Source organism: Rhamphochromis longiceps, linkage group LG8 (assembly GCF_057381845.1).
Source record: "Rhamphochromis longiceps isolate RC_006_pf linkage group LG8, R_longiceps_female_GT1.1, whole genome shotgun sequence".
Classification (NCBI taxonomy): Eukaryota; Metazoa; Chordata; class Actinopteri; order Cichliformes; family Cichlidae; genus Rhamphochromis; species Rhamphochromis longiceps.
The window spans coordinates 30,386,889-30,629,695 of record NC_140564.1 but is presented as its reverse complement, the minus strand read 5'-3'; the positions used below and the strand labels follow the sequence as shown (position 1 = coordinate 30,629,695).

Below are 242,807 nucleotides of genomic sequence, written 5' to 3'. Positions count from 1 at the left end.
TTGATTTGTGGGTTTTGAGACCATCTAGTATGCTTTGAGTGATTTGCAAATCATTGCTGTGTATGCATTTACATTTTACAGTAATCTGACTGTTATGGTGCTAGCACACCTACCGTGTTTTGTGATGGAGGCGTGTCCTTTCCACTGACTCTGATGTCACCCCTTTTCCCTGCAAAGCCAGTGCACAGCTGACTCCACTCAGCAATCAGCACTGGGTATGAAAGCTTGGGAAAGGAGCTGACCAGCCCCAGTGGGCAAGCTTCAGTAGTGTTGAGTGTCTATGGTCTTCTTCTTCTAGCAAGTGTAGGTTTTTGTTTTGTTTTTTTACAGGGAGAAAAAAGCTTTAATTAAATCTCCTTCCTTTCAGCCTTCATTTAGAGTTTGCTGTCATCTCTCTTTTGTCTTCGGTTTTTCATAAACGTAGGGTCTTATCTGTCTAAGCTAAACCTTTTAAACAGAATCTTCACATTATTTCTGAATCTACCTCCTGCAACTCTTTTTTCCCCTCTCTCTCACCCTTGTTATAGTGACTCCTCTCATGAAACACTAACATATTTGGAAATGGGGTGATAAGAAAACAATAAAATATCTATCACATTTTCTCAAGTCTGTGGTTATGTCACAATGTTTTACATTCACACAAAATAAAGAAAAGACCATCTTGAAGCCTACCTTGAAGATGCAGTTAGAAAGATGTCTGCTCTTTAATGACTCAAATTGACAGATTAGCTAATCTGCATGTCAATACACAGCCTACTCATGCCTGCACGCTGTTGCTTAGCATTTCATGCAGGATGGCTAAAAAAGCTCCAGCTGAAATTCTGAATCTCATGCTGCTCTCTCTTCAGGTCAGCACTGTTTCGTAAAACCTTTTCTGACATTCTCCCAGGATGCTGTATTGCCTAAGTTTCTTGCAGGAATAGATGTGAGTGATGGATTCTTGATGGATCCCCACAGGCTTGGGCTTCTGGGATCAAAAAACTGTCTTTCATGTGTTTTTTTAATGTTGTGTGAGAGGGTTCTTATCACAACATTTCACAACTCTCTCCTTATACTGATAGGGCGCTATTCTTGTGCATTAAGCCCAAGATAGCTGCATCTTCGGAGAATTTGATGACACAATTATCCCGGTTCATGCTTCTGCAGTAACTCGAGCAGGCACACAAGAGCAAACACTGAGAGGAGACAATTGTAGCTCTAATGTAGCATGTGGATGTGTTTTGATTGACAATCACACTGAGAGCTTTTTCATCTGGGTAAGGTTTTTCCAAGAAGCTCTGGAAAACTCTGGAAAACCTGATCTCAATTATAGATATTTATATGTATTGACTATATACAGGTTCTTCAATTGTGCGCTAATGTATCCAACTCTGGTTTTTAAAAGCAGGAATTATTTGAGGCAGAGATCTGACTCCTTGTTACCTTTGTGGGGAAGTGCCTTTTAATAATTGTTTGCATGATTTCTGTTTCTTCCTACACATTTTACGTCAGTGAAGATGGGCACAAGAAGAAAGCTTCCAGGTCACATTTCATCAGAGAAGCTGCATTTGCTTGGTTGAATCTGGCAGTATGCAGCCGATTACAGTAGTATTAGTGACTCAAAGGTAGAGAGTGCAAAGATTATTCTCTCCCTGTGTGTGCATATTTCATAAAATAAATAGTATGCTTCTTGATACTGTTCATGTAATATATAGCTCTTACACTGACCAGCCACTTCAATAAATCCACTTGCCTAATACTGTATAGGTCGAAACATCTCTGACCTGTAAGGATGTTTGTAATACATCCATTGTCCCAGTAGGTCTGCTTGACATTAAGGCCAAGACAGCACCGCAGGCCTTTTGTCACATTCCTTGAATTCAGTTTTTGGTTCTAAGTTGAGAACCAGATGCTCTGGTGCACACAGGGCAGGAGATTGATATTCATTGGTCACACTTCTGTAACAGCCTCACAGCCACAGTGCACCAGTGCACGCATTAATGACATAGTCCCCTCATCCTCTTGCTTTGGGAACGGTTATGATTGATACTCACAGGTACAGTGTAAAAGGTACAGACGGGGGGGTTAAAAGAGAAAAATAGAGCTGTGGTCATATTCAGTCCAGATTAATTGGAGATAAAGTATTGGAATTTCAGGAGCAGGACCACGCCTCCAAACACGCTCCTTCCAGTTCTTATCTATATATGTTCTCCCCTTTACAAGCTGTTCATTCTCGTTTCCTACCCTTCCTCCCCTTTTCAATTCTTTAACTTCTTCACTTCTATTTAGTACATGGAGATCTGCCAGGCCTGGGAGCTGCCACCAGTCTCCTTCGAGGCCTTCCCCAAACCGCAGCTGAATTCATTTCCAAGCCATTCACCTTAACCTACTAAAACGCTGTCGAACCTAAAATGAGGACGTGGGCCCAGCTAGTGAACTGATAACTCCAACAAGACTGGGTCTAGGAAATCAAAACATAAACATGCACACAGAAATCCTTCAGTTTCTGATTGGATTTTGCAGCATTCTGTAGAAAAAAGAAAAACATGATGCAAACTGGGCACACAGGTTTGGAGAATGCATCTTTTGGGAGACCGCAAAGATGAAAACCACGACACGGACCTTTTCTTGGAGGAAGAACGATTAGATAAGACTGCCAGCTTTAAAACGTTATTGGTAATGGTGAGGATGATTGTGTTACCTTCAGAAGAAGATAACCTGGGAATAATATCCAGGGAGATGGCTGGCCAATTTAAATGATGGAGAGGAAGAAGGATGGAATAACCTGGAAGAGCACTGGTGGGAGTGCTTGCTCTGGGCTCAAATTAGGGCAGGAGGCACCAAAGGCCACTCATTTCTTACTTTAGAGCAGACTTAGGTGGCAGCAGTTTCTGAAATCTAAAATCAATTTTAAAAAAAAATTCTCAAAACGTGAGTGTTTATTGAACCTTCTGGCAAATTATGTCTATATGAGTTTTCATTTGTCGAATTTTCTCTGCACTGTGAAATTATTGCTCATGGTAGCGCTTCATGTGTCACATTGTATACATCAAGTTTTTCGGGGGGAAAAATCACAGTGATGATGTAAAGGCCACAAAAACTAATAGGATTCACTTGGTGTTACAGGGTTAAAGCCAACAAATTGGTGTAATTAGCTCTCGTGGTTTTGCTCTGCATTTACATTTCTGTTTAAATTTGAAGTAAAAAGACATTTTAAAACATAGTTATGGTCCCAGTTTTGAGTAAGAGTCTAATATTTAGACCAGATTGCTCAAAAGAAGATCCTGAAGCTCAGAATTTAGTTTAAATAATGGTGAGACTTTGATCTCAAAGCTATAACCTTTGAAAGATTGTCCACTGCAGGCCTCTGGTTATGTCTTTCATTTGCACTTCCCTCTCTACTTACTTCATCGTTCACTGACGGCACTTCCTTTAAAATGATTATAATGGCCATGCAGAAGCTCCTTTCATAGACTTGATTAGTAGAATATCTTTAATCTGTATTCACGTAGCACTCCCATTATCCTTTGTGTTCTGAATAGGGACTAAATACAGTGTGAATGTTGTAATGATTACACTAGTCAGACAGACTGTAAAAATGCAATGGGCTTGATTAATTATTAAAAACCTGGTCTTTTACAGGTTGTGATCATGAATGTGTTACAATGGAGATAACTTAAACTTTATTCAGGGTCAGTTTTTTAGCAGGAAAGTGTAATTATTTGCATTTAAATCCACGTCTGCCTAATGAGCCCTCGACAGCTCACCCCTGCCCTACAGTGAGAGGGGAAATTTCCACTGGAGTTGTTGTTGTCATCCAGTTGCTCACCCTTCCACCAATATGGCACTGACAGAATGCACAGACATTTATGGCTGATATGCCCAGCTGTTTGTTGACAGTGGGGAATAGGAGCTGACTACTGGCAGGAATGTAGGCTGACGGAGAGCGGAAAAGTACTGGGGGTAGTCAACAACTACTCCCATAAGCCCCCTGACCAGTTAAGCACGTTCCAATAGTTGTGTCTCGAGGGCCAATTTTAAACAAGCCTGTAGTTACAAGCGACAGCAAAATAAAATGACATTTATTCTCTGGAACGAGGTTTTTCCGATCTCTCACAGGTTCATAAAATGCTTCTCTTGCCATTTGTATTGGCAGTGATAAGCCACAGTCAAACAACCATTGATGTTCTCACTCTACGTTTTCCCTCCCAGGACCAGTTCAGATGCCAGGATATGCTCATCCCCAGTATTGATCCAATAACATTGCTCTCTTTTCCCCCACATTTTCCCACTGAAAAATTGGATCGTTTTTTGTAAAGTGTGATGCAAAATCCTGTGTCAGTGAGCCAAATTATATAACTTTATAATGATGCTGTTGTAGAAAAATTCCTTCTAACATGTTCTGTCTAGAAGTAATCCTGACAGTCAAAATTTCAGGCTGCAGACAGAGCTAAACAAGCTTTTTGCACAGTTTCAGTTTTGTTTAAGTCTTGGTTGATGTCAAAAAACAGCCGGAACCCCGAAAACGAACATCTCGGGCAGACGCATCTGCCTCATCCACCTGTTGTCAAAACCTTCTGTTTGTGAGAGTTAGCCAGTCAGAAGAAAGTTGGCTTAAAGAGTAAAATGGTGTGTCACAGAGTAAAGATTAACCAAGGGTCTGCACTAAAGAGCAGATGGATATGTCAGCACTAATACATTTTATTTTTTCTTCCCGCCCCAGGAAATTAAAACCTTCAGACACTTAATTGCATTCTGATTAATTTTGATGAATCGATTTGAATCTTTTATGTCTTAAAATATGCTGGATGTTTCTTAAACATACAAAATTGGACTAGAACCAGTTTAAAATGGCAAAATAATTCAGTTTCTTATTCTTTGCACCTTCATTTTTTTTTCAATGCTCATTTTTATTCTGCTGAGTCAACACAAGACATGATTATTTTTCTGTGTTCTTGTGTTTGCTTGCCTCTCATGTGAGAGTCAGGTGTCCCAAGTCACATTTCTTTTTGAAATCAGGTGACGTTCGTGTCTTTTGTTTGGAGAAGTAACGCACTTAAATGTGCACGACCTATATCTGCGCAATTTGTGTCGCATATCTTTATGCATGTTAAAAACATATTTCACAAATATGGGATGATTTTTACTGAACATGTATATATCTCAACTATGTTAATGAAGCTGACTGACAGATCAAAAACAACAAAGACATCTAAACTAAGTCGAAATTGAACCTTACTGGAGTAATACTTGAACAAATATGTTATTCTTTAAATGACTGAAGCAGAGGAAAGAGGGCTACCCAAATCTAACCATCACATCAAAAACAGTAAATATGTCGCCGTTCTCACACGACTGTCTGATTCTCATGGATGAGACAACAGGAAATTGCATTGCATGCAAAACAATAACGCATGCGCATTACTTTGGGGAAAAAATGGAAGAAATTTCACAGGTTACTGGTGCAAAGCTTAAACGTGTCCCTTGAAATAAAATGCACAAAATCATCAGGGAATAGAAGTGCAAATCAAGCGTCCCTCGGGTGTGCTTCGAATGAGGATGATTAGACACATCACTGACTGCAGCCTTTAGAAATCCTGGTTTTGACATTAGCCTGAAGTGAAATACAAAACACGAGCATACATGAAATTGACCAAATAATGCATGAAAATACAGAAAAGGTTTTTTACTCTTTGCTTGTTCATAGCAGAAATATGTGGTTGGCTTCTTGTACTCTCCCTTTCAAATGAAACATTTTCAAGGACAGCAAATCTTCCTCTGACTGGCAAGTTTTAAAGTCTTACAGGAAAAGTGCTAATCATTTCCAAAGTATTCCAATGCAAGGCATAAACTCACAGATTCATCTATCACAGCTGCTCGAAATACCTTAAAATGAAGCAAGATCAAATCTTGTTAGAGCACAAATGAAGCTGATATGGTGCAATAAACAACCTGCCACTTGACAACAATATGACTAATGCTTGTTTTGATGACGTCTACCAGGGATCAGCTTATTATCATGTAGTGGGACCTGATAAAAAAAAAGGTGATATGTGTCGTGACATTTTGTGGTGGTGATGTCTGTTATTTCCCTGGAATACTGCTTTAGGCTGTTGTTTTTTCTTTTTTCCCTCTTTGCACATACTGTGTAAACTCTAATGTTTTGATTGAGGGGCAGGACACGCTGGCATTATGAGGACAATCCCAACTGTACCGACACAGCCGTCGCTTATGTAATGGGAGATTTGACTGGGACACTGTGTTCCCTGACGAAGGCACTTCTTTTCAAAACCATGTGTGGCAAGCTTCCAGAGAATCATTCACAGAGAGTGTACTCCTGTTCACTCGGACTGGAGGAACTAAACAAGGAGCAGAGTGTGTCTGATTATGTTATCATTGAAATGAAGAATGAGGTGGAGGTTACTATGTAAGGACTTTGAAACAGCAACACCTGTTTACTGACTGCAAATCATTGTTAGTACAGTAGGTGCTTTACAGTATGAAGTTAATAATTCTTGATTGTGTATACCTAATCAAATACAGCTAATTGTAGCAAAATGTATATATCAGCTTTAAAGCAAAAGCTTCTTTATTTGTCATAATCCACAAAGCCAGATTTGTTAAGAAAGCATAGTATTGAATCAAACTATGTCAAACTCAGTTGTAGTCTGCAACATCTGGTGGCTTACTTGACACTCTTCTACATGACCTACACCAGTGGCAGGTTTTTAAACCAATTTAGCCTTCCCACAGTTGCTACTCATCTGCAAGTGGCTTTGCAACCCACTGCCAGCCCAAATCATGCTTTCAGGCTGTTTCTGACCTAACGTCATATCTGCTGTCATTGCTGGAAGCAGCCCATCAATAGATGTGTACACTGTCGTTTAAAAGGGATGGAGATGGTCAGCAACAATACTCAGGCAACATTGATGCAAAGCAGGATGCAACCATGCTTTCATGTCGTTCATGCAAAATTCTGGTCCTACCATCTGAATGTCACGGCAGAAGTCAACACTTATCACATCATGCAATGCTTTTCCAATCTTCTGTGGTCCACTTTTGGTGAACCTGTACAATTTGTATCCTCAGTTTTCTGTTCTTATCTCACAGGAATGGAAACCAGTGCCGTCTTCTCCTCCTATACCCCATTTGCTTCAATGTTTTATGTGTTGTGCTCTCTCTGCATATCTTTTTTGTAACAAAGAGTCATTAAACTCGCATATCTGGCACCACCAACCACACTGCATTCAAAGTCACTTAAATCACCGTTCTCCCCCATTCTGATGCTTGTCTTTTACTTTAGCAGGTCATCTTGACCATTTCTGGATCCCTAAATGCAGACTTGCTGCAATGTGATTGTCCCATTAGATATTTGCATTAATGAGCAGCTGGTGGCTCTATGCACATAGGTGGTGAAGGTCCCAGAACAGAGCCATAGAGCTAAAAACAAATTACTGAAGATGGAAATGGGAAGGCAAGTTATTTGGGCTTTAGCAGTCCTGACAGAAATGCTTTTCAGCTTGATGGGTGAAAACCAGTGTTGAAATAGATTTCATGTGGGGCTCTGACCTATGTCCAATCCAATATCTTTGAGAGCTGGAAAACAGGCCTTACCCTAAAAATCACTAAAGGAATTTTAGTTTGCTGAAAGAAGAGAGTGCATGACACCAGCTCAGTCTGTGCTATTTGCAGGCATGATCACACAAACTTTGTACCAGCGGGTTAAATGTTTAATGTCTGATCAGAACATGTTGGACAGCTGCCTTGTCACATTCACTGGGAAAGTTCAGGGCTGCCCAAACCAGACTGAATATGTTTGCCGTTGAGTCCAGTTTAATCCTGAATGAAGGTTGAAAGTGTGAAAACCAGATGAGTTGAACTGCACGTCTGTCATACTTTTAGCAAACTGGCAGCTAAGTTTCAGACACACAACTTCCTCTGACCTCACTTACATTAAACCTATACTAGTGAACGCTAACCATGAATTATTACAGTAATCACAATGTCAAAAAAACTTACCCAGTGCACCAACACAGTTATGGGTAATGTTTTAATTCTTAGTAATGTATTACATAACACCAGATCAAAGTAAGCTCTTGTAATGGGTCATTTTCTGCTTGGGTACTGCATACTCTTGATAAAGGTTTGAGCATTTTGGTTGGCTACATGGGGCTTTTTTGCGTCTTTGCATGTTCTACATATACTGTCAGCTCTTGTTCTGAAGGTTATTATATCTAAGTAAAACTAAACTAAAAGGCTTTTAGTTAATACGAATTAGACTAAACAAGGAATATTGTGCACATGTAAACCCCAAGTAAGATAAATGACAAAATATGCTATTTTAGTCTCAGCTTTAGCTTTAGTCAGAACAACACATCCAGCACATATCTATTCAGACTCACATGTTTACTGAGAGTGCTTGAGTTGTAGCATAATACCTGTTCTGAACTTCTTAATTGTAAGCTGCAAATAAATATAGTAATTAATGAAATTGGTGAATCGGTGTTGAAACCAAATGAAAAAACAAAACTACATTAACTATGCTCACGTTTTAACTTTTGTAAGTTAGGTAGCTGGACCGGCCAGCTACCTAGCCTGACCTGTTTCCCCATTGTGATGTTTGTGTATTGTATGTATGGTCGGCAAGGTCAGTCTCTCAATTGCCCCTCGGGGATTCAGAAGTTAAGTCTTCTGAATCTGAATGAACTTTTGTATGTTGCATGGCAGCAGGAGGCAAAGCCTGAGACATGTTGAGACATGTACTTCTGCTTTCATACAAAATAAAGTCTTGGGTTTTTTTAAATGTTTTAAATTGACATTAAACACACCTTTTATGTATTGGCCTTAAAGTGAACAGGCTGGTTATTTTGTTTCAATTTTACGCAATTTATGGTTTCGGTGTAGCTCCAGTTTCTCTGGGTTCCCCAAACAAAGATGGTGGTTCTTCCTACTGGTGATTCTTGTGATTCCACCCAAAATACTATTCAGGGGCTTGTAAGCATTGCAAAGATGGCCAACAAGCAGTAAGCATGGCTTCCAGAAGAGGATTAATATTAGTTTAGGGTTTATTGTTGTTTATTGTGTTTGTGTTAGCGTTTTTATGACTAAAACCACTTGATAAACGTGTTAATTTATTTATATATTAGTTCAGCTTGGGGAACTGAGGAAGAATTTAGGAAGAATTTCGAAAGTTGGGGCCTCTGAGTTTGCTAGAGTGGAAGAACCCAAACTCACTAAGCCCGCCTCCTCCTCTTCTGATTGGCCAGCCTGGAGAGTAAATTAGAATTCCCACTCTCCCATTGGCTGGAGAATCCTACATCTCCGCTGCTGCCTCCCTTGTTTTCATACTACAGCATGAAAACACCTTCAGTGGTTTGGAGTAGCTTAGCTTTGGAACCTGTTTCTGAGTAGACTCGGGACCTCACAGAGCAACAATGAAGTTCGTTCGGTTTATCATGAAAAACGCCGCCGTGGCCAGCGCGCCGCAACACATCGAGCATTTCTCGAAATTCTCTCCTTCACCCCTCTCCATGAAGCAGTTTCTCGATTTCGGTGAGTATTGATCCTCGCTAATGTTGTTGCTGGTTTGTTTTTGTGACAATGGGGGGCTACGTGACCTATGTGGCGTCAGCTGCGAAGACGTGACCACAGATGTACCACCGTTTCGTGACCAAATGTCCCGTGGCCATGCATGCTTGCACGGCTCTGCATCTGCTCTGCAGTGTTTGCAGAAACATGGTGCTCATTTTTGCTAGTGTTGCGTCAGACGTGGGCCTATCACTGTGTGCATTATAGTATATGTTTTTAATTTTCTCACCACTATGAACTGCTAATAAAGACTTTATGATGTGCAGACTATCACGCGTTTTGTGCAAAGGGATTGCAAGTCTCGACACAGATGTTAACATACGAATATTAATTTTCTATTATTGTTGTTATTATTATTGTTGTTGTTGTTGTTATTATTATCGCTGTTATTTTTTTTATTTTTTTTTTATCCATCTGACTTTAATTTTGTTGGATTAAAGTTAGTTTAAAAATTACCCACCGTTATGCATACAGTTGTTTATTCCAGTCAGCAGTTCAAAAAAAAAACTTTCTCTAAATGTCTCAAATTCGCACAAAGTCCTTCTTACTGACATTAAAAAAACTTCTGAATGAGTATTTTTCTCCGGATCATCTAGTCAGTACATCTGTTTGTCCCCAATTCAGGTTCCATTAATGCCTGTGAAAAGACGTCCTTTGCTTTTCTGAGGCAGGAGCTTCCAGTAAGGCTCTCAAATATCATGAAGGAGATTAACTTGCTCCCTGACAAACTGCTCACAACTCCATCTGTGAAAATGGTGCAGGGCTGGTAAGTTGAATGGGGTTTATTGATTAATATGATCCAAGTAATCAAATGTATTTAGTTGCTTTTTATATTGTAAATGTATTTATTCAGCAGAAACATTTTCTAAAACAAAAGAGCAGCTTATTACAGTTAGTGTCTGTCAGCCTCCAGTGTTTTAAGAAGCATATTTGATGCCAGCTTTTATCTTCCGTCTAGTCACAGTCACAGCTGTTGACTTGTTTATTGCCAGGTTATCCCCCCCCCCCCCCCCCCATCGTGCTCAGAATTACAAAGCCCCCTATCTGACCAAGCTGTACTCCTTCCAACTAGGGCTGCGCTGGTGAGTGTGAGGCGGAGACGTTAGAGTTGAACTTTACCCTAGTTTCTCCTCACATGTCACGTGACTGTTGTTTTCAAGGCTGCCGTTTCTGCTGTTTCCCTTTATGAGGAGTGGGCTGTGATCTGTATATGTGCCATAAACAAAGTTTTTCTTAAAGAATTGAGGACTTAGCAGTTTCTCTTGTATTTTGCAGCACGTGTTAACATGTTTTAACTTATATTTTCAGGTATGTCCAGAGTTTAATGGAGCTCCTTGAGTTCCTGGACAAGAATCCTGATGATCACAAAGTCCTTGGAGAGTAAGTTTCTCATTCTTATGGGTGTTTTCATGTTTTGTAATGAAACATGACCTTTGTGTTCTCCCAAGTGCCTTCATCCCTTTCAATGTGATACTGCCCAAACCCCTGATGCAGGATGTCTTTGTCATTCCTCCCCAGGTTTGTTGATACCTTAGTTACCATCAGAAACAGACACAATGATGTGGTGCCCACCATGGCCCAGGGTGTCATAGAATACAAAGAGGCCTTCCCCCAGGATGTGGCCACCAACCAGAACATCCAGTACTTTCTGGATCGCTTCTACATGAGCCGCATCTCAATCCGGATGCTCATCAACCAGCACAGTGAGTAACATTTGAATTTTTTATTTATTTATTTTAATTCACCGTACCTTTATTGTCAGTGTGTTGTTGTTGGATATCATTGAATGCCGTCAGGGAATCATCACATGAAGAGCATGGCCAGCTAGAAATTAGCTTAAATTGTTTACATGCTAGAATTTCTTTTCTTCTGATCAGGTTATGAAAAAGCTTATGAAAATCTAATTTGATTCTGCCGTGTTTAATCTTTTGACCATTTCATTCTGTGTGGGCTTTTAAACAAATTACAGTCTTAATGGGCTCCACACAAACTTAGGCACCGAAAAGAAGAAATGCTGCACCGACTGCTGTGCTTGTATATGATGCAGCGTTCATTGCACAATTACAAGCTGATGTAAATGTACTGATGAGTCATCACATGGATGGATTTGGTGCCGCAAGCCTCCCATTTGGAGCAGAATTCTGAAAGCAAAATTGCTCACATTTTTCTGTTTTAGGCAAAAGAGTGAATGGCTTTACATTTTTCCGACTGATACGCCCCATTTTCCTTCTTTTTGCCTGTTGTCCCTGTGACAAGTGCTGATAACACTCCCATGTCAACAGCAGATGGTTGCTCTGGCATGATGTTATGCTCTTCAGACTTCTGTTTTGTTATTGAGAGCTTGTGGAGGTATCATCAGCCATGTGGAACAAAGACAGGTGATGCATATCACTGATCTGATAGTTTAGATTTTCAAAATCACTGTTGCGTAAAGGAAAGCATTTATGCTTTATTAACTGCACAACTCTTCTTGAGAAACACTTTTAACACGTATGCAGGTTTCTGCATCTCATAGCAGCATATTGTGCTCCTCAGTGGTATTTTTAGCATGTGTTCCCAAGTTTTTTTTGTATGTAATTTGTATAGTATTTTTTTTTTTCTCATTTCTTTTCTAAATGTACTTGTATATTGTTCACATGTTGAAATAAATTACCAATCAATCAATCAATCAATCAATCAATCAATCAAGTGTCTGACTTGATGCGTGTTTTTCATTTTCTGTCATTTATATGCTGTTGTGGTGGTAAATGATCATAGTAAACACAGCCAATGTTTCAAATAATAAGGGCACCATATGTTCTAAGTAATCACTGTGTTCAACACAGTTCAGCTCTTCTTCAGTCTTTATGATATCAAAGAAAGGGGATATATGGGTGTCCCAGATACACATAATATACAAGCTGTATATAATTTATGTTTCATAAAAAATGGGCTGAGGGGTTGCATCAAGGCTGATAATAAGATAAATAAGGATTATTTTGAGCTGTGAATCATGCAAAGCTGATCTACTAGAGTATAACAGTTATATTATAGAGCTGGCATGAACATAATATGACCCCCTTTGAGTTTTTTTTCTAATATATGTATTAATAAGTAGCACTATTAAAACAACAGAAAATAGTTGTACTTCTTCATTATCTTTGCATCAAAACCAAGCTGTGTATAGTATTTGTAGTTTTTAGTTAAACGTGTATCTCAGTGGTCCGTTTGCAGAAGATTCACGGTTTTCTTATTTCTACAGCCCTGATTTTTGACGGTACCACCAATCCGGTTCACCCAAACACCATTGGAAGCATTGATCCTCACTGTAAAGTTGGAGATGTAGTCCAGGGTAAATATACAATATGGTTGAATCTGAATTTTGTTTGTCCCTTTGTTTTTTGTTTTCGGTGACATGCTCTCCCTTTATATTCACAGATGCCTTCGGAAGTGCCAAGATGCTTTGTGATCAGTACTACCTCTGTGCCCCTGATGTGATACTTCAGAAGATGAATCGTAAGTTCCAGAATTTAGGAATTCTGGAAGTCTGTCCTGCGGCCCATATTGACCCTTTAGCGTTAAATTTACCCAGGTGTGAAAAATCTTTTAAGGTAATCATGCAAACAGCCTCAAGGGTAAAAGTCATTGCAGTGCAATGAAGTGGTTTCAGTAAAGCACAAATAGACCCCGGGCCTCCAGTATGTATGCACAGTATGAGTGGTTTTATGTAAGAGAGCATGATGGATCCGAGAGGGCTCTAAATATAGCAGAGAGTCTGATTTGATGGCTAAGCGGGCCTAGCTGACCACATCAGGCAGTATTGACACACAGACCTTTTCCTCTCCATCCTCACAAAGCGTAAAACCAGAGTGCAGCAGAGTAATTGCCACTAATGGAAATCATCCATGAATGGTTAGAATAATGAATTGTAAATGAAGTGGATAGAATAAATACTTCTTTTTTTTCCTTCTGTGCAGTGAAGAAGACAAATCATCCAGTAACGATTGTTTATGTGCCATCTCACCTTTATCACATGCTGTTTGAGCTCTTCAAGGTAGGAGACCCAGTTTTGAATATGTGCATGTTCAACTCAATATTCCTGAACATCTTGAAAATTTATTTTATTGTCTTAAATATTTATAGAATGCTATGAGGGCCACGATAGAGACTCATGAGAGCAGCAGGAACCTTCCACCTATTAAAGTCATGGTCTCTCTTGGGGATGAAGATTTGACGATTAAGGTGAGTTGCAATCTTAAAAAAATAAAGGGACAATTCATCCTGACCTCCAATTTTCCTCCATGTAGACTGGTTGTTGTCAGTTGCTCGATTCTGGAGATGGTGATTGTACAGATTGCTCAGAGTTTAAAAAGAAATAATAAGAAAAATAAATAAAAAATCCTATTTAACCCTTTAAAACCGGTCTGAGCGGGCACGCTCCGTTTTGCCTAACTATTTTTAAATCCCGGTAGCTCTGCAACCACGTGAGCTAGCACAATAAATTTTTTGCATATGATTCCAGAGGAGTTGTACTTACATCTTATGCCATCAGCTTGTCCTAGGTCACAGTTTCCTTCCACACATATCTTTGCAAAAACTGCATAAAAATCACTTGCAGCAATAAAAACATAATATTCCAGAAAAACGCTTTGCCGATCCGATCAGCTGTTTGTAACACTTCCTACGTCCATTAGCGTGAACTATCACATGTCCGCCATGTCCTGCCCGAAACCGGAAGTGACGTCACTTTCGCAGAAATGTAGTTTTTTTTACCATCAAGGCCTCATGAGCCTATACTGGTGTTGTTAAAAGTTATGTTTGACTTTCTGTGTCGTTTCTGGGATGCTTAGGACACATATTGCACTGCTGGAAATAGTTTATTTTGATGCAGATGCTGCTTTTTTGCAAATTTGCACTATAATATTTATTTTCGTTTTTCCTGCAGTGTATAGAAATTGGTGTATTTCAAAAATAAAACTATGAAGACACTCAAAATAAATTTCCTGTGGTGGGAAACTAGTTTGTGCAACTTTTTTGTATTTACAGTTTTGAGGGATAAGCCTCTTAAATTTCTCTAACTAGAAATATATGTTAAAAAAACAAAAATGATTTTCAATTTTATTTATTTATTTTTTTTTTTCCTTGCACTTCTTTGCAATTTATGTAATTACTATGCACTTAATGCATGCATATCATTAAAACTTAGGCTATAATGGTTGTATTGATGTATAGCAACTTGAAATACTCCCAAAAATGGCACTACAGCATGTAAAAAATATAAGATAAGCTCTGGTGGAATTGGTTCTATGGTAGGTCTTAAAGGGTTAAAACACCAGGCCTCCAGGTAAAATGTGCATTCCCCAACCAGCTGACCAGCGTTTGGCCTCCTTATGATTGCCCCAAAAGTTGATTCTGTTCATCTGGACGTAGCGTTTTCAGTGGGAGAAACGTTTCCCCAACCTTATAAACAACACATTTGCGTGATGACTGAAACAAGTACCATGACTAACAATGGGCTGTGGGGTCAGTTCCTGATCATTAATATGCAAATTTTCATGACCATTGATCAATTGTCATTGGGTAATGGTCATGAGTACCACTCGCAGAGAAGTTTGGTTAAAATGGTACTCACTGTCATTGATCTAAAGGCATGAAAATTTGCATATTAATGATGAAGAAACTCACCTCACAGCCCATTGTTAGTCAGTAGTGCTAGTTTCAGTCTAGTTTTCAGGGTTGGATGATTGAGCGTGCATCAGATTGATGTCAACTTTTTTGCAAACACTCGCCATTTACGTTCTGAGCTGCAGTGAAGCTTGAAAACGTGCAACACAAAACTTCTGAGTAAAAGTTGCACCTTTTGAAATGTTTTGGTTGCAGGGGTTTGCCTTCAAAGTAAAAGTAATCTCCATTTCTGGTTTGTCCCACATTTCAGTTTCACTGCATCATGGCGAGTTGTTTTTAAGTTTGTGTAGACAAATGGACGTCTTCCAGGTGAACTACTGGTGACTGGGCCAGTCTGGTAGGAACCTCTGAGTAAGTGTCATTTAGGTGCAAGCAAAGGCAGGCGTCTCGGCACCTATGATCCCCAAAATTGGGCACCTCAGATCAAAATGATCTAAATGGATCACTGGCACTGGGGGGGAAATGGTGTGATTTCAGGGGTGCATAAATTGGACCAATTTTATGGGTATATTTGGTAAATCCAGAAATTTTTAATAGTAACTCAGTACCTCAAAATTAAATGATTAAAAAGTGCTCAAATCTGCACAGCATACCTGTGTTCAGCCCCACTCTGGATTCAGATAACATCCTTAATGTGGTGGGAAAGCGAAAGATCAAACGACATCCTTGATGTGAACTTGGTCTTGTTCTACATGCATTCATGCAGGTTACTTCAAGGAGTTTCCTCCCATAGTGTTCTAACATATTAACAGCAGCTGGATTAAAGGGTTTAAATTGCCTGTAGGAGTCAACAGGAGCGTAGGTGGTTTTTATTTTTGTGAACAAGCACATATAAAGCAAGGTTAATGAAGCTTGTAAAGGCAAAATTATTTCACCACACTGATCCTGTTTATTGCTGTCGTTGCACCCATTTAGTATTTATTGCATTAATAATACAGGGATATCCCACACGGTACAAAGCGTGCATCTGATTTCAAAGCTAAACTTACCTCTCCTTTTGTCATGTCCACCCAGCGCTTTCTCTAAACATGTTATGTAATGACTTCACCCTCAATTAAGCACAGTGCCTACTGGCACGCAGAGCTACTAAGCTCTGATAAGATTAGCACCATGGGCTGTGTGCATTCATACTCACAGAGCCTATAAATCTTGACTTTATGCCCATGTGTCAACAAAACACTGTCGAGGCTTCTTGTGCCCGACTAGCTTGACTATAAGTGACATACTATAATAAACAAAAACTTATTGGTCTTTAACAGTTTGTGAATTAAATGGCAGAATCTGCACTTGAAATTAGACACAAACATAAGACACTCGGCTTCCACCCTTATATTGAAGCCGAGTGTTCATGACAGGCAGGCCCGTCTCTCTTCAGCTCTGTCCAAGCACCTCACATCATTCTCTATTTTTACCCCCTGCCCGTGCTGTGCTGTAGGTGAGCGACAAGGGTGGCGGTGTCCCATTTCGTAGGATTGAGAACCTTTTCAGCTACATGTACTCTACTGCTCCGGCTCCACAAATAGGAGACCAGAAACGGCCTCCACTGGTAAGTAAAAGTAAAGCCTAAGAAGTCGATCATTAACAGCTTTGCACAAACAACAAACTGTTTATTCAGCAGGTCTAAAGGGTGCCGTTATGAGCACCACATTCTCTTTGGTTGCCTTTCTTTATAGCCTCCAAACGTTTTGTTGCTTACTTAGTCATTTAAAGTTTGAAGCACTGGACTAATATTGTTGTTTTTCTGAAAAAGCCATTGACCTTCAGTCACAATACAAACTTGACAAAAGATCTGTTTGTTCCATGGATGAGCAGTGCTGCTTTCAGTGTGACAGAACAAAGCCTTCTTAAACCCTTGATCTCCCTCGTCTCTCTGTACAGGCTGGCTTCGGCTACGGTCTGCCCATTTCTCGTCTCTACGCCAAGTACTTCCAGGGGGACTTGCAGCTCTACTCCATGGAGGGCTATGGCACAGACGCTGTCATCTACTTGAAGGTGAGCCAGGCAGGGTGATCATGCATGAAACTGTGACAAGAAGCCGGCAGTTTGAAAGTCTGGAGCGCATAACAAATAGAAGCTGCCCTGTGCCATGCCTTTTGTTAAACACAAAACCGACTCTGCAGACCTGTGGAACTGGTGTAGGTAAGACAGGACATTTGTAATTACATCCTGTTGTCTTGTCCCTCCAGGCGCTGTCCACAGACTCCATCGAAAGGCTGCCAGTGTACAACAAAACTGCTCTGAAGAACTACAAAATGAGCCAAGAGGCTGACGACTGGTGTGTACCCAGCAAAGAGCCGCTAGATCTGAGCAGCTATAAGGTGACCAAGTGAAAACCTCTTCTGGGCAGTACAATGAAGCCTCCAGAATACGTCTTCATATCCCGTGTCATCTTCTGCCAACAAGATGGGAACCAGACTTTGTTTTTTTTCACTCTGAGAATCCTCTTCAGACTAGAGCAGACATAAGTAGCCTTTTTAATTTCAGCCTGTTTTTTTTAGCAGTAGCTCGTTAATGCTTTCTGCATCCGTTATCCTTTTCATGAGAAAATGCACACATCAGAAATGGCTACTAACAGGAAATGCATTACAATCACCTCTCAGACTTTGGTGAAGTCGCTCCAGTGTTGCTGAACTACACTCGGTATCGGTCGAGAGTGTGAGGTGACGTCCTCGAGGAAGAGACGGGCGGCCGGGGATAATGCAGCATGTTGCGGGTGATTTTAAAAACGTAGATTATGACTGATTTCATACAGTAATGCTGTTGAAGACTTTTCTATTAAAAGTCTTTACAGCTGTTTAATAAGGGACATGTGGAGGTGTTCAGTTAACAGGAAGCGCCTGTTGTTCAGCCTTATCACAGCAATTTCACCCAAAGGATCACTTTATTCGAATACTTGAAGTATTTAAACTAATACTGGTGTTGCACATTGTTACATTTCTGCTGTACTGTAATGCTGTTTCGTGTGTAAATTTGAACAAATGTTTGACTCTGAGCAAGTTTTGTGCATGCATTTCTTTTTTTCTTTAAAAAAAAATGTAATCGCAGTATTCCCACTAACATCAGTTTTTTGTGGACCAGGCTAAATGTAATCCACTCTCTTTCTGGGTGTTGTTTTGCATTAATTGCAGTGAAAAGAACAGTACATGATATAATCTACAGGACACGCGGTTCTCTCTGACGTACAACAGTAAGCTACAGTATCGTTTGCCTGCCTTGGTGGGTGGTTTAATGCTTTGTGACAGTTCAATGGAGGCAATTGTTATTAAACTTCATCGGATGTCGTGTTTAAACTCTCTACCATCTTGTGATCCAGCAAGGCAGGGGCAGATCTTTTGTTGTAATGTGCCATATGAGAACAAAATGCCCTGTTGCATATGAACAGTTATGTTTTGTTGTTGGTGTGTGTGTGTTGTTTTTTTTTTTTGTTTTTTTTTTTTTTAAATGATTTAAATCCATCTTAATCATACAGTATGTACAGAATTGTTTTTATAGCTACACTTTTTTGCAGCTGAAAATATTGTAAATACTGTAAATGCGATCCAAATGACAATAAAACAGCAAACAGTTTAAAGTGTTACTCTTCTGTTCTATTTTTTTATTTTAATGTCATCTGCAGTCGGTTAATTAAGCGTACAGAAGTGATTATATCAATCAGTGGATGGTCCCTAGGGTGCAGCTGATTACAGCTGTGGGGGATGAAAGGAGAAGTGATTAGGGAAAGAAACAAAAGTAGAGTTTTGCTGCCCGGTGTCACCGGGTCTCCTCTAAAGATGGAGATGAGGTCAAGTTCAGTAACTCTACCCTGTAGACATTCCACCACGTGACCCTCATGCGCCAAAGAAATCTCACCACGTACGTGACCGATCAGGACTTTACGTCTAGTTATTTCCACTCAGCTGCTTTCACTGCCTCGGGGTACAAAGAGTTACACCACTATTTTGCCGGGAAGTGACAAGAAGGAACACACTGGTTTAGTAGCTCTCGGCTCGGAGCCCAATAAGACAGAGGTCATGTTCGAGTAAACGGACTAAGATGTGGGCTTGTGGTTGCTGGATATGTGGGGAGTGTGAGACTCATGCAGCCAAAGGATAAAAGCCTAAAGGGAGTTCTAATAATAGCTGGCTTCTGCTCGCTTTCTTTTTCAAGAGGGTGAGAGGCAGTATACATTTAACATGTTCAGTAATGGCTGTGCTTTAAAGGTCACTTAGAGATGCTTGTTCTAAATTCTAGAGTCAAAAACTGACTTTTTTACCCCTTAAGCTGTAAAAGGCTGATGGGGCAGCATGGACATCCAAGCTTTTGAATTCGATAACTCAAGGACGAGGCAATGTTGGATTTTAAAATTCATACAAATCTTGCATGTGTTTTAATTTGAGTGACCACGACCTCAAGGTCAGTGGTCATATTTGTAGAAACCAAAAATTAAACTTTTCATTAATACAACTTAATCAACATTACCACTTACAAGCATATTTATTATCCTGTGATTGTGCTATCACTTAATTATCAGTAATTTCAAGTAAACATTACTTGTGTTGTATTTATATGATGAAACCAATCAGGGTAATTTTCACCCCCTGTATAAAATGATCTAAATAAATAAATAACTATCCATCCCAGAGATGTAATCTCTTCCAGCATGTGCTCGATTGGCACTCATTACATGCCTGAAACACCTCAGCTGGCTCCTTTTGATGTGGAGGAGTAGCAGCTCAGTTCCTCACCCTATCTCTAAGGCTGAGTACAGACACCCTTTGGAGGAAACTCATTTCCGCTGCTTGCATCTGCAGTCTCATTCTTTCAATCACTACTCGGAGCTCATGAGTAGAAATGCAGACCTCACAGCTTCACTTTTACACTCTGCTCTCACTTCATCACGACATACCGGTCTGGCTGTTAGTCTCCCATTCCTCTCTCTGCTAACTTAGGAAGCAACCCCAAGATGCTTAAACTCTCCATGGAAAGTTGTACCTGACCCAGAGTGGACGATCCAGCCTTTTCAGGCTGAGAACCAGATTTGGAGGTGCAAATTCTAATCCAGACTGATCCACACCTGGATGAAAAGTGTTCTAGTGCAAGCTGCCCCAGGTCATTGATCACTGAAGCCAACAGGACCACATCATCTGCAAAAAGCAGAGACGAGATTCTGAAACCCCCAAACCCACTGACTGCGCTTACAAATTGGTAGCAAAGGATAGCCCTGGCCAACTAGGCCCAGAGAACCAGTCTGACTTATTGCTGGTAACGCAAACCAAGCTCTCACAAAAACAACTAAAGCTAAAAACACACTTCAGCGAGTCATAGCACAGAATTGGCCTCGTGGTATGCTGAGGACATGCTGGCTGTGAGTGAACAGAAGGAGGAGTGAACAGTTGCTATGTTCCTGTCTGTGTTTCAAGAGCAAAGGTACCACCTCTTTCAAGCTGATTTTCCAGTCCAGAATTGGACAGTCCTAGCAGCAGGTGGAGTTTTCCTCAATCCCAGGAGGACCACTGTTGTTCGGACCTGCGGTGTAGAAGTATCAGTGGCAGCACAGGACACACTCTAGTTGTCTCAGTAGATCAGCTAACATTGGTTTTTGATAACATCCAGTCTGGGAAGTTCTCAGATGATGAATGCAGCGGTGGAGTCTGTCTTTCTTATAATCACTCGCAAAGTGACCCTAACCCATGATACTGTGTGATACCAGCTATACAACAACATTAATGTTTGACTTTATTATTGCCAAACAACACAAAAAGAGAATTTTGTAAAATTAATACTTGTAATAAAATTAATTACCTTTTGTTGATCATACGTGATGCCTTAAGTGACTTTAAATTCAAGACGTTTGCTTGTATGTTTCTCTAATATGCTGATATGTTTAAAGGGGAGGACAATATAATAATACAATTAATTTAAAGAATTATTAAACTGCTGTATCTGACTTAATCACTCATTTAGTTTTACAGTATCTCTTAAAACCCTCCAGGGATGCCCATTTGTTTTTGTTGATGAATGAAAGGTCCTGTGGGTGGCTTGTTCTATATCCCGTATTGAGTGTATATGGGCCAGCAGCTGATCTAAATGCAGCCATAGCTCTGAGTGTTTACCCGCAGGCTTACACAGATACACAGAGGAAAGAATCCAATAGCGCTCAGCTTCTATCTCATACAAACAAAAGGCTGATAAACTCTCCATAGCAACAGCAACCCCTGCCAAAGTACACAATGTCCATCATCAGCATGTTGACGTGTACAAGAATTCTCAAAGTGCCCTTATGCATAATCTTTTTGTACCAAAGGTGTGCAATGTTTGATAGATAAGAAGTTATAGACTTCATATATATCATGACAGCTCCCATTGGTTTCGTGTTCTACTGTTTTAAAGCCTCAATTTGGACTCATAGACATTAAAAAAGAAGATCGTAGACTCTGGATCTGAAAAGTTGAAGCAAATGTGGAAGCGATTTGCTAAATAGACTTCAAGTCCCATACAAGTCTAGTTAGAACACGGTGCTCTGACTTGATCCCAGTAAACTCTTGTCTGCCTCTAGGCTCTGGGATAATAATGAGTCAGTATGACTCGTTTTGGGTTATATTGAATAAAAATCCTTAGTCAGTTTCACGAATCTTGTTCATACTCAGTTTTTGAAAGGATAGTTGTTGGATATGCTCAATGGCTGATGAACTGTGATTGACAAGTTGTTAGAAATGAGTGGGTTTGCAAGCCACACCTGTAATAACACAGATTTTTACTCCAGAACCCTTAGTAGCAAGCTAAAGTTAAGAGTTTTATCCTAAGAATTTCAGCCTCAGGTGGCCATTAGAGGAAATGAATAAGATATAGTTTCATGAAACTTGCACATCTTCTTCTGCTTTTATTTACATTTTACACTGTGTTTTTTTCTTTCTTATTTCTCTTTACATTGGGTTTGTGATTATTAGTGTTATTTAATATTAGTTCTCTAAAGTAAAGCATCTGGAACGTGACAGATTCAGTTTTAATGAACGAACAAGTAGTGGTAATTGGTGATTTTAAAAAAAAAGGAAGATAAACAACCTGCCTCAGCTCAGTTACATCTCTCGGTGACCTGTGGCCCAGTGACCTGCAGACAAATATCCAGAGCAGAACATTACAACCGCCACAACTGCCAGGGTGAAACACTGTAAACACCCTGACTGCCAACAGATACTAACATGCCAAATGTTTTCATCATGACAAACTAATTGTGATTTCAACAGCAGTAAAGCACGCGGCTTGCTCTGCCAATGGGGTGCTTTTCATAAAGCTATTCATTTACTGCATATTTGGACTGGAGCTACAATTATCTCCTCCACTTTAAGTCAGCCCACAATAAAACACAAGAACTATCTCATTTTCTTTTCAAGTAAAGATAACTCTCGGCTCATTATATTATTAATAATAATGGGGTAATGGTGCTGAGCTTCTATTGCTGCTGTTACCCTCTAGTGGCCTGTTTGATTATAGAAACATCCACCTGTAGTTAGTTTGCATGGAAACTAGTGAATTCACTGTTTGCAATACAGTCACCAGACACTTAATTAGGTACACCTTGCTCAAGCTGTCTGAGCTTGTTATGGCTTAGATTTAACAGTGCTAGAGACATCACCTTTAGATCATCTAAGCTTTATGACATCGTGTGTTGTAAGCAGCCATCCAAAGATGGGTACACTGTGGTCATAAAGAGATGGATATGGTCAGCAACAATACTCAAGTAGGCTGTGACATTTTAAGCGAAGGTCAGTTGGTACTAAGAGGCTCAAAGTGTACCAAGAAAATATCTCCCACTCCAGCAGCAGCCTGAACCACCGCTGATACAAGGCAGGATGGATCCGTGCTTTCATGTTGTTTATGGCAAATTCTGAACCACTATCCCAAAGTTTCAGCAGAAATCGAGACTCATCAGACCAGGCAGCGTATTTCAATCATCTGTTGTCTAAGTTAGTGAGCTCATGAGAGCTGCAGACCCAGTTTCCTGTTCTTAGCTGACAGAAGTGGCATTTTAGTCCACCTGCTTCAAGGTTTAACATCTTATACTGTTCTGCATATCTTGCGTGCAAAGAGTGATTACTTTGTTAATCGTTTTCATGATCAGTTTGAATTTCAGCAGGCTCTCTTGACCAAAATGCATCAAGTTGCTCCCGTGTGATTGGCTGATAAGAACTTTTGATAAAATCTTTAATTGTACAAACATTTAATTCTGAGCATCACTGAAAGAAAATACAGCCTATTTCATTTAGAAGAATAACACATTCACCACAACACAACAGCTTCAAGTCACATTACCTCCACCCCACGCTTCCAGTTGAACTCATAGTAAGTAGTACATTCTTCATCTTAAAGCTCAAAGATGTCTTGACGTGTGTAGCAAATGCAAGAAGTATTTACTGCAGGTACTCTTCACTTGTTCACTTGCCAGATAACTATAACTTTAATAACAGAAATGTCACAGCCTTCACATTAATGTCAGTTGGACTGTTTTCACACCTTGGCCATCTGCGTATGGAGTAATAAGACAGGTCATGAAAAAATGACCACTTTTACAGTGTCACCACTGTCTGCTGACTGGGCAAACTGAAGAAACTGCCAACACTACAGAAATTTCATGTCTACGCTTGCAACAAGTCTGTGAAAAATTGCACCTTTAGATGCTGTTAAACTGAATTTTCTCCTTTTTTTAAACTGAAGCGGGTCAGTATTTAAGGCCATGTTCAGACAGGGTGCAGTTTCTCATCATGATGAAATGAGAGGTGAGTGTAGCTTTACACTTATAGACATCTGATTGCATTGAAATTGGACGTCCAAACGTATTTAATGTTTTGTTATTTTCATTCTTTCAGCACTTTAATGGCCCGCTTCTATAACCACAGACTGCTGACTGGATAGTTCAAGGTACAATTTTTGGATATTCATGGAACTGTAAGATTTCTTTGCAATATAACTGTAGCTGAACATTGACTGTGTGATGATATAGTGTTGTTATAGGCATACTTTTTATTATTCTTTATACTTTTCAATTTTTTTGTAATGTGTTTAATCTGAACTCAGTAACTTGCAAATCAAATGATCAATTATTGTTGTTGTAGTTGTTTTTAATTAAAAAAAGGAGCAAAAATAGCAAAGTCTGCAGATCTAATTAAATCTAAATATATTGAATTGGTTGAATTGACTTGTAATTTTTATTTCTTTGTCCTTTTCTTTCTGTATAAATATAAACCGTATCTAAATGTGTTTCTGTCATAAAACCCAAGCCTTTAAAAGCGTTTTTCCTCAATTAATTCCAACATCTCACACTAATGATATGTGATAAAAAAATAAAACCAAAGCTTCGAGCATCTGGTCACAAATTGTTTGTTTCTCCAATAAACACTGACATTTGTACAGTGTTTTGTCGGGATTTATTCAACGAGTAAATGAGAAAGCATTTAAATGTCATCTTTTACATAACTATTGTGTAACTGTTGTTATCCCCAGATGGTTGTCTTAGCTCTGGCCATGTTCGTAGCATTGTCATCTTGTGCAGTTGGTTGCTCGGGGAACACAAATTCTGTGAGTATGAGCTTTGTTCATTGATGTTATGAAGCTAGAAGGCAGATGGAACAATACAAAAAAAACCATTTATTATGCAACAAAAGTTTTCCCCAGATGTTATTTAGCACAGACAGAACTGTGCCGAGCTCTTGTCACACTGAGCTCGTAGAGAGAATAGAACATCACGATATGTTTAATATCAATTACTTCAATTTGTCGTTTGAGAAAGTTTTTGTTTCTTCTTTTCCAGTCTGAACTCAAACTTTGGCGCGTAGAAGATCAACCTTTGTCTGTGCAACTAGCTGCTATTTTCAAGGTGATGCAATGAGCTATTACACAATTAGGGCAACAAAATTAATAAACAAGTCTGTTGATTAACCATTCTGTTAAATAATTTTTCGTTTATTAAAAAATAAAAAAAATAAATGACATTTTAATATCTTTTCTTTTAAATTTTAAGAAATTGTGACCAGTATTTTTCACCTTTTTTGATGTTATAGACCAGACACTTTATTGGTAAATAAAGTAAGAAACTAGGCAGGTTAATTATTCACTATTCTTTAAATCTTATTTTTTTATGAACATCAGGCCTTCATCTTAGCGAAGGGTCCCTGTAGGCCAAAAACGTTTGATTATATTACCCAATTCATCTACTTAAAAAAAATTATTTTATTTATATCAACTGCCAATTTTGCATCAATAAAGTCAAGGTGGAAATGTTGCTTCAAATGCTTGTTTCCATTTTCTGTGTGTTAAAATCTGTTTTTATTTTTTACTTGATTTTTCAGACATTTAGTAGGAAATCACTAGAATTTGCCTTAAAATTAATTGCAGTGGGCTTTGCTTTTTTAATGGTAAATGGAGTGGTTCTTATAGAGTGCCTTGCTTTCCACAAAGTGGATCAAACCACTAACCTTAGGATTTGTAGACTACCTGCACTACCTTATGAGCTACGGCCATTGCATTAAAGCTTTTATTAAAGCACAAGATAAAATAAAAAACATAAATAAATTATAAACATCTACAACAATCCAGCCTTCTGCAAACAAATCCTCAAATCCAAACCAGCCTTTTACAAGAGTACTGTATATACAGTATACATACTCATATATAGATATGCATGTATTTGTACACACATACACATGCATTTATTCATTCCTTTTCTTTATCTTCTTGTTTCTATAGTGACATAGGTATAGGTAACTTCTATAAATTACCGCACAGTTACTACTCTGACTCTGTATGTATTGGACATAATCTGGAGCATCTGGACCCACTATTTTTATTATTATTATCATTATTATGTAAATCCCTATAAATCCGAATTATTATTATTTTATCTGTCAATGAGACTGCAGCATGTCACTCTTTCTAAAAATGCTCACTATTGCAGGAGATGGAGAGCCTGAAGTGTGAACAAACAACACTTCAGCAGCAGCACAATGCTCTGACTCAGGTAGCCTCTATATAACTCCTTACAATCTGTCTCCATACTGAGCACCAGCTACTGAATGTGTTATTTTTTTCATGCGCAGATGCATATATCAAGCCATCAGAAAAGAGCTCAGAAGAAAGTAGGTCAGTGAATAAAATAATCTGCATTCTTTACTCAAAATAAAACTATTTTCAACACGCACTCTTAATTCAATATGTGCTGCAATCTCTCTTCTCAAGCAGGAACACACATCCTCACTTACAGTCCAAATTACATTGAGGTTGATAACTTTCAGTCATCTGTGGAAGATGCAAGAAGACGAGGTGACCCCTGTTTCCACTACACGGTCCTAGATCAGACCTGGCGCGCCACCAACACCACCAGCAAGCTGAAGATGTGTGATCGGCAAGTAGACTGGAAAGGTAACCGACTGCACTTTCTTTATATGTAGCATGCACCTATTTCACTAAAAGCAGCAATGGCATTTCAAAAAACAGAATAAAATTTTCATCTTCTATTGGAGGGTGGTACCGTCTTTTCTACAAGGGTAAAAGTCTGCAGATGCCTGAGAGGTGCATCCCTGTGAACAACTGTGGCACCAACTCCCCGCTGTGGCTGTCCGGGCCTCATCCAAGGATCAGGGATGGTATTGTGACCCGCAATGTCTGCGGCACTTGGAACAAAAGATGCTGTGCTTTCCATTCCACCCCCATCAAAGTCAAGAAGTGCCCGGGCAACTATTACATCTATCAGTTCACTAAGCCAACATCCTGTTATTTGGCTTACTGTGCAGGTATAAATGAAAAAATGCATTAATATTGTGCACATTTGTGGGAGCATTTGGCTTTTGGATGCTGAAAAATTAAGAAATTAAACATCCACTTTCACCCACAATCCATATTTATCCTGATTGCTGCAAATGTATACCTTTTGGAACAGTCTAATTCCTGCTAAGAGCAGTGCTTTTTAGAGGCCTTTTCGAATGTTGCTGAATGTGTGTTCTCAGACGTCAACACGCTTGTGTGCGGGCGATGCAGGAGAAACCAGTCCTGTGTGAGCAGAGATAAGATTAACTGGAGATGCAAGACAAACAGAAGTAAGTAAAGTTTTTGTCAGTTTGAATGTGTCATACTAACGTTTACGCTGAAGGGATGGAAGGCCTTGGATGTCTGGGGCTTTTATTCTTCTCTGTTTGGTGACAGCGTTTCTTTGTCAATCGTAATGCAACTTATTGAATACTAACATTGATTAATATGGGCAATCAGGCACAAATAGTTGCATGTATTATTGTACAGCACTAATTTGTTACTAGTTTGTATCTATATAAATACAAAAATTCAACATACAAAAGGTTCATTAAACAACTGTGTTCAAATATTTGTATTACTTTAAGAAATATTAAGAGACAGGTGAAGTCTTCCTTTTTTGCTCCTCAAACTTTAATTGCAAGCAAAGCTGGAGAATCTGCTACATAGTTTGTGTAAGAATGATTAAGATATTATCCTGTGCTTTCCATAATACACCTACAAAAGCCTCTCTTTATTAAGAAATTGCTGCAAGGTATATATCTATTTGTCTTTGTAATAATACTAATAAGATTACCTGCTCTTCAGTGTCTTCCCAAAAGATCCACTTCTTTGCGTCTTACCCAGCCCAAATCAATGGCAAACTGAACAGGATCAAGTACAGCAAGGTGCTGGTGAATGTGGGCCGAGCCTTCGACAGGAGGACTGGTGTGTTCAGGGCTCCCGTCAAAGGAATCTACCAGTTCTTCTTCTCCACTCAGACAACCATTAAGGGCCTTAAAACCGATCTGTGGCTAGTAATAAATAATTACTGGGTGGCCGTTTCTCGTGCACATGTTCCCCGTTCCTACAGTGTTGGAAGCACATCTACATACATGACTTTCCTCCGCAGAGGGGCTTCAGTCTATGTCACCCACAACTGTGGTAACTCCTGGGCCACTGCTGCATCCATGACTATTACATTTGGAGGCTCACTGCTTTTACAAAGTAAATAATATACACCTCTGATGTTTAAAATGGTGCTCATTGATGTCGCATGTCACTTTTATTTGTTTTTGTATTTTAGCAAAGAGGAGATAAGGAAAAAGTTTGTTCTTTCTGTCAACAGATTCACGGTTGTTGTAATTTATTTCATTATTTTTGCTAATGCTAACTCGTGCTAAATCAACCAGTTCCACTGTATTAACTACTCTGGAGTGCCAGCTAAATGTCTGCTTTGATGCTTAAATGAAAATATTAATATTAAAAAGACTTAAGAGTGATGTTATTATCTAAATCCATCATTACTGCAATTTATACATTCATTTAAAATTCACTTTCTATTCAGTTTTATTTATAAAGCCTCAAAATTCAGCAAGGCACTTTATTTGGTAAGAAATCCCAACAAGCACTATGTGACAGCGGGAAGAAAAAGCTTTTCTCAACAGGAAGAAGCCTCCAATAGAACCAGTCTAAGAGAGGGCGAGCCATCTGCTGTGAACGGCTGGGGATGGAAGGAAAGAGAAAAAGGGGAGCATAGGTAGACAGAACAAAACACAGAGGATGGGAGACAGATGTGTAGCAGTAATAGCAGGAGCAGTAGCCATAATACAAAGTGGTGAGGAGAGTAGAAATGTGCTGTCTGGTACAGGACGTCCTCCAGCAGCCTGTGTCTACAACAGCATAAAAAGTGATGCTTGAGTCACCTGATCCCACTCTAACTATAAGCTTTATCAAAAAGAAAAGTTATATGTCTAATCTTAAAAGTGGAGAGGATGTCTGTCCCAAATCCACAGGCAAAGAGCTGATAGCTGAAGGCTCTGCCTCCCACTCTACTTTCAGAAATTATGAGAACCACAAGTAAGTGAGCAAAGTGCTCCGTTAGGGTAATATTATATTATGTACTCTTTAAGATATAATGGTGCCTGATTATTCAAGGTTGTGTATATGAGGAGAAAGATTTAACAGGGAGCCAGTGAAGACAAGCCAGCATAGAGGAAATATAGTCTCTCTTTGCAGTTCCTGCTGCTATCCCCACTGCAGCATTTTGGATTAATTGGAGGCTTTTCACGGAACTTTAGGAACAACCTGATATTAAAAAATAGTAATAGTTCAGGCTAGAAGTAATAAATGCGTGAACTAGTTTTTCAGCATCACTGAGGCAGGATAATTGTAATTTTAATAATATTACTCAGATGAAAGAAAGCAATTCTACATTTTTTTTTAATGTTTTTGGCGTATACTGATCAAAAATGACTCCAAGATTACTACACATGGAGCTGTTGGAGGCCAAGGATTTTAGGGCCAAATATAGAAGTAGGAAATAAAACGTCATCCAGTCATTTATGTCCTAAATTAATTGATTTATGATGTATTGTAATGACAGAACAAATGTCTTTTTTTAATCATTTATTTATTCAGGTTAAAAATTTAATCTCAATGAAATCACATACTGGATGATATTTTACAATATAAGCATGTAAGTTAATACGATTAGAGCAACACTGCTGTTTGTCAGGGTGGAGTTTTCAGTCATAAGCGTCATTAAAAGCCATTTACGTCTCTTTTACACAAGGTGGCGCACTAATATCAGAGTAAGCCTAGTGAGAAGCCGGCGGCACTTAAAGTGTTCAGCTTCTTTTACAGGAGGTTTCATTCAGGAGGCAACGTTAAGATACAGCATAGGAGGGAAAACCTAAAAAATAATGTTTTATTTATCACAGGTTATTTGATAATTAATCCAGTGAATGACTCGTTGTCTACATAACTGTACGTCTACTTTTCATTCATATCATCTTGAGAAAATCTTACTGAGACCCAGTTTTCCCTTTTATGGTAAAAGAGGGCATCATTAAAGTGAGGCCAAAAACATTATGGTTTTCCTCCGAGTGTTTAACAGCTTAGAGGTGGCGTCGTCATTGCTGAAATATGTATCAGAAACTGGTGGAGCGGTGGTCTACAGAAATATTTGCAATGCTTTTCAACTTACACATCGCTGCCTGACCAACACCTCTCCACAGGGCGGGGGCGGGGCTTAGACGAGGATGCTTCAATCCTATTGGTGTACGGTCGTTCAGGAGGGACAGGAGAGAAACTCCAGGAAAAAGGACGGACGGACGGGGGGAGCTGGCGCACGGTGTAACGGGACGGTACCTTTCGGCGTAAAGACGAAACTTTGTATGGACATGAGGATATTTTGGAATAATTCCTGCTTGTTAAAAGAAAAGCGGAGCTCCTGAAGGGAAACGGCGTGTTAAAACGTTCAGAATTAGCAGCTGCTGGTTTTTAAAAGGGAATTTCCGACCTCAATTAAACATGACTAAAATTAGAGTTTGACCAAAAAAAAAGAAAAGAAAAGAAAAAATGAGCACCGACTACAGAGCTGCACATTAAAGTAGAGGAGGTGGTCAGGGAAGCCCGCCAATGTCCACCCTTTGTCGGCACTTCAGAGCAACTTGTTGACACATTTTATTTTCCAGGAGTTTCAGTAAGAAGAAAAAAAAATAACAGTATGGCAGAACACGAGAGCCTGGAGTTTGGAAAAGCAGACTTTGTGCTTTTGGACAACGTGTCTATGGAAGAATTCATGGCTAACCTAAAACTCAGGTAAGCCAGCCCTGCACGGCTGCGGTCGTTCACCTTTGTAAATCCGCAGGAGTGTCTAATAAGCACTCACGCTCGGGAGAGTGGAGATTTAGAGCGAACACGGTACCTGCTAACAGCATTTTTAGCCAAAACGTTTGCTGTTTGTCATTCAACAGGTGCTACAAAGCTCATTCTTGCTGAATGAAGAGAACTTGTCAAGCTGCTATAAGCTCTGCCATCACCTGTTTTCGATACGTCACTTTCACATGTGAATGATGGGATGGGAAGCTTGTTTATAGTGTTTGGTTGCTGTCGCGCTTCTCACACCTTTTCCTGCTTTCTGACCAAACCGGTAATTCGCTTTGAAATATTTTGAGTGAAACTCCACCCAGCCTCCACACACAGACATGCACACAACTCCTGTACGGTTTGAACGGATTCTCCTCCTTTCTATCAGCTGTGTTGTCAGTGGCTCTGTGTCAAGCATGATGTCAGGCACGCCTTGCAGCGTGGGGGTAACATTACGTTTCAGATGGGCTGTGGCTTGGAGTTCAGTTTCTTCATCTCCTTTCCTCACCTCTGCCATCTGTGATGAAAGTGGAAGCTGATCCCCAATGTCAGTTTGGAGTGAGGTCTTGGTGTGTTGGTGTGTTTTTAATGGTGTGGTACTGGGGGAACTTAGAACAAAGCAGGGGGCACACAGAAAATCAGAATATTTGATCAGAAAAATACTTCACAGGAACGGCTGGCTACAATTTTGAGGTACATGAATTGATGAATTAGATGGCTAATACATGAACAGTGGTGCTGCACAAGAGCCTCAAAATTATTTTGTATTTAATAACTGTTTTATAAATTAATAAAATAAAAAGTTAGACCTTTTACTTAACTTTGTTAAATAGGATTATAACTTTTTAGGATAATATACGCAAATAACCTGAAGTGAAAGTTTGGCAAAATCATGCACATAATATAATTTAAAAAAATGATTGATTACTGTGTTTATCGGTTAAATATTGGAACTTGAGATGATTGGTTTAATTGGTTTTATACTGCTGGGTAGCTTTAGCTGTAATGGTGCAGCACAGTTTATTAAATTTGCATCAGAACCAAAAGGTTTAAAATACATGGTGTGGAGTGCTAATAATATTTGCATTCAAATATAGAGGAGTGGACATAGACAGTAGCAAAACACAGAGATACTTAAAGTGCAAGTATATTAAAATTGTGCTTCAGTTATGTATTTCAATAAATGTCAATTTACAGCCGGAACAATTAATAACAGTATTGGCAGTAAGCTGGCATGTGAAGAAACATGGTCCATAAATGGTCAAAAGCAAATAAGAGGATATGTGCTGAAAAAAAAAATGTCAGTGTCAGAACTGTGTGTTGGCTTAAGTTGCACAATTCAAACTAGCAATGGAAGTTGACTCAAACAATGTGCTTGGGTTATCCTGTCTATCTTTGGCCAGGAGACTCTTGCAACAGAGATTTGTATTCCCAGGAGCTTCACTTCCTAATTAAATAAAGATTTAAAGAATATTGAAAAATGAATGTAGGGATGTAATCAAAAATAAATAAATACATAGGACAAAAACCTGGCAAGATGTTTAGTCACTAGTTTCACTTTCCCTACTTAGCACATGTGCTTTATTAGTATCACTATATGGATGAAAGTTTTAGACCATACCACTTATTCTTTGACTTTAGGTGTTTTCTGTCCGTTTGGCACAGGTGTATAAGATGTAGCTCCTCCCTTTCTCCCCTTACAAATATTTGTGAAAGAGTGAGCTGATTCTAAAGAGCTCGCCTGTTTTTGTTAGGGTTAGAGTGCTGCAATGAGTCATTTTTTTGAACTTTAAGCAATATGACTTCAAAGTGGAAGTGTTTGGGACCCACAGCAACTCAGCCACATACAGTTAGACCCTGTAAAGTTGCTGTACTTAGTCACATGGCTTCAAAGGGTTGAACCTCTTCTGTCATGAATATCAGCACAAACACAGCATGCCTGGAGTTTCAGGGCATGGGTTTCCATGGTTGAGGAGCAGCATGCACGCCTTACATCACCAAACACAATGCCAAGTGCAGGATGGATTGCTGTAAAGCACCACTGGACTTTGGAGTAGTAAAAATGTGTTCTGTGGAGGGAAAAATCATGTTTATCTGTCTGCAAATCTGATGGATGAGACTTGCTTTGAAGAATACCAGGAGAACATTAACTCTCCAACTGTGCCACACTTAAGGTTTGGTGGAGGAGGGACGATGCTGCGGACTTGTTTTTCTGGAGTTTTGGCCAATTGTATGCAGTTTGAGGAAGACAAATTTCCAGTGCATCGTGACCATACCCTAGTGCACAAGCAAGGTCCATAAGGGCATGGTTGGATGAGTCTGGTGTGCAAGAACCTGAGTGGCTCATGCATAGCCCCGACCTCAACGCCATCCAACATCTTCGGAATGAACTAGAACACAGTTTGAAGTATCTGCTGTTATAGCTGCAAAGCTTGGACCAACTCCATATTGATACTTATAGATTCAGACGTCATAATGAGATGTATTAAAACATTTATTCTATAAATGGACCAACACTTTTGTCCATATAGTGTGAGTCACATCAAGATAAGACTTTATTGATGTTCAGGGGAAAAACACCTAATGAGAGAACAACAAAGGATCTGAAGACAGGAAAAATGCTTTAAAAGGAGTTACAAAATAATACAAAGAAGTAACATTTCACTTTGTGCCGATGTTACAAACGTAATCAAATAAAGTGTCTTGGTAGTTATTGGGTCACAATATTACATACTGACAACTTCTGTGCTCCTTGAGATTGATTCTCCAAGTGCAGCATGAATCACAATCCAAAAAGTATTTCTTATTTGATGATGATAATGAGACCGGCGACTATCATTTAAGCCTAAAATATCCGAAGTTGGTTTGTGGTTTTGTAACCTGGTGACAATGAAGGCCATAGACTATGTTCGACATCATCCTCATCAAACTATTTAGTGAGCCCCTGAGTCTTGATGTTGCCTTTGTCATCTTGAAGAGACCGCTTACACTAGGGGTAAACTGTTTCATCAAGAATTAAAGTGATCACTTAGAGCAGCTTTGTTTTGACTTACAGCGTCCTTCCTTCCTTCTTAGGGAACGTATAACAGAGGCACTGCACTCATTGTTTAACCTGTCATCTGTAGTGTAGCGAGTTTTGCAAAAGCGTAAAGTGTTTTGCTGCTGTGAATGTGAAGGTCTTCATTAAACAACATACAAGTTCAGTTATTAGTAGACATACTGCCAGCAGTGACTTGTAGAGTAAATATTTGAAGGACTTTAAGGTTGCACTTTCCAAGGTCTTTTTCTACTGGCAGTCAGTTGGCTGTGTGGTTTTTCCTTATATGACCAAGCAGAGCAAGATATTCAGGAATGTGGACCACACCAAAATGTTTGTGATTCCTTTTCCGCCCGTGGAGGGTGGGGCTGGTGATAATGGCGAGAACTGTTAGATGCACGTACCTGCTTAAAAGAAGTGGATTGCAGCCAGAATCACTTGGTGCTAAGTATTAGTGGTACCTTAAAGTCTTTCTTCTCCCTCTCAGTACCTTCTGCCAGCTTTTCCTCATGTTTTACTCCGCATAAACATTTGTTACAATGTGCCAATATTCAAGCTTAAATCCATGCTCAGAAAACTGGGGCTTTTAGAGTTACTTGAACACCATCATTAGAAGGAATATATTTAGGGAATATATTAAAATCATTTCAATATATTTCAGAGCTTTAGTTGTTAAATGCATTTGGACTGCTCTTGTTTTTTTAGTGTACAGTTTGCTGTTTACGATAAATCAAAGATGTCTGAGAGGTGAGAGTGCCAGATGCACAAGTGTACATGTTTATAGAGGACATTGCCGTTCTCGTTAACAAAGCTTTTACTAACATACTTTTAAAATTAGATCAGCTTCTGTGGTGTGAACAGTAGCCTTGGCAGACAGGCAAGAAACCTGCAAGGATCCAGACAGCACCGGGCCTCTTTTTCCCGACTCTGTCCTATTTTCTGTCTGTTTGTTTTCCCTCCAGCTAGGCAGCTCGGTCCAGAGGTGGCGTGTGCAGATTGTTATTTGTAGAGGAGGGTGTGACCAGCAAGGAGTGCTTCCTTTTTGCTCCTTTTCCCCTAGTCTGAGGGTGCATGCATGCATTCATGGGCACATGTGTGAGTGTGTTTAGGCTGTCTCCAGTTCTCTCATCCAAAGTGAGCAGTGCTGCAGCCCTTTTGCACATCTCTCATGGGTGTGTTTTACACCGTGTGTGGGAGCTGAGCGTCATAATATAGTGTAACACACTGAAATTTAGCTTCAGAGCCACTAAATTGAATGCATTTATTTGAAGTTATTTACAGGTGCTGGAAGAGCTAACATAACATTTTCCAGGTGGTTCCTCAGGCGCTCTTACTGAGAAGCTCACATTGTTCACTCTTCCAAAAGTTGTGAAAATCCCCAAATATTTTTATTTAAAGTGGGTCAAAAGCCAAGCTTTGGTGTGGAGCCAGTCCTCATTTAGTGACTCCCCAGTTGGCCAAGTTTGACTAACCGACTCAATTACTCCGCTCTATATGGGATTTCTGCTAGTGTTGTTAAATGCCTGCCATGTTGGGAAGGTAATCAAGTTCCCCGGTGGCTGCATGCATGTAAGGCATGATTTGGAAAAGATTGCTTGTGTTCCCTCACTGTGGCCAGAAATGGTTGTTCAAGTTGACATTTACTTTGTTTGACTTGAGGTTGAACTGTGTGGCCTGTTCCAGAGAGCCTCCCAGTCTCAAAATAGAGCCCAGCAGTTGCCCAAAGTCTTTTTGTAGAGATGGTAGGAGAATAATGCCAGATAGCTGTATGGTCTTGAGAACTTTGCACATCGACGTTAAGCAGATATGCTCAAAACTGTTCAGCAGAACCTATATCTGATTATTTTTTATAACTGTGAGTTATCTCTCCTAATTTAAACTCATGTTTACTGATGACAGTAAATGTGATTTTATACCTTAAATTGACTAAATAAAGCAAAATATGGGCAAAACAGTTATAGCAGTATTTAGTGATCACTTTGTCCTTTAGATCTGACATCCTGCGAACTCACAGCTCTTGTGTATATCCCTTCAACCAGGCAAGTTTTTCTGCCACTAAATGTCTTTATAAGGCAGCATTGTCTTGTCTTTTCCAAGGGAAAAAAATCCTCTGAACCCCTGTGTTTCCCAAATAAACATGGGGGTATTTTTATTGTACATCAGTCTTATAAATAAGTGTCTGATCTTCCAGATTGTCACACTAACAGATGAGGGCAGGTTTTTAATTAATGTCCAGATGAATGAAAATTGGATGAGAGGAACACGATGGGAAATGGGCTGTTTGCTTTAATCCTAACCATCTTTGTGGGTTTTCTTTCTACTGGGCTAAGTATGATAATATTATCAGGACTTCTACACAAGCAAAATATTGTTCTGAACGTCTGAAGGCTTCTGTTTGTTTGACTGCTCTGAGTGATTTGACCCTTGAACCTATCTATGCGGAGTTAAACAGGACTTTGAGCGGGAAGTCTACAATAATGTGGAGCAGGCCGGCAAAGCAGGAAAGCTGGCATTTCCCCTGCCTTTGCTCCTCACATTTCATTGATTCCTACAGCCTCTTCCCAGCTCAGTAAAGAATTTTGTGTGCAGACGGGCATATGCTGTACATATGAGATTCGATTTTGTTCTCAGGTAGCATAGCTAGGTTACAGTTGTCACTCCATTGTGGCATTTCCTGTATTTAAACATAGAATTGCTTGGTAAATTGCTTTGAATTGCTGTAAAAGGAACAATGCTCCTCCTGTTTTAACTGCTCCAACTGCAGGTACATTAAAAGAGGGGTGATGTTAAATGAGACAACCTTCTCTGTTTTTGTGCTGCAAAAAAAAATAAGAGATCAAACTTAGTGTTGGAAACCTAGTGTCTCCCACTCTTGTAAGATATGGTCTCGGAGGACCGGTGACACTAAAGACCCACTACGTGTTTATATGTTATGGGTTTTGTGTGTGTGTGTGTGTGGGGGGGTCTTTCAATTTAAATGCATTGGCATCTGGAACATATTAAGCTTAAGGCTTTTCCTCAACTAAATCCGTCTTTATTTGCTGCTTTTGTGCCTTTGTTCATTCCTCTGCAATAAAACCAAAGTCCATGTGCACAACCCTGTCCTGGCTGACATGCTCTCTAGCCCCACAGCAAAGATGAAAACGGTGATAGTGTGCAGCAGATGACTGTAAGAATATTTAATCCCGACCCGCATATTAAAGTTTTTTCCTTCCAGTGGTTTTTCAGTCAATGGAAGAGAAATGTCTTTAGATGAATGCTAAGATTGTGTGCTTTTGGAAATGGAGGGCCAGCAGCAGCAAGCACAGAAATGTGCATGACGTCAGTTACAATCGTTGGCGTTAATGGTACAAGATCTGAGGGAGATGACAGGCTCGTTGTGTGATTAACATCTGTTTCCTTTATGTTGCAGTAGCTAAACATTAATGAAAACTGTTTGCTCTTTATTGCAAACTCCAGTTGCTTCAGTCCCTCACACTGCCTATCTTCCTGCGAGATTTCTTACTAAGAAAACGAGCCTTCGCCGAGCTGACAGATTCATAGAAGGCTGTTTGAGAAATGCCTCATCGGCCTGCTCCCCTGCAATCCAGCAGTGAAAAGTCCAGTCTCACCACAAGAATTTCCATACAACCGCCTATAATCTGAAACACATTACCATCCTTACATAAACAGGGGCTGTGCTTGTGTAGCTTTATTTCCCTCCAAAATAGGTTCAGCGACTCTCAGAGATGTCTCATTTGTGGACTCTTGAGATGGCAGGCGGGGTCAGCAGCAGGACGCTAGCCCAAGTATAGTGTTTCTAGGACCAGGTTTTGGTCTTTATTTTAGTGCTGTTGTGTCACAGTTTCCATTTTTCTTGCTGCATCTTTTCCATTATTCTGTGTATCTGCTGTTGGTGGCTTCATTAGATCCAAATTAACTTTGGTTTTATTGGGCCTTCTACTCAGGTATGCAGTGTCTTTAATGGGTGTCATTATTAACAATGGTTTTCTGAATGTTATGCAAGGAATCTACTAGAGATGGCACGATACCACTTTTTTATGTCCGATACCGATACCGATATCATAAATTTGGATATCTGCCGATACCGATATGAATCCGATATAGTGTTTTTTAATCAACAAAACTGTTTTTTAAAATATCTTGCTGCATTTTGCAAGTCTGCAAGTTCATACTCAAGTTTAAAACAACAACTACACTAAAGCTATTCTGTTATACCTGTATACAAAAAAAATATTTCATAGTTCAGCAATACTGATCAATCTAATAAACTTAGACCTACACCATCCTCCCTATTCTGGTATTTTAAAGAGTACTTAGCGTAAATATTAAGCAACCTAACTACTAGGGTTCCAACTCCCAGCAACAACAAAATTAAATAAATAAAAAATAGGGAACCACCCCTCACGCGCCACCTCATGATGCTTAATCGACGTAATCAACCTTAATTTGATGCAGTGTGAAAAAAAATGCACAGAAATCAATTATTTTTCAAGAAATATTAAATAGATTCAACATCTTTCTTCAACAAAATTGCAGACTGCACAGATGGTACCTTCCCAAAGTAAAAAGTACTATAGCTTACTAGGGTATATATATTAGACTTAATAGTCACTATATACAGTAATTGACTTCTATTCATTTTACATCAAATTAAAACTTTGGGTGTCAGATAATTATTTATTAAAAGCTAGACATTTTAAATGAGAATAAGAAAGAAAAGTATGTCTTTGTGCCCCCTTTTCCCAGTTAATGCCCTATCGGCCCCCCTGGCTAAACTTTGCTAGATCCGCCCCTGCACAGTTACCAGCCGTCAGCTACGTAGAAAAAGATCCTGGTGTAGAAATTAATATTAAATAAATTCTAACAACAGCTTATCAAGCTTAAACGTGCTGCTGTTGTTCAGCCGCTGGTTTGCTCTTTCTGGCGCAAAGTGGACCAAAAACAAACGAGAGACAGACTCGCGACAGAAAAGCCGATCAGCTGATTTAAGCAGTTTCACGATTGAAGTAGCAGCCGGAGAGCGAGAGGCAGTCGCTTGTTAAGCTTAACGTGGGAATGCTTTACAAACATTCAGAGATGGACTTACACACTTGCTTTACTTCTCTCGGGGATAACTTTGTCGGAGATGAAATGCCAGGTTGCTAGCGAAGCTCCACATGCTATCCAGACCACGACAGGTCCTGCATGCCACAGCTGCTCTATCACGTGATGCATACGTTCTGAGGTGAGTTACGGCGTGTTGCAAGTTTTGTGAGGTGCTTTCGTGATATTTAATGGATCGGATTACATTTTTTATTTTTCTCAGATATCCGATCCAGTAATTTAGGTCAGTATCGGACCGATACCGATATGTAATATCGGTATCGGTCCATCTCTAGAATCTACAGACTGTTCCCTCTGTTCATACCGACTATAAAGCAGCTTCTTCCTGAAGTGAGGAAATGCATAACAAAGTCCGCCTTGTGTGTGTAGAAAAACTTACACAATTCAACTCAGTTCATGTAATTTGACACTTTAGATTTCAGAGTTAAAAAAATCATTAGATAGCTTAAAACGTATTGGTTATTATAAGATGTTTTTTTTCCTCTGGAGCCATGAGGTTCCAGATGATTAGCTGACACATTTTCTTCAGCACATTTAAGATGCAAAAGGATTCATTTGGGATTTTATGGCCAATTTCTATAGAGGGAATAATAACAGCTACCAAAAACATCTTAATGCACATCTATACACAAATAAGCTTTAAACACTAACATATCCATTATCAATTTACCTATGAATAAAATAATTGAAATTTGACTTGCCCTTTAGGGTTTAAATTTGTCAGGCATCACATGTAAACTGTCTGGCTGATGATGCAACAAGCAACCGCAACCTGTCTGTGCAACATAATGCCCTGACAAAATTCCCAGTACCCTCATTCTCCAGTCTACACACAGGACTCTTATCTCCTGTCTGAATCTCATTCACTTCAAGTCCGCTAACATGACGTAGAGCTTAGCAATCCCAGATAAGGAGTGTTAGTCTTTTGGTTATTTATGTGCGTTTGTGGTTTTGGGTATGTATGCGTTGTCTTTTGTGCACATTGTGTGTCCAAGGTAGCGATGATGTCGTCCCCTGCCTCCTCCTTTGTTGTATTGTTCTCTTGTCCACCTGTTGGAGCTGTGCTTTGAGCCACAGTGGGGGTGGAACAGCTTACTCACTTTCACAGCCAGCACCTCACATCACTTTGCAGCTCCTAAGTGAAGGAGTACATGTAGGCGGATTATTTACTGTCAGCATTCAGTGGCCATTTTTCTCTTTCAAAAGCTTCATGGGAACCATTTTTCAGACTGTACACTTTGAAACTTTGTGTTCTTATTTCTCCCAATTGGTAATCAGTTGTTAAAGATGTGCCATAAAAGTGAAAATTCACATTAAAGGGGTTTAAGCAAATTAAAACGGCTTTTACATTCGTATATCTGAACTCACCCGACTGAAATCTCTGCATAGATGGTCTGTCTTTATTTTTACACATGAAAAGTTCTCAGAATAATTTAAGGAAAAAAAAAAGCTAGAATTTCTGTTATTTAGTTAATTATTTCAGCTCTAGCATAATAACTAATCCCGTTTCATCTATTTCTGTCCTTTTCTTGCCTCCTCTGTCTACTCCTGCTGTTATTTTTTGTCCATCCGTCTGTTTTTGTGCTCTTCCATGCTGCCCTTTTAGCCCTGATAGAAATCATAGTACTTTCCTGAAATAGCGTGTTGAGTAATGTCTGGTTCTTTTGGGTTGGATCATTTCTCAGTTTTTTTCTTCTCGCTCTGTTTCTTCAAAAATCCACCCAGTCATCCATTTTCATAGCCAAAGCCCACTGTGATTTTTACATCAGCCGCTGCTGGCCAGTGTGTTAAAGCGTAAACAGGTTCTGTGTCAGGAAAGCGGCCAGACTCAAAAACTCAACCACTACCACCACTGCTCCCTTCATTTCTTCTATATTAACAGGCCCTCAAGGCCTTCATTGAATTTTTAATATTTAATCGGGACAAAGTCCTCTACTCAAATACTGTACATGCTGCAGTGGCAGCTTAACTTTGGTATGGTATATTGTGTGTGAATAAAGAGGCGGAGCAGATAGCTGTGATCACATTAAACAAAGAAAGGAGGGTCGGCCACCTGATCTCCAGCCAGGCTGTTTACACATGGCTCCCATTTCCCCTAAGTATCCAGGCCTGCCGCCCTCATGGGAACTTTGTGTAGCTTGGCTTTGTCTGTTAATCTGCCTGTTGCAGCTCCTCACAGAAGATTGTTTTATAAGACATGTACCTCTTGTGTGACAGTTTTTATGAGTTGTGCTTTAATAATTTCCTCTAAACAGCTAGCAAAACAGCGATAATACCTATATACTTTATGCAAATGAAAATATGGAAATGTCGTTTTTACCTATGTGAAAAGTGCACATAGTGAAGTGTGCACAATAGAAATTGTGAGTTATATTACTTACTAGAATCGGTGTCAGTATCACTTGTTGTATTTTTTCAGTAGTATTATCCTTAGTTTTATTATTTCAGCTGTTTAGTTACGCTTCTTTCAGTGTGACTTGTCAGACTGTCTGATTTGTCAGGTAAAGCACAGGTAAAACCAATCCCATTAACATTGGCTCAGGTCCATCGGGGGTCCCACTTAGCTACTCTGAATCCGTAATACAGGAAGCCTGGAAGTGGGTCACTTAAATGAAAGCAGATGTCAGCATATCAGTTATACCAGTGTTTTTCCTGTTATGTGCCCGAGTCTGCTATATAAAAAAAGGTCTATGCAAACACTGTTTTCAAACATGTGCTCACGCTTTTCCAAAGTGGCATAGTCAAATTATCCAGCTGTCCAAAATACAAACAGAACTGAAATCTAATATAGAGTTTTTAACTTTCTTACAAGTTTATTATTAATTTGGAAATTGGTATTTGGCGAAACAATAGGATTTTGTGTCCCCTTGATTGCTTTAGAGCGTGGGTCACATACAACACAAATTTGATCCAGATGAGTAAAACTCCTCTTTCTGACAGTGCAAAGACATTTAATTAAGCATTTAATCCCCGACAAGTCTTAATATCAGAAAAAGAAGTGCAATTTCAGCAACATCTGTTTTCTACAAGATAAATGTGCTAAATTACAGGGCCTTATGTTTGACACCACTGATTTAGAGATGACCATAGACTCTTCTCTCTGTGATACACAGCATCCAGTTCAATCATCCTTATGTGGATTTATTACTGTACTTTTTGGCTTGTTATTATTTTGACAGATGGGGTGTCTGCATTTCTCTGCCTCATTCTAATTTGATATCATTAAATCGTTCACTTTTAGGTAGACATGACATCATTAGAGGACAAAAAGCGTGACAGTGTTCATACCAGACCCATTCATTGTAAGATGACATAAGATTTAGTCAGTCTTTTGTTTACGTTGCTGATGTAACTGTTAAAGGATGTTGCCTAGTTTCTTGTATTTATTTTAGACAGTGAAAAATTCCAGATTTTTTGATCCCGGGGGATAAAGAAAGTGAAAAGTCCTTTATAAAAGCCTATTGTTGGAGGAAACTGTGCCAGTAGCTTGGAACCATTTGATGTGGGCCTGTGGGAGGGTGGATGGGTTATGTGTTGACGGGCTGTGTCTCCTAAAGATAGTGCTAAACAGCAGCTCCCAGACTAAGCAGGCTTTACAAAGCAGCGGAAAATCCCCCAATGCACAGCCCAGATGTCTGATGGCTGCAGACCGTGAAGAAAACTTCTGTGGCACAGTACATAAAAGAATGGAGCAGAGGAGAGCAAAGTGGAGTAGAGCAGCACTTTGAACACATTTCTGGTGGGTAGCAGAATAAAAAAGGCACTGATATTTGCCAGACAAACTTCGATTATTATAGTTGGTCTGTATTGGGCACTGTGAAACAATGGCTGTCCTTGAGAGCTGGACAGTTATACATGAGATCACATTCAGTGTTTCAACAGATTTAGACTTTATTTCTTGTGTGGGATGGATGGAGGGGGGGGGGGGTTCTAATTGAATTAATAAATACTTCTGTTTATAATTTTGTCTTCTGCAAATATTTCATTTGCCAAGTACTTTGACACAAATAACTGAGCAGCTGCTCTCTAATAGGTTTGTCATCCTCCGGATGAACTCCTGCATCCTGCAGATGTTGGCAGTAGTCTTCATTTTGCTTTGCAGCCTCATAACAGCACACGACCAGCTCTCCACCTGCTGCAAGGTTCTGGTTAAAATGATGTTAAAGCTTGCAAAAGATCTCTAAAGCAGAGCAGTAGATACCATCACCAGCTGCAGTCTAGCACATTGACCACTGATCAAGATCTTCCGTGAACGAGATCAAATGGTATTTTAGCTTTTTGGTGGTGATGGATCTTGTAAAACAAGAGTGAGGAAAATTTACTATTAGTAAATCAATTTAGGATGTTGCTGTTTAAAGAAAGAGTTTATTTGCTGTGTTTGACCAGCGAAAGGGAGTGGAGGAATAGGTGGATCAAATCAGCCACGTAAGGAAAGCCCAAAAAGTTGATTCTGTTCATCTGGACATAGCGTTGTGAGTGAAAGAAACATTTCATTGAAAACCTACGTCCAGATGAACAGAATCAACTTTTTGAGCTTTCCTTACGTGGCTGATTTGAGCATGCATCAAGATATTACTAAAAGAGACTCATATCTTACATCTTCAGAAGACTTTTATTCCGTGACCCACACATAGATGTACAGTGCTATTTTATGTTATTAAAACAAGTTTAAAATCCTTGCATAAGAAAACCTGGAACCATTAAAAGTTTGGCTCATTTGGCATATTTGCTGGAAAAAGATATGCAGTTGTTTAGTACAAAAATGAATACTAATTGTTTCAGGCCTACACTTATGGGGAGAAGCAGAAAAGCTAAAATAAGCAGCATGGTTTTTGTTATGGCTTTTTAAGAGAAGATAAGGTCTTCCCTTACCCAGCATTAAAGCAGGCTGCTGTGACTCTAAACACGAGCAGTGATGGTAATGAACACTGAGTTTAAAAGTGGAACAGACACAGATTATCTCCCTGCCCTTCATAATTCCTACGGTGACCCTGAAGTTCACACTCACAATGATGACAACACAGAGTATCTCGGCTCAACCTGATGTGGGCCACAGATTGCACCATCAGATGTAGGGCACAGTTCAGACACCCACTTCTTCATTGCAAGTGTGCTTAAGCCTCACTGGTCTAATTTTTAACATGAATTCCTCGCCTGCTTTATTTGAACTTTAGGAGTTAAAATGCTGATCCTGCAACAAGTCTCTGTATGAGTGCTAAGCAGAGACAGAAAATCATATAAAATGTTATAACGGCATCACTGTGAGCTGCTTCAGGGTGATTTGTTGAAGAAGGCTTTTTTCCTCTCGTTATTTGAGTCACATTTACCTCCGAATTCTTTCCTGAGTTTATTCCTTTTCTGGGAAGATGGGGTGTGCTTCTTGGTGAGAAAATGTTATAATTTGCTTGTACTCCTCCCCAAGTTAACCATAAAAAAGACCCACCCAAACAAGATTGGAGACAGCGGTTGTGCTCAGCTTTGCTCTGTAATTCACATCTGAGGGAAACTTGTCATATGTGTATATGTGCAGTAGGGTTGTAGACATGTGTGGCAAAAGTTTGTCCTGGTATTTAGAGGGGAGACAGAGTACCATGTTAGAGTGAAAAAACATTGGTCTCTGTCTGTTTAAGGGTAAATATGTGTGTTGATCTGCTCATGTCTCATTGAGACAAGGTGGAATCTAGAAGAAGCAGACAGATGCCTGTAGGCAGACTCAACCTCATCGTGTAGTAGGGCTGTTCGATATAACGATATACATCGGATGACGATATAAAAACGTCTATCGTTTCATTTTACGCTATCGTTTGTTTCGTGGTGTCGCAAAATAAACTGTTTACGGCAATATTGTTTTCATCGTTTTGATAGTCACTGTAGTGGCTATATTAATTTCTTAAAGTTCTCTCTTTCTCTTATATTTAATATAACCACACTACAGACGGACAAGCGCCTGTTTTTATGCGTTGTCGTTAGCAACAACGACGGTAACACCTTCGCGTGTCCGCTTGTTTATGTTCCACATAAACCTTTCACAATAAAGCTCAAGAGCCTGTTGAGGCTTTTCAAAATAAACGGAATTACGTGAAAGAGCAGATTATTTACGGATGAGAAGTAAAAAAGAGCCGCCAGGTGCTAAAAAATAGACCTTAGACTCAAACGTTAGAACAGGCTTTTCCCCGCAGCACGCCGTGTAATAAATACTCACAAAGAAAATGGCGGCTGTTACAACTTATGTCTAAAAATGTATCGTTTCATGCATCGGTTAAAACACTCGACTCCAGCTACATGACGCCCAGCTGGAAACACTTCACGCAAGACGAGCTGCCCGAGATTCTCAGAATTTACAGAAAATGTTACATTTTTGTGATTTATATCGTTATCGGACGATAGAATTCTTATATCGGGATATGAGATTTTGGTCATATCGCACAGCCCTATCATGTAGTGAAACATTGTGATGGTTACACTCCGATACCGTCAAGTCGAGGTTTAGGAGCGGATTATAAGAAAGCCCAGTCTTGATCACATGACTAACAGCTTTTGGTTCATACTCACATTCACATCCATGGTCAATTTAGGTGACCAGTGCATTGTTGTTGTTTTTTAACCCTGTGAAGTTAAAATGAATTCATATTTATGCTTACCAGTCTGCCGAACTGGAGCATTTCAGCCAGCAGAAACTGCGATGAGATGCCCACTCCTATATGATAACTGCAGTTGTCCAATCTGAACCTAGTAAAAGCATGAGGGACGTTTTGTCTTCTGTCTTTAAATATGAGATTGAAAAATGGTTCTAAAAACCAAGATCAGATGGATTATTGTTTAAATTTCAGTGTGATATATCGGGGGGTCATCAGTATAAAATTGATTAACAATATTATGTTAAAAATAAAATCAAGAAGCAGTATATAGAGTGAAATCATAATTTTTCTCAAAATTGAAATTTTAAATGTATTCTTCCATTCGACTTAGCCTTCAACCCTGTCTGTGTTTTTGGTTAGGACTGGTGTTGACGTGTCTGCAGATGGGTGTGCATTGCTAGTGGCTTGTGATCACATTGAAATAATACATGTCACCGTGATTATTTTAGCAACATTAATCATTAAATGATAATTTAGTTGAAAGTCAGGCCATGGAGTAGTCATCAGCAAAGATCATCTTCCTACTCCCTTTTTCTCTTCAGCTCTTCTCCATCTCCTGCTTCTCTTTTTTTCCCTGTCTGATTCTCCCATTTCCTGGCAGCCCTTAGGAGAGACCTCTTTGGAAGGAGATCACACGACTGCAGGTCAGACCAGTTTAGCCACACTTCCTTTCACAGCTGGGCAGACAGAAAGTTGGATGATGGGAGGAAGTGAGAGAGGATGTAAAGAGAGTCGCATTATTACACCTGCAGATTTATGTACTGCCCAATGTCTCACTTTAATCCCTTATTTAATTTTTTATCTGATTTTAAAACAGACAGATAACCTGACCAAACTGAAATCTGATTCAGCTTCAGTGCTCCTATAAATAACATTTCTGGGAGGCTATTATGGCCTCCCAGCTATTAAGGTTCTCTAATCTTTTTCCTGTGTGTCATTTAAATCCTTCTAAATCAGAGTGGAACAGATGGATCAGCCAGCCCTTTATCTCAGCTAACATGCTCCAACTGATTGAGTTTCGCTTCTTCTCTCCTCTCCTCTTCTGATATTTATAAACCTAGGTGGGGAAAACGGGTTTCTTCTGGGCTTTTTGCTGAATAAACTCACCCTCTGTGTCAGTCCTGACTATACAACTTCACAGTGAATCATGAGCATGTTGAATGATTAGATTACTCTTTGTTTGTGTAGTGTGTAATGTTTTACTATTGGAAGGGAAATTGAAACCCACAATGCCAGTCTGACACTGGCATTGGCACTGGCATTGTGGTGGACACAGTAATAATATTTATATGCGTTTCCCTGCGGTGTTTGCTCAAAGAAAGGTTCTGCCGATGCCTCGATTCACTTTTGCTTTGCAGTAGTGACAAAAATATCTTGACATAAATTGATATTTACTTCAAAATGCAAAATGTGATGTTACTTGCACTGACCAGCGTATAAGCATTCATAAATATGAATCTAAAGATCAACTTTCTATGACTCAGGAATAGTTCAGTTTCTTTGTAGTGGGGTTTTAATGCAGTTCTGATCTACAATAAGTGTGCATACCAGTAGGCCACGCCCCTAAGCACACAGCAGCAGGTGAAAGAAACCAAAGCCATGTACTGCTGTGGACAGTAACCACCTGAAAGACATTAATATTGGTTTATATGTATATGCTTTATTTATGGTTTCACCACTTTACCTGTTCTTTCTGACAAGGAAGCAAACTCCAGAGTTCACTAACAGTAATTTTACCTTACAAAACACAGGAGTCCTTTGTTTACTGAGGCAGCAGTTGGTAACCAACTGTAAACTTAAAAATCACTGTTTTTGCCAGCAGAGTCTGGTGGCTTTAAAGAGAGATTTCATTATTAGCATCATGGCCCACATTGTTGTTTTCTCAAAGTTAATCAGCGTTGTTGTCTGCTGTCAGTCATGTAGTTTTAACATCAAAATATAACTTCAAGCTTTAAGTCATTCACATGTGTTATTACTGCACAGTGTCTCCCTCCTTGCTGTTGCACAGTGACTGATGGTGAAATGAGTGTCGAGCTGCACAAAATAACAGTTTACTGAAGAAACACTTGATGTATTGCAACATTAAATTATATTGATATAAATAATGTATGATTCTGCACGCACTGACCTATTTTTAGCTACCCAGCTTTACCTGCTACTTCACGTGTAATTAGGTCATCTCATGTGGTTTATTGCTGCTATGTTATTGTACCAATGATATGCTGACATGTGTCAGCCAGACTTAGGACTCATTTAGCAGAACGTTTAAAGCTTCTTATCCTATATTTTAAAAAAACTTATCATGAGGGTTTAGCAACTTTTTTTTTATCATCGTGTTTTTTTCAAACATTGTTAATCACGGCTTAAATCAATAACTTCATGTTTGTTTGATCTTTGATCCTTTTGCCTGCATGTATCGCTGCAGAGGGTTGTGTAAAATCTTCCATATGTATTAGACTGGATCGATTATGTGAAGGTCATAATTCATGCCAAGTCTGCATGAATTAAAACATTTATTAACACATTTCCTGGAAATATAATCAGTATAGTAATTTAAGACTAAGTACACTTAATACTATACTTAATACTGAGGTCAGTTTTTGAAAAAACAAGCACATGAAATACACAAAACTGTAATTTTATTAGTTTATTTCTAAATGAGGACTTTAGACAATGAGGTAAAACAATGAACAGCGTCCTCCAGAAATTAATTTAATGTAGAACAAGAAACTTCAGTTGTGTAGTTGGACATTTAGAGCTTGCTGTAAAAGCGACTCAGTGACCATAGACCTTGATAGTACCCAATTTAACAGAAGGAATAAATATGTTAATATCCTACTACAAAACCACGGTTGGGTTCGATACCTAATCTTTCTACCACCCACCCATATACTGTGAATATATCTTGCTAACCAAGGTGATAACACTCCACCTTCTGGTTCAAATGAGGTCACTTCTTGCTCCAAACAAAACAGGATATCAGAAAGCAATGGGTGGTGTCACTGTGGCTTCTTCTTTTGTTATACAGGCTGTTTTGGAAAAAACAAGCACAGTTCAGTCTGTCTGTAGATATATTCCCATATTCCCATCTCACTCTTTCCACACATACACACTGTGTTTTTCTCCACCCAATTAGTCCCCAGCAGACACTTCACCAGCATAATGTCTAATACACTATAAAAATACCTGCACATTTGTCATTATGGTGGTAGACCCTGTCACCTCCCATCTCGTAAAGTATTGTCCACCAGAAACTATTGCACATGTGAGTTAAGTGGGCAGCTCGCTGTGTCGACCCATGCGGTAGGAGATGGAGGCCCCGTCTCAGACAAAGACCTCCAATTGATGTCTAAACAATGGTGCTGGCACACAGCAGCCTCCTGCTTGTGGAGGGCACAATAGGTCTTTTACTGTAGCACCAGGGGAGGAGTTGCTAGCAAGTTAGCTTAGCTGCTTAGAGACATTGTTGTGAACCTGAACATTCAACCTCCATGTGCTTGGAGGTTTAACTGGTGGTTTTAATATTTGCTCTGGTCTTCAAATGTCAGAATTTCTTTTATATATTTAGTGTAACTGAAAAGTAACACGATGATGGGCCATGTTGGCTGAGAATAAGCACATTATATTATGCATGCACAGCAAAAATTAGTATTGAATATATTGAGTCACAAAGAATACCTTCGGTTTTCTGTGGTTTTTTTGTGTTTTTGTTTTTATCTAACCTTGTTCTGGTTGATCCTCTTTCAGGACACGTGTGTGTGGTATGTCATTGCCACCTATGACACTGTGTCAGTCAATCTAAACACAGGAATGAGCTAATCTGAGTGTGTGCCTTGCTGTTTTACATTCTTAGAATTTTCTGTTCTCTTGTTTCCTGTTTTCTTAGTACTTGTGCTTCTTTGGGTCTAGAGATATGACCATAAACCAGTATTTAGTTTCTATTTCCATGGGACACTGCAACTGATGAAAGATAAATCTAATCTGATGGAAACTTTTCCTTTTTTTTTTTTAATAGAGCCAATTTCCTGCACTGGAAGGTTGGTTTACGATCATCTTGAATCCAAATGTCACACAGAGGCCATTTTAGGGCGCATAAAATAGATTAACAGGGCTGAGGCTTATCTCCTTTTAAATATGCTGATAAACAAAATGAGAGTCTTGGACACCCATCAGCAATTTGGGATGATGCTCAAAGACTTTTATATTGACAAATGTGTTCATGTGCAGCAATATCGAAGTGTTGAGGACTACTTAACCTCTCTCATCGTCTGACTCAGCAGTCATAATATGCTTTTAGGGTTGTTTGCAAATGCAGCAGCAGAGGTTTGGCAGCTGTGGAGAAAGAGACCATTCTTCTGTGGAGAGAAACTGGCATCCTAGTCCATTTTGGAGAGGAAGGAAGTCAGGCAGGCGGCCTCAGGGAGAGGGAAAAGCCAGGAGAGGGAGAGAAAGATTGTGTGGGTGAAAGAAAAGGGCACAGAAAGTTAGAGCGCGGGAAAGGTAGCCAGAGGTAGAGCAACTTTAACATGAACTATTATATGTTTGGCAGCTATTTTGCTTGTTTTTTTTAAACTGAAGAAGAAAAAACCTAATTTACTCCTGTGGCTGGATATGCTCCAATCTGGTCAGATTGGTCAGCGGTTCATCCCAAAGGGGTGGGATGTGGATTAGGGAAAACATCAGACCTGTTGGGTGCTTCCACAGAAATCTGGGGATGTCTCTTTAGAAAACTTAGAAAAACATACTATATACAAAGACTTCCCCAAAATACACTGGAATATCTGTTAATAGTGCTTTGCTGGTTCACAATGATTTAACCCAACCCTTCTCCATAAGCCATCAGTTATTATTTAAACAGCTTCCTTATTGATATTAACCTTCATAACAACAGATACATTCAAAACAGCGTCTAACACAGAGCACGCTAATAACATCTGCAGCATGATATTGTAACATGCAAATAAAGCAAGATGGGAAACCTTAAGCTGGTGTCACAGTTTGTTCATATTTCATAAATGCCTTTCTGCTATTGTAATTGGTGAAAATGTAATCTGTAGAGGTCTAAAATGTGGTGTGACTGATTTGTAAAAGGGCGATGTTGACAAGTGTTGCAATTGTGTCAGCATTGTGATTCTGCAGTGTTGTAATTATAATGCTTTTTGTGGTTTCTGGTGTCTGATATTAGACTATACAGAACTCTAGAGTAATACAGTAAATGAGCTGTATAAAAAAATATAATAAGAATTATATCTTCTAAATACATGGAAACTATGCATTTTGAATAGTAAAGGCATTGCATTGTAGTTTTGTTTTGTTTTTTTTAACATATGTTTCCAAAAAAAGTTTTGTTAATCTTTATTATTTCAATGAAAATCATTGAAATCATTGCCAGGCTATCAGTCTAATCTTGTTGGTTGTGATTATCAATAAAAAAATCATTTTTTTATATTCTTCAGGTTTGAGAAGGGGAGGATCTACACCTACATCGGCGAGGTGGTGGTGTCTGTCAACCCTTACCGTGCCATGAACATATACGGCCGGGACGTCATAGAACAGTACAAGGGCCGTGAGCTCTACGAGAGGCCGCCACACCTGTTTGCCATTGCTGATGCTGCTTACAAAGCCATGAAGAGGAGGAACAAAGACACTTGCATTGTCATCTCAGGTATCACGAGAAGCCCCCCTGCACAGACCAGACAAAAGACACCTTTACATCTACAAAGCATTTGTTGAAACTCTTTTTGTGCTGTTGACTTCACACATTGTCTTCTGATGACTCAGATGTTTTGTCTTCTCAATTCAGCTGAAAATGATGATAGGCACTTCACTGTGACTTAGTCCAAAACAAGTGTTTCATGTGGTCACAAGCTGGGTGAGTGCAGAGAGGATGAAGCACCACTTAGTGGTCAGAGAGGGAAATAAGACCCTCAGATCCTGAGATCACGCCATGAGTGCATTCTGTCATGTGGTTCGGGCAAATATTATTTGTAAAATAAAAAAATAATTAATGTGGAATTAAATAGTTTTGTGCATAACATGAATATAAAACAAAAACTGCAGCTCAGGATTTGTTTATGGGTCTCACCAGCATGGACGTCTCAACTCGTGTCTGTTTAAAATATTCAGCATTTTAAACCACTTGCATTTTGTTGGTTAAATTTGCAGAGCATGCAACACACCACAAAATTATAGATGCCAACATGATTTATGGTTATTTAAAAAAAAAACAACCCGCTATTAAACTGTTTTGTTTTGTTTTTTGTTTCAGGGGAAAGTGGAGCAGGAAAAACAGAAGCCAGCAAGTATATAATGCAATACATTGCTGCTATTACCAATCCTAATCAGAGGGCTGAAGTTGAAAGGTGAGCAGCTCTTATGGACACTGTCAGCACATAAACACATGGTGAATATTACCAGAAAGGAAGTTGTTTTCTTGTGAGTTCCAGTTGTTATGCATCACCACTTCTGTGGGCAGAAAGCTTATCACATAATCAGTGTTATGGTTATTGAACAAAAACAACCAGGCGCGTATGTTTTAATAGAAGGTGTAAACGGTCTCACAACACATTTCTGAGTAAACAGGATTTAACTCTTCATTCTTTGTGTCGGTCCCAGTGCAATGATGACTACTCGCAGGTCTTATCACAGGTTTTGTTGCTAAAAATAAGTCAGTCTTTAATTTTAGAAGTAAATCAGCAAGTGGTCAGAGGCTTTTAGATCATAGTGGAATATAGTTACAGCTCAGCTAAGCTTAGTCAAAGCCACTGATAAGTGAATAGGTGTGAGCTGTTACTGTGCAAAAAGAAGTCGTTGCATCACATTACAGTCGGATTTTATTTCAGTCTCTTAAAATCATCAAGATAATAAGAAAGTAGAGCAGCTTTGATGCAAAGTCCACGAAATGTAGGTCAAGGGAAAAAGCTGGAAAAGCCTTGACGGTCAACCATTTAGGTGGTGAATACAAAGTGCTGACAAATGCGGAGACACTAAAACTTTATGCACGAATAAACATTTTGAAATCCATAAAATTCTTTGCTCACAGAGCAAAGTTTAGAATTGTGCTTTCTATTTATCGCTGAGGTTACAGCAGCTGGTGGTTTACTTCATTACATTTCAGTACAGGATGGTATAATTAGCCAATGCTTTAAAACCCTTGAGTATAGAAGAGTATAGTATTTGATTATATAAAGGATATTTAGAAAATAACAAATTGTAGATGGGTAGAAGGAGTTTGACTGCGTACTCACATACTAATGATATTCTAAAGGAAATGTATGTGGACAGGATGTGCTTCGTATGTATACAGTCTTTATCAAAAAGGCACTAAAGTAAGTTACTGTGTACACATAGTGTTTAAAGTTGTTGGCTGTGTTTATGTATGTCCCATATAAATTACCTGTTTATCTCTCGATCCACATACTAGACCGTATGAGTCACTGTTTTTAAATTGGCTGAACTTGGCGGCTGTTTGCCCTCTTTTTAAGTTGACTTCTTTCTAACTGGCTATCCCTCGCAAACAGGTGCTTTGACAGCAGGTGGGCGGGACTTTTTTTTTCTCACAGCTGAAGCTTTTAGCTTGAAATGACCATATGTGTCATATCTCCTTTCACTTCCATACAGATTCAAGCACAGACTTAATATTTCAACAGTAAAACGTAAAACAATCCTATTGGTGTATCCATCACAAGATACACCAACAAAAAACCTTATTTATGTATTATTTATAGAACTGTACTCAGGGGTTACAGTGGGCCTGAACGATCCAGAGTGGGATTTTTGATTGATATGTTTACTCAGAGAAGAAGGCGGCAGGTTATAGATTGCTCAGTGACATTTGATAAACTGGAAATTTCAAGCTTATATGTCATGTCCTCAGTTATTTTAGGGCTTGTTAATATCAGATCTGTGCACGATACGCTTTTGATGTCATGCGTTTTGTTTTTCATATTGTGAAACATCCTGTAAGTGAAATTAAAGTATACTAACTTTATTTTTTATTTAAAGGTTGTATGAAAATACTCAGCAGTAGGGATGGGTATCGTTTAGGTTTTATCCGATACCGGTGCCAAATTGGTACTTTTGAAACGGTGCCGGTGCTCAAACGGTGCTCAAACCGGTGCTTAAAGAATGGAGAACACAAAATTGGTCCAAAAACCTCTCATGTTCAGCTGTTTTTTGTAAAAATATAACAATGTTAGCCTTTTCTGCAGCTATGGGGCATATATGGTATCACTCTTGGCTGGAAGCAGTGCTTAAACAATGGAAAAAACACAAACTTTGTCCTAAACCTCTCATGTTTAACTGTTTTCCACTTTTTCTTTGGTCATTTGAGCCTTTTTAGCCAGGGTGAAGGGAGTATCTGCCATCAAACAAGAGGACAGCATGTAGCTATGATGATGTTTGCTAGTTCACCTTACATGCATTAATGTAATAACGTGGTTAGCCTACTCAACGTAAATTAGCTACTCACGCAGAAAAGAACGGCTGCTGCTGCCATCATCATCCGTCATCATTTCTGCTACACTGGCAGGGCTAGGGGCCAGGACTCTCCTCTTCGTGTTTTTGGGGGATGTTGCATAACAGGCAACCCACCCGCAGTAGATGTGCTCGGTGTGAGGTCTCGCAGCAAGCTATCAAATACGGCGCATTTCTGGGCTTTTAAAAAAAACGCTACGCGTCGCCAGGTGTTTCATCAGATTTGAGGTGTTACCTCCTTTGACAGTATCACAGTATCAGCTTAAAGCACTTGTTGCAGGCTGCTGAGTTTGCATATTTTTGCTATGAAGTACAGCCAGACTTTTGACCGCTTCGCCTTGGACATTTTTAATCTGTAGCTCTGCTCTAACAGAACTTACGTACCTGGCCCCGCCTACGATCCTCGGAAACGTAAAATGATTGGCTAGAATCTAAAGTGTATCACAGCTCAGGAAAAAAAAGCACCGAAATGTGCGCTGCTTTTCGGTCTGGTTACTACCGTTTATGTCAGAACCGGTGCCATCATGGCACCGGACACCGGTACCCATCCCTACTCAGCAGTTAAATATAGGTTAGTCCAGGTTAAGCAGGTTTAAGCAGGTTAATTTGCATTACTGTGGTGAATGGATGATGTTGCACTGGTGCAGAGTGGCTGTGATGTTCATGGTCAGTGTTAGATTACATAAAGGGTAGCAGACATAAATTTGAATTTAAAATGATGAAGCTGATTAGAGTTGCTCACAGAATTGTGTCTGTATTTTCAGCTTTATAGTGTCTAAGGGATTCTTTCCCCCCATGCTGCACCACTAGGATTCCCCTGCCTATCAAATCCCACTTTAACCTCACTTTTCTCTTTAGTCACCTATCCATCATGCAGACCGGTGCCTTTAAAAAATTTTTCCTTTGTTTTTCTCTGCTTGCATCCTGCACAAGCTTCAGGCTGTGTGGATTTATAAGAATGAGAATTTAGGTTGAAACAAACTGTGTATTCTCTCCCATTAATATTATTTTATTAGTATATTAGTATAACATGAGATTCAGATGGCTTGAAAATGCCCTCAAAGAGCTACTTTTTACTTCAAGTACATTTCAGAGCCTGTACTTTTACACTTTTAGTTTGAGTAAAAAGTGTTTTTTGACACAACTATCTGAGCTTCTGCTTAAGTGGAGAATGTCTGTACTTATATTACCTCTGACATATACACACACAAACATCAGCTGTTGAAATAATGGCTACATAACCATGGTAACTAATATACATACTAGGTCCTCTATAATCAGCCACTTAACTTCTAATATCATGATGCCGTCCCACAGAGTAAAGAACATGTTGCTGAAATCAAACTGCGTGTTGGAGGCCTTCGGCAATGCCAAAACCAACCGTAATGACAACTCCAGCCGCTTTGGCAAATACATGGACATTAATTTTGACTTCAAGGGGGATCCCATCGGAGGCCATATTAACAACTACCTGCTGGAGAAGGTATGCATTGCATTTGGTAAAGACTTTGTTTGATTAGTGCATGACGATTCTAAAATATTTTAAGTACATGTGCAAAAGTTTTCAGCATTAAAATGAAGGTGCCTGGAGTTTGTTACAGTAGTTGCCAAGCACATTGTTCCAAGCGGTCTCTGTCTGTTCTTTCTGTTTGTGTAATTCCAGAGTGACTGCCTGACATCCTAACCCTACCATATTATTTTTATATGTTTATAAAGCAAAATCATGCAGTGATAGTTACAGATTTTGTTTTTTCTTGGTTGACAAGGCTTCGAGCATTATGTGACACACGTTTTGTTCATTTTCCAAACAGTCCAGGGTAATTTTCCAGCAGGAAGGCGAGAGGAGCTTTCATTCGTTCTACCAGGTAAATATGTGCGCACCTGTGTTTATTTGCATGTAATCATTAAGGTTGTTTGTTAAAGGTTCCCTGTGCATGCACATATGGATTCACATGAATGCAAATGCAGCGGTGTCTCATTAATTCAGTGATCAACAGTGAGCAGTAGTGCAACAATAAACACTACTGAGTGCAATCAAAGTAAACTGCAACCTAGTAAACACTGATGAAAACAGTCTGTAAATATGTTAGCTGGACCTTGAAGACAGACAACACATTTTGGCAGGGAAATCTGGATGAAAACACAATTTTAGTTTATTTTTAGAAAAGCTCCACAGGGTCCCCTTTTTAATATGCAAAATACAGACTCAGCAGCAGGATTCTGAATCCCTGCAGCATTTCTGAGTCAAAAGACCTTTTGTTTCCAAATGTGGGAGGATAGTGAGTTGAGGTTGTTTGATGTTGAATTTATTTGTTTATTTATTAGGAACCCCCATTGGCTGTAACACAGAGCACAGCTACTCTTCCTGGATTCCATTTTAAAAATATACATGAACATGTTTCAAAACAACACTAATATTCCGCTAATATCAAAGAGCATAGAAACAATAGTGGCAATCTGTGTTGGTAAAGAAATCCAGGTAAAGAAATTCCGGAAATTAAATAGTTGCAGTACTCATTGAGATAAACTCCACAACCGTTGCCGTAGAAACTTGTCAAATGAAACTCTTTCTTTGTTTGATGTTTGGCAACCTGTTTCAGATACTCAAACACTTTTCTTATCACAAAACAAATGTGGCCTAGATTTCATGATACCTTTGTGTATATATAACAAAAGCTGTGCCTTTAAGTTATCGGTAAGTCCAGATAATTGTTTATGCATCTCGTGCAAATTGGTAGGAGCAGTGCAGAACTAGTCCGGCTGCCCTGTTCTGCACTCTAGGTTGTTTTATATGTTTTTGTTTGTTTGTTTATTGCTTGCTGAGCATGAGGAGCATACTAATAGGTCTGCTATTTGAACCAGAAAAGCAAACATTTTTAGTTAAGGGTATCATTTAGACAATTTCCTGAACTTGGGAAAAATTCCACGGAGTAAACATCTTTTCTTTTTCTTTTTACTTTTCCTAAATGGCTTAACTTAAGATTGGCATGCTAATGGCTCAGGCTGCAGCATATTTCTGTTCTATATGATTAACACGTGCAAAGTTTCAGTCAACAGCATTAAAAACAACAAAGTATTTTCTTTGTCATCCTTCACTAGCTACTCAGAGGAGCTCCAGATTCCCTTTTACGCTCGCTTCACATCCAGAAGGACCCAAAAGCATACAATTTCATCAAAGTTGGAGGCCAGCTTAAGGTAATCTAGGCAATTTATATACATTGCAATTCACATATGAACTTTGTTGTGGTTTTGTTTTTAAAAAATTAAACTATTAAGATGTGTTTATAGAACTGGCAAAGCATGAAAACCCCTAAAAGAATGTCAGCGTGACAGTAAGTTTGTTTGCACTGGGATAAATACAATCAAGCACACGATTTGCAGATGTGTCTGTCCTGACCACAGTTTATAGGCTTTTTTGAAACAAACCACGTAACTCCCATATTTGGAGCACAAGTGGAAAAAATAATTTCATTGATTAACAATTCAAAGTCACGGTGCATTAAATTCACTGTGGTCTCTTGAGATATGTTTTAATTCAGACTTCTGCTGTGTGTTGCCATCTTTGCCTGAGCTTAATGAGTAGGAACAAAACCACTTGACAGCAACAAATTGCCTGACGTCATGGAACAAAACACCACCACACAGCCGAGGTGGCGGTTTGTACACAGTTCGCCTCAGCGACTCCTGTTTTTATAGGAAAGCATCTCAGCTAAGAGCTGGTTTGTTATTTAATTAACACGTGATATCCTGACTCGATTGATTAGAAGAGAAAGGAGAAAGCACAAAGACTAAACAGAAAAACATTGTAAACTGTAACATTGTATACTAACATCTGTATTTGTTCCATTGAACCATTAAGGGGGATAAATGTTGAAAAGATGTTAGGCTTTGCTGATTGTTTCCTGTTTCCTTCCAGTTATTTGTTTTGATCCGCTTTCAGTGTCTCTCCTTCTTCTCTCCAGTCTTGCATCAACGATGGTGCTGATTTCAAAGCTGTAGCTGATGCCATGAAAGTGATCGGTTTCACAGGGGATGAGATTCAGACTGTTTACAAGATCCTGGCAACCATCCTGCATCTGGTAATGCCCAGTAATACGACAACTCTGCTTATTTCTTTTGCCAGCTGTATCCCAGTGTATGTCTGTGAAGGTTCTCAGTCATCCAGGTCATGGAAACTTCTCTTAGAACTGAAGAAGCTTCTTGGATGAGAGGTGAAGCATCTTCAAGAAACTTAAAGAAGTCCACTCACTTTAATTTCCAAGCTCCTTAGATGTCCCAGAGTACAAACTCTTATTACTTTTATTATTACTTGGGATAAATCAGAAGAATTATTAAATGTCCAGCCCCAATACTAAAGCGACGCACCTAATATTGGCCTCTGGGGTTGGTAGGAGGTTGCCTGGGTCCTGCGGATCTTGCAGGTGCTCCATCAGATTGGGATCTGTGGAGTTTTGGAGGATGGGTCAAGACTTAGGACCTTTATGGTGTTCCTAAATAAAATCTCTAGTGTAGTGGGGTGCATTGTACTGCTGTGGGAGGCCAGTCCAGTCAGGGAGAGGTTCCTTAAGGCTAGATCAGTGTTCAAGTGGGTGGTATGTGAGTTAGACGTGAATACACGGAGCCAAGAATTCCCCTGAAGATTGATAAGGAACGAGACGATGAGTTATTCAGTGCACCTGACAGTGGTTTTGTTGATGTGGCTGATTTGTGTGGGGTGAATGAGAATTTTTATTTATTTTTGTTACTGTATATAGTGTTTGTCGCATAATCAGATCATATTTACACTTTTAAAATGTTGTTTATGCTTTGTTTTATGATTTTTATGTCTGTTTATTCAAAGCAAATTCCTGAAAATTATTTCAGTTTAGTGGTCGTTAAAAGACGAGCACCACAACGTTATTAAAGTTTAGTTGGGTTAAGCAGAATATGTTCCTCATTTAAGTTAAATTTCTCACGTAGCGTAGACGTTTTACTTTAGTATTTCATGCCATAAATACTAAGCCATTGTCTTTGTTCTATATTTTAGGGAAATTTGACATTTGGAGTGGACGGTGATGTGACCCTGATAGAGAACACAAAGCTGGTGTCTGTGATCAGGGAGCTGCTGTCCACCAAGGAGGAAAACGTGGAGAAGGCGTTGCTTTATCGCACGGTAGCCACGGGACGGGATGTCATTGAAAAACAGCACACAACACAAGAGGCCAACTACGGGCGGGACGCGCTAGCCAAGGTTATTGCTGTGAATACTCGATATGTTCACGGTGGCCTGTGGGCCAGCACCTGTAGGGCTGTGATATTTTGCTCAGTGCTTGGTGATATTTCTACTGCTGTTCACACTGATTCACACTTGCATGAGTCACAGTGTTATGACTCGAGACAGAGGCTGGAGACTGTGGAGGATGTAATGTTTGTGGGCAATTGCAGGACCAGCACTGTGGGTTGTGACTCATATATTTTGACATTTAACTTCTCTAACTGTTAATTGCACACTGGGTGATCTTGTGCCCATGAGCAAGGCACTTGCTCACCAGCAAGCTGCCAAGGAGTCCAAAACAAACAATTCACGCTGCGATTTTGTCGTCCACAGGCCATGTATGAGCGCTTGTTCTGCTGGATTGTGAGTCGCATCAATGACATCATTGAGGTGAGGAACTATGACGCCAAAATCCACGGGAAAAACACTGTCATCGGGGTTCTGGACATCTATGGATTTGAGATTTTCCAGAACAACAGGTCTGTATAAGAAAGAATAATTAAATAAAATGTTTTTAAAAAATGAGAATTTCCAATACATTTGTCTTTGTATCTTGTTGTAAAACACATTGCATTTAATGTTACTATTCTTTATGCTGCAGCTTTGAACAGTTCTGCATCAACTACTGTAATGAAAAGCTGCAGCAGCTCTTCATCCAGCTGGTGCTAAAGCAGGAACAGGATGAGTATCAGAGGGAAGGCATCCCCTGGAAACACGTAAGAAGAAAATACTCTAGCTTTTCAGTGATCATTAACATGTTTTATCAAGTAGTTTTCATTTAAGATCCTTTCGTACATCATCATATGGTATTTAATTTGCCTGCTTGTATATTTTCGTTTCATCATGGTTACTTTTACTCCTTTGTTTCCTTTATTAGATTGATTACTTCAATAACCAGATCATTGTTGACCTGGTGGAACAGCAGCATAAGGGCATCTTTGCTGTGCTGGATGAAGCCTGTATGAATGTGGGCAAAGTCACTGATGAGGTTTTTCTGCAAGGACTCAATACGAAGCTGGCTAAGCATGCCCACTACACCAGCCGCAAGGTAGGGAAAATGAAGTGCGCGCTGTGCTGTCTCTATCTTCTTCTTTTTTTGAACTCAGCAGCTTCTCCTTTAAATGGGTCAGAAGTCTGATTGCTGTCTGGCTTTCAGTAACCCAAATAAGTTTTAGACTGTGATTTCAGCAACTTTCTGACATTTTATGGACAAATATTAAACAAAATAGCACATTAATCAATCTAAAAACACATGATGGCTGTAATTTTCATCTCAATCCAGAGCAATATGTACAGGGAATATTTCTGCAGCACAGTTTAATCAAATATTTTTTTCATAATTTCCTGCTATCCCTTAGATCCAAAACTACACACTTTTCAGCAAACTTTGATGTAAAAAATCAAGGCTGTTTGCTTCTAATGAGGCATTGTGTGGCTATAGTAACCTGAGAACAGCAGAGGGCAGATTACACTGTGCAGTAGCGATTAGTGCTTGGGGAAAGAGACTGAACATGATCCCGTTAGCTTTAATAATCAGCCAGGCTTACAGTGTAATTCACTCTAATGGTCTGTGCAGACCATTAGACTAAACATAAGCCAATTTAATTTGCAAACATCCTTTGCTTTCTCCGGGAGATCAGATGGCTTACAATGAGGTTAAGGTGACTTGCCGTCATAGATCTGGTTTGCGTGTATGTAGCTTTTTCTAGTGCTGTTTAACATGTAAAAGGTTGTCTGGAGCAGCTGATGATTAGTGTTCAAATCCAGGAGGTGTTTTTATTTTTAGGGCTGCAGTTTTCTGTGTGGACACAAGGGGGCATCAGCTGTGAGTGAAAGAGCTTCTTGGAGTCTGACTCAACACTTTGCACAAGTGATGTCACTGGCAGCCAATGAGAGTTTGTGGAGCTGGTGCTTTGCTGTGTTGGTATAAGTAGTGGAGAATGCGTATTTACAAATGCATGAGGGGAGCCATGCAGAGAAAAAGAGAGGAAGAAAAGGAGAGAGGAGGGAGAGGGTGATAGAGTGAAAATAAATGATGACAGGTGGTAGGTAAACATCTCTGTATATTTCTGGGCAGCATACTGTGGATCAAAATACTTAAAAGTAAGTCACTGTGTCAAAACTGTTGAAAGGCTGCATAGTCCCATGTGATGTGAAGAAAGAATAGTGAACGGTAGGCAGTGAACCCTGCAGTTGCTGTTATAGTTCAAAGTGAATGAAGTGCACTGTGACATAGAAACTGTGAATAAAGCCAGGATGAGTCAAGATCAGGTAAAGATTGTACTGTGGGGTGTATTCCTCTTACCCTCTTATCATCTTGGAGTCAGTATTCCCCTCGCCATCACTCTTCTGCTACACTCCGACCTCCTCCTGCTGCTGGTAGCAGACTTCTGACTTTGAAAGGCATGTGAAGTGGTGGGTTTGAATGTAAAGTGATCCAGCTGCTACTTCCTGGAACCAATATTGGCATGAATAAATATTATCCAGAGACTTTCCTCCTGCAGTGTCTGGACTACTGTACAATGTGGAGGCTGTTAATGTTGCCAGGCAGTATTGCCATAATGAGTGAATTGTAGGGGCCTTTAGTCGATCTCTGGGGCATTTTGGGGGGAATAAACGGTGCGTATTACCATTTAGATTAACATCTTTTCAAAAGTTAATTTGTCCAGACCCCACAAGAGATGAGCTTTCCAAGTAACATTGAATGCAGAGAAGATGATCTTTGAATGATCTGAAACAAAAAAAACAGCAGTTAAATTAAATGTTCTGCTTATTGCAAGAGCATGAAAGTGGATGAACTGAAGTGTAGCGAGTGTCTTCTCCTTTTTACCTCTTAGCTGTAAAAGGCTGATGGGGTGTTGTGGCAGAGAATCTCAGAGAAGTTCAAATCTCACTCACCTTGACCTCAAGATCAGAGGTCATGTTTTTTGGAAATCTTGTGAATGCAATAACTTGAAAACAAAACAATGTGGTATTTTCAAATTGATACCATAGCTATATGTACTGGGAGGCTGAGAGGTAACACCAGCAGCCGCCAGTATTTTTAACATATAAGTAAAAACACTGCTGTTATATGCACCCCTTCACAATATAATAGTAAGCAGCACCCTCAAGTGTATTTCTATAGCTTTTCAGCTGTCCTCAGTTAAAGTTTGATGTACCCTATAGAAAAACAGCAAAAGAACAACAATAATGACATGGAAACAAGTGTAAAAGTGCTTTTTGTTTATAACATATTTAAAGCTTCAAGTCTGTCTGATCCAGTCTGTTGTCATACTGTATATATTTTTAGTTTTTTTGCCTGGGGGCTCGCAGTGCTTTCCCCAGTACTGAATGAAACAGCAGCAAAGAGACAGACAGGACATCTCACTGCATTCAGTCTTATTTGCTTTTTGTGACAGCCAGGTAAAGTTTTTGACCCAAAAGAAGGAGAAAGCTACATGCATGATATGTGCAGAATGTAGCTTTTTTTTTTTTAATCGGTTATTCCTCACTTTTTAGAATTGTTCACAAATTATGTACGTCTCGCAGACCTGTGGTCTTATTGAGTCTATGTTTTATGTCAATGTAGTACTGAAACTAAAATGGGAGACTTGGAAAAGGAAAACATGCACATCAAGAGAAAATGCCACTTTGCCATATGAAGGATGAAAAACGCAGATCATCATTCTGGTGTTGGCCTGATGTGTCCTGTTCTGAATGTCTGCAAAGGTTCTCAGTCATCCAGGTCATCGTAGTCTAAGGAGCTTGGACGCTCCAGATGCTTTTCTTTCCAAGCTCCTTAGACTCAAGTTCTGAATGTTTTTCTCTGTTATTTGTTTATTTATGCAGTGCAGACATCAGAGTAATGTTGCATGAACCTGATCTTTACACAAGAATTTTATAACTGTTACACTGAATGTTTGTCCTATTTGGCCGCTCTATGGATTATTTAAATAACGTAGACTGTGTTAGAGTCTAGGGTTGCCACCGTCATCATGCCTAGGCATCTTTATTTATATTGCACTGTTAGTGTTAAATTATTTTTTTTATAACTATACATATATTCTACAGGGAGTGCAGAATTATTAGGCAAGTTGTATTTTTGAGGAATAATTTTATTATTGAACAACAACCATGTTCTCAATGAACCCAAAAAACTCATTAATATCAAAGCTGAATGTTTTTAGAAGTAGTTTATAGTTTGTTTTTAGTTTCAGCTATTTTAGGGGGATATCTGTGTGTGCAGGTGACTATTACTGTGCATAATTATTAGGCAACTTAACAAAAAACAAATATATACCCATTTCAATTATTTATTTTTACCAGTGAAACCAATATAACATCTCCACATTCACAAATATACATTTCTGACATTCAAAAACAAATCAGCGACCAATATAGCCACCTTTCTTTGCAAGGACACTCAAAAGCCTGCCATCCATGGATTCTGTCAATGTTTTGATCTGTTCACCATCAACATTGCGTGCAGCAGCAACCACAGCCTCCCAGACACTGTTCAGAGAGGTGTACTGTTTTCCCTCCTTGTAAATCTCACATTTGATGATGGACCACAGGTTCTCAATGGGGTTCAGATCAGGTGAACAAGGAGGCCATGTCATTAGTTTTTCTTCTTTTATACCCTTTCTTGCCAGCCACGCTGTGGAGTACTTGGACGCGTGTGATGGAGCATTGTCCTGCATGAAAATCGTGTTTTTCTTGAAGGATGCAGACTTCTTCCTGTACCACTGCTTGAAGAAGGTGTCTTCCAGAAACTGGCAGTAGGACTGGGAGTTGAGCTTGACTCCATCCTCAACCCGAAAAGGCCCCACAAGCTCATCTTTGATGATACCAGCCCAAACCAGTACTCCACCTCCACCTTGCTGGCGTCTGAGTCGGACTGGAGCTCTCTGCCCTTTACCAATCCAGCCACGGGCCCATCCATCTGGCCCATCAAGACTCACTCTCATTTCATCAGTCCATAAAACCTTAGAAAAATCAGTCTTGAGATATTTCTTGGCCCAGTCTTGATGTTTCAGCTTGTGTGTCTTGTTCAGTGGTGGTCATCTTTCAGCCTTTCTTACCTTGGCCATGTCTCTGAGTATTGCACACCTTGTGCTTTTGGGCACTCCAGTGATGTTGCAGCTCTGAAATATGGCCAAACTGGTGGCAAGTGGCATCTTGGCAGCTGCACGCTTGACTTTTCTCAGTTCATGGGCAGTTATTTGGCGCCTTGGTTTTTCCACACGCTTCTTGCGACCCTGTTGACTATTTTGAATGAAACGCTTGATTGTTCGATGATCACGCTTCAGAAGCTTTGCAATTTTGAGACTGCTGCATCCCTCTGCAAGATATCTCACTATTTTTGACTTTTCTGAGCCTGTCAAGTCCTTCTTTTGACCCATTTTGCCAAAGGAAAGGACGTTGCCTAATAATTATGCACACCTGATATAGGGTGTTGATGTCATTAGACCACACTCCTTCTCATTACAGAGATGCACATCACCTAATATGCTTAATTGGTAGTAGGCTTTCGAGCCTATACAGCTTGGAGTAAGACAACATGCATGAAGAGGATGATGTGGACAAAATACTCATTTGCCTAATAATTCTGCACTCCCTGTATATATGGAAGTGTTTTTTGGTGTTTGAGGAATGTAAAATGGATTTATGGCTTTGTATAAATATGCTTTTTTGTTTTGTTTATTAGCCAAAGCTTTATCTTATGTTTAGAACGCACTCTACTTGCCTCAATAGATATGTTTTAGATAAAAACAAATAGAGATAGATGTTATTTACCATGCCAAATCATTTTAGAGTTCCTCTTTAAAATGATGACACTCAGTGAGCTTGAAGTGACGTTTTAATTGAAGTGGAGGCTTCATGTCTAGTTTGGTACTGACTGATGTTGGAGCTGGTGGGTGGCTGGATACACACACTTAAACCTAAAGTGTTAAATACCTGTATTATTGAAAAAACGCTGACAAATTTGCTCACAGTCTTTGGTCACGTGTTGTCTTGGCAGTTAAGGAGCTGTGATATGCAAACTGCTGTATATTTTACTCCACACATGGAGTGTCACATGACAAGCCCACAGTTGTTTTTCTGGAAACTCTTATAAAGTAAAAAAAACCAAAAAACTAACCCATGAGAATTTTGTTAGTATGTCTGTGTTATCCGTCAGGTATGGAATGGATTTGGAATTTCTTGGTCATAAAAAATGAAACATTTTAGAAGTTAAATAGTGTTGTCATTGCTGACACAGGGTCACTGAAAAAAACAGAGCGAGCAAGAGAGAAACTGTATATTACTGTGACCTCAAAACAGATGCCCTAACCTACATTCATATGCAAATTAGTTTTTGGGAAAGTTTTAAAATGTTCAAGGTTTTGAGTATTCAAGGAGAACACGAGCTCTGCAGCCTTGAAAGACTAACAGAAGCACTCTCACCTCATAGCTCAGAGCTCCTCAAGTTGGCAGGATGAAAGTGTGAAGATGTAGGGAGACCGAAAGAAGAGGAAAGGGAAAGTGAGGTGCAATGTGAGAGACTGGGAGTTGTTATGTGAGGGGAAGTGAGATGTGCACATTCCGCAAGAGAAATGAAAGGGGTGAAGCACAGTTTTATGAAAACAAGAGCTAGGTATTATTGTATTCTTTCCCTCTCCCATCAAAATAGATTCCATGAGCACATAGATGTTTCCAACAAAGTAATAACACTAGATAACCTACCCATCGATAAAAGACAAGGAAAATCAGACATCTGAGTAACAAAAGAACCAGATAATTATCGAAATGGCTTAAAGGTTGTGCAAAAGAGAGAGAACATTGCTTTCAACCAAGCTGCAGCTTCCAGAGTTGAAAAATGAAACCAGCACCAAGACTGCAGTTCCTTTAATGATATTCAATATAATCATCTGATATGTAATGTGACAGGCAGTACAGCCTGTTGCTAGCCTTAGCCAATCGTTTAGGGTGGAGCCCTAAATAATCTAAATATGGTAGCTCTAAATGAACCAAAGGTCCAGACGGTGATGGCCAGTGTGCTGCAGTCAAGGCTTCAAAGTCAGAATTCACAAATCAATGAACATCACCTCATTGGCTAAGTATGTCTGTGATCTTTATAGTTATTTGGCGGCTTGAGGAAAAACTCAAGAATAATATTTGCGAGTAGTTACCGGATGTGTAAAAATAAGCGATTGTGTTTGCCTCTATTCAAAATGAAGATGTCATCTGTTGCTTTATAAAGAAAAGCCAGGTCCAAGGTCAACTGAGCAACTCTGTTTTCCATGCGAAGGATATGAATGTATTTGTGTGTTATATAACTGCAACACCACAAGGGATTTGAACTTATTTAAACTGCAGTTAAAGTGTGGGCTTTCAGCTTTAATTCAAGGCCATGTTCAAAAGTAAGTAAACCTACATACAGTAATTTTGAGTTTAAGCTTATTTGTATGACTTTAAACGCTGAAGCTTTGCTATCAATGAACCCACAGACATCAGCAGATGCTGGATTTCATTTAACTGAGATATGTTGTCAGGCATTGCTTAGTGCTGCTTGTGTGTGGTTGTTTGGGCATTAAGTGTTGTCTTCAGTAGGTGAAAGGCATGCTCAACTGGGCTGAGGTCAGAAGAGTGAGCCATTTGAGAACCATTTAGTTGGCTTTAGCAGCTCTACGCTCTCTTTTCTGCTCTGTTTTTGATACGATTATGAAAGCTCACACCTATCAATTTAGCATTTCTCAGTATAGACAGTATAGATATTTATTTTGGGCCATGTCATCAATAAACACCAGTGATGCAGCTTCATTTCCAACTATACATACCTGCATTATGCATAAAGATGCTCAGAGATGGGCAGTAACGCGTTACTTGTAAACGCGTTACTGTAATCTGATTACTTTTTTAAAGTAACGAGTAAAGTAAGGGATTACTATCGCAAAAACGGTAATTCGATTACCGTTACTTTCCCGTAAGCACGCTGCGTTACTGCGTTACTAAAACCGTGATTTTTTTGTTTTTTTTTTGTTTTTTGCGAGAGTGTCTCATGACAATGACGTAAGCGAGTGCGACGTTTGTGACAACAGCTGTGTGCAGATCAACAATGGATAATACAGTGGGGCAAAAAAGTATTTAGTCAGCCACCGATTGTGCAAGTTCCCCCACTTAAAATGATGACAGAGGTCAGTAATTTGCACCAGAGGTACACTTCAACTGTGAGAGACAGAATGTGAAAAAAAAAATCCATGAATTCACATGGTAGGATTTGTAAAGAATTTATTCGTAAATCAGGGTGGAAAATAAGTATTTGGTCACCTCAAACATGGAAAATCTCTGGCTCTCACAGACCTGTAACGTCTTCTGTAAGAAGCTTTTCTGTCCCCCACTCGTTACCTGTATGAATGGCACCTGTTTGAACTCATCATCTGTATAAAAGACACCTGTCCACAGCCTCAAACAGTCAGACTCCAAACTCCGCCATGGCCAAGACCAAAGAGCTTTCGAAGGACACCAGGAAAAGTATTGTAGACCTGCACCAGACTGGCAAGAGTGAATCTACAATAGACAAGCAGCGTGGTGTGAAAAAATCAACTGTGGGAGCAATCATCAGAAAATGGAAGACATACAAGACCACTGATAATCTCCCTCGATCTGGGGCTCCACGCAAGATCTCATCCCGTGGGGTCAAAATGATCATGAGAACGGTGAGCAAAGATCCCAGAACCACACGGGGGGACCTGGTGAATGACCTGCAGAGAGCTGAGACCAAAGTAACAAAGGTCACCATCAGTAACACACTACAACGGCAGGGAATCAAATCCCGCAGTGCCAGACGTGTTCCGCTGCTGAAGCCAGTGCATGTCCAGGCCCGTCTGAAGTTTGCCAGAGAGCACATGGATGATACAGCAGAGGATTGGGAGAATGTCATGTGGTCAGATGAAACCAAAGTAGAACTTTTTGGTATAAACTCAACTCGTCGTGTTTGGAGGAAGAAGAATACTGAGTTGCATCCCAAGAACACCATACCTACTGTGAAGCATGGGGGTGGAAACATCATGCTATGGGGCTGTTTTTCTGCCAAGAGGACAGGACGACTGATCCGTGTTAAGGACAGAATGAATGGGGCCATGTATCGTGAGATTTTGAGCCAAAACCTCCTTCCATCAGTGAGAACTTTGAAGATGAAACGAGGCTGGGTCTTCCAACATGACAATGATCCAAAACACACCGCCCAGACAACAAAGGAGTGGCTCCGTAAGAAGCATTTGAAAGTCCTGGAGTGGCCAAGCCAGTCTCCAGACCTCAACCCCATAGAATATCTGTGGCGGGAGTTGAAAGTCCGTGTTGCTCGGCGACAGCCCCAAAACATCACTGCTCTCGAGAAGATCTGCATGGAGGAATGGGCCAAAATACCAGCTACTGTGTGTGCAAACCTGGTAAAGACCTATAGTAACCGTTTGACCTCTGTTATTGCCAACAAAGGTTATGTTACAAAGTATTGAGTTGTATTTTTGTTATTGACCAAATACTTATTTTCCACCCTGATTCATGAATAAATTCATTACAAATCCTACCATGTGGATTCATGGATTTTTTTTTCACATTCTGTCTCTCACAGTTGAAGTGTACCTCTGGTGCAAATTACTGACCTCTGTCATCATTTTAGGTGGGGGAACTTGCACAATCGGTGGCTGACTAAATACTTTTTTGCCCCACTGTATATCGAGTGCAGGAGAGAGTATGAGCGTGCAGCGTTTAAAGTGTGGAAGTACTGACCTTACTTTGAGTTTGATTCCATAAAAAGTGACAAAAACATTAGCGTCCGTTGTGCGTGGGAAGAAAACTTCTTTTTACAGCGGGAAAAAAAAACCCTGTAAACAAGCACCGAGTGCGCTACGACGTAATGGGAAATTCACAGAGAAACTCGCGTATTCTTCCACTGACCGCTGCGGCACACCTGCACCAGGGCAAACCTCCGCCTACCCCACTCCTGCTTTACAGGTGAAAATAGAGCAACAGGACCGCTAGTCTTTGACTTTATTTATTTTCTGCTGTGTTTTACTTGCATCTATTTGAAAGACTGAGTGTAAACACAAAAAATATTTTATTTTATGTGCTGGAATGTGCAGAAAATAAGTTTAAATGTTAAACTAATTTCTTCAAGTCAGAGAATGGTGCATATAATTTAATGTTTGCTTGATGCATAAAGTTAAAAGATTAAAACTGATAAAACAATTTTTTTTAAAAAGAGACTTTTTCATTTGATTACATTTTGTATGATGGATTATGTAGAAAAAGTAGAATTGGGCTGAAAGATCTATCACTTTATCACCTATTCAGGTTGTAAATCATGTTTATAAAAAGTAACTAAGTAATTAATTACTTTTGAAAAAACGTAATTAGTAAAGTAACAGGATTACTTTTTTGGGGGAAGTAATCAGTAATTAGTTACTGATTACTTTTTTCAAGTAACTTGACCAACACTGAAGATGCTTTAGTTATTCAGGTTACTGTCAGACAAAATAACAGAAAGACTTGTAGGTATAACTCGGTGTAATTCATTAGAATTACTTCATAATGATCCTAAATAACAAAAGCACTATAGTGTAAAATTAAATAAAGCAGTTTGAACGTGAAGGAAGGTTCAGTGCTGTATAAAAATCCATTGCCTTTCACTGGTTATTTTACTAATAAACTGCTTGCTGAGTGTATACGAAATGTAAACCATTTCTGCTTCAGTGTGCAGTAGTCGCATGAGAGCCTCAAAAGCTGATGAGATGGAAATGAGACATGCAGAGCAAGAGATTGAGTCAGAGATCAATTCCAGGAAATGTTCACATAACACGATCTACCGTAATGTTCTCACTCTGCTTCCAGGACTGAATGATGCTACGCTGTCGTCTGGCTTCAGCTCACAAAATGTGACGCACAAATACGTACGCTCTGCAGTGTTCGTTCATTCGCTACATACTACATGTGGACATTAAATTTGGCACGCCGTTGTCAAAGTAAGAAGAGAGAGCATTCCTAAACCGTTCTTTCAGGTCTCCATATGTCATGTTGCGTTGGAGTCTGCTGATCTGAATTTCTTTTCATTTGCTTCCAGGCTTCTCAGCCTTGTTATGAATTAATCAGGCAGTTTTGATGCATGGGAGCTGCGGGCTTGTTTACAGAGAATTCTCACCTAAAGGGAAGCACTTGAATCTGATGCGAGTGATACATCAGTCAGATTTTTGCTTTTGGCGCCATAAAATCCAGCTGTCTCCAGTTTTTGTATCAGCCTGTGTGTGCTCGACTCAACACTTTAATCACACTGAAATCTAACTAGTTTCATAAATGTAATGACTCATCGCTAACAAACTGTGTAGTTTGACTGTGTCTACACGCCTCGTCGCCTTTTTACTTGATTTTTTGTCTTCTTGCACCACAAACACTGAAATGTAAAAGCCTTATTGTTTAAATATTTCTTTTCTATTTTAGTCTGCATGGTATGTTTGTAGGCTCACAGTTACACAACAATTTAAACACTTGCTGTAAAGTTGTAGACAGTGATTGGCCTTTTCAGTTTTTACTGCAAGTTATTGGGTATGACCCTGATTACAAAGCGGAAAACCACAAACAGTAGAGACCAGCTATTGAATTAGATGTCAAATCTGCAGTAGCTTATTGTGTTATGTCTCAGTGTTTACCACTGATTTGAATATTGTTTGTAAGGGCGTTGTATCTGGGCTTGCGTGTGTATAACCTTAACATTTTTGCTAACAATTGGGTGGATGGATTATCTTTATAAGTTTCTTCCCTCGTAACACAGATATTTTATTTGGCCGTAACATTTTAAATAAATGTGCTCAGGCAGCTGTTTTTGTAATTTAATGTGTGCTACTACCCAACCATTTACAAGCACACAGAGTTAGTTGTTCAACATAGAGCAGAATTTGATAGCTAAAGATCCAGAGATTCCCCTCAGGAGAAGATCTGAAAGGAGAGCAAATACCTCGTTTGCTCCGTATCTGCTGGATTTTTGTCTGATTTTGTTTGTAGCTCCCAAGTGGCCCCAAAAAAAATCTGGTATTGCAGGTGTAAAGATTTTCAACAGGAAACACTGTGATTAGGGCTGCTGAAAAGTGTTATTGTTATACTGGATTTATTAAATAGAATAACATCAGCTTCATTTTCTAATCTATAATTTGCTAAAGCAATCACATGTTTGGTAGCATTTTGCAGTAAAATATCAGTTTTTCTGTTTTTTTATTAGCTTTTAAATCTTTCGTTGTTTCACTTTATATATTTCAATTTTCTCCCATCTGCTTTCACTGTTTTCTTTTTTTACCTTTCACATAGATCACAGCATCGCAGCATGTGGCATGCTATGGCGCGGCATACTAATGGGATGTACATGAGTATATGCTTGTGTATGTGTGTCCTCTGCCTTCTGCTACATGTATGAGTGCACATGGTGTACTAAGTGGTAAAGCTGTTATGGGCCATGTGTTGGTGATGCTAATCACTGAGATGCTGGTCATTAGTCCCAGGGATGCACAAGGTCAGCTGTAGCAGTCAGGATGGACACAGGCAGCTAACTGATGCCTCTAAGAGGAGAATCGGTGGCGTAAAACGGTTCAGCACCAGGACAGTCTGATGGTTGTTTCAGGGTTTGTACTCTGTCTGTTGGTGTCTGGATTAGCATGTAGTTTGATATGCTGGGTTTTAATGTCCTGACAGCTGCCACTCAGTGCACTGGGCATGAAACGTAAAATCCATCTCCTCATCTGCCACCTGCATTGTTGACTGCAGTGCCTAGTGTGAGTTCTTGACAGGCTTGGAGATAGTCAGATGCTTCTCATTGGGAGGTCTGGCTTGTGCCATCATAGATGGCTCTCCAGTCCAGAGGCTAGAGAGCAGGAGGGCACAGGTGGCAAACAGGACTGCAGGAAAAGTGATTGCAGGAGGTGATGGAAGGCGAGAAGCTGGCAGAAAGTGGGGCATTTCACATTAAGTTGGAGGTCACTTTTATTGACAGTTTAACAATAAAATCTGTTCAAAAGGGTTTGGTTTGCCAGAATGAGATCCACTGAACTCGTCTGTACAGAAACATGGCCGATGTGTCTAATGTAACAGCCAATGTCAAAACCAGTAGCCATGTTTCTGACATTTAATATTGGCTGTTACATTAAACAATAGTTGGACCTTAACTGCTTTAGTTATTGGACTAATGACAAGATGATCAACATTAACTTTGTATTTTAGGGTAAATGTAATTTTTGTACTTCAATTGAATCATTTTTAAGTAAAATTTTAAACATTTAACCTCCTAGTACCTGGCGTCCACATATGTGGACATCACATTTTGGGTTATTTAGACCAAAATACTCAATTTTGCCCTACAAGGGCCTGATATTCACTTACAAGGACATTATACTGCTACTGTTCTATGGAAATTTTAAATGAATATCCTCATATGTGGCTCTTATTTTTCTTAGACACAAAAATAAGGTAAAAAAAATAAATCTGGTAATTCTTTGTTTCTACATTCATCAGGTCCCAATCAGCTCAAATATCAAAGAGAAATTAAAGAAGGAGGAGGTTAAAGAAAATTCATACCACAGTGCAGACATGTAGTGTAGTTTTTAGAATTGATGGTACATGTCTTTTTTTTCTCAGATTGGACATTCGATCATTTTCATAGAAGCAACATATACATTGTTTTAGAAAACAGCAAAAAATTGTACCCCGGGGGTTTCAGACAGCATGGAACGTGCTGTTAAAAATGTTTTTAAAAAGCTACCTATCCTTCTGCTCCAATTCAGGGGGAGGCTGTAGCTCATCCCAGCTTTTACAGAACAAGTCACCAGTCTATGACAGAGCTACCACAGAGAGACAGACAACCAGTCACACTTAATTTCATAACTCTGGCTAATTTAGTGCCAGATTTATTGCGCCCACACGCTATTTTGTCCCTTTTAGTAAATCTGGCCCTTAGAATCACCAGTTACCCTTACCCCTGCATGCCATTGGACTGTGGGTGAAAACTGGAGTACTGAGACAGAACCTATTATCTTTGATTCATGAAAACATGCGTACACACAGAAAGGCCCCAGTCAGCCAGGGGTTTCACACCCAGGACCATACTGATGTGAATAAGGTCAGCTGTGTAACGTGAAACATCTACTTTTATCTTCCATTCTGCCTCCGTGCATACTGGCGGTTGGGTGCATACTTTGGAGGTTTTAATGAAGAACTATTCTCTAAGTGTCTGAACTCTACCAGAGGGATTATCCAAATCGTGTTTCTTGTTTGAGTGGACCTGAGGAGATCTAACAAGTAACTCCTATAGCAGGTCTGCTGAGTTGAAAACCAGTGTCTGTGGAAGCTGTAGCCTCACTCACATTTTCCATTTTTTCTTTTACATTTGTTGCCTCTCGCTTTGTTGATCTTTCCAATTACATATATGTTACCAAAGCCTGATGTCTGGCTCTTAGTGCTGCTTCAGTCCTTTATCTTCATGGTCAGGTATGTTCTGAACATACTGCAGAAGAATGAGTAACCTCTGCTTCAGTTTCTGCTGTCAGCTCTGTCCTGGTTGTTTTCATCTCGTCTTTTCTATTCTATTCAATTCAATTCAATTTTATTTATATAGCGCCAAATCACAACAAAAGTCGCCTCAAGGCGCTTTTCTCTGCTAATAAATGTTGAAACATGTGACAGCAATAAAAGGAAAAAGTGAAAATGACGTGTGGAAGCTTCTTATCACTGCTTTTTGTCGTTTTGACACCAGCTTATGTTACACTGTGTACCTGACGCGCTCGGCCCACAGTTCTTGTCTGTCTCTCGCCTTCTCACCTCAGCTCTCGCTCTGCTTCTTCTCTCTGTATTTAAATCCTCCCATCTCTTGTTGCCTCATCTCTTCTGCCTTCTATTCTTTTATCAAGATTATTTTAATGCTCGTTATTTTGAGGTTAAATGATATTATTTTTTGTTCTGTCTATCTTGTTTCCATTTTCATATTACCCGATCATTCTTTCTTCTTCCTCAGTTTCGTTTTATGTTTTTGGCTGTACCTGAAGTCCTTTTCTGTTTTTAATTAAATGCTTTGGCTGTCGGCAGTAATTTCTGCTAAACATGCATTTCATTTTTAAAGCAGAACAGGGTGAAACGAAGGCCAGAGTGGTCGTGCTTCTTTGTTTCTTTGTGAATATGAAAATTTATTTTAAACAATTTTTTTTTCTGGCATCGTACATTCAAATTTTAAACTGCAAATCAGATAAAGCAAGCATGGTGACCAGGAACACCTTAGGCTTTGGGAACTCTCTTGTGGTCTTTTCAAATGTTTTGTACTTTTTCTTTTTCTCTGTTCTGCATATTTACATTCATGAGGTGAAGCTGTTCGCCATAATCACTATGTCCTACCTCTTAAATTAGCATCACTAGCATTTTTTTTTTAAAAATTTCACTGAAATAACTGAGTTGCTCTGCAGTTATTATTTTAGTTATTCTTACATTTTTGCCTTGTTCACATTTTAGCAGCTTCTGTCTTTATATTTCTAAGATTAAAGATGAACCTATGTCATGGTGAGTCATTCATCTGCCCACAATTTACAACAATCACTCCTCCTCTTGATCAAATATAATTGAAACTTGCAAACAATGATCATTTAATAGGCCTTCACCCAAACTGTACTCTAGGTCAACACCAAGGTTTATTCTTTAATTTTATCTTTGAATTTTAATGGATCATGAGCTGAATGTGCTACCGCATCACTGACACTCTCATTAAAAATTGTTAACTTTTAAAATATCTTTACTGATGGCTTATATAACCTGATGGGTCATAGACCTTATTTTTTAAAGTTGACGATAAAGAAAGTAAAATAAAGAAAAATATTTAAACTTTCCTTAAAAACACGTAGTTCTTTAAAAAAAAATTGCTCTGAATTTAGTGGCATCCCGAATGAAATTCCATTGTGGATACAAATTTTAGTGACTGTTAAGTTATATATGGGCAGCGTGCATCGAATGTTACATGTGAAACAACTTGAGAACATAACATTCCATTGGCAGGTGAATAATTTGAATTATATATATTTTAAAAATCAAAAGAATTGGGATTTACAAAAAATATAGATGTTAATAATCACTGTATGTGTGACAGTGTTTCCTCAGACTGGTCCACCCGTTATGGAGGAAAAGGTACATATAGACAGATATATCCATATGTACACTATTATTATAGTAAGATATTTGTGCTTTTTAAATACAACCTTTCAAAAAAAATACAAGTTGTTAACATAGTGTAGAAAAAAAATATGAGTCAGTACTGCACAGTACTGGTTAGTACTGTAGATTGTATTAGTGCTAATCTCACTGAGAATAAATGCAGCGATTTAAGTTGACCTAATAATTGTGCATCTACCCTTGCTTGTGGCTATTTCGTCTGACATCAAAGTCTCTGTGTTGCCATTATTCTGACCATTGTTCTTTCTTTTAAGTGGCTTCTTTCTCCGTAGATGAGCACGCACGCACGCAGCACCACAACCAGCACTACAGCAGTCTCAAACTTAATGCTAGGCTGAAACCCAGACACGGAGGAGGTGCTAACAACAGCGCTGCCAAGATTTGTGTCTTGTCTACATGTGTGCATCCTGCTTTTGTTTGTGTGTGTGTGTGTGTGTGTGTGTGTGTGTGTGTGTGTGTGTGTGTGTGTGTGTGTGTGTGTGTGAGAGATGGAGTGTATCTGATTGGGATGGATGAAGGGAAGTATGGCTTCCCACAGATGCAGGCTGTCTGTCTGATATAGCATCTGTTTGTCTGTCTGTTCTGTGTTTCAGTGTGTGTTTAAGGCTAATAACCCCTAAAAAGTGTGTTTGATTTTTCCAAACAGTTTATCTCCTATACTTGAGAGAAACATGAAGAATTTGCTGTACTTACTGAATGAACTGAACTTACTTATTTATTGAATTTAGACCATATAATATAATTTATATAGTATAAATAATAACTAAAATGTATAGTAAAAATGTAAAATGTATAACTAGAAAATGCATTTTCTGAAAAAACTGGACATAGCATACAAAAAACGTACAGAAATTTAAAAGTAGAAGAACAATATTGTGGATGCTTAATCAGCATCCACACTAATAACCAAAAATAAAGATAAATGTTTTTTATGGGATTTTCAGATATTCCAGGATCATTGGGATTGATCTGATAGAGTAGGGTTTCAGCCCAGATACAAGAGCAGCAGTGAGGTCCAGCACTGACAGGTGATGAGGCCTGGCCTGGCTCACAGCCGGTGTTCCAGTTCATCTCAGAGGTGTTAGATGAGGTTGAGCTCTGCACAGTCAAATTTGTTCCATGCCAAGCTTTCAAAAAATTCCCCGCTTGTGCAAGTAGCAACAGGAAAGGGACGTTCAGAACAGCATCTAAAATATTTTGGGAAGTGTGAGGCTTTTCTTTGTTCCTGTGTGTTAATGAGACAATTGATTTGTTATGCAAGTCAGGATGTTCTTAGTGTAGCATAAATATTGAGGATGGCTTTCTCTGACACAAAAAAGGGGATGACAGTCCGTCTTTTGCAAATTTCTGTTTGTTTTGAAGAAAAGCAAAAACATGCACAAAGGATTGGGCTTAGTTTTGGTGCTATAGGTTTGGGATTGTCACTGATTAGGATTAAACCACTGCAGTAAATTTTGTTCAGATAAGTTCTGAACCTTGGAGCAGAGCCACGGTAATATTTTAGTTTTAAAGTCTGTAACTTTTGAAAGGTTTACCTCTAGGTTCACACTACAACTTTGACTTTTCTGGACCTCCTAAAATGAAGAGTTTCAGAAACACTGTTTACTCTGTTCACTCCGTTCTAGTTTGTAAAAGTCTGGAAACTGAGACCTGCGAAGCTCACACATATTTTGTGATTTCATTCTTCTTGTGTGTCTATAGTGATGGATCATGCTCCTTGTACCAGTATATTTCTTTGCAGTCTGTGGTTTTCACCCCCATGACCACCTTGCACTCAAGCTAGTTTCTGCCACACTTCTATCTTATTGTAAATCCAAGCAAAGACACTTTCACGCTTACTGTTTGCCATTGCAAACAACCAACCTTCTGGTTGCTAGTTATACCCCCCACACATGACCAGTGATATCAGGTGTTTACAGCCCTGGTGGTTTAAAGCTTACCTGAAATAGACAGGACATGTGTTCAGGGTAGCCTTAGAGTCTGTAGCTGTTTTCAGTCTTCCAGGCAACTAATTATGCAAGTAATTAGTAGATTAATTGCTTTAGAAAAATGTTTAACAAAATGAAGGAAAAGCAGAAAAAATGTCCTGCAGTCTAAACCCCAAAGAATTTAGTTTACAATTATATATTTAAAAAAAAAAACCCCAAAACAAAACAGAATATTTTCACATATCTGAGGAGCCAGACCAAGCTTGTAGTATTTCTGCTGATGAATGAGTATGAAACAGCTGTTTATCATTATAAAAGACAAACTTTTTGTAGACCAAAGCCCTGTCCGTATACTTCTGGCAATACTCTATGACTCTCGGGCTTTTCTTTCTCGACCCATGTTTAGATATCCATCCCAGGGGCTTTCACGGATTATTTTTTTCTCTCCTTGTTAAAAATCTTGCTGCTTCCTGTACCCTCACCCTTCTCTTCCTAATCACTTGTGTCTCCTTGGGATTGCGACAGAATCTCGGGATGCCTCTCACTCATATACACACACACACACTCACACACTTACTTTACCCAGCGGCACAGCCCATAATGAACTCGCTGCTGTGCAGTTGTGGATGAAATAAGAACCCTGATGTGCTCATCAGAGGCTGTTTCAGGGCTGCGGAAGACTTCTCTGCATCTCCATTCATGCTTCCTCCCTCTTTGCTCTGCTGTCACTGGCCTACATACATGTGTCAGTATATCACACACACACACACACACACACACACACACACACACACACACACACACACACACACACACACACACACACACACACACACACACACTCTATTTTTTTTTACTTCTGTCTCTTCCAATCACACCACATATATCCCTCTTCTTTCTCCTTGTCTCATCTCTGCTGCCATGTCTATTGCCTGTGCCTTGAATGTTTTCAGCACCTTCTTTTGTTTCTTTCTGTCCTCCCCCCTCGTTGCCCTGTTCTATGAGACATTATCAGTGACGACAGTCTTGGTGTTTTCTGCCCCGTTGCATCTACTTTTGCAGTAACAGCTCTGCCCATCACTCTATACAGTTTAACTTTAATAGTTTGTCATGTAGAGAGCTGCATTAAAGGCACTGGAGAAGAAAATAAAATCAGAAGGTTTTTTATGGGGTCGCCTGTGGCTCAGGAAATAAGCTGGGTCATCTACTAATCTCCGGCTCCTTTGCTCTGCGTATCTAAGGATCCTTGGGTAACATACCTAAACCCAGGTTGCCCCTGATGCATCTGTCAACCTTACGCTTTTCATAGCAAGAAGGTCCTGGGTTTGAACCCACTGGCCTGCTGGGGCAGTTCTGTGTGGAGCTTGCATGTTCTCCCAGTGCCTGCATATGTTCTCTCTGGTGCGTGTTAGGTCAACTTGTGAATGTGAGCTTGAATGGCCGTTGCTGTGTTGTCCCTGCAATGATGATGATCAAGCAACAATCAAAACGTGGCCTTCAAGTTAAGAAAACTTTGACCTTATTTATTATTAACCCTGGCGTACACTCTGTTGATGGTGTGGGTTTTTTTTAACCTCCTAAGACCCGAACTCTTCCACGGCATTCATTTTTAATTTCTCTTTGATATTTAGGTTGATTGGGGCCTGATGAATGTAAAAAGAAAGAATTACCAGATTTTTTTTTTTTTTACCTTATTTTTGTTTTTAAGAAAAATAAGAGCCACATATGAGGATATTCATTTAAAATTTTGATAGAACAGTAGCAGTATAATGTCCTCGTAAGTGGATATCAGGCCCTTGTAGAGCAAAATTGAGTATTTTGGTCTAAATAACCCAAAATGTGATCTCCACATATGTGGACGCCAGGTCCTAAGAGGTTAATAGAGCTGTGAGGGGACTTAAATGTAAATCTGACCCATGTCTGCTTATTTTGGAGCTGAACACTTGTGATTTGAATTGGAAAGCTTAGGTAATGGGCTGTACAGTACTAACAAGCAGCACTGATGTAACACTACTTTATATTTTTAGATAAATGGTGAATGTCTCTTTCTTTGCCTTAAGGCTCTATGCTTTTAATACATTGTTCTGAGGAACACTTTACCGTGTCATTGCTCACTCGCTGCTCTCTCTTCTCGTCTGTCTCTGCAGCTCTCACCAACTGACAAGAGTTTGGAGTTTGACAGAGACTTTCGCATCAGGCACTATGCAGGAGATGTGGTGTAAGTATTGTAACGTTCACAAGAACCAGACGGTTGGGGTCTCAGTTTGTCCGTTTATTTGGCACATAAGCCAGCGGGTTGTTAACTCAGGGGGAAGCGCTCTCCAACTCCACCTCTCTTCAGCCTGGCACACACACAGAACAACCAGGTCCCACCCACCCCTTCCTGTACACCACAACCAAACATGAATCTTAAAGGAACAACAACAGTGTGCAGAGATCACCAACATGTCACTGTACAATAACACTTAACCATCGTTACACTGCCCCCCCAGCAATAAGTTCCTCGTCCCCGAGGGAACGACACAGTCTCTGAGGCGGGGTGGTAGCCTACGTTCCCTCCTTGACCTCCTGAGCCCCTGAGGTGGACGCGGAGCTTCGGGGCTTTGGGGTGGAGAGTCCGAGGGAGGGGAACGCAGCCCCGGTCGGGGGTCCCTCTGAGCAGGGTCACGGACGCTCTGTACACGTCCCTCTGGAAAGGAGGGGAGGGACTGCCCTCTGTAGGGGGCCATCCGGTCTCTGTGCAGCGCTACTATCCTCCCCCTAGGAGGCAACTGCACCCTGTAAACAACCTCCCCTACTCGCTCTAGGACGCTGCAAGGCCCCACCCAGCTGCTATCCAGTTTAGGACACCGTCCCTTCTTCCTCTTTGGGCTGTAGACCCACACCAGCTCCCCAGCATGGAAGTGCCTCCCCTTAGTGGTGATGTCGTAATTCCTCTTTTGGCGCAGGCCTGCCTTCGCCAGCTGCTCTCGGGCGTAGGAATGTGCAGAATCCAGCCGGTCCTGCAGCTTCCTTGCATAGTCCCGGCCCGGTGGTGCCTCTGGCACGTCCGGGGGCTTCCCAAAAGCCAACTCTGCAGGAGTTCTCAGCTCTCTCCCTAACATGAGCAGGGCAGGCGTACATTGGGTGGAGTCCTGTACTGCCGACCTGTAGGCCATGAGGGTAAGGGGAAGATGGTAATCCCAGTCCCGTTGGTGTTCTGAGGTAAGGATGGCTAGCTGCTGGGCCAGCGTCCTGTTAAACCTTTCCACCAGCCCATCGCTTTGGGGGTGAAGTGGGGTGGTGCGGGTTTTCTTAGTCCCAAGGCGTTCACACATGGCAGCAAATACCTTGGACTCAAAGTTACGCCCCTGGTCACTGTGGAGGGTCTCTGCTGTTCCAAAGCGGCTGAACATCCCCTCCACTAATACATCAGCGACCGTCTCAGCCTCCTGATCTGGGATGGCGTATGCTTCCGGCCACTTGGTAAAATAGTCCATGGCCACAAGAACATAGCGGTTTCCTCTGTCTGTGCGAGGAAATGGGCCCATGACGTCCACAGCTACTCGCTCCATTGGGGCTCCTGCTGGTTGCTGCTGAAGCTGAGCCCGGGACTGGTCCTGTGGCCCTTTGTGTGAGGAACATGCATCACAGCTGCGGCAAAAGTCCTCCACGTCCCTCCGCTGTTGACCCCAGTAATAGCCCTGGCGGAGGCGGCGGAGAGTCTTGGAGACCCCAAAGTGGCCGGAGCCAGTGCTCCCATGGCAGGCTTCCAGCACAGCTGACCTCAGCGACCTTGGCACCACAACCTGCCACCTCTCCTCCCCCGTGGCAGGATCCTTCCAGGCACGCTCCAACACCCCCTCCTTCAGCCTGAGAGCTGCAAACTTGGCCCATAGCCCCCTGGTACAGATGGAAAACCCAGTGACCTCATCCCAAAGGGGTTGCTCCCCCTTCTCCAGCCACTGCAGGACCGGCAGCAGGTCCGTGTCTTGTTCCTGCCGTGCCCTCCACTCCGCTGCATCCACCATCAGAAGAGCCCTGCAGGCGAGCTGTGCTGCTCCGTCTATTGTCGTGAGTTCCCGCTCTATTTCCTCTCGCTTCTCACAGTAACGGCAGCCAGCTGCAGCACATGGGCGACGAGAGAGGGCGTCTGCGTTAGAATGGTGCGTCCCTGCTCTGTGCTCCACAGTGAAATTGAAGGCTTGGAGCTCCTCCAGCCAGCGAGCCACCTGTCCCTCTGGCTCCCTGAAAGACATCAGCCACTGAAGGGCAGCATGATCAGTTCTGATAACAAATGCTGTGCCGCACAGGTAGTACTTAAAGTGTCTCACCCCCGCCACCACAGCCAACAGCTCTCGTCGTGTGACACAGTAGCGCCGCTCACTCCTGTTCAGGACCCGGCTGAAGTACGCCACCACCTTCTCCCCTTCCGGCCCAACCTGCGACAACACCGCTCCCAGCCCCACATTACTTGCGTCAGTGTCCAGGACAAAAGGCAGGGCGGGGTCAGGGGGGGCAAGGACTGGAGACTCTGTCAGCGATCTGCGGAGGGTGTCGAACGCCTGCTGACAGTCCCGGGTCCAGATGAAGTCACGGTCCTTCTGCAGCAGGTGGAAGAGTGGTGCGGCTATGGAGGAAAAGCCCTTCACAAACCTCCTGTAATAAGACGCCAGTCCTAGGAAGCTTTTGAGCTGTTTCTGGTCTGCTGGTGTGGGCCACTCGGTAATGGTGTGAATTTTTTCCTCCAACGTGCTGATGCCCTCACGACCCAGCTTGTGGCCCAGAAACTCCACCTCCCTCCTCATGAAGTGGCACTTGTCGGGGTGCAGCTTCAGGCCTGCAGCTGCCACCCTCTCCAACACTTGTCTCAGGGCATCCAGGGCAGCATCAAAGGAGCTCCCGTGCACTAGAAGGTCATCCAGGTAAACCAGACACCGTTGCCGTGGGACGCCAGCCAGCACACTGTCCATAAGCCTCTCGAAGGTCGCAGGAGCATTGCAAAGACCAAAGCTCAGGACTTTGAACTGCCATAGTCCCCTGTTAGTGCAGAAGGCTGTCTTCGGTCTGGATTCCGGGGACAGTGGCACCTGCCAGTAGCCACTCCGCAGGTCCAGGGTGGAGAACCAGGAGGACCCGGCTACTAAGTCGAGAGACTCATCAATCCTGGGAAGGGGGTAAGAGTCCTTCTTCGTCACTTTGTTGAGTGGTCTGTAGTCCACACAGAAACGCATCCTAGGACTTTTTTTCTTAGGCACCATCACCACCGCGGAGGCCCACGGGCTATCAGATGGCTCTATGATGCCCGCCTTCATCATTTCACACAACTCTCTGTCCGCAGCCTCCTGATGAGCCAGGGGCAGGCGGCGTGGGCGCACTTTAATAGGCTGGGCATCCCCGGTCTCAATGACGTGCTCTACCAAGTGTGTCAAGCCAACATCACTTTCTTTCAGGGCAAAAATGTCACTAAACTCTTTTAGTACCTGCCATAGACTCTCTTGCTGCTGTGGAGTCAGCCCCTCACAGTTCTTTGACCAGATACTCCTCACTGCTAAGAGCCTCTCCTCCTCCTCCTCCGCTCGCTGTTCTGCTGGCGGGTCTGCAGCGGTCTCTGCGGTGGAGGTGGACGCCGCGGCAGATGCTGTGCAGACCGGGGGAGGAATAAGCGGCACCTTCTTCCCATCAGGGGTTACGAGGAAGCCTTTGCCTAAGTCCAGTACACCGCCAATGGCTCGTAAAAAATCCAGCCCAAGGATGCAGGCGTCCTGCACGTCAGCCACCCAGGCAGCATAAGACACACCGAGGTCCCCCACCTTGAACTGGAACACTCCCCTCCCTCTCATTGGGGCCAGATCACCGGTCACAGTCTTAAGTTGCACATTAGTCGGTTGCACAGCAGCTCCGGTTGGGACAATATCGGGTCGGACCAGCGTTGCATTGGACCCCGTGTCCAGCAGGGCCGTACAGGACACCCCCGCGATCGTCACTGGAACATGGCAAAAGCCGCCAACCTGGGTCCAGCCCACAGTGATGGCCGCACCGGGTGGAGGTGGCGGTGGTGTGGGGATGTCGTTCTCCCAGGCCCGTGTACTCCCACCTACACGGGCCCGTGGGCGTTTCCCTGAACCGCTGCAAGCTTGGGGCACTGCCTGATGAGGTGTCCGGGTTGTCCACATCCCCAGCAGCTCTGTGGTCGGCGGTGTGGGCCAGCCCGAGGGGAAGGCGACTGCAGCGAAGCCGCCTGCACCAAACTGCACAAGCCCGCTGGCGTCTCCATCTGTTCCACAGGTGCTGACACAGCCCTCACCACGTGTGCGTCATCAGCGCCCCCAGAGGATCCTGCAAGCATCTCCCTCTCCAACGCTAGCTCCAGGGCTGCACTGAGTGTGGCTGGCCGAGCAAGCTGAGTTTGCATACGGAGCTCTTTAGGGCTCAGGGCCTGCAGGAACTGGTCCCGAGCTAACTCCGCTTGCACTGATGGTGGCATGCTGTCATACGCCCTCCGGCAAAGGCACTCGATTTCATGGGCCAAAATGCGGAGGGGCTCGCCTGGCAATCTGCGTCTGTTGTGGAACTCCGACCTCAGCAGCACTGGTTGGTTATACTGCCCGAAGCGCCTCTGAAGTGCTCCGACCAGAGCATTATAATCTCCCCTCTGCTCCTCGGTCAGCAGCAGCAGGCATGCAGCTGCATCCTCACACAGACACAAAGCCAGTTGGAGAGCTTTATGTTCCTCAGACCAGCCAGCTGCGACAGCTAACAGCTCGAACTGTGCGATAAACACTTCCCATGGCGTCTTGCCGCTGAACTTAGGCGTTTTTATATTCGCTGCAGCTTGCTGGGCGCCGCCATGTTTGTTTACATCACGTGACGGCGCGCCAAGCGAGGTCGACTCCTTCCCGCCGGAATCGCGGCCGCTGTGCGAACAGTTCCCGAGCCTAGTCAAACCTGGAGAAAATCCAGCCTCGGCAGACAGCCGCAGCGCCGTTTCCCTCACTCCATGGGCGGGCGAGCGCGGACGAACCTCCCTCTCCTCCGTCTCCTTCTTAATCTTGCCCGGCAACATCCTCGTCTCGTAACGGCAAGCGTCGCCAGCAACAGGGTGTCGGGCGTTCTGGGGTTCTTTTTTCTTTCTTCACTTCTGACACCAATGTAACGTTCACAAGAACCAGACGGTTGGGGTCTCAGTTTGTCCGTTTATTTGGCACATAAGCCAGCGGGTTGTTAACTCAGGGGGAAGCGCTCTCCAACTCCACCTCTCTTCAGCCTGGCACACACACAGAACAACCAGGTCCCACCCACCCCTTCCTGTACACCACAACCAAACATGAATCTTAAAGGAACAACAACAGTGTGCAGAGATCACCAACATGTCACTGTACAATAACACTTAACCATCGTTACAGTATCTAAGACTTTTATTTATTCAGGAAAAGCTTTTACTGATGATTCATCCTCTTTTCCTCAGCTTTACATATTCATGCCTCAGAGCTGGCGACTCAAACCACAGCCTTGCACTCTGGCCCACTTCAGGAGCAGATGGAGGTTTTGGTTCTTAAAAGAATCTGAATAGTTTTCAGGGCAATAAATCACACTTTGCAACTGAATTTTAACCAAATCGTTGTTTCATAACCCATCTTCTTTTTTTCTTTTCAACAGTTAGCTTCCTGTAGGGATGTCTCTCCAGTTAACTTAATGTTAAAAACACATTTACATTGCTTTCACTTACTATTTTCCAGATATAATAGTCATGCTTTAAAAAAATGTAAAACTCTCTCTAAACCAGGCCCCGAATCTTTTTATCTAGTCCACCTCAACATTTACACCATCTGCTACTGATGTCGAAGAATTGGCTCTCAGTGCCCAAATACCCCGTTTGACTGATTCATACTGAAAGCGTCAAAGACATCCTTTGAAATGAAGATTAATCTTAATCAAAGTGATCAATTTATAGTTTTATCCACATGGAATTGGATTGGAAAGGCAGTGACGTGCCAAGTCATTGGTGAAAACTGTCATTATAGTCAATCACTCTGCCCATTCCAGTTGTGTAAGAAGACTGGTGGACAGATTCAAACATTTAAATGACATCCTAATTACATGATGTCTCACAAAAAAAATAAAAATACAGCACCATTTCCCAGTCCCAAATCCCAGAGTACTTACTTGGATGCCATTCAAAAGAATAAACCAAACAGGCTAAGCTTCCCAAAAAGTGCTCTCAGGGAAGCATGTTGAGCCCATTTGTGAAGGCTAAGTGTCTGCCACCCAGGGGGATGACTGAGGCAGAGGAGCAGGTTCGACAGGCGGCCTTGATTGGTCCCTGATCGTCTTACACCAGGCAGGAGGCAGAGTAATATTTGTAGTGGCTGCATCAGTAACAGCATGCATTTACTTAAAATGATTTATTATTGTTTATTAGACTCATGTCACAGTGCAGCTCTGTGGTTGAGCAAAATTAAGTAAAAAATTTTTTAACTGTTTGTTAGATTCAGGAAACGGTCACAGTTTTTATGCAGTTATGGCTAAGGATGTGTTCTTTAATGCAGTCACATAACGCCCTCCCTGAAGCAAGTGGTAGTAGTAATCTTTGTCTTTTCAGAAGTTCCATTTCTGCCTTTTTATGTGAGATAAATACAACCAATGAAGTCCCTACAGACATTAAGAATAAAAATAATATTTCGAAAAACCAAGGCGTAACTATGTACACATACGTGATATCACCTGATTTGTTTGACAGAGTGATACAAGGTATAAAAGATCTCTGAGCATGAGAAATTGTGGTACCCTGAACCTTTGCCCGTTCCCACCAGTTAAGACTATGCCAAACTGCGTTGTTGCTGACGTGCAATTTTATTGAATTTGCTCTTATTAACTACAGACAGTAAAAATTCCAGGCAAAAAAGCAAAACAGAAGGCGAGTACATTCCACATGTGCATAGAATAAAAGAGCCAGTGTGTATCTATCAAAGACATGTGATGTCTTTGATAGATGACATGCGTTTATTGTTGGCTCTCTTCCACAGCGTGTCTTTGTCCTGTCTTCCTCCCCTCACCACCAACCAGTCACGGCTCTTGGCTCCCCCTCCCTGAGCCTGATATTGCCGGATGTTTCTTTCTCTTAAAAGGGAGTTTTTCCTTCCCACTGTTGCCAAGAGCCTGCTCAAAGTCGTCTGATTGTTGGAGTTTTCTATTACTACCTTAGAATATAACGTGCCTTGTGGCAAATGTTGTTGGGATTTAGTGCTATATAAATACAAGTTGAATCAAACTGTTGCAGCTTTCAGATGAGATACAATTGCTGTTTCCTTTCTTGTAAATGGCACTTATGTTTGAATCCTATGACAGATTTTCCTTGATTGCTGTCTCTAAATATTTGTATTCATTTTCAAACTCAGTGCTGTCACCACTAACAGCTACCTGTTGGTGTGTCTTCCCACAAGCTTTTAAAATGATTATAAAAAAGGTTCATTTATTTTCTTGTTGATTAACTAAAAAAAGTGGATCTGAATATTAGCCTGACAGTTTTCACATGAAAATTATTATTAGAGATGGCACGATACCACTTTTTTATGTCCGATACCGATACCGATATCATAAATTTGGATATCTGCCGATACCGATATGAATCCGATAGTGTTTTTTAATCAACAAAACTGTTTTTTAAATATCTTGCTGCATTTTGTATAAGTTCATACTCAAGTTTAAAACAACAACTACACTAAAGCTATTCTGTTATACCTGTATGCAAAAAAAAAAAAAATTTCATAGTTCAGCAATACTGATCAATCTAATAAACTTAAACCTACACCATCCTCCCTATTCTGGTATTTTAAAGAGTACTTAGCATAAATATTAAGCAACCTAACTAATAGGGTTCCAACTCCCAGCAACAACAAAAATAAATAAATAAAAAATAGGGAACCACCCCTCACGCTCCACCTCATGATGCTTAATCGACGTAATCAACCTTAATTTGATGCAGTGTGAAAAAAATGCACAGAAATCAATTATTTTTCAAGAAATATTAAATAGATTCAACATCTTTCTTCAACAAAATTGCAGACTGCACAGATGGTACCTTCCCAAAGGAAAAAGTACTATAGCTTACTAGGGTATATATATATTAGACTTAATAGACTGAAGAAGTCACTTGGATGAGTGACGAAACGTTTCTCCCACAAAACGCTACGTCCAGATGAACAGAATCAACTTTTTGGAGATTAGACTTAATAGTCACTATATACAGTAATTGACTTCTATTCATTTTACATCAAATTAAAACTTTGGGTGTCAGATAATTATTTATTAAAAGCGAGACATTTTAAATGAGAATAAGAAAAAAGTATGTCTTTGTGCCCCCTTTTCCCAGTTAATGCCCTATCGGCCCCCCTGGCTAAACTTTGCTAGATGCGCCCCTGCACAGTTACCAGCGTCAGCTACGTAGAAAAAGATCCTCGAGTAGAAAGTAATATTAAATACATTCTAACAACAGCTGATCAAGCTTAAACGTGCTGCTGTTGTTCAGCCGCTGGTTTCCTCTTTCTGGTGCAAAGTGGGCCAAAAGCAAACTAGAGACACGGACTCGCGACAGAAAAGCCGATCAGCTGATCGTTAAGCAGTTTCATGATTGAAGTAGCAGCGAGAAGAGGCAGTCGCTCCATATATCGCTTGTTAAGCTTAACGCAGGAATGCTTTACAAACATTCAGAGATGGACTTACACACTTGCTTTACTTCACTCGGGGATAACTTTGTCGGAGATGAAATGCCGGGTTGCTAGCGAAGCTCCAAATGCTATCCAGACCACCGACAGGTCCCGCATGCCACAGCCGCTCTATCACGTGATGCATACTGCTCCGACGTGCTAACGTTCTGAGGTGAGTTACGGCGTGTTGCAAGTTTTGTGAGGTGCTTTCGTGATATTTAATGGATCGGATTACATTTTTTATTTTTCTCCGATATCCGATCCAGTAATTTAGGTCAGTATCGGACCGATACCGATACGTAATATCGGATCGGTCCATCTCTAATTATTATCATTTGAAAAACAACAATAAAATTTAACCGACCACTTTAAAACACTGGACAGAGATTACTGGGATAACTGGATTAGGTAAAGTGTCCCAGCTGCTGTCAGTGTGCTGATCCTACAGTGTCCGTTATTATTGACGATTAGTGTATAAAAGCCCACCTGCTCACTCTTCTCAGATTAACACCCCACTACAGTCCTGCTGTGGTGAAAAGAACAAGCTTACCTTCCACTTGTGCTTCAGGGTGTGCTCCCACTTGCTCTCACCTGATGCTGAAGTTGAAATTCACGTGACATTCACTCCCTGCACCTGATGTTAAAGCTGCTCTTCCACACCTTAGACTGCAGCTGGAGGCCACATTGTGGTCTCCCTGTTTAACTGATGCTGTCTAAATCAGACATTCACAGATCCATCCATCCACCCATCCTTATCTTGGTTGGCTCATGGGGGTAACAGTCCAGGCACATAAGCCCCTCCCTCTTCTTAGCCACTTCTTCCAGCTTATCCAGGAGGACCCTGAGGTGTTCTCAAACCAGTGTCTCCATCATTTCATGGGTTACGCAAGGTCAGAGGTGGGCAATTCCAGGCCTCAAGGGCCGGTGTCCTGCAGGTTTTAGATCTCACCTTGGGTCAACACACAGGCCTCTGGAGAACTTCAGGACATGTTGAGGAGCTAATTTAGCCATTTAAATCAGCTGTGTTGGTTCAAGGACACATATAAAACCTGCAGGGACACCGGCCCTCGAGGCCTGGAGATGCCCACCCCTGCCCTAGGTCTTACCCAGAACCCCTCGTCCAGAAAGCAACCAAGAAGCATCATAGTCAGATACCTAAACCACACCACCTGGATCCTGTCAATGTGGTGGAATATCAGTAATATCAGTTCTCAGAGCTCATGGCCATAGGTAGAAGTGTACAATGACGGGTAAATCGACAGCTTTGCTTTCGCAGTCAGCTCTCTTTTCAGCACAACAGAGGACTACAGTGTCCACATCACTGCTGATGCCATACAATCAGTCTGTCAGTCCAATTTATTTATATAGCAAAGTACAAGACAGACGATGCTGCACAAAGTGCTTAACAATATAAAAATGCCATTAAAAAGAAACAATGTAAAACAATAGTAACAATATAAAACAATGATAGGACAATAAAATAATTAAAACAGTAATTAAGACTATTAAATAAGACCAAAATGTTTGGGTCATAGTGTGTTAAAAATGTGTCTTTAGTAGTGATTTAAATTGATCAAGTGTTTGTGCAGAATATTTAGGGGAAGAGTATTCCAGTCTGGGACCGCCACAGAGAAGGCTCTATTGCCACGAGATTTGAGATAAGTCCGTGGGATGGACAGCATTAATTTTGAGCTAGACCTCATGGTTTTTCCTGGAGCATAAACAGAAAGGAGCTCAGACAGGTAAGAAGTGGCTCAGGGGTTAAGTGGCTTAAAAGCAAAAAGTAAAAGTTTAAATTGGATCCTGTAGGAGAGAGGAAGCCAATGTAGAGAAGCTAAAACTGGGGTTATATGCTCTCTCCATTTGGTACCAGTTAGCAGGCGAGCAGCTGCATTTTGGACCATCTGAAGACTTTCTCTTTGCATTTACCTCTGTCTGTATTTCTACAGGTACTCAGTGGTGGGTTTTATTGATAAGAACAAAGACACTCTGTTCCAGGATTTCAAGAGACTGCTGTACAACAGGTAACACAACACACAGTAATACACACTGCTTCAATTTTCAATCACCTCCACACACACTCTTCAAAGTGTCTCTTTCACTTTCTAGCACGCTGATTACATGACAGCTCTCTGAAAAGAACGACTAGTGCAATGAATCCTCTCCCAGCTTGCTCTTATCCTCCTCCTCCTCTTCTTCACCAGTCCTCTTCAGCTTTTTTTGTGCTGAATATAAATGTGATCAACTAATTGCTTACCTGTCTAATGTATGTTCATGGTATTCTTAACACAAATCAGAATCATGACATTTTTGAAAGCAGATCAGTTAATTTTGGCTGGAAGAGTATGTGCTAAGTGTTGTAGCCATATGGAGCTGTTATCCTTATGAGAATGCCTCCAATATGCATCCAGGCTGGGCCCAAGCATTGCTGGAGGCATTATAATTTCATGCTGTCCGTCTGTACTTCACTTGAATGTGATATTTCCTAAACAGAAACAGCAGCTCTTGGATTCAAGGGTGAATTGATTGGATATAAGTAATCAGAGGTTAAGGTCATCCAGAAGGCTGAACACAAAAAGATGTTTTTAGCCATGACCCAAGAATTCAGATGCTAATTATGACAAAAATTCACAAAATTAGAGAAGATGATGATGTGATGTCCCTTTTCCCCCCAGAAGGTCAACATTTTACTTCACTGTGACAATAGATGGTTGTGTCCTATTACGACAACTCAGGGACAACTCAGTCTTCTATAATTGTATTATATCAGTCTTAACAGATATGGATATAAATTTGAACAATCTAGTTTTATTTATCATGCATATGGACAGGGATGCACAAGCATCCAGTGATGCAGTGTGCAGTCTTGACCATAATAGGTCTCATTAAATGTCATGCTTGGATTTGATTAGAAAATCTTGTTGAAATGTTACACATATGTCACATTTAACATGGACGAATATTAAATTCTGCTGCTTCTCTTTTTGCTCAGTAGTCTTGTAAATGTTGATCTTTTCTCTTTACTTTTTCTCTGTCCAGTTCCAACTCAGTACTTAAGGCCATGTGGCCTGAGGGCAAACTGAGGATCACAGAGGTCACCAAGCGACCGCTGACGGCTGCAACACTCTTCAAAAATTCAATGATCTCATTGGTGGAGAACCTCGCCTCCAAGGTGAACCTTTCATAAGTGCTGCATCAGATAATATTCATATTGAGCCAGTGGATTATAACCCTATACGTGTTCCTAAGAAGGAATTAAAGTGAAGAGAAAGATTCTGACTACAAATCCTGTTAAATGACACGACCTGTGTACACTTGCTGATATGCAATACTGCAAGTTTTATTTTTTAAACTGTTCAACCTTACTTTACATATTACTCTCAAGTACATGAAGTAAATGACCAGACTTAAAGAAAATGTTCATGTTTAGGGGCAAATAAAGATTGTATTAAAGGAATCATCTTCATCAGAGATGCTAAATATTAATAAAAACTACTTGCCCAAACTACTTGCCCAAACTACTGAAGAGAGGCATCAGAGAGGCAAAGGGGGACTATAGGAGGAGGATCGAGGACCATTTGAAGAGTAATACCAGCCGGCAGGTGTGGCAAGGCATCCAGCACCTAACCAACTATAAGATCAATCTCGGAGCTGCGGACGGTGACCTGGAGCTGGCAGAGGAGCTGAATATCTTCTTCGCCCGCTTTGAGACCAGGGTACTGGAGGTATTGGAGCCACAGCAGCAACACGCCACCCATAGCAGCACCACCCTCACCCTGGAAGAGCACGAGGTGAGGCGCATGCTGCAGGCTGTTAACCCGAGGAAGGCGGCGGGTCCTGATGGTGTGCCAGGTCGAATATTGAGGGATTGTGCAGGACAGCTGGCTGGGATCTTCACCAGGATCTTCAACAAATCCCTCGCACAGGCGACTGTCCCACTCTGCCTGAAGTCCTCCACCATAGTCCCCTTGCCTAAGAAGCCCCACATCACCGGCCTGAATGACTACAGACCGGTGGCACTCACCCCAGTGGTAATGAAATGCTTTGAGAAGCTGGTCCGCAGACACATCACAGCAGCCCTGCCCCGCAGCCTGGATCCACACCAGTTTGCCTACAGAGCAAACCGATCCACGGAAGACGCTGTAGCCACAGCACTCCATGCTGCATTAACTCACCTGGAAGAGCATGGTAGCTATGTGCGGATGCTCTTCGTGGATTACTGCTCAGCTTTTAACACCATCCTTCCACACAAACTGGTGGCCAAGCTACAAGACCTGGGGCTTCCATACAGCACCTGCATGTGGATCAATAGCTTCCTCTCGGGCCGTAGACAGAGAGTCAGAGTTGGCCATCACACATCCTCAGCCCTGAGTCTCAGCACTGGCTCACCCCAGGGCTGTGTGCTCAGTCCACTGCTCTACTCTATCTACACACACGACTGCACTCCTCGCCACCACAGCAACATCTTTGTGAAATTTGCAGATGACACCACAGTGGTGGGGCTCATTTCCAAGGGAGACAAGTCTACGTACAGAGACGAGGTGGAGCAGCTGACGTCATGGTGTAAGGCCAATAACCTCCTCCTCAACACTTCAAAAACCAAAGAACTCATAATAGACTTCAGAAGGAAAAAGGCAGAGATCCAACCACTATTCATAAATGGGGACTGTGTAGAAAGGGTGGCAAGCTTCCGCTTCCTGGGAGTCAATATAGAGGAGAACCTTTCCTGGAGTGTGAACACCTCCGAGCTGCTGAAAAAGGCCCAACAGAGACTGTACTTCCTGAGAATTCTCAGGAGGAATAACATCACACAGAGACTGCTGGTGTCCTTCTACAGAGCCACCATTGAGAGTGTTCTAACTTACTGCATATGCATCTGGTACACTAGCTGCATAGGGGCTCAGAGGAAAGCACTCCAAGGGATCATTAACACCGCCCAAAAGATCACTGGCTGCCCTCTCCCCACACTGGAAGTTCTACACAACGCCCACTGTTTTAAAAAGGCCCAAAACATCATAAAAGACACCTCACATCCTGGCCACTCCCTGTTCGAACTGTTGCCCTCAGGCAGACGGTACAGGGCAATCAGAGCAAGGACTAATAGACTCAAACACAGCTGTTATCCAACTGCAATAACACATCTGAATACTACAAAAAAATGTCCATCACGCCACTCTTGTGTTAATCTATGCACGGTCTGAAGCATGTGTGTGGGAATGTATGTGAATGTTTTACTGTTATATCTTATTAGTATTTTAAGTATTCTATCTATTTTATTTATTGAATTTTATTGTTTTATTTATATTTTGATATTGCTAGGGATGATGCAATGATCGGGGACCATTCTTAATTTCGTTGTTCTCATGACAATGACAATAAAGTTTCTGATTCTGATACTTCCTGTTATCTTCCAGATATGGTTTAATTTGGAAGAAATCATTGCACAAAACTGTGCTTTGTTTGTCAGTAGTATATCTGAAAGTTATGCAAAAGAATGTTACGGGCATTCGTTTTATTCCCCACATGCAAATACCTGAAAAATATGAATAATATCTAACAGCATTCATGAGGTGAAGCCCTAATGTGCGAGACCAACTTCCCAGCCCCCCTTTATTTGCTGTTCCTGGTGTCCGTGCGAATACACGTCTGTTACAGAAGAGCATATAGTTACTGTATATCACCACTGCAGTTTGAACTACAGTAGAAAACATTGGCTGGTGTGTAAATCCACCTTGTGTTGCTCTGTACAGGAACCCTACTATGTTCGCTGCATCAAGCCCAACGATGTCAAGTCCCCTCTGCTCTTTGAGCATGAGCGCTGCCGTCATCAGGTGGAATACCTCGGGCTGCTGGAGAACGTCAGAGTGCGTCGCGCTGGATTCGCCAACAGACAGACGTACCCTCGCTTCCTACAAAGGTGCGCCAAAACACAGTCTTTCAAAGCACCTCTGCCCTATGATTAAAGATGTTTGAGTGAATTATATATGGATACTTTAAAGGGCTTTACTTTCCACTTAAAAGGCTGAAACCACCTATGTCGATTGATCCTTCATTTATGTTTTTGATTCATCTTTTTGCCTATAAAATGTTAGAAAACGGTAAAAAATGGCACCTATCTATCACACTAGCCCATACAAACTGTGTGGAAAAAAGCAGCAATTTCTTGCATGTGAGAAGTTGAATTTAACAATATTTTGACATTTATGGCTTGTAAAAGTATTAAATAGATCAGATTTACCTGAATATGAGCTACAAAATAGTCATATAAATCTGTGTCACCCACACATATGAATATTCACCCAGAAGTCAAACTCTTAAGATTTAGACTCTTTCGTGAGAGTGTCCTGGGGTATTATCATGGCAGAGTAAACATGATGTTACGTATTTACAGACTCTGTCATTTCCTCACCCCCTTTGAAAGCTGAGGCCGAGGCTACTTTTAAGACTCCACAGTCTTCTTTAAAGTGACAGTTGTTGGTGTAAAATGAGCAGCTGCATGAATTTGGAGCCTATTTCTTTGCCCTAAATGTCCTCATAAACACATTTCTGTGAACCGTTTCTGTAACATACAGAAATTTTTTCACATAGCCAAAATGCTGGGGTCAGTTTGAGCAGACATTCCTACATGCAGATGGTTGACTCTTTGCAATATCGCAGGCGGTTGGAGAGGGAGAGCACCACTCAATCATCCGTCCTGACCATGTCCACGGGACATCAAATATTCAGTGCTGGGAAACACTTAACCTTACCAACACTGCATCCCAGATGGTTTACAACTTGTATGCATAAGAAGGAATCAAAACCATCGCAGTATTTCCAAGCGTGTGTTGCACATTTACACAACATCCATAAGAAAACAATCAAATGTGACAAATTTAATACAATATTTCAAAATAAACACACATGAATATAAATTTTAGGCCTTTGAAGCATGAGTATTGTCCAAGTAGAAGAAAAATAACCTACTTTCAATTACTCATTTATTCACAAGGGTTCGCCACAGCGGGTAGCTCCGCATATTTATTTTTTTTACAAATCTAAAACTGGTTGGATTCCTAATTCTTTTAGTCCCCAAGGGGCTGAGTGTGAATGCAGCAAATCTTGCTTTCTAACAGCAGCACATGTCAACAACGCATTAGAACAACAACAGACCAAATCATTTAATTAAAGATCAAGTGGTCCTGATCTAATTGCACGTTGAAGTTTTTTTTCCTCAGTGAGCAGTAAATTAATTTGGTTCAGTCAATTAAGCAAGACCATTGAGAAAAATGACCACAATTATAAATCATAGTTTGATGTATTTTTCATGCTAGATGAAAGTATGGTAGATTGAAGGTTTGTGGTGCATGATTCATTTTTTTTAAAACATTTTCTTCTCAGATTAGCTTTAAAATGTTTGTGCAATAAGAGACTGAGCTTCCCTCACCTGAAACACTATTATTAAAATGTTATTGAACCCCTGAAGCTGTGCGTCGATCAGGCATCAAGGATATTGCACAAAAAGTCTTGACTGTGGGGTGTAAATATTGTGTTGTGTAACCTAATCAGCATCCAATCAACTAATCAGCTGCATCTCTAGCAGCTATTCCAAAATAATCCCTCCAGTGTCTTCTTTTTTTAAACAGTAATTTAGCGTAATGTTTTGTCCTTTTGATTAAAAGCAATTCTAAAACACCCACATTTGATTATAATTACTGAAGAGGGATGCTGATAGGGCATCTTAATTTGTTGAAGAATTACCCAGTTTTAATGTGGCACAATAACAAACAAACAGCAAGTACTAGTCAGTGACCTGTGTTAAAAACTCATGGTTTATTCATAGGCAAAAGCTTCGACATGTTGCAAACCTGTTTACATTCTAATTAGTTCTAAATTGCTTGCAACTGGAGGTGCAATAACTGGCCTCTGAGGCTTAAATCAATACAGGAATTTAGTCAAGAAATCTAACATATTTGACCAAGTTGAAAATCGTTCATTAAAACACTTTTTTGATCATGAAACATGAAACAAAAGTTATTAGCAAGAAAAAAAAACCATAATGTTACCATAACTATTATAAATAATAAAAGTTAAAAGATTGAATTTAAAGACTTAGTACATTCCAGTACGTTTAGTGCATTCAAACAGAGCTTTAAGAAACTTATTACCTACTGCTACATGTAAGGCAGAATATCATCATCATCATCATCATCATCATCATCATCATCATCATCATCATCATTTATTTATTTATATAGCACTTTAAAAACACACCTGGTAGACCAAAGTGCTGTACAATACTAATATGCACATAGTAATAAAACCAGACAGAATAGAAAATCACCTTAGCTGATTCTGACATAGACTTGCTGCTTCCACTAATAATAATCATCCAATAACAGTAAATTAAGGATCCTGCATACCTTTACTTTTTATCCTTCAAGTATATTTTGTTCTCTGTGGTTATTTTAACATGACACAGACACCTGGGGAGTTTCAGAGGGACACCATTTAGTCTGCAAGGCAGGGGTCTTTATTTTTAAATGTAATTGGATTCTCTGTGCATTACCTGTGTCTGACTGTCACGGTGCTGCAGTGCATTGTTTTATTGGTGCAGTCCATCGTGATGCCCCCAGTGGGACTTGGGTAACTCACAAGAGCTTGTTTAGTTCTTGTTTGTTCTGTTGACTCTGCGCTGCTGTTAACTATCCTGTAACAGGCGGGTAGTATAGGCTGTATACAACAGTATGACGTATGCATGTACTGCAAGTAGTGATGTATAGTGCATTTCTTTCACCCGTTGACCAAAACATCTGCTAAATTTGCCTGTTTTATATCTAGAGCTAGTTTTTGACAACAGGCTGCAAAACCAGCTGATTCTGGCTTTTCATGTGTGCTGTTCTTTTAATCTGTTTGTGTTTCAACACAAAAGAGATATCCAGAGACATTACTTGGGGTCTTAGAACTTATCAACATATTAACAATGGGCATATTAACATTTCACTGGATGCTAAATTAATAATACAAATCTGCAATCAAAGAGATCCATAATCTCGACAGTTTAAAGTCTTGCACGCAGCAGCGTTCATAAGAATGTTCTGCTTTGGCCTCATTACATTTCTGTAATGAGGCCAAAGCAGAACAAAAGCTCAGGGTTAAACTTTAAAGACTGTTACAGGACAGATGTGGATTCTTAGAGTCCTCCGATAGCACTCGTCCTCTGACATTTTAAGCTTCACGTTCTTTTTTTAATTAAAAATACAAGTCAAATATCACTTATTGGGAACTGATCACTGCTGATAGAAGATATAATAATTGTAAGATTGTTTTGTTCTAATGGAACATAATGCGATCAATCCCATACTTACACAGTGTACAGTGTATTAACTAACACTCCAAAATAGTACACATACTTGTGCCTCACCCTTATTCCCCAGCTGTCACATTCACCCACTGCCCTCCTAGAAATCCTGCTGGATTGAGGATTAAATAATGAGACTTTTGCATAACATGCTAACAAGGCATCCAACTCCATTACTCCAGTCCTCCTCGGTGATGGCATTATATCACAGCCTTACCAGTGGATCAGCTGTGAAATGACTCAGATCGCAGCTGTTACGTGGCAAAGTTTTGAAAACTGTTGATTTGATCTGGCAGCAGTGATGGCATCCTGAACTCCGGCAACCACCCCTAAAGTCTGCAATTAAATAGAAAGTAATAGAAGATGATGATGCGATGTTTGCTTTGAGAGTGTCGATGAAGAAGTATAGAGAAGATTAGAAGGAGTTTAACTGTTTGTTTTTGAACCCAGGACTTGTTATATCTATGTAATCTGATGCTGAAAATATATCTAGAAAATGTTCTCTGAATTTAACTATAGCATTGCTAATATGTTGATGTTTAGCAGGTATAAAGTACCATCTTGATTTGACATATTGGCATCGTAAACAAATGCAATGTACAGCTGGGGCTGATGGGAGATTCATTAGGACAGAAAGAAGTCCTCAGCAAAGTGAAATATATATATAGAATTATCCAGATCCTATTTAATTCCTCCCACAATGATCTAAATTTAAAGTCATAAATCTGCTGACACACAGTGCACATTTCTTCATGCAAACACTTTGTCCTTCCTCCAGATATAAGATGATCTCCGAGTTTACCTGGCCAAACCACGACTTGCCATCAGACAAAGATGCAGTCAAGAGGCTCTTGCAGGGCTGTGGGTTCGACCACGACGTGGCCTACGGCAAAACAAAGGTCTTCATCCGCACGCCGCGGACGCTCTTCAGCCTGGAGGAGCAGCGAGCTGAAATGGTTCAGAGAATCGTCCTCTTCCTCCAGAAAGTAAGAGTCTGACTGAATCTCAGTAGATGATGAATCAGATATGTCAGCTTGAAATGTAAATCAGATGTGTCAGTATTACACTGATATCATGGGAAATTTATTGGTGATTTAGTGCTGCCAAACTAATGAAAAGCCCCCCTGTTGTCACTGATTTTATATTTTCCTTCTCTTTTAGTCGTCCTTTTACATCCTCTAAAACTTGTCCTGAATTCATGCAAAAAAAAATCCTTTTATGGTATTCATTGATAGCAAAAGGGTTCCTAATTGCAAACATCTGTTATTGTAAATACCTCCGATTTCCAGTCATCAACAGCTATTATCTGATTACGGCCCTTGAAACAAGATCATGAGGTTCTTCTTGTTTCCAGACCCAAGTCGTGCTCTCATTGATATTCACCAGCTTTTGTTCTGCATATGAATAACCTGTGAGACTAGAAAAGCTCAGCCTGTACTCCAAGTTATACAAGCGCCGAGGTATTTTTGGACCTGATATAATCTTGTACTATTAGCATTATTCTCTATCTCTTAGGGTGAATATCTTTCTGCCGCTTCTCTTTTTTGTCTGAGTTTTCACCCACGCAACTCTCGCACAGTTACCAGATAAGATAAGTAGATCTCTAATTTAGAATTAAAGGTGAGTCTGGGTTTTGGGGCAATAACAGAGATGTTCTTTGTGTTAAATTAAAAGCACCACCATAATGCAGATGTGTCCTCATGTAATTGAGCCATGTCTTTGATGTTTTTGCTTTGCAGGCTTTGAAGTTAATCACACCTGCTTTAACTGTGAGGTCTCTGCAGGTGTCAGTGGACTGTAAATATGAAGTGAATTAGTTGTACCTAGATTGTTCAGCTAGATGTTAAGATTGGCTTGGACTAAGCTTAGACTTTCCTTACATATTGGGAATAATTCAGACTGTACATGAACGATGCAAGTAGCCATATTGAGGGCTCATGGTCAGCGTTTTAGCCATCGCCATCTTTGTTTTTATAAACCAGGCATCAAAGGAGCAGGTAGTCACGCCCCAAAGCTACCCATCTTTATCGTATAGTCAGTTGAGACTATAACCTCATATGGACTCATGTGACTCACTGCTGGTCATGAAAAAGAATGCACATTTAAAGCACTGTGCATTGATTTCACTTGACTTTTCAAATGCTAAAAGGTTGTGTTCATTTTTTATACAGTCTGTGGATCAAGCATCTGATACTGGGAGACGTAAACACATAGCAAGAATGAGTTAACTGTTCTTCAATATTTCTTGATCAAGTGATTTGGATTCTTTTGTATGTTTACCTTCTTCCGTGTCACACATTTAAACATTTCACAGTTTTACATGTGTGTTAATTGAAATGAAAAGTGAACTGAAATGAAAAAAACTGAACCAATTGTTTATTTATTTATTTTTATTTTCATTTCTTTTCTGCGCTTCCTGTTTTGGCTCGCCTGCAAGCTTTGCCTCCTGCTGCTGTATCAATTAGTTGACTAATATATTGTTGATTAACAGCAATAATTTGTCATTTGTCAAGCTAACGCCAAATGCATGTTCCAGCTTCTCAAATGCGACGCCTTTTCTCTGGTTTGTACAATTACAGTTAAATAACTTCAGATTTTAGACTGTTGATGGGACAAAAGAAACACATGAAATCAGTATTTATTGCTTTTTCTTCCAGCTATATATGCTGCAAATGATCTGTTATGAATATTGATTGCTGGTGTGTGTTTCTCTGCATTCATGCGTCAGCGGTTTGATGACACCTCCTTCAGGCGAGAATGTCAGTGTCTTGTTGTGATTACGTCGCATTCGCTGACACGTGTCGGCTTAGCGTGCAGAGTACAACTTGTTATTTTTTTCATTTACTTTGATAGATAAAGACATGAGTCTGAGAATGTGGACTGTGGCTCTTTCTGCGTATCAAATTGAGGACACGAAATGCAAATCGCCCGGATGCTTCAAAATGCTTCTTTTGATTGACAGCCAAACGGCAATACTGTCAGTCTGTCAGCAGTTTGTGGGCGTGCAGTGTGTACACACTCTACACACATCTTACAGACTATAGCCTACATTTGGAGTCATGTGATTGGCACTCACGCGCTTTTTCCCAGCCTGTCATTACATTACCTTCGCGTGGGCAGATTCCTTTGCACCATGTTGCTTTCATCCCTACCTTTCTCAAACATTCTCTCCAACCTCTCAGACATGAAAGGGTTATCCAAGCCATATTAACTTTTGTACAGGATTGATTGGCTGACCTTATCGATCCGTTTGACCCTTTGCAGGCTTTTCCCACAAGCTCGCAGGACGGGTGTTGGCTCAACCGCTCCCTCAGGAGAATCTTATCTTGTATCTCACAGGATAAGCAGGCTTTGATAATGAAGGGAAAGCCCAGAGGATTTGAAGCTTCCCCACCTAAGCAAACATCACAGCATTGCTGAGGTGGAAGAGGGGTATTTAATCTTGCCCTCTGTCAGCATTAAAGCTAGGCGTGCAGTTTGCGCTTAACACACAGTCGCATGCCCATTCGCTCATGCGATATGCATGCAGTGACACACAAAATCAAATAGTGGTGTGACAGCAGAATTGACTCCTGTATGTACCACGCTGTTACTCAAACAAACATCCCAGACGGAGTATGATCTGCTGTGCCAAGCAATCCCCTTATCAGCACCTGGCACACCAGACTGCCTTATGCCAGTCGAGACCGCAGTGCCAGGGCTGTCATTGTATGACTGCGGCTCAGACACACTTCTTGTTTCTCCGTTTGCTCTGTGGATTTATTATAAAACCACTCAGTTTGCTCCATCAAACAACAAAAAAATCCCCCTACAATCTGTGAATCTGCACAGTCTCCTAAACACAGGTTGAGTGGCCGCTCATAGTGCCGATGCTGCTGGTCGGAATCGGGAGATCATTGTATTTTCTGTGTCTGTGCTGTTGCTTTATTCCTTTAAATTACCATAATGTACAATAAACCTGGTGTAGCTAGAGGAATGGACTGGTGCAGGGGGAGGGGCAAGAAGTCCTCTACTGCTTCATTTAATCCTCTACCCTTCAGCCCCTGTATTCACGTGCTCACACTCGCCTCATCTTCCTGCTTGTGTTGTGCTACTGAGCGCAATACCAGTGATTGCTCTGCATCCATGTCTGTGCAGTCCTGCACTGACAACACTGAAGCCTGCCACATTGAAAGCAATCTGATTTTTACCACTTTGAGAAATGAAAGCATGAAGAATCCCAAAAAAAAAGCACATGACATCTCAACATAAATACAGATGTTATAAATTATACATAGGCCACCCCCACCTTCACTCTGTTAAAATGAATATTTCATAAATTCAAGCTCAGCCATCCACATCACAGTACCTGTCAGCGTTTGTCAGAGCAGGGACAATGACGAGAAAAGAGCCTCTCGTGTATTCTGAGCTTCCGCCTTAATTGCTTTCCAAAGCTTTACATACTCTCCATAGCAGTGGGTTTATCAGACGTGGCGAGCGTTATGTCTTGGGCAGTCAGCTTTAACAGCGCAGCCACAGGGGGCTTGTCTGGGCAGGAGCTAAATGAAAATATCTTTAAAGGATAAAGAGCTTTATTTTATTATTTTGTACTGTTTCCCGTTGGGTGAGTCGTGTCTTCAGGCAATAAGAAGTGCAGCAATATTTAAGTCTTTTTGGGGAAGACTCTGACATGGAGAGCCCTCCTTTATAGCCCTCTTGTGAATAGTGGGCTACTTAGTGCAAGGCTAACACTGCCTCCTCTCTGTTTAACTGCCCAGAACTGATCTGTCTTCTTCTAGACATCAGCAGCTACATGATCTGTAATCCTTTGATCCTATCTGAACCTGCAAAGTGTTTTAGTTATCATCGAAAGCTATCACCTCCACAAAACTCAGTGCAGCTGTCTGTAACTGATCAAAGGAAAGTTTAACTTTTTTGTAACAATCCCACCGCTGGGTTTGAAAGAAATGTGCCTCCTTTGTTCTCAGAGAAACCTGTAATGATGAAACTCTTCATGTGTCTTTTTTTATATGACACTGGTTATATGGCAAAAAAGTCTTTATTTTATATTGTAGTATATCATATTCTCAAACTTCCATGTTATTCATTATTTAGTACCTAAGTTTCTGATCTTTAAACCTCCTTAAACTATGAAGCTGACTTTTAAAGAAATGCCAGATTTAAAAAATAAATGGATAAAATTCAAGGCTGTGAGATTGATTGTAGCCTATAAATATCTTACAGCCCACAATGCTTTTGGATAATGTGAAAACTTTCTCCATGGCAACTGAAGTGTGGCTCACAGGCAGATTCATTTTCCACTTGGCTGTATCCTCACTAATTCTCACTAATTTAATTTCACTTGAATGAAATTGAAAATGTTATAAATTAGAGATGCGACAGACATGGCCACCCTGTAGCCTTGTTGTCGTTGTCGCCTTTAAAACATGGCAAATGACAAACCACAGGTCCTTGATAGTGGAAAGAATTTAAGAGGCTAATGAGGGAAAATCTGACACAAGTATCTGAACAAATCAAACACAAAATCACATTTTCAGAGATTGAAAGTGATCGAATTTCAAAATAACTGCCAATTAAAGGTGCAGTATGGACTGTTTTCATTTATATCCTGCCACGAGAACTTGAAAGAAACACAGGGATACTTTGATTTTTTTTTCATGATTATTAATAATTGGTTGTTGTACATATTTAGTCACCCAGGAAACAGGTTTGAAATAGTGCATGTGTGTCTCAGACTAACACGCTAAAGGGTTCTTCACACTATAGTTTAATGTGGTCCAAATCAGTTGGCAAATTTGTAAATTTGTAGCTTTTTCCTGTGATTCGGTTTCTTTTCTCAGGGAAAAAGTTAAAGCAAACCAAAATGTGTCCCTGCCTACAAATCAAATCAAATCAAATCACTTTTATTGTCACATCACATGTGCAGGTACATTGGTACAGCACATGTGAGTGAAATTCTTGTGTGCGAGCTTCACAAGCAACAGAGTTGTGCAAAATACAATACAAACCACATGCTTAATGTCTGCATAGATAGGTGCTGTGTTCTGGACTAGTGTATACAATGGAAAATTTACTCCTGCCATTTATTATTTATCTGGGAGATCTGCACTCCTATGGGAGTCTGCTGCATCCCAGAATGCAAAGCATATGTGGCCACGGAAAGGTGCTTAGCTCAGACTTGTCGTGTACACTTTGTCGAATCAAGGCGGGATCACATTCTTAACATAAACAAACCACTTGGTGGTTTAGAGTTGGTTTGGAAGCAGACTGAGATCACCTCCATAAAGTGAAAAACTTCAGCTAGACCAAAAGCTGGTTTGAATTGTTTTTAACCAGAAGGACACAATTATACTTATAGTTGTGGTTAGGGCTGGATCAGGAGACCTTCACTTACACAGACCTTACACTGCAATAGGTCTAGGCGACTGGAGGCGTCCCATGATGCACTGAGTATTTCTTCTTCCCGTCTTTTCACACCCTGTGTTTATACACCGGTCTGAATTATTAGTTTTTATTAATTTCTGGCTCTCTTTTACAGCGTGTCTTTATCCTGTCTTCCTGCCCTTATCCCCATCCGGTCGTGGCAGATGGCTACCACTCCCCGAGCCTAATGCTGCCAGAGGTTTATTCCTGTTAAAAGGAAGTTTTTCCTTCCCACTGACGCAAATTGCTCACCCATAGGGGTTCTCTGATTGTTGTGGTTTTCCTTCTATTATTGTAGGGTCTTTACCTTATAAAGTGTCTCGAGGTTGTTATTTTTTTTTATTTTTGTTTTGATTGAATTTAATTGTTATAATTAACAGAGAACTGATGTTAATGATCTTCAGTTTCAACACAAATGACATTGTTTGGGTGAAAAACAAACTACTGAATAGGCTAAATGTTACATACTGGATAAGACAAAAGATGTCAAACCTTCCACTACTAAAAATAAAACGTGAAAGAAAAACATAAGATTTCTGGACTATTTTTGAAGTAAATGTAAAAGTTTTGGATAGTTCAGAAAATCAGGAGAGTCAGAAAGTGTGAATATATTTTGATATTTCTTTTTTGTTTTTTGGTTCCATTGTCGGTTAGAAATTTGATAAAATTTTCATTTGTATGAGATCTGCATTAATGCTCTGTAGATTAGCTTTGAGCACCTTGTGGTTTCAGTAAATGAATCAATTAGCTGGTTTTATTGCGTGTCCTTCAAACATGTTTGACTAATGTGTGTTCCTTTGAGCTCATACTGCTGTCCGTTGGCAATAATCCTCCAGTCCATCTGAATGATGCATCAGCTTTGCAGAGATATTCAATGTACTCTTCAGTCCTGTCTCTCTCAGTGAGATTGTAATGTTTAAACTGAGTTTGAAAACATTTGTTTCACATCATTAGTGTACATTAGCCAGAGGTAAAATTTAAAATGACAGCATGTTCTGGATTGAAAGAATGAGGAATCGGTGTCTGGATTGTGCCGTTGATCTTTACTGAGCAGTGAGCTGCTCACTCGAGCACTCTATTGATTTATGATAATTGCTGCTGACCTGAGCTTCAGCCTAATGTTTTCCCGTGACAGCCTCTGGACAGTGCATGTTTGAAGCTTCACTAAATTCTGTCACACACTCTTGATTTCACCCCTCCCCCTCCAACCCAACATGCGTATCGAGCATGTCACTGGAAAACCAGCTCAATATCCCCGGAGGATGTGGAAACTCAGGCATTCGTCAGTGCAGTGAAGTGTGGCGCACCGGCCTATCTGTCTTTCCATGTCGGAATTTTGTCACGCTTTGTGTTTAGGTGACAACAAGAGGAATGGTTGTTTTTTTTCCTGCTTTGAATTAGACCTTTTAGATTGCCAACGCTGCAGTCCAATTCCGTTAGTAGGCCTTTTATTGGCACTACAGAATACTTTCAGATTAAAGACATTCAGTATTGCCAGCTAATAATGTGCCCTGTCTGTGTTCTACTAAACATTTCAACAGCAGCCTTCCTGCTCTCACCGGTCGCCCTTGCACATGTGATTTGTAAATGCTTTTACTCAGCCTTCATTTCCATAAAGTCAACCCCTCAAATAAAACCCCAGCTTTCTGTCCCACTTTGTTGCAACCAAAGATCCCCAATCTGGCTTTGATGAGCTCGTAAATCCAAACCTCCAAAGCGTGGTGAAAGCAGAGCCTTGGAAAGGATGATCAGATGGCTTTATTGGCCGGGAGAGTAAGGGGGCAGACCGTCAGGGGCCTTGTTATTGGCCTGATTTATCCACAATCCCCAGAGTGTCATCTTCATCAGACTGCCACAATCATTGCAGCCAGCCTGCTACACTGTTTAAGGGGCAGAAAATGTGTTTAGGGGGTGTGTTTGTGCATGTACAGGTAGCTAGATGGCCTCATCGTAACTTTCAGATCTGTTTACCTGCCATGCACTTTAATGAGGCCCCAGTGAGGAGATGGTAATGCCTTTTGTCTGATTCTTGGTTAGTTATTACATTTTATTTCTCTTGCTTTGCCTTTCACCTCCAACCCCAGTATTTTACAATGTAATTAGTGACTTGTAGCTTAGATAAACACAGCTGTTGATCTGGCGTAGGCCTGTGCACCATGTGGATATGAGGCAGGCAACATCTCAACTCGGCTTACACCGAAGCTCTAATTTGGCCACCTTTTGCTTTGTTACTTAGTGTATGATGTGAGCACATATGGGCCGGGACTGTGTGGGGTGTCAGATATCACAATGTGACATAGACAAGACAGAAAGGGAAGCAGCAGGAAGAGCACATCACACTGCTAATGAATGAGGTCTGTTGTGTATTTCTTTCTTTTTTTTAAAAAACAAAGATTTAGCAGTTCTAAAAACAGGTTCATAAAACATCCAGAGAATGAGACAAACATAATCGAAACATATAAAGTAGCATATTCAAGAAGCAGCTGTTATATAGAAGGGAAAAAAAATAAATAAATATAATGCTATAGAAGTCTCCTTGTAAATATTAACACACAGTGAATTTAATTCATCAGAGCATGGATCTACTTTGGCTTTGGTGTGCATAAAAAGAAATAAAATGGGGGAAAAACATACTGAGTGTACTCCTTCAACACATACAACTGGAAAATCTTGCACTGCACACAACATTTAGTCTGCCCAGAGTCGCCATTTAATCTGCAAGCCACTTTACAACCCACCTGCATATGATCCTTTTCATGCTGTCCGCCTTAAGAGCTCAGTATACCAACTGCACTGGTCATTTAGAAAGTCTCATCTTTTTAAACTGTTCTAACATCTCCTTTTATCAGTGAGCATCTGATTTGATAGATCATTAAAATGGAGGTTAAAGAAACAACACAATCATACACTCATGCCTTTAATCTGGTTGTGGCTCTAGTGACACAGGTTACACAACTCAAGAGGTGGAGGAGAATAGCGACAGTAATGGCCCACTTCTGTTGTTTTCACAACCTTGGGGCTTAAATAAGGCGTGTGGAGAGCCTATGCATGGCTTTGAAGGTGGTTGTGGCTGTTTTCTGTCACCAGGGTGACAGTTTAGTAGACCAAATAAACAGTCTGTCTGTGAGCTACTCCTGTGCTACTGTTGCTCCAGCTAGCTGCAGAGAAAATCTAAGTTTTATACAAAGAGCTAAAGTGTTAAAAACGATGTTAAGTCTCCACTTACAGGTCTGACTGAGCTCTTCCTTCTACATGGTGAACTGTGCACTCTTTCCTTTCCTGTTTCGACACACATTTCAGCCAACTGCACACAAACATCTATGTAGGTTGCAAACCCATGGCACCATAAATCCCTCATTGCCCCTTTCCATAGACTAGGTCGATGGTCCTGGAACAGAGCCATAATGCAATAAATGAATTATTGCAGATGGTAACAACAGAATTCTCTTGACTAATGTTATCTAGAGTGAATTAGTATTTAATATAATGTTGAACTGTAATTATAATCATGCACTAATAGATTACAACATAAATAAGAAGTCTTGCCATACAGCAGCTACAGATGACAGTAAACAAAGAATATAAAGATGATGTTTTAAGCTGTTGACTGCTATTATAAAGTCTAAACATAATTACAGCGGAGGATACTGTGTAGCTATTCAGTATTTATTTTTCAGTTTTGCTATGCACGACAAGGCAAACCTCATCTCACATAAAGACAAACCAGTACAAGCAAATGTAGTTCTAACAAAAGTTGTAAATGAATTAATAATTGCTTTTGTTCAAATTAAATCTTTGCAATAGTCAAAAAGCAGCACACAACTGAAGTGGAAATGAGCCAATCCTGACATCCATGAAAAATGAGTTTCAACATGAAAAGCCGTTTTCTAGCCTCTTGTTGGTGAAGAAATAAACATTATATAAAGAGGGTAAGATATTGTCGTCAGGTGGTAATTCTGATTTAAATGCACATAGTTTGGTTTGCATTCACACCAGGGACGTTTTGACAGTAATGTCTGACCCAGTGCCCACTCCTGAAACTTTGCCTAATTCACCGTAACACTCTGAGCCCCTTCAGAATTCAGACGAAAGCAACTGTTAACCTCATTCACAGAGACGCGAGGAAGCCGCCGTCACTGAAGCCCATTCATTCCTCCCACCACCGTCACCCCGAGCACGTGGGCGAGTCCTCTCAGGGGTCGATTAGTGATGACTATGTAGCTGCCCTCCTTTTCTCACTCTCATGCATTATGTATTAAAGACAGTGCAGCATGGAGAAAACAGAGGATACGGTTTTAAGCCGTAAAATGACACAGCATTAGAGGAAAACTGTTTGCTCTTATCGTTTGACGTTTATGTAACACAAGTGTCAAAAGATAAAGACTGCTATTCCTCTCCCCCCCCCCCCCCCCCCCCCCCCCCCCCCCCTTTTTGGATCTATTTTCTTGAGCTGTTTTGGAAAAGTAATCCAGTTTTGCAGCTTTAAGACGATGTTGTGTTTCTCTTTAACGACATCTGTGGATGGAAATTTGAATTTCAACAGCAGAGACATAAAACCTACAAACTTTGCATCACAATAGTTTGGACCATGGCATTTATCAAAGCTACACTGTAATAATTAACACAGCCATATAAAGAATCAGATCTACTGTGGACAGGAACCAGCTCAGTATACTTGAACATACATCATTTACAGTAACATCTGGGGAGCTGATTATTCCGTTTTTTCTAGCTAACTACGGCTGATCTCAGCTTAATGGGCATAATGTACAACTGCATAAACTTTGGAGGATTAAAAATACTAATTAAACCCTCCTTTTTTTTAAACAAAGAGAGTGTGATCAAGCCACTGTGGTCATTACATAACATGCTAGCTTTCCCTCATTGATCCAAATGTGATTCAGCTTCTGCTCATAACTACCCTCTTTCCACTTTGTAAGTAATGACGTGGTTAAGTCAGCACTCTAAGCTAGACCATTCTCTACATGCTTTAGTTAAAAAGTGAAAATGTTTCACTAGATATAAAACAATTTTCAGCTGGTGCGGTTAATTATTCTGCTGCAGTCCAGCAGTGCATGACTTATCTTCCTCTCTGGCATTTGTTAGTCTCATCAGGTGAAAACTACCACCTCCACAGTTTTAATATGCAAATGCAACAAATCCTTTTCTTTGCCACCGGCCTCCCCCACACTTTGAATCCATTAAATATTCATGATATCTATGATTACTGCGCATTACACTCAGATGATATCTGCTAGAGAGCCTCCAGTGCAGTCTGCAGTGTTGCCTTAAATTTGTAGGTCTGTGACACTGGATTACTGGCGATGAAAGATTATTTAGACACAATGTAGCCACTTAAATCTGGAATAAACTGAGAGGCTTCATGCATGCCTGTGTATGTGTCTATAAGAGGGAGGGAATACAGCGAAAGGAAGACATATGGTGGCGATTTTAGTGAGGCCGAGTTTAGAGTTATGGTTCTCTGGGGCCCCACTTACATCTATTATTCATGTTCTCGAGTGTCTAATAGCCACTCAGTCTATGTTTGGTTACAGGCAGGTCCTTATTTTAGCTTCTTTAGACTGAATAAAGGCTGTTTAAACATTGCAGTAAGAAATGTATAACAAATGAGAGATTTAATGAGTTGTAATGGTGAGTCACAACAAAATTATTAATTTAAAAACATGGTGCTTGACACTTTGAAATATGTGCTTATATATTAGCTACTATAGCGGTATTTAAGTGAATTTAATGCTGCTATGAAGACCTCATGATTCATATTTAAGTGCAGTGGGTTGCACGTGTTTACGGTTCATTTTTATCATGGATTCATGAGCTAGGCAACCTGCTGCAGTCCATAAAAGGGCAAAATGTTGGAAGTTGTTTCTTCACATGAAGGCCATTTTAGGTCATTCGAAGTTGAAGCTTTGGACAGTGTTTTAAATTATTGATAACGCGTGTCAGTGTTTGTCTGAGGGTACAGCAGGATCCCTGATGTGGTCTCTGATACAGGAGGGTTTAAAGTAACTGCAGTGAAACTGCAGGTCTGCTGAACGAAAAGGCGGGGGGGCTATTTTCCTTATTCTTTCTGACAGTTCCCTGCTTGTTTTTCATTTTACTTTATTGTTATTAAATTATTAATATTGGTTTCAGGTACATTTTTGACACAATTGCTTGTTTCTGCTCCACAATTTAAAAATGTTTTGTTCCTGTGGTTCTGGTGAAGCAACATCACTGCTGTCTGAGTCTCTTTGTACTGTGTAGTACTACACTATAAGAAAACCAATGCTGATTTAAAGTATAGTTCAGTTTGATTTGTCATTTGACAGAGTATAGAGTATATACACTACTGTCAGTCATAGGTTTGTTTGTTTGTTTTAGTTTATTTTAAATATATAACCAGTATACAGTCAGTAAAAAGTCATTTAGGAAAAACCTGGAGGAACCTGGATATATGAGGGCAATCCCAAAAGTAAGATCTCCTATTTTTTTTTTTAGAAATGCAAAAACTGTTTATTTTCTATAATATTTACATCATTTTAAAGGTTGAATTATTTCTTTTTCTACATAATCATCATGTCAGTTGATGCATATTTGTAGGCGCTGTTCCAGTTTTACAATGCCCATGTCGTACCAGCTCGCCGCCATGTCCTTCAGGAAGCGTTGAACCTCATCTTTTACCTCTTCGTACTGCTGTAAACTCTCTACACCACTTACAAAACAGTTTAACGCCTTTTGCGTTCAAAAATCGAATAACTGCGCACATTTCGCCCTTGAAAACGGGAGCTCCATTTTCAACGTCTGCCAAGCCCAAACAAGCATCCAAGTGAAGCCGAGCATGCTTGTTTGAGAGTGGAGGAAGCACCAATCACAACAGTGTGACGAACAGCCGTATGAACAGTTTCTCTACATCCCCACCGCTTTGGAAACCTTACTTTTGGGATTGCACTCACACTATACAGAAATAAATCAAAATACATCACAGTATTACTTTACATTTGTTGGTTTAGTTTACATATTCGAAAAACAGTGTGAAAAGGTGTGGCTTAAAGTGTGGTTGGTAATGCAGAGTAATTTCAGTGTTTGCGCCGTAGTCTCCATAAACAGTTTATCACTTTAAAATGTGCAGCTACAGCCACGCATCCTGAATTCAGGTTCTTGTTTATGTAGAAGTTCATTTTGTCCCTATTCCATTGCTCCTTTAAACCATGGTTACAAAAATGCTGCTGTATTGAACATTTTAACTAGTACTCTGCAGATAAGCTCTGGCTACAACTGGTTAATCGATGCTGGAGTGTCTGGCCCATTGCTAGTTAAACCTTTACACTGTTCTCAGCCAAACACAGGAATCCACACCACTCAGCCATAAAAACAGCCCACTGTTACACTACTGTGAAGAATTCCTTCATTTTTACAGCAGTTTCAGCCAGACTATGTTTGTAACATACAGTATGTAGTTTTAAATCAGATGTGAAGGTTTTTATTAGCTCACTATAGAGATGGATTGGATTTTCTATGAAAGGCAGACTTGGCCTGTCATCCCAAATGATGGAGTTTCCCTGCAAAGTTATCAAAATATCATTTTGCATTATGAGCAGAAAGAGAGGCAATAATAAGCCATAAAACCCAGAGTGAGGATTGCCATAAAGCATTTAAAAGTACTTTCTATGTGGAGATCTGTACTGTAATTGCAATAAAATTATATCTATGTATTCTTTATGTGAACCCTTGTCTTCAGGTGTGGAGAGGAACTATAGCCAGAATGCGGTACAGACGCATGCGAGCTGCCCTCACCATCCTGCAGGCCTACCGACGCTACAAGGTCAAGTCTTACATCCGTGAGGTCAACCGTCGCTTCAAAAACGTGCGATCCATGAAGGATCATGGCAGGCACGTGAAGTGGCCCACGCCCCCCAAGGTTCTGCGCAGGTTTGAAGAGGCGCTCAAGAGCATCCATAGCAGGTACTCCACAAGAAAACATCTGCCGAGATAGATTTTTAAACAGGCCCATCATGTATGTAAGTGTGTTTCTACTCCTATAATTGGTTTATGCTAGTCTGGAATAATTGATTAGACTGCAGAGTTGTAACTTTTCCCTGTTGTTTTGTTTTCGCAAAGAAAAAACTACAAGCAAACCAGAATCCATCTTTGTAAACCATGTGAGAGCATTTAACCTGCTTGTTGGCCAAATGTGTCTAGGGCTGGGTTTATAAGTAGAGGATATAGGTGAGGGCTTGGTTAATTTTATAGCTAGTTGGTACAGTTTGTTTAATCTGCACACCTAACATTTATTTTAGAGTTTGTGTACTCCCAGAATTCAAAGCATACGTGGCTATTGAGAGATCTTTAGCTCAGACTTGCAGCGTCCATGTGGCAGATCGAGGTGGGATCACATTCTCACCATAAACAAATATGAATGTTAGGAGTAAATTCTCCTTGTTATCCACTATTTCTGAATACAGCACCTTCTTCCTGTATTGACTTTTGTTGCTCCTGCCCCGAACACATCTAGCCAACAGGCAGACAGAACATTCTTATAAGGCTTATGGTTCACTTTAAGTTTGCTTTCTTTGTTTTCTCTGTGAAAAGAAACAAACCACAGGACGAAATTAAAGTTTAAAAGAGTAAATGAACTGTTAAACTTGTAGAAGCAAATATCAGCTTTTAATGATGACCAACTGTTGTTGTATTATACGTTCAGAACAGAAACAGAAGCTGAACCTTATTCAAACAAAATGTTTTTAAATTGTTCTCTTTTGAAGAAACTCGCTTTCCTAAATTGGCTGAACTAAAAGTAAATCTGACTCCAACCACAGGAGACAACACATGCCCTCCAGTGTTATTTTACATCCAGATGAGTCTTTTTGAAGCAACTTACACATGTTTCCTTCTGCCTTGGGCTCACACTGGGCATTGATTTTTCTTTCTCCATCACTTCCTTTCATCCCATTGTCTGTTTGTTTGCCTTTTTTCTATTTGAAGCCGGACACAGTGAGAAAATAACCCTCCTAGAGAATTATGTTGGCTGTCAGTAAATACAGTACAGTGAAGACGGGGTCGACTGCAGTCCTGCTGCAACACCCCACTGACCCGACTACAGTAACAAGGCTCTGTGCAGCATCCTTTATATAGAAAGTTCGATTTTCCTCCGTTCTAAGTTTGCTCTGTGTGTGTGTTTTTGGATGCGTTTATCTCCAGGTGGTGGGCATGGACACTGATCAAAGGCTTATCTCCAGAGGAGACCCTGCAGGTGAGGGCCAAGGTAGCCGGCCTGGAGGCCCTGAAGGGCCAGAGGGCTGATTTGGGGCTGCAACGGGCCTGGGAAGGAAACTATCTGGTGAGTAGGAGGGGTAGCATGAGTCCAGTCATGAAAAAGACATATTTTACAGAGTGAAATTGGCCATGCTAGCTTTGTTCATGCAGGCTTTGTCTCCTGCAGCTTGCATCAGCTGCTGTTTCTCTGTGGCTGAAATCCAGATCAGACGTAGTTATTGAACCTCAATGCTGTGCAGTTTGTAGCATAAAATGCTGAAAAATAGAGTACCCTGCTGGTATTAAACATGTGATTTAATTCATTCATTGTTTGCTGACTCTTCAATCAGACAATGTTTAATAATACTGCCTGCATCCAAACTTAAAACCCTGGTTTATTTTCTTTTGGATTCAGGCATTAATCAGTCTGATCATCGCTCATGACATCCTATTTCATTTCAAAGTTTCAAAGTTGTAGACCACGAACCAATAAGTGATGATATGGTGGCCTTGTCTAACTTTTATATGCACTCTATAGAGAAACCTTCCAGTTAAAAACAAAGGAAAAGTGTTTAGTCTCATTCTTTGAGCAGATTTATTAAAGAAAGTATCAAGCAAGACAAGAAACAAACAGTGTGATATGAATGGAAAATAAGCCTAAAAAGAAGGGAAGCAGTTTTACACCTCGCATTTATTTTACAGACCTCAATTACACCCGGTGGACATTAGAAGACATAAGAAGATAAGCATCTTAACAATGTAATGTTGGCTCAGCTGTTTTCCCAGTAAATAGTAATTACCATAGAGTGTGAATACTGGACTGAAGGAATGTACCCAATTAAGCCAGGGTTTTTTGTCAGTGGATGTTGTGGCTGTCTTTAGGTTAATTATATATGATTCAAACAATTTATTCATTTAAAACTCCTGCAATGAAAACATTTTCATTGTGAGATAATACATTCATTAAACCAATAAAAATGCATGCATAAATAGGATATTTATAAGCTCATCTTAACTTGGGCAGGTTGTGAATTAATTCGAGTTAAACTGGAATATTTTGATAAGTTTCTTGTGGTGTGTGTCTGACAGAAGCGAGACAGCCCTGACACAGCAGCATCGTTCACACTGGTCTCAAGCGATCTGCAGCGGAAAGACAAATTCATGAGAGTCCTGTTCTCCTGCAACGTACGCAAGGTAAAAGCTTTTCAGAGCAGATATCCATGACTTTACCACATGTGCACACACTCACAACACGTGTCTGTGTGTACAAAGACATAAACCCAGCTGCTGATGGCTCACAACATTTCCCTGCAGGGTGTGTAAATGTCACCGTGTTTGTGTGCACCTACTGTATCCCGTGGTGTCACTAATGAGGAGCTTTGTGTTTCCCAGATCAACCGTTTCCACAAGTCGGAGAACCGGGCTGTGCTCATCACTGACCGCCACCTGTACAAGATGGACCCCCTGAAGCAGTACAAACCCATGAAGAGCATCCCCCTCTACAACGTATGACACTCTTTGTTTTAACGCTTCTTTTACTGTAAACAGACAAAATCAGCTCTATAGATACTGCTGTAACAGACCCTGTAGTTCAGGGGTTACATGCTGCTTATCTGCTTAGTGGAGATATCATCTTAATTTCAGGAGCAGGACCACTCCTCCTTCACGCCCCCTCCGGACTCAGGCTATAAAAGCCCCCCTTCACCAATACCTGCTGTTCTCATTTTCATGCCCCACCCTTCCCCCAATTTTCTCTCTCTTCTCCTCTCTTCCTTTCCTTCATTCACTTCTCGTTAGTACATGGGGATCTGCCCGGCCCGGGAGCCGTTGCCAGTCCCCTTCGAGGCCTTCCCCCAAACCACAGCACCAGTTCACATTTCCTCATCGCCCATCGTTACCAAGGATGTGGTCCCAGCTAGTGAAATGTAACATAAAGTGTTCTCGATGTAAATTCATATTTACATCAAATTTGTTGTTAGTGTCGCAGGTGTGGGTCAGAATGAGACACTTGAGTCGTCTCTACCTGAAACATCATAAATTAAATAGAAATTCATAGAATATGCATAAATAAGTTTGTTGATTTAAACTTTAAAGTTTTGTAATTAAAAACTGTAACAGTAAAACAAATAACATTTCACATAGAAATAGTTAGCTGTGAGTAGCAGCTACTCACAGCTATGTATTCTTACACAAATGCAAAGTAAGGGGTTTTATCATAGTGGTGAAATAAATATAAAAAACTTATTTATGCTAAGCCTTTTCCTTTTAAAATACTGCTTCAGGCCTTTCAGAATTCCCCTCGTAAAACTGTCCATTTACTTTCCAACCAGCCAATTTGTCCACTGGAATTACTCTAAACTCTTTGTAGACATTTGCAACCAATGCTCAGAATCCTTTACATTATATCTTATTTAAGAAATGTTCATAAAACACTAAAAAAGAATAAATAAAAAAAAGACTGGCACTTGAGAAAAGGAGGTTATCATGTCTTATACTTGTGGTATATGAATTGTTATTGTTATTGTTTGTTCAGAAACTATCCTGAAGCTGAGCCCTGCTAAGGTACAAAGCCACAGCATCCAGGCTATGCTGCAGTTTGTTGAGATTTTATGCGACACTGCTCACTGTTGTGCTAATGTGTTTTTCCATATGAGTGTTTCTAAGTTTTACATACTCCATCCATTGTTTTCTTCTAGCTCTACTGTACTTTGGATAGTAATGACTAAACTTGCTGATCTGAGTCCTAGCTTTCTGTAGCTTTGTGATACCAGCTCCAGACGATAGATAGGTGGATCTAAACACCCTTTCTCTGATCAATATCAAACAGATATTAGACCGAATGACAGTGAGTGCGTGAGGGTTCATATGATAAGGCATGAATTTATTTATTGCTGAACCCCAGCCATGTATCTGTATAGCACCAATTTAAACTCCCAATTTACTGCAGAATTTAATATGACCTACTTATGGCCAAGTTAAATTGTTTACTACATTTAACTGAAATCATATATTGGAAATTGAAAACCTGCTTCTGTGGAATAAGAAGTATGAATTGCCTGGTGTAATTATGAAAGCAGGAATTTGAATCATTCTTCTCATGCTGTACATTAGTTTTAAACTTTATGTTTAGTATTTAGTAAAGGAGTGCTGCTCAGAAGGTTTCCTGTAATTAAAGAGTCTTAGATATTTTTTTTCAGTTGATTAACTGCTTGGTCTGTCAACATGCTGTACAATGGTACGAATATTAGAAACATTTGCTCAGACTAATTGGCTTAAAATGATCATTTAAATTAGTTTAAATGATATATTTTTAACTATTGGGCAAGCAAATTCCATCAGTTGTACGTGCAAAAATCCCATCCTTTTAAACTTTCGGTCAGGTCTTTAGGGAATTTCTTCGAGTTCATCTGAATCTGCAAAAACACATCTCCTCACATAAATCAGAATCTTATCTGAGAAACAGGAGGTGAGATTGTGACCATGTGTATTGAATTGGTGTTATGAATCTAGCATCCCCACTTTGAAGTGGTGATTGTTATATCGATCTACTGGGTTGGCAAGTTGAAGATGTGTGTCAATAATCCAAGTTTTACAAATCATTGTAGCAACATCCCCAAGTTTATCTTCTGAAGTAGATATTTCTTGGCAAAACATTTTATTTGATTCTTTTTTTAAATTAATTTCCTTTTAAAGTTTCACATGAGTGTGGACAAACATGAATATAAAATTGGTGGCTCGTGAACAGAGATGTAATCTGATTACTTTTTTCAAGTAACGAGTAAAGTAAGGGATTACTATTGCAAAAAGGTAATTAGATTACTGTTACTTTCCCGTAAGCACGCTGCGTTACTGCGTTACTAAAACCGTGATTTTTTGCGAGTGTCTCATGACAATGACGTAAGCGAGTGCGACGTTCGTGACAACAGCTGTGTGCAGATCAACAATGGATCATATATCGAGTGCAGGAGAGAGCATGAGCGTGCAGCGTTTAAAGCGTGGAAGTACTGACCTTACTTTGAGTTTGATTCCGTAAAAAGTGACAAAAACATTAGTGTCCGCTGTTCACTGCGTGGGAAGAAAACTTCTTTTTACAGCGAAAAAACCCCTGAACTTCCGAGCAAACCCCGAGTGTGCGGATTCTTCAACTGACCGCTGCAGCACACCTGCACCAGGGCAAACCTCCGCTTGCTATGCAGGTGAAAATAGAGCAACAGGACCGCTGAGTCTTTGATTTTATTTATTTTCTGCTGTGTTTTACTTGCATCTATTTGAAAGAGTGAGTGTAAACACAAAAAATATTTTATTGTATGTGCTGGAATGTGCAGAAAATAGGTTTAAATGTTAAACTAATTTCTTCAAGTCAGAGAATGGTGCATATAATTTAATTTTTGCTTGATGAATAAAGTTAAAAGATTAAAACTGATAAAACAAGTTTAAAAAAAAGAGACTTTTCCATTTGATTACATTTTGTATGATGGATTATGCAGAAAAAGTAGAATAGGGCTTTATTACCTATTCAGGTTTTAAATCGTGTTTTTAAAAAGTAACTAAGTAATTAATTACTTTTGAAAATAAGTAATCAGTAAAGTAGCAGGATTACTTTTTGGGGGAAATAATCAGTAATTAGTTACTGATTACTTTTTTCAAGTAACTTGACCAACACTGCTGGTGAAGCATCCACCACGAACCCTCCTAACTGATGTCCTGCTGTATGTTAGAACCAGCAAACAACAAACAGAAAGAGGAAGCAGTGTGAGTGGCTTCCTGAATCTGTAGCAAAGGTGACAGTATTGATTTCCCACCAGCCTGTTATCCTCTGACAATGTGTCAATATGCAAAAATTCTCATTCAGCTTTGCAGTTGGCTGGTTTTAATTCACGTTCTCACTGTGATAGGTTCATTAATGCTGCTGCATGCACGTAGCACAGGAGGCTGTTTCCATGGTAAATGTGTCCTGTATGATTCATGCTGCCATTTATTACAGCCAAAACTAGCATCATTTAAGGTTAACTGCTGCTATTGTTATAACAGCTTATTATTATAAGGTCAGTAGATGATTTGATCCTGTTTCAGTTTGTCCTTGTAAGCTTCTAAACTGATTATTATACTACCCCTAGTCTCTGCCCGTAACTGGCATGCTCAAAAGTTGGCATATTTGCTTTCTTGCTGCAAGTTAGATTAGCCGTGTGCATTTTTGCATTTGGGGTTCTTGACAAGCTGTGCATTAACTTGGTGTTTATGCTGACCCTAGCAGTTTCTAAGCTGCACACTTCTCATTTTAACATCTCTCACTGTTTCGTCTTCATGTTTAAAATCTGTCATTTAATGTCCAAAGCCTCCAGCTGTTTAGTTTAATTTGTGTTCACTTCATAGCAAATGAGATATTTGGCATTCCTCATTAGTTGAGGAATGTCTGCTTTTGGAAGTCGATCAGGTAAAATAATGATGGTCATGATTTTACTGATATTATCAAACCTGGCTGTCGCTAATACAAGCATGCTCCAAAATAACTGCTGGACTATCCCTGAGATAAATTTAAGCTCTGGGTGCCATCGCAGTCCTAGAAAAAAAGTCTGACCACTTGACCGCAGCATCTCTGGCCACTTACGCTGGGCTTACAACAGCAGTCTTTATTTAAACGAATGAACAGAGAGCTAAAACTTTATATTACTGCTCATGTGGGTGTCAATTATACTTGCACAGTAGTTCAGGTGTTTTTACTACGATAACAGGCCGACCACCACTCAGGTGAAACTCTTGAGATATAAAAGTTCAATCTCACAGAGCATGTATAAACTATATATTATATATTTGAAAGTAGAATTTCTTTCTTTTAAACTTTAATGAACATGTTACACAAACTTTTGGCATTTCCGTTTTGGCCATCAAGTGCTCTGCTGCGGTAAAATGGCACAAACGTTGCTTGTGCTCTGCTTTTGCACCTCTGACCTTCGAGGCGAGGCAAAAATGATATAGAAAGTGAAGGTGTAACGCATTAATCTCCAAGGCACATACGCCCTTGTCGTGTGGAAGAAATGAGTGAGATATGAGGCTGCTGTGCACTGACAGCTATGACAAGAAACCCCAGCATTGAATCTGACAAAGTGACAAGTGGGAATTAGAGAGCTTGTAGATGGACACCCAAATCCGGCATCGCTGCATCTGGAAGTGAAATTGGGAGATTGAGTTGAGACAGATGGTGGCAGACAGAGAGAGCAGCATGAGTTAAGGGGATTTTTAGTTATTGTTCATTCAGAGAGAGTGACACACACATATGCATATGCACATCCTGAATTGATGTACGAGGCATACAGAGAGCCATCAGTGCACAGGGAATGGTTTGTAGCATTCAAACATTGACAGTAACACAATGGGAGTAGTTCAGTATACGCAGAGCTCTACATGCAAACTGTATTTGGAGGGAAACGTGAGGACAGAGACATTCTGACAGCTCGTCTTTTTTCAGATTTGATCTAAAATATAAAAAATTAGTGGTGTTCTGAAATCGTACATTCAGTAATATTGTGCATTTTTGTTATTAGGTTGGGCTCTTTTGCAAATACTCCCAACAGACGGCTGTTTACTGGAAATGATTACAGTGCCAAGCTTTTTAATGAAGTCATCGGCATTCACAAATTAGTGTCTGTACAATAAGAGGTACGCTTTTATTGTAAAAGATCCACAACTGTGCTTATAAAAAGTCCAGACTTCATTTAAATTCAGCTGACCACCTGTTCAAAATCATCTCTTTCCTGCAGACACGTTACAAGTGCTTGTACGTACACCGCATCAATTTCTTCATTGACTTTAAATTTTCCTGAGAGCAAACATCATCTTCTGTATCACTGCTGATGAGCGCTGGGTTATCAGGCAACAACACAGGGACCACACAGCAATTTTCAGGGGAGGAAAGTGCAGAGTTCATGGTGATGCAACCAGACGCATGGTTCTCATTTATTTTTCCAACATTTACAGCTTTGTGCTGCCTGAATTCCCAGCCCAGGGTCACACTGTACAAATTGACATTGTGTGCCCTCTCACAGCACACTGAAGAGACAGGAGATTTTTCTTCACCACCTGCAACTGGCTTCCTGTAATTTTGTCCTCTTCAAACTGAAATTGAAGTTGCAGGATGGACATTTTTGCACAGAATAGGAGATTTAACACATCACTGATGCACAAATGCAAGTGATCAGAACAGAATTTCCATGGTGTGATCTAAAAATGGCAGCAACTGAAGGTCCACATGTGCACAAAGAAACTGCCTTTAAGTGGAGATAGAAGCAAATTTAAATAAAAACATCTTGCTCTAAACCAATAAATGCACAAACACATAACACGGTCTTTAGGTGTCGAACTTTCATTCATCTTTTTTTTTTTTAATCGTTACATCACTGTCCCAGTGTGTACATAACATACAAGACCTTTATGTAATAAATGTCAGACTGCAAGGGTGAGTGAATTGGTGAAGGTGAAAAAGTGCAAGAGCTGAAGGAAAGGTGGGTGAGGAGGAGCGGATAGAGATGTGGGCAGATCGGTGGCTCGCGTTGCTTCTGTTCGCAATCTTTTTTTTTTTGTCTTTTTTTTTTCATTCTTTTTTACCTCGTCTTCTTCCTCCCCCCCATTTCCTATCTAGTGCTGACTTTCCCCTCTCTCTTCTCTCTCCCGCCGTTGTTGTCATGCCAACTTCCCAGGAGACGGTGTTGTCATGGATACCGAGCGGCAGGGCAGATCAGCTGATGTCTGGTGTCATTCAGGCATGTGCACAAATCGGCCTCCTGTATGTGCGCTCGTTCCCTCCCTTCTTTGCAGTGAGCTCCCGCTCTCCTCATACCTCTCAACCAAACACAAACTAGAGCTGCAGTGTGACCACATATATTTTATTTACACACTCAGTTCAATAGTCTACATAGGGCTGTGTAGTGCGTGGTGTTTTTCTTGACCAGTTGTCTCCAATAACTCAAAAGCATTGAACACAAGAAGTGCCAGCTTATGCACTCCCAAGATCAGGATATGATGAAAAATAAATTGTAATAATACTGTAAATTTGTGCATCTGCAGCTTGAATGCCCTTGCATTTTTGCAACATGGATGGCTATGGAGCTTAAGTTATTATATTCATTTAATCACAGAGCACCCACCCTTTCCATCGTAATTGGGCTTCTGGGATGTGTTATATAACCAATTATTTGATCCCCAAAGAATAAACTGGGAAAACCTGCTGTTCACATTTTGTCCTCTTGACATCCGTGGTCCATATAGATATATATATCTATCTATATCTATATCTATATATATCTATATCTAGAGCTGGGCGATATGAGATTTTTTCATATCACGATATGTTTTTTTCATTTCAGGCGATAACGATATCTATCACGATATAAGCCAAATAACTATATTTGTAAGATTTAAATGTGCCGTTGCTCACAAGTAAAATGTGAAATAATCAGCAGCTTGTTTTTATTTAAATATTTATTTCCCATAATAAGTTCAACAGGGTAGATGTACTTAAGGAACATGAGACTTTTTCAGATAAATAAAGGCAAATATTGCAAACTACACAAAAGGCAGCCGCTAAAGCGTTTAAGTTTCAAAATAGAACAAACGAAACAGACTACTAAATTGTCAATTCCACTTAGAAACAAAATATTAATTCTAAAAATAAATCTTAGTTTGTTTTACAGAAGAACAGACAAAACTGACTAACTTTTGTCAATATCAAATAAACTGAGAACTAAAAGGAAATTCTCAATCTCTCCTTGTTGTATAGCTGAGCTTTTCAAACAGTTGTAACAGTTACTTTAGTCTGACAAAAGCCGAATGACGAATTAGCGCTTCCAGTCAGAGACTGAGGCTACGTCCACACGTACACGGGTATTTTTGAAAACGGAGATTTTCCGTTTTCGTTTTAAAAAAATAATCCCGTCCACACATAAAGGCAGAAATGAAGAAAAACGCTGCTAGGAACATGCCAAAGCAGCAGGTGGCGCTAGATTCCTAACCGTGCAGAAATGTTGGCCAATCAGAAGTCTAGAAGCCTCGGTGGGAAAAAGTAAACAAAGCTGGGGCATAGAAGCAGAACCGAGTCGTATGTGTGGAGGGACAGTAACTGTGTGTATATGTAAGCATTTAAACACTGCAGAGAGTAGAATTAACAGTAACAGTATTGTAGAAATTCATTTCACCGAAACAATAACGTGGCGCGCAGTGTGACGCATGCACCAGTTTATTGTATTTCCAGACTTGCTTTCGGCACAATTTACAGTGCACGCTACTCTGTTTTTTGTCAGACTTGAAATAGCCGAAATACCTTCACACTACGGAACTTCTATGGCTCTTCCGTTCGACAATCTCTCCGGCGTTGGAACCGTCATCTGTTTTCTCTTCGGTCACGCTCGGTTGATTTTTCTAGTCGGCACACTCATTTCCTCCATTACCCGCTGGCTGCTTCCCAAACAAACACACGTGCGGCTTGGCACTTGTGCTGTACGTAACAAGTCACGCGACGTGACGCTGCGGCTGTGATTGGTTCGGCTCTGCGCTACTTAGTTTGGATTGGCTGACCTTTTTTTTTATTTTTATTTTTTTATTTTAAGAGGACAAGAGCGGCGAGGTCTATCGCGATAGCTTAATTTCTCTATCGAGTAAAAGTTATATCGCGATACATATCGTTATCGTTCTATCGCCCAGCTCTATCTATATCTATATATATCTATATCTATATATCTATATCTATATATATCTATATATATATCTCAAGTTTTCAGAAAATTTTTGGAAGATAATAAATCTAGGAAGGTGTTCATATTTACTTTTAATTGATTAACTATTGAAACATCTATAACATGAAGTGTAAGAGTGAAGGTTCCACTCACAGTTTCACATTTCTTGCAATATTCCATATCCTAAAGATAATCGGTTATTATTAACAAACAAGACAACAAAGAGGAGAACATGAAATATTATGAAATAACTGGGATTCATCACATCTTTAAAAAGGCTCAAAAGTTGTACAGTCGTGTAGTCTACATAACAACTGCACTGAAAATCCTACAGTGTAATCGTCAATGCAGATCCAGAGCGTGTAGCGCCCAAATTGGAGGGCAGGACTAAAATATGTCCACATCTCCAAGTTTTGTTAAATATGTAACGGGATGACAGACGAGTCATTGAGCAGATGGCGGGGCAGATGATGAATGGCTCTAACAGATTCCATATTCTGGTTAAACTGATTTGGGGGAATCAAGACAGAGAAAAAAATGAGACAAGGAAGCGAATCTGAATGTATCATTACCCAACTCATTAGAACACTGACTGTCGTTCCAATCAATTAAGCCTTTAATATAAATGTAAATGTAATCGGCTCTTTGTAATTAATTGTGGGTGGATTGCTATACAGAGAGGCATGGCTTTAGGCTTTAATTCACGGTGATTACGTGAAGTGTTTGTTTCTGAAATCACGGGCATCATGTTGAGGCTAAATAAGCTAGCTGGTTGATTTGCCGCCGGTCAAAACCTGTCTCTGCTTGTCTGCCTGTGATGGGGAGTTTGTCTCGGCATTGCTCTCTGGTGATGGTTATTAGTGTAGCTGACTGGCTGCCCTCTGGCTATTTCCTCAACATTCACTGCCTTCAGTTCAACTTGGAAAGACAAAGAAAAATGGCTAAAACCTAGGGGAGATGACAAAGGAGACAAAGGAAAGCGAGGCTAAATAGAGGGTGGATATAGGATAAAGGGAAAAGTAATGGGAAGTTAATGAGAAATGAAGCTCAGGTCTTCTTTTTTCTCCTGAAAAGTGTTTGTCTGTAAATATATTGGATTCTTCCTGCAGCTTTGTAGACCTGTGAAGCAGACAATCCAGCTGAAAAACAGAGTCTCCTTTTAACCCAGCTGCTTTAGTTCGGGGGGCTCTAATTGGAAAAATTAGACTGGCCCTTTGGGAGGCTAATCTATAAAGCATTACTCTAGATGCTGATGACGTTCTCCACCAGAAGAAATCCCGTACACCAGTTGACACCAGAGACGGATACTGACTGATATTTGTCCGAGTAATTCATCACATCTTGTCGATAAATCACCAATTTGCCTTAGTGTAATAGTAATGATCTTTTCTTATTTATTCTGAGAAAATTCAAAAAGGGGTTTTTCATGATTCAAACAGAGTATTTCTTTTCTTTTCTTCCATATACCATATACCCTGTATATGCATCCTTTTCGGGGACACATAAAAACAGGAACAAGCAGCAATATTTTGTACAATCCTATCATAAATGAAAAGTAAGGGGGGAAAGTATGTTTAGCCTACACAATTTCTGCTAGAAGATCGAGCGGCTAATAGTTTCCTTTGAAATGAAGAAAACACAATGTTTAAAGAATAAAAGTACATGCCCAGCCTTGTCCCACTGTTGAAATTAACAGGATAAAGACGTGCATATTGGAAAAAGACAAGACTAACGGAAGAAGATCATTAACATATACTGGCCTCTTCCTCAGACAGTTTGCTTCATATTGATATGATGGCATCACACAGTTTCTGCAGATTTGTTGGCGAAACATCCACCATGCGAATCTCCCATTCAAACACTCTCTGGGACTGAGATCTGGTGACTGATGGGCAGATTTGAGTGGGTTAAACTTGCTGTTCAAGAAACCAGTTTTAGATCATGGATGGAAGCGGCCATCAAAGTAGGGCTGCAACAAACAATTATTTTGATAGTCGACTAGTCACTGATTATTTTTGCGATTAGTCGACTAATCATTTCAAGCATCCATTGGACATAAAATGTACAGCTTATTGCACCCGCAGCATCTGCTCTTATATAACTATCATTAGCATACAGCTTTAAGTGTTTAAGGTATGTGCTAACTAAAAATAAAGGCAAGATGATAGTTTATTAAATTTTAATGAAATTTGCAGATTGTTTTGGTGAAGTTTAATAAACTCAGCCGTCTGCACCTTGCTATCTAAAATATAACAGCCAAACAATAACATTTTTAAGTTATCTAAGTGACTTATATATCATGTTTAACCTGAGTAGCGAAAGACGGCGGTGGGTTTGAAAACGATTTGCCGGGAGTCCGGTGTTCTCACGGGCTCTAGCGAGCCTTAAACCCCGCTTAGCTATCGAGCTGGTGGAAAACAGACGTCTCCGAAAACGTCGGAGCGCTTTTGAAAATATGTGGTGTCTTGATAAACTGAGCAGATATTTGAGGTTTACACAGCTACATTCTCGCCTGAAAATATGTTAAACGTTTATTTTGTGACCCAGAAAGAATAATAAGAGTAATATTAAAACTAACTAGCTACCGCCATTGTTGGAAACTGAGCAGGGCTGTGCTATGAATTCTGGGACACAGCTTCTTCTTCTTCAGGGTTTAACGGCAGCTGGCATCCTTGTACATGCAGTGCTGCCATCTTCTGTTTCAGTCCGTTATTACACTCTTAAATCCTACTACTCATTCCTGCGTCTTTGGGGATCTTACAAAGCTTCAAACGACGCGTCGACTATTAAATTAGTCGTCGACGATTTTGATAATCGATGTAATCGTGACTAGTCGACTAATCGTGGCAGCCCTACATCAAAGGATGGGTACACAGTGGTCATAACACAATAGATATGGTCGTTAACAATACTCAGACTGTGGCGTTTAATTAATGCTAAGGGGCACAAAATGTGCCGAGGAAATATCCCCCACACCATTACACCTCCACCACCAGCCTGAACTGTTGATAAAAGGGAAGATATTTTCAGTTTCTTACACAAAATGAGGCAGAAATTGAGACCTTTCGTTCTGCCTTTCTGTCAGCTCAAAGCAGTCCAGCCATTTTTTTCTGGCATCAGTAGGACATTTTCTCTTCAAACCCTGGAGATGGTTGTGTGGGAAAATCCCTGCCCATCTGGCATCAACGATCATGATAAAACACCTTTCTTTCCATTCTGATGATCACTTTGAACTTCAACAGGTCATCCTGAAATGCCTAAACACGTTCAGCTGCTGCTGTGTGATTGGCTGACTACATTAATGTGTTATGAGCCATTAAACAGGTGTACCTAGTAAAGTGGCAGGTGAGTGTAAGTAATTATTGTACTGACCAGTCCAAATCCTTCAGCTCTCTTCACTTTACTTCTTGGTGAAGCAAGCTGTGGTGAAACCAAATTACTCCACTGATTTTCACAACTGTAACACTGTAACAGTGCAGAGTGTTTGTTTGTGTATTTCTCTGTCTGTTTTATGTACATGTTTATCTGTGTTTAACTGCGTGTGTCCTTTCTCTCTCTATTTGTGTATCTCAGGTGACAGGGCTGAGCGTGTCCCCCGGGAAGGACCAGCTGGTTGTGTTCCACACCAAGGACAGCAGGGATCTCGTGGTGTGCCTGCAGGGTATGGTGCCTGCCAATGAGAGCCGCATCGGGGAGCTAGTTGGCACCCTGCTTAGCCATTTCAAGAGGTAAGCAGTGAGGGAAACAAGTAGTAGTCAGAGGAAGGGCAACAGGCACTGGTGAAAGCAGAGTCACCTGTTTATGTGCCTAAATATGATATGTTAAAATGTCCCGAAAAATGTTAGCTGTTCTGATTTAAAGACTTGTGGGTGACACGAGGTGAAGGTAGCTCATTTCTTCTATTTACTGTGTAGAGAAAACTGCTTCCAGTTAATAATCAGCATATTGTCCCCACTTAAACCTTGTGCGGCTCTCATTTGAGGTAATTTCCCGCATAGCTGCAGGAGCAACGTGCTTCCTAAATTGAGAAAATAATAAAATTGGCTCAATTGAATTTCTAGAACATTATGTCAAATCCAGTCACACTGGCTCATATGTGTGGTACTGGCTGATGTGACCTGTGGTTGCAGGATTATGAGGCAGTTAGACGACGCAGCAGCAGCTGTCCCCACTTAAACCCTAATGTTCACTTAATAAGGACTCAGAGCACGCTTCAGGACAGGATATTAATTCGTACATCATTTGTTGTTTTCCTGTTCAGCTGAGAAAGGCAGATGGATAATTGGGATAAAATGTTTGTTAATTCTTTCTAAAGCTATTGTTTCGTTTCTACGTGGTTTTGTGTCCGCTTTAGGTCAAAAATGTGAAATGAACAAAAGTCAGTATGGATGCGCCAATCAGATGTTTTGATAGGACATCAGGCTAATCCTGATTAAAAAGCTGGATTGGTTCTTGCTGACAGCTGTCCAGTCTGTTCAGTTTAATTCTCGGTTGGTCTCTGTTCACTACGCCACGCGTCAGCATCATTGCATTGCTGAGGGAAAGATGTAACGTACGTAACATGGAGGAATCTTATCAGTTATGAGATATTTCACTTTTTTTGTAAATCTTCAGTTTTTTAACTTAACTGCAATCTCTGATCCAGTGAGCTGACATTACTGAGGAAGAACTACGCTATTTTAGATTTATGTCGCCATTTCAATGTTATTTCGCTTCACCTGTCTCTTGTATGCAAGGATGTTCATTCACAGTGAGACTGGGAGCAGGGAAAAGACAAACGCAGTAAAGATCGACACACTAATGTGAAATGAAACTACTGTGCAAATGCAAACCCTGTTCTGAAAAAGTTGGGTTCTTTAAAATGAAAATAAAAATAGAATGCTCATCTAATAAATCAACTTTTATTCACATCAGAGGACATAGAAAACATATCAAATGTTTAAAATGAAGAAAAATATTGACTCATTTCAAATTTGATGACAGCAGCGTGGGAGAGGACCGAGTTTATCACTGTAGTATCTTCTCTTCTTTAATAACAACCTGTAAACATCTGGGAACTGAGGGGACCAGCTGAAGGATTTTTGGAGAGGATTGCGGACTGCAGACAGGGCAGTTAAGCACCCACACTCTTCTACTGTGAAGCCATGCTGCTGTAATAGATGCAGTATGTAGTTTGCTTAAATGCAGGCTTTGCTTAAATATGCAAAGCCTTTCCTGAACAAGTCATCGTCAGGATGGGAGCACACGTTCCTTTAAAACCTGTAGATAATGTACCCCCATACCATCAGACATGTTGGCTTTTTAGTAAACTTTGATAGAAACCTGCTCCTCTTTAATCCAAAGGTTGCATGTCCATGTTTTTGAAAAAGACTTTTGGCCCAGAGAAGATGTGTTTTTGGATCGTGTTCACTTATTGCTTCTACTTCTTTAATACAGCTTTAACCTGCATTTTTGGTTGATTCTCTGAACTGTGAGTTCTGGAAGTGTTCCTGAGCCCACGCAGTGGTTTTTCTTTGAATACTCATGCATATTTTTAATGCAGTGCCACCTGAGGGCCGAAAGATCTCAGGCATCAGAGATCTTCAGGCCCTTTCAAACTAAAAATCTAAAGCTTTTGAAGATATTGTGTACTGTAGATAAAATCTGGGCCAAATTAAATATGTGGATCTATCCACTGTGGGGACCCCTTGCAAATAATCGAGCAGCCGAATGAGGTTATAAAAATTTCTTTAGTTCAGTAAATCTATATTTATTTGTTACAATTTTTTGATAAAGTTACACAAAACGATTTCCCATCTGTTCTTCACAGTGAGAAATATACTGTAGCTTGTTTTAGAAGCAGGCATCCAGTTAAGTCTGGGCATCTTTATTATTCAATCTTTTCAATTTGTGTCACCAGAAAGAAAGTTTTGTTTTTTTTTACCTTCTAAACTTAAAACAAATATAGTGGAGAAATTCCATGTATCCATCTTCTTCTGCTTATTCAGTTCAGGGTTGTGGGAGTTGGGAAAAATTGTGTATTTAAATTCAGTTGACTGGTAATCATAGATTTTTATTTGTTTTTTCAGCTCAATAGTGTCACCAAAGTCTACAGCTGTGGACATCAGACATGCAGGTGATCGGTCCATCTTTTATCGACAGCATAAAAAAGTTTAACTTCGCTGTGTGAAACGTGGTGTGGATCAGAAAATGGACAAAAACAGTCAGAGTGTGTCTAAACGTGCAGTTCTTCTATAATTGCTGTTTTGTGCTCCACCTGCAGTATTACGTATTGAAGTTAGGGAAAATTTCATCATGTCTTCAAATATAAATAAAACATTTTATCCACATCCAGTCGTCAGTCCAACAACTGGCGTATTTATTGAGGGGAGGTGTGTGAACAGTCCTCTTTCATCCAAGCAGCACACACTCGCTGGTTATGGAAAAGATTACAAAGTCATCTATATGGGATTATTTTTTAAACGGACAAAACCAGCTGCCCAGGGACTTGGCTGCAGCATTCAGATAAAAGATGCATCAAGCAAAGAAAACCACTAAGGAGATTGCTAAAACGGCCTCTTCTTCTATATCTTCTTTTGCTTCTTTTGGCTTCTCCCTTTAGGGGTTACCACAATGGATCATCTGCCGCCATCTCTTCCTACCCTAGCAACCTCTTCTGTCAGACCAGCCCTCTGCATGTCCTCTTTCACTTCATCTATCCTTCTCTGTTATCTTCCTCTTTTCCTCCTGCCTGGCAGCTCCATCTCCAACATCCTTTGTCCAGTCTAGTCACTATTCCTCCTCTGTACATGTCCAAACCTCAGCCACCAGCCTTGCCCCTCTAACTTTGTCTCTAAACTGCTCAACCTGAGCTGTCCCTCTGCTATACTCATTAATAATCTTGTCCATTCTGGTCTGAACAAAACTCTTAGCCTCTTCACCTCTGCCACCTCCAGCTCCACCTCCTGTCTTTTTGTCAGTACTATAGTTTCCAAACCATACATCATAGCGGGTCTCACTATCATCTTGTGATGTTACACATCACCCCTGATGCTCGTCTCATACTACAATACATACTGTCTTAACCCGGCTTCTACAACTCCCTATAAGCTTTTTCCTCTGCCTTTGCAACCTCTCTGTCTGCTGTATGCTTTGCTTCCCAGTGCTCCTTCTATTTACCTAGAAAACAGAAGCTTTTTTTCTTCTTCTTGTGTTTGCTAGTGCGCACAAAGATTGGACACTGAAGCACTGGCTAAAGGTCATGTGGTCTGAGTCTAGATTTCAATTATTCCACAGTGGTGCAGAAAAGAGGTACATGAAGTTTATCAGTCATCCACGTCATCGTAGTTTAAGGATTTTGGAAAGAAAAGGATCTGGACTTCTTTAAATCGGATGGTAAGGTGGGGCTAGGCTTCACAGTGGGTTCACCTGAAACCTTGGCTGATTGTGACCCACACCCGTTTTCACACCTTGGCTCGTGTGACTAGGTAGAGGATCCATAGGGGGTCCATTACTCTCTTGGGGACACCCGCATAGGGCTTAAAATCTGTGACTCTCCACCAGTTGCTCTTAGAATTGATGAAGCTTCTCGGATAAGAGGTGAAACATCTTCAAAGAAACTTAAAGAAGTCCAGACGCTTTTCTTTCCAAGCTCCTTAGACCACATGAAGTGATGCACCCATCGTGTCTAGTGTGGGTGCTGATCTGATCTGCTCAAGATTCAGTTGGGACACAACAAGATTCAGCAATGTTGTGTCCCCAAAACTGTGGTCAGCAGACTACCCGAATATACGTAATGAGCTGGAAACGACATGGAAATATTCCAGGATTCAGTGAAAGCGTGTTGAGTGTGAGAAATAATCTTGACGCTCGCCGCAAACCTCAACTTCAATCAGCGTCGGTGGGATGTGTGCCGCTTTATGCAGCGGTTTGACTTTCCCAACATCGATACAAGATCTCAGTGAAAAATGAATCCAACTCTGGATGGAAATCAATATGGTGACATGAGCTTGGCATAAGCTTATTGAAACAATGTATGTGTGCCATCATCAGCACTAAAGAGGGTCGAGTGAACTATTACAGTGTTTTTTTTTTTTTTTTTTTTTGTTTTTTAGTTGCTTGGCAGTGTGTTTAGTATTTTCACATGAGTTGAACTTTGCGTTTTCATGGTAGAAGAAGATGTCAATGTCTAAGCTATGCAAATCCAAAATAAATGACTCAGTCTTAAAATAAACTCAGTAAGCTGCTAAATGACTGCTTAAGATCAAACCAGTGACACAATGTAGTTTGTTGATAGCTGACCTTTTCGTTAATTTGATATACCCATACATTAATGTTTTGATAAGGCGTGTTTTTAAGTCACTGACACTGATTATTATTATTCCTGACCCGTCTACAGTATAGTCTGCTACATGCATTGAGTTCTCTGTTCATGTTTGTGTCTCATTGTGTCTGTGGTTGTAAGAGAGAGACAGGGCGGTGCATATAGTATTGCTTGCAGACAGATGTGCCTGCATCTGCTCATCTTGGTGTTTAATGTGTTTGCAGCGTTGCCTGTGTGTGCGTCCTTCATCATTGCCGTTTGATGGTGTTACCTTGTTCCATTGTGGAGCCCATTTCCCCGTAGGTGTCGGGCTGTTAAGAACCTCCAGTGGGCCTCGCGTAATGACCCTGTATGTGCTTCACATTCAGGCTCATCCATCATTGTGAAACAGTGACAGAACAAAGGGAACACCAGCATGTGCAAATAATGTGTACGTGTTCGTGATTGTGCCTTTGTTCTTAGTAGATTTGTGTGTTGTGTTTGTGGAGGATTTCCCGAGAAGCAGTGTACATGCGATTGCGCTCATGCTTGTGTACTGTAGGATCTTCTGCATCCAGTGTCCTGCTGCTGCAGCTCCCTGTAGATGCGGCTTTAACCTTTATCTCTCCTTCAGCATGCTGCACAGTGTCCATAACAGCATACTGGAAGAAGGGCAGCTTAAATCAGCAACAAAGCAACACTTTATCCTCCTCAAAGTGACATCGAGGCCAAAACAGAATGACACCGCCAAAGGGAATAAATCCTCTTCTGTCATGGCTGTAGTCGGATACTTGAGTTTCCGTGTGGTGCCATATCTTTTTGACAGTTTGCAAATCTGCTTGACATTAATCTGTTTGATATTTTCTGTTATTATTTATTTATTTATTTATTTTGCTGAGAAATGAAAGTATTTTTCATAATGTCAAGCACAAACTTATCAATACCAAGTTCCTTCAAGCTGGAGTGATTCAGAGATTTCGACTCCGCATACATAAGAAGATAACCCTCTTCCTCTTATCGGCCGTGATGCACCACTTGTCTGAAGAAATTCCAAAATATTTCAGTCTTATTTTGCATAAAAAGGAGGAGGGATTAGATTCCCTTGCCTCCAGCCTTTCTTCTTTCTTTCTTCCTCTGCGTATCCTTTTTTGCTCTTCTTTCTTCTTCCTATTTTTGACTATCCCTATTGTCCTGATCTCAGTCTCTCCTGAACCCCTTAGGCCCCCCCTCCACTTGCTCATCTCTCTCTCTCTCTCTGACTCTTTCTCAATCTTTCCTTTTTCCTCCTCTGGCTCCCCCCCTCTTCATTTCTGGAGAAGAGGCAATGAAATATTTAAGGCTGTGCTGCTGTTGAGGCCTATATTTAGACAAGACAGAGCCACCCCCTTTTTTCTCTGTCTTTCCCTTGTGTGCGTGTGTGCTCCTGTGTGTGTGTGTTGACATGCGCACCATGCAGCAGTGACTGCAGCACACCCACAAATCCTCTGCTAGGATAGGAGTAGACACGCTGCATCTGTCACACATTAAAATCAAGGACAGAGTCAAAGAACCCAAAAGACCTCATATATATGTTCCAGCCTCTCTCACTGATTACTATACATCCTCTAATAGTAACAGGGTGGAATCAGGTCTATATCATAAACTGTATATACCATAACACAGTACATTAGTTTGTGAAGTCTTATTTCTTGTTCACCCCACGAAGAATATATCAAAGGACCAGCTATCAATAATGCAAAGAGAAACTATGGTTTCATTAGGACCAGTCTGCAGTGTGGTGTCAATAGACGCATATCAGAAATGCTCTGCCGCTGGCAATAAATGCCAAAGGTAAAGATTATCTGCCACCACAAGAAACGGCTGAATGTTTGCAAGTGTCTTTTTACCCTAAAATGTCTTTGAAGAGGACTTATTTTGCTTGTCCTTATTTTTTATCTTATATATTGTGTCAGTGTTTATATTAAACACGGTAGAAGTTTCAAATTATGAGGTCATAGTGTCTACAAATAATCTGTGTAAGCTAAAAACCTACTGAACTACTGCCCCAAGGAGCAGTATAAGATGAGAAGGGATTATTTTGAACTGTGATTCATGCAAAGCTTCTCTACTAGAGTCTAAGAATAAATATGTGAAGTATAAGGTAAAGCATTAACCAGCACAGAGAAAAAGATGGCAGAGGTATGGCAGTAATTCTCGTTTTCTCACTAGTGTTGCTTAAGACCTCAGTCACACAAGTTTAAAGACCAATCAGCAACCATCTGGTAACCACCAGTCACTGGAAATAAATGTGTATTCCATGATTGGTTGATGAGTGGTTGGTGGGAGCTGCTAGTGGTTGTAAAGAGGTATGAGGACCTCCAAGCCTCCTTATGATTGCTTTAGTTGCTAGCAGGTTGGCGAGGTCATCAGTAGATTGCACAAAAGACAGCAAATCTGCTGGAAACACTCACAGGCTGCTTGCTGAGCTTTACTGAAACTGACAAAAACCAGTTTTGAAATGTGCCAGCAGCACTGGTAAAGCACAACTTTTTCTTTGAAGACAAATGTCCCCCTAACCCTTGTTTTTTGGCTTTGTCTTCCAATATCAGACCCACCATGAATTGCAGGCCATGTTAAAGAACACCATTTCTCCTAACAGGGTGAGGTCTTTGTTAACTCATCATCATGAACAAGAGACTTGCACACTTTTAAAATGTGCACAATAAACCATGACTTGATAATAAATATGAGATTTACTTCGTGCTGTATTCTGTTTAAATGTGTTGCAGTTTATATCTCACTCAGTGCCACATCTCAGGCTTCCATGTTGACTCGCACTTTTCCTCACTGAGAGACAAAATGTAAAAATAACTTTGTAATGAATTATTCATCCTCGTCTTCAATTCTCATAGGTGATAAGCTCCAGGTGGTAGATAAATAAAATTCAATATATATATGCCAAAAAAAAAAAAAAGGGTTGGGATTTTTTATTTTTTATTTTTTGACATTTGAAAGTGGCACTCGGTGGGTTTTACGCCATGTTGATGTTGTTCTGAATGTATTATTAGAAACTTCTTGGCACGTCTTCCCCTCCTAACTCACCGCTGATTCTTTTAAATCCTTGGTTCACATAATCTCTGCTGTTTTCTGCCGTTGTAGTTGCTGCGATGTGTAAGCAGCTGGAATTGGTTTCTTAGATAAAGACTCTGGGAAGTCAAGCTGTTGCTACAATGTCCACAGTGACTAATGAAAAAGCCTGTGCAGTGGATGGATTGTGTGTGGATGTGTGGGGGGTTAAGGACATTGATAGCATCCTTGCCTGCTGTCCTCTGTGTGAATTTGGCTGCAACAAGAGATTAATGGTTTTGTTATTAAAAAATTCGTCAATTAGTCAAGGAGAAGAACATCGGGACTGAATGTAGTGCCAATACAATAACCGATTACATCCTAGTAATAAAACAGTTTGTTTGTTTTGTTTAACAAACCTCTGTATTGACTATTAACTTATTATATATTGATTACATAAAAACTACAGACTGTAAATAAACATTGGGCATAGTCACCTTGATGTTGACTGTTGTTTTGAGGCTGAAATTTAGGGGTTTAGGCTTTAGCTTTAGCTTTTTAGCCTGAAGTGATCAGGTTGTAGCTTGGATAACATGGTACTTTCTCAGCCTGAACAGTTGTATCGCATCACACAGACAGCCTACTATTTATTGTACAAATGTACAAATGAAATATTAGAATTTCAGCAACCAAAACTTGAGCAAAGGCTTCTTGGACAGGCTGTATGTATTGTTAGTGCCATTATCCACACAGCAGACCGTATTACTTTGTCAGTATGAACAAGACATAAACATGGTTAAGAGGTCCAGTTTAGCTACTTAAATTAGCAGAGGTGAAGCAAACAGCTAGTGGCTACATCTGCCCGTGGTAGCAAGGCAGATATATTCCTAAGTATAAGCCTAAGTAGAATTTAAATGGATAAATTATACAACAATTTATACCAACTGCAGCGGTCACAAAAACGCTAAGACAAGTTTATTTGCAGTTTAATGTTAAAGTGTTTAGATAGTTAACAGTGCAGATTCCATTTGCACTTGCTCTTCCTTCTTTTAATGAGAAAAATCAGGCTGAAAAGCATTTATTTCACCTGGAAAAAGTTTTTTTTTTTTTCAATATTTGCCTTCTTTTTATAGACCGATTAAAACAGGACTTTTTATATGATAATTAAAGTATTTGGTGTTAAATTAACACAGATTTTGTTGTGCACCCGTGTAGTTTAGCTTGTTAGCTTTCAATGATATTTAGGTACAAACCAAAGTAGTAGCTGATGTTTTCAGTGTCTGAAATCATAATACTGCATCTTAATAAAAAGTTTTGGTATCATCAAAGTTGGTTAAATTAAATCAGAGGAGAACATCTACCTTCCTCGACAGTCCATCTGATAATTGAGACATTTTACAGAAATAAATCAAAAAATAAAGGACAGAGTAGTGCAAGACAAACAGTCAGGAAATGATGCTGAGTCATTGTTTGTTATAATGACAAATGGAAAAAAACAAGACAGAGAAGAAATCATTTCAGTTAACTGGAAAATGTAAAAGTTGTTCTGGTAAAAGAAAATAAAGCAGCAGTTTGGTGAGTATAACATGACGTCTGACAGATGAAATTAACTGAGCATCACAGCGTGCTTCACATTTATATTTATTATTTTGTGCTAGTTATTTAATTTAAAGTGATTTTTAATTTGAAAATATTTCACTCAAAACTAGGGATGGGTATTGATAAGATTTTCACGATTTCGATTCCATTTTCGATTCTGTTTAACGATTCGATTCTTTATCGATTCTCTTATCGATTCTTTTTATAAAAGGAGAACACTAAGGTCGATTAGCTTAGAACTTTGTTTTATATCTTCTCTTTGAACAACATAGAAATTTAGGAGTAACATGGCCTTACAAACGCAGCAGTGAGATCTTAAGAGATCCACAGCCTACGGCTCCTCAATGGGGTGTCACAGGGTCCCCAGGAAAAAAATTGTAAATGTAAAATAATAAAATAAATATTCTTCTGTAGCAATAACAAAGTATAACATAAATTATTCTGTAACAATTACACAAGAATATCCAGTAATGTCCCTGCCTACAATTAAACACATTCACTTACCGAAAATCGGGGCATCTGCTGTGGCAAATGGGTCCAAGCCTTTTAGCACAAACTTAGTCACTGCTCGGTGACATTCGTCTATCCTGGCCTGAAAGGAGACGCTACCGGTAGACTGCAGCGAGAACTGCCAGCATCTGAGCCAGACTCTGTCTCTCTCATCATGGTCACCTAAACGCACAGTAATGGCAGGTTTTGTAATAAGGCAGATCGCGCTAACATAATATGCACTGTTAGTTGATTATTTACCTGCCGCATTAATGGGAGAGGACGTGCAAACGTTACCGCTGCTGCTGGGTTGAGATTCACGAGTCCGGATCGGAATTAAAAACACGACATTCATTTAAGGTCATCGCGTGTTTTGTGAGCAAATGCTTTTGCATATTCGTAGTGTTTCCTCCCTTAAATGAAATATCTACTTAGCAAGTATTGCAAGTTGCCCTGTTGTCATCCGTTCTCGTAAAGTATAACCAAAGTTTTGAGGCGCCGTGTTTCCTGCCAGGTAAATGACCCTCCGCAACGTGGTGACGTCATTCGGGGCGACTGGAATCGATAAGGGAATCGTTTGCAAAAATGGCAAACAATTCCAAGGAATTGAAACAGTGGGAACCGGTTCTCAACAAGAACCGGTTTTCGATACCCATCCCTACTCAAAACTAAGACTTTGTCCAGATGTTGTAGAGTACACTCGCTCTGGTCACCGACTGTAGAAATCAAAAGAAAAATCAAAATAATTTGCAGGTTTTTGTGGCTCTTGCTCAAACCAGCCATAACTCATTCCCCTGCACTCATCCTACTAGAAGTCTGAGGTCCTCTCAGTTTGAAGACTAGTGGAGTTAAAGCAGTATTTTTATGTATGTACTGATTTTGTTACAACTGTGAATGTTTTTACCAAAAGCTTACCTCCTACATAAGAGCATCCTAGCTTACTTTCTCCTTCCCTCCCTTGTTCTGTCCCTATAAACTGTTCAGGTTTGTCTTTGTGACAGATACATCTTGGTTATATCATTTGTTTCTCTTACTCTCCTGTAACCTCTACCCCACCCTTTGTCCTTCTGTCTCACTCCCACTTGCTTATATTATTCATCCTCTTCTCCCTCCATCCTGTCCGACAGTATGAGTCAGCAGTAGTGTGCAGTACACAACGCTTCATTGATCAGAGTTATGTGGTCAAATTCTCTTTCTGCTTCCTGCCTCCTTTCCTAAAGACTTCAACATTTAGCCTCCCCCTGTCTGCTTCTGACACCCCAGAGGGGTGTTAAATCAGAATGCTTGCAGGGTTTAAGAACAGAGGGGGGGAAATAAACACAGTATTAGTAAGAGTGTTAGGAACAGGGAGAGAACAGCAAGGGAGGTGAGGGAGAGAACAGCAAGGGAGGTGAGGGAGAGACTGCAAGCAATGCAAGAAATGGATCAAATTAGAGATAACAGAAAAGGAAGGAGAAAATTTAGAGGAAGTTGGTTATGGAAAAGTTGTATTTATCTGAATAAAGTCTGACTGATTTGTGTGTTCTTGGTTTAGGTTGCGTATCAGGGATCACATTAGTCTCCAGTAGTAAGATGATGTCGTCAGACATGCTGGCGTCACTGTTCCTTAATTTCCTTTCTGTTTGTGTTTGAGTAAGATCGTTATTTTAGTCATAGACGCGTAAAGCCTGTCCTTCTCTATTATGACAGTAGTCTTTCTTTGTATGGGTGTATTGAGCTTTTTCAAGGACTGGCAGGGTTTTAATGTGAGTCTCCAATGGTTAGAGCTGCGTTCATCCTTTGAGACCCTTTTTCATATTTTATTATTCCACAGTGGATATTTGAACATGGTTACGTACATGTGGAAATAAAAATACTTAAAACATAAATTGTATAGACATCAGCCTTTGTTGGCAAAGCAAAAATAGTAGGCATGAATCTCTTATGTTATGGCCTTTAAATCAAGTCCAGTCAGTGTCTGCAGCAGCAGCAGTGCTCTCATTTTACTTAAGTTAAGACCTGTATGCTTACTGGAATCTGTTTTTCAAGGTAACATGAGACCAAGAGTTGCTGTGTCACTGAAAGTTGACTATACAATCCACCAAAGGTCCATCAGAGGTTGTAACTGATAGGGGAAACACAACAAAATGACTGTCATTTTGTCTTTAAGGTCAGGTTATTAGATCGAATCTCATCCCAGGGCATCAAGTACTACTGTTCAACGTCACTAGTGCCACAGTGGGTGCACGCAAGGCGTTCTTTGGCGTCTCCTGAGTCTGTGTGAGGAAGCCACAGGGTTGGCAGTGACTTAAGTCACAGACAGGTGTCCCACTCTGGAAACCAGAGTTCATGTTCCTGTTTAAGATCTTTGTGTTTTCTTGTTAGTTTAACTTTCACTGGTAAGTTTTGTATCGACTCGAGCTTTCACCCACGACTTGGTTTGGTTTAGGTACCAACAGCTGCTAAAATTAGATTTGATAGGAAAAGCTGGGTTGTAATATATGCCAGCTCAATGTTAAACCTGCCTGTAGAAAAATGGTACTTGAGGCTATCCAGTGCATTTAATGTGACCCCCAACGGATCCTGAACAAGGGTGACAAGACCAGCTGTATTATTGTACTATTGTATATGCTTTTAACATGACCTGATATGTCACAGTAAGCCACATATCTCTGAGATGCCACCAGCTTTATTTGGCACCCAACAGACTCGCACATTCCTACCTGGAATTTTTGCTAAACTTCATCCAAATAACTAAAACACAGCATTAGGCTTTTCAGGATTGTTATCTAAAAGCTGGGAGAACATTATGTGTGCAGTAAATGGGACAACGTGCTAACACATTTGGTGCTTTGAATAAATCAAGGCCATCCATTCATGCAGTTTTTTCTTTTTATAGGAATCAGGTCTGTTTGCTGAGACTAATTAATATTTAAGAACAAAAACTGCTGTTCAATAAATGTGCCAAAGTGATTTTTCTGTTATATGTGAAGATGGCACTAATATCTTTTATAAAAGGAGGGGGAGGGTGGAGGAGAGGAGTGATAAGAAAAACAAAGGGAGAGAATGAGAGAGAAAGCCGACCTGCTTTTGTCTTCCTCTCCAAGGTCACCCTTTCTGCTGAATCAAATATTTCAGACTGATAGAAGTGGGCTTCTCTCTTCTCCTCTTTCGCTCCATCCCTCCTTCTCCATTTCCTCTTTCTCCATCCATCACCCGCCCCACTGCTGCTCCTCATCCCCCTCCCCCTCTTGTTTTTCACTTAACATTCCTCATCCTCCTCCCGCTCCCGCTCTCGCTCTCTCTGCCCCCCCCCCCCCCCCTTTCTGGGGCGCTGCGGATGCAGTTCCCATAGCAACCATCGGATCCATGTTTGTCTGATACGCATGCGATCCATTAATAACCCTGCTGTCTGCAGATAATAACAGCAAATCTCATACTGCAGACAGAGAAATGTGAAAAGAAACATACTAACAAAACTGTAGGACAACAAATTGTAAATAATAGAAAAAATCACACAAAGAAGAAGGAGATGGATATGTTGTGTAATAGAAAATCAGCACAAGCTGGTATATTAGCTTTTAGCTGTCTAGATACTCAATCCTCTGTGGATTTTTCCACGCTATAGGGTATATACATGCTATATTGAACCAATATGACCTTGACTAGTCTTTGATTAGATAGCTAAGGGTGTTTCTTGAACAGCATCTTAGATGTGAATAAAGATTTTTATAGGCAATAATTATAGTCAATTATTTATACTTAAATTAGGTATCAAACCATTTGTAATGACAAGTATGCATTGAAAATAATATCAAATATGTAGAGATAAACAATTTTCTTACTTTTCTTGTGCATTATTTAAGCTACTGGGGAGTTGTACTCTTTATTTCAAATGTTTTCTTTTTTTCCTCATATCTTTATATTTATTTATTCATTGAGGAGACTCACAGTAGTCCACTCCCTGCGTAGTCAGGTATTCCAATAATCACATGTGGAATATACCAACATGTGTGATATTATATTAATTTAGTCTCTACATCATTTAATATTGTTTGCATATATTTTGTTTTACTAAATCATGTATTAATTTCTTCATTTACGTTTGATTATGGTAGTTATGGTCTTCCATAGTAATGCATGGGACAACATATGACTTCAAACCTTTTATATTTTCTAATCTGCAAGTTCACAAATTTCTGCACACACATAAAAGAGACTCGCACACACTCGGAGTCATTGTTATGTGGGCCAGTGGGTAGTCCTACTCGTCTCATTGGCACCGTGCTGCAGCCTGGGGGAGGAGGCTGGCCGGGTGGAGTGATGGATGGCGAGTAGCCAAGCCCAAGTGCTTGTGTTGTTGTGACTGTGAGGATTGTGTGTTTAAGTGTGCCGACTGGGTAAGCATACATTAGAGATAATACTTAGAAGTGTGAAAATGTGCAGTGTATGAATGAAAAAAATGTGTGTGAATGTGCAAGTCAACGTGACCTACTTTCCACTGCAGAGAGCCCCAAACACCGTCTGTCTCGCCACATTTTTCGCTCCTTTTCTGTAACGCACAAGGACGAAAGAGGCGCTGGATTAAATAAAATAGAATAGAATCCAATATATAAAGGGTAATTATTCATTTTACTTTGTGCCTTGTATAGCACACTGAATCTGCATATGTGGAGAAAATTTCACTTTAAATCGCCTTCCCATACCATGTTGTATTATTACACAGTGCAGCTACCTTCAAGGCTGACTTGGTTTTGCATTTTCACATGTTTAAATGACTACTTGAGGATACTTCCAAGAGTAAGTCTGTACCCACGACTGATGTTAAAATGCAAGCCTTTCCAGCAGAAATAAACATGTTTGCAGCCTGATCCAAAAATGCTTTTGATCATTTCCTTTTACATAGGAATCTTATTGGGGGGAATTTTTTAAAAGAATTTCCCCACTGAAGTTTTATTAAAGTTATTAAGACTTTGACTGACCAGTTGTTGCTGACACATGTTGTGCAACATCTGTCACAACTTAAAGAGATGAAGAGACAGACCACACATGGCTGAAAGAAAGTTCAACCAAACCCAAATGACCTGGAGGAAAGAGAGAGAGGCTGAGTACAGACTCACATAAATGCAAATATACATATATATGTATGTATGTATATATGTGAGCAGTCAACCTGGATACCAAACTTTACTCCAAGCAAGCGACTCCTCTGATCCAAGTAGTTACAAAGTGTGGGTAATTATGCCTCGAATACTTTGAACTGCTGAACTCACCTCTCAAGCATGTTTGTGGTGTTGGTCCTTTTTAGAACATCATTATGGTATATCTCACAAATAACATGATTTTCTAGTTAATTGTACCAACAGAAGATGTATGTAGAGAGATTTGGTAAGAGGTTTGAATATTGTATTCATATGATACTAATTAACAGGTGTGTGCGTCTATGTGGCACACCCATCCGGGTATGGATCCATTTTTCTAGCATTAGCTGATAGCTTAGCACCCTAGTCTAGTCTAATATGATTACTTCAATATCAACATAATAATACTAATAATAATAATCAGCACTTTGAAATGGGACTTTACAAGGTAATGGCTAGAACTGGTGGTGATGCATTTAATGTATTTATCAGCTAACAGAAGAAAAGCCTTTTGCATTGATTGCTTTAGCGGTTTTGGTGCATTGAGCATCAATAATTCCACAGTGACGAGCTGAATAGATCATATGTCTTCAAGCAGATTAAAATTAAAATCACCATGAGTGCATCTAAAATTTCAGAGACTCAGTAATTAGTGATAAGACTTTGAGTCCTTGTGTGAATGTTAACAGAATAGTGTTTACGGCGTGTGTTTGCCGTACTACTTGTGAACAGAACTGCACAGATGTAATTAGTGACCTTCTGACAGATACAGCAGTCTGGGACAGATTTATTAAGCATCATTTCAGCTGCGCTCTAATGGGCTGAGATAAGTGTGGCTGGATTTAGGAAAGTTCAAGCTACTCGTAAGGATCAGTTTTTCATGGGAAATTCTCTGAAGTTTAATTGCACCCTCAGTAAATTATTTTAAACCTTGTGGCTTCTCATTATGGAGCGTTGCTGTTTAATTCATATCTGAGCTCTCTGACAAATCTCAACTCTGAACTTTGCCTTTTTAAACTACCCTTCAAATGCCACAGTTCCTGTGGTTCAATGTAGCAGATCAACAAATGATTACAAAGAGGTGACGACTGCAAATTGAACGAGAGGCTCAGCACAAGTGTAACTACAGGGGTCCAACAAAGAGTGGCCACGCATCATACTGATGTCTTCAAAAATTTATTTTTTCCTTTCTCGCTCACTTATTGTCTTCAGACACAGTGTAAACTGAAGAAAACACAAAGTTTCCAACATAAATGTCTTATCAGAGTCTCTCGTGTTAGTGTCCATAAACAGTCTTGAGCAAGCAGAACAGAAAAAATGCAAAATAATGGATATTATGATGATATTTGGTATGCAAACAGTTTTGCAACAATGTAATTAATCAAGTAAATGTGCAATAAATGCATTTGCACTGAATTGTTTAAACTTTAATTGCACTTCTTCTTTTGGTGCTTTCTAACTGTAGAAGCTGTCGAAGGATGAATGTATTAGTAGACTACGGCTGTTAATCCAGTCTGTCTTTTATGGACCAGTACTCACCAGTTTGCATCTGTTTTTATGCACTATATTTCTTCTGCTACATGACCACTTGCTAGCAAAGTAGCTGGCTCTGCATTCCCACAGGAGCTCTGCATGTATGGATATAATGTTCGCTCTTACTGTAGTCTAGTATCTTACTCTCCATGTGGATAAAAGCACAACACAACAAGTGCTGTTAGGCTGAGATGAAGTAGTAGGAATGAATTAAGAGCCTTGATATTTCACGGACTTCATTTCTTCATTGACCTTTACATTTACCCCGTACTCCTCCCCCACCCCCAAACACACACATGTTTCGCCCAGCAACAGCACCATACCATCTCCCAGTGTCAGGCCAATTATGATTAGCCTCAGCACAGTTTCTCCTCCGCCTCCTCCTCCCTTGGACTCTTCTTCTTTTCTCCTGTTATCCTTTCTATTATCTCTCCTCCCATTTCAGATTGAGGCCTCATTTGTTTTCTTCTTCTTGTTCCCGTCCCTGCTTTCCTGTCTTCATTTCCAAATTGCCATTTAAATCCCCATCATTTGCTGTCTCACCACGCTTCTCTTGTGCCTTCATATTTTCCTTCCCATTTTCATTGCCTTACTTTATTCATTATCCCTCCATCTGTGCTTTCTGACACTAATATCAAAAGTACCACAGCATATCTGTCAATTTGATCTAGCCTTTTCTGCCTTTTATCCGAGTTTATGTAATATCCAGCCCTGATAAACTTGGGGCTGCTTGCCTGCAGAAATACTTTGACTACTGATTTCATCTGAAAATGTCAAAATAGAGGCATTAGACCCGTCTTAATGTTTCTCATGGATATTATTATTATTATTATTAGTTAGAGTGATTCAGAGAAATAAGGACATATTTACACCATCTTTGTTTGTTCTGTAAAGTAAAGAGTATTGAGTCTTGTCAAATAACAAATTCTAATGCAGGTTTGCAGTGCATTGAAATTTTATGAAGCACAAAGTTTCCAACACTTCTTACTGTCACTGTAGTTTTCTCCATAGGAAAAAGATGAGTGCTGAATTCTGCTAGTAAAATATACTTGTAACTGTTGAATTCTTTAAAAAGACTAATATTTTCTAATAAGGCAAACAGATGCTGTCACTCAGTCTACCATTTCTCTTCTTTCAAACTCAGAATTTATGACTAAACTGCTTCGTACAACAGATCTTTTTAGTTTCTCCCACCTCTAGTTAGTGTCTAACTTAATGAAACTGGCCTCAGGTTTTCTTGCCTTTTAATATTTTTAATACTTTGCGCATTCTGGTTAAAAATACCTTGATAAGCTTTTTAAACGACGGGGGAAAAGCTATTGGTTAAAAGTTCTCAATACTGTTTACTCCAGCTGAGCACTCAGGAATAGTCACATCCTTAAGGACTTTTGCTGGACTGATTCATTGAGTTTGCAACTTATAGAAAGTTGGGAAAAAATGTTCTTTGAATTAAGTCTTTCAAACTTTTTCTGTTGCCTGCTCAGTGCATATTTTTCTCTTGATTATTTGCTCTGAGGATTTGGTATCTGACCATCTGTGCTCCCAAAATTATGTTTTTACCTTTTAAATAACTTAAATTTGAAAAATGAGTTAAACCCGTCGTTACATTTCTTGTCCTAGAATTAACGATGAGTCCTGTCTTTCTCAGACAATTAGCGTGTCTGTTAATGTGATTTACTGTGCACATGTCAGATTTCCTACCACTGCAAAGAGAAGAGTCTTGTGGCAGTATATGGAAATGGATGAACCTTTGATTGATACGTTGATTGAATTTAATGAACACAAGTGGAGGCGTAACCACTTGACAAGTGAGCAGTCACGCTTTGGTAATGAGCAGCTAATTGAGGCTGACTCTGTTTGTTATCTGCTCTGAGTCAGTGTGTACCAATGTACTGACTGACCTAATGTGTTTAAAGTAAACTCTACTGAGCCTTGAGATGCGATCAGTGAAATGCCAAAGGCACAGGTGATTGGTGAGTAAGGTTTAACTCGCTGGTTTCACGGTATAAAGAGAAGAACAAAGAGAGTGACAGGATCTGACACAGAGCTGACCTCCTGCACAGGCTTGTTTAAGCCTCCTGCTGTGTGGCTATAATGACTCTGCAGTGTTTCATAGCCTCCACCATCTGTGGAGCAGCGACAGTGTCCCCCTGGAGAACAAGGCTTTTGCTTTGCACATTTCCGGTTCTTTTTCATCTCACGCTGATCTCTTAAACAATGAAATGTAGAGGTGAGAAGTCTGTCCTTTTGTTTAACTGGGGCATCTGTGAACAGCTTGTGCAAGTAGATGTTATTGATGGCAGTCATTCACCTGCTGTCCTCAGGGAATAAGGATGTCATGTGGCAGTCCTACCAGTAGTCAACACACATTTTTGGTCCTTTTGTTCTAAATGGTATTGGTGCTTAAGTTAGTCTTAGACTAGGTGTCAGATGATTTTATCAGAGCAGCATAAGTTTAAATTATATAAAACTGTGGTGCATATTGACACAAAAAAAAGCTTTGTTGTGCTTTTTTCACCCATAAAATAACTTTAAAATCACACCACAACATCTCTAAGTGACTACTGGAAAAGGTTCTCAAACCACTGGGTGCCATGAGGGTGGCTAAATCCATCCTTCATATACAATCTAATATATAAATGTGATTCAGTGATCTTCTCCTTCCAAAGCTTTAAACGTAATTGTCCAATCACACATGTCTCAGACTTCCACAGACTCATTCGCAGGATAATGGCAGCAGTTCTGTGCTGAATCAGAGCAGGAAGAAAAACAGATGAAAACTGAGACGCGCAGCTGCTGAGCTTTAGTCACTTTTCATCAGAAAACACAGCAGCTGTTAAATTGTTGTTTTTTAAGCTCTTGTATTTGATTTCAGCCCAAACTGGGAAACACATGCTTGAAATTCTCAAATTTTACACTTATGGATCACAAAAAGGCACTTTATTCAGTCACTACAGTTGACCCTCGACGGCCCTTGATAGTCGGCATCTCTATTCCCCGACTGCAGCGCTCCAGAACTCGCTTACTGCCCATAAAGAAGCAGAAACACTCGCTTAGAATATTAACAAGAAGAGGCCTTTTTAGCTCGTGTTTACTGTTCATGTATCATCAAACTTCATGCAGCTTCTCCTGGGAGTTTTGGAGTCTAGTTCTCACAATATTGTGAAGTCTAATTTGTCTTATGGGAGTTCAATGCATCAGAACGAGAATAATATACCATCTTACATGTTTGGGAGTGTGATGAACAAAGTGGTTTACGGTGTTATGCAGCGGCAACTTTTCCATAGCTTGTAACATTCCTCTTCTTTGTCTTGTCCAAAGGCCTGGAGCAGGACTGAATCTCAGCCGCTGCATAGATCGCTTTGATGTGAGCCTCACTTGCGCAGCTTCACCTCTGAACTCCACTTCTCCATGTGCACTGAAAACCAACTTCTTTTCTTCCTTCCTTCCTCCCCACACCAGATTTAATCGATCGCATTTTTCGCTGTCAGTGCATTTTTACCCTGTTCTCAAAATGACCTACTTTGTGATCTTTCCCACTGTGAGAACAGCTCTTCTCTTTCTGTAGCAGGGAGAATAGATAACAACGGGAAAAGGGAAAGCACGGTGAGGGTGAGGCAAAAAAAAAAAAGACATGAAAGGAGATATGCCTGCTTGCTGCATTTTCACAGCTTAGTAAACACTGCAAGCAAAGGCTGTCTTATGGCAAAATCTCATTCTATACCGACCAGGGCAGTTGCTGCAAATGGTTTTCAGTGTTGCATTTGATCTTGTCTTTGAGGCTTTCCTTGCTTCTACAACAGTTAATAGGACACTTTTTGCCAGCCCAGAGGTACAAAGGGAAGGATGGAGATGTAGAGTAAAAATGTGGAATAAGCTGTAGATCCAGATGAAAGGAAATTATCTAAATGGTTCTGACTTGTTAGCTTTGACTTTTAGGAATCTAATATCTGCAATTGGAATATCTCCACCAGCATTCATTTTTCACTGAACTAAAGTGTCCTGCTGCAAACATTTCAGACCCATCAACACACTTAGCTCGCCATCAGAATTGCTTCTTCCCTCTGCATTTCTCTATTATTAATACACCAACCCTGCAGTTGCAGTTCTACCAAAACTTTTCTACATGGGCTCACTAATGCTAATTATAGAACTGAACTCAAAAGCCTCTCAGGCAGTTTTCACACTTTGAACCAGTCCAGACCTCAGTCACTTTAAACTGGGGCACTTTAAATCACTGTGTGTGGTTTGTTTTTGTTCTAGATGGACATCACTAACCTCTACCTGTAGTATGTATGCATTCCTTATACCCGGAAAAAATGATTTTAAGTCTGATGCGGGTATTTGTAATGATCGTTTGTGCTGCCTCACGGCCTGTGCATCTTTCCATTTCCTCTGCAGCAGTGTGAATATAGCACACGGGGGCACGTGAGACATGCGATGCAGCCATGTGAGACACAAAAACGGTGCGACAGTGAGAGGAAGAGAGATGCTGTATCAGGTCTGCTGTTAAATATAAGCCTGTGTAGCAAATAAGGAAGAGGAAATGTAAAGAAAATGAAAAGAAAAGTGGAACAGGATGCAAAAATGCAGATTCTGTGTTCTCTCTACTTTTTAATATGCCATTTTTAAATGCGTAAGTCTCAGAGCAGAGATGAGAAGCTTAAATGTGACATGCAAATTTAAAAAAGTAAGCCTGTAATCTGGAGGAAGGCTATGTAGTATGATTGAGAAGGGTAGCACAATTATCAGCGACTAGCTGTCCCTCAAAGTAACTTATACAGGACTAAACACCTTAAAGCTTTATTTTTTTCAGTGTATTTATGTTTATTAACACCATCTCAACTTTCCACTGTTAAGCTGAAATAAAACGAATCTCCTCGTAAATGTACCTGCATCTCGTGGATATGAAACACATGATGATGATGACATGTAAGCCCCTTGATTAGTCTATGGCTAATGACTCAGTGAAACTGTAATATGTAATGGGCTTTGCTGTTTTTATAGCTCTTCTAAAACCTGAGTTGAAATGTGTTTTGAAAAATGAAAACAAACTAACATCAAAAACATAAAAACACAAAAGAACATGAAAGCAAAATATGTAAGTATAAAGAAGACATTATAAAAGGTTTTTAAAACTGAGTAATCGATTAAGCTGTTTTAAAAGTTCACAATCACACTTGTTTCATTTCTGTAACGTAGAACATTGTAACAGCAACCGATCTGACGGCTCTGAGTGCAGAGTGAAGGGTAAATGGCTGACATCATTGTTTAGATGTAAACAAGAAAAGACTATAAATCATGTTTTGTTGGTGAAGGCAGGCATTCCTGTAAACTTTCTGCATGGGCACAAAAAATTCACAGTGCCTGCTTGTAGTGCAGTGCGATTATATTTCTTTATCTTTTGTTATCCTTGTGGTAACCATCATTGCTTACTTCCTTGTTTATTCTGATTCACAACTGTAATATTTTTTGCTGATATGCAGCATCTCAAAAAGCTGAATTTGTAGAAAACAATAAAGTAGCCATACTGAGCAATTAGGTGAGTTTCACTTATTATGCTACATACCTTTAACTAATTGCTGTGCCTCATTGTTTTGTGGAAAACTAGTTGTGCGTTGCTTAGCATGAAGTGAATAAATAAATAAATAATTAATGAGTGATATCTTTATTAAAACAGTTCTTGTTCAGCTGTACTGTAAACACATATATCAGTAGCTGCTGGAAAGGTTACCCACACATACAAAGGGTGTCAAAACTACAACACAACAAATGTCCAGCCTCACATAAATAATTTAACCATTTTGTATGGAAAAGCATCTCTGGTGTGCAGCACATCCATCTTTTCAAGAGAGAATTGGCCTCGTTTGTTTGGTGTGTGTAGAAATCTTTTTTTTTTTTTTTTTTACCCAGAAAACACACAAAATCAATAAGGCATGCACACCATACAATTTTATTGTTATTACTGAGTGTATGTTAGTGAATCTCAAGCATTTAAAATTACTGCGTGTAGCAGGCACTGCTACTTTCACTTTCCTTCACCCAAAGTGGTGAGGTTGTCTAAAGGGAGAAGATGAAACCAGTAAAGGCTGAAACTAAGAAATAAGAGTTAATAATATGTATACTTTATTAATTCCCGTTGGGAAATTTGTCCTCTGCATTTAACCCTTTCACTCAGTGAAGCAGTGGGCAGCCAACAATCCAGCACCCAGGGAGCAGTGTGTAGGTACCTTGCTCAGGCGTACCTCAGAGTAGCCGTTCAGTGGATTTGAAACCCCGACCTTCCGATCACGGGGTGACCAAAAGCAGCTATTGGAGAGTTTAAGTTGTAACGAGCAAGAATGGAAGCTTTTGTCATGAATTTGACACGTTAAGCATTTGAAACTGTGGATGTCATCATTGTGCATTAAATGTTTGTCATACCTTCATCGTCTGTGCTCATGCACGGCCGGTGGCATTTCTAAATTTGTTTGTACAAAGCCGGGAGGAAAATACTGATTAAATATTCGTGTGTTTGAAGAGCTTGTGCACCGATTTGTGTGTAGTTACTGTTAGTGAACGATGCCCCGTGCCTGTACTGTAAAGGGAATGCTTTTAAAGTGTGTAAAGTCATGGCTGTATAGTTGTAGCTTTAATGTGCACAAGAAATCCTGAAATCCATCAGTCAAGTTGGCCTGCGGTGCCTGAACTTCATGCTCACTGTCAGGAACAAACATATGGCACATTTGTGCATGCCTTCCCTTCGTGAGGTTCCTCTCTTGATCTCTGTGATCTCCCAGCTGAAATATTGATGTAAGGAGACTGTTCTTTTTTTTCTTTTTATATATAGAAGGTGGCCTCACTTTTTCAGGACTGTCTGTAAGGAGGAGATCTGTGCTGAGGCTTTGACAGATCTCCAGTGTAGACCCAACTTTTGTTCTCGTGTGTCAGCCTGCAGGAGTTTCGGTTTCTTTTTTCTGTTTTTGTTCAGATCTATACCTTTCTCTATCCCTCAGCACACTTTCACAGCCTGATTCTTTCTCTTTGCTCTTTATTTTTTGTTCTTTTGAAGACGCCTTGTTTCGTACCGCTGCAGAGATTTCTGCATTGCATTATTTTCTCCTTGATAACCTGTTAAATAAGATTAGGACCAGAGTATAGAGAGAGGTTGGACGCTTGCAGTTTATCCTTAAAGCAAATATAGCTAAATAGGATATGTCACTCATGATGTCACTGGAAGCTCTTCAACCACATGTTAATATGATTGAGATTATTATCCAGATATTTCTTTTCTTCTCCAATTTTGTAAGAGCTATTTGAATCATTGTAAAACTCCAAAACCATCACTGCCTCTGATTAAGCTCCTGCAGTAGTTTGTGTTCTGTGCTCCAACTTTGATCCTGTCCTCAAAGTCTTAAGTCTTTAGAGCAAGCCTAGCTTTGCAAAGTGGCCCTCCCCACTTCCCCACCTGCAGAGCTCATATATTTTTCAGCAGCAGCAAGCTTGGGGGACAGCCAGGTACACTATTAGAGGGATGACTCAGAAGTGGGACTGGATGGCTTAACAGACTGGAGGTAATCCTGCCTTCTCGACCTGAAAATAGTCTTTCCAACATCTCTTCCCCCCTTTTTCATTTTGCAACACTTTTCCTTTCAGATACCATTCTGCATAGGACTTTCTACATATTTTATATTTGTCTTTCCTTTTCATCACACTTAAACTTGACCTCGACCCTCCACAGTTTTGCGCTCAAGTTTTATTTTCACTCCCATTTCATCTAATCACTCATTTCAGTTCACCTTCTCTTTATTTTTCCCTTTCTCCTCCTGTTCTGCATCCTTCTCAGTGAAAGGGAATTACTTTAGGAAGCAAGTGAGGCTGGGCTCACATGGCATGAAGGGCAAAGACGCACAAAGGGAGCGAGGTTGGAGTAAAGGAAAGAATTGATTTTACAGTTGGAGAGGCCATGCAATGAAGGACCAAGTCTACCCTCGGGGCTCTGGCTCGTTATGGGAAAGGCCAGCCAGTGACCTTAAGACTCAACTGATCACGTTTTTCTATTCACAGATAAAGGCTTCTATTGGTTTTTATTGGAGTATTTATTCAGAGTAAAGGTTTGGAGCTGACAGATCAGAAAGGTGTCTGAGATCATTTTGGCTTTGTGAGAGTGTGTTACAGGGTATTATGTGTGTGTATACATGTGGGTATGTTGCTGTTTATGTGAGCCTAACCCTGTTTGCCCTTCACACGGAGCACAGCACAGCATCCCCTCTGGCAATTCAGCAGCGCGTTAGAGATGGGAGAGGTAGAGATGGACGGAGAGAGAGGCATATCTAAACATACTCACACCAACAGTCCCATTTCCTGGCTGGCAGCCATGACAGATGGGGGAGTTCAGCTCACGGGGGTTGCCATGGAAACCAGCATCGGTGGTAGTCTGAGCTTTTCCACTCTAAGCGGAGATGGAGAGCTGCACACACACTCTGCAGAGGAGTGCAGCGTGGGCAGCAGAAGCCTTTCGCTTGTTGTTTATGACTTCTTCTTCTTGTTGTTGTTGTGCAACAAGTCGGCGTTATCGGTTCACATTTCAGGGACAGAGATGGGAGGCAGTAATTGCGGATAATGAATTTGTTTATGCCACGATCGGTAATTGTGCCACTGAAGAAAGTGTGACAAGACAAGCACTTGACTGAACAGAGAGATGCATATTTATTTATCACACTTTCAGCTTCCTGTCGCCAGCCCTCCTGTCTACATTTCCATCTTCCCCTCCACCAGAGAGCAATTATCACTCTCATCTTCTCGTTCCCCTCCTCACATTTACATCACCTCGGATTTCTCTCTCGCTTTCTGCTAACAGCAACCACACGATTTATGCCGTTTTCTTCTCACTCTTTGATTCCCGTCATCGATCCTGTTTAAGAGCACCCGTTCACCCAGAAAGGGTCTAACTAGATGTGACAGGCACTAAAAGCCAATCCACTGCTGTGCTCCAACCCAGCACCACCATATGGATCATTCCTTCAACAGCAGAGCTGCATGAATTCTTCTCTGTTATTCATCTTAATTTTCTCAATCTGTGAGCTGAAACATGCTCGTACATACGTCTCCACTGTGTTGAAGGTTATTAAGATGCACAGCACCGTAATCATACACATTTCTCTCCCACATACACTCGTATACACCCACATAGCATAATCACGATTTATTTCCATAGCACGTTAGCATCTCATACATATATTCTTGCTTTAAAAACACATTCACACACACACAGATATAAAATTCTGTCATGGCGATCGCCAGGGCTTTATTCAGTTGCTCCCTGTAGCTTCATTTTTTATCGTTAAAGAGTTAGGAACTGAGAAATTTAGCTGCCTACTTATTTTTCCATTTAAAAGAATATTTCTACTCTGTTTTTTGGGCGGGGGGAATATTTGTTTGTCCAACAGCAAAATCATACTCACGAATATAAGTCTGCATCTGCCAGCCTCTTAGCTTAGCTTAGCAACACAGTCCTGTCAACTACTAAACTACTGACTATACTCAATATTTAGAAGCAAAGTGAATACATTTAGCTCAAATGAAATTGCAAGTTTTACACTTACATCTAGTTATATTCAGAAATGAATGAGTCATTGCAACATTTTGGCTGCTGTTAGCCTGCCAGCTGCCCAGTACTGCAAACATTTACAACTTGCCAAGCGTTTGACCACATGTAATACTAAAGCCTTGTTCACTGTGATGACTAGAAATCTTAAAGACTGCACTCTGTCAGCATTACATGCAGCTTGTAACTAGTGACTGACACCATAAAATCATCAGGAAAGTGTTTACTTAGTTTTTTTATGCACTTTTTTTTAGCAAGAGAAGTTGCTTGCTGTTTTCCATTAGAAAGAAACCAGTTTTAATGCATTATCCATAATAACTTTACTTTTCAGACCCAGAGGCTACATCCATATTATATATACTACATCGTGTGATTGTTATTGGATGAGAATGAGTGCAGGCAGTCTGCAGCTATCATGTTAAGTTGTATTTAATTGACATTTCCAGCAAATAGCTTCACATCACGGTCCACCTACACACCAGTTTTTATTTTTGTTGTTAGAGTGAATAGCTGTCGTCTAAGGGTTCAGGTGAGAAAAACAGACGTGCTTTGATTTGGCAGCCTGGATCATCAAGCACGTTCCAGGACCAAACCAGCACAGTGCCAGTTTGTACTCGTCGAGTATTCGTTTCAAATTGGTACACAAATACTGGCCATTTACTACCTTTAATGATCCATTTGAGCAGCATGTAAACAAAATACTATGTGTGCCCTTTTATATAAATATAGTTCAGATGGTTTTCAGTGGCTGATTCCGAGTAGAAAAGGCTCTGCAAGTTTCTGCAAAAACTTAGTTAACTGCAGCCACTACTACTAGTGCTGCTGTCTATTAATGCTAGCATGCTTGATACACTACTAGCAGTCACACTTCTAGGCTTAGACTGATTTGACACTAGATCAAGGGTTAGGGTTATTGTGGCGTGCAGTGAGATGCAGTCTCTAGTTTCTGTTATCAAGCCCATCCATGTTAGCCAAAGTGAAACAAATTCCCTTTTCTTTATTGTAATTTATTCTGTCGTCTGTAGCTTTAAGCTAAATCTGTATGTATGCAGCATTCGTTCAGCAAGTGCCTAATTTTATATTAAGTTTGTATTTTGCATATTTGTGTAAGATGTCATTAGTACCATAAATATACTGTAATATATTTATGGTACGTCTAAAGGGAAATGCTGTAATATTCTGTATGAATGCTAGTTATATTTCTTAATGAAAGCAATTTCAATAATTGATTTATTAATAAATTTATTTGCTTCACTAAGTGATTCCCATTGTGCTTTTGTTGCATGTGTGTGCCGTCATGTGCTACAGGCATGCTCAGATAAGAGGTCATTAATCTGTAAATGATGTAAAGGCTAATGTTTTGTTTCCCAGTCGTAGTCTCTAACACATGATGCGGTAATAGCTGGGCAGAGCGCAGTGTTAATCCACCCACTAACAGCTGTTTCTCCGGTTGACGTCGAGACGGCTAAAACCTCTGCAGTTGGCATGACAACACCACTTCCCACCGCCAATGTGTCACCAGCCATCATCAGCTATCTCAGCAGGGGTTTATAATCCACTGGCTGATGGATGACTATCTGCTGCAAAGAGTGGGATGAGTCTACTTTTCTTCAAGGCCAGTGACTAACTGAGGCCGGACTGACTGATCTGTTGGGTAAATGAATGAGCAGAGCTCAAACTAACCCAGAAACGTCTGTCTCGGTGTGGGAGGTTTCCAGTACATGTGAAGTAATGTACGGATTTACATTTCTGGGGTCTGTTCTGCAAAGATAGACTCTGACTATCACTCAGAGATGTTAAACATACAGCCATACATTAAAAACATAGACTGTATACTAAAAAAGGACCGAGCCACAATAATGTTACCAGTTGGTTTTGGACTTGAATTTAGGGGCCGATGGCGCGATATGGCAGCCTCGCTTCTGTCAGTCTGCCCCAGGGCAGCTGTGGCTACAACTGTAGCTTGCCTCCACCAGTGTGTGAATGCGAGAGTGAATGAATAGTTGCATTGTAAAGCGCTTTGGGTGCCTTGAAAAGCGCTATATAAATCCAATCCATTATTATTATTATTATTATTATTATTAGAAGCCTCGGTGTTGACATTTTGGTCAGTGTCAGGTTTGCTTATTGGAGCCACATGGTGGAATTAGGAGTTACTTATAGCGAGAAGCATCTATAAAGTGTACAGGTGCAAAGCTCAGGTGTAAATGCCTTCAAGATGCCTACCAAGCAACAAACTAATAAAATACCAGAATTTTAATTTCTAGAATATGGAGTTATTGGATGTCTTGCCAGCAAAGTAAGTTATATTATTTGTAAAATAGCTCTATAAACAGTGACACAGTGGTTAGCACTGGTGTCTTGCAGCAAGAAGGTCCTGGGTTCAAATCTACTGGCTACCTCTTGTCCCTGATTAGCTTTTACCCACAGTCCAAAAACAGGCTCATTAGGCTAATCAATGATTTGTGTTGCCACCCGCAAGACTGGCAACAGCTGCGCTAGGCTCCAGAGCACCCATGACCCCGAACTGGATAAGTGGAAGAAGATGGATGGCAGCCTAGCAGACAGCTGTCTGTGTCGGCACACCTGTTCAAAATGGGCACACGCCTAATTCCAGTTATTAAAAATTTCACACAATATACAGTTGCTATGAAGGCGGAAGCTTTCCATAAAGCGCAAACCCATTTTTAGCACCAGGCTTCAAACATGCTTTTTAATGCTGCCAAGAGAGCGATTATCAACCACGTGGTTACAAAGGAAATGTATATATTTCCTGACCAGTTGCAAGTTGTTAAGAACTTAAGTAGAGGTTTCAAATTGCTAATTGCTAATCACATGACACAGACATTAGAGTAGGTCTGTAACGTTTACAGCCACAGTAATTTAAAACGCCTACATGGGTGTGCAGTGTTTCTACTGTACCCGTGTATTTTCGTGCTGTGGCTTTGAACAGGGTGCAGCGGCAGTGTTTCTGCTGTCTTGACCATACAGGTCTTTAAAAGATTCAGCTTACAAACTAGTCTGCATCACATATCCAATGTGAGGTGCGATCGAATCTTTGCTGCAAAAAACACATTTTGGCCGATCTCCCCTTGGAGGTTTCCCTCCTTGTGCAGTTCTGGACTGCTTCCAGCACAGCTGTCACTCCATGGAGGTCCCCTCAACACTTGGATGTGCACTATGTAATTTCACCATGGATCAGTTTTCATGTTGAGAATCATCACTAGTAATAAGAACTAGTTCTATGATAAGTATTCATGCCATGCTTGTCATTCTTCAGCGGGGTTGTGCACCGTGAATTCTTTCCTCAGGGTCAAACACTTATTTGAGTCTTGGGTCATCACGAAACCTGCTCGTCACATTTGACTATCTGCAGCTTCATCCTCGTTCAGCAAATTTAATCCCAGTTGCAGGTTTCTGTTTTGACACACTGAATGCACATCACAGAGGCACATGTGCAAGGCGACAGGATGAAGCAATCTAAAAAAAACACACACAAAAAAAAAAAAGCATAATCAGCTAGATTTAATCAGATAATGTTTTTGAATTTTACGGCTGAAGTCATTAAACTTAAAGATCACATTTTGTACACTACTGCAAGTTAGTGCATGCTTTTTTTTCTTTAGTAGACTGGATTTCTCCTCCTCTCTCCAAATTTAAAATCTCCACATGAACCGGCTGATGGGGTTTTTGTTGTCCCTTTCTGACCTTGTAATAAGTCTGTGGTTGCTTGAGTGCACAGTGGGGGATTGTTAGATTTCTCTCTATAAGACTTTCTATGTAAAGTGACCCAGGGTGACATCTGTTAGTTGGTGTTACGTGAATAAAATTCCAAAGGATCTCTTTGATCTTCTGCCACAATCCTTTAAGCTGATTCCTGAGTTCAAAACTAAAAGGCAAGTTAGCCGCCACTAATAATTCCCCAAAACTCTTTAATAATCTGACCTCAAGTTTAAGCAACTCGAGGTCTTTCAACTGTGTTTTTAATTTAATACACTTTATAATTTAATTAGATTTTGTATTTCACTTTATACATCTTAATTTAATCATATATCTTTTCTGACTTTTATTTTAAGCATTACACAGAATTATTATGTTGTAATTTTGTTTGTAGACCGTGGATGTAAAAGCCCAACAATGGACAAGAGCTGGAAATTAGCAATAGCTATAGACTGTATGTGCAGCACACAGTGTCTGTGTGTACATATGTGAGTCTGACAGTGTGCATGACTGAGAAGGATTTTGTTTTTATGAAAGGAGAGTTTTTTTCTGAGCAAGATTTGTGGCTCCAAGATTTATTATTACTGCGTGAGTGTGACTGTGCATATACAGTAAGAGCATTTACAACATGAGCGTGTGTGTGTGTGTGTGTGTGTGTGTGTGTGTGTGTGTGTGTGTGTGTGTGTGTGTGTGTGTGACTGTGGTGTATTTCCAAGATTATGATGGAGTAAACATGATTAATGGCTTATACCTGTGCTCTCCCTCGTACACACATTCTGGTTACTAATGGATCTGCTTATTTTATCTCTGTGCATTAAACAGTGAAACCAGTGAGGCTGCAAATATTTTCTGATTGTAATGACCAGACTAATAATCCGAGGTTATGTTTGCAGATATTTTCATTAAGAACGTCTAATCAGTGTTCAGTAATTTGTCTGAATTCTAACAGGTATTTCTGTCTTTGTATTCTCCTTCCACAGTGAGAAGAGGAAGCTGCAGGTGAACATTGCGAGTCCCATCCAGTGCAGCATGAATGGCAGAAAGTGCACGGTCATCGTTGAGCCCAAGATCAACCAGTCGCAGCCGGACTTCACCAAGAGCCGGTCTGGGTACATCCTGGCTGTTCCTGGCAACTAAAGTGGGCCGAGACAGAAAAAGCAGCTGATTTTGAAGCTTTCTTGAATAATAATGATGATGATTCACTTGTTGTGTTGTTTTGCAGAGCTGCTAATAATGTGACAGAGCAGCTCGGTCCTCAGTTTGGAAAGCAATGCCAAATTTGAATTTTCAGTTGAATTCTAGGCGGGGGGTTTTTTTTATATGCACTATATGATTATGCACCAAAGAGGTGTTCGTTCTTTTTTTAGAATCAAAAATTGAAATGATTTGCTTTGTGCAATATTTTTTTTTATTGTGCATTGATTATTTTGAGTGGAGGTGAGAGGAGATTATGCAGCAACTGTTCTCAGAACCACTGATGTTGCATAAGAGACAAAAAAAATAAAATCCAAAGGCTTTGCAGCAATTCATAATCCCTGCAGCTCCGTGTGTAGGAGCCACATCAAAAGTGAAACCATAAAAAATTAAGTAAGAGAAAATTCATGTATGACTTTGATTCATCTAAATTGCTTTAAAACAGTAGAAACCTGTTTTTGTTTTCTAAATAACTTTAATTATAATTACTTTAGTTGCAGACTTGCCTGCGTAAGCGGTGAGTGGAAGGTTGTCCACTTATAGTTTTTGTTTCAATAGTCACAATCACTTAAAAGGACAGTGAGCGAGAATCAAATAGCACATTTTTCTTTTAGTTTTAGTCACAGGGTGTTGAGCTGGATGTGTTGAGCACATCCTGAACTTTGCAGCCAGCAACACGGAAAAAATCTACTAATTTTAATCTTGTAATCTTATAGTTTCTGTGCGATGTCTGCAGTTTTATAATAAACACGCTAACGCTGCTTATGTGAGGTTAGAACGTGCTGTTTGTGAACAGCAGTGCAAATATGTGTGCATGCAGAACTTACACTGCATTTGGTGTAAACAGGGATTCTGTAACTCGTTAACAAAAGTCAAATAAGTGGATGATGACATAAGCGTTACTTTGTTCCCTACAAGTGTTTTCAGTCCATATTTTCTCCAAACGTGAGACTTCATGTTCTTACTGGCCAGTACTGTATAATCCCATGTGAACTCCAGCTCCTAAATGCACTCTCATTTGCTGTCTTTGTGTCTAGTGAATAGCCTGATGACTTGTAGTGGCCCTTAGTCCTTTGGAATAGGATTCCACTTGACAAATATCCCCTTCATCAAAGGAGAGTGAGTGAGTGTGTGTGAGTGCGATTGAGGGAGTCTGTGTGTGTGTTGATTAGCTCTTTTCGCTCTTCACTTCTTGGCTCAGAGAGGCTGGCTGGTAGCCACCAAGAAGGAGCGAGGACAGAAGGGTGTGACGTCCTTAGTCAGACTGCTGTCCCCATGACTTTTCGTATATTTTGTGGTCTATTCAGAGACTTCATTTACATCTTATCTCACTAAAAAAAATTAATCACACTTCTCAAAGTGTGAAAAGCCAAATTGTACTAATCTAATCATCAGCGCGTGAAAGTGGCTCTGGGTCTGGTTTGTAATGTTCTTACAAGCTGTTAGGTGAGTGTCCATTGTTAGCACATTCCAATATGCTGTTTTTGTGTTTTTTAGATTAATTACAACAAAGTGTGGCAGCATAAAAATTGCAATATCTGTCTTTATGTGCATTGGATGGTGATATTCAAATTTCGGTGGTTTTCAGCAGTGCACATACAAACAAAACCAGGAAGCTTCCTGCAGAGTAGATCTTGAATTGTAAACACAGATGGCTGTGAAACTACAGTCGATGAAAGCCTAATGCTCATCTTCAGTCAGCAACAACACTCTTTGCTTTTCTTGTGTAAATACAGTTTTGCTACCATGCAACAAATATATAAGCTTAAAAGTAAAAACTCTTGACTCTGGCAGTTTTAAAATCATTCACACATAACCTCATTTAGTTGGTTTTTCAGGGTCTTTTGATAAAAGTTCATAATTTTGATCAGCCGATGACATTTCTACTTGTTAAGAAAAAAATGCTTGACAACAACATTTTTATAGCTAGAAAGCTGCATTCAAGAACTTCACAGACGCAGGTATTGAGCTATATGCAGCACTTAACATACTAATAAAATAAAAATTAAAATGGGTTCTTTCTGATTTGTCATTTGTCACCAAAAACATCTGCTAATGAAAGTCAGGTTGGTTCTAAAATAGGGAAGGAACAGTTATGCTGTCGGATGCTTTTGTTGAGTCCAAAGATTATCGGAAACTTTTAGTACTATATAATTATTCTGCCCACAGTCACAGGGCTGCATTGTCTCTGTGTAAAGACACAGGAAAGAATCTGGGTTAAGGAACAACAGCCCAAGGTTAGCAATGGAGTTCCCTCTGTGTCTGCCCTAGTTGAAGAGGCAGGCTTCGTCACAACTGAGAGGAAAACTTGTTAGCAGTCGTTTTAGCCACAGTTCTCTGACTGTGTCTGAGTGTTGTATGAACAAGTCATTTATCTAAATTAGCTTGTGAGTGCCCCTCTCCCCCATTTTTACCTCAGAGCTTTTCTGCTGGATGACCTTGTCCTGTTGCTTGATAAGACACAGAGTTGTTTGGGGAAATTGGTGCATTCGTGGTGTGGATTAAGGAAGTGACATTGGCAGCGCTAATAGGTGGTTTTCAGAGGAGCTCAGCAAAGTCTGTGTGTGTGTGTGTGTGTGTGTGTGTGTGTGTGTGTGTGTGTGTGTGTGTGTGTGTGTGTGTGTGTTAGCTATAACACTGCAGCTCTCCATATCCTCCAACATGCAGTAATCTCCCACAGGGCTTGTCCTCTCCTCTCCTCCTCTCTGCGCGGCTATTCACCGCTCATCATTAGGATGGACTCGGTGTCACTTCTCACTTCAGCGCTTCTCTCGTTGCTTTCTTAAGTTAAAGGGGGTTGGTGAACAAAGCCCTGCCCGGGATCCTTTCCTGTACTTGCTCTGCTTCTTTTCTCCTCTCTCCCTGCCCCATTCCTCCCTCCTTCTCTGTTTTTGCTTCCTCGGTCAAATCACTTGGCTGCCTGCCCAGCTAGGCTGGCTGTACCATCCTGCAAGGCGATGAAGATCCTTCAGATTTATACAATTCTTCAGTCATCCTGGAGTCGAGAGGTGTGGCAATAAAGAGGGAGAGTACACCTGCAACAAGACAAGGCAGGAAATATAAACGATCAGAAACAAAGCTCCTTTAAATACAGAGACAAAGATCTTAATAAATATGAAGGAAAGGAGAAGATCTCTTTGTCTTGGAGCCAGTGAAAAGCTTTGTCACATCTTTATAGGAACACTCACCTTACCTGTGCTCTCTGACAGGCGTCTTTACCAGCTTTGATTTTACACATTTCCGAATAGTTATTAAATCTGATGCACTAATGACTACCCACTCTGTTCACAACTACATGTGAATTATAGTCTCTGAATTAAGAGCAGTGGCCAAATCAAACCTTCAGCACCTTCAACTTCACAGCCAGCCTGTCAATATTGGGCCATTTCATTGATTCAAGTTGGAAACCTATCCAGAATAGCTCTGCCTCTTTACTGTCTGTAAATACTGACACACATACTTACTCACCTTGTCTTTGACAGAATTTCATGCCCTCAGCTCCAGAAGGAAGCATTATAGAACCTAAAAAACATATATATATATAAAACATAACTAACCCTCCGATAGCTTACATTTCATTCACCTGTATTTTGTTTTTTTATACCTTGAGGTTATTTAAACATACGTGTTTTGAAACTGATGGAAAATTAGTGCTGCAGGTCTGCAGTGGATCAAGTGTGTTTTGGGCACCACAGCTCTGCACTGGGAACATGACTGAAAACTATATCTGATGTCATGTAGTGTAGATGACAAACATGCAATTTCATTTTCACAATAATCTTCAGTACTTGGGCATTGTAGATTTAGCAAAGGTTACTGAAGCACACATACAGTCGTTGTGGATGTAACCACTGCATCAGAAATGCATTGATGCACAGTTAGTGCAATAAATGTTATACAGCACAAAATAGTCTGTGCATTCATTTTAATGGAGGGACATGTCGCCCGGTAATACAGTGATCTGGATGGCACATGTTTTTGGATATGTACACAGTGTGTTGTTGGCTGTGGGGTTTTCACGGGATTTATTAATATGGAAAAATCACAAAATTTATTCTTTAATGATTTTTATTAAAATCTTTGATGTGCGAGTCTAATCAAAGATAATTACTTTTCCTTTATGCTGATTAGAAGTTTTACCATAAGATTAAAAATCAAAGGCAAGATCAAATATGAATGTTAACATTTATGGACTTGTGCCATTCTTCACTTTATTGTGGCGTGCAGTGAGATGCAGTCTCTAGTTTCTGTTATCAAGCCCATCCATGTTAGCCAAAGTGAAACAAATTCCCTTTTCTTTATTGTAATTTATTCTGTCGTCTGTAGCTTTAAGCTAAATCTGTATGTATGCAGCATTCGTTCAGCAAGTGCCTAATTTTATATTAAGTTTGTATTTTGCATATTTGTGTAAGATGTCATTAGTACCATAAATATACTGTAATATATTTATGGTACGTCTAAAGGGAAATGCTGTAATATTCTGTATGAATGCTAGTTATATTTCTTAATGAAAGCAATTTCAATAATTGATTTATTAATAAATTTATTTGCTTCACTAAGTGATTCCCATTGTGCTTTTGTTGCATGTGTGTGCCGTCATGTGCTACAGGCATGCTCAGATAAGAGGTCATTAATCTGTAAATGATGTAAAGGCTAATGTTTTGTTTCCCAGTCGTAGTCTCTAACACATGATGCGGTAATAGCTGGGCAGAGCGCAGTGTTAATCCACCCACTAACAGCTGTTTCTCCGGTTGACGTCGAGACGGCTAAAACCTCTGCAGTTGGCATGACAACACCACTTCCCACCGCCAATGTGTCACCAGCCATCATCAGCTATCTCAGCAGGGGTTTATAATCCACTGGCTGATGGATGACTATCTGCTGCAAAGAGTGGGATGAGTCTACTTTTCTTCAAGGCCAGTGACTAACTGAGGCCGGACTGACTGATCTGTTGGGTAAATGAATGAGCAGAGCTCAAACTAACCCAGAAACGTCTGTCTCGGTGTGGGAGGTTTCCAGTACATGTGAAGTAATGTACGTATTTACATTTCTGGGGTCTGTTCTGCAAAGATAGACTCTGACTATCACTCAGAGATGTTAAACATACAGCCATACATTAAAAACATAGACTGTATACTAAAAAAGGACCGAGCCACAATAATGTTACCAGTTGGTTTTGGACTTGAATTTAGGGGCCGATGGCGCGATATGGCAGCCTCGCTTCTGTCAGTCTGCCCCAGGGCAGCTGTGGCTACAACTGTAGCTTGCCTCCACCAGTGTATGAATGCGAGAGTGAATGAATAGTTGCATTGTAAAGCGCTTTGGGTGCCTTGAAAAGCGCTATATAAATCCAATCCATTATTATTATTATTATTATTATTATTAGAAGCCTCGGTGTTGACATTTTGGTCAGTGTCAGGTTTGCTTATTGGAGCCACATGGTGGAATTAGGAGTTACTTATAGCGAGAAGCATCTATAAAGTGTACAGGTGCAAAGCTCAGGTGTAAATGCCTTCAAGATGCCTACCAAGCAACAAACTAATAAAATACCAGAATTTTAATTTCTAGAATATGGAGTTATTGGATGTCTTGCCAGCAAAGTAAGTTATATTATTTGTAAAATAGCTCTATAAACAGTGACACAGTGGTTAGCACTGGTGTCTTGCAGCAAGAAGGTCCTGGGTTCAAATCTACTGGCTACCTCTTGTCCCTGATTAGCTTTTACCCACAGTCCAAAAACAGGCTCATTAGGCTAATCAATGATTTGTGTTGCCGCCCGCAAGACTGGCAACAGCTGCGCTAGGCTCCAGAGCACCCATGACCCCGAACTGGATAAGTGGAAGAAGATGGATGGCAGCCTAGCAGACAGCTGTCTGTGTCGGCACACCTGTTCAAAATGGGCACACGCCTAATTCCAGTTATTAAAAATTTCACACAATATACAGTTGCTATGAAGGCGGAAGCTTTCCATAAAGAGCAAACCCATTTTTAGCACCAGGCTTCAAACATGCTTTTTAATGCTGCCAAGAGAGCGATTATCAACCACGTGGTTACAAAGGAAATGTATATATTTCCTGACCAGTTGCAAGTTGTTAAGAACTTAAGTAGAGGTTTCAAATTGCTAATTGCGCTGAGGTGTTTTTGTTCTTGACAATGACAATTATTGCTGATTATTTTGGGAAGACACAAAACATAGCTGACTGAGCTTTTCTTTAACAACATGAGAAAATATTTATGCTTGTGATTGTTGAATAAAAGGTTTGCAGTAATGTAAAGCATAAATCACTGAGGCTCAGGATGATCTCAGTGGACTGATGACAGCCTCACTCCACTACATTTCTATTTCTACTACAGTCTCTAAAAAAAGCTTGTTGTTGCTGACTCTATTTCCATCAGCACACAACAGAATATGATAGATTTTTATCTTTTAACACCACTGGTGAGCAAAGGAAACATGGCTCTTAATTAAGTAGCCTTAATTTGACCTGTCCTGCCCCTAAGCCATCAACGGTAATGTGCAGACCATCTGGTTACACATATTAACACCTACAATCAGAGAGGCTACTCTAATCTGTGAAATCAAATCAGGTCTTTCAAAACCCCACACATCTAGAAAAAAAAGAAAACCTGATACAAAAAACTATGGATGACAAAGTTGCACTCTGTATATTTACAGCTGTCACCAACAGTTTTATAGCACGTATGTCTCTGTCCCGCATGTGGGGGTTTCAAGGTCATTGCTCAAGAACATTAGTTGTGGATGTGGAGGCTAGGATCAGTTTTGCCAACACAGTAAAAGAGAGCCGAACAGAGCATGAACTGCCAGTTCAGATATAAACACAGGTGTGGAAATTAAAAGTTATATTTTCCTATGGCTCAGTAACACTGAACCTAGTACAGAGGGCAATTCCACTTCCTATTAATATTGTTCTGACAATGGCTGCAATTCACCTAGAGGGCACTCATGAGATAGTCCTCAATGAACTGAACTGAAATACAATATACAGCTTAAACAAACCATCTTCTGTTATGACTTTATTGTTTTCTAAGTCTTACAGGAAAGCAGATTTCCTCCCTTTATGGCACATGTTTTCATAGGTAATCTTAGGAGTGTTGTTATGAGCGAGTGGTGTCTAAATAGTGCTGGCATAAAAGTCCACTTTGTCCCACTGGACACAAACTGGCTGCAAATCGAGAAGGTTACAGCAGAAAATGCTCACGAAATGGTTCTGAATGGGCACGACTGAATAAAGCTGAACTAAATTATTATTGATCTATGATCCAAGACAAAAAGGGAAGACAGTGAAGACAATTTTGCTGTAAGACACTAGCATTGAGCTCATTCATATTGACTGATCACTTTCAGGATCATTGATAGTACAAGACTCCATTAGCAGTGATAGCACAGAGTCTAACTATATGTTAGAAGAGTAGTCAAACCACAACAGAAGCACATGTGTGTATATGAAGCAGCTGGTTGTGGTGGGTAAAAGTACGGTGGCCCTGAGAGACCAAACGGACTGCAACTTCAGAAAAAAGTGACTGCCAAAGTTATAACAGTTAAGTAGATGGTGTATGTGTTTTACAGAAATTGTGCTGCGATTGTAAGACATACTAAGCCTTTAGGTGTACCCAATAAAATGGCTCAGCACAGTTATCCTTAATTAAGTGGCCAGCTATCTTAAATTTCACAACAATAAGGCATCATGACAAGATCTAATAAATAACTGGGGGGTTACTTTGAAAAAACAAACAAACATTAGAATCCTGAGAATTTAAAGAATCCTGTTTCCCCAGAGCCTTTATTCTGAAAATCCGACATGGCTGTGCTCAACAGAATAGCTTCTTGTGACTGTGACAGAAGGATAAAAAAATTTAAGATGGATTGAAGTTGTCTGCAGGACAAACATTTGATTGAGAAAGAGACAAGTCTTTGCTTCCACCAATCAGAAGAACGGACGGTTAAAGAAACAGAGAACGGAGATTTAAATTAAACAATGTAATGATTATATTCAAGTCAGTCAGCTTGTCAGTGTGTGTACCTGTGTAAGCGCCCCAGCAGTTAGTTATTCTTGTCATGTTGTTGTGTGTACACAGAGACATCTGGGTAATATTTCACTCCAGAGAAAGTTAAAATTCAGAACCACAAGTCTCATTAACATGATTTAAAAAAGAAAAAAGAAAAGAAACATGAACCCAAAAAAAGTTGCTCTACAGATCAGCGGTTGGGTGAATTTACCAGAAGAGGTTATTTCAGCTTTATTGCACCCTGTCACTCAAATGCCTCCACATTAAAAAGTCTAGATTTGTTGGTTTTGAGGAATTGTTGCTCTAGAGTGAGAATTGTGGGCTCGCAAACATCATGTTGAAGAAAAACTTCTCTGCTCCTCCAACTCTGACAGTTCATAAGCCCAATCTAGCCTTCTCATTCACCTGAATGGGAAAAGATTTGGGACGATTTTTAAAGAATTCAAAGCCCATAAAACAAACATGTTACAAAGGTATAAGCAGCTGTTTCGTTGCTGGGCTGGTTGTTTTGGTGTAACAAGCAAACAACAGGGATATATGCCTGTGATGTGACTAATGCTTACAGAACATTTTTCACTACAAACTAAGCCCCTGATCTAGGAATCATTGATCCATCCATCTGTTTTCTTCCACTCATTTAATTCAGCTCTTAAACCAGTTGAGGCAACCCCGGACAAATCACAGATCTATCACAGGATCTAGAAAGTAAACTGTATCTAATTGCTTGACAATTTGAAAATTGATAAAGATAAAAATGCAAATAAATATAGCCCTGCAACATTTCTGGGCTACAGCTGCACAGTGCTCAACTGACTGCATACTTTTGAAATCTTGGAAGCATCACTTATTGATTTGGAAGTCCTGAGTATTTACCATAATTCTCCTCAAGGCTGGGAGACTTATTGATAACAGCTCTGGGCACTTACTTGGTAGTTATTTTGATGCATTGTTTAAATTAATTTTCAAATAAATGAACCATCTTTGCTGTTGCAGAATTCTTCCATAGACTGCAAGCCAGGCACGTACCATACTGTGTCACCACCCATGAGCTAGCTGTCAAGCTATCGTTTTAGACCAGATTAGATTTTGGTGTTTACTGGGCTGCTTCCACGGATAAATCCACACAAACCTAATAAAGCTCTTTCCCTAAGAAAGAAGATGCTAATATCAGATTTCACACACATTAATCCACCGCCGGAGGCACAAAAAGACAAACGACGGCCTTGAACGATCAGTGCATTTTATTTTTTTCCATCACAGTACAAAAATAAATTAAAATAAGCAGAAACAAACTAAAAAAAAAAAAGTTTCAATTACAGCAACAGCTTTTTTGTCTTTGTCAGAAAAAAAAAGATTGTTTTTTTTTACTGAATAGCATCAACGCCCCTCCCTCAGCCCATCATGGGAAAAACCGAGTCCTAGTATCAGTGTGGCTGGAGAAAAACAACATGTCACACATTCTTCTGTACAGTTAAAACGCTGTCATTCACACACACACGCGAGCGCACGCACGCACACACGCACACCTTTTTCCATTCGCTCACACGTGCAGCCTTCGACTTTTTTGATTTTAATCACCTTTTTTTTAATCTACAAAGTACGCAACGAGATACAGAAAAGAACTTGACAGAAATCGTTAACTATCACTTGAGTTTTTTTTTTCATATTTTATAAGCTTTTGAAAGTATTTTTTCAAACAACTACATAATGATGCAAGTGAAAAAACATGGCACGTTTCAAGTGGGCATGTGGACAGAGAGAGAAAGAGAAAAGGGTGTCTGTTTTGAGGCCCTGTATCCCAAATGCCCTGCTTTTTTCTGCTAGAGCAGAAGCCCGTCCAAAGTGCGTGTCCCTCTATTGTGCCAGAGCAAATCCCTCTAAATGAACTGTCTTCTCAGCCAGCGTGTGACTCCCCATCCACAGCAGAAAAAGCCACAGGTCATGACTGCCTGAGCTCCTCATTTTCTCTGATTCGCGCAAACACAGCAGTGATGAGAGAAATAGAGAGGATGGGTGAGGAGGGGCAGATCTTTCTGATCAGAGCTTTCTGTTGGCACTGCCAGCTTTTTAGACAGATTTTCAGAATACTGCAAGCTAAAGAAGTTCACACAATTTCTCTTAAGACACCAATTGTGAAGCTTATGTTACCAAATACTGTAGCTCATGTAGTAATTGAAGTCATTAGGTTAAAGAATGAGGGATATCTCAAGTATTCTGCATGCTTTCTGTTTGGTTATTCCATGTCTTTGTAACTTCTGATTAAAACTGTGATTAGTCTTCTGCAGCTTGCCTCATCTCTCTCATCAGAGGCCATGCTGATGGATTATCCTAAAGGGTGAGCTGTGCTTTTCTGCAGTCGAGATGCAGGAGTCATTGCGGTTTAATTGATTTATTCCACCGTAAAAATGGTTTGTGCTTTCTGTTACTGATATGTGGGGGACAGCAGGTTGGGATAGCTCCCGATTCAAGTCAGTCTCTCAGGACAAAAGATATTCTCGGGGTGATTCTCATAACTAACAGCTCAGCGTGAGTCAAGGTGTCCTTCGGGATGCCACATCGGTGATGGTCAGATTTAAGCATGGTTTTGATCTAACGGCTTTTCTTTTTAAATTAGATATCCACTGATAAATCCCTGCAACATTCATTAGCATAAACCAGATCAATCTTCATTCCCACCAAAGATAAGCACACCGGCTTTAACCACCAAGCCCCCTTCACCTTTTCTTCGTGTCCTTCCCTTAAAGTCTCTCATCGCAGTCTCTCATTTACATTAAATGTGCCTAAATAATACATAAGTGGCAATAAATTAGGTTTCCTTATATTAGTGTGTGATGAAAATCCACCCTTCATTCAACAGCTGGTCAACCTGCTCAGAATTTTCTCAGACGTGTGGGATTTTCATCAAAGATATGGCACTGTTTTAACATTTTCTATGCTGAATCAGAAGCACAAAAACTCAAACATCATTCCAAAATGGTTGCAACACAACCTATAACGACGAAAAGTACAAAAAAAAATTTCCCTGGTAAACAAATAGCCTATTTTATCAAGCATAGCTAAATAAACTAGTGTCACTTTGTTCACAGCATTCTCTAATGCAGATGCAGTTGGTTTACAAATCAAGTAAAAAGAAGAACTGCTCCTGTCCTCCTGGAGACTCTGTAAAATTGCATGGCACACATGCAAAAACGTTACATTTTTCTAAGTAAAAAAAGAAAAAAGGAGAAAAAAATCAAAGAAAACTTGTTCCAGAAAAGCAATAAATAAGCCTCCACAGGTGCAAGCCTCGGAGTAAAACATCCATTAACTTGTTTTATTTTTTTCTAGATGAAAATAAAGTAGGTCTTTCTGAACACACACAACATGACCACTTGTGACTGGCCACATGTCCACTGGCTGTTGTCTTTTCTTTTTTTCTTTTTTTCTTTTTTTTATCAAAAGTTCCACAATGCAGTGCTTATTGTCCATCAGGTCGCTGCAGAGCCGTAAACAGAAACCCACGAAAATATGGATCCAGCACTGATGGCCCCCGCTGTCCTTTCCTTAGATGGCCAGATATGCATACAAAAATGTCCAGTCGTATCTGTTTTAATGGAGAGGACGTGGGTGTTGGCATTCCAGAGAGGCAGGGTTTGCAGCCGGGGGTGCCTGCTCATCCGTGAAGAAAGCCAGTCAGGCGATGGCCCTCACCCTCCTGCAGTAAGTAGGCAGTGCACATCACATCGTCAAACAGTCAGAAGGTCACTGCTGCAGCCTCAGTCCTGTCCACATTCATTGCTGTAGATGTAAGCTTCCTTTTCAAAACAACTTTTTCCTTTTTTAAAATTTTTTTTCAGTATTTTATATAGATATAACATATCTGCATGTTAGCAAAGGATTTACCCAAGTCTGGCATTTCTTTGTTTACATATAACTGTCAAAAAAAGAAGAACAAGCTTTCATTCTTGGGTGTATTCATAATCCATCCTTTGCTGGTTTGGAAATAGTTTTTTTTAAAACCCTAAGCCCCATTTTTTGGTGACCTTTGTGACCTCAAACACACACATATGAGATAAACATGACCCATATCAATCCCCCCTCCTTCTTCCATCAATCAGTCCTGCTAGATGCAAAGTTGGTGTGAATGTCAAACACTTCTGAATCAGTCTAGTTTCTCAGCAGTTTGGACGATTATAAATAAAAAGCATCACAAATATTCTAAATCCCAGACTGGAGGTTGCCCCCACCTCCCCAAACCTCTTCGCTCCCCCGCCCCTACCCCACCCCCAAGCATCCCCTCACCGGTCCAGGCCGATGAGCAGGCGGCTCCTCTCCTCCTCCTTCTGGCTCTCGTTCTTCAGGTCGGCGAACACTTGAGTGAAGTAGTGCGGGTCAGAGTTGATCTGCAGCATCTTGGCGCTCATCAGGTTGATAATGGACAGGCAGCGGTCCCAGAAGGTCTCCTTGGAGCTCTCAACCAAGAAAGGCTTGAGCGGGTAAGAGATTTCATTGCCCATGTAGGAGTAAGACAGGTAGAGGCAGGTGAGCAGCACGGCTTGCAGCTCGTGCTCCGTGGCCACTTCAGAGGAGACCACATCGCGGCACAGCATGTAGACAAAGACCACATTGGCGGGGGTGATGAATCCCTGGTCCTGCCAACCCTGGAGCAGCAGGGAGCGGTCAACACTTCGCAGCCACAGCACTGGGTCAGTGGGTGACAGGTGCTTCAGCCGGTAACAACGTCGGCACAGAAAGTCCCCAAGGCAGCGCAGCAGCTCACTGGTGGAGGCCTGGACGATCACTCTCTTAGGGGTGCCAGGGGCCACATTGGAGTTTGTCAGGGGGGCCTTCTTGACAGACGATGTCGTTGTGTTGGAGTTCTTGGTGAGAGCTGGAGTGCTCTGATCCTGGGTGAAGGTGGACAGGTTGGCGCATGACTGCGACTTCTTCAGGTTCTCGTTGTTCAGGTGGGTAACATTGTTCTGGTAGGTGCCGTTGGGCTGCACCTTCTTGGAGCCTTTCTTCTTTGCTGACACCGCTACAATCCGCTTCCAGGGGAGCACGTTGATGAGCGAGTGGCGCTTCAGGTTCTTGTCTTTGGCGTTCTTGCTGTTCTGGACAGCTGTGTAGTGGCCCACGGTGGCTGGTCCATCTTCAAACAGAGCCGACTTTCTGTAGCTAGGTGACAAAGATAGCACGGTTCCCATGGTGACTGCAGGGAGGCTTCCAGGGGCTTTAGCCGCACTGGTTCAGAAGACGTTTGGAAGGGGTGGGGTGGGGGGGATCCTGAGGGTCTCAAAGCCTGGATGTTTCTGGGAGCTGAGAGTCCCAGGCTACAGGCTGCTGCTGGGCATCTAAAGCGCTGGAGGGGATTGTCCTGTAACGAGCTCTCTGAGGGGATTAGAACCACCTTGACTGTTCTATTTCAGCTCCCTGTCTGCGTCTCAGGATGGCCACTGCTGCTGGAAGCAGAAAAGATCAATAATCAGAAACATAATTAGTAAAAGATCACTCCCGTTTAGATTATCAGTGATTTTTTTTTCATAGAAGCAAACATTTTTCTTTTTCATCAGATAACAGAACCATCATTCACCTTACATCAGATAATATCTGTTTACAATGTTTTCATGCACTCTTGTCTGAGTGCTTTATCCGGCAATCAGGCTTATTAGCAGTATTGATCCCACTCAGTAAGTGGTGGAATGGATCAGCCTATAGCTTAGGCTCATTAGTAAAACGGTATAGACCCCCGCTGCTGCAAATGATCAGCACAATAATCACCTTATAAACGCTTCAGTGTGAAAACGGCGCTTTAGCTGATTTTTATGTGCAGTAGATTATAGAGCATGTAGAGTAATGCACGTGTGATTCGAATAGAATCATGTGTCGTAAATATTTTATAAGAGCTATATTTTACGGTCAGTGGCGACGAGTAAGAGTGAAGCACGCGCCACCCTTCTCGCTAAAATGGAAGACCGGAACGTAAACACCGTAATAACAGGTGAAGGTCGCGTTTGATCAGCGTAAAAAAACAAAACAAAAACAAAAAAACCCCAATGTCACGACAGTGATGTCCGTTAGAATTAGACGAACAAATACGTAAAGGGATGTTCGCATTTTTTTATTTGGACGTTGCTCACTGCAGCACCTTTGAACACGAGAGGCAGTCGGTGGATCGACCTCGCTCTCTTGCGCAGGATGCAAGCTGTTCGATCCATCATTCCAGCGCCCCTGTTATCAGCTATTATCAGCCTCGTGGCTCAGTTATTTGTTGCGAGAGAGATACCGAAGCATCAGGCGAATGTGCCTGCGCTGGATTGAAATGAAAGGATTTATTGGCCTGTTCGCCGTGTGCATCGGTTGCTCTCCGTGGTGCTGAAACTGAGCGTCTGCGTCGAAACGAGAACGCTGGTTGTGATAGGCGGTGGCTTTAAAAATGAATCAAATCCTCATCTTTTAAACCTCCCCCGTCCCCGAAAGTGTAACAATGCGTCGATGCATTGTCTGTCTTCACCTTCACAACCCTTTACTTTACATTTATAATCATATTGTCTTAATTGGATATCGCTGCGCATTGTTTACACATAAAATGAATCCACAAGAAGTTAAAAAAAAAAGCCTGGCTTTCAAAACAAAAACAAAAAAACAGAAAACAGTCCCCCAGATTCGAAGCAAACTTACCAAATCTCCAGCTCAGTGTGAAAATAACTGCGATATCGAGGTGATGCTCCGCGTATCGAGTCTCTTCTTCCCTATGAGGCGTGATAAAAACACGAAACCATCTCGCAGGATATGAATGCAACAAAGAACGCAATCCGAGCTGAGTTTAAAAATATATATTTGTGTATCAAGCAGCGCATCAACACGCGCCTGCTGTCGGCGGTGCGCAGACGACGGCAGGCAGTTGTGAAATGGATGCTTGGATGAAGATGTGCTTGCTCCTGGTCCTCTTGGCCGTGAGATGCGGATGCTGCGAGGGCTGATGTTGTGTTGTGCCACTGACTGTGTGAGGATGGTTGACGCAAAGGCGGTGGTGGGGCGCCGCTATGCGCTCTGTGCGCGGTGTTGTTTCTGATGGGAAACCACTCCGCCTTTAGCCACACACACACACACACACACACACACACACACACACACACACACACACACACACACACACACACACACACACACACACACACACAGGTGCTGAAAATGAACCCGATGAACTCTTAGCATGTTTTTCTCGTGGCACCCTATAGCACCTGCATAACCAAAGCAACAGCACTCATCTGGAAGTATCTCTCCGCCTACTTGTAATGTGAGCATAGCCCCGGGTTTGCAAGCCTGTTGTGAATATAGGTCCATTGTACAGCCTGATTGGCAGATTTTAATCTCCATACCGTGTTGTATATTTCAGAGGGCTATTTTTACAGTAACTTGCTGTAAAAACCCAACTGTATTGTATTTATTTATTACAAATATTTATATTGAAATAATTTATTCTTATTTATTTCTTTTTAGATAAAGGTCGGGATAAAATATTTAATTTGCCATTTGTACACATGCACTTGATCTGCATAGCCAATGTTCTGTAAAGCCTATAGAGTCAGAGTCATATAAATACAAATATATATTTAAGTAACCGAGGTAATGTAGCGTTTCTTTTTTTAAATACATAAAGATAAGAAATAAATAAAGTCTTAAGTAATTGTGTAGATTTTATACTTTTATGCATTATTTAACCTTTATTTAACCAGTAAGTCCTTTGAGATTAAAATCTCTTTCTCGAGAAAGATGTGACCAATGCACACCTTTATAAGATTAAAATGGTCAGGTAACAAAAAAGAGAAAGAAACGAAAAAGAAAGCAAATGTATCCATTTCCACTGCATGTTGAACAGAAATCAGTCATATTGTGACAAATGCAATATGGTTAGAGCAACAGAAGGGGAAAAAGGCTTTGCAAGTTGTAGTCGAAAGTCCAAACATTATCCTGGCAAGTATTCTCTTTATCAAGCTTGGTGAGTGTGGATGCGGCCAGCAGCATCTAACATTCTTCATCATTTTATTGTAGGATATATTATATTTATTAGATGAAATTACCATAGCGTTTCTCCATGTGTGGAAATAATCGTCTTTTCTGAAGTGATCACAGCAATAATCTAGGCAGATTTAAGGCTTTGTGTGTCACACGCGTCTCTCAAACATTTAAAAAACACACAGTAAAAAATGCAGTACATTAAAAAAAAAAATACAATAAAGCACGTTTATAGAGAGGGTGATATCATGCAAAACTCTCAAGAGGCAATGTAATCTAAAGTTTTTAATCAGAAAGTAGGTTTTGTGTACTGTGAAATATAGAATTAGTATCCATAGAATTCAGCTTAAATTGGTTCAGTTTTATATCTATAGCACCAACACACAACAAGAGTCACCTCAAGGCGCTTTACAATGCTAGATAATGAAAAGATCAGTATTAGAGTGCAAACCCCAACAATGATGAATCCCTGTTAGCACAATTTGGCAACAGCGGGAAGGAAGAACTTCCTTTTAACGGGAGAGCTCTGGCAGAACCAGGCTCAGGGAGAGGCAGCGTCTGCCACAGCTGGTTTTGGAGTGAGGAAAAAGATAGGAGAACATGGAGAACATTGAGAGACAAGAACAAAACAAAAACTATGAGAGACAGAAGACAACAGTTATTGATATGCAGTAAATTTAATGACATTATTTGTATATGTTTTTCCAATTAGAATATGCTTCAGCAAGAGCACAGAATGAATATCAGCACACATTTAGGGACCCAAAGAGATATTATGACCTGGATACTACGCCGGGGTAAATTTGCACTAAATAAAAATATAATTGCATGATTTTAATCCATAACAAACACACCAAATAGACCACATTAATGTTTTATCAGTTTTTAGACTCTGTCTCCCAAACTGATCTCAGAATAGCACAGCCTGCGCGCATCATTAGGGATGATCGTTCTTAGGGCGGCATTTAGCCACGGAGCTCTCTGAAAGGGATCACATTTTAAACTGAACTTTAAAACTGAATAGAAAATAAAACAGAAAAATAAACAGACCTCTAAAAACTGTAGTCAAGGTTAAAAAAAAACTGAATACGTCATCAGAATTAACATTAATTTCTCACAGCTGGTAGAAGTGAAGACGAAATGGATCCAAGATTCTCAGTTATTGTGGGGAGAAAATTGTCATGGGCAGAAATAAGAACTAGTTTCTATTTATGTTTTTAATACTGCAACAAAGGAATTTGATGACTACATTTCCCATTATTCCTTTCAATCCCGACATGCAAGATGTACAGTGGCGTCACAGGCGTTTGGTAACGTAGTCCCCGCACGTATTTTTCATTCAGGCAGCATTTGAATAAGGAAGATGGCGGCTGCAGCGGTGGTTGAGTTTCAGAGAGCTCAGTCTCTCATTAGCACGGATCGCAACGCCTCTATCGACATCCTACATTCAATAGGTGAGTCTTAGGCTGGTGTTTTGAGGTGAATATCATCCCATTCACTGCTGTAATGAATGATTTTACAGTTAGTGTGAGGCGGCGGGGTTAGCATGTAGCTAGTGGCTTTGAATAGCTGGAGCCGGTGGTGTGCCGTGCTGACTCACTGTAGAACGGTGGCTAACGGGAATTGCTAGCTGGTGGATGTTAGCTCGTTAGCACCGTTGCTAACTCTAGGCCTAGCCATGGAATGTGTCTGTTGGTGGTTGTCAGAATTGTGCATGAGTTCCACTGTGTGTGTGTTGGAGCTGTGACACTGAGCACAGTTGTCATTGACCCAACTAAAGACTGTCATGTTAGCATAGTTAGTGTTGAGGCTAACATCATTAGCCTGTTATCAAAAGCCTCTCAACAACACAGTGAAAAGCAGCTACCTTATAAAGCGAGAGGACCTATAACCTGTTTCATAATCAGCTCTACCTCTATAAATAACTAAATGATGGTGTAAACACACGAGTAGTGGTAAAGAGTTCTTACATTTCCCACAACAGACATAGCTGTCCCCAATCTGCCTTGTCACACCAGCCCTACTAGCTGGCAAGATGTCATTTTCTCTTGTTTACCTCTAAGGAACTTATGTTCTTTCCACCTGTATATCTCTAGTATCAGTGCTGAAATTATTAAATGCTCAATTCCCCTGAAACTGCTCAAAGGGGCAAAATTATTTCTTAGTTATTAAGCCACAAATTGACTGTTTCCCTCAGGATTGTTTTCTTTAGTAAATTAGTTGGATTTTGGAGATGGTGATGGGACTAAGATATCTCAGTTTTGTCCTGCACAGCTTTGGCATTTCAAAAGTATTTCAAAAGATTTTGTTATTGAGGATTTTATGGAACCAAGAAAATTTAATTTTATTTATTTAATTATTTTTGGTTAAACTGTTTATGTCACATGACAAATCACAAGATGGGACTGTGTATTGTTATAATAAAGTGTGGATCACTATGCATGTTTGTAAATTTACTTGCCTCATAGTTATATTTTAATATTTTTTTTCTCATGTGAACTTGTTCTGTTTATCAGTGAGAAGAGATGTTCAAGAGAACGATGAGGAAGCGGTTAGAGTTAAAGAACAAAGCATCTTGGAGCTGGGCACACTGCTGGCAAAAACGGGACAAGCTGCAGGTAATGTTCAAAGACATTCTGTGTACATTTTATGTTTGGCTAAAACCTGGGTCCTGTTCCAGAAAACAGTTTCAGTAAACTGTGAGTCTAGACTTAAAGTCGGAATTGATTTACTCTAACATGAGAAAAGTTAAGCTTCCAGAAAAGCTCATCTGACAGGGGTGAAATTCAAGTTACATCAACTGAATATAAAAATATAAACCATACAGATAATGGTTACATCTAGTAAGAATATCTCACTGAGATTTCAGCATTTGTAGTGTGAACTTGTGCTGATCTGATAAGAGCTCTTATAGCTGCTTTAGGTGCAGCAGGAGGTGCCAGAGAGAAAACCTGCCAGTGAGCAAGTGAGCAATCTGTTTAGGTTATACGTCTTTTTGCAACAAAAAAACTCAGTTTTCCTCATTTCAGGGTTAACAAAATAAGTTTTCCCTAAACCTGTTGCAGGGCGCTGCTCAGACTAAGAGATGTTGTCATATATATGTTTTTGCTCTTAAAGTTTTGAATAAGTTTTTCTTGTTTTTGTCCACAGAACTTGGTGGACTCCTGAAATTTGTGAGGCCTTTCCTGATGTCCATCAGTAAGGCCAAGGCGGCTCGGCTCGTCCGCTCTCTGTTAGATCTATTCCTTGACATGGAAGCAGCAACGGGGCAGGAGGTGGAGCTGTGTCTTGAATGCATTGAATGGGCCAAGGCTGAGAAGAGGACCTTCCTACGACAAGCTCTGGAGGTAAAAAGATGTCTAGCATAGGCTTGTAAAAACCCTAAAATGTGTAAGCCCATACATACTTTGTCCACACCACGTATGAGAGCAGAAAAGTGTTAAAACAGTGCTACGAAGTCTTTTTTTCTGAACTCTATCACTTTTACACCAGATGTGGCCTTTCTACTTTATAAAAGGAAGGGGAAAGATAACTGGATTAAGTGGGGGATTATTTTGTATTTTGGAAGTTTGATAGTAAAGACCTCCAGAGTAGTAAAAGCAACAAATTGCAGTACATGAACTGTGCCATTCTGATAGAAGAGGAGTATAAAGATGGTTATTGGATTTGTCATAAATGAAGTTATTGCTAGCTGATATATTTGTCCTCCCACCTGACCTCACTTAGTGCTGACATGGAACACAGTTTATGAGTAATGATAGTGAAAACAAAGAAATATGATATCCCAAACATAAATAGCAGCTGTGGGAGAGATCAGATTTAATGCGTTCTGACTCATGGAGTGGGAGACGCTGTGATTTCAGACAGATAATGATGGAGCGATTGGTTGTGCAACACCACCACTGTGACTCTGAGATGAACCTGGATGAAAACAGGAAACCTAAGAATTCTTTACCTTTGCCTGAAGAGGATGACAGTTGTAGTTGTAATTTACAGCAATTATTGGAAAGCTAATAAAATGCTCACGGTGTGATTTCTTGATGCTCAGTGCGGAGCTCGATATGATACCTGCAAGAAACAGTTTGATACCAGTTACAACCAGATGTTTTCATCATCAAAATGCTGTAGAAGTTAAGATTACTCTGATGGAATTAATAAAGGGTACGATTCTGTCATTAGTTGTTTCTTATAACTGCTTCCATGTCACAGCTGTTGCTGCTGTTCTCTGCTCATCTAACAGCTTCTTGTTCTTTCAGGCACGACTGATCTCGCTCTATTTTGACACCAAAAGATACCAGGAGGCCTTGGCTCTCGGTGAGTGTTTAGAGATCCTTTTTAACATTTTTATGTTTTGGGTGAATTGCAATGTCTGTTTTCTACCACCAAGATATTTGGCAAGAAGTCTTTCATTCTTCTAGTGCTACATTTAAAAAGTTAATGCTTGACTAAAATACTTCATAAATAAGGGGTTGTGGGAGGAAATTGAGCAGCACATATCAGCACTATAATTGCGCATTCATCCCCAGGCAATTACATAATTTTGATCAAAGTTATTGCAGAAGCTGGCGTACACGATATTAACCCAGATTTGCCCTCTTACCCTCAGGCTCCCAGCTGCTCCAGGAGCTGAAAAAGATGGATGACAAAGCTCTTCTGGTTGAGGTGCAGCTGCTTGAAAGTAAGACATACCACGCCCTCAGTAACCTGCCCAAGGCCCGCGCAGCCCTCACTTCAGCCAGAACCACCGCCAACGCCATTTACTGTCCTCCAAAGCTCCAGGCAGCTCTGGACATGCAGTCAGGTAAGAGTTACCAAAGTCTTACCTGGAATAACTTTCTGTCTGGGCGAATTATCAAAAAATGGGAGACAATTTTTTTCCTTCATTTTTTTATTCATAAAGATGTGGGATTGTAAAGGCCAGGTTCACACTTGACCGGCTGATTACTGCTGAATATTTCTTGCATGGGGCTGAAACGGTTAATAAGGCAGATGGATATAACAGCTAATGAATGGTGTGCTCATCCATTGTAGAAGGTAACTGAACAGACTACATAATATTATACCTCTGCCTGAAGGTACATCATCCATGCTCTGCTCAGTAAAAACAAAATGATCCGATACTGATTGAGAAAAAGTAATAATCAGCCTAAACAGTCCCTCTGAATAACTAGTGAAAGAAAAGGTGTCAGATTTAACACTGATGATGCTTGAAAAATGTTGCAAGGGTTAGTTTCACATTTTTACAGTAAAAAGAACAACTTAGTTGTTCAGAGGAGGGGAAAGGACTGATGTCAGCAGATGCTATGACGATGTGAGATCGGCACAGTTTTCTGGCTTTTTAAGCCATCCTTTCCTGCAACACTACCATGCAAAAATTCAGACTTTGTCATTGATAGAATCTTTTATGTCATTCGATTGCAAAAGTTGGATATGTGGAAAATTAGTGCCTGATGTCTACCATGTTGTCCTCTTTTGGTTCAGTCATTGAGCAGGTGCCAGGCATGCCATAAATCTTTGACGAGATGCCCTTTTCTAGAGTTTAATATTGTTTGATAGGATCTCATAGTAAATGGTAATTTTCTGGCCTTTTTTCCTTTTTCTTAGTTTCAGCTTTATTTACAAAAAAGGCACATTTTTCTATTCTTAAGTTGAATGAAGTTATGGTGGTTTAGAGTAATAAAATGTTGATGTAGACAGTGCTGCACCATCAAGAATTTTTACCCTTATTAATAATTATTTTGTGTTTTAATAACATAAAGCAGGTCTTTTCTCGACAGGTGCATGACAAATTTAGATTTGATCTCCAGTGCCTCTAACGGTTATGAGTATGTGAAAACCACACAGTTTCTGATGTTGAAGCCAGAAGAGCTTGGAGGCATGATCTTATCATATGTATTCATGGATATAAATGGCGGAGTGGATGAATACAGTAGAGCTTTTCTAGTCTTATAAACAGTTTAAAGCAGTTTGCACCAAAAGCTGCATTCAGGCAGCCATTTTACGATTGCATACATACTCATGACACATCTGGGAAGTTTTTGACTTTCAGTGTTTTGTCTACATGGCAAAATACAGACTTTGAGGTGCTTGGGATCAAACTGCTAAATTCCTGATTACAGGATGGCTGACTAAATTCTTAGACTTAGCTGCATAACACAATATGACCTGAAAAAAATGACATGATCATTTCTTTTGTACTTTCCAGCGTTATGATTAAGTTGTCCATGTCGGGCAACGCCCAGAGAAGCTCAGCACATGGTGGTTTTAATACTCTTTGGAGTCATGCAGTCATATGGCAGCCTCGGCGCTCCGAGTTTTTGTTGAAGCATCACATACTTCACTGTTGTGGGTTTTTGTTTTTGCCTGAAATGGTAACTGTCATGCTGTGCCATCTCTGGTGCAGGGATCATCCATGCAGCAGAGGAAAAAGACTGGAAGACGGCCTACTCCTACTTCTTTGAGGCCTTCGAGGGTTACGACTCAATCGACAGCCCCAGAGCCATCACAGCACTCAAATACATGCTCCTGTGCAAAATTGTACTCAACTCGTAAGTAGTACTTATACTGTTTTACAGTAATACGTGGTACTAAACACTCTTTAAATGTCTAATGAATGTATTTATTACTTGACTCTTTCAGGCCAGAGGAGGTACAAGCCCTGATCAGCGGTAAACTGGCCCTCAGATACGCAGGCAGACAGGCAAGTACAAGCTGTCATTGGATTTTTACCCAAACACGGAAAGAATCACAAATGCTGCAAACCACCTTTTGAACTAAATAAAATAGAAATATCAGTTGTGGATTATTCACAAAGCAGCAGCTTTAGTGTGCAAAGGTGTAATAAACATGTTATTTAAGTGAAGCACACAGTTTTTGTGCGAGTGCTGCAGAATTTTACTCAAATCTTTGATGATATTTGAATTTAAATAAATGTCTTGGTGTGTTTCAGAAGAAAATGACCTTCACTGTAACTACCAGATATTTCTTAGTTTTGTGTGGGTGCTTCATTAATGTTTTTTTTCTTGATAAAAACATTACTAATATTTTTTTCTCATCTTTCTGTTTGTAGACAGAAGCATTGAAATGTGTAGCCCAGGCCAGCAAGAACAGATCATTAGCAGATTTTGAAAAGGTAAGAATGCCTTTAGCATTGTCAAATTTTGCCCGGTGGCTTTAGATAAAGAAACACACATTTTGTCATTGTGGTCTCTTTGGCCTCACATTTGTCAGCTGAGGGTGAGGTGACACACTCAGAAGTTAACATTAGGTCCTCGATTTTCATTTTGAAGGATTAAAACCTTGACGTTTTGTGTCGTAAGCTGCCTCCTTGTTATTTGACAATTTAAAGTTTTCCTAAGTCAGAGTTTGGCATGTTCCAGGCCCTCACAGAGTACAGAGCAGAGCTGCGGGACGACCCAATCATCAACACTCACCTGGCCAAGCTGTACGACAACCTGCTGGAACAAAACCTCATCCGAGTCATTGAACCATTTTCCAGAGTGCAGGTGAGAACATGCAAGGCTCAGGTGTATATAGGAAACCCACCACTGTAATACAAAATGTGAAAACTTTTACCAATCAGTCCTAAAACTTTACATTTGCTGAAAAGTAAAGTTGTATTTGTGTCTTTGAAGAAAAAACATCTCATAACATGGGGGATCATTGTAAATACAGCCGCTAGCAGACTTTGTTGCCCTGGCAGCCATATAAGCCACCCTCTGCTTTTCTGAGTTAATGCGATACCATCTCTTGGCCTGAAAGCTTGATTTTACAAGCAATAATGCTTCCCCCTCCCCTGCTGTTTGGTTTATTACACTTTCATTTTGGTGAAAACTTTGGGAGATACTGGCATCTTTCTCTCTAGAGTCACTGCTTAACTGAGTGAATATATTTTAGATGCATCACCTTATTTCCCAAAGGTATATCAGTTTGAGTGATCCTGGAGAAACCCTGCAATATCCAGAAATGGCACACGGACACACTGTGGACTATTAGCATGATGAGGCAGCTACATTAAAAGCCTTTCTATTTGATTTAACTCTTGTGCTAATCATACAGTTTATACTGCGTATTTCTATCAAACAATAGAAGCTGAAGTCTGCGTGACTGCAACAGGTCTATTACTTAATACTAGTACAGACTGATGTTATTGTTTGTTCTTCATCATTACAACTGAAAAATGTATAATTAAGATCTGTATTTAATTTGTGTCCTTCGGTTTTCAGATAGAACACATATCAGGTCTAATCAAACTATCTAAGGTAAGTGTTGCTGCATTTTGGATTTATTATTTATTTAAATTTTTTTAAGCTAACATTCAGTCTTGTGTATCAGCTCATTTTTAATTCCTCATCTTTATCTCTTTAGGGCGATGTTGAGAGGAAATTATCACAAATGATTCTGGACAAAAAGTTTCACGGTAATTGCGTTGTTGTATTAAAAAAAAGTATTTTGCAAAGCTATACTCGGCAGTCTGCTGTAATACTGTTTTTTTGCACGCCGCCTTAGGAATCCTCGACCAAGGTGAAGGTGTTTTGATCATATTTGAAGAACCCCCAGTGGACAAAACATACGAAGCAGCTTTGGAAACAATTCAGAACATGAGCAAAGTCGTGGATTCGCTTTACAACAAAGCCAAGAAGCTGACATAGGTGAGTAAAATTAAAGGATTCGGTTATATGTGCAGTCTTCTTTCTCTCGTCTAAATCTATTTTTCTTCTTCTTTTTTAAACCCCCTCAGAGCAGATCACTGCAGCAGTGAGATGGAGAAACTGTGTGTTTGACCAGCGTGTGCAACATTTTCAGAGGGGACAAGGGAGAGCAACAGGAAGTCTCACAAACTGCAACAAAACAGGATCCCCCAACATCAAACCCTCCCCCCTCTCTACCCCTCCTCCACGGACAATTTCATCACTTTTTTTTTTCCTTTTCTTTTTATTCTTTTTAATTTTGATATCTCTTCAGGATTCTGTATAACACTCAGCGGCCATATCAGGCCATCAGGGAATATTGTACAACCACAATAAAAAAAGATGGAAAGGTTTAAGAATATATATATGTTTATATCTGCTGTAAGGTTCGGCCTGCCAAGCCTTAAAGCTGACTCCACTGCAACCTCAAAGGTGCAACTTTGACCTCTGTGGCCTCGGGCTCTGCGAGGCTTTCTCTTCCTCCTCCATATCTTTCAGAAGCACACTGTTCAGTTTTTGGAAGGTTGGGATGCTCCTTGGAGTGCTGATTTTTAGCCCAAGAGCTCCCTCTAGCTCTTTTTTTTTCTTTTTTTCTTTTTTTCCCTCCTCCTCCTCGCCATATCAATGCCAACAGTTAGTCCCCTCTGTATTTCAGATATGTATTAAACACTTTCTTTGTTTTTGGCTTTTGTGTTTCTTTTTTTTCTTTTTTCTTTTTTTTTAAAAAGGAAATCAGATGGTTGCCACGTCTGCCCCTCCTGCTATTATACGTTTCTAGAACAGACAGGATGCCATTTCACCACTAGTGCCATGTTTTCGGCGCTTCTGTTTGCCTCAGTGTTTGGATGCAATGAGATCGCAGGGTAGAGGTGGAGATCATCGCCTCTGAGCGTCTGTGAGTTAACCCGGGTGAACAGTTCTCCATTGTTAGTTCCTAGCACTAGTGTGGTATGCTAGCAACCAAACAATTTGTATGGTTTTGATTTGGTTTTTGATTTTTTTTTTCTTTTCTCGTTTTGTTTTTCTCTTATAAAGACATTTTCGAAAATAAATATTTTGTATTTTAAGGATTTTGTCTTGTCTCTTGCAAAAAAGAAAAAAAAAAGTTGATAATTTGGGCCAATGGAGCTAGTTTGTTAACCACAAAGCTGCATGAGGTGGTTAGTAGGCTGGTGTTTCATGTTGCAAAATTCTCTGACATGCATTTAATGATGGTAGAGTATCCCAGATGATGTATACGATAGCAAATGTCTTTTTTTTTTTTTTTTTAAAGAAGAGGTGTTTACATTTAAAAAATTAAAATTACTCCCAAAATGGAGATGTTAACACCCTAAGAACAAGACTACACTTTTGTGTGCTGCTCTGTCAGTAACAACTTTACATCAAAGGGCATTAAATCCATTTTTTCTAATGGCTTTGATTTTCATTTTGCTTTTTTTTTTTTTCACTAAAGGTAATTTGTTTTATCACATTGAATTAACCTTTTCTATGATTCTAAGCAAGATTTATTTCTTTTCCTCAAAAAACAAGAAGCACAAGTCGTTACTGTAGCTGTCATGATAATTAAGAGTTCCAGATCAAATACTGCATCATTATGAGTAACTTTGGATCCCCTCGCAGCATTTCTACAGATTTTTTTTTTTTTTTAACAGATTTTCCACATCTGAAATAAAGATTTCCATTTGCCTTTGAAATTTAAGCATCTTGTTTTCCAGCTTATGTTTTCATAAATAGTTTTCTGCTGTCCACGTGATTTGAAGGCAGTTATATTTAAGTTTTTATAACTCATAGAACAAGACGTGGTTATCAAATTGCACATTTATAGTAGTTCTTTATTAGAAGTTTTTCATGTGGAAACGATATGATTCCCAGAGCAGACAGATCATACACTCACTGGACACTTACATATGCATTTTCCCTTAAAAACAGCCTTATTGCTAAGTAGCACAGGTGGAACAAGCTGCTGGAAACAATCCTCAGATATTTTGGTCAATACTGACATTACCGCATCATATCAACACTTCCTGCAGATTTGTTGGCTGCACGTCCGTGATGTAAATCTCTCCCCTCCACCACATCCGAACATTGCTCTACTGCACTGAGTTCTTCAGCTACAGAAACTATTTTGAGAAAACAAAACAAAAAAGTTTCACACATTATCTTCTTCACAGAATCCACAATCCATCTGACTAAGCACATTTACATTTTAGCCACATTTTTTTGTTTATTTGTTCTTTTCTCCCATAATTCTTGTTCCCAATGATAATAATGCCTATATGTTTAATATGTGTTTTCACCTTTATATTGCAAATTACAATGTTGTATAATCCACAAATTGACATTTTAATATCTGATTTCCTAAAACATTTATTTCTTCAACGCCATTGTTTTATTATAGCTGGACTTAGGACCAGATAAGCCTGGTCCAAGGGCTACATAACTTTTGATATCCCTAAATAACATCCCAGTTTGAAATTTCTGAGGGTTTCTAATATGAAAGGAAAACACAGGCATAATAAAAACTGAAGACTGTAATCTAAAACTAAGTCTAAACCCAGCCTAATGTTATTGTGGATCATTTTTCCCCATATAGAAAAGATTTCGTTTTATCTATTATCTGACACAGCCTTTTTTTTGTCACCTTGGAGCAATCCAACCTGGGAGAAGATCACTTTTATGGGTGTCTAAGGATTTCAGAAACAAGCTTCCCGTCGCTTGCGTGATGACGTTACAGTACGTGTTGAAATCCCGCCTCCTTCGACGTCAGTCTGTGCGTTTACCTCTGTCAGCGGAAGCTTGATGCAGAGTTTTACCAGAAGTAGGATAAAAAACAAAAACAGCCCACAGTGATGTCTACACGGGTGAGTTTATTTGAAGCTCAGACTCAGAAGTACACTTGGAGCGGAAAATATTGAAGAATAAGCCGGAAGTACACTTAGAGGACTGCAGGGGGGTTTGTACTCGGACAGTGAGCCAGCACAGCACTAGCTGTGTGGCAGATTCAGTTGTCATTCATAACTTCGTAGGCAGCCCGGAAGACAAATGGAGTATCTTATGACCAGTGTGAAACTCAGCATTCATGCAGCTGTTTTTGTTTCCCACCTGTGAATTATTATAAGTAACATTTGCCATATTTGGGCTGTTTAGCTGTGTTTTTAGCCTCGATATAAAAAACCTGCTGTTCAGGGTTGGATGTGTCTCTGAAGTGAAATGAAGGAAGTGTTGCGGTGTTTAATGGGTAAAAGGGAACAAGAAAGGCACATAAAGAGAAACGTTTACTGAAAGCCCAAACTTACTTTTAACTCAGTGTTAAAAATTGCATTTTTACTAATACTTTAGCTACTTTCAATTAACCAGTAATTAAGCCTGAAAAGCCCCATGTTACTGGGTATAGGGCTTTTCAGAGATATAGGGTATTTGGTGATTTTAAAAGTGTGATATTCTAATATATCATCCTATATATTAATTCACACACATGAAACAAACACATTTCAGCAGCATTTTTGTTATATGCAGTAATATATTTGCTTAGGTACTGGGGCCTGTAATTGAAAGTAAGGTTAGTATATCCAGGGTATGTTTCCTTTGTCTGGATTCACCCCTGACATGTCAATCAGACTAAGCAGTCACATGAAGCTGGTCATCATCTCATTAAGTTAACCCAGGATTTCCCAATCTTGCTACAAGTGTATTTGTAAGGGGAGGCGTTAACAGCACAGCCGCTGATTTTGCAAAATAAGATGCACCTTTAATAGCAACCCTGCTGCTGCAGACATATCAGCATTGTAAGAGAAAAAACTCTATACAATAGTTTAGCATTAAAAGTACTGTATTAATGTGTGTGTATTCTAAATGTTTTGATCAGTAATACTGGAAAAGAACTACTAGGCTATATTAATAAAATTTAGTGTATTTGAAGGCATCTCTGTCAAGACGTGAGAGAATCTGATGCATTATAGTCAAGTTGTATTTAATACAGTTAATACTATAGCATAATTCATGCGCAAAATATTAGTAACCATAGCTTTAAAATTAATGTAGTGATTGCCGTTTAGATTCACCTCAGCATAGTACAGGTGTTACTGTCAAAAAGAGAAAGAATGGGCTGTTCTCAGCCAGTGCAACATGTAAACGTGCATTTTGTCTGCGTACACACAGCCTTAGTTTTTAGTCAGTTTTGCTGTAGCTGTGTAAAACAAAGTGCCGCTGGATGAGAGTAAGAGGAAAGATCAATTATCTTCTTGTTTAAGCTCGTTAAACAGATGGTTTGCTAAAGGACTTTTATCAGATTTTTCCCAGTAAACGTCTTGAATGTTGATAACAGAAGTGAGGGCTGCTGTGGACTCTAGAAAAACATGTTCTTTCATTCCCCCAGTTCAACATTGCGGTCACTGTTTGCTGTGTGGAGCTAAGTTGTTAACTACACCCATATTGACAGTAAGCTTCACTGCTGTTCTGTCATCAAACTTATTGCTGAGAAAAACAGAGGCCTCTTGGGCTAAATCTTATAATAGATACTGAGTGTAGTTGCAAATGTGAGTCAAGTATGGTTTTACATGCCATGTCACCTTTCTGCTGTACAATAAAATTGAGTCTGTTCACCTGGACGTAGTGTTTTCAATGGGAGAAACATTTCATGATTCATCCAGGTGACTTCTTCAGTCTCAGAGGCTTTTTTAGGCTTTTTTTGGTACTTTAGTACTCTTTTTGTTCAGAGAGGAAGGGGAGGCGGCCCACTGAACATGGGCCAAGACACCTTCCTGCTATTGTTTTCCCTTTTTCAATGAACAAACCTAAAACAGTTCTTATTATCACCAACAACTCGCCAAAAAAATAACAATTCTTAATACTTTTGACCTCGGATAGACTGACAATCTGAGATTATCAGGAGAGCTAAAAGGCACAAGAAAGCCTACTTCCTGAAATGCTCAAAGTAGGCCAAGATTAACGTTTTTAGATCTAGGTCAGCACTTAATCATCTTTTTGGATATTTGAGATGAAAGCAGGTTAAATCTTGGTCGCTTTCTAAGAAGGATGTAATGAGATGGGGGTTTTCTTGTAATTTTCAAGATTTTGTTTCTACAGTAATTTGGTTTGGTAATGTTTTTTTTTTTTTTTTGCTACGCAGCCTGTGTGTGTCAGTATAAAGACTTTTGTATGAATTTGCCTTGAGACATTTTCTGTTTTCATAGTTTCATAATTATTTTTTTACACAACAGCCTGATGTGGAGTCATAAAGATCACTGAGCTGCAAACCTAGTGTGCAATTACAGTACAAAATGATTCTTCAAGGCCAGTCTAAGAGTTGACTAGGCTACGCAAAGAGAGTAGTAAAAAAAAGCATGCATGCACGTGACTCAGGTGTGCAGAAAGTTAATGTTCTGCTGTGGCTTTGACATCATTGCTTTGCATAGTGCAACTGACAGGAAAAAACCTACCAGCACAGAAAAAAAGATTGTACAGGCCCGTGGTGCATTGGACTGCTAGTTTTAAACCTTTTTAAAGATTAGGGTGCACTAAACCAAAATTTGAAGGCACACTTCATTAATACTAGCAATAAAAGGCTTCTTGGTTCAGCCATGACAGCACACGTGTGCTTCTATGCTGTTAAATTCAGCTGGGTAAATCCAAAAAGGAAGGAAATAATACAAATTATCATGTCACTTTCCCCATGATACCTTTAACTGGTAAAAGAAGTGAGGTAATGTGCTAACAGTTTTAGCTAAGTTGCAAAATTTAATTAATTAATTTACAATTAGTCTGGCCAAGTGTGATGATCTGATTCCTTTTTGTGTCATGTATGACCATAGGCCGACCAAACCTTTTACCCTGTGGTTTTTCTACACAAAACCAACACAAGTGATGTAAAGACATAACTTGAGAAATGCTTTTATTTGTATTTATTGTCTTTTGCAAAGTCACATTTTTTTTTTCTCTGTTCAGGTTATGCAAACGGCTCGATGCCCGTCAGACGAATTGTCGCTCACCAACTGTGCTATCGTCAGTGACAAGGATCAACATTTTGAACAGTGAGTCAGATTTTTGGTGTGCATCTACACAGGCTGTCAAACCAGTGGGTTTATGCATCAGCTGATAGTGATGTCTGCATTCAGATTTTTGACGTTCTAGTAGATCAGGGGTGCCCAATCCCGGTCCTCGAGAGCTACCGTCCTGCAGCTTTTAGATGCATCCTTGTTCCCACACACCTGAATCAAATGAATGGCTTGTTATCAGGCCTTTGCCAAACATGATGGCATGCTGAAGAGGTAATCAAACCATTTGATTCAGCTGTGTTGGAGTAGGGATGCATCTAAAAGCTGCAGGATAGTAGCTCTTGTGGACTGGGATTGGGCAGCCCTGTAGTAGATGGACAGACCCAGTTAACAGACCCCATTATGGGATGGATGTTTGTATGTCCATGGAATTTTCTGAGTCATGGTCTGATTAATCCAGTAAGATACAACTTAAAGTAAAATAGATACAAACTGTTGTTGTTATGCTGTTAAAAGGCCAAGAATGAACTGTCCATCATTCAGTTTATAATCATAAATTCATCAAAGACAATTAACGTAAACATGTTAGGTGCTTCTGTGAAGGACAGTCAAACATGTTACCATTACATTTATAATATATGACTTCATTCGTAACTCAAGCCAAGGTATCTTGTTTGAAAACCTTTGTCAAGACAAAAAAAAGTAATGGGATTTTGTTTGTTTCAAGTATTTGCTTCATGTTTGCTTTCCTTCTAATTCTTCGTCTCGATGCAGACACGTGATTGTGCACAATTCAGCCCACAAGTATGTTTTCACCTTGAAGCCGCATTCCAGTGTGAACATCAACACCATCGCCTTCAGTCAGGCTCAGGTAGGCTTAAATGTTTGAGAGTTTCAGATGATCCTTGGCTGCATGTTGTCACTGATTACTCAGTTCCTTGATGTATTTCCTGCAAATATGATATCTCGGTATTTTTACCGATACTTTTTTACCACGACTGTTTTCTGTAAGTACAGCGTCTTTAAATTCAAAGGTTGTAGATGTCAGGAGGACGTTAGCAGGTCTTAAATTGGGTAAAAACAAACTCAGATAAACTATAAAACATGACTTAAATAAATGTGTCATAAATGAATAAAGTTAAAATGCAGAAACAGTCTGTGCAAAATTAATTATCAGACCGTGCAATGCTCAAAGAAACAGCAAAATAACCCAAGAGATCTACCTCAGACTGTACAGGCCTCAGCTAGCATGTTAAATGTTAAGGTTCATGACAGCACCATTGGAGAAAGAGTGAACAAGTATGACTTGTTTGGAAGTGCTGCCAAAAGAAAGCCTCTTCTCTCCAAAAAGTAAACAGCAGCATGGCTCAAGTTTGCAAATTTATATGTGAACAACCCATAAGGATTCTGGAGCAATGTCCTTTGCACAGGTAAAGCGGAGATGTTTACCCATGATGTACAGTGCTACTTTGGCAAAAACTAAATAGTGGATATCAGTAACAACACCTCATGAGGGGGGGGGGGCTTGTTTTTCAGCCAACCTGAGCACCTCGCAGTCATTGAGTTGACCATGAACTTCTTTACATACAAAAGTATTCAGGTTTTACATGTGAGGCCATCTGTCCAACAGATACTAAATCATCAGGGGTAATTACACACGCTGCTTCTCCATTGTTTATTTTTTGTTAAATAATAATTACATAGTGTAATTTATGATGTGTTTCTGTTCATCTGAGGTTGCATTTACCTAACTTTAAGACCTGCTGTAGAATAGATCATTTATTATGTCCTGAAATGTAAAACCTTAGACTTGACAGAGTGTACTTTTTCTGTTTTATTGATGGTATATACTGTATTTTGAACAAAAGCAGCAGGTGAGCTGTTAGGTGTACAGCAGTGATTAGAGTGATTGACTGGAAAATGTGACTTCCTAGCACGTATTTAAAAGCAGAGGTAACCTGCGTCAGGAGCTGCTGTAGTTTTCAGGAAACTTAGTAAAACACTTCAACATTTTCACCTTTTGACCGATTGATGTTTTTAATCAGTAATAAATAGCTCAGTGTTTTGGATGAGAGGTTTCTATGAGTTCCTGAGCCACAGCTCATTACCTACAGTAGATTGCAGTAGTCACATGACCAAGCTGACCAGCATGGAAACTAAAACAATGCACTGTTTGGGACACAGTGAGCAGCAACAGACACAAATTTGTGTCATAGATAACTTCCACTTATTAAAAAAATGCATGAAAACACTTTGATGGTGTTCAACAAAGCATATTGTTGTGTATTGCTCTTTTAATCTTCATAGCAGTTTGCAATCTGATATTCTGACAAGTAAACTTAAAAACTGTGGTAGTTTGAGAGCTCTTTGCATGGACCTCTTTGTTTGTCTCAAACTGTCTGTTCCTGCTTTTTCCTCTTTTTGCCTTGCCTCTCTCTGCCTGCTCTTCTTCCATCTATAAACTTGGCAGCTACGACCGCACACAGGTACTACTGAAACCCCCTCAAAATGGTCTTATTTTACCACAAGAATTATACTTACTGAATGACCATTTAAAACACGGAAACTGAGTCTGCCTGCTGTCTCAAATAAAAATGGCTAGTTGCCCATCAAAGACACGAGTGATGTATTTCAGTGGAGTTTTGTGAAATAAGACCATCTCGCAGAGGAATGTTGCACTGTGAAACGTGCAGTGATGTTTTCTGTGTGGTAGCTTCGTAGGAAATGTTAGTGCCTTTTAGACTGCTAAATGTTAGCAAGGTTGTTGCCATAGTGCGTCACTTTTTAAGAGCAAATGATAAGGCGTGGAACTAAATCAATCACTTCTCTTTGTTCACAGAGAAAATGGGCAGGAATAATAATTGGACAAGAGATTGAAGGTGAGTTGAAGATTTAATCTTTTCAATGCATTTTTTATTTAAAGCTTTCCACATTTGGCCACTTGGGGGCAGCAGAGCAAAATGAATACAAAACATGAAGTTTTTTTTTGGCTTTTTGTTAATTTGTTTTCTCCCCATCTGACTACTTCTGGAGAAAGAAGCCCATCTTCACTTTACAGATATGTGATACCTCATAAATAAGTAATAAAGTGTTCACTTCATTTTTCCTGGTTCATATTGGGGATGAATTTGTGAGACAGTACACAAGATTGACAGAAATCTCTGCATTTTCATCCTTTTTTCATCCTGTTATTCTCGAGGCTTTAGAATGCAGTTATACTGATATAGCTGATAATTAAGATAAATTCTGATAAAATATGGATAATTTCTCTTATGAGCAGCTCTCAGTAAAAGTTTCTTACATATATGTACAGGGTGCATAGACTAATGATTGCTATAGTAAATAGGTGTGAAACTCATTTTAGTTCACAAGCCACATAGGGCCCATTAAAGAGAGCCAAACTAATGAAACCAGTGCACCACCAGTCTAAAAACACCTCTGACTTTAGCCTGAGTTTTGTGTAAAGAGGTTTCAGTATATTCTGAAAGGTCTAACACAAAACCTTTTGTGATTGCTACTGTTACATGGTTGTGTATTTATCAACAGAGTTTCAGTATTTCTCTCATAGAAGTGAATACCTTTAGAGTCACTGGCAACCAGATAAGAAGCACTAGCAGGGACCTTGAGGGTTCTTTGATGTAGCGTGCATACTTCTGACTGCACACTGCAGTCTTTCTCACTGTGCTAACTTCTGATGGTCTTATCATACAGATTTCTAATTGTGCGTGAGGTTAGAGGGTATAGCTATTATTCAAGTGTCAGGAAGGAATGAGGGAATATGATTTGCCCGGCAGATTGAAAGACAGTTTAACAATATGTGTAGGTGTTGCCTCTGCATATCTGTCACAGAGGCTAGCCAGCATCCAGTGAAAGAGGAAGACTTTCCTTTGATAGATATTTTTACTTAGCCCCTTCGGCTAAAGTGGTGCGTCTTACTTGATTTGGGGGGAAGAAAAGAATAAATGTCGTCATAGTTTTAAAATTTGATCCCCGTGAAAAACATGAAAGCCCTTACTCTTATTCTTCACGTATTCTTATTCATCAAATCACTATGTTTTGGTATTTAAACCTACCATGTATTTAATCATTCAAATCATTTTCATAATGAATATAAATGTGGTAGCAGTGTCTTCTAGTGACTATGATTAATTTGGGCATATTGAATGTGGATATTTCCACTACCTGGCAGCAGTGGAAATATCAGCACGCTACTTGCAGACTATCTCATTTTCATAACGAGATAGCAGCAGTTTGAAGAGATTCAGTTTAGAGTGAAAGGGGATGATGGATCATATCTAATTCAGGAGCTGCCTGGATTTCATTTGGTTTCTCACATTAAAGGCTGAAGGAGCTGCTGGCTGCTAACGAGGAGCTAGTGATGTGGTTATCCCTCCATATGCACTAATGAGCTCAAATTCAGCTATTTAGTTAGCATTTAACAAGAGATGAGAGGGATACTAGTAGATATAGCAACACTCTCTTTAAATTCTAAAGTTATACCTATCAGAACGTAATAAGTAACCTGGTGCTTAGCAGGTCTTAAAATTAGGTAAATAAAACCTCATATCAACTGCAAAAAAACTACATATTGCATTTCTTATTGCTTATTTAATAAAAACTAAGCCAAATGCAGAGGCAATGTGCAAAAAACTAGGTATATTTTACTGCCCTGTGTTGCTAATCAGCTTTATAAAAGCAACATTTTATCAGTTTGCTGTTCTGGACACTTTAGGTGTTAACAAAATGCAAAGGAGGAATGATGCCAGCAGTAATCAACTGTAACTGCTCATCAATCTGGGAGTGGTTAAAAAAAGTCAATTTTCACATTCCGGCACATTTTGAAGTCCATCATTCTGCAGTGAGAAAGATTATTCACAAGTGGAAAACTCTAAACAGTTGCCAGTGTTCCCAGGAAGAGACCTAGCACATTCTTCTTTGGAAGTGTTGCCTCCTCTATTTACAAAGAACATGGCAGCATGGCTCAGGTTTGCAAAATTGCATCTGAAACTTGTGGTTTTGCACATCAGTTTATTCTGCTTTTATTTACATTTTGTGAGGCTTCATAGCCTTTTCAAACAGACAGTTTAGTACAGTTTTTTAGTTTTAGTAAAGCTACTAATGTCATAACAGATTGAAATGTTTTTAGGCAACGGTGGTGATAAAAACAGCTTTCATGATGTCTTTTTTGAAAGTTTCTCCTTTTTCGTTTACATCAGCAGGCATAATAAATCATTTGGGATCAGTGTTTGGAAAGAGTCGAGGAGCTAAATAACAAGATGGAACAAGAGAAGCACTGACTTCTATCCAAATAACATGACTCCAGACAAATTCTAATGTTGCGCTTTACATGGTGGATATATGAATTGGCAACTGTTTCCTCACTTGTTCACTATGAAGTATTATCTTCAATGTAACTTTGTGTTTTGAAAACTGCTATACAAATAAAGTGATTTTTATTATTCGGACAGCTTTATTAGGTGATATAATAAACATTTTTACACATGCACTACAGTCCTACACTTTTTCAAACATTACTTTAGCTGTTTGCAAAAATACCAACTGTCAGATCCAGCGTTAAATAGTCTGCCAGCTCCCCACTACAGTGCCCATGAGCAATGATTCAGGTTAACGAGAAATACTTTGTGCTTTCATTTTGTTCTTTTCTGCCATCACAGTGTCAAACTACACGTTTGACAAGTCCAAACAGTGTGTAAGCAGCATGACCGTGGAAATCGACTTCCTGCAGAAGAAGCATGCAGACAGCAAGGCCTACGACACAGACAAGATGGCTGCTGAGGTTCTCCAGAGCTTCAACAACCAGGCCTTCAGTGTTGGCCAGCAGGTGCTTTTTGGCTTTAACACTTTAAATACTGATTCTAAAACAAAACCGGAGACCAGTTTTAAAATGAAGCTTAGTAACACCTTTACACATAAATTTAAGAGTAAATATGTGATCATTTAAACTTGTTTACTACTTAAATGTGTGTGTGCTTGTTAAACTGATTATCTATGTGTGTTTTTGTTCGTTTTGTCCTGTGCATGTATCTTCTTTTTTAAAACCAGCTCGTGTTGAGTTTCTGCGAAAAGCTGTTCATCTTGGTGGTTAAAGATATGGAGGCCATGGACCCCAGCATCCTGAGGGGAGGACATGGTTCTGGGAAGAAACAGAAGGTATCTGGAGAATATTTTTAATGCTGTCCCTTGATGTTCACTCACCTATATACCATGGTAGCTATTAATTTTAATCCATACAGTTTATCTTAAACCTTCTCAGGTAGTTAAAGGGCCAGATGTTGTACCTGAATGTTGATTTCAAACAGGTTGATGCTGTTATTGAGGCAGTGAAAACAGGGCAGTGTCTCAAGCCAGTTATCATCTTACTTTTGCTTGTTTCTTTAGATTGACATTGGTTTGTTGGTGGCAAACAGTCAGGTGATTTTTGAGAAAGCAGAGAACTCATCCGTAATCCTGGCCGGTGAGTGTCGGACTTTTACTTTTTCTCTCATTGTAAAAATAGATTCTCATATGCCTACACTTAATACAAAGTGCAAATGTGACTGCTAAAACCACTACACCTGTTACACCTGCATTTACATACATCTACATTAACTACATCTGAAGCAATTCTCTAAAGTACCACAAGGGGGCACACTTCACTCACTTAGCTTGGCCTTTGGGGTTTAAAGGCATTGGGTGACTTATTAATGCAATACTTTAAATACAGAAACCAAAACTGGCTCAAGGAGAGTTTAAAGTTACATTTTAAAATTTTAATTAACTTTGATGCACATCAAAATAAAGCTTGCAACGTCTAAGACACTAACAAACGGAGGAAAAAGGAATTAAGTGTACTGTTGAGTGAATAATAAACATTTTTATGTTTTACCCTTCAGGGAAATCTAAGACTCGAGAGTCACGTCAGTCTATTATTAGCCCAGACTGGAACTTTGAGAGGATGGGCATTGGCGGCCTTGACAAGGAGTTTTCGGACATCTTCCGGAGAGCCTTCGCCTCCCGAGTGTTCCCTCCAGACATAGTTGAACAGATGGGTAAGCCCCCCTGGTTTTGTCATCACGTATTCATTTGTTTGTGGCTCTTTTTCCACTTTTTATACTGCCATGCTTAAAGTCTGATGATGATTTAAGACATCTGTGTGATGAGGCCATATCTGGCCAACAAAAAGAAGTTTGGTTGTGTCAAAATCTATGAAAAAATGACCCTATTTCTTACTTCATCTATGATCTCAGGAAACTGTTTCATGATGATGTTACTGTCTAAACTGTTTCTACTCTTATTGGCTCTAATATGGAGTTCATTTTTTAAATTATCATCCCATTTGGAGTGATAAAGCACTGATCCTCAGTGTTTTGTCAAAGAATTTCATAGTCACTCGATATGAGTGCATTTGTCCATACTTGATGAACATTAACAACCAAAATGTGGAAAGAAAAAATCAATCCTAATAATCACTGTTTTTCTCTGTCTCAGTATTTCTTCCACTGTTCATCAGATTAAAGAGATTACTCATGCTAAATGTAATCAGTGTTTTCAGTTATTACATTCAGCTTGTGTTTAATCCTTTCGTCGACGTAACACAAACATAACGTCGAATAATTCCTCTGAGAAATGCAGCAGCATTACCTGAATCGGCAACCCCCAGCTGCTGCCAAAAGGACAGCAGCTCATTCTAATGAAAGCCATCAGGCGGTCTTTGTGACTAATACGCAAACCCTCGCTTCTCACACGCATTCACACACATCTGTCCTAATCCTTGCTCCAAGAAGCTAACAGTCTTGTGAAAACCTGCTGTAAGGACCCCCAAAGCATGGCAAATATACACTTTACATGAGTTTCCCAGACTCTCCATACCTGCAGAGCTAAGAGCGGCAGTGTCCAGCAGTGTGCGAGCTGACCTTTAAACAGTTGGTTGTGTGCAGGGATTGGCCTTTGGCTGTGCCCAGCTGGATGTTCTAATGAGATGGCATGTCCTGATAGCGCACCCAGCAAAAGGTAAAGTGGTAATTGGCAGGCGTGGGGAGCAGGCGGTGCAGGTGCTGACAGAGCGGCAATATGCGTGCATACGTCACACATGATGTGTGTGTGCCTGAGATGCCGAGAGCTTCACCTTGTCTCCCCTTTGCTCCCAGAGAGGTGAAGCAGACTGAGAGAAGCTTCAGTGCTTGCTCTTCCAAACCCGACACAACCACATCACTTCTCCCCACCTTGCAAGAGAAGCCAACCCCCTCGTCTCTACGCTCTCACCTGTCAGACTGGGCCGCTTTTCCCTCAGCAGGCCAAATGGCAACTCAGATGGTTATCTGTGGCCTCTCAATTAGTCTGAGCTAAATGTCATTAACCAGGTGCAAAAGGCCATTTAAAAGAGCCACACTGTAAACATTACCGAGTGGAGAGCTCATGGATTCCACGCATGATCTTCTTGGAGAAGAAGCAAGTCTTTGAAGGAAATCTTAAGTGCTGGAATTATACGGCTTACACTTCTGCTCCTTGGTCTGATCATTAAGTTCATAATCTTAAAATTAACAGCAGCTCAAGATATTTTAAGGTGATATGAATGTGCATCAATGGAGGTGAGGTAGAGTAGGAATTGCAAAGAATGCCTACTCTACTCTGTTCATGTTCATCACACATTTACCCCCCAGTCAAAGGGGGAAAGGTCAAAAATGGCTGTATTTCTTAAGAAAACTAAATTCATATTTCAGCTTCTTGTTAATATCTGTAGACAAACTATAGAAACTTCATCACCTAACACTAACACCTTACTGGCTGACTAAAACTTTGCAGGGCGTCACTGCAGTCCCTTCTCAGTCAACAAAAAAGTAATCCATTAAGATCATTTCTATAAAAGGCTAACATATAGCCAACTTCTTACGAAGGATTGAATATTAAGCTTGAGAATGACGACAGAGCGATAATACACCACAATACTAGGGTGTATGCCAACATTTTGCAGCTGCTACATTGTATAAAGCTAAATTATTGTCCGAAATCTTGGGTAATGAACAACACTTAAAGCAAATGCCTTCTCCTGTTGAATTACTATTTTCTTTTAACTGGAGAAGCCATTGGTCATCCTTCTTACGTAACCTCTGGGCTCTCCAGTGTAACTAGCAGATTTCCAGGCCAAGACTTCCTGTTCTTTTGCTTGTCTATGTTTACTAGTGCATATATATATATATATATATATATATATATATATTTAAACACAGCTAAAATAAAGCTAAAACATTAGTGGTTTTGAATTTGCATTTCAGCAACGTAGTTCTCCACGGACTGTTTACCTGTTTGCAGCCAGAGCCTACTCAAATGTGGCTGATCAATACAACCTGGACTGCAGACAGAAACCAGATAGCTTCTGGTATCAAATCCCTTATCCCTTTGTGAATAGATTTAGCACATTCTTATGCAGACATCTGTTTAAATAGGTAACTGTTTTGGAAACATATGATACAATTTATGCATTTTGCCACTGATTTCTACTCATTTTCTAGCTGTTAAAGTGAACTGTGGGTGCTCGGTTTAACATCAGCTCCTCTCCTCTGCTTGTCCATCTGTCTCCAGGCTGTAAACATGTGAAGGGAATCCTGCTGTACGGGCCCCCAGGCTGTGGTAAAACCCTGATGGCACGACAGATTGGCAAGATGCTGAAGGCCCGGGAGCCAAAGATCGTCAACGGCCCTGAGATTCTCAACAAGTATGTGGGAGAGTCTGAGGCGAACATCAGGAAGCTGTTTGCAGATGCAGAGGATGAACAGAAGAGGGTGAGAATAGGACACGATGTACATTTTGTATTGTTCTTCCACAACAGAGCCAGCTTACCAAAGCAGAGCAAACATAAAAGTCCTGTTTGTATTAATAAACGAGTCTGTTTTGTTGCAGCTTCCAAGTAATATTGGCTGTGTTGCTAGAACTTTCCTAAACTTCTAATCTAGAAGTCATCAAAAGTCACTGTGTTTGTTCAGAGTATTTTCTCAGTAGCTATTAGTATTCTTCCAGCATCCCAGTGAAATACCGATAAGCACTGCAGAAAAAATCTAATTTCTCAAGAGTGGAGAGATCTGCCCTTTAGCCAGACATAGCTGTAATGACTTTTTAAAGTTTGTACGTGTGTGTGTGTGCGTGTTTGAAAGGGAAGAGGGGCCACTGAAACCCAGCAGTGATAGTTGGTTTGGATGGTGTGACATAAGCCTCACTCTGCACCACTTAATGAGGGGCTGGGTTCTCTTTGACCTCCTATAAGACCTCCCTACAAACCCCCACACACACCGTGTATGTGTGTGACATTAACAGCTCTACACCTGCTTTAAATGCTACGTCAGAGTCTGACAGGTCCGTAGATGGAGCGATAACCCCCCACCCGGCTGCTCCATCGCTTTTTTTTCATTCATTCATAAGAGGCTCAATACTTGTATTCAGCTCAGGATGAAAGAAAAGCAGTCACGGTTTCTTCTTGCTATGCTTCTGTGTCTCAGCTGAAAAAAAATGTAATTTGATTTTATATTTTACAAGGTTATTATAGTTTAATAGTATACTTTTTAGTAGTTTTATTTTAGTTTTATTTTAATGTAAATTTACAATTTCCTTATGTTTTCCTTATATGTTTGCTGTGTGGATTTTACTTTAAATTTGGTTTTTATTGTTAAAAATGTAATTTTTTCTATTAGTCTCACTCTTGGGTTGAGTATCTTTTCATAATAGGGGGCATTTTTAAAAAACAGTTTTTACAATATAAAAACTTGACTCACATTTTCCACTTTCAGTAAAAAGTTTACTTTCAAATTTTATTTTATTAACAAAAATATGTATTTTTTGTTTTTATGTTATTTTAGGAAGCTTCTTTTTTTTATTCTTCTGCCTCTGCAAGGTGCTAGATGGAAAGCCATTTTATGGAGTTCCACATTAAATCACTGTAAATTGAATTGGATGTCAAGAAAATACAGGTCAGCCAAGGAGAGGTAGTACCCAGCTGTAATAACACTGCTGTGCTTACTTTTTGTTCACTAAACATTTAAATGAATGTCCAAACCAGAACTTCCTATGGTTTGCCAGCTTCAGATCTTACAAAAAAAATGCCTGAGACTTTAGTTATTCCAGTTTCATTAACCAGATTTTCTTATTTTGAGAATTTTAGTAGCCAAAACAAAGTCAGTTTTCTGCACATCTTCCAATAAAATGCAGCTGTATCAGGTGCGTCTAAGCTCCAGGGCAGAAAACTTTGGGAGGACAGAAATGGACCGCAGCACACTGATGAATTTTCAGCCTTGAGTTGTGCAGGCAGATGAACTTTTCCACAGAATTCAATGGCCAGCACCAACATACTTTACCCGAGGACCCGAAAACTGACTCCCAGAACTAAGAGACAATTATAATATTGTAAGACCTTGAAAATAACAGACAGCTCCTTAAAACCAACCCCCTGTTTATTTGGTAAACTTATTCATACACCTATATGTTTAAGAAATTAAGCTACAAGCAAAATTAAGCGTGTTTGAGAAGGAAAAAAAGTTTAAAATACACATTTGTGTTTGTCTATAGTTTATCTTTTAGACATTTTTGCAAATTGGTGCATGTTTAAAAGTGTTGATATCTCTTTTCTTATACTCTGTGTATATACAACGCTTATATCCTCCAGATGTTCCAGATGTACTCCTTTCAATAAGTTTTAACAGAGAGGGCTTTGTTCATTTATCATTCAGTGCATGATTTAGTGCAAAAGATAGACTCGTTCTGGCTGTTGGAAGTAATTTCTGATTTATAGACAAATAAAAACCTTTGACTTTTATATGGCAATAAAATCAAACAAGAACTATGTATCTATACTATCCAGTTCTGATTTCAGTTTAGGAAAAGTGTGTCAGGAAGGTCATATTTATCTAGATAAATCTGAATTTTTATATTTAAGCATGACCTTTTCTAAGGCTTCTAATATAAAGAGAGAATGTTCCTTAATTGATTTGTAAACAGGGAAAGTTTTTTTTTAACCCCCGTAGTTCATCTGTGTTGTCTCCCCTGTAGTAAATATGATAAACATGCATATCACTTTTGCGCTTTCAGGTAAGTAGGTGTAACTGTGTAACACCATCTCCTGCAAAATTACTTATATCCAGCATGACAGATGTAGAAAAACTGGATTTACTCAGCATTATCGAGGCGATGTCCTCCCTGCTTGTGTGAACAGATGGTATAGGATAAAGGTGCAAAGCAGGTATTTACAGTTTACACATTAATCTTCTTCCTCTGCGTCTGTGTCGGCGAACAGCTCGGTGCCAACAGCGGCCTTCACATCATCATATTTGATGAAATTGACGCCATCTGTAAGCAGCGTGGCAGCATGGCAGGAAGCACAGGAGTCCATGACACCGTGGTTAACCAGCTGCTATCCAAGATCGATGGAGTGGAGCAACTCAACAACATCCTGGTCATAGGTGCAAACATGCAGACATTTTCTCGCAGTATATGTAAACTAGCATAAACACTTTCACATTTAAATCCTGTCCTGTGTCACGCCTGAACAGCCAAACTCTGTCTCATTACTTTTGTTCTTCCCTTTCTTCTGGTTTCTTTTCTTTCTGCCTCAGGTATGACCAACAGGCCCGACCTGATAGATGAGGCCTTGTTGAGGCCAGGAAGACTGGAGGTGAAGATGGAGATTGGTAAGAAGTAGCGAACACACAGAATTTCATTCAGTAGACTTAAAACAGCGTGTCCACAGCATGTCTTTTGTCCTTTCTTCCTTCTCTTACCCAAACTGGTCACGGCAGATGGCCCCGCCCCTCCCTGAGCCTGGTTCTGCTGGAGGTTTCTTCCTGTTAAAAGGGAGTTTTTCCTTCCCACTGTCGCCAAAGCGCTTGCTCATAGGGGGTCATCTGATTGTTGGGGGTTTCTCTGCTGTATTATTGTAAGGTCTACCTTACAATAAAGTGCCTTGAGGCAACCTTTGTTGTAATTTGGTGCTGTATAAATAAAACTGAATTGAACTGAAAAGAAAGTTAAAATGATTATAAAGAACATATTTTTAAAACCTATGAAGTAATTAGTTAAAGTATTTGCTCAAATAATTAATAGAAAATCAGTGAAAATACTTCTACTGTGGGTCAGAAAGTCTTAAAAACAGTGTAAATAAGTAATACTCGTGCTATCAAATGAAGAAGTAATGTATCTTATGCAGATTTCTGCAAGTTAATACCAGCAGCCTTACTGGTAAAGCTCAATGGATACAAGGCTGTTATCAGCTGTGACTCTTTGACTGTGTGCACTACAGAACCAGTACACCACACGCGGTCACTTTCTCCATTTCCTTTTCCGCTTTATTCTTCAAGGCTTACCGGATGAAACTGGGCGAATTCAGATCCTCAACATCCACACAGCGAGGATGCGGGAGAACAAACTGCTGGCTAGCGATGTCGACGTTAAAGAGCTGGCTGTGGAAACCAAGAACTACAGCGGTGCTGAACTGGAGGGTCTGGTCAGAGCTGCTCAGTCCACAGCCATGAACAGACACATCAAGGTCAGTCCAAGGAGCTTATTTACTGTCCATTTATTAATGTGTATGTTTTTTGGGTTATAGAAAACAAGGAAATAATAGTAAAATGCCCTCAGAGCAATATGTTCCTCACTAATATAAGAGTTAAAATACTGGCAAGCAACCAGTATTTTCCACAAGCCAATACGCACTATAAAAAGCAAATACAAAGTTTAATTAAAGGGCAGTAAATTTAAAAAGAAAACTAAAGGAAGAGAAGAAGGAAAGTAGAAGTAATGCAAAAAATGTATTCAACTTTTGAAAACCTGTTCTTTTTATATTAGATACATTATTTTCAAAAGCACTGACAGGAACAGTGTCATGTTCCTGGCTTAAGTTGCAGGCCACACACCTGGTGGGCATAATATATGGTATTATAGTGCCAGTTTAAGCAGCCACCCAGGTGTCGAAGGGTTGGGTAGGTATCCAGGTGTGTGTGCTTGTGTGTGTGCCCTCCCTTAAGTGTTTTATCAGGTGCATTGGCTCAAATCTATACTGCTCAGTAAGGCACAAAGATAAGGTGAAGTTCTCATCTGTTAAGCGTTCTGCTCCCGCAGAGCAGCAGATATTGGAGGGTGATGATAAATGACAGACACATGTCTGATGGCAGCGATGTTTCTCTTCACTCCTTTAGGCACTTATTCTTCCCTCCCTCCGTCTCTCTGTCTGACCTTTCTGCTCTGAGGGAGTACATTGTCTTCTGACACATTTTGCAATCTACATGTGCAGTACTTCATTTAATGGATTTCACGAGACAGGGTACGGAGTTCATTCGAAGCAATTTGCTGTCTCTGTACCTGTGCTGTTTGTCTGTTGCTCTGATGTAGGCCAGCAACACAGTGGAGGTAAACATGGAGACGGCGGAAAAACTGCAGGTCAGCAGGATAGACTTCATGGCCTCGCTGAATAACGACATCAAACCCGTAAGTTACTGTGCACATGTCTCTCTTAAGTTCTTAAACATGAAATGCAAAGTACAGTGAAATAAAAGTAACATTAATAATCAAAATAACCTGAAGTTTAACTCAACCATTCCCACCTTCTCTGGCCTTTTCGTTATTCCGTAACATGATCTGTGAAACATCCTGAAATATTTGAGAGAAATGTTGTTTCTAAAATATAAAGGAAAACCTGAGTTTTGGATGTTTGTCGGTTTGTCTTATCGTACGCCATTCACCATCACGTTTTAATCTAACAGCCACCACAGACAAGAAGACTAATAAACGTCAAACTTGGGCGCATTCTGACATCAAAATCCATGCATGATAGGTCCGAGTTTTAATCACAGACTTTGAGATTTTGCAGTCCAGTCATGCTGCTGGTGGATCTTTGCAAAGAGAAAAACTTTGAATGATGGTAAACAGAAGCTGCATGTGACCTGCTTGAGAGAACTGAGTGCTCCTGTTGGTTGTTAATAATATTTATGTGATCGAACACTATTTGCATGAGTCAAGATTTTTAAAAAAAGAAAGAAGCTAGGCTAGGATTTAGCTTGTTTGTTTTTATCAGGCTCACTTGAGACACTTAGAATTTAAAACCACCTTACGCTAAACGATCAGTTGTGCCACAACCTTTGCAAAAGTGTTTTGACTTGCAACACTTAAATCTCTTGAAATTTAGTGGCAGGCTGGAATCTTTGAAAGATGCCTTTTCTCCTCATTAGACTGTAACTAAAACCTGTGATGACAGTATTATGAAGTCGAGCTGATGTCACTAGTCTAAGTTTTGCATATAAATATAAACATTTTTTTCCACTCTGGGCATGAGTTTTGTTTTTGACAGGCTTCAGGGGCCTCTCAACACTATTTTACACCTGAATTGAACCTGTTCACCTGCTAAATGTTATAAGAAGCAGTCCAGGTATAAGCAAGAATTATATCCACAATACTTGTAAATTATATTTATTTGTGATTAAACTTCACTGGATTCAGATGAAGCACTTGTGCAGGTTATACAAGACTACAACACAGAGGAAATATCTTTTTTATAACTAATATTTCCATTCTCGGTTGAGCTCGTGGAGGCAAACAAAATTAGAGTCTCACTTTCTGTTTTCCTCTCCTTGTACCACTTCTTCAGGCATTTGGAACCAACCAGGAGGACTATGCCAGCTACATCATGAACGGCATAATCCGGTGGGGTGACCCAGTGTCAGCAGCCCTGGAGGACGGGGAGCTGCTGGTGCAGCAGACAAAGAACAGTGACCGCACGCCACTAGTCTCTGTGCTGCTGGAAGGTAACTCTCACACGTGTCATGCAACCCAAACACATAGAGCAAATAAAATAAGGTGAGGACAGCGGCCTGCTTTACTAACAATTAAAATGGTTGATCAGTGATTTCTTTTCACCGCCAGGCCCACCTAACAGCGGCAAAACGGCACTGGCGGCTAAGATTTCTGAGGATTCCCAGTTTCCATTCATCAAGATCTGTTCTCCGGACAAGATGATCGGACACTCTGAGATCGCCAAATGCCAGGCCATCAAAAAGGTAACAGATTTCATAATGCAGATACAGTGCATATAAATACCGGATGTTTGGGTTAAGATGCTAGTGTAGTAATGTCATTTTTAAAATACTAGTAGTTATTTTTAGTGTTTTCTGGTGTGTTTTTTCTCTGATGGCGATCAGGTTGTACCTTTTTGTTTCCCTTTGGCAGATATTTGAAGATGCTTACAAATCCCAGCTGAGCTGTGTGGTTGTGGACGACATCGAGCGCTTGTTGGGTAAGACGAGAGAGCCCAAAATATTTTGCGGTCTTCTACTCAGTTGCCTTCTGAAGTTACTTTTTATTTGAATCAGACTTGATGAGACCGAGGAAATGAAATAATAAAATTATGTTTGTCGTCAGATTACGTTCCTATTGGCCCTCGTTTCTCCAACATGGTGCTACAGGCTCTGCTGGTGCTGCTGAAGAAACCACCTCCAAAGGTAACCAGGGTTTATTTCTTGCTCACTGTCAGTGTTGCTAGTCCTGAGGTGGCAGAAAGAGGGCAGCAGATCTTATGGATGCCAACATAAAGTCTTGCGAGGAATTGTTAGAGGTCTTTGCCTGCAACTGGCATGTGTGAACGCCTGTGTGTGAGTGTATGGTTATTAGCAAGTGTTTTGGTCCAGGCCTGTTGTGCTCGGAGTGAATGGTGGTGGTGGAGACCCATTTCTCATAGTTTCTTTAGTTGTAGTTTGTGTGTGTCTGTTGTTGATGGGTTTGTGAATGAGGGTATAGCTCACTATATGGCTGCATGTGCATGAGAAGTGGCGCGGGGCCTGGTGTTGAATGCCTGGCTGCAGTGCTCCTCTGGGGTTGTAAAGCGCTGGGCCCAGCGGGGTGCCTGGGGCCGGGGGAGGCCAGGGGGACACGGAGGAGAATGGGCTCTGTGAGAGAGCCAGGACCTGGCAGCACTGCCGCCTGTGTGGCACCTCATCTGCATGCAGCATCACAACCCCCCACGCCATGGGGGGGCAGGCGGCAGCCATAATCCCCCTGTCTGCTCGCCACTCCTCTGCCTCTCCTCCTTGGTCTTCTTCTGGTCGTTCTCCAACTCGTCGGCTTAGTGCAGCGACATTTCTTTTGCTTCCCCTCTTTCTTCCCCGCTCATGTTTGTCTTCTCTACTGTTGCCCTCTGCTCCATTATGCTGCATTATGCTGTCTTTTTTTCTTCTTTCTATTGTTTTCTATTTTTTAAACTCCTGTTGTGACTTAGAGCCCCTGCTCAATGTCGGCCTTCACCTGGGCAGCCAGAAATCTCCAGAATATGACGAAATCAGTCGCCCTGTATTCCAATAACCAATAAGAGCTTTGGCATCAAAGACTGCCTTCATCAAAATTTGGATAACATGAGAACTTAATTACAAAATGTTCACAATTCAACACTTCTGATTGGCTTGTTTGTAGTCGCGGGCAATGAGAACATAACCCGGTGTGATACAGAAAGTGCTGATGTTGCAGTGTAAGCCATTAAAGGAGCAGAGTAGAAGCTTCTGACACAACTTCCCCACCGTCCTAAAAATGCATACAAACAACATGTTTAATAGGGTGGATATGAGTGAGAAAACAAAATGCAAAACAACCTTAATTTTAATTTTTACACATATCTGTGATTAAACCAGCTTCTCATGGACTACATTTAATAACTGTTGTTTAGCTAATAATAAAATTACTGTTGTCTAAGCAGGTGCAGCTTGTTTTTACAGGCCTGTGGTCTCTCAGCATCAGATACATCACATACCAATGAAACATGTCAATAAAAGTAATACAAATGAGATAAAATGAAGATTTTCACCTTCATATCTGTCAAGCAGTGAAGTTGTTATATATGCTGCTTGTGTTGCTAGAACTTTGACTTTATCAAAGACTGTATTCTGAGGAAGTTAACACGGCTGTAGAAGCAGGGTTGGCATTGTGATTGCGTGTATAGACCAGGTGTATGTTACATGCATCAGCTGACTTGCCTTAAAGCTGTAAAACTATACAAATGATGGACAGGTTGTTGGTCAGAGAAAAAAAAAATGCTGGAACTGGGGTGGCCAAAATGTTCGTTATTATAAGGCTTCATAATATGGCTCAAAGACCATAGGTGACACATAGGTGTGCCCAGTTTTTGTATAGTCTGGCTGAGTTCTAGATAAGAATCAGAATCAGAATCAGAATGGGGTTTATTGCCAAATGTTGAGCAGGTTTACAACATTAGGAAATTGCTGCGGTGCTTCAGTGCAAACATAGTGTCATAAATAGCACTTAAATAGACATGGAAAAAAATAAAAGTAGGGATAAGAATTAAAAGTGCTACGTGGAAAGATATGTGCATGAGATATACATGAGATATATACATGAGAATAAGAATTAAGAGTGCTACGTTGAAAGATATATACATGAGTGCAGGTGGTGATCAGTGCCAAACATGGAATGATGCAGTGACACAGCGTAGGGTCATGTGTTAGTGGCGGGTACAGTCATATGGTTATTGTTCATGTGTCCAACAGCAGAGGGGAAGAAACTGTTCTTATGGCGAGAGGTTCTGGTGCGAATGGACCGGAGCCTCCTGCCTGAGGGGAGCAGGTCAAACAGACTGTGTCCAGGGTGAGAAGGGTCAGCTGAGATCCGAGCTGCACGCCGCAATGTCCTGGAGGTGTACAGGTCCTGCAGAGATGGGAGTCTGCAGCCAATCACCTTCTCAGCAGAGCGCACAACACGCTGCAGTCTCTGTTTAAGTGTTGAAACCATCCAGGACACGCAATCATGATGCTTGAACCTCTGTTAGAGCCATCACACACTTTCATCTGGACTGCTCCTGTGCTTTTCCTGTACATTATCAAATGGTTATACATCATTGGTCTCTCTTTTTCCTATGACCAATAGGAGGAGACCAGCTGATGAATGTGAGGGAACGATTAAAGATCCAGACAAAATGACATCTGCTTCTCTTTCAGGGTCGTAAGCTGCTCATCATTGGCACCACAAGTCGTAAAGACGTCCTTCAGGAAATGGAGATGTTGGATGCTTTCAGCACCACCATCCACATTCCCAACATCTCAAAAGTAGAGCAGCTGATGGAGGCCTTTGAGGTAAACTACACAACTATGAAACTACAAATTTCTAATGTCTGTTTCTAAGAATTGCATCTATGATGCAAGATGCTTTTCTTCTGTGAATTTCTTCTTACCATTAGACTTGGCGACATTGTTTTTGCTTACTTTTTTATTAGAATTCCTGAATGCAAAAAATGAATGACAGAATTTAAGTGTTTCTCTCTCGCACTGATCGTTCCTGTGTCTCTTTCTGCTTTACATAGCTGCTGGGCAGTTTCAATGAGAAAGAACGGGCCATGATAGCTAAAGCTGTACAGGGCCAACGCTTGGGGATCGGCATTAAAAAGTTGCTGATGCTGATTGAAATGGCGGCACAGGTGAGAAACTATTATGGTCTTTATTTTGACTTTTTTCAACAGTTTAGTTAGTTTTATGTTGTAGTTAGTATGAATTTTGCGGTAATGCAAGTTTTTTTGTCTTCTTTTTAAAAAAAATATAATATTTGTGGGTTTATGTAAAGTGGATGGTTTGACACTGGGGGCACACTTTCACGACTCCTATAATTAATGATCACCATTGGTACACAGCAAACAATACAGCTTTTAAACATCAGCCTGTGATGACCCATTGTGTGTAGTTTCGTACTTTGGGTTTGCGTTTAAATTTGCATTCTCAGATGTGCTTTCATTCCCTTTTCCAAAAATAAGCACATCTTTGCTTTAAATCTATTCCAAAAGAGATTATTTTAAGTAGGTTGGTAAAATTGCAACACAAAAAGATGGGTTTTTGGCAGCTTTTTAAAAAAGATCATTAGATTCTGAAGCCGCTGTAGCAAAATCTCGGTCTCGGTTTCAGCCTTGCATGCACAGCAAGCAGGCCTTGATCACATGACATCAGGCACCTGCTGGGGCTATATGGATGCATAAGTGCACTCTACTCTACTCTTTATGTTGGTGCTTGTCCATGCAAAATTCTAAAAGTCAAATCAAGAATCTTAAAGTCAGAAGTTAATGGGCAGTGACATGATAATATTTAGAAGACTTAGTCAGAAGCCTCGCAGCGGCTTTTATTGAATAGGCTGCAAACGTTCCAAGGAAGCTTTGTTAAGACAAGTAAACTGTGAATTACAATTATCCAGAAGTGATGAAATAAATGCATTAATAACATTTTCCATCATGACACAGTGGAAACTGGCAATATTTCTTAAGCGATAAAAGCGAAAGCGAGATTTAACATGACCGTCCAAAGTGAAAGCTGAGTCAAAAATTATCCAAAGGTTGCTGATAGAAGATTTAGGAAATGTGGCAAGGGGACTTTCCATTACCTCAGGCACAAATCTGTCAGGGGCACATCAGAAAATAGTTAGCCTCCAACTTTTAACAGAGTCTAAGCACCTCTGAGAAATCTGTAACTTACAAACGTCTTGTGGTTTAAAAGAGAGATACAACTGAGTGTCATCTGCATAGCAATGATAATAAGTGCTCAAAATGTGCAGAAGGAGCAGATCTAACAGAAATATATCAGCGATCTCATATATCTCATAGACAAACCCAAACATCTTCTATGACTAGTTTTCAGTTCAGTACCGAACACAAATTAACTCATGTATCCTCAACCCAAGAGAAAAAACACGAAACCAAATGGTGTGTGCACAACGTTGTTATGAGTACCGCGATTGACGGGGTGATGTTGACCGAGGCTGGGCTGTGGCATTCTGCACGTTGCCATATGTATCTGAGCCTCTCCTGCAGCTTTGCATGAGAGCGCCGCCTCAGATGTGATTGTTCTTGGTGGAAATCGGATCGGACAGAGGTAACAAGATGAAGTGCTCCAACCCGTACTTGTGCCATTCTTGTGACAGCACCCTTCCCTGCAGCTGTTTCAGCAGGACAATGCCAAACCCTGCACTGCCAGAGTAGCGCAGGCTTTTCTGGATATCAAAACCCTGGAACACGATGTGCATCGACCCAGCGTGTTGCAGGCTCCACTCCTAGTTGAGCATAGCTGCAGACTATGCTCATCAAGGAATGGAAAACAGTTCCTCAAACAACACATCTGGACTGCTTGGATGTCATACCTTGTATTAAATGTCTTGTATAAGCAACTATTATGTTGTTTGTCTAAAAATCTATTTAAAATGTGACCTTATGTTTCTTTTTTGACTATTTTTGGACATTTCTTATGCTGTTGCAGCTCCATGTGTACTAGTTGTGTTAGACAACAGAAAGGTCAAGTTATTTTGGGGGTACGAAACTTGTGAAGCACAAGAAAACAGTCTTTTCAATAACTCACTCATCACCTCCCATTTTATTCAAAACACAGATTTCATACTGGCACAGGCTTTGCGTTATTATTAATTTTTTTCTCTCAGTGTGGTCTGAGCTTGAGCAGGCCGTCCCTCCTCTTCTTCGACATCTGGCTGGCATTCTCGACAGTCAACAGGATCCGTCTGTCACAGGTCACAGGAGTAAAGATTTAGGACACACAAATCATCATTTTGGCAAATCGAGTAACAGGATATTTAGTTCCTGTTACTCGATTTGCCAAAATGATGATTTGTGTGTCCTAAATCTTTACTCCTGTGACCTGTGAGGAGATCACAGAACCAAGCAGGATTTAATTAAGTCGCTGTCGTACGTCACAACAGGAAATCTACGTTCCAGTGATCATCTTGTTCTTTGCTTCTCTCATTTTTTCCCTTGTTTCTTACAAATTTCTCAGATATTTCTAAACTCCTGAAGTAAAGTTTTAAAACTTGAAATGTTTCACTCCAGCTAATCGATGTCTGCTGCTCAAAGCCACGATGAATTTTCTTCGTCCATCTCAAAACCTCATATTTCAAGTAATATTTGTTTACCAAACCGATGACGGACATCCCACCAGCAGCATCAGACAAACCCAAATCACACCATTAGCTCCTTTCTTCTCCCGACTGTGTCTCTGTTATGTTGCCTATGTGTGCAGCCTGTTTGTTGGGGCTGTGTAATTGCTGTGGTATGCTCCAATGCTATGCTCAGTGCCCCCCCCCCCCCCCCCTCTCACACACACACCCCATTCTGAGCTTGAAGAAGTATGAACCTGTGTTTGCCGGGACATGCTGCAAACAGCCGCACTCACGTACACATTTGCGGTCTTTATCTTTTTTCCTCTCATTCCAACGTTTCCGACTGCTCTCATGTCTTAACTCTGGTTGCTACAGGCGATTCCAGACATACTGTAAGTTATTGCATAGGTTCCCATTAATTTTGCTTCCTTTTCCCTCCCCTTCTCTTCAATCCAAACTGAAACATGAACTCCAGGACCCGCCGCCGTTGATAGCATGCCGCTGTGATGTTTAACACCTGAAGAAACCCGTGCATGTTCACAAAGAACCTGCTAATAAAATATATAGTTATTTTATCGTATGACTGTTAGCACTAAGCATGCATATCTGTCTTTTCAGATGGATCCTGACTACAGAGTTAGGAAGTTCGTGAGTCTGCTGCAGGAAGAAGGAGCGTAAGTATTCCTTTCCTGTTTCTAACCACATCACCAGAGCAGGATTGACATTGAACACTCACACCGCACACACGTCTGTCACTTTCACCAGCTGTCAGTTACAAATGTAGCAGAAAGGAAAAAGTTAGTCAGAAGCACAAAGTGTTTACATTTTAATCATCGTACCAAGTGTGATTTATAATACACATTTTGTCCTTTTTCTCCCTCTACAGACTGGTTTCTGATAAGTTTGTGGCAATCTAGACTCAGTGGAGCCACGCGGTGAAATAGAGGCATCCTTCAACGGTGAGGCCGCTTTAAGCTGAAACGTTAAATTTTTTAACTCATCATATCCTGTCGAGGGTTGAGGAGAGCTGATGTGAAAGTCTGTGATTCCACTCTTTGAAGAGTCACAGTCAAAGTTTCGAAATAACGTTATGCGAGTCCAGTCAAGCAGATGTAACCACAGAATAACGGAGGATGTCGTTAAAATGCGCTGACTCAAAACTGAATTACCAAACTTACCTTTGACTAAGTAGTTTTACAGCTAATCTGTGCGTGCGTGGAATCGGAAGCATCACACGAAACAATTGTCACAATAAAAACACTTCCACAGGGCACCAAACACTACTGTAAAAAACCCAACAAAGTGAATGATTCGGGTGTTTGAGGAGACACCTTTAGCAGGAACAGCTTGAAGTAACCATTTTCTATATAACTTTATCAGTCCTTCATATTATTGTGGAGGAATTTTGACTCCCTTTACAAAGTCACTTTAGTTCATTGAGGTTTGCGATCATTTTTTATGCACTGCTTTCTGAACTTTTTGAGGCCTGGACTGCAACACCTTGATTCTTTCGAACGATCCAGTCTTGGCCGAGCTTCAGCTGTTGGGTAGATGGCCTCACATGTTACTCTAGAACAGTGAGTAACAACAACCCCCGGGCTGGTCCGTGAGTCGTTTGGCACCGAGCCCCGAGAGTTGAGACTCGGGTTGATGGTTTTCAGGGGGTTTTATCGTTATTTTTTTAATCGTTTTTATCGTTATCTAAGTTTCCCTGGGTCTTTTTCCGTGTGTTATGAATAAATCTTCCTTTTTTTGGTACTGGTACTGGTTTTATTTGTTGTATTTATCAGCGAGACCTTAAAGGCCGGTCTGTGAAAATATTGTCGGACATAAACCGGTCCGTGGCACAAAAACGGTTGGGGATCGCTGACCTAGAATACTTTGGTATGCATTGGAGTTCATGACTACAAGGGCCCAGGTCTCGTGGCTGTAAAACATGCCATCACGGCGGTGTCGCCACGCGTGTAGCTGTGCTGCCATGTTCTTTATGTGGAGAGAACAGACATGTCTCCTGGCAATGCTTCCAAACGAGCCATACTTGTTCAGTCTTTTTAGAATTTTACTGTCATGAGCTTCAATATTTAATATGCTAACTGAGGCCTGTAGAGCATGAGAAGGAGCTCTTGGATCCACTCCTGGGAACACTGGCACCTATCTTGAATGCTTTCTACTTCTTTCTGAAATTGTTTAAAAATTAAACCCTTCCCAGATTGATGGGGAGCAACAATTGCTTCTTTAAGCTCATTGCTGATGTTTCCTTTGTGGCATTAACACACCTGAATGCTCCAGACCAGCAAACTGCCAAAACGTCTGCTTTTATTAAGGTCCTGAAACTTGGAATTAGTGAGGTTGTATTTACTCTGCATGCTGCTTCTGTGTTTTGACTTAATAAAAAAAATGACATGCTGTTATATGTCATGTTTTGCTCTAAATCTCCAGCATTTTAAGACCTGTTAAGGACCAGATTATCGTTATTATGTCCTGAGACATAAAACCTTAGAATTTAAAGAGGGCGTGCTTTCTTTTTACCTTGACTATGCATGCTTGTAAAACTGTGACGTGCATTGGGTGTTGTTCAGTTCTGACAATGATTTTGCTCAGAATGTTGGCATCATAAAAGCTCTCTAGGTGAATGAATACAAAGTTATTATCATTCCATGTCTTTATCCGAATCATTACAAAAACGCAGGGCAAAGTTTAAGAAAGTTATGTGTCTAAGTTGCTAATCTTGCCTTCTGAAATGAACCGCGGGAGGACGGTGCCCACGGTGATAAACAACAAGTCTTTCAACAAGTAGCGGGAGCTTTGCTTCTCATCTTGGCATCAGAGGCTTATGGTATAGCTGGTGCACAGCGTGCCTAAAAATAGGTCGACTAGACAGGCGCTCTCCTGTGGCAGCATGCCTCCTTTGCCCGCCTGCCTCATCTCACTTTTATTTCTCTCTCTTCACTCAGTTGCAGAGGATCAGAAGACTGATAAAGGATGGCAGGAGGAAGCAAACGAGATATAGATCCCATCTCTCTACATCCTTCTCATCCCTGAAGCTCTGCGTGCTTCTCTGAGCTGCAGACACCAAGCAGGCAGTCTCCTCCTCTGCAGCATTATGTGATAATATAAAATAAGAGATATGCGCAGTGCTTGTTGTATCTGGGTGTCTGCTTGTGCTGCAATCTCTTTGTGATGCCTCTAGCACTCCATTGGGATTTTATATATATGTATACAAAAAGAGTCGGGGCAAAGTACATGTGCACAAACACTAATTATGATAATGTTTGTTTATATAGACTTTATTTGTAGGAAGAGATCATTCCATGACTTCTTTTCTTATGTTGCACATTTCCTTGCCTCTGATCTTTTTATTGTATGAATAAAATAATATTACTAACAAAAAACATTGTAGTATCTGTAGTTAATGTTGTTTTTAAAGGGACGTTACAAAGGAACTTGTGCTGTGTGTTCCATTATTATAATGTAGGTTTTCAGTTGCTGTTTAGTTCAGACACTGTTCAGTGCGTCCAAATAGCTGTCTGTTTTCTACAGTAGCATGTAAAAAGTTCCTGCTCCCAAGAAAAATAAAAAAAGTTAACTATTAAATGTTCTCATGGCTGTTGAAATCATAAGAATGTCATAACTATCACTTAGTGTAATTACCTCCTGATTATGAAATATTTGAGAAGAGATGAACCCATTCACACATTTGAGGTTAACCTCCACAGCTTCTGGGTTGAGCAATGATTGTAGAGCCTGACAAGAAAACACTCAGCCATTTATGGAGGAGCTACTGCTGCATGTGTGCACGTTTCTTGATGCAGTTCTCCAGGATTGTAGTAAAAAGTAGCAAAATGTTGCTTGAGATATTAGTAGAAAATCAAAATGATGTCGCTGTATCATTTTTTTTTCTCCTTTTTTGTATTTTCTGCAAGTGAGATTAAATTTGAGCTAAAACTTGTGAATTATGGGAAGCTGAATTCATGCACATACATGTTTTTCTTTATAAAGAGATCACCTCATCCTAAGTAGTAGCCAGTGTATTATCAAGAACTCCGGGAGATCACTGGATTAGGCAGGTGCCATGGTAAATGGTAAATGGCCTGTATTTATATAGCGCTTTACTAGTCCCTAAGGACCCCAAAGCGCTTTACATATCCAGTCATCCACCCATTCACACACACATTCACACACTGGCGATAGCAAGCTACATTGTAGCCACAGCCACCCTGGGGCGCACTGACAGAGGCGAGGCTGCCGGACACTGGCGCCACCAGGCCCTCTGACCACCACCAGTAGGCAACGGGTGAAGTGTCTTGCCCAAGGACACAACGACCAAGACTGTCCAAGCCAGGGCTCGAACCGGCAACCTTCCGATTACAAGGCGAACTCCCAACTCTTGAGCCACGAATGATAGTTCATTTGCTCGTTCTAACTGGATCAACAGCAGTAGTTTTTAAGAATCCTTTGAGACTCTTTTCAGCTTTAGATTCATATACATTTCATGCAGTATGTGGGTTTGAATCAGAATAACCTACCTACTTCCACAGAATGGCTCATGCATGTGTTTCTCAGATATCTCTGGAGCTGAAAAAATGACACGTGCATGGAAGTGTCTGCAGTTCACTGAATGACCACTAGAGGCTGCCTCTTAAAGTGAGTTACTTCCCATGCACTCTTGTTAACATGCTCAAATGTAGAGCAGCTAAAGTGGGATTTATCCTTCTGGATTAAATCTGTATGTTGAGCAAAGAGTATGATGTAACTGCCAATCCTTCTGAAATCCTACACCATAACTTCCCTATATGAGTAACTACATGTCACGTCAGCACAGCCTGCAATGACTGTGATTCGCTCCTTCAGTATTATTGTTTCCTACTACACATTTCTAGTTGCTTCTTCTACCATAGTTTTTTCAAACCTACTTGAAGAGAGCAGATCGACCTGACGATAGAAATTCCACCGCAACCCAAAGCTTTGGATGTGAAATTGCAGAGCAATGCAGGGATACCACATATAAATCCTAGCAACAGCACTAGCCAGTCGAGTAGACAATATTGTATATAGATCCAACAGAGAACAAAATTAAACCAGTGGTCTGTGTACTTTGTTTGAATTTTAGTTTTTTTCTATGTTTGTTCTTTAGCATTTATTAGCTAGTATCTGGACCAAAGACTATAAAAGATGGACAAAGCTGTGCTTTAAACCTGCATTCTTTTTATGGCCACATGATGGCGATACTTGTAGTTACAAGAGGATTTGCAGTCCTATAAAAATCTTTGGAACAATTACTTTCTAACTTGACCTCCATAAAGACTTTCCTTCCGTGTTTATAACCACTCGATGGCATCATAACGGCTACATCTATGTTTTGCTAGCTAATAACCAAATGTGCAACCAATGCGATGTGATTGTGCAGCTGGAAAAAGTCACATACACGTCTACTCAAGTTGGAAAAGAAATATTTGGTTAATCATGAAAAAAGTTTAGCCTCTTGTCTTTATGAGGGAGATTGCATTGGATTTGTCGTTTAGCATTAGGCTGTAGCTCCTACTTGCTCCGCAATATGGAGTGACACAGATCAGGTAAAGTTAATAATTAGAAGTAATCTGGTATCATTTAAAAATTAAACAATAAGATGCAACATGTCACAAACATGTTGTTTTCAGACTACAATGCAAAAGTACCCAACAAATGACTTCCCGACTTTGGAAATTTGACTGTTTAGCTCATAACCATAACCAACCACCTACTAGGAATAACTTAAAGCTCTTTTCTGAACTGACTGATCTCTGTTGTATTTTAGGCCTGCTTATAGAAAAAGTTGACTCGGTGAATATCAGCAGTTAGCTGGTCCCTGCCTGTGCAGCTATCCTTACAAAAACTCAGAAATTAGTTTTAATGGTCATCAAACTGCATCTTTATTGATATATACTGAGGTGTCATTAAAGATAAAGGGAGGTGGTCAAATGTCGTCTTTTAGAGGCAGAGTGTGAAGGAGCACATTAATAATAACTCTCTGCTCTCATCCAAATATGGCCTCTTCAAAAGCAACCAAGATGACCAACAGCCAAAACCCTCTAACTTCATAAACCAATGGGCGACTTTCATGTGGAGAAGCCCATCTTTTATATACAGTCACACAAAAAAACTCGATAGGAGTTTGTTTTTTCACAGGACTTTTCTACAGTACCGTAATAATAATAAAGTATAATTAAAATTCTCCTTTAAGTGGAATCAAATTAAGTAAGTGAATGCTGTATCAAAGGACGGAGTATCTAACAGACCTTTGTTTCAGCCTGCATTTCAACTTCATGTAGAAAAGTGAGGCGTGTGTTTGAGTGTACCTTTGCAAGCATAAAGAAACATGACACAGGTTTTCTTCTTCAAATATATAATCTTAGTTCAGTCATACAGATATATACATTGTATAATAAATAATATTTATAAAAACATAACATTTACGATTATAAAATAAAAAGGGAATTATTCAACTTTAAAACATTTGTACAAAACTTTGGATATAGCGGGGAAAGATGAGGGGCCTTTGGGGGTCTCGGTAGGGTGGGGGGACTGAACACAGAAAGGTAGGCCCAGGTAGGGAGGGCTGTGTAGAAGATGACGTGAACACTAAGCTATGTCCCAAAGAGAGGACAGCCTACACACTACTGGGTAACTTGTGTGTTTGTTCTTGAATATAATTAATAGGAAGCAGGTGGGACTGTCAGAACATGTTGTGTGAAACCTCTCTTGCTTTGCTCCACCATTGTGAAGAGCCAGCTCGCTGTCCGTCGGTCCATCCATCCTCTTCTGTAGTAGCTTGTCATGCACACGCACATACGCATCCCTTATAAATCATCCGTTCTACGCTTCATGTTCTCAGAATCAGATGTTTTTTTAAACTTCGTGAATTGGCAGTCTTTACAATCCACCCACAAATCATAGCAATTTTTGTTAGTGGTCTTTAAACCGGTTTCTTTTGTTGCAAGTTACAATGTGCTGACACTGAAGTCTATGAAAAGCATTCTTTTGATTAAATGGCAGTAATTTGTTTTTCCCAATATTCTAAAAATCAAAACATGACGGCAGGAGTGTTTCGGGGTGTACTGACAAGAATACGAGTTCATAAATCAACCGTAAAAACCTCAACTGTCCAGCTGACTGAAAACACAGATGGAAGGATGTGACAGCCAATCAGATCTTTCTCAGCCCATGTTGTCTCCACGTGTCGTCACATATCCCCTTGTTTTCTTTCCCTTTTGTTCCCAGAAGTAAAAGATTTTTGTTGAGACAAATGTTTTTCTGCACCGAAAGTGATATAAAATAAAACAAAACAAAACAAAACACCAGAGTTAATATTGGACATAAGCTGGACTCAAGTTTGATGCACAAATTCATAACGACACAGCCATAATAGGTGACCTTCACACATATAATCAGAACTTTTCTGTGGTTAGTTTTTACCCCCAGACTCCGTAAGTTTGAATGGTGAAGTTGCATGACATTTGTAGAAACCATGAGCGATTTACAGGGTGAATGTGGTAACAGCGCCGTCATTCATAAGAACTGCTAGCTTGCAACCAAGAAGAATTTGCTCACATAAACAATGCTCAAATGTTTACCACCTGGAGTTATGAATAGTGCACATAAATACATATGCACGGGTTGTTAGTTAGCAGAACGAGCATGCCTCCTCCTGCATACCTCAAACCCCAGCTCAGTGGTAATATTTCAGAAATGTGGGTTTATTAAAAAATCAGACTGAAGCACATGTCTTCTAGTTGACTGTCGCAGTAGTCAGTCTGCAGGGAAGGAAGGGATCAGCTCAGTAGTTTAGAAAGGACAGGACTGCGGCACTTCCAGTGCCTCAGTTCAGTTCAGTTCAGTAGTTACAAAGTGATGGTTTCCTGGGGCTGCTGACGTGTTCAGTATTACTTAAGAGTAAGTGATTGGGTAGAGAGGTTGGTTAAGTTAAAAAACAGCAACAACAACAACAACAAAAAGGTAAACCAACCAGACTGGCTGGAGAAGTGAGGTGTTAGTTAGAAGATGCTTTTTACTCAAAAGCAAGGAGAGTCACTGTTTTTGTTTTTTTGTTTTTTTTTACTGCATTAATCTCACATGTAAAAGTGTTACTGTACATGCCGAAAACGCTGTGTTGGCATGAAGGGTGGGAAATAAATAAAGACAAAGGGGAAGGGAGGGGTAGTCATGGCCCAATGCTGCAGGGTGAGGACGAACGAGGGGAGAGTGGCAACTCTAGCTTCTTCCCGTGAGAGTGGACCAAGTTATCCATCAGGTCAACACGGGACACGTTCTGCTCAGATATTATGTAGTTATGGGGGTAGTGGTTTGGAAGATAGATTCTTGTGCATGGTTTGTACAAAAAATGGTACAGAAGTATCCATTACTGATGTGCCATTACCCATTAGGGCTTGAATGTGTGTGGATGAATATGTTTTTGACTGCGCTTGTGTGTGTGTGTGTGTGTGTGTGTGTGTGGTGGGGGAATCAAGGAAGTCATGCAGGAGGTGGGGAGTTGAAGGTCCAGCAGTCAGCTTGTCTGTCTCACTTACACGTGTGTACGTCGTAGACGCGCACACACTCCTGACAGCTGACGTAGCAGCACCAGTGGAAGATGCAGTGACACTTCTCTTTGCGTTTCTCAGTCCGGGTGTTGTGGCCGCGTCCGCAGCACAGCAGGTCGCAGCCCTCAATGCCGTGCGACGACACGTTGCAGACACGATCGCGCGTCCCAAAGGAGCCCGTCTCTGGGTTGGGCTCGCAGAAATTGGGCGAGCCCTCGTAGTACACCAGGTCGCGCTCAGTGGGGTGCTTGAAGAAGGCGTACTTGACTCGCAGGGTCTCCACCCAGCCACGAGACTCGCGGTGCTTCTCCACCACCATCTCTGAGGCGCTGTCGTACTTGTCCTTCAGGTAGTCGCCCAGCATGCGGAAGTCCGGCTGCGCCCACCAGCACGTCTTCACCTCGCAGCTTCCAGAAAGGCCGTGACATTTGCAGCGCAGGTGCATGTGATCCAGGATAGTCTGAGAACGAGAAAAAACCCCAGAATAAAAGTCTGTGCGTGGGAAAATGTTTTCTCCCTTTTTCAAATTTTGCAAAAAATGCTAGATGTGGCAAATATTATACAAATTAAAACGCATATATTTAAATTTATATTTAATTCGTTATATAAAAATGTGTCCGACAGTTCAAGAAACACATTTAAATGTCCTGGCGATTATTTCCCAGGCTTGAAAGGGTTAATATTAGTTTAGGTAGGCCACCTAATTGCAACACGAGGCTGTACTCACACTTGCCCACCTATTGTGCATCTGCAAGCCACTTTGTAACCCTCCTCTACCTCAGTGCTTCCTTTTCATACCGTTTCTCTGATAATCTGTGTAATATCTGCTGTCAGTGTCTCTTCTGTCCTTTTAATAGGTCTTCTCACTACTTTCTTTGTCTTGGCTGCACATGGAGGCGCTGGGAGTCCCAGAAATGAACCATAAGTCCAAATATGAATTGCTGCAGATGGAAATGACAACCTTCTTTTGACTATAGTGACTGAAATAAAGTGAAAACCACATATTTGGCATCTCAGCATGCATCCAAGATTTTTAAGCTTTTCTAATAACACTTTTCCTCACTAAAGCATCATCTCTTGAGCGTCATGACTCTTGCCCAGAAAAGAAAATCTGCCTCATCCAGCTGGATTCAGAACAGATTTCACTGACAATCCTGAGTCACTGCATGAAAGGATAGTGCGCTTCTTAAACACACAGATCACTTTTTGTCTGTATATGTTCGGTATGCTCCAAAAAATTAAAATAAATTCTCACCTAGCCAATAAATCTTTAAGTACGCTTCTTTTGACAGAACGTTGGAGCTGTGAGGTTGGTGAGATTTTAACTACAGCTGTTGTCCTCTGGGTAGAAACAAGTTATGATTTTTTTTTCTCTTTGTGCAACGCATTGCTCTGAAGTGTAAAATGTGCTGGTCTTAGTTTGATAACTGTTTTGGAAGCTGCCACAACGGAACAAGATCTGGTAAAGCTTTATGCTCAGAGATTTAGAGTGAATTCGGTAATGCAGACTAACAAAACCACTAAAGCCTTGCAAAGCAGGCCAAGAAAAACAATATGCCAGTGGCTGCACTTTATTGAAGTGTCATGCAGCTGTGGAGTATGGAGGCTCTGCGCCGCTGCTAATTCTCTCTGAAGTTATTGGCTCACGTTGTGAGTATGCTCCCGTGGGACGTGTTTTTATGTTTTCGGTTTTTCATTGTGTTGTGCTTTAGCTCAACAGCTATATTTAGCTGCAGAAATCCCCCAGCTGGGGTGGAAGGCAGGTGGCTGTGGCACCTCTGGGTGAGTAGAGGGGAGAAAAGTGGACCAGTGACATCACACCGTGAGCTTGTCATGCCAACATCAAATCCAAGGCCCTCGGGGCTAAATAACGAAGCGTGAGAGGGCCAGGTGGAGAGGACGGGTGACTCCTCTGACATTACCTCTGTTCAGTGAGCTCCTGTGGTCGCTCTGACTGCTGCTGTGCGCATCAAAGGGCTGTCTTGTTGCCGTGTGGTCCCCCTGTTTTGCCTCTCAGCGAGCAGCCTGTTTTCTCCCAGCAGTGACAGCAGCCAGTGATGTTTTAAGACTGAGCTGATTTGCTTCTTTTTTTTCCCCCTCAGCTCACTTGGGTTATTTGACTGTCGGGGAATTTCTCATTGGGATGCAAGGCATGAAAGGCAAGGTGTGGGGGCATGGCGGGTAGATGAATGTTGCTTAGATCAGTAATTAACCAGTCATTCAAAGTCAAGTGCTCGTTTTCAGATGGAAACTTGGGATTGTGAGGACAAGTCAAGTACCTATATCATGCCTGTCACATGAGCAATCAGTAATCCAAAATAGTAATAGTTTCACTCAGCTTTTTGTCCATTGTTTTTACATCACCGTGGTTAAACGTTGACCAATAATTGTAACTAACTAACATGGCTTATCAGAGTGCTTCATCTGACAAGTACATTTAGTCTGAAAACACATAAAACATGTAAGCTAATACTAAAACTGAGCTAAATATTCAGATAATAAATAATCATTATTTTTGAGATATTTTGTCATTTTTTTCTTGAGTCTGAGGTTTCTTCCTGTATAAAGGGAGTTTTTCCTTCCCACTGTTACCAAGTGTTTGCTCATAGAGGTGCCGTCTGAATATTTGGTTTTTCTCGATGTTATCATAGGGTCTTTACCTTACAATCTAAAGCACCTTGAGGCAAATATTGTTGTGATTTTATACGATACAAATAAACTTAATTGAACTGAAAGTTTAAAAAAGAAACATTGACTTTGATTACCTGTTCTATCTTTGTTTTTTATGCTCTCTAACTCTTATTTCCAAGTGATCTTTGGGTTTAAGTTGTGCAACGACTTTGAACTTTTCCCGCAGTGTCAGTGTTGAACCTTACTTTGTTGTTGTGACTGGGTGAAAGCCAGGTTCTAAAAACTGGGGCAAACTCTTCTGAGATGAGTGGGAGCTCTTACAGTAGCAGGTTAATATCTGTGGTTTTAAAGGTTTTCATATGGATATTATATTGTAGTACCCACATATTTTTGGCTGGTTAATGTTATTTTCCATGTGAAAAGTAGAAAAATAACAGTGCAGCTCTGCAGGTTCCTAATAGTAAATGTGTTTACCGTGCGTCCCGCCTCGTTGTTGTGCCGATTCATTGCTGAGCGAGCGTCTGGACGGTTTTCTCTGGCGTCCGCAAACTCCCTGGACACCAGCACCCCAAACTCTGCATCCTCGCTGCAGCCACCCCACTTCCAGCCCTCCCCTGGAGGGCCCTTGTGGTGGGAGTCGCACCCACACATGGTCGACGTGCCCTCGGCACATGAGCGTGTCACTGCAAATGCAACGCCCGCTGAAGCTATAGCATGGACGAATGCTGACTCTCTGGTTGCTGAAAGAGACGGACGAAGACAGACAGAAAGACAGAGAAAAGGAGAAGGAAAGGAAGTGTGTCAATCTTATGGTAAACGTAGACAAGGTGATCTTTACTACTGCCAACATCCAGACAGATGTATTGAAAGGGATACCTTCAGGCGCTAACCTTTTAACACAACATTTCATCTTTGAGAAGGCACATTAATGGACAGGTATTTGCCACTGTAATAAAGCAAGAAGCCTATAGAAGAACTCCTTAACATCTCCTATATACAATATAATATAAACAATGTTTAACTATGTTTACACAGTTCTGATCATCATCAGTGACGTGGAAGAACCACCAAGGAACCTAACAGCAGAGTCCCTGCAGTGACATCAGCCTATTGTAGTCTAACGCTCAGTGGGATCTAAGTGACCCCCTGTCATCCCTGAGGTGTGCTGCTTTGCATCTGGATAGTGTTTCAGGAATGTTGTTACCCCCCACCCATTCCTGTTTACAGCCTAAGGCCTTCTGGTGAAACCTAGCAGTGTGTCAGGCTGTTTCTTCTTCACTCTGACGGATGGAGTTACGCTGTCTTTGAAGACAACAGCTTATTATGTAACCAGACACCATTGTTTCACAATCACAGCACACTTACTGTGGCTCACCCATTACACTCCACCAGATATAGAAAAACACACACTATTGGTGTCCTGTGACTTCGATTCCAAAAAAAGGTGAGGGGCTTTGTTAAATGAAAACACAAACAGATCCAATGATTTCAGAGCGCTTAACCTACATTTAAATAAAAAGACATTTTTTAAAGTTTGATACCAGCAGTGTTGGGCAAGTTAATTTGAAAAAGTAATTAATTGTAGTTACTAGTTACTGCTTCAAAAAGGTAACTGAGTTACAAGATTCTAAAAGTAATTAATTATTTGATTTGAACTCTACATTTCACCTTTAAAAACGATTTCCTTTGCCTTGTTTGGTATCATTGTTTTCAGCACAACCTCACGTGTATGAATTTACAGTTATGTTTTCATTTTGGCATACTGTATTAACACAATTGATCTAAAATCAGACAAAAAACATAAAACCTGAGTAGAAAAAGTTAAATTTTTTACTGTAACAACCACAAACATATTTAATGAATCATATTTCATAACTTTAAATGCAAATATAAATTGTCAATTTTAAAATATTCACAAGTTTTGCAAACAACAAAGTTATTTGCAGCTATTTACCTCTTACCCCTTTTTTAAATAACCATTTCAAACTATTTACAGAACAATCAGCTGTTCTGCTCAATAACATGCCACAAAAATTATTTGTGCCACCAAAAAAATAATTTCTGTCCACTATAAAGGAGAACATCACAGCCTGATACCTGCAGGTCTGACAGCAGCAGGTGTATCACTCCTGTTTCTACCTGGAGACAGCAGTCGCCTCATTGTTCTGACACACAACACAAAACTATCCACAACACTACACGCTAACTACACAAGACAACACATTAACTACACACTCCAAACATGCTAAACGTCACAAATCTCTCACATCTCAAAACTCGCTCACTCCTAAAACTTCCCCCTCTTCCTAAACAACCAAATGTCATGTTGTCATATCATTTTTTTTATTGGTCAACATGGTACATTTTTCCACCAACACGAACGGGCTGTTTTTTCTTCTTGCTAGCGCTGTCCTTAGACAGTAATCCTGGCGAAACTATTCAGGAAAAAACGCCGCGTATATATTGTTTATAGGTAGCGCCCAGATTACTTACAGCTACTTCTCTGCAACTGATATAAGATGCGGTAAGACAGTTCTGCTCAGTTGCCATTTCATATGACACCAAATGATTTCTCCCTGCACCAAGACTCTCTTACTGTGGAGCTATGATGCTGCAATATCCCCAGAAAGTGCTAAAAAGGGTGTTCCCCAAGTGTTGGCTGAACAGAAGCACCTGTATTCAGCATTAATGGTGCCCTTACAGATCTCCAAGCTACCTATTCTATGTGCACCGACGCCTCACTGCATCATTATGGATGCTAACCTTTGAACTGTGTACTAATAATGTTGGATGTTCTTCACTTTACCCTGGAGGCCATGATTTTCCCATAATTTTCAAAAGGAATAAAACATTTCTGATGGCCCGAACACGGGGACAGTTTTCCAGTTTGCATAAATCTTAAATGAACTCAGGCACAAACAAGTTGGCAACATCAGGAACATTTCCAATGTTGCCTCTGGGTTATTAGAATCGTTATAGTATTTTATAGTCCTTGTCCCACCTTTTTTTTAAGCATGTTTCTAGTTTTGGATCCAAAATAAAGAGATTTCTCTCTTAAAAAATCTGAACCATATTGCTTTAACACCATTAATCAATAGAATTAGAAATCATTGTGCAACATTTTTATTTACATTTTACCTAGCATCCCAGCTTTTCCCCCTCTATGATAGTTATACAGAACAGACCTTCAGGCTTTCAACAGCTGGAATATCTGATCTACGGAATTGCACGACTTGAGTTTTGAAATTTGTATGAACACGACTGGAGAATTAAGCTCCTATTTTGCTGACCACACTGGCAACTAGAGCTAGAAATTCTTTGATGGATCCACTGCCAAAAACTCAATGAGACCACTTAACAAGCCACAGACAAAGTTTACAAATGTTTGTCTGGAAGCTAGCCATATTTTCCCCACCCACAATTTGACTGCAGTCAGTGTCCCAAAACCAAAACCCTTTTTTTATGTTGGCTGCTTTTGAGAAAATCTTGAGAAATACAGACAGTGAAATAACGTTAATCAAAACTATGTTTGTTAATTATTTTTGATATCTTTTGTAAAACTGAAACAATAAGAAACTGTTTGTCTACACATTTCATGTTTATTGTTTATCCCTAATGAAAAGAGGTTTTCATCTAAATGTCCAATGAACGACACTGGATGACATACTGTCCTCATGTTGGGCATCCCTACTTGCCCTGGCAAGCCTAAGTGGGCCCTCCAAAACAGGGGCCTGTGAGCCCCGGGCCCCTGGAGCTCTGGCTGTTAGCCAAGGCTGGCGCTGCTCCTGCTACCTGCTGGGCCCATCAATCCGCCTTTGTTTCCCTTGTGTCACACCGTATTATCCACACAAAGGGTCCAGCGACTCACGCCCCCACAGCCCAGCTCTGCCCGGAGCTGGCATTCCCTAAACTCCCCAAGTCCCCCTCCTCTCCCACCAGCCACCCCTCCGCCAACACCCTGATCCGAAATCCCATACACCACCACCCACTGCAGCACCTCAACCCCCCACTTCCTCCAGGCATCCACCAACAGCACCACGGCAGCCAACCCACAGCTTAAGGTGGCCAGGGTACTGGTTGGTAGCTCTTGCTTCCCTAGCATGAGCTTCTCCATTAATCACTCCCAAAGTGGCACACTCTTCATCCTTACATCCTTACCTCCTTCCCTCCATCCTATCCTTCCCTATCCCACTGTGCACACTCGGGCTAGGTTGGGAGAGATCCCCTTTCAGCCTGTTTTCATGACAGAGTCAAAAGGGCGTGTGAATGGGGTGTCCGTGGGAGCTGGACTGTGTGAGGCGCGCACTGGCCTTCATGCACAGTAGGGGTTGAGCGGAGCCCCCCGGCCCTTTTCTATTGCCTGTAATCTCATTTGGCCTCCCCTCTCCCTTTTATTTGACTGAGGAGCTTGGACTGCTCACACTGCCCATTTCTGCCCAGATTCCTTCGCCTCTGACACACAGGCTAATTCATTTCCAATCAGCAACCTCACACGCAACACACAAACGTCTGCCTTTATAATTAGGGACTGGAAGGCCTTAAGCAGGACACCTGTGTGCCTTGTTTCCCACTGTCAGGTCTGGTGGGACTGCCTAATTGACGCAGATAAGTGTAGGGATAGTTTACACTTAGCATTCTGCGTGTACAGCACCTGATGGATGCCTCCAGTACATCAGCTGTCAGGTTTTGTTGAGAGATTTACCGCACTGACCTTCTTTCATGTACGAGTGTGTAAACAAGGTTGGGAAAAACCAAAAAAAAAAGCCCATGAGTTTGAAGATAAATGCAATATAGAAGATAAAGATGACTAATGTGTCAGTGCTTGTACCTGCACTCATTTCTCAGTGCAGCCAGGAAAGGTGGATATTATTGTAATTGCCCTAGTTAGTCGTTTGTCAGCAAAAGCCCAGGCAGCTCAGGCAGTGCTGAGCCTTAGGGTGGAAAGTGTTAAACACCAGTTTTGTAACAGCTTGCAGTAGCCTTACCTTCAAAGACTGCATTTTAAAGTTGGGTGTTGTTTGGAAGAGATTATTTAGATCCCTCTAGATCATTTTTTTTACTCAGTAAGCCTGTATGTCAGTACAAAAATCAGCATGAAAGATATAGCAACCTAAAAAAAAGTCCTACCTTTATCTAGAACAGGGCCGAAAATGGCCAGGTTGTCCTTGATGGTGGTGCAGTTCCATCGGCGACCCCTAAACTGGTGCTGGCACTCTTGGATCCCCAGCTTGACTCCTTCAGCGACACTGGGCATAATCTCAATGTAGTTGCGACAGAAACGCAGCTGTTTCGGTACGAGGCCGGGGATAGAGCCACACAGGATTGGTTGGGAGCCCAAAGATGAGTACTGCTGCCCCAGTGCCAGGGACCTGTGTCACAGAGAGAGGGAAAGCATCGTTAAGTGAGATCAGCACCTCTGTGTTAAACACACAAGTGCAAAAAACACTTATTTATTATTTTTTCCTGAGGATTTGCATCAAACCTCAAGACATATTCAGCAAAAGTGCCTAAATAATTGTACCCATTGAATAAATTTGGTACTGCTATCTGACTTTTAGGAACTTTGACATTTTTATTGTAGGTTTTATAAGCAAAAAATAAATAAAACTAACCTGTACATTTCTCACATTAGTTTGGTATTCTTTCAAAAGCCCTTCCCTGTGCTTCCCTCACATCTTCTGTGCCCTCTGTGAACTCAGTTCCACAATAGCAAGAGTGGTAACCTGCCAGGGAGGCCTCACTGAAAGGCAACCTGCTCTGTGAGTGGAGACTGCTTCTGTATTCATTAATCTCCCATTACACTATAAATGTAGCCCTGAGAGAGTACAATGATTCATACCTGAGTGTTTTATTGATTTATATTGTTTATACTAAGAGCTCCTCTTTATTTTGCTTCCTTTTTTCTCACCAGAGAGAGGAGGCTAATAAGCCCACTTCAGGGCAGGGATACAAGCTATTAGTACTGACTTCTCAAAGTGTTTCCACTTGTTAGCTTGCACAGATCTGCTGATCTAACTGATAACACACACAAGAACCTGTCTGTTTAGTTTGGGGAAAAGCCCCCTCGTGTGATTTTGAATATATGAAAACACCTGCCCTTGCAGTACCGTCATTAATTTGCGGTTGTCCTCTGGAGGTGATGTGTTAAGAACACTGATGGTGATGCACGAAGATGGCACGTCTGAGGCGATGCGCCTCACCAGAGGACTCGTGCAGATGTGTCTAAGCAGGGATTAATCACTGCCAAACAGTCGAGCTCAGCATGTGTTGCCAGAAACCATTATAGTTTCACTCAGGTAATTAATTTTAATTGCTTTCTATTTCTCTTGAAATAAAAGACAGAGAGAAGACGTGTGTGTCATGCCCATGTTTTAACACGCTTTTCATGTTGACAAGCTCAAACAAAATTTTCTTCCAGAAGCTCTCTTAGATGCCAGATTTATATTTCTTGTTTATTTATTTCTATGCATAGCCTTTATCACCCCATGAAAAATATGTGTTTGAATACAAGCTTGCCCAGCTGCTAATTGTTTTGCAATGTATGCATGTGATTTGAGTGTGTACAGGGTAAGAGGTGTAAAGATGTGCTGGCAGTTCACAGGAGTCTGCAGACTCTGCAGCACTTAGCGAGTCTGACTGGACAACGTGGCGCTGGAGGCCCTTAGAGGATCACGCGGGAACAATTGATGCCGATCAGATCAGAGCGCCACTCGGGATGACCTCAGGACACCCGCAGGGCGCAACCCAATCATAGCAGGCACTGACTCTGACAGATGAGTGCAGTGCAGTGCCCCACCCGAACACACAAGTGAAGCCATTGAAGTTGGGAAGAAAAAAAAATCGGCTCTTAGATACTCATGTGCACTTCTACATGAAGCTCCCACCAAACCCCCTGCACCCACATCTTCCTTCTTTATACTGTTTTTCATCTAAGCATTGGTAGCCTTAGATTAATATTTTGCCAGGTATTAAGAGTTACTAGCGGAGGTAGCATTCTGGCACATGAAACTGTTTTGCTTTTACAGACGACCTAATGTAATTTGATCATCCCATAATCAGCTGAGCCAATTGTGTTGCTGCTGTGAGGTTTGTGACTGACACAGATACACAATAAACAATTCTTATGTTTCACGTGGAAGCTCATAACAAAACTTGATCTGATACTCAAAAATTATCGAATGCTGCTACGCACAAGGAAAAATACGCTTGCTGTCTATTAATAACTCAAAGTTAACATGCCATTTTCTCCGATTTCATGTTCCCATGCGGAGCTAGTAATTTGATAGTGCTCATCAATCTCCATTCATGTTCTTGTCTTGAGTTTACCCAAGCAAATGTAGCCACATTATCTCATCTGCCAGTCCCAATCCCACCAACATCAGAGTTCAAGTGTTGCTGACTTCACTCCGTCTGGTGACTGAGTGACTAAGGACCTTAATTACACTGTCTGCTAGATGGGTTGCTGCCCATTAATCTCTCAGTCATGGGATAGACCAGAGAGGATGATGAGCCACTAGATGAATGCTGGTGTCACATGCTCCCCAACAACATCAATGAGCTACCTCAAAGACAAATCTCTCTTGCTCAAGTCAGATATTTATGAATCAGACCACTGTGCCATTCAAAAGGATGAATCTGTTTGCTGTGGTGGGCAGGATTTCTGATGGAATCAATTAGCTAACCACATGGGACTTTGTGGTGGACATAGCGTGTTTAAACAACAGGCTGTGGATCTGCCAGGCTATTTGTCTTTGTTTGCAAAGCATGTGCCTCGCTTGATCCTTATGGATAGATAAGATGAAAGGGATACGTTATTGGCTAGGTGTTAATGAGAGTTACAAGACTCATTGTGCAAACAGACACACACGAAGATGCATGCACAGAGACCGCATGTGTGCACTGCTGATCCTGCCTGCTTTGCCTCACTTCTCGGAAGCTACGCGCAACGTGTCTCAACCGAGTGAGGGAGCAGCAGACGCAGAGACCTCCAGAGAGGCAGAATGCCGGGGGAATCTGCTGCAGGGGATGAGACGAGCAGAAGAGCAGCAGCAAACGGCAGGGCTTGGCAGGTGCATGCCCGGGCACATCCGTGTGGGGCCTCTTCTGGCCTGGGGGTTTACAGCTTGGTTGGGGGGTTTTCTCAGTATCTAAACCGGACTGATGTGAAAGTATGATGGGCCACTGGAAACCACAGAAATGAAGCAAAGGAAACAAAGGGATTCCACCACACACCTTGCTGAGAAATGGGAATTCACGCAATCAAGACTATAACACTGTCAACAAAAACTTTTGGCTCAGCCACTCCCAGTGCAATAAAGTCACTACTGCAGTCTCTGCTGCTTGGGGAGGAAATTTAGGTGCAAGGCATGTCTTTATTGCACATTTTAGTTCTTGTTTTGTTTCTGAGCAAGCTCAACCTGAATAGAAGAGTCGACTCATGTGCTGTGTCGTGGGAGGTCTGCGTTACAGGGTTCAGTGTGTGACAGCTGCCTATATCCAGGGACACGAAACGTACCAGGTGACCTTCTGAACTTGTTGAAAACAACATGACATTTGACCTCATTGCCGTTAGCACGATGTGTCCACAGAAGTTCATGACCAGGGCCGATAAGCACAAATCTAAGCAGCTCGGGAGTGTTGCTCTCCAGCCTGTTTGCCTCGTTAAGCAAATAGAGGGTCATTATAGGTGAGTGCCCACAGGGATATGAAGGTGTAATCAAATGTGACTTCAAAATGGCTTGTCAGACTTTACCAGTGTTGAAATACACAAATTTACAGATTAGTGTGGACAAATCTGCCGCGGGCACCTTACGCTGTTTGAAGACAGCATGACTTTACAAGAGCATGCACCAACAGAGGTCGTACAGAAGAGCTGAAATTCAAATTTCATAACTATTGAAGTTTATCTGTCAAATTTGGCACAGATTGCTACACTGTCACTTTGTGTAATCATCAAAATATTATTCTTTGTGTTCATTATGTTAACATCAGGGCTACTAATGTTATCACTCAGCAATAATAGTGTCACTCATATTAATCTGTATGTTTGTTTATTGTGTTTTAAATATTTTCTGTAAATTTGTCAGGAAGAGCTAATCCCAGATTTTGTGTTTCTCAGTAATTAAGCAAAATTGTTTATTTATTTTTATTATTTATTTATTTACATATGGTGTAAAAAGATGTGCTTTGTCTTGACTAGAAGCATACTGAAGAAAAAACTCTTTTTTGTACTTATATTTATTAATTATAACTATTTGACACAACCTGAACAGAGGAAAATAACCAAGCTGTTTCATCTAGCTTGTATGTTTTTAGCTTTAAGCTAACAGATAGCTCTGTGTATAGTCATCCTACTTTTAAAGTAAAAGCATTACAGTATCGTATACTACACCTTTAATTGTTCTGCTTTTGGCTTATAGCCACAGTGAAGCGTTATTTTAACAACAAGTTGGGTTTTCTTAGCGATCTCTACCATGTGTTGGCCTATTGTTGGTGTGCTAGTTAACTACACGCTCAGTCACATTTTGCTGTTTTGCTAAAGCTGAAAAACTAAAACTTTAACTGATTAGTACTAGAAGTACAATGACCCAAGCATGTTGTAATTTTACATTGTTGATCAATGTTTAAAGCTGATTGATGATTACAGGCTAGTGTATTTTATGTTTATTATATGTTTTGCTTGTAAAATGTGGAAAGTAACAATTGCAGCTATAGTTTGTAAGTCTAGTTAGTTAGTATGCTAACCGTGGCTGTGCTTGTATATATGCTGGTAATGATTTTATTGGTTTCTAATTCCAACACAATCTTTATTTACAGTACATGGCAACAGATGAAATGCTAAATTTGCATTAAACATATTTGTAAATGTCGTGTAAGATGTCAGAGAGCAGGTAGAACTAATGGTGCATTTGTCTTCTTTAATTATAGAGGCCTGCAAGTATGTTTGAGTTTTTATGTTTGACTCTGTAAATTATTCCAACTAATCAAATTGTTCTCCTCTTGGGCAGTAAACTAGGAAAGTGCAATATGCAAATCTTTAGTATACCTACAACAGTGGTATACTAAAGATGCTACAGATGAAAGATTTGTCATTTACAAACAGATCTGATGCTTTCTTCAAACTTTATTAGAATCTATAGAAATCCAATATTTGTGCTCTTAGTGAGAATTGATAATAGGTACCCAGGCCAGTAATAACCACTGGTTTATGGGACTATTTGTTGTCTTAAAATATATCTTTTCCTCTTGCTTTATCGGTGTCCATTAATATGTAAGGCACAATTAACACCTGAAGGTGATCTGAATGCACCTAGAGGCTGTTTACTAACCCCCAATTACCAGACGTCAAACCAATACAATGTGTTAGGTGTAGTGAGGTTAAATGGTAACGTCCAAATAGAACAAACATCCTAAGCCATCAGTTAGAAAATAACCAAAAATAAAGGTCCAGTTTAAAATCCATATGTAAAGTTAGCATGTCTAACAAAACTACACACAATCATTGGATAGTGGAGTGGTGTGGGAACATTCCTCCTGTCTTCATGAGATCTCTATAGTAGGCAGATCCGAATTTAACACTCGAACCCTTAATCTTAAGACAATATTAGGAGACTATTGCTGGTATATCTTTTATATAATTTGCTTCTTTTGTGTTCACGGTTCCAGTAAAGTTCTGTTTGGCTTATGCCTAGATAGCATAAAAGATGGATGTTGCTACTGTGAGTCAATTGCATTCCTTTTAATGGCCAGCAGGAGGCGACTCCTTTGGTTGTCAAAGACTACATAAGTCTATGGGAAAGCTGCCCTCAGTGCCCTTTCTCCGTGACCTCAGTAAAGATTTTCCTCTTCACTTTATGGGCTCCATCGCTAACTTGAGGGTATATCAAAGACAACATGAAGTTTATTTTGCAAATCATTGTCATTGTTGGAGACAGAAAGGAACGATCATGCTCACTGGGTAACATATTGTAAATTACTCGTCATTAGCCAGTGAGCGTGTGATGCTTCTATTTCACGCTCAGATCCACCCCTGCTTTTCACATTTGGTCTCAAAACACCAACATGTTGAGGGCAAAAACGCTCAGCTCGAGATAACATTTCCCTAACCACGTTGCTTTTATGGTGGGTATGAGTTACGGTTGAGGATTAGGCCAGAAAAAAGGGTGCAGTATGTAGCAGAAGACACCCACTCTCTACCAGTGGATGTCCCACATTATTAGCTATGCTTTTTGCACGTCGATGCAAGCTGATTTCACATGGACTTCATATTAGGGAGCTGGAAAGTTAGACATTTGTTCTCATATGCACCTCGCTGACATGCTAGTACAGTTCAGGGCTGCAGTGGCTTTTCTCCATCAAATGTTTCTTTAACATCTGAGTTCATAACACTGGCTTTGAGTTGCAACATATGGCTTTCTGGTCCTCTTTCTCAGCTTTTGGGCTACATCTACATCCACCTGTTATTGTTATCAGTGCACCCTAATATTTCACTCTAAAACCAGCCCTGATGTGTTCCAGTTGTTCTTAGCCGTGTCTGAATAAGTTAACTTATTTCGCATAGAGGAACTTTATAGATATTATAGTTGTTTTGTTAGCGTATGCTGGGTCTGTGCCTGAAGCATTGAGTCCCATGTGTGTTGTGTCACCTCTTCTGTGAGAGCGACGCTCCTCTGCAGTAACAAACTGCAAGACTGTTGTTTGCATTAAACTCTAATCTGCCTCCGATATACCGCTATATGTTGATGCTGCGGCTCAGCTTGGGAGATTTGCCTGGAGGATGTCACATTGCTAAACGAGGCCGTAGCAAAAGCAGGCGGCACCGTGCGCCAAAAACACTGCCGTCGGTATCTCATCTATGAATCCCCCCGACAGAATCCACAGAGAGATAAAGACACTCGAAAGAGAGTAAGTGGGCCAAGGAAAGTTGCCGGCTTTGCCCGAGGATGGGACTTTTCCTGGTGGAGGCTGGAATGCAAAGCTGCTATCTGTGTTTTGTTGTCTTCTCTTTTTCTTCGGCACACTTTTGATTTGTAGTCCAACAGCTCCTGGCTGATCAGATAAAAAATGACAGGACCCCTGAAAAATGTTCAAACCTGTTCTGTCTTTCTACCTCCTTCTGCCTCCCCTCCTCTCCAAGTTCTCTCTGCAGACTGCTGCGGAGCATGCGGAGTTAGGACAAGGAGCCCCTGCAGTCACAAGTATGGAGACGTGCAGAGGGAAACTGAACATGGTGTAAACTTGTGAACCTCCCTGTCAGGAAGAGAATGAGAGCAGCAATAGCTCTGCACTGAAGTGCTCTGGGGAGTATAAGGCACTGATAAATGAATGTCAGAGCGGGAACTTGGCATCTTTCTCTGCTGGTAGGTGGACACAACAGAGTCTGAGCTGTTGTCTTGAGAGGACAGAGCTTATTTGAGTCCTGAGGGAGTGTTTGAATGAACCGCAACTCAAACAGCGCATTGTCCCCAGCTTCTCTTCATGAAAGGCAGCTTGTTGGCACTCCTGCTCGAATTGTCAGCGGCAATGCATCTCATGCAAATCATAACTCACACTGAACTGTTGCAAATCTCTTACTGTATTTCAGGAATTTCATTGTGGTCATTTCAGACACCACAAATTAATGGCTTTAATTAAATAAAACACGGTTAAGAAAGCCCGCCGGTTCACACACACTTCACTCAGAGCTGCTGCTGCAGTCTGAGACACTGCCCATTTCTTTGGACCTGCTGTTGCAAGACCATGCAATCTTTATGCAACTTTTCTCTCCTCTACACGTGTGTCAGTCTGGCAACTCATTGGCTGGTCTGGTGGCTTAACCTCTCTGGCAGTGTTTAATTTTTCAGGGCTGTTGTTGTGGTCAGAAAATCTTAATAGCAAATAAAAAAAATATAATAAAAAATACTAATAATAAACTGAATTATTGTCAGAAAATATCAGATGGTTTTTTTGCTGTGTATCTGCATGCAACCAGAGAATGTTCAAATGTGACTGATTAGTAAAATTCTGGCAACAAAAGGAAAACAGAAAGCTTTTGGTTCTGAAAATCTTTCAATGAAACATTCCTGCGTGATTTACTCGATCTTTTGTTGTTGTTGTTTGGAGAAATTTTTAAATTTTGTGGTTGCAAAGTAAAAAGATCTTCTATTTGAAATGAGACCCCTTCTATTTTTGAATGATAGCCTCCTCCTTTTCTCGCTGCATCTGCCAGGCGTTCGGCTGACCTGGTCAGTGACCTGAGGGCTTTAACTGAACACAGGCTGCACAGGTGTGATCGGCACATCTTTGTCACTGACCCTGTCTGTCAAAGAAATTGCTTGCCACTAATAATTGACCTCTGTAACAAGCCACAGAGGTGAGATCAGCCAGGTAATGAAGACTTTAAATAATGTGTGCATGTGCGCCTCCACACGTGTCCTCTAATGATCTCTTCGCCCCTGGCCGTGGCTGTTTTCCCTTTGAGTAACTGTGCTGCCCTGTGGTTTAAAGCAGCTGATAGCCATGCACCAGGGGGACTTTGTCATTTCCTACAAGAGCACATCCCATGTCCTTTGGTGGTGGGAGAAGATTAGGACTCGCCGTCGCTGCTTTGAAACTCCACACTCCTTTGAACCTCTTACCTTGCTCGGTTTTGCCTTGATAGTGTCATCCCACAGTCTTGTTGCGCTGGGTGAAGTAAAGTAATGGATCAGAAAATAAGGGCAGCAAATCTTTTAGTGAGTGACTGAATCAAGTTTCATCAAGTCAAATTTTTCAGTCAGTTTCAAAACCTCATCTTTGAAACACGGTTGCAAACATCTGCTAGAAGAAAAAAAAATTGCTGGCTGCAAGAAAAAACAGAAACGTTAATGCTCATGTGACACCTTCTGCTTATGAGGGACGGCCAATCAGAAGGAAATAGGCTTAAATGGCTTGTTTTTAAAAGACAGTGTGTGAACCATGAGGCTCCACTGAGGCCCAGCGTACGTCCAAGAATAACTCTGCGTAGCTGGAAGTGAGCATAATGGGTCCCTTCAATGCATATTTAGTCATATTACAGATGTTTTAGGATAAAGGGAATCTTAACATTTGTTACATAATCATACTTTTTTTTTTTTTTTTTTTAGAAATGTATTATTGTTTTGTACCCAGTATCCCTGTGGACGTCAATTTCTGCTGAGACATTTCTCTTAAGCTTTAGCCCTAAATTGCCTTTGACCCTGGCCCTATGGCAGCCTTCAGCCGTTCATAATGGAACCCGAAAGTTTCTTATGAATTACATTCTTATGGATTTTCCTGCTCTTTTCTTCACCTTCAACTGCAGAATAATACCTAAACATCCTTGATCTTTTCAAACAAGACTTGCAGACGGGAGGATTTTCTCGTAGTAAGGATCATTTAAGTGGCCCCCTTTGCCAGCGGTAGGGGTTTTGGAGTTGCGGGGGGGTGTCACAGCCAGATAATGACATTCCTGAGACCAGGAGATGGACTCTAGAGCCCCATTTAAGCTGCTCAGGTTGAACCGGGAAGGAGATCTTGAGAGGTATGCCACAGATATTATTGAGGCCCCAGTGGTTTTCGAAACTTCCACAAGTAATGCAGATTGAACCAGGAAGTTGTATGTATCCATAGCGAGCTCCAAATGTTAATTAAAGGGCATTAAATGTATTATCTGGCACTTGTAGGAAATGGAATTTGCTAGTTTTTTGTGTCAATGTTGCAGATTAATTTTTTCTGCTTTATTGTGTCAATAATTCTTCACCTAAATGGAAGTTAAACTAATAATGGTCACCCGCAGTTGCACTTACTGCTCATTAAAGACGATTTTCAAAAACATTTAACAGACTCTTGCGTCATTCCTTCATCTCTTTCTCTGTCATTCCCCTCTTTCTTTCTCCTTGCCATTGTTCTCTATTTGATTTCACCTCTCACAACAGCAGCTATGTAAATTTAAAGTAATCTTTTAATGACAAAGAGCACGGACAAAACTGACAAGAGGTGTACAACTTCTCTGCTTTCTCATGTGGATTTAGCAGCGGTGATGATAACAGAGGATCAGGAAAACAGCAGTTATTGGATTTAAACATCTTGTGGCCGAGTTAAAACCGATAATCACTGCCGGTGCTCGATGGCTGGAGTCAGTTCAGCTGAGGTAATTCATCGCTGAGAGTGGCTGTCATCATTCACTTACAGCTATCACTGTTTATGCAAGGAAAACAAACACACTGCTGGCTGCTGTTCTGAAAATAGATGAGATCCTACGCCACACTAACTTACGATTAGGAGTATTAACAAAGCTGGCGTTTAATAAGAGAAACATATTATGTCATCGTTCTTGGGTTAAAAGGTGAAAACAAACCGCGGCAGTAAGTCTAATAATAAGATCTTTATTTCATTTTTCCTTCACCACACAGAGAGCATGGTGTTGTCAGATAACTGGATAGAAACACTGTGGAACCTGTGGATTATGTGAGGTCACATCTAAGCTTCGAGCTTTTATGACTTCTCTCAAAACCTGATGTACAAACTCGCTGTTTTTCCAACATTCTTGCATTTCAAGAAGGCAGTTTACTGCTCTGTCTCTCCAAACCCTCCTCATTAGTTTGCTATGGCTTTTCTCTCCACCACACCTCATCCTCGTCCACGCATATCTGCATATCACTCGAGTTATTTATGCTCTGTTTTGTTTTCAACACCCCATCTTGTAAAAAAGCACGGCTGCCAGGCATAAAGCAGTCAAAAACTCCTCTTCCACTCAAACCCGTCCCACCTTGGCTGGAGAATTTATGGCCAAGTCATCGCCCCTGAGACAGAAGCGAGGAAGAGGCTGCCTGGGCCCTTGCTGAAACTCGGCACCCTCTTGTTTTTGATGCACCAGCTCATTTTGTCATCCTTTGGACATACTCTATACCGTGGGGATGGTGCCACTGACGGGTCCCGTTCCTCAGCACCTGCCCGGTCACCTGAAGCTACCTGTTTCATCTCAACTTCGCCTCCAGTAACATCTACCCTAGCCTACACTTCAGAATTTGTTACCCAAATCAAAGGTAGCGCGCACTGTTAAGGTTCAAACATTACACCAGTGTCATGTAAGCTCCTTGAACAGAACAGCTGCAGGTAATTCACACAGAGAGAATCCCGAGCTCTTTGTCACTGTTGTCTTAGGGTTCTTGCTGAATCCAGGAGTGGGTGTAAAGTCCTCTTTGCCATTAACACTTCAGCCCTGTGGCCTGTGTGCTTGGCAGCTGCCTGCTCTGTAAATGAAACCAGAAGATGCTCGCGGTTTGGACAGCACCACGGTGGGACCACATGCTAGTTGGGCTACTAAAGTGCAGTAGCTCTGACAAGTATTGTGTCGGGTGCCAAAAGAGCTTTGTCATACGCCTACACAAATATCTCCAAAATAGAAGCTTTATGTTACAAAAGAAGACCAGGAGCTATGAGGTCAGCTGCATGTCGCTGAATCTGTAATGAGATAAACCTCTAAATTTCAGTTGCTGGTGCCAAAAGCGATCTGGGATAATTTAACAAAGAGTAAAACCCTGCGGCACCTAAACATATTGTCTCCTCACAAATCCGTAGTGGTGGGGGTGAATTGTATTGCAATTGAAGTAAAATGTCCAAAATGTACCGATTTAAGCGCAGCCTGTGCCCCGTGGTAAACCGCAAATTTGTAATATTTTCTTTTTTAATTGTACGGGACTTTGTCAGTCCCAAAAATCTTTTAGATCCACTTCACGGCAGGTTTTTTTGGGGGGGCCGACGGCCTGAATGTAGAACAGTGACGCACAATAACAAACAAAACCAAAATGACGATGATCTTATAAGCCATTATTGTTGTACTTCCTAAGGCACTCCTAAAATTACATGGTTGTATTTCAGAAAAGAAATTAATTATGGTTTATAAATAGGGGGGGCTGTTTTTTGAGGCTTTGTTGAGTTTTCATGCGCAGCATCAGTCCTGTCATTGTCCCTGAGTGAAAGACGCAATTTATGTATTTATGAATGACTTTAACTGTTATGTGCAAATACTCTGAAGTCCATCTTTTGCTGTTGACATCAGCATGGTGACCACTCGCTGAAGTATTTTATCCCCCTTAAATTAAAAGAAGACACCCACGTTTGAATGATTTAAACTAAAAATTCACCCTTTTTTGCATCATAACATACTCCAACGTGATAAATAGACCTGAATGTGCAGGGGAAAAGAACGGCAAGCCTTTTCCGTTACACTAGTATTTGAGGTTAAGATTCTTTGGACTGGGCTGGAGAACATTTTTCCACGCAGTCTACTGAAAGTGCACATTCTGCCCTCTCAGAAATGATCATTTGACCAAAAAAAGTCTCTCTCTCTTTATGCAGCTATAGGGTCTGATGCTGAAACTGTGGATTCGTACTCACCACCAGATGGGATAGCCTCCAAGCACCCGTGAGCTGGACAACCACACACACATCAAATATCCAATCAGATACAAATCCATGAGGTAAGCCTTGTAGTGTGTGAGAGGGTAAGTAGATCAATACATAGAACTTCCAGTAGGCAATGAAGAAGAGTTTCCAGGAAGAGAAGCTTTAGGGCAGCTTGATTGTTGAATGAGGGGAAAATTAAAATGATATTGAAGCAAAAAAAAAAAAAATCTTCCTCCTCTTTTCCCCCCTTCTTTGAGTCGGGCCAGGAAAGTGTGTCTGTCTCCTAGTAGTTAAGAGAATAAGTGTCTCTTACACACATGCACACACGCTCCTACCCGTCCTCTCCTTCCCTCCCTCTCTCTGAGGTTCTTCCCTAAGGTAGATATATTTTTCTCTCTCTCTCTCTCTACTTTTTTCTCCCTCAGGATGCCTCATCCACAGGCCCAATATTAAGAGGGGGGGTGGTGGGGGCAGCAGGGGGAGAATGAGGTTTGGAGATGTCAGCTGGCAAGCCAATCACAGAAGATGGCCTTAGGTTACGAAAAAAAAAATTATTATTCGTTCCCATCTGTCAATCACACGCCACCCCCTGGTAATGTGAAAAAGAAAGGAAAGAGTGAAAAGAGAGAGGGAGGGAGGGAAATGAGAGAAGGAGGGATAGGGAGGGACAGATGAAAAAGGTAGAGTTGAGTTGTTGCTCAACTTGCTTAATCCCGGGATCATCGGGAAAAAAATGATCCCCCAAAGTGGTTTTGGAGGTAGGCGATGTAGCCCGGCTCCTGCCCAGGAGGAGCCTCACACACGCTGACATACATGTTGACACGTTGATTTTTTCGGGGGGGTTGCGCTCTGACTAATTGATCCGGATACATGTGCGTACAGTGCGCACACACACATGTCAACACACGCACGGGCACATATACAGTGAATTTTCTAAATTGTTGCCCGCCCTCCCCAACATGGGAGGACATAAAAGGGAACACAATAAAGCCATAAACTGTGGCGGTAGCTGGGCCAGGCATGCAGGGGTTATATGCTTCAGCGGCCCAAAGGCGACACATTTTACATCAATACCATTGTCATTCTGATGGGCTGTGGGGCAAGCAGCCGTGGGACGGGGAGGAGGAGGAGGGAGTGGAGAGAGGGAGATAGGGAGTGAAGGAGGAGGGTGGGATGCTTGTGATGGACTTAGCCTGAAGTAACCACGCATTTGATTCACATACAAGGAAACTGATCAGCACCAATGCAAACAAGATAACCCAGCAGAGATCAAACAAACCCAGTTGTAGTGATGATAATCTAGTTAAAAGTTTCGTCTGAAGGCATTGTCAGGTGGCTATCACGGGAGGAATTACCATCAAAGATGCGAGCACTTCAGAAGCGACTTATCCCTGTAAATATCTTACTTAACATCTTTTTTTTTAAAGAATCCCTTTTTCTTTGAAATCAGGATTATTTTACTTCTAACTAAAGTGCAGGAAACATTTTTTTTACATTCTTGCCATGTGAATATTCAAACAGACAATTTCAGACCCGAGGAATTCTTGAATCAACACAATAGGAATGTGAGTGAACACTTATTAAAAATTAATATACAAGCCTGGATAGATAACCTGATGGATTTCACAACAGATTGAGAATGCGGCGCCATATGGAAGCCAGCATTTCCTGGAAATCCTGTTTTCAAGTCAGAAAGCTCATCAACTTTCAGAATGACCTGTTTTATTGAGAATTTTGAGAATTCCTGATATTAATTACACAACTATGCACTGCGTTAATGCTTCTAATTATACCATAATCATGTACAGTAGACTTGTAATTCATACTAGCTGTTACACAGTGCTCATGATGTACCTATCAGCATAAATACTATTACATTTAAATAAATGCAATGTGTATATGTAGCAGTATTTGCACCGCACTTCTATATGTCTCGGATGGCTGTGGCTTGGGGGTGATGGTGCCTTTCCTGGAGACCTCTAGGGCATGAGTGGGGTGGTGAGGTTGCTCAGCAGGGGCTGGGAGCGTGCACTCTGCATCGAGAAGGCTCAGTGCCCGCCGCATGAAGAGAGAGCCCGGTGACCAAAGTCTGGAGGTCAGCGGTGGAGTGCCCCCTTCACCCGCCCCTTCTGTGTTTTAGTCTTCCTTAACAATGAAGATGGGGAAACAACAGTGACTGAGCAGCACTCAACCTACCGCCCTGTTTGAGAGGGGCGTCGGGGTTCTGTGGGGGGTAAATATGACAATAACTGATAGATTGCCTGGTGAAAGTTGTATGAGGCCTGCTCTCCAGTTGGTTGTGGTGGGGAGTCTTCTATGCTATACCAATAAAGATGACTTTTCAATGCCTCAAGTCAAGATGCGGTATGTCATAGCGGTGCTGACATTGAGGCAGGTCTGTTTTCGATTATGAACAATGTCATGTGTTACGGCATCGTCAGAAATGTGCCGAGCTCAGCGCTGGGATTTGGATGACAGTTGCTGTGCCGGAGCGATAGACGGTGTGCAGGGCCAGGGATGGATTATGGGAATGTGACAGCGGTCTAATTTATGAGTGCAGGCAAAGGAATCAGTCTGCGGTTTGCATCTGAACAACATTGAAACCACGTTTCCCAGGTTGAGGCCACAAGTGCAGCGCAAACTGCCCAGAAAGGCAACGCGATTACAGGCAAAAACATTGGAGACTCAACAACAATTGCGGGGCATTTTGAGTGGTGGTGTTGTGGAAAAATTTCTGCAGAGGAAGACCTCGGTGTGCCTGTCCACATCAGGAGGGGGGAGACACACAGAGGTCCCCTACCGGGCTGGTTTCTACGGTGACCTGAGAAAGGCCGTAACCAGGTCCGGCTCTTTCTCAGGCCTAATCAGCGTATTACCACAAAGAAGGACATGTGTTCAGCCCCTCCACCCCCACTTCTTTGGCCTCCCTACTCAATCCGACCGGCATGGCTGGACACAGGCAGCCAATAAAACTAGGATTAGGAGGGTAACTACACACACTGGGCTGTAGCGAAAAAGTTTCTGAACACGCCCAATCCCGCCCTGCTCCCTTCACAAATTTCTTTTCTTCTCTGCATCTCATTGCTTCCATCTTTCACTTTATTTTACTTGCTGCCATGTTTGTATCCTTCCTTTCAGAGCCCTCACCCTGTAAGCTCTTCACACAATGGGGTGTCCAGAAATTACTCATTTTGTTGGAGTAGTTCAGCAAATTCCCAATGCCTCTTGCCCACCTCCCTCTTTGCACTCTGGATCCCGTGCTTTATGCTGTTATGATAATGAAATAAGCTCCATCACAATGACAAAGCTGCACATGTGTTTGGCTGTGTACGTGGAAGAGAGAATTTATGTGAATTAGCGCTCCTTTGCATAATTTCGCGTGGGTTCACACTGACCTATAATGCGTGCGAGATTGAAACCTTCCACTTTAATTTAGTGTCCAGGAAACAGATTCTCGTTGGCCTCCATCTGTGAAGTAAGGGCCCGATTAATTAATACCTCATGATGATAACCTCAATAAGAGCTCAATGTGCAGTATGTTCTGTCTGTACAGGAAGTAAACTGTGTGTACTGTCTTGATGTGTCTGTCTTTTGGCAGCTTTGTGCCACTCGGTGGTGGAGCGATTGCCTCGTCTAACAGACCTTGCTAATGCTTCCTGGAAATGGAACAGTGTTAAAGATAATATCAGGGCCATTGTGAGGACTTTTTAAGTCGGGGGCAATGAGAACCATACTCTTAAATAAATCTTTTTCATTAGAGCAGCAAACACTTATCCCTTGGCTGTGTGAAGGGCACTATTGGTGTGTTTGAGCTGCTCAGCAAGGTCCCACAGGGAAGAGCCTAAACCCTCAGCGGTCTTCAGCCGGACACTGAGGCGGCCTAATTAAAGGGCACTTAAGCCCCACAATGTGTGGCGGTGCAGGTTAGAGTTGGTGGGGGTCCCCGGCGAGAGGGACAGAATTCATGGCACTCGTAGACAAGGGTGTCCAGGACAGAGGGACAGAAGAGGGCTATGTGCCAGAGACTTTGTTCACACAAGATGAAGAGTCAACAGCCTCCCCATCCCTCACCCCTCTTTAGCCATCCCCCCTAATAACCACCTTCTTCAGAGAAGCTG

General features: G+C 40.5%; 7 protein-coding genes across 11 annotated transcripts; 5 read left to right on the top strand and 2 right to left on the bottom strand.

Moving 5' to 3' along the window:
- The first annotated feature begins 9,313 nt into the window (after window positions 1-9,313).
- On the top strand, window positions 9,314-18,682 carry pdk2a (pyruvate dehydrogenase kinase 2a). The gene is made up of 11 exons (XM_085416985.1): window positions 9,314-9,531; window positions 10,192-10,333; window positions 10,876-10,947; window positions 11,086-11,270; window positions 12,809-12,898; window positions 12,985-13,062; window positions 13,524-13,600; window positions 13,690-13,788; window positions 16,667-16,777; window positions 17,110-17,223; window positions 17,418-18,682. Exons 1-11 carry the CDS (start codon window positions 9,414-9,416, stop codon window positions 17,559-17,561), a joined length of 1,230 nt encoding a protein of 409 aa, XP_085273111.1. The 5' UTR covers window positions 9,314-9,413; the 3' UTR covers window positions 17,562-18,682.
- A 6,026-nt stretch (window positions 18,683-24,708) lies between these two features.
- On the top strand, window positions 24,709-28,220 carry LOC146664005 (uncharacterized). Its single transcript, XM_085415370.1, has 8 exons — window positions 24,709-24,783; window positions 25,016-25,081; window positions 26,159-26,221; window positions 26,301-26,343; window positions 26,443-26,622; window positions 26,724-26,993; window positions 27,207-27,296; window positions 27,814-28,220. The coding sequence occupies exons 1-8, from the start codon at window positions 24,709-24,711 to the stop codon at window positions 28,218-28,220; spliced, it is 1,194 nt and encodes a 397-aa protein (XP_085271496.1).
- Window positions 28,221-30,299: 2,079 nt separating this feature from the next.
- Window positions 30,300-159,299, top strand: myo1d (myosin 1D). Its single transcript, XM_085416984.1, has 22 exons — window positions 30,300-30,810; window positions 51,096-51,304; window positions 51,908-52,001; window positions 55,432-55,597; window positions 55,926-55,979; window positions 57,214-57,309; window positions 58,077-58,193; window positions 59,141-59,344; window positions 59,702-59,847; window positions 59,970-60,084; window positions 60,246-60,416; window positions 79,653-79,723; window positions 90,140-90,214; window positions 91,230-91,362; window positions 93,941-94,107; window positions 98,309-98,516; window positions 111,692-111,915; window positions 113,152-113,290; window positions 114,295-114,399; window positions 114,598-114,711; window positions 126,504-126,658; window positions 157,284-159,299. Exons 1-22 carry the CDS (start codon window positions 30,716-30,718, stop codon window positions 157,438-157,440), a joined length of 3,015 nt encoding a protein of 1,004 aa, XP_085273110.1. The 5' UTR covers window positions 30,300-30,715; the 3' UTR covers window positions 157,441-159,299.
- A 7,460-nt stretch (window positions 159,300-166,759) lies between these two features.
- On the bottom strand, window positions 166,760-172,498 carry cdk5r1b (cyclin dependent kinase 5, regulatory subunit 1b (p35)). 2 transcript variants are annotated; one of them, XM_085416981.1, is made up of 3 exons: window positions 172,186-172,498; window positions 169,807-170,966; window positions 166,760-169,219 (listed from the first exon to the last, which is right to left on the bottom strand). In XM_085416981.1, exons 2-3 carry the CDS (start codon window positions 170,709-170,711, stop codon window positions 169,198-169,200), a joined length of 927 nt encoding a protein of 308 aa, XP_085273107.1. In that variant the 5' UTR covers window positions 170,712-170,966; window positions 172,186-172,498; the 3' UTR covers window positions 166,760-169,197. The 2 variants fall into 2 exon arrangements, with proteins under 2 accessions (XP_085273107.1, XP_085273108.1); XM_085416982.1 differs by having other exon boundaries at window positions 169,807-170,963.
- A 2,357-nt stretch (window positions 172,499-174,855) lies between these two features.
- psmd11b (proteasome 26S subunit, non-ATPase 11b) lies at window positions 174,856-182,814 on the top strand. Of its 3 annotated transcripts, none has more exons than XM_085416979.1 (13): window positions 174,856-174,977; window positions 176,040-176,141; window positions 176,674-176,870; window positions 177,780-177,837; window positions 178,130-178,324; window positions 179,927-180,071; window positions 180,163-180,223; window positions 180,593-180,655; window positions 180,903-181,028; window positions 181,749-181,784; window positions 181,891-181,942; window positions 182,032-182,174; window positions 182,269-182,814. In XM_085416979.1, the coding sequence occupies exons 1-12, from the start codon at window positions 174,887-174,889 to the stop codon at window positions 182,172-182,174; spliced, it is 1,269 nt and encodes a 422-aa protein (XP_085273105.1). In that variant the 5' UTR covers window positions 174,856-174,886; the 3' UTR covers window positions 182,269-182,814. The 3 variants fall into 3 exon arrangements, with proteins under 3 accessions (XP_085273105.1, XP_085273104.1, XP_085273106.1); XM_085416978.1 differs by having other exon boundaries at window positions 182,264-182,814; XM_085416980.1 differs by having other exon boundaries at window positions 180,163-180,227; window positions 180,597-180,655; window positions 182,264-182,814.
- Window positions 182,815-184,961: 2,147 nt separating this feature from the next.
- On the top strand, window positions 184,962-213,489 carry LOC146664001 (vesicle-fusing ATPase-like). The gene is made up of 22 exons (XM_085416977.1): window positions 184,962-185,074; window positions 188,157-188,242; window positions 188,981-189,077; window positions 191,046-191,085; window positions 193,882-194,048; window positions 194,270-194,377; window positions 194,606-194,681; window positions 195,100-195,255; window positions 197,786-197,985; window positions 200,484-200,649; window positions 200,803-200,877; window positions 201,544-201,731; window positions 202,574-202,669; window positions 203,826-203,982; window positions 204,101-204,234; window positions 204,404-204,470; window positions 204,596-204,675; window positions 207,175-207,309; window positions 207,537-207,650; window positions 210,716-210,771; window positions 210,984-211,056; window positions 213,052-213,489. The coding sequence occupies exons 1-21, from the start codon at window positions 185,063-185,065 to the stop codon at window positions 211,012-211,014; spliced, it is 2,241 nt and encodes a 746-aa protein (XP_085273103.1). The 5' UTR covers window positions 184,962-185,062; the 3' UTR covers window positions 211,015-211,056; window positions 213,052-213,489.
- A 2,973-nt stretch (window positions 213,490-216,462) lies between these two features.
- Window positions 216,463-239,340, bottom strand: wnt3 (wingless-type MMTV integration site family, member 3). 2 transcript variants are annotated; one of them, XM_085416976.1, is made up of 5 exons: window positions 238,681-239,340; window positions 226,432-226,673; window positions 221,779-222,044; window positions 218,658-219,133; window positions 216,463-217,387 (listed from the first exon to the last, which is right to left on the bottom strand). In XM_085416976.1, exons 1-5 carry the CDS (start codon window positions 238,758-238,760, stop codon window positions 217,291-217,293), a joined length of 1,161 nt encoding a protein of 386 aa, XP_085273102.1. In that variant the 5' UTR covers window positions 238,761-239,340; the 3' UTR covers window positions 216,463-217,290. The 2 variants fall into 2 exon arrangements, with proteins under 2 accessions (XP_085273102.1, XP_085273101.1); XM_085416975.1 differs by having other exon boundaries at window positions 216,463-219,133; window positions 238,681-239,330.
- Window positions 239,341-242,807: the final 3,467 nt, after the last annotated feature.

Bases quoted from the DNA above. Each gene is read 5' to 3' on its own strand.
- LOC146664005 (XM_085415370.1), top strand. From the start codon at position 24,709: ATGGTTGTCTTAGCTCTGGCCATGTTCGTAGCATTGTCATCTTGTGCA. The intron at 26,994-27,206 runs GTATAAATGAAA...GTGTGTTCTCAG, and splicing joins TTATTTGGCTTACTGTGCAG to ACGTCAACACGCTTGTGTGC. The intron at 27,297-27,813 runs GTAAGTAAAGTT...CCTGCTCTTCAG, and splicing joins GAGATGCAAGACAAACAGAA to TGTCTTCCCAAAAGATCCAC.
- myo1d (XM_085416984.1), top strand. From the start codon at position 30,716: ATGGCAGAACACGAGAGCCTGGAGTTTGGAAAAGCAGACTTTGTGCTT. The intron at 30,811-51,095 runs GTAAGCCAGCCC...TATATTCTTCAG, and splicing joins ATGGCTAACCTAAAACTCAG to GTTTGAGAAGGGGAGGATCT. The intron at 79,724-90,139 runs GTAAGTATTGTA...GTATTTCTACAG, and splicing joins CACTATGCAGGAGATGTGGT to GTACTCAGTGGTGGGTTTTA.
- LOC146664001 (XM_085416977.1), top strand. The intron at 197,986-200,483 runs GTGAGAATAGGA...GTCGGCGAACAG, and splicing joins CAGAGGATGAACAGAAGAGG to CTCGGTGCCAACAGCGGCCT. The intron at 203,983-204,100 runs GTAACTCTCACA...TTTCACCGCCAG, and splicing joins AGTCTCTGTGCTGCTGGAAG to GCCCACCTAACAGCGGCAAA.
- wnt3 (XM_085416976.1), bottom strand. From the start codon at position 238,760: ATGGATTTGTATCTGATTGGATATTTGATGTGTGTGTGGTTGTCCAGC. The intron at 222,045-226,431 runs GTAGGACTTTTT...CGTCTCTTTCAG, and splicing joins CGGCCCTGTTCTAGATAAAG to CAACCAGAGAGTCAGCATTC. The intron at 217,388-218,657 runs GTGAGACAGACA...CTTTCGGTGCAG, and splicing joins TACGACGTACACACGTGTAA to AAAAACATTTGTCTCAACAA.
- cdk5r1b (XM_085416981.1), bottom strand. From the start codon at position 170,711: ATGGGAACCGTGCTATCTTTGTCACCTAGCTACAGAAAGTCGGCTCTG. The intron at 169,220-169,806 runs GTGAGGGGATGC...TACTTACTGCAG, and splicing joins CTGCTCATCGGCCTGGACCG to GAGGGTGAGGGCCATCGCCT.
- psmd11b (XM_085416979.1), top strand. From the start codon at position 174,887: ATGGCGGCTGCAGCGGTGGTTGAGTTTCAGAGAGCTCAGTCTCTCATT. The intron at 180,072-180,162 runs GTAAGTAGTACT...TGACTCTTTCAG, and splicing joins TGCAAAATTGTACTCAACTC to GCCAGAGGAGGTACAAGCCC. The intron at 180,656-180,902 runs GTAAGAATGCCT...GGCATGTTCCAG, and splicing joins CATTAGCAGATTTTGAAAAG to GCCCTCACAGAGTACAGAGC.
- pdk2a (XM_085416985.1), top strand. From the start codon at position 9,414: ATGAAGTTCGTTCGGTTTATCATGAAAAACGCCGCCGTGGCCAGCGCG. The intron at 10,948-11,085 runs GTAAGTTTCTCA...ATTCCTCCCCAG, and splicing joins GATCACAAAGTCCTTGGAGA to GTTTGTTGATACCTTAGTTA. The intron at 13,063-13,523 runs GTAAGTTCCAGA...CCTTCTGTGCAG, and splicing joins GATACTTCAGAAGATGAATC to TGAAGAAGACAAATCATCCA.